The sequence below is a fragment of the Onychomys torridus genome, chromosome 22, assembly GCF_903995425.1.
Source record: "Onychomys torridus chromosome 22, mOncTor1.1, whole genome shotgun sequence".
Taxonomy (NCBI): domain Eukaryota; kingdom Metazoa; phylum Chordata; class Mammalia; order Rodentia; family Cricetidae; genus Onychomys; species Onychomys torridus.
Window position 1 is genome coordinate 718,561 of NC_050464.1, and position 288,358 is coordinate 1,006,918.

Below are 288,358 nucleotides of genomic sequence, written 5' to 3' on the forward strand. Positions count from 1 at the left end.
TCAAAAAGGAAGGTTTTAACTTTAACATAGTAAAATTACATATAATAGAACAGTTATCAAGCAAGAATTACAGTTACAATATCTAGTCTATTTGTATTTTGTAAAATTAAAGAAAATATTCTACCATTTGCCCTATACATGTGAGTCTAAAGTTTCATATCTAATTTATCTTTTATCATAACCAAGGAAAACCATAATTATAACTATCTAGTCTTCAACTACATCAAAGACTCCCCCCCACGCAGGTGTGCACACACGCAGGTACACAGAGGCACCCACCCAGCACTTTTGCATTACAGTGAGATGGCTGCTGGAGAAAATGGGTCCAAGTTTTTGATTCTGACATGTTGGCCATCATGAAATTCCCAGACATGGCCTAGAAGTGGGTGGGTTTTCATTTGATTTTATGCAAGTTTACTGCCTGCTCCACATTTGTCCACAGTGATACTAGGAACAGGAAATCAGGCCTTTGCATGCATATTTCATGAGTAGATAATGGTGTACCTTATAATTAGTCTCTAAATCAGACCATTTCACACAATTACAGTATTTTCTTTGCCTATTAAGTCAATCAAAAAGATAGCAAGAGAGCCCTTTGTTATTGAAAGGGCTCGTTCATGGCCTCTGTTGCCTGGTAAGGAAGATAAATGCAAATAAGAATACAACTATGTTTGTATTCATAGACCGCTCTTTGTTAAAGTGCGTCCCAGATTCAAGATGACAAAGGTGTTTCTAAATATATAAGGATAACAAAACACCATAGAAGAGTTTGATGATGATGTGGATAGAAGCTGAAGAATCAATAATGTACTCATGACCTTTAAATGCCAAAATCATCTTTCACCTAAATAAGAAAATTGGACTTTAATGAAAGTCACAAAATAATTACTAACAAAGGGGCAACATATGAGTCCAGTATATTTTTCTCATTGGCTCAAGAAACACACCGAAAGCAATGTTCTAGGTACAAAGGAACAAACAATAAACAGAAAAATAAAACCGCATACATTCACGCATGCATATACAATCATTATGGAGTGCCGTCAAGACGGCTGATGATGGTGTAAGGAACGTGCAGTAGAGAAGGCGTGGTCTTCATCTGCCTTCACGGAGGATGAGGTGCCAAGAGATAAAAGAACAGGATAAACTTCGGGTACATGAGACTAACCCAGAACGCCAAAGTCCTGTCCCAGAGCAAGTTCTGAAGACACGGATTAGCGGAACGCAGGCAGGGCCCTCAGAGAGCGGAGGGTGAGCCTGCCGGCAGAGCGAGGTCCGGAGGAAGCCGGAGAGGAAGGCGGCCAAGCACAAGCCAACTTTGCATCGTTGACTCTTCCCAGAAGTCTTCTGATGCGAACTGAAATCTCTAGCTCACTGATTAAACAAAACAAACAGACAAACACAGGGTGGGTGCTGAAGGCTTCAACCCTCACTAGTCACATACCCTGTAGGTAAGAACTTACCCTGTCACTAAAATGAATCTGTTACCCCAAATCTCTAAAGATCTGCAGGGGCATGGACAATGCTGCAGACATTTCAGTAGCTAGTCTTGTACAGCCAGCAGAGGTGTAAGTAAGTGTTATATCCACAGGCCAGTCACTGTAACATTTTTTGCATTTTTGTGGTTTTTGTTGGCAATACCACTGTTTAAAATGGCCCCAAGCACCTCGGTGGAAGAGAAGAGAGTATTGTTAAGAGGTTTGGGAGGACCAGATCCAAACAATGTCTTTCAGACATGACAGGACCACTGTGCTCCTAAACCCACAGCTGTGGTTACCTGCACAGGGCCTGGACAGTATCAAGGCACCCAACATGCTAGCCTGGACTGGAGAGGGATTAATGAGCCCCACTCCTAACTGACTGGCTATTGATAGCTGGCTTCTTGGGGAGGGAGAATCAGTTTTCTTTAAGGGTATGGACCCTGCTAGTCAGGCATGCTCCTATGAATGGTCCCATACCCAAACAAAGGAAGATAGGTATTTGGGAAGGCAGTGTAGGCAGGTGGGGTGGTTCTGGAAGAAGTTAATAGGGAGGGGGGGATGAGGATGATCAAAATACATTGTACAAAGTTCTCAAAGAATTAATCAAAAATATTTTTAAATGTTCCCCACCCACAGTGCCTCGTGCTTCTAAGTGCAAGCAAGTTAGGGTGTGCCTAGTGGTGGTAAAGTGTGTGTTCTAGAAGCTTCATTCAGGAATGAGTCGCTGTGCCATTGGCCTGAAATTCAACCTTAATGAATCAATAACATCAATTAAATAAAGAGTTTTATATAGAAAGACAAGTAAATGGTGGCTCACAGGAATGGAATCTAGCCGTGGTGGAGGTTATACCTGGAGGCTCACAGCAACTTTAAAAAACATGAGTGCCAAGGTGTTGATAACAGAGTATTCTTGCCAGATTCAGAGCCATACCGGCTGAGGATGCAATTCACTGGTAGAGTGCTTGCTTAACATGCATAAGGGCCTCAAGGAAGGATCAGAAATCTTTTTTGAGTCTTTGCTCCAGGTCTTGGCTCTCTGCAGGCCACCTGAAAGGAAATGTGTTACTGTCCATTTATAAATACACCAGACGGTGATTCTCTACAGTGCACTATTTTCAACTATCTGACTAAAATAGAAAACTCACTTGTATTTAAAAATCAAAAGAATACGAGCCTGCTGCACTCGTTGGAACTGGTTGCTTCTTCTGTCTTTCAATTCTACCAGAAGTCCACAACCCTCATAGGCAGTTTCTAGTGTGCTCAGATATGGTCCCTGCTTCACAGAGCAGCCTTGCTCAGTATTCACAGTTCAGGTTCATTGTTTACAAAAAAAAAAAAAAAAAAAAGCCATTGCAGTTCAGACTGTGCTAGTGGATTGCTGCCAGCATGGTATTGGGTCACCTAGGTGGGCTCTGGTCCTATGCAGGCAGGAAAGTGACTTTTCCCTGGTACCAGAAGACCAAGAGGGACAAATCCTACCAGTCCACAGCAGAAATGGCTGAGACCAAATTCAGGAGGAGTATAGTCCTTAAGTTATCCTTCCCTCCTGGGAGCTGGAGACGTGGCTCAACAGTTAAGAACACTGGCTAGGGCTGGAGAGATGGCTCAGAGCTTATGTGCAATGGCTGCTCTTCCAGAGGTCCTGAGTTCGATTCCTAGCAACCACATGGTGGCTCATAACCATCCAAAATGAGATCTAGTGTCCTCTTCTGGCCTGCAGGCATAAGTGCAGGCAGAACGCTGTATACATAATAAATAAATAAATAAACCTATATATTAAAAAGGAGCACTGGCTAGTCTTGAAAAAAACCTGGGATTGGGTCCTTTCACCTTCATGGCTGCTCACAACCATCTGTAACTCCAGTTCCTCAGTCTCTGACGCCCTCTTCTGGCCTTCCCAGGAACTGCATGCACATGGTACACATAAACATGCAGGCTATCACCCATACACATAAATACATCTTTATAAATTAAAAAATAAAGTATCCCTTTCTCCAGGGTTAATCTAAATTATGCTGAATAATTTTCTTTTCTTTTTTCAGCATGTGACACACCTTTGCCATGCAAACTCAGTGGTACAGAAGCAAAACTGTGTGCCTGAGTCTGAGTGGTAGACACGAAGAAGCCACTTCAGGAAGAGGAGAGACATGCATGCACAGCGTGCACTATAATCTCATACTTTCATAAATTTAAGGTTCTTACTTAACCAGGTGGTGGTGGTGGCACACGCCTTTAATCCCAGCAGTCAGGAGGTAGAGGCAGGCGGGTCTCTGTGAGTTTGAGACCAGCCTGGTCTACAGAGCGAGTTCCAGGACAGCCAGGGCTACAGAGAAACACTGTCTCAAAAAACCAAAATTACAATCATAACAATAAGTTTAGGGTTATTACTTTAGGTTCAGCTTCTGCCGTGTCTCTTCTCAGAAAACACATTCCAAAGTGCTGGCTGGGAACCCATGCTCCTGTGAGCCATTATAAGCTCATTTCTCTGCATTAAGATCCCCATGGAGGAGAGGGGAGGTGGGGGGAGGGGCTGGGGGGAGTGGAGGGAGGGGAAACTTCAGTCGAGATGTAATATATGGGGGAAGAATAAATTTTAAAAAGATTTAAAGAGAAAACTCAGGCACGGTACTGCATGCCTATAATCCACATTCTTGGGAGGCCTGAAGCAGGAGAATCACACATCTGACGTGTGGAACACACATTGAGATTTCACCTGAAAAACCAACAGGAATTGGAAAACTCATTATTGTAAAGATCCCAGTACTCTTATCTTAATGAATACATAGGTTGATGTAAGACTTTTAATCACCAAGTACAATAAAATGCCATAAATGTATGCATATATTTTTTTAAACCTGCTGGGAATGTACCTAGAAATATAAAAAGATAATCATGTCATGACCAGTAGAAAATGTACATTCTGGATACCAACGTAGTATTAAATACATCATGGCCTCCTGGAACAAACACATACCAACGAATTTTATTTAGTAAGTTTAATTTTTTCAGTACACTGAAAGATGACTTAAGATGAAAGTGTGTATGTACTCCTCAAAAGACTTGTGAGCATTCACTCACAAAAGGGAACTAACCGCTGTGCTCCCCTGCTGGCAGGCTTGCCCCACTTTTTGAGGACCTCGATACCAGCAATATCTGTAATCATTTATTTGTTACTGGCTACTGACCATGAGTTAGCTCATGAAAGAGTTAAAACCCTGAGTAAGATGTTGGTTACACCAAGTGGGGCTTTTCTAGGATCAAATTAGCCACTTCACATATAAGGACCCGGGACGGAGAAAAGTGTATACTTTCAGCATCTCAAGCCATCACTATAAAAAGACCCAAATGCAGAATATTCCTGATTCATCTAGCTTTATTGGTTTGCCAACAATTCATCTCATGGATACTGTTTCAAATTTGTACATTATAGTCTAAGATGTTAACAATTATCCTTTTGTTGGTTTGTTTTTGCCACAGAGTCTCACTATGCGGGGGTTCTTGATAAGGTTATTTGGAGGCGGGACCCACCCTGAATGTGGGCGGGACCTTCTGAGAAGCAAGCTCTGTTACCTGCTTGCTTTCCTGTGTGTGCCCTGCTGGTACTGCATCTACTCTGCGGTCTGGTCTCTGCTACTTGCAGTGATAACGCTGTGGCATGGTTTCTTCCCTGACGTGGAACTCTGCTCCTTCAGCCTTCCAGCATGGACCCAACACCACTGGCTCCCCATGAAGCCTCCAGGCCTTCAGCACTGGATTGGGACTGCTGATTCAGTCTTGTGGACTGAGGAACTACTGGCATTTCTAGTGTGAAGACAGCCATTATTGGACTACCCGGACTATACAATGGAAGGCAAACTAATAAACCCCCTTCCCCCCTTCCAATATATCCATTCTCTGTTCTGTTCCTAATACATGGAGCAAAGCACAGAACCCTAAAAAAAAAAAAAAAAAAAAAAAAAAAAATCACAGAAAACCTAAGCCTAACTAAAGCTAAAGCTACAACTTTAAAGAAATATGTGTTTTCTTCATGCCAGACTCTTTAAAACAGATTGAGAAGCTTCAAAAACAGTGTCAATATTAAAGCTATACCCACATCAATTATCCCTATTAAGACCCGAGCTGATCTTACCACACATGTACTATTTATGATCGGAGTGTTCATTCTCCAGCTCCGCAGAGATCAGACAGCAGTCACTGTGTGTTTGTGTAATGTTGACAACAGACCTAATCATGCTCTGATAAATAGCCCAACAGAGCTCGGGGACTAACGACATTGCTTTTCTAGAAGCCAAGGGTGTCTATTTGACTTTACAGTTTAATGCTTGCAGTTGTAACTGCTAAAGAGTCAATGTATTGACTGGTGGTCACTTATTCATCTGATCTAAGGAAAGCTCTCTCTGAGAGCCATGGTGCCAGCTAGAGACAGGCACGTGTCCATATATGACAGAATAGCCCACCTCAGGGTCTCAGAAACACCCTCATCGCTTCCCATGCAGCCTGCAGCTCAGCACAGGTTGCTACTGGACCCCTCCCCAGCAGCCTTAGCAACACCGAGGTCTGCATTGTTGAATTTGATCGAATCTGCATAATTTGAATCTGTTCATACATGCTCAGTATCTCTTGAGTTCCAGCATCAGCTGACATCCTCTTTATATGTAAATATATTTAGGAGCAAATGAAATGCCACTTCTCAATTTTCAACTAAGCATATTCAGTTTTTAATTAAATTTCTCAGAATGGTTTGTCAACCTTGGCATTTACACAAAGAACATAGATAATTATATGAAGATTCTTAAAGAGATTTGTTCAGCGTGTGTGTCAACTTAAGAAGCACAATACCAGAGAAAGGATCAAATGGAAGCACTAATATCTTATTCACACCGCAGCCCTGGGAACAAGACACGCCGGGAAACAGGCATGTTCCTTGGACCAGGTAGGTAAGAGCCGAGGAAAGTGTAACATCCCACTGCAAAGATGGAGGGCTCTGAGCAGTACCGGGGGCCGAGCAGACCAGAGTGGAAGGGAACGGGAGAGAGCAGTCACTGGGACCCCACACATGAAGCCACAGCATGTATCCGTCTTTCTCTTTGATAGAAATGGCACCTTGGTTGTGGCTATAGACCAGACAGAAAAATCCTGTCATGAGTACCAGATTCAGTTTCCTCACAGATTAAAGGTGCACATGATAGATAAAATGTTGTTATTGTTAGACAGGTTTTGATATACATATATGATGTAAAGTGAGCCACAAATCACAAAGTAACTAACATAGCCAGTACCTCACCTAGTTCCTGTGTGTGTGTGTGTGTGTGTGTGTGTGTGTGTGTGTGTGTAACAGTTCTTGGCCATGTCACAATCCAACAATACGTACATGTTCCATGCTGTACGTTAGAACTTCAGGGTACATTCATCAACCATAACTGACTTTTGCCCCGTAACCCCCCAGGACTCATAGCCTGGTGAGGATCTCTGCATCCACTTCCATCAGTTACTGGATGACAGTTCCAAGACCTGTTAGGGTGTTTAGTCATCTGATCACCAGACTAGGTCAGATCAGGCTTTCTCTCGACCATTGCCAGCAGTCTACAGAGGATGTATCATTGTGGATTTCTGGGGACCTCCCGAGCACTCTGCCTATTCCTGTTCTCATGTGGTCCTCATTTATCATGGTCTGTTTTTTTTTAATTTTTATTATTTTTTTGTTTTACTTCCATATTTGTTTTTGAGGACTCTCTCTACTGTTTTTCCATCATGGCTATAGCACCTTACAATGCCATCGCTCTACAACCTCATCAACTCATCTTCGACTCTCTAGTAACAGCCATCCAACAGTACGAGGTGGCCATGACCATGTATTTTGATTTGCATTTCCCTTGAGACTAGTCCAAGCCTCTTTTTCTGGTTTGTTGCTCATTTTTTTCTTTAAAGAAAAAAACATGTTTTAAAAACATGTTTTATGTGTATGTTTTGCCTGCCTATAAGTATGTGCACCACATGTGTGCAGTGCTTTCAGAGGCCAGAAGCGGGCATCATATCCCCTGGTACTGGAGTTACAGGTAATTGTGAACCACAATATGGGTGCTGGGAAGAGGAGCCAGTGCTCTTAACTATGGAGCCATCTCTCCAGCCCCCTGTTGCCCATTCATCTATCATCTTTTAAGAACTGTCTCTTCAAGTCCTTTGCCCATTTTTAGTTGGATTGTTTCTTTGCTGAGGTTTTTTTTTTTTTTTTGGTTATATTTTTCTAATATTAACTTGAAAATACTTTCTCGTGTTCTGTGGGTTCTTCTGCTGTCTCCATGGCCACGTCAGTCTTTGGTTTTTTTGTTCGTTTGTTTGTTCTTATATTTATTTGTTTGTTTATTTTTTCAGTCTTTGTTTTTACTTCCCATACTGTGGGAAAACAAGTCATGACCAAGACCCCTGAAAAACTTTTCCCATCTTGTCAGAAGCACCAGTTTCAAGTCTTACGTCAGAGAGCATTTAATACACTTCGAGTGTGTGAGTGTGTGTGTGTGTGTGTGTGTGTGTATGTGTGTGGGTGTGTAGAGGAGAGGGGAGACAAGAGAGAGGAGAGAAAGGAGAGAGAGAGAGGGGAGAGAGAGAGAGAGAGAGAGAGACAGAGACAGAGAGAGAGACAGAGAGACAGAGAGAGAGGGAGAGGGAGAGGGAGAGAAAGAGAGGGAGAGAGAGAGAGAGAGAGAGAGGGAGAGGGAGAGAGAGAGGAGATTGGGGAAGACCTGGGTCTCATTTCATTCTTCATGAGGATATCTGGCTTTCCGAACACCATTTTCAAAGGAAGGTATCCTTTTCCTGTTCTGTTCTTACACCTTCATGAAGACCATGACATGTTTCTGCTTTGGCACCACATTATTTCGATGAATAATCCTCTTGAAGATGTGTGACTTGGATGAAAACTCACCCCTCCTCTCTTCCTTCTGCCAGGAAGCACTGTTCACACCCAGGTTAAGTTTGCGAGATGTCAGCTGTGTTCTTGTCCGAGCTCTGACTAAGGAGCCATGAACGCACATACCACGTCCCCTTTCCCCACAGTTTGGTGACACGTAAGTGTTTAAAGGGCACTGCCATGGAAGGCCCACAGAAGCCACCTACACACTGTCGCTTCCACCGGGCCTCCACCGGGGAGCCATGGCTGCCTTCCCTTAGGTGATGCTTGGTTACAAGCGTCCCCAATCTGAGTGCCTTTAGACTGTGACTTGTAGTACAGTAGCTAACACTTTTCTCTTTTTTTGTCTGTAGGCCCCTCTCTCCTCAGGACAAAGACTTGGGCCAAGCCCTCATCACATGAGAAAAACCATAAGCTATTTTCAGGATGTCTCTTTTCTTCTAGAAGCCAAGGAGTGGGGATGGTGGGCCAGGGGTGGGGCAACTGACTCCTCCTAATGCACTGGGCACTAGCTCCTGCAGGCTGCCCCTCCGCCCAATGCCAGCACAGCAAATGCACAGATATGCACAGATACAGATGTGTCCAAACATAGGGTACCCCTCCTTGTTCATCCTTTCTCTTCCGTGTCTTATTTTAATGCATCCAGTATGCAAACAGAAGTACATGGAACTTACAAAACATATATTCTGAAACAATGCAGGATTCATTTTGCATGCTGGACTTAATCAAAGTAACCCAGACTGATTTTTCTTACTCAATGTTCTGGTATTCAGGTTCATTCACACTCACTGTGAACAAGGCTCCTTTGGACATTCTCTTACATATCATGATACTTTATTGCAAGAGTAGAGTCCATGCCTTGAAGTGGGTTACTCTATCATTTGACAGGTAACTTTACAGGATGTACTCTGTTGTCAAGCTGGCTCATCTCATACACATTCTTTCAAGGTTCATCCACATTGCAGCGAACCAGCCCCTCGTTCCTTTTGATTGTAATTGTGGTGGGTTGAATGCTAATGACCCCATAGGCTCACGTTTGTGGTGCAGATTCCTGCCAGGCATCTTTCCTGTGTTTGTGATACTGTTGTTGCTTTGTGACAGGGTCTCTGTATGTAACCCTGGTTGACCGGGAACTAGACAAACTAAGCCAGACAAGGCTAGCATCAAACTTGTGGCAATCCTTCTGCCTCTGACTCCTAAGAGCAGGGATTCCAAGCATGTGTCACAAGGCCCAGCCCTTTTCAAAACAGTTTTTTTTTTGATCCTTTGTACACCTTTACATGGATGTCACCATCTGGAATCTTCCACACAGTCTTTGGTTATAACGGTATCATGACTTCCACAATGGCTTGAGGCGCATCCTTTATGTCCCTCTAGTCTACAGAATCTCAAAGGTTTGTCAGGACTCACCTGTGAGATAACCTGGAGCCAGTTCCTTATTTTTAGGAACGCCATACCTTACTGATTCCAGTGCGATTATCCAAGCTTAATTTTTTTCCTCCTTTCAGTTTTGGTGACTTATTTTTAAAAGAAAAATTGTCATTTCACTGAAGTTTTTAAACTAAGTGATGTAAAGTTATGACTTTCTTGTTTCTGCTTCTCTGCATGTGTCTCCTTTGTCAAGGCAATCTGTACCTTCCGTGTGGTTTTTCTCAATTTGATCACACTCTCCATACATGTATCTAATATCTATTGGTTCTTTGGAAAGAACTCACTATTTTCCTGTCTGTCTAGTGTGCCTTTGTTTCCAATTCCTGCTTCTTCTCTTTCTAAATGATTACCCTAATTTTTGTTTTCCAACATCTTAGTTGCTTAACTATTAATTTTCAGCCTTGTTTCCTTTATATGTAATGTGTTTAATGTTGTAACATCTTCCCCAAGGATGGCTTTCGTCCCAACCATAACAAATGTTATGTCAGATACTTGTAATTTCTCAGTTTATTATTGACATCTCCCCTTGTGATAGTCTCTCCATCTTTGTGGGGACATGTGACTACCTCTGTGGCAGGGCTGTCAGAATACAGCTATTTTCCATGAATTCCTTCTAACTTTGTTGAGAACTGTTTTATGAGCCAATAGTACATCAATTTTTTTGTGCTTGAGAAATATGTGCATTATCAGGCTAGCAAATTGGCTCAGCAGACAAAGGTACTTGCCTCTAAGCTTGATGATCTGAGTTTGATCCCTAGAATCTACATGAGTCTTGGAAGCTGTCCTCTGATCCACAAATACATGGTGACATGTAAGCTTTCTCTCTCTCCCTCTCTCTAACTAAATGCTAAGGAAAATGTGCATTATCTACGTTCGGTACCCATCATATTTACTATTAAATGTTAGTATTCTTAATCTTTACTATAGTATTTAGTTAGATAATAGAAAGGAACCCAACTCACATTTCCATTTTAAATGCTTAGCCTCTCCTCCCTTCTCTCACACCTTCCCCCTCTCCGAGTTGCTTCTTAGCTACCCTTTCCCTCCTACTCTAACATCTTCTCCATGAGTAAGACCCACCGAGTTTCCCTGGGGTTGCTTGCAGGACAGCAGGTGGGAAGTTAGTTACTGGAGCATGGGCAACCTTTTAGTGGCTACACCACTCATAAAAATGACATTTTCAGCTAGTTTGTGGTGGCACATGCCTTTAATCCCAGTACTTAGGAGGCAGAGGCAGGCAGATCTCTGTGAGTCGAGGCCAGCCTGGTCTACAGAGTGAGTTCCAGGACAGCCAGAGCTATACAGAGAAACCTTGTCTCAAAAAAAAAAAATAAAGAAGACATTTTCTCCCTAGCACTCTGTTTAGTTATCTGTTGATTTGACACAGCTGTAGTTATAGAACATTGATTAGGAAAAATGCCCCCATCAGATCGCCTATTTGCTAATCTGTGAGGTGTTTTCTTGATTACTAGTTGATAAAGATGGGGCCCAACCCATTGTGGGTAGTGCCATCCCTGGTCCTGTTTGTTAAAAATAAAATAAAATAATTTAAAAAAAAAAAAAAAAAAAAAAAGCATGCTGAGCAAGCTGTGGGGAGCAAGCCAGTGAGCAGTACTCCTCCATGGCTTCTGCTTCCGTTCCTGTCTTGGCTTCCCTTAATGCTGGACTGTGATAGGGACGTGTAAGCCAACATCCTCTTCAAGTTGCTTTTGGTCAGTGTTTCTTCACAGCAGTAGAAACCTAACTGGGACCTCCAGCAACCATTAACTTCCAGTCATCTCTCGGGGCTCTCATGGGCTCCTTGTCCACTATGAGTAAATGCAGACAGGTAACCAGAGCTTTAGTGAGTTCACGGTACAATGGCTCTGTCGTGTCCAGAGGACATCCCATTACTGCGCATCCACCCCATTCTCTGGCTCTCACTCTTCACTGTCTTCTATGATGTTCCTGGGGCCTTGGAGGGGAAGATAGGGACGTCCATCCAGGGCATTCCAGAGTCACTTTCTGGCGCTCTGGCGTTTGCAGTAAGAAGCTTTTGTGGTGGAGGATGAGTGCAGCACTAACCTCATACATTTTGATGCCAGGCTTCCTGATTCTCTTCGTTACTCACCCCTTTTCATGTTGAAGCTACTTTATTCATTCATGGACAGAATGAGCTATAGCCCCAGGGAAATGAACCCTTATTCTAAGTGATAATGCTGTATTTATAAATATATTGTATATTTAAGTATTTATAAATATAAATACTATAAATGCTGATACTTTGTCTCCAGAACACCTGCTTTCCATTTGTAACTCTATTTTCTTCTTGTCATTTGTTGTATTTCCTTCCTTTGCTTTTCAATCTTTCCTTGAACACAGTACCCCTGGACTGTGTTTTATTTATACAAGAGCTTTGTGTAGCTTTATTTTAAAAGGTAAAACATGAAAATATGGTACTAGTTCAAAGTCTGCAACCTTCTATCCTCCAAATACAAGAGCTTTGAAAGTTGCATATAGCAACCAAGAGACAAAGACAGAATTGCCAATGGAGCCAAAGCATCTCATCTAATGAGATCTTCTCTGACTGAATGTCTCTGGGACTAGTAAATGCATTTACAAAAAAATAAAGAAAGAAAACTAAAAGCATGAAATCCCATGATTCCAAATCAACCTGTTCTGATCAAAATAAACTCAGTTTCCTGGCAAACAACATACCCTGTTTTCTGTCTCCCAGAACACAAATGTTGATTCATTACAGCAGATTCCACAGAGTAGAGAATAATTGCAGCATTAAAATACAAAGCTCTGCTTGTGGCGGGAGGTGCCAAGACTGTTTCTGGGCACACTGACAAAATAAACAAGGTCAGAAGAATTAAAACATACTGAGTACTAAGTCTCAAGTAAGAAAAACACCAAGAAAAAGGGAAAAGAGACAGCCAGGGATATTTAAAGGAACAATAAGAAGCCTTTTATAGTTGAAGCCTATTTTTTTTGTGTGTTTATTTTCTTTTTGTTTTTTGAGACTGGGTCTTACAATGTAGCCCTGGCTGGCCTGGAACTCACTATGTAATCCAGGCTGGCCTCGAGCTCACCCAGATCTGCCTGCCTCTGCCTCTGCCTCCCGAGTGATGGGACTAAATGAGTACTTCACTATGGCCAGCCTGATTTTGTTTTGTTTGTTTTTTTGTTTGTTTGTTGAGACAGTGTTTCTCTTTGTAGCCTTATCTGTCCTGGAACTCACTCTGTAGACCAGGCTGGCCTCCCAGATGTTGAGATCAAAGGTGTGCACTTCTCACTTTGTTTTTAAAAGAGAATTTCCCTTGGCATAAAATACTTCACTCTGGGTATCAATAAGAGAATTACCAATACACTGTGGACACCCTTGGCAATGTAAACCCAGGGCCTTCCTTTTCACAAAGTAAACTTCAGCATGACAACTGTAACAAACAGTGAGAGTCTAAGATACAAACACATTTCAGTAATTTTGAAACCAAATTGTATCCAACCCAAACACAACTTACATCACAAACATTCCAGCTGAAAACATGGGTGGGACACCCTTAACCCTCACCCAGGTTCCCAGGCTTTTCAGCCAGCATATCCTCAGGCCCACCGAATTCCCACCTCAGGCTCTGGCCCCTCCTTCTTACTGTATCGATGAGCAGGTCATGTTGCATCTACTTTTTCTTTTCCTGTGTATTGTGCTTTTGACCTTTTTGTGTTTCTTGTCCTTCTTTTCTGTCTTCTCCTGTCTACCTTCATCTGAAGTGCTGGTGGTCAATTGCGAGGCAGGTGGGAGGGTGGGCCTTCGTTACCTACCAGGGTTTAGTGAGCCGACCACTGGGGGATATATAGGCCTAAAGACTCTCCCTCTAGGAAGAGGGGTTCCCTGCTTTGAAGTGATGCTCCTCTTCCAGTAGGCAGAGGACTAGAAAAAGCCTAAGATATCTGAGGCCACGGTAAAAGCAAATGTAATTGGTTTGACCATGGTTGGAAGAAAGACCAAGAACACACTTTTCCCATGCTTCCATGGTATGAAGGCAGTACCTCTTGGTGACTGCAGAGATGGGTTTGGGGGTGGAGAATGCGGGGGCACTATGTTTTGATGGTAGAGATGACAATGTCTTTTGCCTTGTGGCAAAAGTGGAGGAAAGCTGTTTGTCCTCCTGGAAGCCTCTTTAATAAAGAGGACAATGAGCTTCTCTGACAGAAACATAATGCGTTGCTGGAGACCCACACTGGGGCCTTGGGGAGGAAGCATTAGTCTTGGTAGAGTTCTTGGAGAAGTCTCCAAGAGGGTGTGATGAGAACTGGAGAGGAGGTGGCCTCTTTCTTGGCCTTGGCCACCTTCTAATTGAGTGTGACCTCAACCAGGATCTCTGGTACCATCTAAGTCCAGGACAGGAAAGAGAACTGAGCACGGAAGAAAAAGAAATCTGAGAGGCAGGTCTGGCAGCGCGGTGAGGAGTGGGAAAGGATGGAAGGCCTCACTATCTTTGAAAGTCTACAACATATCTGACTACAACATATCTGAGGGCAATAGTTTTTCTGGTACCCCTTAGTTTTTCCAATCAGGTCTATAGGGTTTGTTTTTTTAATCCAAGTTTTAAAACTCTAACAAAAATTACTATTGGCTCCATAATGTTCTGGAGGCAGCTATGGCAGCAATGGAGGAAGTTTGTTTTGGGGTCTTGCTCATGGTATTTGCTACAGAGGTTAGAGATAAATTAGAGCAATTAGGGCAGAAAGGACCTTATGAGCAGAAGACAGGCGTCACAGTGGAAAGGAAAATGTGAATTGTACACTTTCATTAGCATGTATACTGATGTCAGTATAATAAAGAAAACATTTATGTCTTGGCTACAGTTACAAAGACCTTTGAACCAAGGCTGCCTTGGTTCATCTCCCAACGCTGCTACCACCTCGTGAGTTAATGCTGAAAACCACCTGGCTTCTTTGTTCTCAGGTGAGCACTTACAAAGTGAAATTCCTCTGTTCACACTGCATATGTGCAAGCTGCCTGGCAGGACTCTCCTATTCAAATAGAGAGTGACAGACAGTAAAATGTAAAATTTACACCATCTACTCAGAGGAGGCAAATCTAAGGAGGAAAAAGCCAAAACTGGAAAGAGTACCAAGAATGTGGTTTTAAGGAAGGAAGTCAGGAAAAGGGCTGCTGGGTCAGATGAGTGCATGACATATCCTGGTATTTTAGAGGGATGCTGAACACGTTTGTGAGGAGGCAGAGCGTGCGGAGGAGAACAGGAGAGGATGAAATCAGAGGCGTCACAGAGGCCAGATGGCAGGTCTCTATAGCCCACTGTAGGTACCCTGGCTTTTGTTCTAGTGGTGATGTGCTAGGAGATTTTAAGCAGAGCAGCTCTGGCTCCTATGTGGAGAGGCTGGAGAAGACCGGGCCAAGGCCCCTGAGTCTTAACACAGCTGACTCCATGAAGGAAGTACCATTCAGGCTGTAAAACTCAGCATGTACACAGCACCACCTGCCAGAACTAAAACAGACTAAAAAGCCCCATAGTTCTGGGAAAGTCTCTAAATGTACTACTACCCTTGCTTTTTGGCTTCTGTAGATCTGCTTCTGGCTAACTGCTCATTAACTAAAGTATGTCAACCCACGACGTGGCTTTTGTGCTTAAAAGCTCACCTTTCTCACGCTCAGGGCTACACTAGGATCCCGAATACCCAGTGTCGCTGCCAGCTGGCTAATAAAGACTTGAACCCATTGTCTTAGCAGTCTTCTCCAGTGAATATCCCACAACAAAGACAAGCAGAAGGTAAGGCGCTTCTGCAGCGATCTGTGTTGAGCTCAACTGTGCCTACTCAAGTGCACGGGCTCCTCTGTCCAATCTCTCCAGGTTCTGGAGGGAACATTATAGTTGAAAGAAACCAGGAATCCACATATGTTGGCTTAAGCTCCTCATTTTAAGATCTGGGTATGGGCTCATTCCACCTGAGGTCACGTGACTTCCTTTCATAATGGTTTAGCATCCCTCAGCTAATGTTAACTCCATCCTGCCTGGGTCCAGTGCCTCCTCTTACAGCTCATACCCAACAAGGCATCAGAGAATGCATCAGGCACCTGCTGCCTCTACATTTAATGACTATCCCAATCCAATCGCCTATGTTACATCATCATCTCCCCAGTCCACTGAGGCCACTCCAGTCGTTCGTTACCCGTATTAACGCAGCAGCCCCCCGAATCTTTCGGCCTCGGTTCTTCTTCCAGTCTGTCCTGATCACAATCGTCAGAGGCTCCTCTGCATATGACTACTTTGCTTCCTCTTTCATTCAAGAATAAGGCCTTCCTTGTCCTTCGGATGGCCAAGGGCCTACCTACATCAGTGCTGTGGCCAGGGCTCAGGGAGTGCACAGCTCTCCCTCCTTCACGGTGCTCCAGTCACAGTGACCATCTTGAAAAACAGCAATACTTTCCTTTTAGCGCGTCAGTGCCCAGTATGTTCTTACATGTATGTAATCTGTTGGCACTGGAACGTTTGCCTTTTCTTTTCTTTTTTTTTTTCTTTTGAGACAGTCTCATCATGTGGCCCTGGCTGCTCTGGAACTCCTATGTAGAACAGGCTAGCCTTGAAATCAGAGACCCAACCTGCCTCTGCCTCCCAAGTACTGGCATTGAAGTATATGTGCCACCATGCCTGGCTGAACCTGAGAAGTTATGTAACTTGGTCAAGGTTATGTACGTGCCTGAGAAGCAGAAAAACTGAGAGTATAAGAGGAGCCATGGAGCCAGCTGAGTCTGCCAGCTCTTGAGAGTTGGCAATTTTATTATAGCACGTTTTAAGTATTCATCTAGGACGCCCCCGCCCTCACCCCCAACCCCCCCCCCCACTTGAACTGGGAACATCAGAAAAATTTGCCAAGCAATTTGATTTTAGCCAGGCATTGTGGTGCACTTGGAGGCCAAAGCGGGGGGAATCTCTGACTTTGAGGTCAATCTGGTCTACATAGTGAGTTCCCTGACAGCCAGGGCTACCATGGAAAACCCTGCCTCAGAAGAGGGGGTATTTCTTGCATATGTGTCTAAGTAGATACCACATGTGTGTGGGTGCCCATGGAGGCCAGAGAGGGTGTTGTTTCACGGACACAGGACTTAACATTATTTTGCTCCTTTCCATGCTCTGAGCTCTATTTGTAGCTCATTCTTTTTCTCACAATCATTTCTGTGAAGTCTTTTCCAGAACCCAAGTCCTGTAATTCCCTGAGGACGAGCATCTCAACTAAACCCAGCCCTGACGCTGTCTTTCCTCATTCTCTTCATTTGGCTTTCCTTATTCTGCTCCTTCTGGGGGGAGGAGGTAAAGAGGGTAAGGAAGGACCCAGATGTCAGGTTGGGGTGACTACTCACAGCCCCTCCAATGGTTCATTTCTACCTCTTACTCGTCTTCCGGGAATGACAGTTCTACCCAGGCCTGCCATTTGCAATACCCAGCTGCAGTGTGGGAGAGACTGGCTACTGGTAGCGTGAAGCAGCTGGCAGTTTCAATTTGGGCTTCACAGTGCTCTCACTCAAGGTGGCGGGGAACATCTGTACTCAGCTTCTGCATCACTCCGCGCGTGGAGACCCGCCTCAATGCCTCCCTTAGCCAATTCCGTGGAGAGCTGCAAGTGAGGCACGCAGCTGCGGTTCCCCTTGCTGAGTTCTTGCTCCCAGATCAACTCTCCCTTCATTTGAAGGATGGAGAAAAGATTAAGTGACTCACCAAAGTCCCCCTCAATCTTGTATCATTGTCACAGGGGATGTGAACCGAGTCCTTACATGGACTTTTCATAGTGGTGACATTTTCAGATTTCCTTCCCAAGCTTGTGCCACCTATTGCTTTGGGGGTTCACTTGGCTCAGGTCCAAGCAACTTGGCAAAGAGTCTTCCTCATTTGTGACATGATCTTAGGGCTGCTTCTTTGGTTAATAGAATATACAATTTTCGGCTTCTTTTAGCTCTTTTGTTTGCAAGGGCCGCAGTGACGTGGAAAGTAAAGCCAAGTTTACTTTGAAAGCCGTAAACAATTAGCAGGTCCTCTCCCAGAAGAACTAAAGTATGGCCACAGTGATGGCAGATGGAAGCGACTAGGGCAGGAAGAGAGAAGAGGTTGCTGGAAACCCAACGAATGGGTGGAGAGTCCCCCAGTGAGTTAGGAGGTCACTCCTGGAAAAGACACTGTGAAGCTGAGTTGGCTTTCGGCTCTGGGAAGGGCGGGCTTTCAAAACTCACTTTCAGTTGCAGCTGTAGTATGAACCACTCGAGCCCCTAAAAGGATATTTTGTTGGGGGTGGTTTCTGTTTGTGGGTCGGGTATTTTGTAGGGGACAGGTTTGCACTATGCTGCTCTAGCTGGCCTGGCACTATCTATGTAAACCAAGCTGGTCTCAAAGTCACAGAGATCAGTCTGGGCCCCCCGGGTGCTGAGATTAAAGGCATGCACATCACACCTGGCCTGAAAGGATAAGCTTAATGAGTTATATAGGAGTTTGAATGAGATGTCCCCAAACAGTCTCAGGCATTTGAATATTTGGTCCCCAGTTGACGGTGCTGTTTGGGGAGGTTTAGGAGGTGTGGCCTTGTTGGAGGAAGTAGGTCACTAGGGGTAGGATTTGGAAACAAAGGCTTACACCATCTCCAGTTTATGCTCTCCACTCTGTGCCTGTCCACTGCTTGCTGCCACACTTCCCCTTCATGACGGTCTCTTATTCCTCTGGAACCATAAGCCAAACACACAGATGCAGGTCATAAGCAGGCAGTGAAGATGAAGCTTGGGTAACAGCACAGACAGACTATATAACAAATAGGAAATAAAACAAAATAACAGGCCAGACTAACTACAGTCTGGGTCATGTGAAATTGTTCGGGGTGGATAACAGAACACAGAAACATAGCTTAGGTATCACTAACTTTCGCCATGAATACTCTCAGTTATATGTTGAGATGTCAACCCAACTGAGTTTGGAATAGCCTAAGAGACATACCTCTAGGCATGTTTGTGAGGGCATTTCCGGGGAGGCTTAAAGAGGGGGCTCAACCCTGACTGTGAGCTGGAGTCACCCACTGAATGAAACAGAGACCCCACAACCACTTATAAAATAATCACTCAGAAGCTTATATTAAACTGCTCAGCCATTAGCTCAGGGCTACAACTGTCTAGCTCTTACACTTAAACTCAGCCCATTTCTGGTAATCTATATGTCGCCATGTGTCCCATGGCTTTACATGCTGCTCCCAGGACGGCAGGCTGGCGTCTCCTCTCAGCCTTCCACTTCCCAGACTTCTCCTCTGTCTTTGTCCCGCCTATATTTCCTGCCTGGCTACTGGCCAATCAGTGTTTTATTTATCAATCAATCATCCACAGCAGCAACCTGAGCACCAACACTGATCTCTCCACTTCCTACTGTGGATCAATGTGCCCAGCTGCCTTACAGTCCTGCTGCCACAGCCAGGGGTTCGCTCCTTGCCGACTGCACAGTGACCCCTCCCATCTTTATGCTGTATCTGTCAAGTACTGTGTCATAGTGACTAGAAGAGTAGTGGCCCACGATTCGATCTTTTTTTTTCTCTGTTAAGTGCTCTAAGGACTATTACCCTCTTGTCTGGAAGTAGACAGCATCATTAGATCAAGGATCCCATCACTGAGTTTATGACACATGCTTTGACAGCACAATAAGATAAAACACAAATTCAAAATATAGGTATTTTCTGTGAAAATTTAAAACAAATTGCACTAGAGATTTTGCAAATCTGCATAAAATGGAGATGCAAACAGGCATGGTAATGACACACATGAATGTTTTTGATTTTAAAATGACGTAAGAATGGGGAGTGGCTATAAGCATTAGATGTACTTTTTAACATTGTTCATATTATTAAAAATAAGTCCTTAAAAACAGACAAGCAAAGGAATTGTAGCTTTCCATAGATGTTCTATTTGCTAAAGGTGAGTTCACCCTCTCCAACGGACAGGGACAAACTTGGTCATTCCACAGTCACTGTGACATCTGCACACAGGAAATGTTCATTAAGCAAAAGAAACAGTTTGTTAAATGCTCCTGAGAGGGTTTTATTGCTCACCTACAGGGAGTGGGGAGAACAAGGAGGGCAGACTGCATAATCCAAAACAAAGAGCAAAATGCTAACATCCTTTAAATTGGAGCACGAGACCATGTTTATTATACTATTATGTGAACTATCCTAACTGAAAAAAAATTGTATTAACAAAGAGCAATCTTAGGGACGTTTGGAAACAGCCTAGCAGTGGTGGCGCACGCCTTTAATCCCAGCACTTGGGAGGCAGAGGCAGGTGGGTCTCTGTGAGTTCAAGGCCAGCCTGGTCTACAAAGTGAGTTCCAGGACAGCCAAGGATACACAGAGAAACCCTGTCTCAAAAAAAAAAAAAAAATGTTCAGAAACAATCCTATACTATATTGTTTCACAGATAGACCTCCCAATTAAATTCATTCTAGACTACCCAATCCTGGAATACACCAATACTGGAATAAGAACATAGGAAATTATAATGTTTCTGACCTTGACATGCACGTAAGAACAGTGACATCTTCACAAACTGAATCTAACAGCCAATAGAGCTGGTTAATCTGACATGGGTTATATGTTCAGTCTACTAATGGAATTCATTATATTAAGTCATAGTTTCTGACGGCAGCTTGATACTCTGTCCATTTCTACTACTATTTTCAAACCAATACTAGTAGGTTCATCCTTGGGCCAGTAAGCTCAGCCATCGCTCTTGGCCAAAAGTACAGCATCAGCAACACCATGGATTAGTGTGACTCTCAAACCTCCTCAGAGAAGCTTCTCTATGTAGTGAACAGCAGTTGATGGAGAAAGTGCAGAGTGTGACTGTCTATGGAGTGCTCCATCACAGTGGGACATCTGTACACCCCCACAACCATCCCCTGGGGGCAAGCATGAAGACTTCCAGTCTTAAGTAATTTATATATGGAAGGCCATTTCTAAAGCTATCACCTTAATCTTCAAAATGGAAGTTAGCAAGCAGTTTGTCTGAGAAAGAACTAAGTTTAGCTAAGAATCATCAAGGTATTTTTAAAATCAAAACTGAAATAATTCTTCTAGTAAGTATAAAAAGACATAAAACTCAAATCCAAGTGGATCAAAGACCTCAACATAAAGTCAGCTACACTGAACCTGATAGAGGAGAAAGTGGGAAGTAACCTAGAAAGCACTGGCACAGGAGACCACTTCCTAAATATAACACCAGTAGCGCAGACACTGAGAGCAACACTTAATAAATGGGACCTCCTGAAATTGAGATGCTTCTATAATGCGAAGGACACTGTCAATAAGACAAAACAACAGCCTATAGAATGGGAAAAGATCTTCACCAATCCCACATCTGACAGAAGGCTCCTCTCCAAAATATATAAAGAACTCAAGAAACTAGACAACAAAATACCAAACAATCCAATTAAAAAATGGGCTACAGAGCTAAACAGAGAATTCTCAACAGAAGAATCTCAAATGGCTGAAAAACATTTAAGGAATTGCTCAACATCCTTAGTCATCAGGGAAATGCAAATCAAAACGACTCTGAAATATCACTTTACACCTGTCAGAGTGGCTAAGATCAAAAACACAGAAGACAGCTTATGTTGGAGAGGATGTGGAGCAATGGGAACACTCCTCAACTGTTGGTGGGAATGCAAACTTGTACAACCACTGTAGAAATCAGTATGGCGGTTTCTCAGAAAATTGGTAATCAATTTTCCTCAAGACCCAGCTATACCACTCTTGGGCATATACCCAAGGGAGGCTCAATCATATCACAAGAACACATGCTCAACAATGTTCATAGCAGCATTATTCATAATAGTAAGACCCTGGAAACAACCTAAATGCCCCTCAACTAAAGAATGGATAAAGGAAATGTAGTACATATACACAATGGAGTATTATTTAGCTGTAAAAAAAACAATGACATCATGAAATTTGCAGGCAAATGGATTGAACTAGAAAATATCATCCTGAGTAACCCAGACTCAGAAAGACAAACATGGTATTTACTTACTCATAAGTGGATACTAGATGTAAAGCAAAGGATAACCAGACTGAAACCCACAGCTCCAGAGAAGCTAGCCAACAAGGAGGACCATAAGAGGGATATATGGATCACCTTGGAAAGGGGAAACAAAGGAGATCTCCATGAATAAACTGAGATGAAGGAGGGCAACAGAGGGAAGGGAACGGGGATGAGAACATGAGGGAACAGGGTGGTCGAGCTGGGGGAGGGATGGAGTGGGAGAACAAAGAAAGAGATATCTTGCTAGAGGGAGACATTATGGGGTAAGGGAGAAACCTGGTTCTAGGGAAATTCCCAGGAATCCACAAGGATGACCCCAGATTAGACTATTAGCAATAGTAGTGAGGGTGCCTGAACTGGCCTACCCTGGTAAACAGATTGGTGAATATCCTGTCATATAGAGCCTTCATCCAGTAACTGATGGGAGCAGATGCAAAGATCTACAACTAAGAACCAGGCTGAGCCCTGGGACTCCAACTGAAGGGATGGAGGAAGGATTCTATGAAAAAGAGGCATCAAGATGATGATGGGGAAACCTAGAGACAACTGAACCAAACTCATAGGAACTCACAAACTTTAGACTAACAGCTGTGAGTGGACTAGACCCTCTGCACACAGGAGACAGTTGTATAGCTTGGTCTGTTTGAGGGACCCCTGGCAGTGTGACCAGGATCTAGCCCTGGTGCATGAGCTGGCTTTCTGGATCCCATTATCTATGGTTGGACACCTTGCTCAGCCTTGGGGCAAAGGGGAGGGGCGGGTGCTGCCTCAACTGAATGTACCAGCCTTTGCTGTCCCTATGGGAGAACTTACCCTCTTGGAGGGAGGGGTGAGGGGTGGGAGTAGGGCTTTAGGCAGGCGTGGGGAAAGCAGGAGGAGGGATGAAAGGAGAATCTGTGGTTGGTATATAAAAGGAATTTAAAAAATTTTTAACTAAAAAAGAACACTACAATAAAATATGTAAAAAACAAACCACCGGGATGGAGAGGTAGCTCAGTGGTTAAGAGCACTGGCTGTTCTTCCAGAGGTCCCAAATTCAATCCCCAGCAACCACATGGTGGCTCACAACCATCTATAATGAGATCTGGTGCCCTCTTCTGGCATGTAGACAGAACGCTGTATGTGTAATAAATAAATAAATCTTTTAAAAGGGGTGTGGAGGTTGGGGATTTAGCTCAGTGGCAGAGTGTTTGCCTAGCAAGCGCAAGGCTCTGGGTTCGGTTCTCAGCTCTGAAAAAAACAAAAAACAAAAAACCAACACATAGATGTAGGAAGGTAGTGTTGACATAAGCATGAAGAGACCAATGATGTCAGTTCAGAAACAGATCGAGGTGGTGGGAGACGCAGTTCCTGATCTGTGTCATTTCTAACTACAGTGACATGCAACATGCAAAAACAGTCCCAATATTAAGTAACTTAATATAGAATCAAAGTGTTAGAAGAAAATAGGAAGGTATTTTCAACATCTTATAATGAACATAAAACACAGAAGCCAAATGAAACATGAACACCATTGAGTTACTAGTGACAAGACAGAGCTGGGCCTGGTAGTGCTGATTACACTAAGGAACTTGGAGGATGCAGTAAGATTTCAAACTCAAGGTCTGTTTGGAACACAGTGAGTCCAGGGCTAATCCAGACAACACAATTTTTTTTTTCAAGATAAAGTAAAAGGGGGGCATTGGGTTGGGGGATGTAGTTCAGTAGTAGTACACTTACTTAATTCAGCATGCGGACTGTGTTTGATCTCCAACATCTCAAAAAAACCAAACAGTTTAAAAGTAAACATTTCTATAATGTGTGATAAAAAAAAAAAATTCTATCCTGGAAGAAAATTTAGTATGTAAATAATCCCAGGAAGATGATGCACTCACACAGCATATGTACAAACCCAAAATACACTATCTTTTAAAATAGGAAATGAAATATCACAAGTTGTGGTGGTCTGAATTAGACTGCTCCAATAGACTCATATGTTTGAATGCTTGGTCCCCATTGGTAGAACTGTTTGGGAAGGATTAGGAGGTGTGGCCTTGATGGAGGAGGTGAGTCACTGGGAACAGGCTTTGAGGGTCAAAAGCCCACACCATTCCCAGCTCTCTACCTACTGCTTGTAGATCAGATGTAAGATCTCAGCTACTGTTCCAATGCCATGCCTGCCTGTCTATGGCCATGCTTACTGACATGATGATCATGGACTCAACCTCTGAAACTGTAGCTTCCAATTAACTCATTCTTCTATAAGTTGCCTTAGTCATGGTGTCTCTTCACAGAAGATAAGGTTATGACTAAAGGTAAGAAATAAGGTATGATTAAAATTCAAAACCCATTCTCAAAAAAACAATGATTTAAAAAAAAACCAACACAGGCTGGAGAGATGGCTCAGAGGTTAAGAGCACTGGCTGTTCTTCCAGAGGCCCTGCACCCACATGGTTCAATTCCCAGCACCCACATGGTTGCTCACAACCATCTGTAATGAGATCTGGCTCCCTCTTCTGGCCTGCAGGCATACACATAAACAGGAAACTGTATACATAATAAATAAATAAATAAACCTTTTTTAAAAAAAAAACAATAAAAACAAACAAAATACCAGGCATTGGTGGTGCATGCCTTTAATTCCAGCACTTGGAAGGCAAAGCTCTGTGAGTTTGAGGCCAGCCTGGTCTAGAGAGTGAGATCCAGGACAGGCTCCAAAACTACAGAGAAACCCTGTCTCGAAATAAGAAAAAACAAAAAGGAAGAAAGTCTTGGGGAAAGCACACAAACAGGAAATATAGCAACCACAGAAAATAAAGTTTTGAAAACGTGCAAACATGGGACAACGCTGCTTCACTTGTAGCGACATGAGAATGAACAATGAATATCTTTATCACAGAATTAGCAAAAAACCAAAGTCAGTATCGGGCTTTTTCAAAAGCAATTTGACCAAATATATAATTACTTCAAGAGGTCTCTCCACGACCCTGCACAGGACCAGCACAAGAGCCACAGGCGTTATTCCATGCAGGAACACAGCTGCCATAGTGAACGCCACAACCGAACAGTGACAATAACCTGCCCGTGCCGTGCCCTGTAGTTTCTACAAGGGACAAGTCACACGAGCGTGTGCTGACAAACTACTTCTAAAGAGTATGAAGGCAACAGCTGTAGATAAACAGGTTTTGCTGAGCATACTGGTGCACACCTTTAATCTCAGTTCTGGGAGGCAGAGGCAGGTGGATCTCTCTGAGTTCTAGGCCAGCCTGGGCTACAGAGTGAGTTCCAAGACAACCAGGACTGTTACACAGAGAAACCCTGTCTTGAAGAATCAAAAACAAAACAAACAACAACAACTAAAGAAATACAGGTACTGAGTATGGCTTAGGTCTAAAAAAAAAACAGAGAGAGAGAGGTGAATAAAAACAAGCACCCAATCTTCATCTCAGGAGTTACTTCCTTCCTTTCTTTTGGGTTGCTTCAGTTGTTCTGAAGTGTGACTGCCTTCTACTCAATGTGCACAGCTTTGCCATTTGAATAACGGCACTCAAGAACTCGCTTCTAGCAATTTCTATTTGCAAACTTCTGAAGACAACTTTGAGGTGGGCAGCAAGCTGCTCCTTAACTGCCATCTAACTGCACTGCTCAACTTTGTCCCTTAACATCCCAAACCTCTCTCAAGACTGCACTGGCACCTCCGCCTCACACTCCCGCTGTTCCAGAAGCTGCTGCTGCTCCTTTGCCAGCTTTAGTCTCCAAGCCCCACATAGTGCTCTTCTCCTACACCACTTCTCCAAGTAAATTTGCTTCAGTCACACTGGTCTCCATTCCCAAACGAACAAAGCCACTAATGTTCAGATGCCATGTTATGGCTTAGATGTCAAATGTCCTCAACATGCCCATTTGTTCCAACACATGGTCTATGGCTGCTGGCACTGTTTTGGACTCTGTGTGTGGGGGCGGGGGGGGGGGTGGGGGATGACCTAGGGGACATGAATCAGAATGAGGATAGGAGGGAGGTTTGAAATTTATAGCCAGGCTCTGCTTCCTGTTCTGCCCAGATGCAGAGTCCTAGCTGAATGCTCTACTATCAGAGAGCCACGTTCCTTGCCATGATGGACTTGGAGTCTCTCAAACTGTGAGCCAGGAGACAAATAATCAAAAAATACTTCCTCCCTTACATTGCTTTCATCAGACTTCCTGTCAGAGAAATGAGACAAGTTACCAATACAGATCACTGGTATCAAGAAGTAAGGCCATTGCCTCACAAACCTGACCATGTAGTTCATAGGCTCTTGGAAATGGTCTGCAGAGGAAATGTTGAAGAGGTTGGAGCTACATGCTAGAGAAATCCTAGAATGCTCTAAAAAGATAAACAGATGCACAAATAGGCCACTCTGGTGGGGCCTCAAAAGATCAGCATGCCAGACACTCAGCACAGGCCCCAGCCCATCAACTTCAGAGATGGAACAGTCTATAGCAGTGGTTCTCAACCTGTGAGGTGCGGCCCCTTTGGGGGTCAAATGACCCTTTCTTTCACTGGGGTCACGTAAGACAGCTGGAAAACACAGATATTTACATTACAATTCATAATAGTAGCAAAATTACAGTAATGTGTAGCAATGAAAATAATTTTATGGTTGGGGGATCACCACATCGTGACGAACTGTATTAAAGGATCAAAGCATTAGGAAGGTTGAGAGCCACTGCTCTAGAGGAACTGAGTTAGAGGGTATTCATGTTCATTACAGCAAAGAATCTGACTGCATTCTGCTCATGTCCTGGAATTGTGACCGTGGCTAAATTAAAAAGCCATAGACTGAGCCACTTGGCCGAAGAAATCTTAAGACAGAGTAATAGAAAGCCTACTATGTGGTTACTACTCATTCATGCTTAAGTTAGTAAGATCGCAAAGACACGAAAACAGCGTAATTTGCTAGGGAAAGCCACTGTTCAAGTTGTGGACAGGCAGACATAACAATCGAGCTGTAACTGCAAAGAAACCGATGCCATTAAAGAAACATTGCACTGGTTAAGGCCTCACCTATCAAAGGCTCCAGCCTTCCCTATTGGAAAACTGCCTGTGGTTAGCCAGCCAGTTGCTAGCTGACTCCCACAGAAAGGGACTAGGCCACATCAGAAGCCAGCAGAACTTGGTGCTATTATCTACATGGTGCTGGTGTTATAGGTTAAGGAGTGAAGAGGTCATGGAAGCTTGTGCCAGTCTCAGAAAGGCACCAAGAGATCCAGAGAAGCCAGTCCTGCAGGGGAGACCCAACAGCATGAGCACTCACTGAGGAAGACAACAGTTTCCAAGAGGAGATAGCTCAGGAGAGGTCAGGGTGCTGCAGGTGAGAGCCGGGAGCCAGCAAAGCCTGCAGCACATGTGGGAACAACCGTAGGGCTTGGGGGCTGACCTGCTATGTCTCAGTCTTGCTATGTCCCACTTCTCCTGAGATGCCGTCTTACTCTGCTCCCTCACGTGCTGCATGCATGCTGAGTTGGATTTTTACTGCTTAAGGACTCAGTTCTGAGAGACTGGCCTGATTCTCAGGAGAGACTCTGAACTTTTGTTCAGTATTGAACTGTGAAACTCCGGGGACTTTTGAAGCTGGACTGAACACATACTGCACTGAGAGGGCCATAACCTACGCAGGCAAAAGTTGGAAGTTATGGTCTGGATATAAACTGTGGGCCATAGACTCATGTTTAAACATCTGGCCCCAGTTGATTGCTTGGTTTGGGGAACTGGTGGCCTTTGGGAAGTGAGGCCTAGCTAAAGGAACTGGCTCTCTGGGGCTAGAGGGCCTTGAAAAACCAATTGCCCAGCCTGCTTCCTGTCTCACCAAGGTATCTCCAGAGATCTCAGTGAAGTCTCCAGACTCCCTTCACCATGACAGTGTCTGCTGTTCTGAGCTCCTCACCCCAGTGCAGGTATATGTTCTTACACCCCAAACACTCTCTTCCTCCCCAAGCTTCTTCTGTTAGGCACAGAGTAACGGGAAAGTAACCAACATAGTGAGCATGGATACATAGGGACTATTGCACAAAATAGCGGCCAACAGCTCAACTGTTAGGAACTTCCCGCCCGTGGTGAAGGTGGCAAACCAACAGTGTGTGAGCCTACAGGAAGTCAAACAGCTACTGTAACCTACAGGGAAACCACTAAAGAACACCACCAAATATAACATTAAAGAACTACTATAAGAGATCAAGTAAAACAGTAGCATGTTATAGAGCTAAAAGATCTAAGATGATGAAGGACAGATGGAGGAGAAAAAAGCAACAAGAGAAACCCAAGTTAATAGTTTATAACTAATGCAAAGGATTCCTCCTCTTTAGAGGATCAATTAGAGGACAGGCCCCCACACCAGCAAATCCCATCGCTAAACACATTCAACCTGAGGATGCAAATACAAGAAACAAACAGCAGCCACAGCAGAGTGCCTCAGAACCAGGTCCCCACAGCTAGAACACTAGTAGGCCCAAGATACCCTATAGTTACAGATCCCAGTCGGCACACAGCAGCTCCAGACCTCACTTCTGAATAACTCAACTATTTAAGTCTACGTAAGTGGCTTCTTCCCAAACTGCTTCTTCCAGGGCTGTTCAAAGCATTTTCTACAACTTTTCTTTCTTTTTTTTCTTTTTTTTTTTGGTTAAGATTTATTTATAGCCAGGCGGTGGTGGCACACGCCTTTAATCCCAGCACTCGGGAGGCAGAGCCAGGCGGATCTCTGTGAGTTCGATGCCAGCTGGGCTACCAAGTGAGTTCCAAGAAAGGCACAAAGCTACACAGAGAAACCCTGTCTCAGGGGGGAAAAAAAAAGATTTATTTATTAATTATATATGCAATGTTCTGTCTGCATGTATGCCTGCAGGCCAGAAAAGGGTGCCAGATCTCATTACGGATGGTTGTGAGCCACCATGTGGGTGCTGGGAACTGAACTCAGGACCTCTGGAAGAACAGCCAATGCTCTTAACCGCTGAGCCATCTTTCCAGCCCCCCAAAGAATCTTTTTTTTTTTTTTTTTTTTTGAGAGAGAGTTTCTTTGTGTAGCTTTGGAGTCTGTCCTGAACTCACTCTGTAGCCCAGCTGGCATCAAACTCAGAGATCCGCCTGTCTCTGCCTCCCGAGTGCTGGGATTAAAAGTGTGCACCACCACCGCCCGGCACAACTTTTCTTTTTTCAACACACTCCCAAAACAACATAAATACCACAAAGGCAGGAGACTAGTCTGTCTTGATCAAACTTCAACTTCATCCCGAATAAAAATTGAGTGACTGGCATGCAATAGGTTCATAATGTTTACTGAATAAATAAGCTGTCTAGCAACTTATTTTCATAGCACTTAGTTTCAAAATTTATATTATTTCTTAGTTCTGTAATTCTTTAACTTAGGTTTTAGTAAAATTTCTGGCAGCCAAGACATTGCATGAAAAGTTTAAACATAAAGTTTAGAAAAATGTCACTGGGGAACAAATACTCCAAAATTAAAAATCACAAAACATGACTTTCTCTGGTAAATATATATTGAGTCACATAAAAATATAATTACATGAGCTTTTATGTTTATTTAACTTCACAGAAAACCCAAACTCTGTCTGAAAATTGGTTATCTAAGAACCATTCATTTGTTATGGTAACATAATACTATGTGGTAGAGAGATGCCTACGTTAAACACATCATTAAACCCCCAATAGTCTTCTAGTAGGCAAAAGGAACTCTTGTAAGAAGACACAGAGTCATTTAATGTCAAGAACATTCTACAGCACGTTTCTAACTCACACAGTGGAGAGCACTGAATCCACTTAGTGTTGTACACAGCAAGCAAAGCTCACCTGGGAGTCAACAGATCCCAGAGGCCGTGGGTTACAATGAGCTAAACAGGTCCTCAATGTCAGATATTCTCAAAGGGAGTCAACAGATCCCAGAGGCCGTGGGTTACAATGAGCTAAACAGGTCCTCAATGTCAGATATTCTCAAAGGGAGTCACTGCAGTGTGCTAACAACTGTCAACAATTAATGTCATACACACACCTAGCTTTACTGTAAAGTACGTGCCTCTCCAAATATTAGTGCATGAGTGTTAACATTTAAACATAATAGTCCCTAAGATGAAGACTCAAGACAAAAACTTTGATCATTATTGCACCTATTTCTCTACACAAAAATGAGAACTTTATATCATAATCCTCCCAAAAAGTGAACAGACAAGTTAAAAAATTACAGACTTATTGGTAAAGAATACAAACAAAATCTACAATGACCATGTTTTGTCATGAACCAATGCACAGCATTAAGTGCAATGAAATTTGGTGAACGATGATCATGCAAATAAAAATCCTCTATAATAATTTTTGTATGTTTTATAAAATGGCTTTAAAGATATATTTCCATAAATATTTCCAATGCAGTTTAGTTGATGACAAAAATACAAAGCTATCCTTTATTATCTATGGCATAGATTTAAAAACATGCTTTTGTACTGTTGTTGAAATTGAAACAACATTGTTTAGAGAGCCGAGCTAATGAAACATTAAAACCCAAAGTATCACAATCCAATGTTAGCTGCCCGATAGACAGCAGCCTCCCATCAGCCTCCCAACGCCATTCGTCAGCACTGTTCCAAGTGAAGAAACGGTCAACACTGAAAGATTAAGACACAATTCAAACGTCTTTTTAAAAATAAAGTGTTTCATAAACATAAGGAAATATTTAAAAGAAAAATAATCACATCATTTGCGATACATACAGGAAAATAGCAAAGTGTTGTTTTCTAAAATAGTCACTTCTTTATTGCATCCCCAATCTACTATAGCCAATTCTGGAGACATACCTTAAACATAAAGGTATACTATATGAAAATGCTCTGTATCTGATATAATAAACTTGGTAACTTAGAATGTAATTTTCTCTTCTGTTTTTAACAATTGTGCAAAAACAACTCAGCACCCATAAATGTAAAGTTAATTCAGGTGAGTATAAGATGGTAACCAATACATTTCGGTTCAAAACACAGTTCATATAACTGTATAACCCATTTTTAGCCTTTGTAGATGAAATGACAACAGCACAGATCTCTAAGATGATCAGGCAAACTGCCTTTTCTCCTGTTCTGGATGCAGTGGACTCGGTGTCAGCAGAGTGTGACACCTATAGTGTCAGCCCACACCAGTATGTCACTGCCACCCCCACCCCCACAAAACAAGTTTTTTTGGCTCCAAAATAAAGTACAATTATAAACTCTTGATGAAAAACTATGTTAGGGGTCATCTATCATATACTATGGCTAAGTAGGAATTTACAGAAAAAGCACATCTCATGATCAGCAATTTTTTTCATGAACATGCAACTCACTATAAAATACAAAACACTTGGCTTTCAAGAACAGATTTATAAAGATACACTGCATCAATAAAATTTTTTGTTTCTGATTAACTTTACATGGTTATGGAGAACGAGAACTTTTCTAATGTGTATACATCAGATTTTATATTATAGTGTAATAATTTGCATTTTCTGAACATAATGTTCAAGAAGTAGTATCTATACACAATAACATTCTAGACTATTAAAAGCCCATCAAATTACAGAATTTTATTGATACAGTAGATTAATATAAACTGAAAACAGATGATAGAATGGAATAAAGAATTTAGTACATTATTTTATAACACACTCTTTAAAATTAAAATATTTTAAATCTCTTTCTTAAAATTTTCATTGCCATGAAAGGCCAGAAAATTCTGGGACCAATACTGAGGTGTAAAGTCATCAAAGAACTTGAGACAGGTGCTGCTCTAGTGTGAAGGCAGTCTCTAGCACCTCTCCAGATGAAGGGTGCCCTGGGTAAACAAGCTGAGATACAACGAGGGAAGAGACTATCTAACTCCAACAAAGAGTGACATCAGGAAAATGACACCACTTGTTGAAAAGCAAATTTTCACAGTAAAGTTGCAGAGAATACAAATACACACACTGACTGACCAGTGCTAGAGATCCGAACTAACAGATGCTCTTCAGATGAACAGATCCCGTGAGCAGTGGGCCTGTCAGTTTAAAGCCGCAGACAGAAGCTATACAAGCACTTCAGAATGGGGCAGGGCTATTTACACGCTTCTTCTTTAGTATGTCTACACAGCCATCACACATGAACCCTTCACAAGATGCCGCAGTCAATGCTGTCACTATGTGAATGGCCAACACGTGACACAAATTCATGACCATCAAAGGTCCAGCTGTCCACACTTTGGCAGTCCTGTTTTGTGCATCCAAGGCTTTATTTAGCCTATACTTGACAAAAAACATTGTTTGTTTCCCATGAAAGTTAATGACATGTGTTCATCGTCTCTCTCGTTTGGAACTTCTCCGCCGTATCTGCAGAGAAAAGTCAACTAATGTGAGCATATTCACATTTGCCATAGTAACAACCATTGCTTTTGACACAATCTTTATTCCTGCAAGTTTCTGAATTGCTTTTCATTTCTTCCCCTAAACCCGTCTCCTTCTTTCTTCCTTTCTATCTTCAGGTACTTAGGCTTGTATGACATCTGCACGTGGACAAACCCACAACAATTACTCTCAGATCCACCATCGTTCTCCTTACTTTCTGCGGCAAAGTAAATATTTGACTCTTGGACAGAAGTTGGTGAGTTTGGCTCCCAACCGCTGCAGACATATCTACACAATCCTCAAGTTCAAACATACTACCATTTACTGGCACGGTCTAGAGGAAGCCTAAAACTCTGATTCAAAAACAAGGTCAGGAGCTAGGCAGTGATGGCGCATGCCTTTAATCTCAGCACTAGAGATGCAGAGGCAGGCGGATCTCTGTGATTTCGAGGCCAGCCTGGTCTACAGAGCGAGATCCAGGACAGCCAGGACTACACAGAGAAACCCCGTCTTGAAAAAAAACCAACTAACCAAAGAAAGGAAGAAAGAAAAAGAAAAAAGAAAAACAACATAGAAAAACCCCCAACAAGGTCAGTCTAAAACAGCGTAAGTAAAGGAGCAGGGGTTTAATTTGAATCAACCTACTATACAGTTAGTTGCTCCCCATTACTATGGATGATTCAGTCTTACTTTCAAATCCTTCTCCTCAGTCTTAAAGAGAAGCAAAGCAAACCAGCTCTGAGACACTTTAGAGCGATTCATATAAACACACCTTGGGCAGATGAGATGCTGAACACACTCAAGAGACTCAATCCACAGAGGGCAGCTCTGGGAACTGACCAAACTCAAGTTTCCCAAATGAAGAAAACTGACTGAACTGAACTAAATTTTTGTGTTAATGTGTCAAGAAAACAGTTCCTCTATGTATTAATTTCCTCTTTCTCCAGTGAGAACTATGTGGTAACTAGCAACACCATTTGTTATCTGACAGAACAAAGTCCCTGGAAAGCACCAGCTCCTACTTGTGGAGAAGCAGCACCCAGTGCCAAAGCCAGCTGACACTTCAATCCCAAGGCTGATTTTACTCCAAGATTTAGTTTTATTCTGTGTGGTTTTCTTCTGGTTTCTATCATTAGACTCAAAACAGACACGTCAAAAACACCTGTGAAATACAAATAAATAGTTCGTGGTTCCCAGTGCCTGGCAACATGATGCTGCTACACTCTTGGGACCACTCAGCATTCAGCTGACAGGTTCACTGGACATTCCAACACCTTTCGTTCTCATGGAAGTTCAAACTCCCCTCAAATCTGTTTATTCCATTAGTCAAGCTGGTAAGTAACATGACAAACTAACAAGCAAAAGCATAAATATCTAGAGTTAGAGCCAAGAGCAAGTGTTAAATGGAGCTGACTGAATACTTCCTGGCTCTCTTTTTGCATTTGTAAACACCCCCCGCCCCCAGCACACGACCCTGCAATGAGCACATACATTTCCTGCAGAGATGTCCTCCTCTTCCGCTCCTTCCTGTGCAGTGTCATCACTGACAGGAGAGCTGGTCTGAAGGACATCCATTTCTTCACTCGAGTCATTTTCTTTAGTAGCTGTCTGTTTGGAGCGTCCTACACGACTAAGGAAAACACAAATAAAATGAGAATGCCAACCTTAAGTTGTGGATTAACTCACTGGAAGACATGGCTTAAATGACCCATGAATTCTTGTCATTTTTATCCTCAATTATGTCATAAGAGATAAATTTCCATCTTGACCCTCAAGCATTGCTCTGAGAATCTTACAAAGATTATATATAGAAAAGGAAGGAAGGTATGGCCAGGACTGTTACCACAAAGGACTTCACCACAGCCTGAACCTGATGTCTACTCCATCTCTCCTACTCATCACAGGACATCGGTCTCACTAAGCCGCTCAGGGCAGCATCCTCTGAGTAGAGAAATGGGCCCTTTTCCTCTTACCTCCTTAGACTGTACAGCGAGGAATCTGAACCCATTCACTCCTCCCCACCATTTATTCCTACCTCTGGGTTCTTTTTCTTACAAAGTGACCCTTGAAAAACACAGAACAGGTAATATTACTCCAACAAACCCCTGCACTGAACCAACAACTCTATAAATTCCTTCAGATTGTCCCGGCCTACCTGTCTATTCCTGACAGTTACAATCCAGTAAATCGCTTGCCTTTTCCAGTTTCTTGGATTTACCAATTTTTTCACACCTCAGAAACTTCCACTATAGTATTCTCCAAATGGTCTTTTCCCTACTTTCTCCTCTTTTGTTTCATATGTATATACTATGTGTTAACATATGTGTGCCTCAGTGCACTTGTGGAAGTCAAAGGATACTTGAGGGAGTTGGTTCTCACCTACCATGTGAGAATTGGGGATTGAACTCAGACAGGCAGCCTTGGTAGCAAGTGTATTTACCATGGAGCCATCCCATTCCACCCCATCCTACCCTATCCCATCCCACCTCACCCCACTCCATCCCATCTCCCACCCCATCCCATCCCATCATCTTATCACCCCATCCCATCCCATCCCATCCCATCTCATCATCCCATCCCATCCCATCCCATCCCACCTCACTTCATCCCATCCCATCCCACCTCACCTCACTTCATCTCACCCCATCTCACTTCATCCCATCCCATCCTGTCCCATCTCACCTCACTCCATCCCCTTCCATCCCATCCCACCCCACCTCACCTCACCTTACCTCACCTCACCCCATCCCACCCCATCCCATCTCACCTCATCTCTCTCTCCTAGTATTTTCATGTAATCAATTCACTGTCACATTCCAAAAAGAAAACTTTCCCAACTCCCAAATCCTTCTACCATATTCTCTTCTAGTGCCCTCATATTTTCAGGACACATACCAGAGTTATAGTTCCACATTCCTATGTGACTACTTAGTGTCTGCCTGCCCACTGGAGAGCACGTTTCAAGAGAATAAAAACTCTTGTCTGTTCTGTGCTACCATACAGAATTACATGAATGATGATTATAATGTTTTTCAATTATAATACAGTTAGAACACAAAATGCAAACAAATTATAACATCATTACTCCAGCTCTGAAAAAGAATTGTCCAGAAGTGTAAGGTGAAACAAAAAGTCTCCTTCTGTACTGATTTTGTAAGATATAGTTAGGTTTTGAATGTTCACAAAACACAGAGTTATGAAACTTGAAGGGACATCACATCCATTTGAGCCCTTAACTTTATGATGTCTGCATTTAAAAAAAAAAGTAAGTTATAAGGGTGAGAAATTGAAAAGTGTTATCTGACAAGTTTTGCTCTTTGGACCAAACACATTTAGGAAGCTATCACAATAATATACTTACCTTTACTTCTAAGGTTACAGAAAACTTATACGAAGAAAGCATGAAGCACTGATTGATACTTAGGCAACTTTTCCTGTTCCTGTGGAACACACAGGAACAGGAAAAACTCTATGATACCCAAGCATTTAGCTAAGCCGTGCTGGAAACGCTGAAAAGTCAAGCAAAAGATCAGGTCTTGGTAGACTTATTACCAAGACTGTAATTATGTTTGATTTTGAAGGTATCCAACAGTGAACTCTAATTTCAGTGCCAATTTTTCAATAAAGTCTTAATTATGAAGAAAAAAAAAAGTCCAAGTACTGGGTACAGTTGCATACTGTGCATGCTCAGGAACAGAGATGACATTTCCAGCTAATAGGACATGATATTCTGGTTCTACTTTCCTAACAGAAGACAGCCCTGCCTTGTTTGCAGCTATATTATGGTGATGATTTTGGGTAGATTCACTGCTCTCTCTTGTGACTACATTTACATGGGCACACAGACGCAAGTGCCAACGACCTTAAAGCTTAGGAGCAACCTGCAGTCATTTCTATGGACAGAACTGAAGGAAAGTGCCACCTACTACTTTATCTGAGTTCAGAGGATGAAAACCAAGGTGTGGTACCTTTCCTTCTCCTCCAAATGGAAAGGCTGATGAGAGAGATGATTAAGAAGAATCATAGCCTGCAGCAATGAGGAAACCTGGCTGAGGCATAGTGATTGTTGAAAAGTATGTTTTTATACCTTAAGTCCGTATAACTAACTATGCAGCATTTGATATAAAGATTTCTCTAGACCTATAAAAATGTACAACTATTAACTGGGCTATTAATCCCCTAGGTAAGTTTATAAAAATGTCTTACCTAGTATAATGGGACAAAATATTTGGAATTTAAATACAGCAATAATTATGTTTATAAATTTATGATTTTTGCAAAATATTTTGAAATTGGTTTGAAGTTTAATATTATTTACAACTTACACATTTTTTTTGGGTTGTGATGGTGATGGCGTTTTTGATGGTCTTCCTCGTCCTTTCTGTGGTGTGGACTGTGTGGATTCAACTGCACTAGTTTCAGGAGATTCTGCTCTGCTTTGGGGAAGACCCAAATGTGGACAGCATCAAATTATGATTTCCACTGTGGTAAGTATATAGTCACTGCATCGACGGTCACTAGCAGTTCAGGGTCACACATACTCACCTCTGTTGTGCTCTCTTCGACGTTCGGTGCTGTTTGCTTTTTGACTTCTGCTCTGGGTTTCCAATTTGTCTTTCTTCTTCTTCCTCGTCGTCTACCACAGAAGGGACAGTTTTCTTCTTGTTTCCTTTTTTGGATGTTTTCACTGATGGCTCTTCCTTTGACGACCCTCCACCAGGAGGTTTGGGCGGCCTGCCTCGTTTGCCCTTTTTGGGCGGGCTGTTCTGCTCATCCTCGTTTTCAAGGAGCTCCTCTTTGTGCCTCTTCTCCTCAGGCCACTGCGGCTCGTCTGACTCGGAAGGCACGTGGCCTCTCTTCCGACCTCGCTGACTGCCTTTAGGTTTCTGTTCCTGTACCAGCTTAGTCAGCTCATCTATCCCTAACTTTTCTTCTGGGTCTGGGACAGAAGCTTTTTTCCGACTTCTAGGCTTCTCCAACTCAGACTGGAGGGAGGAAGATCACAATTAAGTTTTGAAAATGAAAAGGTTAGGGCTCAGGGTATGGTTGAGTAGCATGAGCAGGGGCCTGGGCGAAAGCTCCAGCGTGCCAAGCAAACACGTTAGCACTCTGCACAACATGACGACTCCTAAAACCCTGCGGTCTACTTCTGCCTCAACTGTCTACCAAGCAGTACAGCTCTAAACGGACTGCGACCACAACTATGTACTGCTTTTCTTTTATTTAGTGTGCAGACTCAAGGCCTCGTCAGGTCACCTAGGCTGGCCTCAAACTTTCTTCTCATGTTAGAGTTCAGAGTGGCTGGGATGACAACCATGTGCAACTTCACCAGGCTATTTACTGGAACTTGATTCTTAAAAGTCCTTGGAGTAAGAGTAGAATTCCATTTAAAACAACACTTTGTATTCGCTCCTGGAGAACTTGATACAGTGTATTTTGATCACACTCACCCCTACTCCTCCAAGATCCCTCCAACTTCTTAATCTTAAAACCCCCAACTCTAATTTGTGATGCCCATATACTCCTAGGTATGGGGCTACCTGCTAGTGTGCAACTTACAAGTCTTTATTCTTAAATTTAGGATTCAGAGCTTCAAAGGGAGCTGTCGTCTCAAATCAATACTTTATCATATGTGTGTCTCTCAGTTAAGATGAGAACCTCACACTCAGTCACTGGGTACACAGGTGGCACTCAAGCATCTGTCCCCAGTGTACTCACCTAGCTGTGATTAGACCACACAGTGTGTGTGATATAAAGTAACCATGTGCTATGTGTGTCTATGATGTCGTAAAGAACTATTTTTATTTTCTAAATGGAGGTTACAGGATACACTAAAAACCCAGAAACATCTCTGAGCCAGAGACCTTCTTTCCAGATTTAACTAATTCAAAACAAAACAGTATAAAAAACAAAGAAACAAAAAAGACCAGGGTTTTCAAACTTAAAATAAAATCTTACTTTATCTTCAGAGAATTTATGTATTAAGAAAATGGAGACTGAGAAAATTCTTTAGAGACCTAAGAATGAGAGGGTATATGAATACTTATAGGTAAAACTTAACTTCCACAAAGTCTGTGCACATTTATACTCTTAAAATTTTCAACAGAAAGAGGGGCTGGAAAGATAGCTCTGTGGTTAAGAGCACTGGCTGCTTTTCCAGAGGATCAAGGTTCAATTCCCAGCACCCACATGGCAGCTCACAACCATCTGTGACTCCAGTTCCAGAAGAATCCAATGCCCTCTTCCAGCCTCTGTGAGCACCAGGCACACATGTAATGTAAAACACCCAAACACATAAAATAAATACTAGTAAGTAAAATTTTATTGTTTAAAAACAAAAAACAAACAAACAAACAAAAATCAACAAAAGCTGTAACTTGGAGGAAGTGACTGAGCTGGTTGTCTCAACTGCTCTTTAGCACTTCGTAAGTCAGGCGTGGCTGCACTCAGCAGTAATCCAGTATGCACAAGGGGAGGAGGCATCAGAAGCTCAAGGTCATCACTGCTACATACCGAGAGTTCAAAGCCAGAATGGGTGGTGTGAGACTCCATCGCAAAAAGAAAAGCCCCCCCAGGGGGTGTTTCTTGGTATTATTTCTTCTGTCTGGATTGTTTTCTGGGAAACCTAGTACTTTACCTATATTCATGTACTCTGTTAAAAATATTTAACCTTTATTTCCTTTATGGTATTGTCTAAGTTTGTGCCCCTCGTGTGTTGCAGACTTTATATCCCAACGTGAGATGAGGCTTTGAGGGGATAATTTGATGGAGGGGAGTCAGGAAGATGGAATCCTCTCTTCCTTCTAGGAACTAAATATCTAAGATTATAGACTCTCCACCCCAGGAAAGAGTGTCTAGGGGCTGTGGCAGCAGTACACTGTATCTCACTGGCCACAGCTAAACAGATCTGTGTCTTGTTGTGCTGGTGCCGGTTATACTGTCCCTTTGTAATTGTCCACTAATTTTTCCACACTGGGGGAAAAAAATTTTAAAAATCACTAAAATTTTACTACATATTCACTTGGGAGAAAACGATCACCATTCCAACCTTTTCTTTCTCGCAGAAGGACACACAACATTCTAAGTCTTCTAAGAGTCTCTTGGTTATGAGATTTCCCACACAAGTGCTCTCTGCTTCTTTTAGATTCTGCTTCAGACTGTTACTATGATGAACAGAATCAATCTGATGTGTAGCAAACTCACCAAAGAGAAGTGAGCTATATGCATGAACATATACATGCATGGACACCATATGTATGTTTTCGTTCTTTCTAGCTCTTCCTTTCCAGTGCTGGGGATCAAACCTGGTGCCTTGTATAGGATAGACAAGCACAAACTACAGCCCTAGCCCTGTTTGGTGTTGTTGTTGTTGTTGTTGTTGGTGGTGGTGGTGGTGGTGGTGGTGGTGGTGTTGTTGTTGTTGGTGGTGGTGGTGGTGGTGGGGGGGGGCCTCCCTGTGGCATTCAGCGTGGCCTGGAGCTTACTATAAAGCCAGGACTAGCCTCAAACTTAGAATACCCTCGTCTCTGCTACCAAAAGAAAGAAATCATGAGCTGATCAATCACTCTGTTTTTAAGCACGATTACAGGGATTTTCTTGATTAAGACGTAGAACTAAAAAACATATTTTTACTAACTTAAGTATTATCTTTAGAAACCCCGCAATAGGACTCCTTTCTTTTATTGATCATACATTTCTCTAAGTTATCAAATTTTAATTCTACTTGGGTAAAACAATTAAAAGTGTGTAAAGGTATTTTGCCTGCATGCATATCTGTGCACTACACACATCTGGTGCCGGTGGAGGTAAGAAGGAACTTTGGATGCCCTGGTACTGCAGTTAAAGACAGTGCTGGGAACCAAACCTGGGACATCGGGAAGAATACCCAAGCACTGTTAACTGCTGAGCCAGCCCGTTGGGTGTCTTGGCTAGATAAATTAAAGAAACTTGAAAATACTGGAAATATGCCAGTGGGAGACAAGAAGGGCAAATACAATTCCAAAGAAAGCAAAAGTAACTATATTGATAACTGCCATCTCTGCTTCTGAATTGGAGTCAGACATATTTGTTTTATGGTCACTACTGCTCAACAGCATGAATCACTGTAACAATGACACAGCATTGACAACTTATCTGGGCTCATTCATTTATTCAGTGAATGAATAATAACTCATTATTATTAGGCTGACAAGCCTAAACTATCCAGTTCACAGACAAGAAAACGGATTCAGAAAGCTCAGTCAGGCACTCAAGAAATGGTTGGAGCTCAGCTGGGGAGTCCGAAGGGCAGGTCCCACAAACCCTGTGGGCTGTACTAGAGCATGAATTCCGTCTCTCACTCAATCTCACCAAATCTGCCTGTCTTCAACTAACATTTACAAATGATAGCCACTTCTACTAATATTTAAAAACCTCACAAGGACTTTCTAAAAGGAGGAGGCAGGTAGACTTTGGGACCTGCATTCCACTCTCTTTTCCTAAGGCCATGACTAAAACACTGTGTTTAAAAAGAAAAAGAAAAACGAACAATTCTGAAGATGAAACTAACATGTTTGACTCTAAAGACAAAGAATTAAGATTATTTACCCAAAGATAAGAATCACATAAACTCAAACTAAGCTATAATATCAAATTTCAAACTAACATTACAAAAAGTATATCACATCCCAAATTTGACTACGATTGTAACATCCGGCTAAAGAGCAACACTACAGCTCTTCCTATTAACAGCATCACACCCTCAACCAAGCATCTCACCCTTACAAGGTCAGAGTCGTCTCTCTTGTCACTTTTTTTTCCTGGCAAAGGTGAAGATATTGTATACTCTTCATTTTCACTGTGATCCATTTCAGAGCTATCAAGCCTTTGAAGAGAGACATCTGCAATTATTTCTACAATCAAATAACCTTAAAAGCCTTTTTTGATTATTTCATTGTATAGTGTTATAACTTCATAAGCAAAGACTTCATTCATTTTAAAGATAACTTTTCCTATTGTATTTAGTTCCAAATCAGTAAGCAATGTAGCCCATTTAATGAATTAAGGAAATAAATAATAAATTCATTTTACTATATGATATTTTGAAAACTAGATCCCATCTTGGAGCAGCAAGACACTGAAACCTGCTGTTAGTATGTCCAGCTGGCCCACAGGCAGCTTTAAGCCTGCTCTGTCCTCTCCTTTCCCCATCTTCACTTCCTCTGTAGCAATAGCATGCAAACTCATCACGTTCCTTATTTGACTTCTTCCGCCTGTCACCACACATAAGCCAATTTTACTTAGTGTGTAAACCTGTGCAGGGCTCAGAGCAGGCACTTAATAGACTTGCTGGATGAAGTAAAGCAAATGCTTCATGCTCTTAGAAAGTTCTAGCTTTCTGCATCATCCTTATCTATGTATCCCAGCACTTGGGAGGCAGAGGCAGGCGTATCTCTGGGAGTTCAAGGCCAGCCTGGTCACCACAGCAAGTTTCAGGATAGCCAGGCCTACAAAGAGAGACCCTGTCTCAAAACAAACAAACCAATCTTTTTACATACTGCTGAACTCATAAATCTCAAGCTCTGGTCAACAAGAAGGTGCATTTTTACAAGAAAAAGAAAAAAGGAGAATCCTCGTTAAAACTACTTTTTAAACAAATAATGAAGTTTATATATATGCATAGTAAAAAGAAATTCAAACAGTATAAAATACACACCCTCCGCATTAAGTTATTATGAACATTATTAAGATGATCTATGTTTTCCCAAAAAGTTCCTACTGGGTGCAAACCAATGTGATCATGAAGCCATTCCAAAGTAAAGGCCCTGCAACCCTGCTCTACACAACTGATCTCACTCACTGACTCCCATCTGAGTGCAGACCTAATGGGGAATACATTTTTTTAAAAAGCCAACAAAACACTTTCTGTTTACTTTGCATGCGCACGTGCATTCACACACTACATGCAACCACGTGGAGGACAGAGGACACCCCAGGAAGCCAGTTCTCCCCTTCTACCAGGTCAGTCCCAGGGACCAGACTCAGGGTACCAATCAGTCTTGGTAGAAAGTGCTGTTATACTGAGCCAAGCCTTTGGCCCCTGAATTCTATGTGCATGCATGCTTTGCCTCATGTATGTCCATACATTACATGCACACAGCGCCTGCAGAGGGCAGAAAAGGGTGCTGGATCCCCGAACCTGGTGTTAGAGACGGTTGTGAGGCACTATGTGGGTTCTAGGAACTGAACTAGAGTCCTCTACAATAGCAGCCAGTGCTCTCAACCGCTCAGCCATCTCTCCAGGCCCTGATCATTATTTTTAATGATTCAGGTATTCCACTGTATGAATGGACCATAAGTGAACAACTAACCACATATGTGGTATGAACAATGAGGTCATATATTTATTGTGTGTACTAGCAGAGATCACCCCAGTAAGCTTACACATGAAAAGCTAAGTATCTCCTACTCGTCAGTAACTACCAACTCATCTCTATTCAGTGGCATCAAATATTGTAACTGCATTACTCTACATCTTACAGCCTTGTTGGAATCAAACACAAAACATGACATCTCTTGTGCACTTGCCTCCCTTTTATCCTTCCAGGAGAGCTTGGATTTGAACTGCTGCTTGCATTGCTCACAGTTTCCATTCTTGATGACTTGCTCTGAGACTGTTTGCCTGCTGATGAAAGCGGCTTATTAACTGCCCCTAGAACATTGGCTGTTTTAGGCTGAAACGAGAAACATGTAACTCTTCCTAGTTAATTAAAAGAAACTCACATATCAAGAACTCACAGCAACAACTTCAACATGTTTGTACACACATTACAAAAAATGTATCTATCCTTACGCAAAATAAAAATGATGAACTGAATTATTACTAATACAAATTTAAAACTTGTAACAGTGCACGCCTATAATCCTAGCACTTAGGAGGCTGAGGAAGGAGTACTGCAAATTCAAAGCTAGCCTGGGCTACCTAGTAAGGTCATTTCAGAACAAAACAAACAGCAAACCCCCAAAGACAACGGAGCAATTGAGTTTTAATTATTTGCAGGAAAAGGTTTCCACTGTAAGACAACAAATGAAATATAGACCGGACATGAAAATAGAGCCTTGCTATGGAAGGGTGTAAGACATTGTCTTTAAGATTGGTATCCAGATTGGTATAAGATGTCTATGGGATAAAGGTCTTCACAGTTTTGCTATTAGCTTTTATTTTTTTTAAAGTGCATCTTAGTTGGCACCTACATAGTAAGTACAATTAATTCTTTAATCAACAAATGGAAGATAGCTAATTAGATTTCCTACCTTGAGACACAAAAATTCTTTAAGAAATAAAATAGCACAATTAGGCCAATAATCACACTAAAATTAACTAGCACATAAATAATAAAACAATTCTCAAAACATACTTTTCCAGGAGTGAAAAATGATTTCATTTCTGGAGGCAGGTAATTTTTGGTGTTACTGAAATTCTGAAAGCAAGAGAAAAAGCAGTCAGTGAGGACCAAGACAGCTCTATGAGAGACAAGAGCCAACCAAGTTCATATTTATTTAAATTAATCAGTTCAAACGTGAAATTTCAGGCTGTGGTTCTGACAGACTAACCTCATAGCAATTCCAATATTAAACGTGCCAGACAACACACATTCCTGCACAGCACTCAAGAGATGAAGCCACACAGTCCCTGGCTATGCTGCTCATAACCAAATGAATGCTTAAAAAAGAGACAAGCCCTTTAACTTTATGGAAACTTACAAGGCCATTTTAAATCTCAATATGCTGCCAAGATCTTAATTGGTATACTGCTTCCAATACAAAGAGGACGATGGTGCTTTCCACCTGTCACTCAATCAGCACAGGCCTGTGTAAAACTGTATTGGGACATGGTTGTGAATACTCTTGCAGCGCTCCCAGATCCTTGGGCCTATGGAAATGCCTGTGCTCTCTGTTTCCTCATACCACCTAGTAAGACCTCATGCAGGGCTTGCAACTTCAACTCCACAGATCAGCATTTCAATTCCCATTTTCGATCAAAGGCTATTAATTCACAAATTCTTTGGCAAAGTTTTGCCTGTGCTTTTGGCATGGCTTCAGACTTTCAAACAAACTCTGGATCATCCCTTCATGGCCTCCACTCTGGTCCACACCTGGTCTAGAGTCACATTTCTGAGCCCGGTGCCCTTGCTATGGTGCTGGTAGTGGGCAGCTCCCTTGTCTTCCCACAGCCCAGTGACGAGCACAAACTTCATTTCAACTGCCACAAACAAATTCTAAAGTCACTACCTTGTCAGGTTGGGTGAAAAACCGGGCTGGTAACACGGGGTCTTTAGGAGACTCCAAACTGTATGTAGTGCTCTTCGACATGATGATGTTCATGGCAACATCACACACAGTGTATAATTTCTGAAACGGTATTTTCTTTAGTTAGTTATTAAGACTGGCATCTTAGACTCTGTTAATTGGGGTAATTCTAAAACATGTACTTAGATCAAACAGTAAACTAATGAAAGAAGCCTTCGGGATAAATATTGTGGCTTATATTACTGTGTATATTAGTACAACAAGATCAACATGATTCAGCATTAGAAATACTACTAAATTAACACTAGTATTGATATAATAATTCTATGTTAGCAATTATCACTAATAGAAAAACTAATACTGTTTAAAATGTTAAAGAAGTTGTACCCTATACCAAAATATTTAAATCAGCATGGCATCAAAATACTTATTGTGAATTACATACTTCATTCATTTTTGTATCATCTGGTCCTTGAGCATCTTTGGTCTGTTTAATATTTTCTACCATCTTTCTGATAAATGCATGGCTGTTGTTTTCATTTTTAGCCATCAATATCTCCAGAACAAACCAAAGACATCTAAGAACACAAAAATGAAAAATACAGAAGAAAACAATATTTTGTTAAATACAGATACAATGATTCCCAATATTAACATAGTGAACCTAGACTGTAATTCCAGAAGAGGAAAAAAATTTGAAAGAAGCAGCTACAAACTCAAAAAGAAATAGTAGAAAAAAGCCCAAGTTATACATAGCAGTATCATCTACTACAGCAGGTCAGCAATGCTGATGTAAGCTCAGAATCTCAGCAGAGTCTACATGAGGGTTAGAGCAAACACAGAAATGGAAGGATGGAACCCCTGAATTCTGTGCTATGACAGTGGAGAAAGGCTGGCCATACAACATGAGGTGACTTGGGCCCTAAGGGACGCTTCAACAGGACACCTAAGCCAGTATTCAGGAACAGGCGGGCAAACGAGAAAGGCAGGCGTGGCTGACACCCATCCACACTGCATCTGCTGACTAAGGAAAAAACAACTTAAATGCCCCTCTCCGTAAGAAAGCAACAGAATTACAGTTGATCTATAAAGGAGGGCAGTAACAGCAAAGGGAACTGTCCAGAGAAAATGCCATCAACCAGACTGTGCTCCACAGATGAAGACAGCGGGGCAATCAAGGAAGGGACCTAACTGTCCAGTGCATTTCTAAGGCAGTCCACCTCTTCAAAGCCAGTGCTCTCAGAGAAAGACAGGCAGCCAGGGCTCCTCGTCACTGATAATCACTCTAACAGAATTCCTTTTCAGAGACAGCATCTCAGAAAGAGGTATTATGCAATAAAAAGACATTGGATTTTCCCCTTTGTCATAGTAAGCTAATGGTAATTTTTTATTTTCCTACAATATCTTAAATAACTAACTATATTTCTATGAATCAAGAGACTAACCATTTTTACTAATATATTTCCATACTAAATTAACTGATTCACAATCACAATAGTCACCTTTTATTATAACAGAACTAAGACCCAGATGATCTCAAATTTACTCTAGGAATTATGCTGGTCTTAAAATGCCTCTCAGTTTCATATTCCCCTATTCTCTCTACACAGGCAGTAAGTGATCTTTACTCTAATCAGAGGATAACAATGAAGTTATAACTAAAAATACTCCACTGGTTGTGAAATGAGGCCTATTATGAAGAAACTAGTCTTTCTTTTTATAAAGACAGTTATTGCAAAGATAAATGTGCTCACTACCTAGTGAGGAGATTACCAGTTCTCCTCCCATGAAAATCTACAATTAGAAGGAAATGAAAGATGAGAATGGGAAGAGAGAAACCCGAGGGCATCATTGCTTCAGTAGAAAAGCAGTGCCACAGCCGCAGAGAAACACAACTCAAGTTTGGCAGTGCAAGGGGCATTTTTGGAAATCAGGTAAGAAATGCAATGTAAAGAGATGAAAAACAGACAACTGGAAAGGGACTCAGGAAACACATACCAACTCTAATTATGACCCCAGCAGCAGCAGGAAGGGTTAAAGCAAACACTCAGAAAGTAGGAAAATGGGATGAAAAGTCTTACTCTTTCACATCTTTAAGTTGTTCAATATCCTGTACTTTGACATAATCTGGGTCATGTGCCAAAAGGTGAATTGTATATGGAACAACATACTCTGGTAGAAGAGACAATAATTTTTCTGAAAAACAAAAAACAAAACAAAACAAAAAATAATAAAAGACAAAAAGCAAACAAAAACATCCAGGTTAGAAAGATCAAATCCCATGCATGCTCTTTTGTCTATTTCCTCCATCCCAGTGATTTACCACACTATGGCTGCAGAGCAACACACTCAGGCACCCTGTGCTGAGACCTGGTGAGCAGTTTAAAATGCCCAGTCACACGCCAGGCACTGAGCAACAAGGACCAAGAGTTCAGTTTTCAAATGCACATGGAAAGCGTGAGCCACACAAACTATTTAAGACTGAAATGTAACATTTTTTTCTTCCTTATGCTATATGCAATTGTGTGTTGGTATTCGCTGACAAGCTATCTGAGTGGACATAAGGACAGAAGTAATGGTCAGTTTTTAACAGAAGGACCATACAGAAGAACAGAGCTCCTAGGACAGTGTAAATAACAAACAACTTTTCAGTTTAAATCCAAGCATTTTATCTGTTGATTGGGAACAGCAAATTATACTGTAGAGGTCAGAAAGGCATGCAAACTGTATTTGGGAAACAATATACAAAAGGACTTGGATTCAGTCTCCTATTTCCATTTTAGCCCTATGTTCAACCAGGAGCATAATGCATGCCAGTAAGTATCAGACTGTCTTTGAAGAGTTTCTGTGCGGATGGCAAAGAACAAGCATGAGAGAAAAAAAAAAAAACAGCAAGGCTCAAATTTCAGTGATATTTAAGTTAAATTAAATACTTACAGAGTGCTCACTACTTTGTATCAATACAATATAAAAATATAAAGATAATAAGACCAGATAAGACACTCACACTAAAGCACAAAGAGATGGAAGCTATGGGGAAAGAACCTAAAATAACAACAGCTACTACTACTGATGACTTTTCTGGGCCATTTATTTTATGCTATATTCTTCATACACATCATTTTTCAATCCATGTAACAACCACAAGTGAGTATAATTATATCAAATTCAAAAACAAGCAAAATAGGCCATGAAGTACATACCCTGGCCAAACACAGCCCATAAACTGCAGAGGTGGGATGTGACTTCATAGCCTTCACTTTTTCCAAGATGAGGAAAAAGAGAAAGAGGACCATAGTGGCCAATTGACCACTAAAACTGTATCTCCAATGACTCAAAGGGACAAACTCTATCTACTTCCCAGCTCTGTCTTTCCAGAAGAGAAGTGATTTCCAGAGCTCAGAACAGAGTAGGGAGAGGCAGGCTGCACAAAACTTCAAGCAACCCTGCACACTGAGCCTAGGCACATAGGAGGGAACGGCAGTGGTAAGTAAACATGGCAGAATTGCAACTTGAGCTGAGTATAAAATATGAACAGCCATCGGGTGCGTCAGTATCATTCGTGAGCAGGAGAACCTGCATGTGTTTCAACTTACAAGGAAGGGATGGATGACTGGTCTGTGCTGGAACGGTTATGTACAGTACGGTGGGAGGGGAGGGGAGGGAGGGACTGAAGCGAGGCATTTACAACGTAGTGTGAATTAGAGTAGCTACCAAAATCCAGGTCAAGTACAGCTGCTAAGAGAGCAGGAGACACCTGGAAGAAGGGCTAACACACGCACAAAGACTGCCTCTCATCTGCCGTGGGTAACGGGAGGTGCTGATGCATGCTGTGTGGTAAGGCACAGAAGTGAAGGGCACACCAACTGCTCTGGGAGGCACAGAAGCACAGGGAAGGCAGGCACACAAGCACCCGACATGAATGTTAGCTACACAGAAAAAGACCCAAGATAGTGCTGACACAGCACACATAAACGCGCCAATCCGACTGTTTTCCTACGACCGCCAGTGTCAGACTTACTTTTCTGTTCATTTAACCACTTACATAGATAATGAAACTCAAATACTCACGCATTTATACACATATATTTAAATACAGTAAGTGAAAAGTAGCTACTGAACGATGCTGACTTTTGAAAGAAGTGTGCACCTGTATAATAAAGAACAGTTGCAAAGTGTTTTGCTCTGTGGAAGGTGCATTTTACGCCACCCGGGCACTCACCACTGACAGCTGCATGCTGTTTCAGGTACTCCCGCCTCACAGTGATGTTCTTCACGAGGCACTGTCTAGCATGGGCTCTTCTCTCCTTCACTGGGTCTTTGGCACAAAGTGCACAGATAGCCATATACTCAAGTGGAAGTCGTAATCGGGAAAGCCCTTTGTGAAGTTTCTGAGCAAACACCTGCCTGACTTGATAGCACTCATCCTGTGAAGATAAAATTATTCCAGGTATTATCTACAAAGCAGTAAGAAGTTACAACTTCAGATACGACCAAGTTGAGTCAGCGTTCATAACAGAGGGTGTGACTCCACCTCAAGGCTGCAGTATGCAACTGGACCCAACAGCTGCCAATTATATTGTTAGACAATAAATACACTCTTAGAACAGATGAATTCAGTACACGTTGTCCAACTTACCTGAGTATGATTAAAACAATACTAATACTAATAAAGTAAGAGGCTGAGCATATAGCAAAGCACAGCACTGGCATCTTAGGCAAGGGACATGGTGACCTTATGACTTGCTTCACCCAACCCATCTCTCTCTAGCAAACTCCTCCTTGTGCTTTAAAGCAACTCATCTACCTTCCTGACAGCAGCACATAACCTGTATCCTGTGCTGGCCTATGCTCTGAGCACTCTGCAGATCTTTAGCACAGATCGAGGCTGGTTAAGATATCTACCTTATTCATTTGTTGGTTCCTCAAAGACAGGAACAATGCTTTATGCACCCTTGTATCTAGGACTAGCACAGTAACCAGCACACAGTGGATCAGAATTCCCTCCTCCTCCTCGTCCTCCTCCTCTTCTTTTAATCCCCCCCACCTCCCCAGGGCTGAGGACCGAACCCAGGGCCTTAGCAAGCGCTCTACCACTGAGCTAAATCCCCAACCACAATTCTTTTAATTTTTTAAATGTGTTTATTTTAGGTGCATTGGCGTTTTTGCCTGCCTGCATGTCTGTGTGAGGGTGTCAGATCTTGGGAGTTACATATAGTTGTGAGCTACCATGTGGGTGCTGGGAATAGAAGCCTGGTTCTCTGGAAGAGCAGTCAGAGCTCTTGAACCACTGAGCCACCCCTCCAGTCCCCAGAATTTCTTCTACAATGCAAACAGCTCCAATGTGTTTCCATGCATGAAGGCACTTTCATAATTATACCCTCTCTCAACTTGTGTGTTCTCTTAGTACTACAACTGTAGGTACCCCATTTCTTCAAAGTCTAAGTCATTTATATGTCTTGCCCTTACCTGTACTATTTCTCTATAATACAGGCTTGACCCTCGAGGTTCCAGAATGTTAGACTAGAGCTCTACATTAGAGTTAGACTATGGGCTCTATCCATAGCACTTAGACATTTTCTGATTTTGTTCTTTCAAAGTTTTATTTTTAGTGCATATATATTTTGCATGCATGTATGTAATGTGCATCAAGTGGGTACCTGGTGCCTGTGGAGGCAAGAAGTGGGAGTCAGGTCCCCTGAAACTGGAGTTACAGACAGTTGTGAGCCTCCATGTGGTGCTGGGAACCAAATGTAGGTCTTCTGGAAGAGCAGCCAGTGCTCTTGATGGGTGAGCCATCTTGTCAGCCCCAACACTTGGTTTCTGGGTTTGTTGTTTTTGTTTCTGACACAAGGTCTCATTATCTACCACTTGAGTCTCCTTAATGCTGAGAGTGTAGGCAGGTACCATTAACCTGGTTAATGCAGCTGGGGAAGGGAGGGCGTGTCATATGCCAATCTTTAAGCTCTTATGGTATGTATTCCCTTTCATTTCATTTCATTTTCAGTACGCCTACTACTTTTAAAAACCTATTCAGGTGTCCACAGAAATTCAGTCTTTCTACTATCACACTCAATAGCTATCCTTCATCAGAATTAGTGAGGAACAAATATATACATCTATCATGAAAATATACAATTTACTATAAACTTCATAATCAAATTCAACTTATGTTAAACATATTCATCAGTGAAGAGACCATTCTTTAAAAATGACTCCACTCAGACACCCCACCCTCTTACTGAGACACACTCTTAATGACAGTACTGTCCCTCTCACCAACAGCTCAGCATTTAATAACCCAATGCAAACTTGTTACAAAGCCAGCTTATCAATCACTTCCAAACTACCAGCCTTCAGTTATTAATGACAGAAGACTGTTAGCTCAGACAAGGAGCGAAGAATTAACTACAGAGGAGACAAACTGAAGGCAGAGGGGGTTTCAAGAGGTGCTACTTACTAAGGGACTGAGGTCTCACAGCCCTAAGATAGGCACCTTACTAACATAAAAATGTACAATGAAGAAAAGCAGGACGGCTCTACCAACACCAAACTCTCACTCATACTTCCATTAACTCTGGTTATGAAAAATAACTGCTTAAGATCAAGAAAAAAATTACACTTTTTTTTTTTTTTTTTTTGCCTCACAATATAAAGTTGGAGACCAAGCTACTTCATTGCTACAAACTTGATTTTGTCATCACATACCTCGGTCTACTTTCAGAGGCCTTCTGAACACAAACTATTCTTAGAACTTCTTTAGCACCTCAGAAGTAGTTGTGCTACTCTGTGTACCTCATTGTATTATCAACACTTATTTTCTATCAACATCTCTATCTTCTATTCTAAAAGGCTCTTAGCTTTTGGACAACTGCAATCATGACTTATGCAGCTTTGCATTTCTAGTTATCTACAACAATATATATCTCAAAATACAAGGTACATTTTTTCATGAACTGAATTTCAAATTCTAAATACCTAAGCAATTATGAAATGCATTGTCATATTATTCAGTCTTTATCTATTCCTGCACATTTAATGTCTGTTTAAATATACAACAATACGACATTTTTTAAACTTTTACGTGTTTTGCCATGGGAAGTTTTGGGTCTCCTAAAACTGGAGTTACAGACACTTGTGAGCTACTACGTGGGTGCTGTGACTTGAACCCAGGTCCTTTGGAAGAGTGCCAGTGCTCTTAACCCCCACTGGGCCATCTCTCCAGCCCCTAGCAATACTTCTTTCACAGAGGCTCAACTCAAGGAAGCAAACAGAGCACACGCACAGAAAAGGTGAACGCACAGGCTGAGACTGTATGCGGCAGGGTGAGACTAAAATCTGGAGGGAATTCCAATAACAGAGACTGCATCCAGCTAGGAAAACTGGGCACGTCTTGTGGGAAAGATCACACCTGAGCCTTCCTGTAACTGGTAAATGCCAGTGTGTGCAGATGGAAGGATGAGATGAAAAAAGCAACAAAACACAAGATAAATAGAAGTGCACGCTTCCACTGAAATGAAGGTGATGAATGGCACTGTACTGTAAGGCAGTGGTTCTCAACCGTCCTGATGCTGTGACCCTTTAACACAGTTCCTCATGGTGTGGTGACCCCAGCCATATTTTAGTTGCTACTTCATAACTGCAATTTTGCAATCATTATGAATCATAATATAAACATCTATGTTTTCTGATGGTTGTGACCCACAGGTAGAGAACCACTACTGTAAAGGCAGCATAAAAGATGTTCAAGTATGTGTTTAGATCCAAACCACAGAGAGGCTCAAATATCAGGTTATAAAACACACACACACACACACCCATTTCAAGCAAGTATGAGCTCTTAAATGTGTCTGACCAGGAGAATAACATGATGAGGACTGTGGTTAGGGAAATGTGTCCAACAGTAGACAAGGTCTCCGAACAGTCTTGTGAGAGCCTGTTAGGAGTCTGCAAGAGTGTAGCAGGACAGTTTACTGCAGGCATGCCAGAAGGCAGGTCTGAGGGTCAAGGCTTCTGCAACAACTGGAAAAGTACGCAGAGAGGCAAGCTTAGGTCATGGCTTAGATTTACTGATACATGTGTTTATGTATTCTCACTTTTAAAAGATTTATTTTTAAAAAATTATTTTGAATACTTCTTTCTACCTTCCAACTGTGTACTCTATATCTTCAAAAATGAAAACCCAGGAACATAGCTTTATAAAATCTTGGTAAAAGTTGTTCCTCCTTATTCACAGATTCTGTATTTATTGAGGGATCTGCCTGATCATTTATTTATAATCCAAAATCAACACCTGCAGCAATGATAGAGTCATTAGTGAACAGATGTGCAGGGCATCTGACACAGAAGGAGCCTCTGTGCTCACCCCTAGAGAGGTCAGCCTCGTCTCCGTGGTCTACCTGGTGACACACTGTAAACAATGTTGTTCTTGTTGATGACCGACACTTAAACAGCTCCCAACAAGTGACAGAACACAATAGCCTAAGCACAGAGCACACTGCCTTCCAGAGAAAAATGCATGTGCTGCAGTAAAGCTTCACTGAGAGTGAGTGGTGGTGCTGTTTGTCTGTGCACATAACTGAGGTGTTCTTCAGCAGATACACAGAGAACAAGGCTGTACACTGACCAGAGTCTTAAAACAAGTTCCCTGTATCTCCTTGAGGAGCAATGGTTCAGCCAGTGCAAGGTTCATTTAGTGCTTGTGGGAAGTTTGCAGACTAGAACAATGATGTAGTTACACACACTGTGCTGGGTAGGAAACCAAATGCCAATTTTAGACTGTGCAACATGTTTTTCATGAAAACATTCAAGGCTCTGATGCTACTGTAGCAATTTCTTCCTAGCAGTCCAAGAGCACACAATGACATCCCCACTAGCCACTGCCCTTACATTGATGGCTAGTGCGCAGAGCTGGTACTGCTCCAATGTGATGATCTCGTGGTAGCAGGGCTCCTGTGCCAACTTCACAATAGCACTCCCAGCAGCAAGTCTCAGGCGTGACATATCTGGTTTACTAAAAAAGAAGCAAGAAAACAATGTAAGCAAGACTTCGATGTGCAGGGCTGGGGGAAACCATTCTTACCTCACCATCTGATGTTTAAAATAATCCTCTATGAAAAGAAAGCAGAAAGTCCTATGGTCTGAGCATTCACCATCCCCTCAGAATGTATACTCTGAAATCCTAGGCCAAAGCAGTGTTACAAAGGAGAGTTTCATGGAAGGGGATGAGGTCGAGAGGGCAGAACCCTCAGGACTTACAAAGAGAATGGGGTATGGAGCTTGTTTGTACTTTCTGCCACATGGGGTCACAGCAATCAGTCTACATACAGCACAGAACTCTCAGAGAACCCAACCAATGCCAATGTCTCTTAAATATGTTGGTGCCAACTACTCCTAAAGCCATTCAATTTTCTGGTCCTACATCCTAACCTAGGCAGGAAGAGAAGACATCTATTTCTATGTTAGTTTGCCTGTTAAAACTCTTAGTACTACTGATTTGTGTGTGTGATGTTTACTCCCAGGTCAGCATGAGTTTCTTTACTTGCTAATTTGTCTCCAACAACTACTGCACTAAACGTACAACAAGAATCATGAAAGCAGGCGGAGTAGCTCACATCCTACCATAGGCACACACAAGTGAAAGAGCTCACAATAAAAGCAGCTGATGAACGGTAATATAGCCTTCAGCCTGTCAATGTTCTTAACTTCTTAAGACTAGCCAGGAATAACATAAACAACTATGTACAAAACAATGTCATTAATAAATTGTATTAGTACCAAAGTTTTTTTTCTGCCAGGCTGAGCTAACCAATGCAAATTTATCTCAAGTGAGGCATGAATTTTAAATCAAAACATTTTTATATATAATAGACATGTCTAAATTATTAAAGGAAAGCAACAAATTAGAATAAAAATGGTAAGCACACGAACTGTCTATAGTACTAAGTTTTCTTTTTATTATTTCACTTCAGAAATATGTTCTGTTAAATTCTAGGCACAGTGGACACTATGAAACATACAAGGAGAACAGATTCGGGTGGAGGTGAGGGCTCAGTGTTAACAGTGTTTGCCTAGCATGCGAAGTCCTAGGTCTGAAGTCCAGCTCTCAAAGTAGAGAGTGAGACTGGGGAGTGGGCCTGGAAGAAGACAATGAACCTGGAAAGGTGGAAGGCAGCTGACACTCACCGTCTGGTTTTCTCATTAAAGAACTTAGATGTATTAAGGAGGGAATTATTCTATTTTTAGATAGCTACGAAGTGTGTCACTAAAAAGCATCTGAGACCAACTCTACATTTATCTAATGCTGATAAAAAAAAAATCCCTATTATCATCCATGTTCCTATATGCTATGTAATGCTGGGAATATTTCAAATACCATGACGTATTTAACTGTACTACAGTGGTACACTAAGTTGGTGTTTGGGGCACTGAGAAGCTGAAGTAACTTGGTAAAGTTCAGCTAACTAGAAAGTGCTAAGAGCCAAGGTTTGACTCTGCCTGGAGTATGTAGTTTCAGGATCTGAATCTGAGTTTCAAACACAGTACAGTCAGTTAGACCTTAAAACAGCAAAATCAATACTTGAGTCCTTCATAGAAAAATGGCATCATTTTTGCATGGATCTCCACATACCTTCATTCAGCTCTGGGTTACAAAGCAAACAGCGGCGACGCTGCATGGTGCAGGAACTGGTGGGGAAGTCCATGCACCCTCAACACAGAGAAAACAACTGCTTTCTGGGTATTTAGATTCACAGGTAGCTAATTCTCAGATGCGGACTTGTGACCAGGGAGCACTAAGTTACGTCTCATTGTACAAATAAAAACAGTGAGTGCATTTTAACGGACATGCGTCTAGCATATTTTAACATTTTTTTTGTTTTCTGCATTCTAGAAACAGATTCACTAACTTGTTTTTTACCGTGAGACACTAGCAAACTTGTCAAACATTAGTTCTAGATCTTCGCACTAGCAGTTATACATGGGCTGTGACAGAAAGCAAGAATCTATCACGTAAAACACTTGCAGTGTCTAGATGGCAGAACCCTATCAGACACGAGACTGTTACATTGCAATAACACCATGTAAAAGCATACTACAATAAAACACATGAATACCTACCAATTAATACTAATTATCTTTCCCCCTCTTTGAGACAGGGTTTCTCTGTGTAGTTTTGGAGCCTGTCCTGGATCTCGCTCTGTAGCCCAGGCTGGCCTTGAACTCACAGAGATCCACCTGCCTCTGCCTCCCAAGTGCTGGGATTAAAGGTGTGCGCCACCACCGCCCCGCCTAATTATCTTTTTAAAAAGAAATTCTAACATATAACAGTTACACCAGGAGTTGAAATATTATACAACCCAAATATCTGGAAACAATAACCACATACCTAATTTTCCCCTGTTCTGTCAAATCTCCATCACTATGCAATATGGTTGTTAGTAATCTGAGGGTAGAAGTTCCTGATTTACTGTGATTATTTTTCATTCCAAGTAGCCATCGAACCATCATTTTAATAGCCTGAATCTATTAGAAAAAATTGACCAATAAGCATTGTTATGTTTCAAGAATTTCCACATCAACTTTAAATACTAGAAAAAGGAGGGAGCATCTTAAAAAAAAAAAAAAAAGACAAAATGAATTATTTCTTTCTATATACAGGAAGATAACAGTGTTGTTTCAACCTCCAGGAAAGTGGCAAACAAAACAAAACAAAAAACAAAAAAACCCAAACCCATTTCCCTGAAGATGAGTTCTTTTGTTGCTATTCTTGAATGTTTCCCAAGCATGCACCTTATCCTTTAGGGCCAGAATTAGAATCATGCTAACTCCCCTAAGCAGAAAGAGTTCCCAACTACCTGCCTAAGAATGGACATCACTTTCACACACTTTGTGGTGATGAAGCATGTGAGTACTTCTGCACTTGTGACAGTCTTTGACATACCTTGCTGTATTGGTTTTCATTTGTCTCAACTTTCAAAAAAGCAAAGGCAACAATAACTGAGCTTGAACAGTGCCAGCACACAGCAGTCCCAAAGATCCCTTTCCTGGGCACCTGGTGAGTGCGCACTCGGCCTAAATGGCCTGTCTTCTCATCCAGTGTTGCCTCTATGATACAGGACTGCTGCTTAAGACTAATGCTGAGACCCAAACGCAGCCAGTATCATTCAGTGATGGAACTACAGATGTAAAGGAAGGGCTGCTCTCCAGGTGTGCAGACAAATTGGAATCTGAGGCTGCAACAATATGCTAACATAATTCAATATACAGAGCACAAGCAGATACATACGAAGAGAACAATGGCAGGACAGACAATGTGGGAGTGAGCCCAGAAGAGTGGTAAGAAATTCCAAGAAAAAAATGTCAACATTCAGTTAGTTTATCTGCCCCTAACTTTTAAACCTTCACAAATATACTGAATTGACACCTACCACAACTTTAACAAACCAATGCTGTATTTTAGTGACATGTAATTCCTTATTTATAAACCCAAATCAAGAGTTATTAAATGTTTTTTTAAATAAAAACTTTCATTAAATCCTGAGGAAAAGGTAATTTTAGAATCTGGATTAGCATCATCACTAAACAGAAGTACATCCAGGAGACAACACTAGTCACTCCACTAAAAGGCTAATTTCTAAGAAGCAGAAATATGGGAGCAGATTTCAAATCTTTCCCCTCATACTAGGTTACATGCTACTGCTCAGAAGGCACTGGGTTGCACTTCACTGTCCTACAATCTCCCAATACATGTAACACTGTACTACAATAAAGGCAAATTCTTGACTTTAATAGCCACCCACATCTATTACTTGATATGGTGAGTATACTAAGAAAAAACAAATCTATGTATGTTACTCACTTTGACCATTGTCTCAGGAGAGACTTCTTCATCTGGAACCCAAAGCTTAGTTGTTTTTTTTCCTGGAAGCTAGACAAAAGGTGGAAACATTAAAATGTAAGCATGAATTCTTATGTCCAATTAATATTTACTGAAAAGAGAAGAGCAGGTGAGTCACTCACCTGCCAGGTGAACTATCCCACTCCCTAGATTCTGTTCCCCAAAGATCACACAGCCTTGCCTTGCCCTCCCAGCTCATCACCCCTGTCTCTGATGGGCACTTCCCATAACCAACCCCAGCAGACTTCCACTCCTGAGACACAGCAACACCAGGCAGAACAGAGACCCCCGCTACAACAAAGGCCAAGCTAACCACCAGAAGACCTGCTCCCAACTTGGGACACAGACTCCCCACTAGATTAGAGGTCACAAAGACTAGAAGACCAAAGAGGAAACAGAAACTAAGGAACAAAACACCCATCCAACAAAGACAAACTAGAAATCAATACCACAACCTATAATCATCGAAAACCCAGATGCCTAACTGCCAACAATAGCCAGGACAATATGTCCCCAACAGAGCTCAGAGATCCTATGACAGCAAGACCTGAAAACTCCAGCACAGCCAAAGCATAAGAAATGACAGTATAACCAACTTAATTAAGATGACAGAGGTTCTTAAAGCAGGAATAAAAGACTCCCTTCAAGAAATTGAGGAAAAGACAACCAAAAAATTGGAGGAAATCAATAAACCCCTTAATGCCAAGAAAACCAAGAAAAACAAACAGGTGAAGGAACCTATTCAAGACCTGGAAATCAAAATGGAAATAATAAAGAAAACACAAACTGAGAGAATTCTGGAAATGGAAAATCTGGGTAAGAGAACAGGAACTACAGATGCAGGTATCACCAACAGAATACAAGAGATGGAAGAGAGAATCTCTGGTGCTGAAGATACAATAGAAGAAATATATTCATTGGTCAAAGAAAATGTTCAACCTAAAAAACTCCTAACACAAAACATCCAGAAAATCTGAGACACTATGAAAAGATCAAACCTAAGAATAATAGGAATAAAAGAAGGAGAAGAATCCCTACTGAAAAACCCAGAAAATAAGCTGGGCATTGGTGGCACAAGCCTTTAATCTCAGCATGTGAGAGGCAGAAGCAGGTGGATCTCTGTGAATTTGAGGCCAGCCTGGTCTACAAAGAGAGTTTCAGGACAGCTAGAGCTGTTACACAGAGAAACCTTGTCAAAAAAAAAAAAAAAAAAAAACCAGAAAATGTATTCAACAAAATCATAGAAGAAAATTTTATTAAGCTAGAAGGACATGCCTATAGAGGCACAAGAAGCTTACAGAACTCCAAATAGATTGGACAAGAAAAAAAAAAAGTCCCTGTGCCACATAATAATCAAAACATAAACACAGAATAAAGAAAGAACATTAGAAGCTACAAAGGAAAAAGGCCAAATAACATATACATGCAGATCTATCAGAATTACATCCAAGTTCTCATCCAAGACTCTAAAAGCAGAAGGGCTTCAACTTGCAGACTCTAAGAGACTACAGATGCCAGCCAAGACTACTATACCCAGCAAAACTTTCAGTCACCATAGATGGAAAAACAAAATATTCCACGATAAAGTCAAATTTAAACAACAGCTATCCGCAATTCCAGCCCTACACCAGATACTAGAGGGAATATACCAGCCCAAGGAAGTTAACTACACCTACAAAAAACATAGGCAATATATAATCTCACACTAGCAAAATTCAAAGAAGGAAAACGGAAACACACACACACACACACACACACACACACACACACACACACACACACACCACTACCAACAAACAACAGGAATTAACAATTACTGGTCATTAATGTCTCTCAATATCTAGGGACTCAATTCACCAATAAAAAGACACAGGCTAATAGAATGGACACGAAAACAGGATCCATTCTTCTGATGCATAAAAGAAACACACCTCAACACTAAAGATAGACATTATCTCAAAGTAAAGGGTCGGAAAAAGATTTTCCAATCAAATGGACCTAAGAAGCAAGTAGCTATTCTAATATCTAACAAAATGGACATCAAACCAAAGTTAATCAAAAGAGATAAAGAAGGACATTTCATACTCATTAAAGAAAAAAATCCACCAAGATAACATCTTAATTCTGAACATCTATGCCCCAAATGCAAGGGCACACACATTTGGAAAAGAAACATCACTAAAGCTTAAATCACACACCAGGCTTCATATATTAATAGTGGGAGACTTCAATACTCACTCCCACCAATGGACAGGTCTGCCAGACAGAAACTAAACAGAGGGGGAAAAATGGAACTAACAGACATTATAAATCAAATGGACCTAATATACATCTACAGAACAGTTCACCCCAACACAAAATATACCTTCTTCTCAGTACTTCATGGAACCTTCTCCAAAATTACCACATACTCAGTCGCAAAGTCTCAATAGATAGAGGAAAATTGAAACAATCCCCTGTACTTTATCAGACCACCATGGAGTAAAGCTGGAATTAAAAAACAACAGAAAGCCTACAAACTCACGAAAATTGAACTCTCTACTTAATGACCAATGGATCCAGAAAGAAATAAATTAAACACTTCCTAGAATTCAATGAAAATCAATGTACAACATACCCAAACTTATGGGACACAATAAAAGAAGTACTAAGAGGGATGGATGTTTACAGCACTAATTGCCTTCATAAGGAATTTGGAGAAATCTCACACTAGCAACTTGACAGCACACCTAAAAGTTCTAGAACAAAAACAAACAAACATATCCAAGAAGAAATGATCAAACTCAGGGCTAAAACCAATAAAATGAAACAAAGAGAACAAAACAAAGAATCAATTAACAAAGAGTTGGTTCTTTGAAAAAAATCAACAAAATAAGACAAATCCTTACTCAAATGAATTAAAAGACAGAAAATGTCTTTTAATGACGAATGAACAAAATCAAGAATGAGAAGGGGGACATAACAGACACTAAGGAAATCCAAAGAAGAAGGTCAACTTCAAAACCTGTACTCCACAAAATTGGACATTCTGAAAAAAAACGGACAATTTTCTCCATAGATACCATTTACCAAAGTAAAGTCAAGATCAGATAAACAATTTAAATAGACCTATAATCCCTAAGGAAATAGAAGCAGTAATTAAGTCTCCCAACCCCCGCCCCCCAAAAAATCACAGGGCCAGATGATTTCAGCACAGAATTCTACCAGAATTTCAAAGAGCTAATACCAATAGTCCTCAAACTGTTCTACACACTAGAAATAGAAGAGATATCACCAAATTCATTTGAGGCCATAGTCACCCTGATACCCAAATCACACAAAGACATAACAAAGAAAAAGAATTACAGACCAATTTCACTCATAAACATTGATGCAAAAAATATTCAATAAAATACTTGCAAACCGAATCCAAGAACATATTAAATAGATCATCCATCATGATCAAGTAGGCTTCATCCCCAGAGATGCCAGGGATGGTTCAACATACGAAAATCTGTCAATGTTATACACCATATAAACAAACTGAAAGAAAAAAAAATATGATCATCTCATGGATGCTGCAAAAGCCTTTGACAAAATCCAACACCCCTTTATGATAAAAGTCCTCAAGAGATCAGGGATAAAAGGGACATATCTAAACATAATAAAGGCAATATAAAGCAAACCAATAGCCAACATCAAACTAAACAGAAAACAGCTTTCAGTAGCTCTCCTATACATAAACAATAAAAGGGCTGAGAAAGAAATCAGTGAAAACAACACCCTTCACAATAGCCACAAATAATATAAAATATCTTGGTCTAACTCTTAATCAAGCAAATGAAAGACCTGTATGACAAGAACTTCATGTCTCTGAAGAAAGAAATTGGAGAAGATATCAGAAGACGGAAAGATCTCCCATACTCATGGATCGGTAGTATTAACATAATAAAAATGGCCATCTTATCAAAAGCAATCTACAGATTCAACACAATCCCCATCAAAATTCCAACACAATTATTTCACAGACCTCTAAAGAACAATACTCAATTTTATATGGAAAACAAAACAAAACAAAACAAAAAACCCAGGATAGCTAAAACAATCCTGTATAATAAACTTCTGGAGGCATCACCATCCCTGACTTCAAGCTCTACTGTAGAGCTATAGTTTAAAAAAACAAACAAACAAACAAACAAACAAACACCACCAACAACAACAAAAAAACCAGCTTGGCATTGGTGTAAAAACAGAATGTGGATCATCAATGGAATCAAGTTGAAGACCAAGAAGAAAATTCACACACCTATGAACACTTGATTTCTGACAAAGAAGCCAAAATTATACAATGGAAAAAAAGGAAGCATCTGCAACAAATGATGCTGGTATAGCTGGATGTCAGCATGTAGAAGAATGTAAATAGATCCATATCTATCACTCAAGTCCAAGTGGATCAAAGGCCTAAACATAAAACCAGATACACTGAACCTGACAGAAGAGAAAATGAGGAATACTCTTGAACACATTGGCACAGCAGACAACTTCCTGAACAGAATACCAATCTTTTAGAGGCACAAAGATCAACAATTACTAAATGGGACCTCATTACACATAAGTTTCTATAACACAAAGGACACCATCAAAAGGACAAAATGGCAGGCTACAAGACTGGGAAAAGATCTTCACCAACTGGGCTGATCTCCGAAAGAACTCAAGAAACTAGACATCAATAAACCAAATAACCCAATTAAAAAATAGATACAGAGCTAAACAGAATTCTCAACAGAAGAATCGTAAATGGCCGAGAAGCACCATCCTCAGCCATCAGGGAAACGCAAATCAAAGTGATCTAATCCATCTGACACCACCTGCCAGAATGGCCAGGATGAAAAATACAAGTGACAGCTCATGCTGTCAAGGATGTGGAGCAATGAGAACACTTCTCCATTGCTGGTGGGAGTGCAAACTTGTACAGACACTTTGGAAATCAATATGGTGGTTTGTCAGAAAATTGGGAATCAATCAACCTTAAGACCCAGCTATATCACTCCTGGGCATATACCCAAAGGATGCGCTACCATTCCACAAAAACATTTGTTCAACTATGTTCACAGCAGCTTTATTCATAATAGTCAGAAACTGCAAACAATCTAGATGTATTTCCCTCAACCGAAGAATGAATAAAGAAAAAATTTCGTCCATTTACACAATAGAGTATATTACTCAGCCGTTAAAAACAATGACATGAAATTTGCTGGCAAATGGATGGACCTAGAAAAGATCATCCTGAGTGAGGTAACCCAGACCCAGAAAGAAAATACGTGGTATGTCCTCACTTATAAGTTGATATTAGCTGTTTAGCAAAAGATAACCATGCTATAATCCTCAGACTCAAAGAAGCTAAGTAACAAAGAGGGCTCAAGCCGAGGAAGCATGAATCTCACTGTGAAGGGGAAATAGAACAGACATTGCTGTTGAATGGATGGGGGAGGGGTCTGGGTAGGGTATGTGTGGAACAGGAGGGATCAGGTAGGGGGAGGATCTAGGGAGAGAGTTCTGAGAGAGACAACTGGAATCTGGGGTCATCTCTGGGAAGAGCTAGAACTATAGAGCAATGGGAACTCTCAGGAATCTGAGGGTGACCCTAGCTAAGACTCCTAGCTATGGGGTTACAGAGCCTGAACTAATCATCACAAGACTTCCAGTGGAGGGATTAGGACACCAACCCAGCCACAAAACCTTGGACCTATAATTTGTCCTGCCTACAAGATGTGCTGGGGTAAATGGGGCGCAGAAACTGAGGGAGTGGCCAACCAATGACTGGTCCAGCTTGAGACCCATATTATGAGAGGAAGCTCATCCCTGAAACTGCTTGGAGGGCCAGGGCTCAGAGGTGAGATAGCCCAGAGATCCAGGATAGAACCATACCCAACTGGCAAAAAAAAAAAAAAAAAAAAAAAAAAGAGTCAATAAAATAATTCCTAATGATGTTTTGATATACTCATAGATTAGTACCTAGCCCAATGGTCATCAGAGAGGCTTTACCCAGCAACTTATGGAAACAGATGCAGAGATCCCCACCTAGCCAAAGAGTAGGTGGAGCTTGGGAAGTCCTGTGGAAGAGGGGAGGAAAGATTGCAGGGGCCAGATGGGTCAAGGACACCACAAGAAAACCTGCAGAATCAACTAACCTGGGTTCACAGGGGCTCTCAGAGACTGAAGTGAAAACCAGGAAGCCTGCATGGGACTGACCTAAGCCCCCTGCATACATGTTACAGTTGTGTAGCATGGTCTTCGTGTGGGACTCCCAACAGTGGGAGTAGGGGCTGTCTCTGACCTTTGGGACCGTTTCCTCCTACCCACAACTTGATATACCATGGCTGGCTGATACCCATGGAAGCCTGTCCTCTTCTGAAGAGAAACAGAGGAGGAGGAGTGGATGGGGACAGGGTTGGGCTGGGAAGAGAGAAAGGAGGGGAAACTTCGGTAGGAATGTAAAAATAAAAAACCAAACATAAAAAAAGAAATTACTGAATAAAAAAAAGTTTTTACCTTCCTAACAATAATAGACAATATTTATGATTCATCCTAACCCCATTTACTAAACAGCCCTGAAAGCAAAATTCTCACCAGCACCTGGCTGGAGCATTTGAATATCCTTTGGAGGTGTGGGCTAATCTATTCTGTAGACCCTTTTAAAAGATTGATGAGTCCATTATTTAGCGAGAAAAGACAAGGATAAAACCCCAGCATTAAGAAGAGTGTGTGCATTTGTGTATATGCTGCACTTGAGTATCGAGAGGCAGGAAGTCAACCTTGAATGCTGTCCAACTTGTTATTCGATACAAGGTCTCTCTCCATGGGACCTGGACCTCACTGACTTAAGCAAGGCCTACTGGCTAGCAAGCTCCAGGGTCTACCTATGTCCGAGTACCTTGCTCTGGGATCACACCAGCTCTGTGACCATGAACACAAACTGACACACTTGGTTGCCATGTGAGTCTGTTTAGACTCTGCTCTCCAAGCTGTGCAGTAAGTATTCACTGTGCTCTCTCACCAGATCCAAGAAATGTAGTTTAAAACAGGAGAAAAGATATTTTTTAAAAAGTCTTAGCCAGGCTTTGTGGCATAAGTCTGTAATTCAGCTCCTCAAGAGACTGAGACAGGAGAATCACAAGTTCAAAGTAATTTAAGAATAGCCTGGGTTGGGGATTTAGCTCAGTGGTAGAGCGCTTGACTAGCAAGCACAAGGCCTTGGGTTCGATCCTCAACTCAAAAAAAAAAAAAAAAAAAAAAAAAAAACAGCCTGGACAACCCTGTGAAATAACACGCCAACAAAGAAAAGGGGGGGGGGGATTAGTGGGACAGTGCTTTCATGACATGGGTAAGTAGGCTCAGCTCCAACTGCAAAAGACAAAATCTTTTTTGTTTTGTTTTTCAAGACTGGGTTTCTCTGCATGTAGCCCTGGCTGTCCTGGATCTCACTCTGTAGACCACGCTGGCCTTGAACTCGGAGATCCACTTGCCTTTGTCTCCTGAGTGCTGAGATTAAAGGTGTGAGCCACTACAAACAGACACACACACACACACACACACACACACACACACACACACACACACACACAGAGGGCAGCAGAAAGCTGTCCTCTAACCTCTACAGGCACACCATGGCATATGTGCATATCCCCCTCCCCACGCTGTTACATAAATAAATGTAAACAATTTGTTTCTCAAAGAAAAGAAAGAAAAGAGGAATTAAGTATCAACTCAGGTAAGGCCCAGGCAATGTGACAGATAACCCCAATACCCAGAAAAGCGAACTTCCAGAACCAGAGAATCGGTGGTTGGTAAGCATCTCAACACATGGCACTGAGACCATGAGAAGGGAGTCCCATTAGGTTCACTCTGATGAAGTTTCTAGACCAAGCATGTCAAGTAGCCCAGGGCTCAAGACTGTTTCTTCGAAGAAGCAAGAATCAAATCACTGCCAGTTTCTCAGCTGCAGAATTGAATGGCAAAGGGAAGTGCTCTAAACCCTCTGTGCTGAGTGACCGAGTTCTACTGCTCAAAGGGCAACAGCAGAACTCAAGACTCAAGGTTTGCAAACCGGAATACAGTTTCAAATATTTAACTAAAGATAAAGTATACTACAATATTCAACTTACAAGATAACCCACTCGGTCAGTAATTACAAATCTGAGAACTTAAAACAGATTATAAAGTAGGTCAACAGAGGACAGCAAGATGTTAAGCTTTAACTATGATTACAGCAGCCACAACAAAAGCTACTGCTGTGGCAGAATGAAATCTACATGGTGGAAAGCAGGTGGATAGAACGACAGACACAGATTTCATTGTGGTACTGACATGAGCAGGACACTAACGTACATCATTTTTATCACTAGTATATAAAATCTACTAATTTATGTAGCTAAGGGATTGGGGATTTAGCTCAGTGGTAGAGTGCTTGCCTAGCAAGCACAAGGCCCTGGGTTTGATTCTCAGGTGGGGGGGGGGGGGGATGGAGATTGAGAAAGACAGAAAACCCCAGTCTGCTCTGTGGAGGGCAGTGGTGCAAAGGGGTGTCCACCTGAACCTGTGGGCAGACTGCCTGGAGAGATTGAAAGAATTCATGTAGCTATAATTAAAAAAATTAACTAAAAGATGATTTTTCAAAAAGGAGTTTAAAAGCTATAAGCAGAAGACCTGAAGGTATATGCCTTTTAAAACCTGCAAGATGAAACCGAAATAAAATATTCAAATTTAGGAACAACTTCACAAATAATTAAAAATAAAGCAGTTTTTGCAAGAAATGGATATAAAGTCACAACATAGGCTATAACTTTTTAAATATCATTAATGTCTAGTGTCTAGTAGAGTGTACAGTGTTCTACAGTGGTAGAGAAAACTACCATGTTTGCTAACAACAGACTCTCACGGATGAACAAAGGGATAACGAGGAGAAGGTAAGACTGCTCCATAAACTGTCAAGGGAAAGCAGATGAGCCTAAGGAGGACCCCAAAGGGTGGGGGCTCCTCTAGGGTGGAAACCCAAAACTAGTTCTAGACGGACTAAAACTCAATGTACCAAAAGGCAAGCTTCAGGCTCAGACCATGGAGACTATTTATGACATTGGAACAGAGTAAGTTTCTTACAGAGGATGAGAAAATCACAAGAAAAATCAACAAATTAAAGGACAACACAAAGAGAATGACAGTGTACATTTTAAATGAGACCTTCAGACTACTCTGCAGCATGTGCCCACTAAAAGGGCGGGCCAGCGAGCATGCAAAGGACATTATGAGAGAGGGCAGCATGAATGGTAAGGAGCCACAGGAACAATAGTAACAAAGGCAATGCAAATGAAGAGTGTGACTTTGTATAGAGGAGGTCAGCCATCTGATGAGGAGAGCCAGGCGCCAACAGCAGCAGTAACTGAGAACGGTACAGCAGTGAACCCAGAGGTAAGGACATCTGCACAGGGCACAGGGCAGAATTCTCGAAAGACTCCAGAACAAACAAGATTAAAGAAGGATGCTGGTCAGACATGTGTGAGATGAGGATGAGGTGACAAATATGAAATGACTTTTTTCTAGACTGAGGAACAAACTCCAAATTCAGAAAAGTGGGTATCCAAAACAGGAAGGAAATAGGATTACTGCATAATAAAGCCATGCATGAACAGTATTATTACATGTAAAGGGGATAAGTGTAACATCCTTTCATTTGCCCATTATCTTGTATGACATAAAACAGGACAAACTGTTAGGTTAACGGGGGCATGAAGGAATTTAATGCCTGACAAGACAGAACTAGATTATTTTTAACAATTTTCCTACTGGATGGAACAATTAGAAAGAGTAGACCAACTGGTTTTTTAAAGTCAGTATGCAAGCAATAAAGAATTACCAAAGCAGTAACCATCAGCAGGGCAGATGCTCAGATGAAGGAATACATCAAAAGAATTGAGTCTGGCACCAAGGTGACTTTTCTGACTACGGTGATTTCTTGTTCTACAAGTGGAAGAAGAGGCGGCTGAGAGGTCCACCCATCCTGTCATCATGTCACAGGTCGTCAGGGAAAAATTAGGAATCATGGACCCAGTAAGGAACAGAGGCCTCAGTGAGTATCTGAGAGATTTAGGGAGCTCCCAAACAAATACACCCTAGACACAAAGAAAAGACAGCAACCTACCAGTAACTGAAGCCAAGGGTAGGTGAAGTTCAATGGTACTAGCACACATGAGCTCCTGGATTATATTCCCAGCACCAGAAAAACAAAACTATCAATCAAAAAAGCCTAGAGCCCAGTTTCCAATTGGACCAAAATGACCTGACAAAAGTTTAACTATTTGACAGGATCGAGAGTAAATCTTCATCACCAAATATAAATTTTGAGAACCTCAAATTATCTCTACTTTTCATATTAAAAAGTCAACCAGGCTAGGATATGGCTCAGTGGCAAAGTGCTTGCCCCACAAGACCCTAGGTTCTCTCTGTAGTATACCCCTCCACCCCCACAAAAGAATTGTCAGGTATGGTGGGTGGTCTGCAACTTTAATTCCAGCACTCAAGAGGCACACACAAGCAGATCCCTGTGAATTCAAGCCCAAACTTGTCCACATAGCCAGTTACAAGCCAGCCAGGGCTGCATAGTAACATACCATCTGTCTCCTCCCCAAAAGTCTACCACTTAATCAAAACTTCATGTTTTTATATTATTTAATTTCATGTAAAACCAAAATAGCCACAACTGGGTGTTATTTTACAATTCCCAAGAAGGTCTACTTCAGATCAAACGCCTGTGTTCAAACAAGAAGTGCCAATGTTACTGCATTTCTGATGACAACCTTAAGTGAAAGCAACCAAGCAAAAGTGTCATTATGCATTCCACCTCTCTTCACCATAAATGACATGTAGAACACTATGAAGATAACAAATCTGAAAACGGCACTCACTCGGTCATTCATGAGAAGGTCCTTCACAATGAAAGTTGCTACCAAAGACTTCAGAGGAGCAGCAAACTGATCAGGTGCAAGAAGAGCAATATGACCAATAGTGACCAGTGGTGTTATAAGGTGTTCCAGGTTGCTTGGATCTAGACTCTTATGCAGAGGCTGAAAATGAAGGACAGGAAATATATTCAGTTCTCTACAGACACAACAAGTAAAACTGCCCCTGCATTTCATCTTTGAATTATGAGCACTACGGAAGTTTAGATCCTGTGTAAGAGCAACTCAAGCTTAAGTGTAGACTTCTATAATTAACCTATGTCTAGATGACATTAAGTTTAAACATTTTCAGTTCTGCCCAGCTCACTTTTTATAGGTAAGGGAGCAGTTCAGCATCAATCTCATTACATAGCATATAACTTATGACCATGTCTATGACTGCTAGGGCTAATCAAAACCCACTCTGCTCCCCCTTCCGAAGCATAAAGAAGATTCCACCTTGCAGCGTCTTCTGGAGTTGGAGGAGAACACGTAAGATCTGGTTAGGAAGTGGGAATGAAAAGGAGGCAGGCCACACTGGCCCACACTTGAGTGTCTCCACACGATCTCCTTACTTGACTTAGGTCCAGCAGGCAGGACTCCAGGGAAACACAAAGAACCACTAGTCAGAAAGAATATGTGCCCCTAAGCCCTTTGAACACCAAAACCCAATTTTCAGTAGCAGGAACAAAGTTTTCCTATGTATAGCTAACTGAATTTTGGGTATCTTGAAAAATCATACCATCAAATACTAAATTCCATAAAAAGACTATTTTTCATTTGATTTAAAACCAAACCATCAGTAAGTATCTTATTACAACAAAACAATGTCATACTCATTTTTAGAATAGCTGAAAAGTGTTGTTAAACTTTAAAAATAGAAAAACCAGAAGAGTGACTAAATTATGCCATCATTAAGCATTAAGGGGGAGGACACACAAAATGTATGATTGCTACATCCTTACGTATGTATGAATAAAGTACCTCTGGAAAGTCCATTACTAACAACACTCAGTGATCTGCAGAAAGTAAACACCTGGCTAAGAGGGTACATAGCAGAAGCACCAATGCTTCATTTGAATGAAAATACCAGGACTTGGGAACTGGCTCAGTGGGCAAAGTGCTTAATGCACCAGCATCAACAACTGAGTATGGCCCTTCAACACTTCATAAATAAAAGGCTCAGTGCACCTGTGATTCCAATGTTGTGGGGGCAGAGACAGCAGCAGCCCTGAGGTTATCTGGAGAGCTAGTCTAGCTGAATGAATGAGCTCCAGTTTCAGTAAGAGACCCTGTGTCAAAAGTCATGGTGCAAAGCAATTGAGGATGACATGCAGTGTTGACCTCTGGTCTCTACAAGCATGGCCTACACATACACACACATGTAAACACACAGGAACACATACAAAAAGCAAATGTAGGTTCTATGTTCTAACACTGAACATCAACTATTACAAACTTGACAAGCAATATAAACTATGATTTTCCAACACACATGGGCAATATGAAGTTTCAGCAAGACCAACAGAACATTTGATAACTTGACCTTTTGCTATTCATTTCTCTCCATACTTCCACTGTGTCCATACCTAAGAATCACTGCTGATCACATTAGAAACAACAACATGGTGGCATAGATACATTGTCAGTTATTTTATTACTACTAATTGATAATTTTCCATAATTCATTAATGAAATTATTTTTGAAAAAAGAAAAATTAATGGCCAGATCATGGAATACTGGCAACTGAAAAAGGCTAGTGACCACTAGGAGGTATTTTCACAGAAAGCCAGCAAACCTTCCACATTATGATAAGAGAAACACAGCAAAAATCTTTAGAAAGCCAAGTTATATCAGTACTATTCTCACAGTGACCATCACTAAAAAAAAAAAGACTAATCAATAAAAACAAAATTTTCTTGTAAGTCAACACTAATTAATGAAGTCATCTTTATAAGTAAAAGGAGACATCCCCAAATGCATACAAATTAAGGTAAGTTACTTGCCATATAAACCAAAGTGCTATTTGGAAGATGCAGAATGTAACCTATTTGGGAATTTGAACATGATACATGAAAATATGATAAAATAACCATAAAGGTTTGTACCCCAGGGATAAAATATCAAAATATTTATGGTATGAGGTTTAGTATGATCTCCAAAATGCTTTTTGACTGCCATTCAAAGCTCCAGACATAGAATTATAAAATCATTTTTTTTTACAGACTTTTCTGCTAGCTTCTGTTTTAATAATAACGTTACAGACTATTCTCATACTTGGCTGCAATAAAACACCTACTCAAGGTGAAAGTTAATTAACATGAAGAGAAAATAGGAAGAAACATTAAAAATATACTTTTATGTTAGCAGGGTTAGCTCAGTCATTCAATCTAAACTTGTTTACATTACCATCAGGACCAATTTACATTGAGAATTCAAGCTGTTAAACCTGTAAACTGACAGAGTAAGTTCATTACTTACTGTCATTGACTGTGACTATATACAATAATCACACAATGAAAACTCTCCAAAAATCAATACATCTAGCAGTGTCAAAAAGTATCAAGCAGTATTTGACTTTTGAACTTGAAGTAGCCTTAAACCTATGGAAAACCAGTTTTCCTATTTTAACTGCTGCTGCTGTTGATTACTGATTCAAATCCTGATAATACACAATAGGATATATCTCCAATTGAGAATATTCTGTAAAATCAGTATTTATTTTTTAATGAATTAAAAATTTTTTCCTTACCTCAAATATCTGTGCAAACTGGGTCTCTTTACTAGAAAATATAGCATGAATACAATGGATGGCATATTTGGCCTGACGAGGTGGTCCTTTTTTGGATTTGTGATGCAATACAGGAAGCAAGGCTCTAAAAAAAAAAAAAAAACCAAACAAACAAACAGGAAAGAAAAGCAATAAACTTAAAAAAGGATAATTTTTATTTATACCCCTCAACCAAGGTCAGGGAAGCTTCTGTGAGTAGAGGGAATAGTTAACATAGAAACTCATAATTTGTCAAACGAGTGCTCAGTCTCAAACAGGACATCTAGATCACCCTCTCTAAGGCTCAGTGGACACTGCAAAGGAAGGAGGGGGCAAAGGGAATTAAATACGGTCCTCTAGACATGGCATGTCTGTTGTGTCCATGGAGCCACAGCAGGGGTGGTTACCTGCCTAAGACTGAGCCGTCAACATCCTATCACTGGAAGAAAGAGACTCTCAGAAGGCCCCCCTCCCCAAGCAGCCTCAGGCAGTCAGGAAATGGTTGTCAGTGACGTACCATCTTCTTCAGTGGCTGTATTCACTGGTGAGTTGTCTTTGTCAAGTACACACACAGCCATGTTCATTTCGGGAAAGAGGGACCAGACACTCTACATGAGCTAAAAGTAGGCAGTGGATGAAGCACTGCACTCAGGAAACACATCCAAGCTTGGCTATCAGCCACCTCGATGCTGACCAATTCCTGTCTGGACAGACTGGAATAATCTACTCAGCCTCCACTATCCACAGGGAAGGACTAGAGTGACGTGGCTCTGGCAGAAACTCCAGAACTGTCTGTAGAACAAGGAGCCACTCCAACATGTTGTGAGGTTGCCTGTGTCCCTCCTCTTACAGACTTTGGTGTATTTACCCACACTTGTTCACACTTCCCCACTGTAGCTGAGGTCTGCTCCCTTTCCACCTGTACTTCACCCCACTGGGTGTTCATTTAGTACTATCTGCCTTTAGCATATTAGTCTTAAAAATAGAATTCTAGACTTTTTACTTTTAATTCCCTTATACTTATGTGTGGTATTTTTCACTATTGAGCAATCTTCTTTCCTTTTTTCTGTTTATTAATCTCTTGTTCCTTCCTCTTCACCATCACATTACTTCCCACTTTTTTTTCCATTTTTAACTGAAAAATTTTTTCATGAAATATACTTTGATCATGTCATTCCCACCCAATTTTATGTTCTTTTTTTCCTCTCTCTTTAAAAAACAAGCAACATACACACAAGCGAAAGAGTAGTAACAGAAATACCCACATGAAGCAGAAAGAGAACAAAAGTCTCCCCAAAGCACCAATGACTTCATTTTGTGTTGGCCGCCTTCTGGGCATGGGGCCTATATCAAGTGTGGTTAGTACACCCAGGAGACCACACTGGGGAAACTAACTTTCCCTTTGCCAGTGGCTATCAACTGCAGATGGATTCTTCATTAAGGTGGGAGCCCAGGTCCACTCCCCAGTTCTACACTGGGACTCCATCTGACTTGAACCTGCGCAGGCAGGGTGTCCCTGGTAGGTAGCCCTAGCTGTCCTGGAACATGCTAGGGTAGATCAGGCTAACCGCAACTCAGAGGTCTGCCTGCGTCTGCCTCCCACGGGCCACCATGACTGGCTGCTTCTTTCCTTTCAGTTGGCTCTGCTTCTGCTCTACTTGCTCCCTTTCCTTGCCTCCTTCCTTAACCCACTCAATGATTTCGCCCCATTACACACTTCACGTCAGCTGTACCATCTTCGACTATATGTCACTGAGGGTTGGTGTAGGTGCTGTAACAGCAGTTGGCTTTGTCCTCTCTGACAAAGTAGTGTTAGGGAGTGAACCTTAGGGAGGAGCAAGCTGCTCATTAAGTAGACCCCCAGGTTACAAGAGAGCCAGAATAACAGATATGTCTATCCTAACTCAGAAACAGGATACATAAAAAAGCCAAGAGTCCTCAAAAAGATCATAAGCCCTCCACTAAATCCAAGGATACTAAGATGAGAAAAATACTGGATGAAGAATTCAAAAGTTTACTTGCAGAAATTATCAGTGACTTCAAAGAGGATATAACCTGGTGAATGAAGTTATGCCATCAGGGGGGGGGCATGAAAAAGAAAGCCAGCAGCACGGGTGAGAAAGACAGTACTATGGAAGAGAAAGCCAAAAAGAAAACTGGAGTTCTGGGCAGGAGGAAGAAGTTTAGAAATGTAGGAAATGAAAAGCCCAGGAATCAAATAAAAACACAGAGCAGGAAACATCACCACTAGACTAAGCCACACAGATCAAAGAACACAAGAGACTGTGGAAAGGCCAGAAAACACTATATTCAGACATAAATTCAGACATTAAAAGGAAAACAGGGCAAATAAATGATCCTGACAATAACTTCCAAGAGATCAAGAAGCCAAACTCAAGGATCTATGCAAAAGTCAATAAAAAGTAAAGGCAGAGAGAATCTATTCAGTAAAATTGTAGACTATTTCCCAAACCTAACAAAATGGACTCTGCTTCTGCTCTTCTCAAGCACAAGAGGGATTTAAGACCTCAAACAGACATGACCAGAGAAGAACCTCTTCAGGACATATCACAGTTAAGACATAGCAAGGGTAAAATAAAGATGATACATATTGTTGGAGGAAAACACCAACCCACAAATACAAACACATAGGAATTCTTCAGAGCACCCCACAGAATCCCTGAAAGCCAGGTGAGTGGATTCACGTATTTTACTGCCAAACTGATTCCTAGACCCAGCAAAGGTATCTTTCAAACTGACCAGGAAATAAGGTTGTTCCAAAACAAGCATGAAGGAAAGCAACACCTCATCACCAACCCAGCTATAGTGTTGTTATTTCACAGAATGGAAACCTTTCCTCCTGGAGGGGAGAGGGAGGCTGGGGGCTCTGACTTAGAAAAACCCAGCAGGCTCAGTAAGGTCAGGAGATGCACACTCCTGAGAGCTCTCCACAGGGTTCAAAAGCAGGGAACACTATGGAGGAGACTCCCCAGCGGTCCTACACGAAGAAGGGACAGGAAGCTGCAAGCGTACCTTTATCAGTTGTACCCATGCTGGTTTTGGCAAGGCAACTGCCTCTGAATTGCTGGAGCTCCTATAAATAACCTCTCAGCCACACTCCTGTAGATAACCCTAACAAATTCAATGGTTCACCAAGTTAAACTTGGGTGGAATTTATTTTTTCTGTCTATCACTGATGTCCTACCTGAGGTAAACAGACAAACATTCACAAGTCTCAAGGAAAACTCACACAGTAATACTGAAGAAAAACAAAACAACAAAAAACAAAAAACAAAAACCAGGGGAACACCAATCAAGAGAGCAGAGGACATCGATTTCATGATTGGAAAAGATGACGAGAGAAGACCTGGGAAGCAATCTATCACACTCGACAATGTAAGCCCTCAGCACACTAGTACTACTGTAGGAAAGAAATAAAGAAATGAACATTAATTCAACCAAATAGAAAAATAATCAAAAAAGTTCAGGAATTAGCAAACCTCTCTCACTGACCAAATGCAAATGTTGTTAACGCTGCAATTCAAAGACATAGACTAGCTGATTGATAATAAAACAAGATTCAGCTATCTAATGTATCCAGGAAGCATACTCCAATGGCACACATTGCAGACTCAAGATGAACGGAAGCAAATCCGGCTGGCATCGCTGTTCAGAGAAGTAATAAAGCAAACCTGAAGGCAGACTTAGTCACAAGAGAATCTTTAAGTGGCAAAAGCATCCACTGGGAAAGGGCCAGCCTCTTCAACGGTACAGAAAAACCTGGGTCTCCTCAGCACTCGGAAAAATCTCACTCAGAACACAAGAGGATCAAAGCCCTTACTATAAGATGTTGAACGTTCTACAGGGAAGAAGCTTCGAGATCCAGGCATAGGCTAGGACTATCAACAGCTCAGGAAATGATCCCAAGCATCAAGAAATGGGACTGCACAAAATGTAAGGCCTAATGTCCAAGAAAGGAAACAATTAATAGTAATGGTATGCAGGATGGGGGAAATTTACCAGCTGTGTCCGACAGAAAACTGCTATCTAAAGTTTATAAAGTATCCCAAAACTTAAAAACACTAAACAAACAAAGATCCTCACCCCAAAATGAAACAGTGATGGCTAAATTAATGAATGGAATAGACATTTACCAAAATAGGATTGGAAAAAAAAAAAAAAAAAAACACCTTGGAAAAATGCTCAACCCCCTTAGCCATCAGAAAAACACTAAGTAAAATTACAGTGTGGTGATATGAAAGAAAATGGCCTCCAAAGAGAGTGGCACTATTAGGAGGGTGGACTTGTTGGAGGAAGTGTGTCACTGTGGAGGTGGGCTTTGAGGTCACACCCAGTGAGAAAGACCACTTCCTCTTGCCTGCAAATCAAGATGTAGGACTCTCAACTGCTTCTCCAGCACCATGTCTGTCTGCAGGCCACCATGTCACATCATGATGATAATGGACTAAACCTCTGAAAATGTAAGCCACCCCAGTGAAATGTTTTCCTTTCTAAGAGTTGCTGTGGTCATGGTGTCTCTTCACAGCAATAGAAACCCTGACTGTGACACACCGAGACTCCGTCTCATCAAGAAACAAGTGCTGTCAAGGGCATCTGAGACATGAACCTTAATATGGCTGGTGGTGATGGGAACTGAAGGGCTGCTACCGGACTCAGTAAGCAGTTTTCTCAAAAAGTCGAAAGTCAACTACCAACTGATCCTGTTGTATCCATCTCTCCTGGGTATATATACCAGAAGGAATCTTAAGTATGTCATAGAAGTATTTGCAAATTCATGTTACTGCTATACTACTCACAATAGCCAAGATGTCCAACAAAAGTTCAGTGGACATATTTTAAAAAAAAAAAAAAAAAAGTTTGTTAAGGAATGGCAAATACAAGCGAGGTAAAAGAAGATATGTACGTGTGTGTGTGTGTGTGTGTGTGTGTATGTGTGTGTGTGTGTAAGTAAGTAAGTAAGTAAGTAAGTAAGTAATGAGACCCATTATCTTGCATGCTAAGTAAAAAAAAAAGTCAGTAAGAAAAAGAAATAAGGCTAGGCGGTTGGTGGCACACGCCTTTAATCCCAGCACTCGGGAGGCAGAGTCAGGTGGATCTTTGTGAGTTCGAGGTCAGCCTGGCCTACAAAGCAAGATCCAGAACAGGCACCAAAACTACACAGAGAAACCCCCCACTCCCAACCCCCCAAAAAAAGAAAGAAGAAGAAAATAGAAACTATACCCAAAGGTATAGCTCCATGGATAATCGAATCAAGCTGAAATTCAAATCACAGATTTGCCACTTGCTAGCTATGACCTAGAACTATTTGCCTATCTGGATGTTAGACTCCTCACTCAGACTAATAACCACATTCTGTTATTAGATGAACGTACAAACACATGGTATATAGTTGCACACAGTCCACTCTGCTCTCTGATCTGATTTGTGTAGCAAGAGCATCATCCCATAGAGAAATATACATCATGAACTCATTTAAACAATAGTGTTACTTATTCTTACCAAAAAAGACTACTGTTATAAAATCCTGGTACGTTTTTTGCTCTTTAGATTTATGTGTTTGACTGTTTGTCTGCATGTTTGTATGTATAATATGTGCATGCCTAGTGCCCGTGGAGAGCGTGTCAGACTCCCTGGAACTGGAGTTACAGATGGTTGTGAGTAAACATGTAGGCGCTAGGAACCAAACTCGGGTCCTTTACAAGAACAGCCAATGCTCTTAACAGCCATCATCTCTCCAGCCTCCAATTTTGGTAGGTTTGGATTACCACTGAAATAAAACCTTCGTCCTCTTTACCAATGGCTTCCTCACTTCACTTCCGTTCACATGACCAGAAGAGCAAGTTACACCTCCCTCTAAAAGTTACTAATGCGGACTCAGGAAAAAGGCTACAGGCCAATTCTGAAGAAGCATCCAACCCTGAACACAGCTCCCTGCCGAGGCAGTTCTCAGCCAGAAGTGAAACCAATCCCCTGTAACATCAGGACCACACAGGGATCTTCCCTCCAGAAACTGGGGAGAAAGATGTGCAAGAAGCGAGCGGTGGCAGAAAGAATGAAGATGTATTCTGCTGGGAGATTACAGATTCTTGAACACGGCCAGCACTTACTAGAGACTCTGCAGCCGATCCCGGAACTACCATGAAATGGTTCCTAAGTCTTTAAGCAACACTGAAGCATCACAAAAGATACACCATGCTTATAGTCTATTTTTATAAATCTAAAATACCAACCAATGCTTTCTCATAAGAAAGAAGTCTACATTCTAGCACAAATAATTAACATACAACGATTTTCCTCAAAACTCAATTACTTCAGAACTCAAGAAACAGTATATCCAAAGCATTTATTAGAAAAAGCCAACTCACGATCTGATGTGTGGGAAATCCTCTTCAATTTTGCTCCCTGTGTTTTTGAAAATCTGTAGGGCAGCTTCTGCCACCTTTTCGTCATCCATCTTCAGACAAGCCAGAAGGGACTCAAATGTTTCGGCAGAATGAAATGAGATGGGATGTGTAAAAGAGAGGACCTACAAAGGGTTTATAAACATTATCTGTAAAATCTTTTCATGTTTGTAATATACACCTAAAGTATACATTAGAAATAACACTAATCAATAATCAATTTAAGATTAACTACGCTATGTTTCTCTGTGGACTGTCAATATATTTCTAGTCAAAATAATTTGGACATTGATTGATAATTATTTTTTCAGAACAAAGGCATGAGAAAAAGGAACACATAGAAAATAAAACAAAACAACTCTTTTTTTATAAATAACCATTAAAAGAGACTAGGTAAGAATTATTTTTTAAGTAAATTAGGAAATGTATGCCTACCAGATCATAAAACTCACTCTAAGTACCATAGCCAAATCAACATTAAAAAAGCAGTAGAGAAAAATCATCAAATTAAATGATAAAGCAACAAGATCAGCATTTTTAAGAACCTAGATACAGACTGTAACAGATTGGGAGAGTGCATGCCTAGCAGGCACGCAGCCCAGGGTTTGACCCCCACACTGCACAGAGCCGAAACTGGTGGTGTGTGCCTGTGATTCCATCATCGGGAGTAGACATACGTGGATAAGACAGTCAAGGCTATCCTCATCCACAATGTGAGAGAGACCCTGTCTCAAAACAAAAACTAACAAATAAAAAACTGCAACTGAACTGGGCCTACTGGTTCACATATTTGATTCCAGCATTAAGAAGGCAGGTAGATCTCTGAGTTTGAAGCTAGGAAGGTCTACATAGTGAAAGCTGTCTCAAAACAAAATAAAACAAAACAGAAACAGGCAACAGAAAAGTAATCATCCTGAGAAAGCCACATATATAGTATGAGAAAATCATATCAAACACTCCTTTATAAATTCTTTCAAAATAATAGGTTGTGTTTAAATTTAAAAACAAAAAAAAAACCAAAACAAAACAAAAAAACCCTCTGGACATCTGTGTGTGTGAAGTGTGCATATATCTAAGTATGCTCATCTGTCTGTGAGCATGTAGTGGTCAGAGGTCACTTTGGGTATCTTTTTCTATCACTCCCAACCTTTGTCTGTTCAAATGAGGTCTCCCACTGACTCTGGAGCTCACAGGGTCAGCTAGCGGAGGCTCTCACACTGAGTGGAAGGCACACACCCACCATCCGGGGATCCACACTCAGGTCCTCCTGCTCATAGAGCAAGCACTTCAACCACTGAACCATCTTCTCAGCCCCATTATAGGATTAGAGTGCAGAATAGTAGAATTCAAATACAGAATGTAGAAATGCTAAACAACAACAACAACAACAACACTATAGTGTCATACTTCAAAGGTTTATAAATAATCAAAATAAACAATGTTAGAGATATATACAAAGATGCAAATAAGAGAGCATCGGTCGGGACGCCCTCGTCTTCATCATCTGCTGTCCCATCGATTGACCTGTTCACCTGCTTGATGAGAGCACTGAGTACAACAGGAAACAGAAGGGTCAGTTCTTTCAATGTGATATGTCAGCAGTGTCTGAGAAGAGTTCCGAAATATTAAGAAAAGATCAAGAAAATAAAAGAAATTTCAGGGAAATACATGATAGATTTGATTACAGGGATAAAAATCACTCAGAAAATATAGCATTTTAAATAATCAACATAATTTGAGTAAACACAGTTTATGGTTTCATACAGTTAAATAGAAAACGTAGGTAACTGGGGGCGCACTTGTGATTCCTGATGCTGTAAGATAAGCAGCTATAGTTTGTACCAGTCAGAGATACACAGCAGTGAGCCCTGCCTTGAAAACACACACACAACAGAACAAAACGACACAACCCACACGTACTCACCTTCAGCAGCTCAAGGCCTGCCCTAATAGCTTGGTCGGTCGGGACGCCCTCATCTTCATCATCTGCTGTCCCATCGATTGACCTGTTCACCTGCTTGATGAGAGCACTGAGTACAACAGGAGACAGAAGGGTCAGTTCTTTCAATGTGATATGTCAGCAGTGTCTGAGAAGAGTTCCGAAATATTAAATAACTACACAGTGTATAGTATTTCATATGGTTGTCAACCAAACATTATTGTAATACAAATCACAGGAAAATGTCTTTTCAAAATCAATTCTTTTCATTCACCCATTCAAATGAAACCAAAACGTGACTTGATTTGCCCTTTTTGAATGCCATCTGTACCTTTATTAGTGTCTTTTCCAGAGAAGGCCTAGCATCAAATGTATGATTTTTTTTTTTTTGGTCTAAAATACATGTCAATCAAAGAGCAGTGTTAAGCACTCTAAAAATGCAACATGGATTTGTGTCAGACAAAAGAGTTAGAAACCACAGTCCTGCTGCTAAAACTGTAACAGATGCAACAAAATGAATTTTAGTAATCCACTGGTAATGATTTAAAGCAATCATTCACACCACTGGGCAGTTGCTCTTTTTACAAATTTCAAGTAAAGTAACAGTATGGACATAAAACATTCCAAAATAAAAATGTATACAATACTTCTCGAAATATTTAGTGGAGCTGTTTCTTCAAAAAATATTCTATGCTGAAACTTAGTATCAAACAAGGAATGAAGTCCGTCTGTCGAATTTTCTTACCTACAATTCTGATTACAGGATAGCTCGGGGTTTATGGGCCCTTGCCACCTATCCTGATGACCTGAGACTGATTCACAGGACCCACACAGTAGGAAAGACCCGATCCTACAAGTTGTCCTGACCTCCAAATGTGGGTCTTCACATATACACCACTCTGTGCACATACACATACATAACCATGTACACATTAAAAACATTTATTTCTATCGTGTTTCTATTTATATAGTTCTCCTAGTGTTTCCTATTTCCATAAAACAAGTTTTCTCTATTCTCATATTAATTGTTTCCAATTACCCAAATGAAAATCTTCAACCTAAATCTTATTCCCAACAGTACCAAGATTCCTCTGTACAGTAGGAACATTAAAAAGTTTAACTTTTATTTTCTTCTGTAACAATGGGTAGGAAGGCCACAAGTGAGTGAACACACACATTAACAGCATCAGCTAACAAGGATTGCAAGGGGAGTTATGAGAGAAAAATGAAGCTCCTTCTCTGGGGCCACTAGGAACGGAGCTCTGGACAGAAAGCAGCAGCAGAACAAGAGCTAATCACACACACACACACACACACACACGCACACGCACACGCACGCACGCACGCACACGCAAGCACGCATGCACGCACGCACGCACGCACGCACAGGCAGCCAGAAAGATGACCAATTGGAAAACTACGTCATCAAAAGCTCTTTAAGTACCCAGTGAGGAACAAATGGTATCTACAGCATCATACATAGTGAATGCTCTCCGTATGTTAGCCTAAGAGATTAACAAGAGAATTCAGCAAGGCGATACAAACAAAGCTCTCAGAACAACAGTGATTTTTCTCTATCAGCAAAAGTCAGCTAAAGAGCACAGAGGGGAAATGTATTCACACTGGGAAGCCAAAACACACAAGTAACTAGGAACAGGAGTCAAACAGAACCCTCATGTCCCTGGGGAAAGGAAAGTCTGAATCCATGTACACTCCTGCCCATCTGATCATCGGGTACTACCTACCATTCATCCATCATCTATAAAATGCAGAGCCTGGAAAGGCCTGGTCCAGAGCCTGACTGCCTGAGGGGACTAATGTAGCCTCTCTTTGGTGGCTCTGCAGCCACTTCTTGAGTCCAATTTAATACCCAAGCCATTGTCCTGTACCTGCAAAGGCAGTTCCCATTCCATAAAGTTACCACTGTTGAGAATTCACCCACATATAGTATAAGCAGAAACTGCTGCTTCTTACTGCCATGTGTGCGCTAACACACCTTCCAGATCACTGTTAAGTTCCTGATTGCCGAAACCAAGGGCCTAGTCTTGGTCACCAGTCTGTCAGCTCACACCATATACCGCTCTTGAGAAAAGCTTCACCGTTTCTAAGTTTTGGAATCCTGCAACAACTTGGTCCTCTTACATCTCTGATCTCCCCACTGTAAAAGGTCCACAGGTCTGTCTACAATAGTTTTCATGTCTACTTAACTTTAGCACACTAGTCAATTCTCATAACTTCATTTCTAAACTCAATGTCATTTGATGTTTTTAAAAAGGTAGTCAGGTGTGGTGGTTTATTCCAGTGATCCTAGCACTTGGAAGGTAGAAACAGGAAGATCAGGAGTTCCAGGTCACCCACAGCTACAAGGTGAATTCAAGACAACCTGAGCTACATGAGAACCTATCTAAATAAAGACAAGACAGACAGAAAAAAAAGGAAGGAAAGGAAGGAGGAAGGAGAGGAAGGGAGGAAAGAAGTTTTTGCTATGTCCAACTAATAATTACATATTGTCTTTCTCAACTACTTTTTAAAAAGCCCTTTTTATTCTCTTCAAGGTATCAGGATTCAGTTTTTGCACTTGTGACCTCGTATTCTGACTCCTCATCTCATAGGTATAGCCAGAAAGCAGTATCTTAGGGATGCTCTTTGGAACCTTCCTCCAGTACATTCTTTATTTCCCGTCCTACTAGCATCAATGCCCAGACTGCCACAAGCAAGCCTTAATAAAGCTCTCTCTTCTCCCCTCCTCCACTCACCCCTCCTCCACTCACCACCTCAATCTGTGGTTTCCAAAGACTAAGGGCCTAAATCAAGAGCCCCAACGTAGCCCATATCTGATCCCAGGCACAAAGCACTCACGCCTCTCCAGTCTACAACGAACAGACGGCAGTTACTTTCCAAACACCCATACCCTACCTAGGGAGTTTGGCTTATGATAACCTCAACTCCTATGCTACTTTCTCCCGCATCTGTTACCGCAAAGCCTTCCCTACACTCCCTTCTTAGGTGAAATAGTGCCTCCTCCCAGAGGTAGCATTTTGAGCTCTCTCAAGTAAAAATAAAGTAAAGCAGAGTGAGAAGCAAGAAAAGCGGCCCATCTAAACATGATGAACACAAGCTGTCTGAACAAACACAGCACAGATGACTCCACACACAAACACAGATAAGCTGGTGTGGTGATTGTGACTGACCTACTACATGCATGACTAGAAAACACAAAGAAAGCTTAATATTTTTAAGGACAAATACCTGATAGACTCGGTATCTATATGTACAGGTGCTATCCTCTCCAAAAGAAACTTGATCATTTCCAAGAAAGGATTTGTAGGCTGTTTAGGGTTGCCCAACTTCTTAGTTATTTCACGCTGAAATGCAGATTTGTAAATTATTACAAGAATTTAAACATAGTGTAACTTGAAAATGTTAAGAACTTCTAACAATCTGCAGTATTGGTGCTGGAAAACACAAATCTAGAGGAGCTAAGTAACAAAAATCAGATTAAGGGGTTGGGGAATTAGCTCAGTGTTAGAACACTAGCCTAGCAAGCGCAAGGCCCTGGGTTCGATCCTCAGCTTAAAAAAAAAAAAAAAAAAAAATCAGATTAAGAATTGAGCACATTCTAAGTAAGTAAGATGTCCATTATTATTAACAACCTAAGTGAATAAGATGCACAATATCTAATATAACAAAGAAAAACTGAACAGGTATTTTGAGTAAAAACAAGGTTAGATTCCTATCTCATGTCATACATCAAAAATAGTTCAAAAGAATAAAAATGTAAGAGTAAACCAGAGGTGGAGACAAACCAGCAAAACTAACAGAGAGAACTAGATACTAAATTCCTGGGTGTCGTTCTGAAGACTCTCATTCAGCCTGTCTGGGAAAGAGTCAAGAATCATCTTTTCTAAAATACATACATATCAGATATATAAGTAAACCACTAAAAATGTTTCTAAGGCGTCCTAGTGTCTTTCTCTGGTATGATAAAATACCCTGACAAAACAACCAAAGGAGAGAGGATTTATTTTGGCTAACAGGCCTCAAGCTTTGTCCTCACAGCACACTGAGCTGGAAGGAGCTAGTCACTCCACACCTGTCCTCAGTTCTTTCTCCATCTTCCAGGATGCCCTGCCTAGGGGCTGTGCCACCCACAAGTGGGTACATCTTCCTACCTAAAATAATCAAGATAATCCCTCACACACATGTCCAGAGATCATATTATGGGTCAAGCTGATAACTAACACTGTTGCAACTTGCACCTGAATAGAATTTCATAAATAGACACCAAAAGCAAAACCCAAGAGGTGTATATTTTATCCACAGCTAGGCAAAAATAGAAATCATGACATAAAAAGGGCATCACAAACAAAACAAAGAGGCAAAATATAGCTGACAGAAAATTATTTGCAACTTAACAATGACATATTACAGCCAGACAGTGGTGGCGCACACCTTTAATCCCAGCACTCGGGAGGCAGAGCCAGGTGGACCTGTGTGTTCGAAGCCAGCCTGGGCTACAGAGTGAGGTCCAGGACAGGCACCAAAACTACACAGAGAAACCCTGTCTCAAAAAAACAAAACAAACGCCGGGCAGTGGTGGTGCATATCTTTAACCCCAGCACTCGGGAGGCAGAGGCAGGCGGATCTCTGTGAGTTCGAGGCCAGCCTGGGCTACAGAGTGAGTTCCAGGAAAGATGCAAAGCTACACAGGGAAACCCTGTCTTGAAACAAAACAAACCAAACAAACAAAAACAATAAAAGACACATTACCAACTAACCAGCTCTAAGAACAGAAAAATATTTTATATAAATAGATAAAGATTACAAACATTCAACTCACAAAAGTGGTTTAAAAAAAAAAAAAAAACACTTGGAGAAAGGTGGTCAGAAACCAAGCAACTAAAAACACAATTCCTATCAAAATAACTTTGTTTTGTTTGTTTCTACTTGGGTTCTGTTCCTAACAATGAGTGAACAGCATATGATTGAGAAATACATGTTAAAGGCATTAAAAATATACCTTTAACCCCATGTAATTAGACTTCTAAGAATCTGTAGGAATAGAGATGTGAAAAATAGCTATGAAAGTGTTACCCAGCAGAGCCAGAGGCATGGGTATGAAACTACAGTCTCTGTTCCTTAGGACTCTAAAGCAGGAGTGTATGCTCCAGTCTAGTCCTGGCAGCAAGACCCACTCTAAAAGAAAGAAGAGAGAAAGGAGGGTGGGAAAGCCCCGAGGGTTAGTGTTCAGGAAGCTGCAGTGAACATACAAATGGCATGCTATGAGCTATGAAATTTAACACTCTAAAAAAATGGATGAGCCGGGCATGGTGGCACACACCTTTAATCCCAGCACTCACGAGGCAGAAGTAGGCGGATCTCTGTGGGTTTGAGGCCAGCCTGGTCTACATAGCAAGTTCCAGGACAGCCAGGGCCGTCACAGAAGGAAACCCTGTCTCAAAAACAACAACAACAACAACAAAAAAAAACCCAAAACAAAACAAAAAACAAACCAACCCTAATAAAAATGAAATGTATAAAAATCATATATAACATGATCTCATTCTGAAAGGATATTATATAAAAATTGTAATAGCGACTCTATACTATAATTGATCTGAATTGTCATTTAACATTTTCTAAATTAAAATAAACACAATTTCTTTTGTAACACTGAGGTGGATGTTCTGAGCAAGCTGTGTGTGTCTCTGTGCAGACACTCCCCACAGGTCCTTACCACACAGCCCTCAGCCTGCTTGCAGGAGCACGTGGGGCTGACAAGGGTTTCCAGCTGTTTCCGGATTTTCTCATCATCTTCCAACACTTGTGTGAATTTCTTCATGAAATCCTGCGCCTTACCAGGATCTGGCAAATTTCCTTTTAAAATGAAATAAAGTTTTATAATTTCTCAAACTGATCTTTTTAAAGAAGGTACTTTCTACTTTGTAATTCTAATTAATAATCCTTATCTACAAACTGCCCTTAGTTTAACAAATTGTGAAGCATCATTTATACTCAAAATCTGGGAGAGAAATCTGCTTTGGTGAAAATATGAAAAAGTATCCGAGTGAAGACACGTCTGCCGGCGAGAAGCTCTTTCTAAAGAGTCCCTTACAGTATTTGAAGACACTGAGTGTCAGCCGAAGTGGAACCATCTGTTCCTTAAGACGCTGCTTACACTGTCCCGCAGGAGTCCCTAGGAGGTCCAGTTCATTACGTTCTGTGTTCTCTGACTATGCATACAGGTATGCAGCATGGACTGCTGGCAGACACTGCAGTCTACTCCTGGTGTGTGTGACGGCTAGCTTAAGGCACTCTCTGCAGAAACCCCCACTCTTCTGATACATACTCTCATAGCTAAGGGAACGCTGACTTCCACTGGCTTTAGTCTTCTTGGCTGTTTTAACTGCTTAGAAAAAAACTAGACTAGGATAAATAATAAAAGAAATCATAAATATCTTAAATGTAATGACAGCAAATTTATTCTGTAATTAACATACAATTATGAAAACCTTTAAGTCTCGGCAAAAATAACTAATTACTAATTGTGGTAACAATACCACAATCACATTAAACACTAATCATATTAAACACTTTCTATATGGCCTTTTCATGTCTCTCTATATAAGAAAAAAACTAGCATAAATAAAGGCAGGCCTGGCTTGGTGGCACAAACTTTTAATCCCAGCACTTGGGAGGCAGAGGCAGGTGAATTTCTGAGTTCAAGGCCAGTCTGGTCTACAATGTGACTCGAGGCCAGTCAGGGCTCTATAGTGAAATCCTGTCTCAAAAATAAATATATAAACATGATGACTTACAAAAGACAAGTATCTGCATCATCATCTTAAAACAGTAAGATTTAGGTAGAGAAGCACTTGGGGACAAGCTTTTAAAAGTTCTAGTGTAGAACTTTACAAATTATGTTCCAAAGATTATTAGCACTTCACTGGAATTTAAAAGTACTGAGGATTTAATATTGTTGTTAAATAATTTTAGAAAATATCATTTAAGGGGCTGGAGAGATGGCTCAGAGGTTAAGAGCACCGACTGCTCTTCCAGAGGTCCTGAGTTCAATTCCCAGCACCCACATGGTGGCTCACAACCATCTGTAATGAGATCTGGTGCCCTCTTCTGTATACATAATAAATAAATAAATCTTAAAAAAGAAAATGTCATTTAAATCATGGACAGGCATCATATTAAAGGCCTGTTCTTTAGAAAAATGAAAAAAAGGGATGGTACTAGAGGAAGAGAAAACAGCAGCAAAAACCAAAACAAACAAACCGCAGCATTTTATCAATGCGTAGGAGTCCTTTCTTTCCCTCTCACTATTAACACCTGCAGGACACTAACATTCCTGGAAAAAGAACCTAGAAAAGCCTGTAGTGTTTGATAGACACTGAAAAAAGAAACAGAGAGACAGCAAAGAATGACAACCCACAGCCAACTGCAGAGGACAAGCCTGGATGCTGGGGAGCCCAAGAAAGGGCCAGCTGAGACTGCTCTACTCTCAACGGCACCCTAGTTCTGAATGCTCTCTTCAAAACGGAATTTAAGTAGCAACCAAGACACAGTCATTAAGTAACTGCTTTCTAGTGTCTTGGTGTTCATTTGAACGCAGCTGCAGTATTGCCAAGTGAAGTGTGGTACACTCACTCTAGCAGTGTTCCCAATTATTTTGTCAACAAGCTACACAGTGACCACTGGGGTGAGGGGAAAGCAACCAGTGCCAGAGACAGGCACAGAGGAGGCAACAGCAATGCACAGACTCAATGTTAACAATCATCTTGGGTTACGACAATTCTCAAAAATAAACGCATATATTATTTCTCATGTAAGACACTAAAGAAAAATTTAAATTCTGGATAGCACACAGAATAAAAAAAAATCAGGGAGAAAAAGGAAAACTGAATTGTCTGGTATGTATCAAGCAAAAACAGTTTAATAATTTTTTAGATTACCACAATCTAACACAATTTAAATTACATAAAACCTTCAATTGACTTTCAAACTTAAAGATTTAAAACAACTTACTTGTAATAACCATCACTTTAGAAAATATGGCCTTCACACTGGCATCTGTCTGTAAATCACATACAAAAAATGCACAATTAAAATTCCCTAAGAAGAATCCACAGGCACCTTCAACAACTCTCCGTCCCTACACGTTTCCACAGTTGTATCTTTCTTTAGCTCTTTTTAAAACCTAGATAAATGGGTGGAGTGAAAAGTACAGAAGTCAGACCAGGTAGGAAGAGTAGCTCTACAGTGAGAGTCTTAAAAGCAGGCACATTTGTTTGAGTCACTCAACACCCGATCTGAGCTCTGAACATACTGCTGGATCCTATTCCAACTGCAATGTTCCTAAAATCCAGACTAATGCTATCCATGTGAATACAAGAACATGTCATACAAACATGGTATGTACTCACTCATAAGTGGATTCTAGATATAAAGCAAAGAACAATCAGACTGCAACCCACAGAACCAGGGAGGATGGGAGGATGGATGGATGGATGGATGGATGGATGGATGGATGGATGGATGGATAGACAGACAGACAGATAGCAGGGGGGACCCTAGGATGACTGTGGCTTATAATAAGTTTTGGTTTTACTCAATTACTGAGCAAGCCTCAATGAAACATTTCACTATTAAGATAAGAATTTATACTGTATCAAGCTGATAACAGAAAAATGAATTAATTAATTTTTAAAAAAAGAACATGTCATACTTCAGTAACGCTTTTGTGCATTTACCCCCCAGGTAAATGAATAAAAAGTTGGGTAACAAAGAGAAGAACTACCCAAGGCTTCTGGCTGCACTGTAACACTGAAATCCATGCCTACTGACAGCAGAAGCCACTAAAGTATTATTGAAGAAAACAGATCCCAGCAGGTTCAATATACTCAATGACCATAAAAAAAAAAAGGTTAAATTACATTCAATTAAAAAAAAATTAAAACAAAAAAGGGTTGGGGGATTTAGCTCAGCGGTAGAGCACTTGCCTAGCAAGTGCAAGGCCCTGGGTTCGATCCTCAGCTCCAAAACCAAAACAAAACAAAAGGCAGGGCAGAGCATGCCTTTGATCCCAGCAACCTGGAGGCAGAGGCAAGTGGATCTCTGTGAGTTCAAGGCCAACCTGGTCTACAGAGTGAGTTCCAGGACAGCCAGGGATACACAGAGAAACCCTGTCTCTAAACAAATAAATCAATGAATGAATAAAATCCCACCCAATAAAACAAACAAAAACAAAAAGTTTATTTAAAAATCAGAAACAAAAAACCTTTCAAACGTAAACTTCAACTACACAAACAATTAGTTAGGAAAATTCCTTGGTTTTTAAAATCTTCACATCAAAAGTTTTTTAAAAAGTAACAGCCTGTTAGGCAGGCAGCTGAGGAGCAGCACTGTCCTCCGCAGGCGAGCATGTGATGGAGGGTCAAAGACAACGACTGTGAGCTAATGATAAGGAACAAACTGATTTGGTTCCCCTGAATGTCATTTAAAATGACCAGATACGCTTTCTAGATTAATAATTTCACAGGTAACATTTTCAAAAAGGGAAGGGACTTCGAATCGTTCTAAATGCCCCTAATTAAAATATGTATTTACTGGTGAATATCACAATTTCAGGGACTGAGAAGATACTCCAGTTAGCAAACTGCTTGCTGTGCAAGTACCAGAACCTGAATTTGATTCCTAGAACTCACAGAACATGCTAGTAGGCCCAGTGCTGGGTGGGAGATGGAGACAGGTACATCCAGGGCTCAATGGCCACCCAGCCCAAGCTACCTGGTAATTTCCAGATCAATCAGAGGCCCTCTCTCAAAACAAAACAAAACTCACAAAAAACAAAAACATAGACAGCACTGAGAAAAACACCTGAGACTGCTCTCACACCTACACACACACAGAAGACCACCACCACAGAGTAAAAATCACCACAATATTCATTCTAAGTAAACTTATACAAAGACATTCAGCTATAGTTATGGTAATGATTATACAAACTTTCTAAAAGATTTGCTTTAAAACTTAACTTACTTTTGGTTGTTTAATTAAATCAAGCAAATCCTTTACTTGATGTCTGAGTAAATTTTGACATTTCCACATTTCATTTAATGCTCTGAAAAACACAAAAACATACAAAACAGGATAAAAGTCCTTTCCAAATATTCCAACTATTTCATTTTAATAAAAGAGTGTGGGAGGTAAAAAAAAAACAAGACAGGAGAAATAAGGTCAAATTCACAGATAAAATAACCGGCAACCCAGAAGCAAAGACTCAAATGTAACAGCAGCGGCAAGGACGTTAGGCAGGGATTTGTGATGCCGCACTTGGCTTTGTATAAAGATAGATTAAGTGGGGCCTCTTTGTAAGTTAAAGGTCGGACTGACAAGACTATAAACCTGAGATAGGAAGAACCAACAAAACGTCTTGTAAAAGGTGCTGATAAGATGGACTCTAAGAGAAGCAGAAAAGTGAGGCCCATGAGAAAAAAGGTGGATGTGTCTGGTAAGTATTTATTCCAGCATGTGTCAACTCCAAATTGAAATGATCTACTGTTATGAATGTCTTCCTAATGACTACATTGTTAGAGCTTCCGCACCACATTATTTCTAAGGAAATGTTACTGAAAAGTATTTTTCATCAGTTTACTTTGTGTGCATGTACGTACACAAATATGTATGTATGCTCATGTGTGTGGAGGTCAGGAAACAAGCTCAAGGGTCATTCTTCGGGTGCCTTCCTTCTGTTTGAGACAAGGCCTCTTACTGGCTAGGGAGCTAGGCTAGCGCCTCTCATTTCTCCACTGTGGTGCACAAGGCTTTTTCCAAGTTCTGGGAACCTTAACTCAAGGTGCACAAGGCTTTTTCCAAGTTCTGGGAACCTTAACTCAAGGTGCACAAGGCTTTTTCCAAGTTCTGGGAACCTTAACTCAAGGTGCACAAGGCTTTTTCCAAGTTCTGGGAACCTTAACTCAAGGTGCACAAGGCTTTTTCCAAGTTCTGGGAACCTTAACTCAAGGTGCACAAGGCTTTTTCCAAGTTCTGGGAACCTTAACTCAAGGTGCACAAGGCTTTTTCCAAGTTCTGGGAACCTTAACTCAAGGTGCACAAGGCTTTTTCCAAGTTCTGGGAACCTTAACTCAAGGTGCACAAGGCTTTTTCCAAGTTCTGGGAACCTTAACTCAAGGTGCACAAGGCTTTTTCCAAGTTCTGGGAATCTTAACTCAAGGTGCACAAGGCTTTTTCCAAGTTCTGGGAACCTTAACTCAAGGTGCACAAGGCTTTTTCCAAGTTCTGGGAACCTTAACTCAAGGTGCACAAGGCTTTTTCCAAGTTCTGGGAACCTTAACTCAAGCCTCACAAGTGCAAAGCAATAACCAAGCTGAGGTGCTCCCCTGACGGAACCATGCCCTCAGCCCACACCTGTTTCCAGTGGCCTGCGCTTCCAATCCACACATATGCCGAGCACAGACAACAGACGGTGACACATGCAGAGCCACGTAAAACAAGCTTTCCAACTTGGACAGAAAAGACAACTGTCCAATATTTCCATTGTCCTCGTTATCAATGTTCTGAAAATACCTCTCAGTTGTGTTTCTTTTAAAAAGAATGCAACCTACTTGAAATTCAGAAAATTGCTAACAGTAAGAATACTAGAACATTTTCATTTTTGGATGCCTTAAATTTTCAGTGTGACACTTTACTATTTTTGAGTGTGAAAGTTCCACAAAGTTTCACTGCATTATTAATTAATATAAATTCATAAACTAAGTGAAAGCAAAATGATCACTTACTGGAGAACTATGAAAATATAAAACAAAGCATGAGTTGCATAAATTAAACAGAAACTTTCAAAGAAACAGTCTGAGGATTACTTCTGAACTCCAAGAAAAACTCCTAGAAAAATGATTTGCAACTTCCAAAAGACCACGTGTTGATACTTGTCTTGAGTTAAAACAAATGAAACTATGTAATCTAGTATATTTATCACTTAAATATGAAATCTTAAGAAATTCTGAAAGCATTATAAACTATGGCCACAGCTGAAATTTTAAAAAACAACCCCCAACTGAGTAAGAATTTATATTACTATGTATTTAAGGAAAATTTCTTAAGAATTTTAGTTGAAATAGCAAGACAATTTGCCCACATGCATTGTCTTGATGGGAAGTTCAATGAAAGTAAAGGGGTAACAGAAGGCAATGTGGGTGACAATTAACCCCAGCCCTCAGAAGAATGAGGCAGGCAGATCTCTGTGAGCTCCAGGCCAGCCAGAGCTACAAAGTAAGACCTTGCCTCAAAACACAAGAAAAAGAGTGAAAAAAAGTCACTGAAGATTATACATATGATAACCCTATTTGCATAATGTGCAAAAATAAGCGATTAAAGGGAATATACATACATAGACATACATACACATGAGCCCTACAAGCTGTTCTGAATAGGTAACAAAATGACTGCAGTCCTCTTTGAGGAAGTCAGAGGATAAAATGGGTAATACACTCTTCCCTCATATGCATGTGGTCTTTTTTATCACACACAAGAAAATGTAGAGATTTGGGGAGGATATAATATACAGATAAATATAAATTAAGTTCTAAAAATTAAGGTAATATACATGATCAGCTAATTTCACAAAGTCAGTGACAATAAACGTCACTTTTAAATAATACCTACCTACAATACTTCACCTTCAACAGTTAAATATCACTCATGAACTATTTTTGTAAAATTAAAATCTTTATGTGATGGTTCAAATAGTTTTTTCAGCTTTTTATTGGTATTATTTCACAGCACATCTCTTAAAAATGAGTGCTTCACTTTTAAATTCGATAAAATACAGTTAAATTTAAGGAAAAAGTAGCTTCTGTTTAGTGTTATGGCTGCTACTTACACACCCTTATTTACAGGTGTTTTCTTCTTTTCATTTCTATTTCTGGCATTAACCCCCCACCTATTGTCTTTCACTCTTTAAATTTAGAAGAAACATATTCTGGGGCTTTTTGTAGGGATGATTATCAGCTTTTTTATATGTACACCTGACAAATGTATCAATTAGTTGATATTCCTGTCCTAGTGTTCATATGATAAAAAGATATTAGAATAGGTTAATGTCGGGAGGCAGAGGCAGGTTGATCTCTGTGAGTTCGAGGCCAGCCTGGTCTACAAAGCGAGTTCCAGGAAAGTGCAAAGCTACACAGAGAAACCCTGTCTTGAAAAACAAAACAAAAAACAAACCAAAACAAAACAAAAACTTTAATGTTTATTTCCTGACTATTTTTTATGTGTTATCTGTCAATATTAATTTCCCTCCCACAGAGGCATGACATCAACCAATCACAACAGTGGGCAATGAAGGTCCTGAAGACCTTCCTGCTGTGCAGGAGAGGGTTCCAGGACACTTGCAAGAATGTCCATGACTGCAGTTTAAGTCCCAGCCCACAGGCTTCCTACTTCTTCCTTCTAAAGCCATATTCTCGCAAATCCTCAGTTATTTAGATTTACAGAAATACTTGAAACTGTTTTTGCTTCTTGAACACAATTCCTTCTTTCTAAACTTGCCTTTCTCATAAAATAAAAATAAATATAAATATACAGACAGACTCATTTTCCTAAGTTCTTTCATATAGAATCTCTGAGTGCTACTTCTGGATTCTTACTTAAAAGCATCTTTATTAATGTACTCTTAGGTGGTACATGGTCAAGGCCAGACTTAATGGGATTTCTAAATTGACATGTGTTCTAGGAGGACACATATCAATCATATCATCCACTCTAACAGGCTATCAACTGAACCAAAGGAAAAGGATGAGCAACTAAACGGAAGTAAACCAACAATTTGAGAACACATTCCAACCCGAGAAAAATTTCCAACATAATAAAAGGAAATAAAATGGTAAATATGACACTACTTGTCATTAGCACTGACTTCAAATCCTGGCTGTCTTACTACTTCCTGAGCGTCAGATCCAGCTCTGTATGGCTGCATCTATCTGTCTGAAACACACTTTGTCTGTCCACTGCTCCCTTTCAGTAGCAGTGTAAGAGCAGAGACAAGGCACACATTCCAGTGCTTCAAACCACAACTCTATATAAAGGAACAGGAGCATATGGAACTATGGCAATGAGACACAAGTCCATTAAAAATCTCAAGTATCCTTACACTTCCAATTTCAGAGCACTTACTCCTTTATAGCTCTAATTATATTTACTGGAATAAATATCATGAGCCTAAATTTCTAAACCTATAGGAAATCTCCAGGCCTTAATATGATTCAGTTAGATGACTAGTATCTCTACTATATATAGAATGCCAATTCCCTTCCCAGACATCCCAAGGTTCTTTCTGAATGAAACATGGAAATAAAAATGTATTTGTCGGGCGGTGGTGGCGCACACCTTTAATCCCAGCACTTGGCAGGCAGAGGCAGGCTATCTCTGTGAGTTTGAGGCCAGCCTGGTCTACAGAGCAAGTTCTAGGATGAGGCGCAAGGCTACATAGAGAAACCCTGTCTGGAAGAAAAAAAAAATGTATTTGTAAAACCTGCCCTAATGCTAACCTACAACACTATATTGAAGACAAACATAGAAATTTGTACTCTACTGCACTACAGAATAATTTAAATTAGTACCGTGTTAAGAGTAGGAAGATAGTATTTTCATAATGTGGACCTTTTTAACACCTGGGGGGGTGGGGGGAATAGGTATATCACCTTTCTTGAAATGCCATCAACATGAAAATCTAGAGAGAAAGAAAAATCAAATCCTTAATGATTTCATGCCAAGCAGCTCTGGCCAGCTTTAACTGTTTTTGTATCTGCTTAATCAAATGTTGGAGACAGAACTCTCTAAAAAGAAAAAAAAATAGCCCAGGAATTTATTGTGTCTTGAAAGTTTAACAATGCCTGATTATTATAAGGTTTACATTAAATACTTGAGGTTTATCCCCACGCCCATTCTGTACACTCCACGACAGAAGAAAGAGCACGCAACACTGGAGACATACTTCACGGCATTCAAGTCCAGTGTAGCGTACAAGTAATACAAGCATTTCATCCGTTCCGTCGTCTCCAAATTGTGAGGAACCATGTACTGGGCGAAGATCCGCTCAACAAGTAACCTGTAAAAGAGAAATCTTTAAGGGCACTAAGTTTCCATTTAGAATTATCATATAAACTGTAAAAATCACAAATTAAGTCCCTTCTGTCAAGAATGGAGAAGGGATTATTTCCCTCTAGGAGGGTCCAAAGGAAGAACTTGGCTCTGCAACAATCCTACAGCTTGGAAACTGTGTATCAAAGACTAAATGTCCACATCTGTACAAGAAAGTTCAGAAAACTACACAGGGCCCCTCTAAAGATCCAAATATCATTTTTTATAAGTTAAAGCTACAAAGAATGTTTGAAGATCCCTTTGATTTTCATCACCTTGAACCAAGGTCACTATGAAACAAGACATGGCTGACCTAAAGGCACAGAGAGAGAGAGGCCAGGAGCTGCTGCGGCCCTGCCCCAGCTCCTGCACATGACCAGGGCAACACACACTGCCACTGCGTCCAGACTCCCAGGGATGGGCACAGAGATGTCTTATCAAATCAGAATAGTAATCTGCACACTGGTGCCACACACTCAAGTGTAAAAACTGACTTAACAAAAGCACTCCCTAAAATACTTCATAAAATTTTAACATAGTCTATGGCAGTAGCTCTTAACCTGTGGGTCATGACCTTGGGGGGGAGGTGGAAACAACCCTTTCACAGAGGTCACCTAAGACCACCAGAAGACACATTGACATTACAATTCATAACAGTACAAAAGTTACAGTTATAAAGTTGCAACAAAAGAATTTTATGGTTGGGGGGGTCACCACAACATGAGGAACTGTATTGAAGGTAACAGCATTAGGAGGGTTGAGAACCGCTTCTCTATGGCTTCTTTTTCAAGTGGCTTGCTACAGACACACCCATTTGGACACACTAACAACTTGTCAACTCAGATTCTAAACAGAACTGAGGGATTTAAGGGCTAATTGGCTCTTACTGCTATAAGAACCATCTACTTTTAGGGCGATAACATCTTTTTTAGAAATTTATAAACTGCTTTTATTCTTGGGTGAGAAGATAGAGCCCACTGCCTCTGCCTCCCAAGTGCTGGGACTAAAGGCATACGCCACCACTGCCCAGCTTTTTTTTTTTAACTTAAAACTTGCAAATGATTTTCATTTGAACTATGCTTAAAAATTTAACAGCCGGGAGGTGGCGGCACATGACTTTAATCTCAGCACTTGGGAGGCAGAGGCAGGAGGATCTCCGAGTTTGAGGTCAGCCTGGGTCTACAGAGCAAGTTCCAGGACAGCTAGGAATACAGAGAAACCCTGTCTTGAATATCAAACAACATATCCTTTTAATGTGTTTATAACAGCAATATTCCTACTTTTAGATATTACCCTGTAAAAAGTTAAATGTATGAAAACAAGAGAGAAAGTTCTATTCATCCAATGTGTTACCTATGCATGACTGTGGCTTTGCCGGCAAGGAAACTATGCATCTCATTTGCCCTGTACTAAGACCGGAGGGTATTTAAAGCTATAAAGAAAACACAAAGAATGTATATAACATCCACAACTTACCAGATCACTGAAAAGCATGTCCACACGTGGGCCCCGACTTACCGATCATCGATGCTGTTCTGGTAATATATGTGGAGCAGCTTGTCCTTGACCCAGGATATCTGTTTCGCAGCATCTTTGCCAGCTGCCGACTGTAAAGCATATTTCTTATAAATCTGGGCAAGTCCCATCATGGCTTCTTTTCGTACTCTCCACTTAAACAAAAACAGATAAAATTTTTCTTTATAAGGTAAAAATGTTTCCATTACTGGTGGGCATAGTGGCTCACACCTTTAATCCCAGCATTTGAAGTCAAGGCTGGCCTGGTCTACATAGTGCGTTTTAGAACAGCCAGAGCTACAGTGAAATCCTGTCTCGAAACAAACGAAAAAAGCAAAAGCTTCTATTCCATAAATGCATTAGAATAGCTTGCTGGTTAATCTTCATCATCAACCCCACTAGATTTAGACTTGCAAAGAAACAAACTAGGCATATTTATGAAGAGGATTTCCAGACAAATTTAACTGAGAAAGAATAACTCTTATTTAATGTGAGCAGAAGCATCCCATAGAGTAGGGTCCCTTACTGAAGAAAAAGGAAGCCAACTCAGCATCAGTATTCAACTCCCCATTTTACATCCTAATTTATCCAGACCTCAAATACTTTCAATTTATAATTTTATTAAGAAAGAAAAAGCATTTTCAAATGTAATACTATTAAACTTCAAGTTTTAAAAAGAAAACTACGCTGGGTATGTTGTTATACATCTTTAATTCCAGCACTCATGAGGCAGACCAGCAGAGCTCTGGGAGTTCAAGCCCAGCTTGAGTTCCAGAACATCCAGGACTACATAGAAAGACTGCCTCAAATATAAAATTTAACAACAAGCAAACACAAGCCAAAACCACTGTGATTTACCTACTCTCCTACTTACCCGTTTGTCCAATGTTCGCTCTCTCACAAAATGAAGTAAGTGGTCATTTACAAGAAGAATATCCTTCTTAGCAGCTGTTACTATAGACACAATAACATCATGTCTAATAGCTTCCTCAGGGTCATGGGATCTCACCTTAAGATACTCTGAAAGGTAAGAGTTTCTGATTAAAATGGAAACTTTAATAATTATCATATTGTATAACATGAATTGCTAAACAGTCTTATTAATAAAAAACAAAACAAAACCGGAGCCAGATACTGGGGTGAAAGTTGAAAGGTCAGAGAAACAGAACAAGCCAGCCACGTTCTTACCTCTACAAGATCCTCAGCCTCCAGAGCGAGACTTCCTGTTTACTCATGCCTTATGTACCTTTCTGTGCCCTGACATCTTCCTTCCTTCCTAGAGCTGGATTAAAGGCCTGTGCGCCATGCCTGACTGTTCCCAGTGTGGCCTTGAACTCAGAGATCTGGATGGATGTCAGCCTCCTGAATGCTAGGATTAAAGGCGTGTGCTACCACTGCCTGGCCTCTATCTATGTTTAATATAGTGGCTGGCTTTGTCCTCTGATCCCCAGGCAAGCTTTATTGGGGTACAAAATATATCACCACAATATTGCTATAGAAGATTAGAAAGGCAAATCAACAGAGCAAAAGCAAATTGTGGTAATAGTTTATTTGAGCTCTAACAAATAAAGCTTGCCTGAAAGTCAGAAGGTGGAGCTAGCCACTAGTTAACCATAGAGGTCTGTACAGACAGACAGACAGGAAGTGATAGAGCTGGGCTGAGAGAGGAAGTAATAAGGCAGGGTGGAGAGAGGAGCTCGCTCTCTTTCAGCGGAGGATTTCGTAGGGGTAAGAACTAGTGGCTTGCTGATCTGCCTCTCTGATCTTTCATCTTTTACCCCAATATCTGTCTGGGTTTTTTATTAATAAGCCTGTTTAGCAATTCATGTTACTGCAAACCCTATGCAGAATGTTCAATATTTCAAGAACATGAAGAACAAGGGAAGGAAGGAGGGAAGAAGCAGGGTTGGCTTCCTCACAAACTAAATGTCACGTACAACTAAAAAGTGAAGGTCTGTTCCATTTCCAGGGCAGGAAAGTTGACAAGGCTGTCTCTAACTCATTAAGCTAATCATATACATTAACAGGTGTATCACTGTTAAGGATGTCATTATCATTTTCCATATCAATGAATTAAAATATTCAACTCAGCTGCTGTTACTGGGAAATAATGAAGTATTATCGTTTCTATGTTATAATTGGTGAAACTATGAATATGGTTACTAAAGGAATAAAGCTAAGATTCTGGCTGACAGGATTTTGTTTCCATGTGATCCAACTGAAGTACAAACATTTAAACTAAGAATCTGGGAAACATCTCATCACAGTAAGAAAATCTTAGCAGTTACAGACCAATGCTTACACCTAGCACTTTTTCAAGTGGCTTTCCATTTAGTGTATACACACTATTAATCATGAGTACATGGCTGTGAATTACCAAGATTTCTGAGGAAAGGAACTAATGTATAGAAACAAACAAAAGCAAATAAATAGTGAACAAGAAGTTGTTAATTATTTTAAAAGAAAAACCCTCCTCACCAAAACAAACATTAACAGATTCAGAAAATACTGAATCCATAATACAAGAAAGGGATGTTACAAGTCCCCTTCCCAAAAGAATATCCACAGAGAGAGGAGTGGGGGTGGGAGAGCAGGAAGTGAGAGAGAAATAGACACACACCCCTCTCTGTCTCACACACACACACACACACACACACACACACACACACACACACACACACACGGCAGAGGGCCAAAGAGTAAAGAAGATAGATAGCCCCAGAAGTACCACAGAACAGCAGCTATAAAGAGGTGATCCAGAAGTAAGCAGGAAGACAGAAGGTCCAAGTAAGGTGTCTCCATAAAAAAAGGATGACACTGGCTTAAAAATAAAACAAACAAAAAACAGGCTGTTAAAATTTGACTGTCAGCTGGGCGGTGGTGATGCACACCTTTAATCCCAGCACTTGGGAGGCAGAAGTAGGTGGATCTCTGTGAGTTTAAGGCCAGCCTGGGCTATAGAGTAAGTTCCAGGAAAGGCACAAAGCTACACAGAGAGAAACCCTGTCTCAAAAAACAAACAAAAAATCTGAATGACAATAAATAATTTAATATACTTGGAAGCATTACTGTGAGAAGCTACTGTTTAAAATATTACAGATGGATATAATTTATGGTGTTCTTTAGAAGGAGAAACTCGGCAGGGATAGAAGGCTTTAAAGAGCACTGATAAGCAAAAGCAGCCTGAAATGGACAACTTGAGACTTACATAAATAACTGTTAAATGCAAAAGAATAGAGTGAGAAAACAGTAAGAAAAATTATGAGACACAAGGGAAGGAAATAGGCCAACACAAACAAACAAACAAAAACAAACTTAAAGACAGAACTCCAACAAAGTCACAAGATTTCAATGAGATGCTTTCCACAGGACAATACTAAGTCAGCTGCACAAAGATACAAATAAGCAGATGGCTAAAAAATCACAAAACCACACAGAGCAAACAAAAGAGCAGCCTGGGAGAACTGCTGCAGGGGGTTCCGCAGGACTTACACTCTCACAAACACTTTAGTAAACGCAACATTTGTACAAAAGACATACATGGCTATTATATTAACCTTCATTTTATGAACTATCTCATAATTTAAAAAATTAAATAAGTATATGATATTCTTATTACTTTAAAATTCAGATGTGAAATACTTAATGCTTATACAGATTTTAAATTATCTCCATTAACTATGGTTAACTTAGTTTATAGTTAAATGACTTTCACTAAGTTCTTAAAATATCAGAGCATTAACATTTTCAAAATTTTCAAAATCAAGACCCATTCAAACCCAAATATATGAGAATGTGCACGGCTGTTCTTAAACAAAAGAACTACTTCAATTCATGAAGTTACTTCCCAAAAACTGCTTCTAGTGTGCACAAGGAAGTATATGGTAAAAATCAACTTACTTCAGAAAGTAAGTTCCATGATGATGAATGGAAAGAGAAGACAGCTATCAGAAACACCTAAAAGAAAGGTTTCCTTATAAAGCTTTTTTCCCCAATGAAAAGCATCCAGAAATGTGTGCTATTACCTGTTAAATCCTTTGCTAAATCAGGATGGTTCATAAGACAATGGCTAGCAAATTTCACACATTCCAGGCGTATTGGTACATGGATGTCATTAAACCTGTAAAAGATTAAAAAGAGTTCTCTAAAACAACCAAAGGAGACAAGTTTAATCTATACTCAATTTGTATTTATTTCTCTTATTAGTGAATAGATGTTTACATGAAAATCCAAAGTGGGGCCTGGGAAGATAATGGGATTGGTAAAGGATTTGTGTTTAATTCCCAACATCTGCATAAAAAGATGGGTGTGGTGGCACACCCTTTTGACCTCACAACTGAGCAAGTAAAAGTGCCTGTCCAGCAGCCCAGACCAGTCTCCAAGCTCAGGCACTGCTGAGGTACCCTAGCTCAGGTACTGCTGAGATACCCTAGCTCAGGCACTGCTGAGGTACCCTAGCTCAGGTACTGCTGAAGTACTAGCACAGGTACTGCTGAGGTATCCTAGCTCAGGTACTGCTGAGGTACCCTAGCTCAGGTACTGGTGAGGTACTAGCATAGGTACTGCTGAGGTACCCTAGCTCAGGCACCGCTGCAGTACTCTCATTGTGAGTAATGCAGCGGTGCCTGAGCTGCAGGATGACACCCAAGGTAAACATCTGGCCTCCATGTGCACTAGCACATATCCACAGGTCTCCTCGAATGCATGCAGATACATAAACATACTAGAGAAAATTCAGAGTCTAACAAGACCATTTTAACAGTTTTGAGCCATACATAAATGAGAAAATCTCAGTTAGGTCCTCTTAGGACTGTAAAATTCTAGGGAGTCTGTGTTTTCCACTGGAATAATAATAACAAATGTCTTCCCATCAGTACTTTATTTCAAATGTGTCTGTTCAATAAGTGTCAAAGCATGTCGGCATATGTTGTGTGTTTTATACATATATGCATATGTTCATATTTCAGAGAAACACTTCAATTTCATATCATGTCTGAGATTTCCTTAAAATGTATTTTCCTAATTATAGGACATAAATTAACATGTGGTAGACCTTACACTGTGTTAGTTTTATCCTATGATTCTAAACTGTAGCCAAAAATTGTTCTTATCCAATTAGCCATCAGAATTATCTCATTTCTAACTAATAATAAGGCCATCTTTATACTCTATCTACAATTTCTCTATAAAATCTAAGCACTCATAGAGTGCTTTCCTATGATTTAGATATTCCTCATATTTTTATTTTGATGTCAACTAGCAGGAACCTTTCACTCCTAACCTTAGAAACTGGTAGTCAAAGTTTGACACATGACTGTATTGGGTATTGGGATTCGAATTTCTTAGCAAAACTAACAGACAGCACTGTATTCCTCCATTAGCATGCACATGATTGTCCTTCTAATGAGCAATGTTCAACATCTATACACAGCAGTTCTTCAAAGATTTCAACTGTGCTTAAGTGTCAATAACACTGAAGCTAAGGGTTTCCAGTCAGTAAGTCTGTCTTACTTCTGTAAAATCAAAAAAAGGCTCAAGTATTTTTATCACTCAACACCAAAAGAAACAACATCTAGGGCCAGCAGACAGCTCAACAGCAGTGTGACTGCCAAGCACGCACAAGACTCGGGTTCAATCCTCAGCACCCCAGCACCCACAAAGGAGTGTGTTTTTAAAAGAAAACACATTTGCAAAGCCAGCAGCACCACATTACCTACCAGGAAGTACAACACTCTCTTATGGCCCTGGTAAGGTGTGTTTTGAATCCAGGTGTCCAACATTACAACACTCTCCATTTCTTAAACAAACATGTAACTGACGATCGTTATAAATAACTAAATCTGTTAAAGTACTTTTAGCTCCTCTAGTTTGATGGGGACTTGGTTTTGTTGTTTTTTGTTTTGTTTGAGACAGGATCTCACTGTATAGTCCCAGCTGACCTAGAACTCATTACGTAGAACAGGCTGGTGTCAAACTCATAGAGATCTGCCAGTCTCCCTAGTGCAGGGATTAAAGGTGTGCATCACCACACTGGCTTTAGAGGGCTTTTTTTGTTTCTTCCTTTTTGTGGTGGTAAGAATCAAACCCTGGGCCTTACATATGCTAGGTTAGTGTTCTACCATGGACCTCCATTCCCAAACCAAATGTAGTGGTATTTATTCTGTGAGAAGTTTGATGTCATTAAATTAAAAGCAGCAGCTACAGTGGACTAGAAAGAGAACACGTGCTGACATTAGGAGTTCCAGCAGACTGTGCTAACCGGATTGCCTGCCTAATCTATCTCCTAATTCGAAAGTAGACCAAGTGCCTACACAACCGCTTCAGTGTCAACACATGCACAGCAACAGTCCATCTCTGACTGCTTCCTGGCATCAATGCCATCCTAGTTCGTGAAGGTGCACTGAGATATTTGCAGAACAAATTTCCTAATGGAAACATCTTAAGATGGCTCCCTTTCAACTACACATAACTAACTGTACACTGACTATATATATATATATATATATGTTTTTTTTTTTTTTTTTTTAAATTATAAAGTGGAGGTGGTGACACATGCCTTTAATCCCGGCACTCAGGAGGCAGAGGGAGCTCTGTGAGTTCAAGGCTAGTCTGGTCTACAAAGCAAATTCCAGGACAGCCAGGGCTACATAGAGAAACCTTCTTAAGAAAGAAAGAAAGAAAGAAAGGGAAGGGGAAAAGGGAAAGGGGAAGGAAAGAAGGGAAGGACGGAGGGAGGGAGGAAGGAAGGAAGGAAGCTGGACCAAGGAAAGAAAGGAAGAGGGGAGGCTGGGTGCACCAGGCTGGTCCAAAAACTCTCAAGAGGTCTGCCTGCCTCTGCTTGGAGTGCTAGAAAGATCAACATCCCCACATTCAGCTATGTCATCTGTTGTCAATTTTATTAATATCCTTACCTATCCAATACAGCAAAACAATCTAATTACATATAACTTTGGGGAAGGGACTACATCACTGCAAGCTGCACCTTCAGTTGCTTCTATTATTATTTTATGGTTGTAACAAAAACTATGAGTTAGCTTTTAAAATGTACCATCTTTCAAAAAAAAAAAATCACCAAAAACAAAATAAAATGAAAAGATAAAAGAAAATTTTAAACATACCAGTTATCATCAACACTGAAAACTACAAAATGAAAAATCCTTTCATTATTTATTTTTAAATCAGTGTTTTCATGCAGTCCAGGCTGGTGCAAAGGCTGGCCTTCAGTTTCTGATCCTTCTGCCTCACTACAACTGGTTTATGGGGTGCTAGGAATCACTATGTAGGGCCTGGGACACACTAGGGTAAGCACTGTACCAACTGAGTTATATTCCCAACCCAAAAACCCTTTATTATGATTTTTAAGAACAGCTTAAATGTGTGCAGAAAACACACATTTTAAAAAACAATAGAAATAGATATAAACATGTATTTCTTACAAAAAAAAAAAAAAAAAAAGAAAACTGTGTACCTGCCCAAGTAGCACTGCCAGAGTGGTTTATTTTGAGAAGCCAGTTCTGAATCCTTTGCCCCAAACATTTTTGCTAGTAGTTTAACAACCTGGAGGCGTTCTTCATTATCATTGCTCTAAAACAAAGCACAATTTGTTTAAACTTCAAAGTAAACACTGAAAACGTGACCTAGTCCTAGGATTCCCAGGACTCTCTAATTACAAAAAACCTTCTATGAATCCAGATGGTAAAGTGTGCAACAATACTCAGAAAATGTTTCACAAAATGGAATGTTACAATAAATGCTCTAACCATCTCAAGTTAAATAAAGCAGTACTGTGATGTGAAAACGTGTCTCAAGATTCCTACTAAATACTAAAAAAGCCTCTGCTATAATTCAGGTTATTTTCTAGTCAGGAGTCAATTTAAAGACCTACTAAGGACTCTTGAAAAGAGATAGTTGTTAAGAGCAGCCACATTACAAACATCAGCTTCTTAAAGGAAGTTCAACAGTGTGATGAAGCGTTGAGCATGCCACAAGCACACGTCTGCTTTATCCACTATATGACAGGCACCCTCAAGGTGAAAACACTGTTTTATTGTTGAGTTTGTTACCAGAAGACCAACTCCAATGCTAGACTTCCAAAGGGAGTGCAACAACCAGGCCTATCAAACAGGACCAAATTCAAGGTGCCACAGATGGCACTGTATAAGGATTTCTTACATTTTACAACAGTGCCTCGGGCTAGCCTTCAAGAGCCCCCAACATATAGCCCACGTATTCTCGGTCCGTGTTTATCTGCTCCACAAATGGAAGTATAAGTTGAGCCTTGCGTGACTTACACTCTGCCCTCCAAATGTACCCAGCTCCTGACTTCTCTTCTGATTCTTACAACATCTAGTCTCTGTTTAACAGAGCTCACTGTCTCCTCTCCCTCCCATACTACAAGGTAAGCTGGCTGAAAGTAGGGATAAGAGTTTACTTATTTTTATATTCTTCACAGTGTATAGGAAAATGCAATTAGGATTTTCTGGAGAAAACCTCTAGAGAGGTTGTCTGGCCTCATCAAACTTACTAATCACATTTAAAAGACAACAGGAAGGCCATTTAATCAAAGGGCTCACTTACGAAATATACCAAAACTATACTCTAGACTGAAACAAGAACAGGTTACTGGTTATTTAGTGACCATATAATACCAATATAAACTGCTTGTTTTATTTTGGTTTTGAAAGTAATAGATCAAAATTTTTAGAAATAAGAAAATGCTACATAAAAATCTACTTTTCTGGGTTATGTACCAGGATCCATCAAAAGCTAGAAATTATAACTAGCTGTATTTAATCTTGTAATGAGTTGGGAGAGAAACAATACTCCCCAGTTCTTCAAATAAAATTCAATTTATAGCAGTATTTAATGTCAGGATAATAGAGACATGCTAAAAATTTCAGATTTTTTTAACTACAGAAAGAAAACTTAAAAGCACAGGTAGCTATGTAACACAAGAAAGAAAAAAAGGCCATACAGATACTGAGTTCTAAGCTACTTTTAATGTCCAATCAAGAGGTCAAGGAGAGTGCTATAAACTGTGCTTTGAAAATACAAGCTTTAGCTTGCCTGAAAAGTTAACCTAACCCCAGATCCATTCTAGGAAATATGTGGATGATGATGTCATACTGCTGTTCATTTTTTAGGTGGGAGTTATTAAACTGGCAGACATCATGCCACACACTATAGAGATCCAGAGACAGACAAACCTACGAATGAACACTAACAACATTCTTTCTCCTGTTGTATTTAGTAAGCCGATAAGAAGGAAAAGGCAACAGCAATGCTCTTTGTTGAACTCGTTGGCAATTGTATTTTACAATAGTTACCTTTAATTTAAACTCAAGCTGGGGTAGGACAGAGAGCAGCAAGTGGCTGTCAATGTTGTAGAGTTCCAAAATCAAATCAAAGACATGCTCAGACAAGTCACTGATAGACGTTTTCCCAAGCATCAGAACCTGGTTAAAAAACTGTTAAGAAAATCTTCATTAAAAGAAATGCCACAGATAAACTGTCTGCAGTTTTGATTATAATAAATGAAGTCAAACAAGCACACAGAAACATTTTCTACGTGAGACACTACTCCCACCTAAAACACAGAATTCATTTTGCAGACAATGATGCAGACAATCTGTATGGACTCACTGATGATCAACATCAGCAAACACCTTTACCACCCAAATATTTTATTCCTCCACTAAAGTACTCAACTATATCCTGACTGTGATATTTTGGGGTCAACTCAAATGGTAAAACATTATTTTTGGTTTTATCTTCAAAGAAGTTTTCAGAGAAGACTGTGAATCCAGAGTAGTAGTAGGGATATTAGTGTCCATATGGCCAAGCCATGCAAAGGCAGAGAGAGATGAGCTCCTCCTTCCTTTCTAAAAACAGGGTAACCTCCCTCTCCTGCCTATGAACATCAAGAATTCCAGGATCTTCAGGCTCTGGTTACAAAGATTTGCACTAGCAACATCCATCTGTGTTCTCTGGCCTCTGGATTGGGACAGAGAGTTACACACCATCAGCTTCCCTGCTCGCCAGTTTCTATCATGAGACTTCATCAACCGCCAAAATAATATGAGCCAATTATAGTAAAGTCCTTAATGACAAGAGAGCATATCTTGTTTACATTAGCATAAGGAAAATTGCAGCATTTAAAAATCGAGCTTTCTTATACTTTCAGAGCAGCGCCTACTCTATTTTTCAACTGCACAGATTTATATTTTTATTATAAAATGTCTTTCTTTCTAGTCCTTTTCATCTTCCTTTGCATCTGATAAATGATGTATACATTTATACAGTTTGCAACACTAATTAAAATCCAACCAAGAATATACACAAGAGGCTTTTAACTTCCAAGTGAAACCATTCATCACGCTAAACTCAAATGAGCAAATATACCAGGCATAAGGACCAAATTCCTTTATATTTAAAATCTTCCAAAAATGAATCCAGGTGTGGTGGTGCATGCCTTTAGTCGCAGCACTTTGGAGGCAGCAACAGAGGGAGGCAGATCTGTTTGAGTTCAAGGCCAGCCAGGTCTACATAGCAAGTTCCAGGCCAACCAGAGACTCTGTCTCGAAAACTTAAAATATCCCCAGTTCAAAAAAAAAACTTAAAATAAATAAAAACTTCTCAAAATGTGTAAAATTGACCAAGAATATATATCACACATTCTTAGCAGCTTCATATGTCTTCTCAGAGAAAGAGTCAAGGATCTGTATCACACAAGGTGCTCTGATTGCTTGCCTCTGCCAATTAACATATAACTTGGCTTCTTTTGTACTTCCATACCGAAGGTCCAACAACTAAGACCTCATACCTCCTTGGCTTACTTCAAGCTCTTGGCAGTTATAAATGAAGACTATGAACAGTGCAGACTGCCCAACCCAAGAAAGAAGGCCATGGGGAAAGAAAGATCGAATACACTGTATGACATTCCCTGTGGGGGTTAGAATAAGAATAGCCCCATAGACTCACACACATGAACCATTAGTCAACAGGGACTGAAACCCTTTAAAAGATTAGGAGGTATGGCCTTGCTGGAAGAAATTTGTCATTGGGGTTGAGGTTAGAGGTTAAAAAAACCCAAGCCAGACCCTGTCTCCCTCTGCCTGGTGCCTGGGGATCAGGATGTAGCTCTCAGCTACTTCAACAGCACCATGCCTGCTACCATGATTCCCAAAATGGTAATAACGGACTATCTCTGAAACTGTAAACCGACACCAATTAATGCTATTTTTATAGGAGTTGTCGTGGTCATGGTGTCTCGTCACAGAATGTAGTGAGTGCAATGACTAAGACATTACCAAAAAATAAAACACCATTTTTTTAAAGGACAAATTTCTGTTATTTATTTATTTACTGGTTTTCTAAAACAACTTGATTTTTGTTTCCTACTCATCAATTTTGTGGAAAAGAAACAGATATCAAGATATTAAATTCTTCTGATTAAATTTTATTGTCCTTAAAATTTGTACTTATAAATTTTCTCCTGTTCATAAAAATAATAATAATAATAATAATAATAATAATAATAATAATAATGAGGGGGGAGAGGGGGGGAGGAGGAGGAGGAGGCTGGAGAGATGGCTCAGTGGTTAAGAGCATTGGGGATCTGATGCACTCTCAGGCCTTTGGGGGCACTCACTACATGCATGTGATGCACAGATATACATATGAGCAAAACACTTAGATAAACAAAATAATAAAATTAAATTTTAAACCATTAAATTAAAATCCCTCAATCTACCTTTTCCTTAATAAAGAACAATAATCCTCTGCCAATCTGGCCACCACAGTGGTCAAACTATCACTACCTTCCCTACTAGCCTGGAAAAAAACTTGCAAAGGGGGGAGGGGGGCAGAGAATGTGTCTCTCACACTCCATCCAAAACATTAAAAAATGCAGCATAGACTCCCCATGAGGCCTTACCTTCTAGTAGGAGAGAATGGAGGTGGGCTTAGGAGAGGAAGGCTGGCGGGGGAGGAAGAGGGAAGAGGGGAATCTGTGACTGGTATGTAAAATGAATAAAAATAAAATACGCCGGGCAGTAGTGGCACACGCCTTTAATCCCACCACTCAGGAGGCAGAGCCAGGAGGATCTCCGTGAATTCAATGCCAGCCTGGTCTACAGAGCGAGATCCAGGACAGGTATCAAAACTACACAGAGAAACACTATTTCGAATAACCAAAAATAGCCAGGCGGTGGTGGTGCTCGCCTTTAATCCCAGCACTCAGGAGGCAGAGGCAGGCCGATCTCTGTGAGTTCGAGGCCAGCCTGGGCTACAGAGTGAATTCCAGGAAATGCGCAAAGCTACACAGAGAAACCCTGTCTCAAAAAAACAAAAACAAAAACAAAAAAACAAAAACAAAAAAAAAAAAAGAAAAACCAAAAATAGAATTAAAATAAAAACAATTAAAATCAAAAAATAAATAAATAAATAAGGGGCTGGAGAGATGGCTCAGTGGTTATGAGCACCGGCTGCTCTTTCAGAGGTCCTCAGTTCAATTCCCAGCACCCACATGGTGGCTCCCAACCATCTGTAATGTGACATACAAGCAGAACACTGTATACAAAATAAATAAATCTTAAAAAAAATAATAAAATAAAAATACAAAAAAATGCAACATACAGATGAGACATATATCTAGAGAAAATATAAATACATACTATGGATAGAAGAAAGGAAAATGAAGAAACAGAGATTTCTTCAGTGTTCATCTATGTAGGAACAGCACATGAAAAGCAAACCTCAGCTTTGTTAGTGTGCACAAGAGCATACATCCCACAGTGGAAGGAGGTACATGGGCCATCCCCTCTGCTGCTCCTGTCAGTGCTGCATGGGGAAGGTGAGTAGAGTCACTTCACCCAATCCTACCACTGCACCCACCTCCTACTATTATATATATTATATATAATATGTATATATGCTAATATAACGCTGTTCGGGTCACTGCCAAGTGACTCCACACGTGAGAACACAAACTCAAGAGGAAAGTAAGACTTGGAGGGGCAAAAGCAATTCCCATGACGTCATTACTGACCCTCAAATAAAGCAAGGAATGAAAACAAAGGAAACCATGATCATGGAGGGCTGAAGATGGCTCAGTGGGCAAAGCGTATGCTGAGCAAGCCTGAGGAGCTAGGCCTGACTATCCAGCACCCATGGGTACACTGGCATGCACCTATAACCCAGTGATAGGGAAGTGGAAATGGAAGAGTCCTGGTGGCTAACTGGCCAGCCAGTCTAACGCCACTGCCATTCTCCAGGTCCTTTGAGAAAGCCTGCCTGGAAAATAAATAAGTCGTCTTTAAAAGCTGGAAAGCTATAAAAGATGACCACCAACATCAATTTCTGCCACTACATGTGCACACACCATGCACACTACCATCCACACAGGTGGGCACCTACATATGTATACAACACAATGTACATCTGTGCACATGTACAGATATGCACACACTTTAATGGAATGACCATTAAAGATAAAAAGAGAAAAGAATAGACAAGGTACCAGAAATCAGTGTGTAACCGAAACTATGCTAGGGGCAATGCACTAGTCCTTTGCCCGCTCCCAAATTCTAGTACAACAAAGCTACAGACAGGGGGAGAGGGGATCATTTAGTTTTATAGGCAAGAACAGCAGGAATTTAATATGAGTGTCAGGAGTGTTCCTTCATTCATTTATCTGGGATTGCTGAAAACATTCCCTTGGGCCTTTTTTCCTTCCTTATATAACATTGCCTTTTCAAGCACACCCCCAAGTCCAAAGACCAGTATAATCATCTTAAATCGTGAAGTTCCAGTAAACATTGTTTTACTCACTTTTCTTTAATTGCTCAGTCAAATATTTACTTTCCTAAATCTTAGAAAAAGGCATCAAAATAAGGTAAGTATTCTTCTGAAACACATCTGACTTGAGGCAGGGCTCACCCTGTGTGCTAGACTGGGTGTGGAAATCTTCATTCAGAACCACTTCAAGCAAGAAAAGGCCAGAGATGATTAGAAAGCCTGAGTCTGGGTCTACATACCAGGAGTGCCATAGGGTCAATAATGACAAACTCAATTCAACCAATGAATGTCAAGCAATACCCAAGTGTCAAGACTGCAGCAACCAATTCTGGAACCTGTTGACAATCCTGGAGCTCTTAAGATAAGTCACAGCATTAATCTTTTAGATTTTAAAGGTTTACTTCCAAATAAATTTTGTTTCTAAGCCAAAATTTTTGTTTGAAATCAAAAACAAAAGCAGGATTTACCGAGGACATCATTTCATAGCAACTTTTATAACCTGACCTTACTTTTTTACATGCTACAAAACAATGCTCTTCTAATAATCTCAGGATAATGAAGCACATACTAACAAAAGACCGCTGAGGGGGGTGAGAGCAGAAGGCAAGTGGGAAGGACTGTTAAACAAGGCCAGGCTATCAGGAACAAGAGGCGGCACCATGCACCTAGTGTTACAGATGGCGCCCCTGCAGCGACACAGCTCAGAGATATGGAGAGAAGATCAAACTTCATATAAATGACTAAGATAAATACAAGAAGGTCAACCTAAGTGACCAAAGCTGGGGTGATATTCAAAAGGGTTCATTTCACTGCCACTCTCCCTCTTCCTCAGAAAAGGCACATTTGCATACACCTCCCTCAGGGCTAACAATGTGTAAGTAACTTCCACCAAACTGCTATTGGCAGTCATACTTGTCTAAATGCCTACCTCCTGATATTGGTTCCTATTATCTTCCTACACCATTAATTTAATCTCCAAAAAGATGTAAGCAGCTTCCCTGAATAGCAGAAAGTGCCATATGTTTTCTCTGATTACCTTTAACTCTATTGCTACCATTAGAAACTATATTTGCTAACGCCTCCCTCACAAAAGCTGTTATCTCTAGGAACTCGAAAGAAGCAAACAGAGGCACAAACAAGAGAGCTAGCATTCCCAGAACCAGTAAGCGGAAGGAACCGAGAAAGGAGAGAAAGGAGTGAAAGAGTCACTGAGAAAACAGTGATAGCAACCTAAGAAGTGTGGGCTACTTGCTGAGACTTGCTTCCGACAGGCTTCACCATTTCGCTTAGTCCTACTAAACCAAGTGCGAGACTTACATTGGTAATATATGGTTCAATAGCTTGAGCAGTCCTCTTCAGCAAAGCTTTTGCCAAGTCATATGCTTGCTTGTTTAAGTTCTGGAAAACACAAACAGTATCTGAATTTTATAAACACATACGTATATATGTGTATATATATATTTATTTACAGAGCTAACTAGCTATGTTTGTCTGCAATGGTGGGATCTCATATGTTCTGGGCTTACTGAACTCTCCCACTGAATTATAACCCCAGTCCTGTACCTCAACTATGAAAAGCAAAATATTATTTGTATTTTAAAAGCTTCTTGAATAAACGGAATGAGAGAGCTATCCATAAAAAAAGAAAGTAAAACTCACTTTTCTTAGAAGAAAAAAGTCTGGCCTACTGGATCACAAATTCTCTTTTCCAAGAAAAAAAAATGATATTCTTTTCAGATTTTGTCCATAACAGATTAACCATATAGAAATGGTCAATGAATGTTTACTAGATAAAGGAAGTATTTAGTGACCCTAAATATCATCCCCAATTCAAGTATGTTCAGGTGGATACAAATATAGACCACAACATCAAAAGACAACTGGCTACATCTTGGAGCCAGGGCTCAGAAGTAACAACAGTTTCTAATCTTTCCGAAAACCCAAGTCCCAACACCCACATCAGTCAGCTCAAAACTCTCTTAACTCCAGCACCAGGGAAATGCCCTCTTCTGGGACATGGACAGACAGACAGAGACAGAGACACAGAGAGACACACAGACACACAGACACACACAGACACACACAGACACACACAGACACACACACACACACACACACACACTTTTTAATGCAGCTTGATATGTATGAACTTAATTTTAGAGATAGATCTCTAGCTGTAATGTTTCTATATAGTTTGGAATAATGATTTTATTTTTCATATGGGTAGTCAGCTACCTTAACACAATTATAGTCCTATATCTCCCAATGACTTATAGCACATTCTAAGCTTCTAAAATAACTGTGCATTGCATTACTTCCAGATACCCTTTTGTCCATTACTGCCTAATTACAGAAGAAAGACATGGGGGAAAGTCTTAACAGCAAGTCCCCATTTTCTCTAGTCTTCTTCAAAATTACCTAGCCATTGGCCCCTTTGTGTGAACTTTAGATTCTATCTGTTAAATCAGATGCTCTATTTATTATGGATTCATATGCAGAAAACTGAAGTCACAACACTGTCTTACACTCTACACACAGCAAATCTCTCAACATATTCTGCCTTCTACTGTGTTTTGTCACCAACTACAATAGTTTGACACAAAAGTAGTGCATTAACTCTAAGGTCATGGGTTAAGCTGCTAAGTATATCGTATCTCTATTAAAGTTACAAATGAAAACTTGTTATACTAACGGACTTGTATCTTTTTTTCTGATTTTTCTGTATACTATGTTGTACTTCTCCGGACAATACCACTTACAAATAATTTTAGGGCATTTTATCTTTCTAATCTTTTTACTTTTGCCTAATTTTATATATTAAGACCCCCTAGTAGAATCCTGATTAGAAACAACATATCTGTTGTTATCAAAATAGAAACAGCATTTTTCACATTTCTCATTCCATAGAAAGTATTTCAGTATATTAAAGCTGCTTTTTATTTCAAACTGATTAAAAACTTTTATGGTAAGTTACAATGATTTTTGTTCCTAGTCATAACTATTGGAAGTATTTTCTTTGGCATGTTACTAATAATTATTCTATCATTACCATTTTGTAATGTTAGTCTGTCTTTGTGTATCTAAAATAAAGCCATTTGATCTTTATCGATATTACTTTCCACCACTCCGGAAGCTGTTGCCTATCCCTGCATCTGTTCTAGTGGGTTAGCTCTGGCTAGTTTCCCCAGAAGACAATGCTTGTGTCACTGACTTGTTCTCCCCTTACACACTGTGCTAACTGGGCTGTGCGGTATCTCTCCCTCTCCTGTGCTCTGGAACTCTGGTGACTATATAGTGGACTATTTGCTCCACGAGTAGTCAATGGACGTCTCTCCGCGGTCAGCTTAGGTTCTTTTACTGCTTAAACACACTGCTGCTGCTGGGGCTGCTGCTGACAACTTAAGTTCTGAGTAGAGTTTTAAGAGTCAACTAATTTTTATTGCTTAGGGTACTGGGCAGATAATATTTTTCTGAGGATTAGTTTATTCTAATTTCAAATGTATTCACAGAGATTACTATTCATGTAACTGTCCTTTAATGGTCTTCATATTTCTTGTTCATTTTAACTGTATATTGGTATCATCACCCTTTCTTTGATTCAATTTGCTCTTTGTCTATTTACTACATTTTTCAAAACATGAATGTGCATTTTCAAGCAATGTCACTGTTCCCTATTTCATTTCTGCTCAACTGCTTTTATTTTACTTGTATGTTTTATTCTGAAAGTTTTATGACTTCTTACACCAGACAGTTGTCATCATAATTTATCAAATTAATGATGTTTGACATTGAGCTTGTAGTATTGTTTTCCAAACACTCAGTATTTCTACAAACCCTTGGTCTGACTTATAATCACTAGGAAGCACCTTAAAACGACCCAATAAATAGTGAATGTTTCATTCTCTTTCATAGTTCATTCATTTTTGCTTTACCTACTTTACTGGATAAACCCTGTCTTTATCCAATAAAGACTACATGTAGGCTCAAGATAAAGATCAGGGGCCTGGAGAAATGGCTCAGTGGTTAAAAGCACTGACTGCTCTTTCAAAGGACCCAAGTTCAGCTCCCAGCACCCACATGGCAGCTCACAACTGTCTGTAACTCCAGTCCCAGTGGACCCGACAACTGTGACAAAACATCAATGGACGTAAACTTCAAGTAAATAATATTTTTTTAAAGATAAAAATCAACAGGTAGAGTGTGTCTGTCCAACAGGAGAGAATGCTTGGGTTAGACCTCCAGCACTAAATAATTGGGTATGGTGGCACACACCTGCAATCCCAGGAGAACTCAAGACGTTGAGACAGGAGGATCAAAACTCAAGGTTATAGTCAGTTACAAAATGAGTCTGAAGTCAGTCTGGAATACATGAGACGAGACCCTGATTCAAAAGCCCACTCTGTATACTATTTTGTGTGGGTGTATGCACACACATGTTCTGGACTGGAGGGAGTATACACACTTATGTATGCACATGCATGTTCTGGACAGGAGAGAGTATGTACACATGTGTATGCACATGCATGACAGAGCCAGAGGACAGCCTGGGTGTCACTCCTTTGACACCAGCATCTTGTTTCTTCCCTCCTCTTCCTCTTCTTCCTTCAGTAGGCTCGGGTAGCTAATTCATCTGGCACCAACTCCTCAGCACTCAGATTACAACTCACAACACTACATAGGGCTTTACTTGGGTTTGGGGGATCAAACTTAGGTCCACAATCAGATTACCAACTGAGCTATGTCCCTGCCACTAATGTTAATATAAAATAACCTTTTCTTTTTTTCTTTGTAGTTGTCTGTCAAGTCTTTCTCAGAATTGTACAAATCAGCCCTTTCCATGGCTATATTTTAGCTGTTTGTCTTATTATCATCAATCAACTGGGTTAATCTTCAGCTCAATGTGACAACCTATGTTATGTGGTAAACTCAGTAGTTACATCACTGCCAATCTTCATTCTCTTAATTCTTAAAACTTAAGAATACTTCAGTCAACATTCAACTAGCCCAATGATTATATTTCACTCCTAATAAGTTTTTCTCCTAATTTTATTTTTATATGTCCACCTACTGTGGACTTTTTTTTTTTTTTTAATTTCTTGAGATAGGGTTTCTCTGTGTAGCTTTGAGCCTTTCCTGGAACTCACTCTGTAGACCAGGCTGGCCTCGAACTCACAGAGATCCACCTGTCTCTGCCTCCTGAGTGCTGGGATTAAAGGCATGTGTCACCAGCACCAGGCTTACTGTGGTTTTTCACTCTTATTTTTACTCTATTTGTTTAGAGAGTGTATGGTGTGTGAACACACACAGGCCACAGCAAGCACATGATGGCCAAAGGACAACTTTCAGCAATGATTCTGTCCTATGGACCCCAGGGATCACATTCCAGGTCCCCAAGCTTTTATCACTAACCATTTCAATGACCTTAACTCTTATTTAGATGCCTTTAATTAACTGAAAATATACGCTATCTTTAGTCTGCTTAAGATTTGTTTTCAACTTTGTTTGCGTTACTTCAACTCTGAGTGTGTTATTCAGTACCAGAGTATTCACTAAGCTATAAAGAACTACAATTATATAAAATGACTTAAAACAGAAATTATCCCCAAAATTGTTCCATCTAAGTTAAGCAGGCTAAGCCAAGGATTGAACTGTAAGGAGCTAACAAGAAGAACTCAGCTGCTCTCACAGATAAGAGGTCAGAGCCCAGCATTCTTGTTCTGTAAATGTCTCTGTGCAGTGGGCCAAGGAAAACGAAGGACTCAAGAAGTAACCATTTGTGTGCACTGTTATTTAAGTGGCTCTATGAATGACATGCTAGGTAAACTAAGCTACCCCTGAACTGCGCCCTCCATAAATAGTGCCTATTTATTTTCCCTGACAAACGGACTTTTTCATGACAATAGCCTGGAGAGACAGAGGTCTAGGACTTCCCTGGCAGTCATCTGCTGAGTGCAAACAACAAGCTGGATACTTAATCTGTGTCTGGAAAAGCCCTTTCTCCCAGGTATTGGCATGGATGTGGGTTCCCAAGGGCTAACTAAGAACCTGGGGAGCCTGCTTCATCACTCTTGAAAGCCTTCCTAAGATGCCCTATGGTAGAGTTCTTGACACTGGTCCTCCTACCTTATTAGAGAGCGAAGAGCTTGAGACAATAGACCAAGCTCCCTGGTGGGTTGCCTCAAACAAACAGGTTGGCCCTACCCTTTAGGCAAAGGAGGTGCTAGGAGCCTCAGGAAGGGGTGCAATGTGCCTGGGGGTGTGCAATATGCTTCACCGGGATCTATTCTCTATTCCCTTCTCATGGCTGTTATTTATCAGTGACAGGATATAGGTATATAGCTGAACTGGCAGAATTAGCAAGAAGCAAACCAGACACCTGCATAGCAACAGAATAGAGGGAGGTGATCAGAGCGCACATCAAAACTCTGATTTTTCATTTAATAAATACAGCATCTGAACTTTTGAGGTCTAATGTTAATTTACTGTTGAGCCTGCTTACTCTTAATAGATTTCCAATGTCTTAAATTTTTAGATTAAGAGCTCATTTCTGTTGGTGGTGGTGGCACACGCCTTTAATCCCAGCACTTGGGAGGCAGAGCCAGGTGGATCTCTGTGAGTTTGAAGCCAACCTGGTCTACAAAGCAAGTTCCAGGACAGGCACCAAAACTACACAGAGAAACCCTGTCTCGAAAAACAAAATACAAAAACGAACAAACAAACAAAACCCAAAATGGAGTTAATTTCCATTTGTACCAATGTTATGTAACTGTAGACTAAGACAATGTAATGCTACAGAGTCCTTAAATTTAAATAGAGAAAAAAATTAAATAAATGTTTATTTATGTTGGTAATTCCTAGGTTCCTCTCTTGAAATCCAGCCCTTTCTCAATCATACAACTGCATTCCAACTACTTACCAGAGTCAGAAACTTTCCAAAGTCAAAGCACATATACACACACAGGTGAAATGCGCACACACACATCTTGGTTGACATCACTCAGGTAAAAACCAGTGGGCTCTAACCTCTCTCTCTTGTCCAGTCTTTCAACTAAGATCCCAACTGGTTCCATGTGCCAACACATGATCATATAACAGTATTTAAGCAGCTAGGAACTCACTGCTGTATAAAGTGGCGGTTTGGGCATGAGAAAAGTAAGGTGTGGCTGAGGGGAAGGTTTTTATTGTAGGTATGAAGGAAAGCACAGCCAGAGGCATCTGGAAGAGTCCAGAGCAGAGAGACAAAGTAGTAGACTGAACATAGTGGGCAGCCTGGACCAGGCCATGAGAAGAGGGAAGAAGAGATATAGAGAGTGTAAAAAGAGCACATGGCCAAAATGGTAGGATTATGTGGGAATGGGAAGCCCATGAGCTGAACAAGTTTAGGGTAGGGGCAGGGTGAGAAGAGTCAGAAGGTCAGCATGTGCTTTGGTATGCTAGTAGGCACCACAGACTGCCATGGGTCCCAAACTTCTTTTGAACCTGACACTGTTTAAAATGCACCCTACACAAAACTCATTGACCACAAATATTTTTATCATATGAGTTAAATCCATTATTCATTCACATAATTCGAGACTAAGAAATGCAATGAGTTTGTTATACCTTAAACAGTAAGTGTTTTAATATTAATTAAGAGTCTACAAAACGAAGATTAAAGCAGAATAAATTCTATTACAACATAAGCGTAAATTCTGAATATTAACTTAATAGGGTTTAGACACATTTCACATACCTTATGGGCAGGTACCAGATTTACTAAAACTGTATCTAAGAGCTCCTGAGATACTGTATCACCTTCACAAATGATAGAGCTCATGAGGTCCACCATATGCATATGAACTTTCTGATTGTGGCCATTGCTGAAATCCAAAACAGTTATTTTATTTCAAATGTATCTGAGATAGATGTGATACTAGTAAACATGATAATTTACAAAAATGGTGAGATAAAACTATATTACTGTCAAGCTTCTTTCTCTCTGCTCTTATGGTAATAAAAATGTATTTTTAAACTATACTACTAAGCCAGTGGTGGTGGCACACGCCTATAATTTAATTTGAGCTGAGGCAGGCAGATTTCTGAGTTCAGCCTGGTCTACAGGGTGAGATCCAGGACAGCTGGGTCTACCTGGAGAAACCCTGTCTCAAAAAAACAAAACAAAAACACTAAGGGGAAATAACTAAATTATTTGCCCATAATTTAAGCATCTCACAACCAAAGTAGTTAAAAGAAATGCAATCTCAGTTTCATCTTAAATTTGGACAAAGTATTTTAAAATTGCTATTAAGTTTTATAATACACAAAAATTTCAAACAACCACATATATAAGCTGGAAGTGGTGGTATGCAGCTTTTTTTTTTTTTTTTTTTTTTTTGAGCTGAGGATTGAACCCAGGGCCTTGCACCTACTAGGCAAGCACTCTACCACTGAGCTAAATCCCCAACCTGGTGGTATACAGCTTTAATTCTAGCATTTGGGAGGCAGAAGCAAGCTGATCTCTGTGAGTTCGAGGCCATCCTGGTCTACATACAGTTAGTTCCAAAACAGCCAGGGCTACACAGACTATCTCAACAACAATAAAAGTCAATATAGTATGTAAACAAGTAATAATACCAAAAAATTAGTCTAATTTGCTCTTCTAACCAGTAAATACATAACAATAAGTTATATCCATATAGAGCTATATAGAGAATAAGTGTAAGTTAATTTATAATCTTAAGCCACTATCACAACAGTTTATGTGGATTCATTGTAAACTGAAAATCTTTACAATTAAGAAGTGTTATTTATTTGAAAATGAACTTACTTTATAACTGAGAATAATGTTCTGTAGAGTTGAGTGAAGATCTCATTGCTGTCTTCTAACTCAAAGCATATGTTGTAAGACTTAACCCATGCAATGTTCTAAAGAAAGAAGTAAAAGGGAAAAGGCAAGTATTTCAGTTGCTAACGCATACAAGAACAAAAATTAAATTAAGTATCATCTCAAGTTATAAGATATTGCTTACCTCAAGTAAGTAAAAATACCTATTGAATTGGGGGCTCTTTGTGTCTTCTAGTCCCTTTAATTGCCTTGTTATAAACATAAATATATCCTTTAAAAAAACAAAGTTTTGCTTAGATTATGAATACTTAACGGACATACACGTTACACTAATAGGACTAGCCATAGTTACTCACCAACTTTGTAAACATATCAGGATAAATTGTGAAGAACAAAAAGAAAGTCAGAATTTTTACAGTACATTACATAAAGATCCTGATATATGAAAACCATGATACACCTATTATCCTTCACAGGAAATTATTATATATATCACATAATGTCAATATAGAGACAGAAAATGTTTATCAAATAGCAAATTAAACAAGCGGGCTCAAGCAGTGAGTCAAATAAAACCCAGGCTACTATTAGAATAAAGGTATCGCACTAACTGAGGGCTGAGGACGCCCTTCAAGAAGCACTACACATGAAACAACACAATTACATAGCAAGAAAACAATTGAGGAAACATAAAACCCCCAAATTCCCAAGTAACAATACAATACATCACATATAGAAGCTTAGACATTTGAGAAAGAGAAATTGAAGTCAGTTTATCTAGCTTCTTAATCATCATTACATTGGAGTCAACTGCTTCCCCAAATCATTTCTCAATCTCTCTTTAGACTTTTTTTTTTTTTTTTTAAATATTTCCCTCGTACCTACCTGGGTCTTTAAAGATAGACAAAAAAAAAAAAAAAAAAAGTCACTTTCAGTTAAATTTTCCTGAGTTTCAGTTTTTGAAAACTGTGAAAAAACTTAAAAAACTAATAGTAAAAACTAATTCCTCAAAGGAATTTTGTTATCAATCAATGAAAGACATTCCTCTATAAGTAAAATAATATACATTTTAAACAGCAAAAATATTATATGCAAATGACTTGAGTCATGTTTCAAGAAAAGCACTATAAAAGTACATCTTTGAAAAATGGCTGCTTTAATAGTAGTAATGTATAAAACAATCTCCAATAATGGGCTTTTCAGACAGTCTTCCTCTATTGTCTGAAAGAGAGTACTTGGCATACCAGACCTATCAGAAGTTGGAAACAACTGTCAATTCACTCATAACTCCTAACAAGCCAAATGTCCAATCGGGGTTTGTTCCTGACAGTTTAACAACCTGAGATTGAAAGGTAAAAATGGAGAATGACATTTTTCTGTTATGTAATATTAACCAATGTGGCACTAATAGACAAAATATGGCCTTGGAGCTAATCATAATAAAAAACTATCCCAAAAATATTTAGAAAGCATCCTTAAAAACACAGTGATTCTTCTGTTCCATCCCCACAACAGAAACAGGGAGCATGTAAAATGAGACCAAAAGACTGATTCTAGAGACAGAGCAGCAGAGAGACTTTTTAATGTTTCAGATAGTCCACACAGACCTTAGTCTCATCTACTGGACATTCTTCTGACTGTTCTGATACGGAGAACAGACCCGTCTGTTCCTGTTCTTTCAGGTTACCTTTTCACCACCCCTAAGCCTTCAGCTAGGTCACTGTTTATACAAACTGAGAAGTCCACAAAAGAGGTCAATAAGTTGCACAGTAGTGCTCTTTATATTTCTTGTTGAATATACCAAACAAATATATCTGCTGTGGATATCGCTCTGTGTAAATAAAGTTCTGATTGGCCAGTGGCCAGGAAGGAAGTATAGGCGGGACAAGAGAGAAAGAGAATTCTGGGAAGTAGAAGACTGGAGAGAGACACCACCAGCCGCCGCCATGAGAAGCAACATGTAAAGACACTGGTTAGCCACGAGCCATGTGGCAAAGTATAGATAAGCAGAAATGGGTTAATTTAAGATAGAAGAAGCAGATAACAAGAAGCCTGCCACAGCCATACAGTTTGTAAACAATGTAAGTTTCTGTGTGCTTTCTTGGTTGGGTCTGAGCGACTGTGGGACTGGCGGGTAAGAGAGATTTGTCCTGACTGGGCCAGGCAGGAAAACTCCAACTACATATATCATTCTTTAATCCATTGAAGTACCATGCAATCCAGGTGAAAAGTAACTACACAACTAGACTCTGACACTTGACCCAAATTTACTGACTAATAATACTGTCCTCCACTTCCCTCATGTTGATATTCCCTGTAATACTACCATCCCAAACCAGACTGGGGATGCTGCCCACTTGGCAGAGGTGGTCAAGGGTCAAGAAGAAATTACAGAAGCCCGAGGTCCATGTCTGATTTGGGTGTTAACTGCTTTCCCTTAACCCTGCACACTCAGTTCATGAAAAATAACTAACAATACCATTTCTTAAGTGAAGCAAACTCTCTGCTACTTTTTCCTAAAGTAGTTTTCTGACCAATAGTTCCAAAATCATTCACATGACTTGTCAAATAGTCACTTGGTGTCTTTTGAACAGCTTTCTTCAGGTTTCTAGTAAGTGCTATCTTTGAAACAATGAACATGGTCTTTGTTATAACTGTCAAAAGGAAAAGGAGCATCCCAAAATCATTATGAAAAACATACCATCATGGTGTTATAACATGAACTACAGCATTCACTGTATAAGCCAAAATTCCCAGAAAAAAAGCCTTGGTGATGCTGGACATTCTACAAGGTGACTGAACAAAAGTCCCGTGGCTATGGCAAGGCTGCAGGCTGCAGGTCTACAGACAAAACATCCGGGGCTTTCTTCAGCCCTCCTCATAACCATTCATGTGCAGACTTCTGCGTCTGACCTAACAACCTCGTGCTTCTGGAATATATGAACGGACTATATGCTTTCACCAAGCCAAAGGCTCTATGACATAGGCCTGTAACAGAGGTGTCTCCTCACTGCTGTAATCCATCTACCTGGTGTTTCCACCAATGTATTTAAAAGAGGCCCTGATTAATGACTTCTACTGTCCTGTTTCTATAGGCAGCTCATCGAACTGTTACCACCTGGAGCATGTGGTATTTTGGATAACCTAAATCCATGTTCTTGGACCAAAGTCATTCATATTTGGCTCCAGAATAAAATATGAATTCATTCCTTCTGAGGTTGAGAGCTTGTGTGTGTGTGTGTGTGTGTGTGTGTATTTACTCTGGAAGTGAGAAATTATATTTCAAAAGTTAAGTGTCACAGGAAACAGAAGTTTAATAATAGTAAAGATTGATCCAGCCAATATAGCAGAATTCAAAGAAATTACTTAACTATTTCATTCAATTTGATGAAAAGGAAAGTGTCAATGTGGCAATGCTTCCCATCAATACTTGCCTTTAGTTTATCAGGAGATGTGTAAGGAGCCTCAGGAGCATAAATCCTGAAAATATCAGCAAGGCAGCAAGCTACCAGTAAACGAACATCTTTATCAGGGTGTTTGAGGAAAAAGTCAGAAGCAAGATGTAAAGCTAGGTTCAGGTAAAGTTCCTTTTCCTCTTCAGAGTCCTGATCCATGTCCATGAAAGTTTTTACAACCATCTATGCACAAACAAAGATCATCAAATAGTCAGATGGTTCAGATAACAGTCATGTCAGATAAAAGAGACAATACTTACGAAAGTTCACTCAAAATACACTTTCATCAGAACAGTATAGAGTGTGATCCTTCTACAAGTGTGAACAATCTTTAAAATATAACTAAAGTATTTTTAACCAAGCACGGTAGCACATGCCTGTCATCCCAAGTCTCAGAAGGGTAAGGCAGGAGGATCATGATTTCAAGTTTAGTTTGGGCTACAAAGCAAAACTCAAAAAGAAAATATATGTAAGTGAACACACACACACACACACACACACACACACACACACACACACACACACTCAATTTTAGCAGTGGGTTTCAACCCTCCCAACGCTTCAACCCTTTAATACAGGTTCCTCACGTTGTGGTGATCCCAACCATAGAATTATTTAATTGCTACTTCATAACTGTAATTTTGCTACTGTTATGAATTGTTAGGTAAATATTTGTGTTCCAAGGGTTTTAGGCGACCCCTGTGAAAGGGTCATTTGACCCATGAAGGGGTCACAACCCACAGGTTGAGAACCCCTGGTTTAAAGCAAGTATTTGTCATTTGGCCACATATCTTTAAATTTCAAATTCACCCTATGCTGTGGCCATTATTCAGGGTCTACATCTGTGGAGACTTGTCTCACTTGTACAAGTATAGTAAGAGTTCTATAGCGCTTAAAAAAAAAATCACACCCCCACCAGGCGGTGGTGGCGCACGCCTGTAATCCCAGCACTCGGGAGGCAGAGGCAGGTGGATCTCTGTGAGTTCAAGGACAGCCTGGTCTACAAAACGAACAGCCTCCAAAGCTACAGAGAAACCCTGTCTCAAAAAAGCAAAAACAAACAAACAAACAACAACAACAAAAAAAAATCACATCCCTTTCTCTTTTTCTCTAATAGTCCTAATCCTAAAGGAAACCTTAGTATGAACATTTCAGTTTCCATGTGTTATGGTTAATCTTCACTATCAACTTAACTGGATTTAGACCACATGGGAACATACCTGTAGTAGTGTCTATGAGACTATTTCCAGAAGTATTTACCTACAGACATAATACCCACTACTGAGTTGGGATGGCTTGGGCTCCTGACTAAATGAAAAAGAAAAACAGTATAGAGCTATATTCATCTCCCTGCTTCCTAACTGTGGATGCAATATGATCAACTGCCTCACACTCCTGTTTCCAGGCCTTCCCTTGCTATAATGGACTGTACCCTCAAACTGAGCCCCAAATAAACTCTTTTCCTAAAATTGCTTTTGCCTTGTTTGCCATAGCAACAATATATCATTTTTGCCACTAAACCACTCAAGATGTGACTTTTATATTTCAGCCTCTCCAAAAGACTAGGAAAGCAGAGTCGAGAAAGAACGTCTGGAGCTTAAGGCTGGTTCAACAATCCAAGCATGTGCTTCTCCTCCCAAGCTCCCAAATTCAGTTGCCAGCACCCACATGAGGTAGCTCACAATCACTTGGAACTCTGGAGCCTGAGGATCCAGCGCCCTCTTCTGGCCTCCGTGGGCACTGTATTCTCATGTGTGCTCATAACCAGCTTAGAGACACATAATTTAAAAATTAAAACAACAACAACAACACTTGTTTTAAAGAATTTCAAAGATGTATTCGTAAGCAAAAATGCACCCTTTAGTTACCATAAAGTGATTCAGGACAGCATAGGGAAAAAAATATTTCTGGGCCACAGTAAAAGAAAATGCAATATGGACATCATTCGTTCAAGGAGATAACCCACGTATGTGTTACACAGGAACAAGTTGCAAGAAACAGATCTGTCTTCATAATTATTTTTATAAAAGAGGTACTGAAACCAAATTAAATGAGAATGTATAGAGCTTAAATTCTATAACATTTTCTCTAACATTAGTATTAGTAGAAATGATTATCTAAAGCTGTCCTATCCTTTCTTCAAAAGTGAATCAAGGAAACTGGAACCTGAAAGAACACATCCACTCTCACTCTGGCAAAGGTAGCCACACAGCATCCACTAGGTGGTGCTACACATACTAAACGCTGTCAGGGCCACTGAGCATCACAGCCTGTGCTTTCCACTTGCTGGAGGCCTGGAGTTCCGCAGTAAAAAATGCTTTATTTACACTGAACACATGGAGCAGCCGTGGGGACAATGCTGTTAGCAACCCTCTGCTTCACCATGCCCAGTGCCAAATCCAACATAGCCAACATGGACAAACTGTACTATTCTCAGGGCATAAGCTCCCAACACCTTTGTGCCTACAAAGAGACACAGGAAGGGAAAGAGTTAGGTGCACAGAACTAATCATTTTTCCTAACAATCTCTTCATATAAGAATGGGAAATGGAGTGTATTTTAATAAAATAGTACAGGAAAACACAGCAATTATATAAGAACGACAACCTAAATATTAACAAATAATAATTCATAAAGCTTATATAGGTATTTATAAACAGCAAAAAGTATCATCATCCAAAATTAAATCTATTTTCTATTTCTCGGAGGAGGAGGAGGAGGGGGAGGGGGAGGAGGAGGAGGAGGGGGAGGATGCTGAAAGTCACAGCAGGTATGAATACAGAAAATGATGGAAATGTGTATTAGCCTGATGATGCTGAAAGCAGCCGACAGTAAAAGCACTACACAACATTGAACGTGAAGACAATGAAACAATCCAATTTGCTCTGAGCCCAGATAATAGAAATTTTTCACTATGTGTACTCAAATAGTGTTGTAAATCCCATTAACAACTATCACTAATCCCAGCATTCAAGAGGCTTAGGCAGGATTTTAAATTCAAGGCCAGCTTGGGCTACATATGGAGTTCCAGGCCAGCCTGAGCTACACAGCAAGAATGGCCTGAAGAGGGGAGTGGGGGCCTAAATTATAACTCAGATGAGACCTCTAAATTTTAGATATATCTGAGAAAATAGTGTACATACAAGTTACTAAGTGTTAATCGGCTTGTTTATGTATGCTGTCTTCATAGCACTTTTTCCACAAGCATGATAGATAAGTAAATATCATTTCTAGGATAAACCTGAGAAAATAAATGTACTGGTTTCACAAAAATTCAACAGGTCAAGAAAAGATAAATATATAGAAGAGTAAACACTTCATAGATAAAAAGACTTGAGCTTGGCTCTACCAAATGAAACAGACACAAGTTCCTATTAGACTGAGCTTGTCAGGAGGTGAATTATCTGCAATAAGGTACCTTTTCTTTCAAGTACTATACTTCTGACAGCTGCATTCTAATAGCTGAAGGAAAAGTAAACAGTATCCAGACCTCATGTGAAGTTTAAGGCAGTATTAGCATCACTTACATGTGAATACACCACACAGCAACCTAACATATCACTGGTTTGTAAGATTTTCTGGACCTTCAGGAATAAAGAAAAGTTTTCCAACACTGACAATCAGACTACAGATCAGTAAACATTACAGAATGTACATGGTGAAATACTACATATGACCCACTAGTAAACATTACAGAATGTACATGGTGAAATACTACATATGACCCACTAGTAAGTATAATTTTTTATTTTACATCAGTTGAAAGAACTGAGTATTATACAAAACAAATGTCTAGATGATGCACACAGAAGGAAAAAAGTGCTCAAGTTAAACGTGATCTTGAACAACTGGTCAACCAAGTTCACATGCACCTTATCTGTTAATGTTACTTTAAACATGTTACCAGTCACAGGGACCGTTAATGCCCTAAAGAAAAAGGTGAAGCATTATTCAAACATAACCTAAGAGGCCCTGGTCAAGGAGAATGCCTCACACAAGGGTAGGCATCCATCGTGGTTTGTTACTGTGTGCCAGAAGCAGAGAAAACCGAACAGTCACGCTCTGAATACTCTAAAACTAACATACCAGGAGGTAACCTACAGCTGAGGACTCCTAGAAATACCTAAAATTTCTTTTCCCATACTTGAAGAGTTGGGGAGTGTGGGGGGGTGGGGTAAGGTGACGACAGTGAGCATCAAGTGGGAAGAGAGAGGAGAGAACTTGATAATGGACAGGATAAAAATATCATGGGACATGTGCCAATCACTCTCCCAGTAGCAGTAGGGCCCACTGTTCCTTACCTGCCCTACTCCTACAAACTCACTCTCTGCCATTTGCTGCTGCCTTTAATTTTTTTTACCCAAGCAAAACAAGTTACATGGCCCTGCATGACGACTCCCTAGGAAAGCCCCACACTGCCCAGCTATCAGAGCCACACACTGGTCACTCACCTTTAAGCGCCTCACCATCTCCTCTTTAGAGATTTTATCGGAGATCTCCTTGACACCAGGAGGGTAGGTAATCTTCCCATCGTTGGTCCTTGTCTTTGAATGAGCCATGATGAAAACGTCTGTACCCCTAAAGCAAGAAAATTATTAGGTACAAGTAAAAACAGACATGTACTATAATAAATGTAAAAGATAAGTTGTTCCTCCACAATTTGTAATTGCCTCCTAATTTAGTCATCTAATAAAAACTACTTTACTGAACATTCCCCAAAATTAATGAGGAAAACAAATTTACTTATTATATTTCCATTTGTAGCAAGCTGTATAATGTGTACTAACTCTCCCCAACAAAACACTCACAATAGAAAAAATAACCAAAATAAATGTTTAAAGTGGGGGACAGGAATGAGGGTGACTATGATCAAACTAACTTGTATGAAATTCTCCAAGAATACAAATATATTATTTAATAAAAAAATAAAGTATCATAAGTAATACTAAAAAAATCTAGGAAAAGCAAAATCCCAGAGAACTGAACACTACAGCTTTCTATCTCTCTGGTCTCTGAAGTTCTCAGCCATCACCTACAAAACCAGGATTCAGCTCCAGTGTTCACATGCGACAAAAGGGACACAGTATCTACACCTGTCAAAAGAATCTCCTGAAATTAATATGGACTTCTACCCTAGCCCCTCACCCCGCCCGAGGAAGAGATGCACTTACAACAGCAAGAAGGGAGACCAGAAACCAATCTGCCCCACCCCCAAACCAAAGAAAGCAATAAAGTGAAGCAGTTAACGTTCACAGGGTGGGAGCTACTAGCTTTGGTCATGACCCTGTACACGGCCCTGAGACCCTCAGAACAGCAGCCCGTCCACAGCAGCCAAGTGGTAGGAATCCCAAGAACCCAACATAAGCAAATTCAAGTTCTGTCTTCGAAAAAGCATCTTCATCCTAGGCACAGAAGAAACTCAAGCACAGTGTTTCTAAGAGAGCATGAAGTCAAAAATAGGCAAGCACCTGAGGAGACAGGGTATCCTTCTTATAACAAAAAATAACAGGTATCAAACAAACCAGAATCCTTCAGCTATTATTACATTTATGGAAATCATAAAATAACTAGACTTACAAACTTAAATAAAAGAATTTTGAAAATCTGTAAGGAGTAATATAAAAACAAAAGCTTGAGCATGCAAACAGAGCAACAAATAAACAAAAGTTCAACAGACAAGTTCATTTGCAGATAGTAAAACTATTAGAATGAAGAAAAAAGAAATTATCCAGGGCATAACACAGAAACATGAAAGTAAAATACACAGAGGAAGGGTGAGTCTATCTTACAACTCACAGAAGAGTGAAGAGTCCACATAACTGCATAAGTATCATAAGACAGCAATTGAAATTCAAGAAACCAAAGACAATAAATTCAAAATAATAAGGATAATAAACCAAGAAAATAAATCTGTCAGGCCATATTCATATACGCTTGTGCACACATACATACATACAAACGTGTGTATGTAACAAAAACAAAAGAGAAGGCTATGAGGTGGGGCATGGAAAAGGTACTAGTAGGTAGCTGGAGGAAGCAGGAGGGAGCACAGAGAGAGAGGGAATTCTATTTCAGTTAAAAAACACTTTTAAAGAGAGTAAAATCTCAAAGCCAACACACTCACTGCCTTGAAAAGAAGAGCATTTGAAAACAGGTGATTTCTCAGTAGCAACAACATAAGCCAAGAGACAATAAACCTCATCTTCAATATGCAAACCTAAAGTTTAAATCTAAGGAATGTGATTGACAAGAAATAGGTGAAAGGACACATTAGCCAAACGAAGTTTGATAGGTGTCTGCATGGGCAAATATGTAAAGCACTCAGACACTGGTTAGCACATGTTAAATACTTTGTCCATATATACTATAACACATGTGATCGACTGAAGAGTAATATAAAGGAGGCAGATCTCTTGTGAGCTTTAGGCCAGCCAGTGCTACATAGTAAAACTCGTTTGTGTGAGGTTTTAAAATGTAGATAGAGGATTTTGTAAGTAAAATATCAGAAAAATATTCCCTAGAAAACCAAGCAAAAGAAAGCACAATCTAAATATCACACACACACACACAATTTCCATTTGTAGCAAGCTGTATAATTTGTAGTAACTCTCCCCAACAAAACACCCACAATAGAAAAAATAACCAAAATAGGGACAGCCTATTAATAGCACTGGCTGCTCTTCTAGGACTCAAGTTCAACTCCTAGCACCCACATAACAGTTCACAATTGTCTTAAATTCTAGTTCCAGGGGATTTGATGTCCTCTTCTGATCTCTGCACTGATTGCTCTTCTAGAGGACATGAGTTTGATTCCCAGCACCCACATGGAGACTCACAACCATCTCTAACTCCAGTTCCAAGGGATCCAATGCCCATTTCTGGCCTCTGCAGGCCCTGCACATATGTGATGCAGGCAAAACATCTACATACATAAAAAGCTTAATGTGAGGTTGAGGAAATAGCTTGGGCAGTAAAGTGTTTGTCACCTAAGCCTGAGGACCTGAGTCTGATCTCTAGCATCCACATAAAAAGACTGGTGTGGTGGTGCATACTTGTAATCAATCCCAGAACAAGGGAGGCAGGGATAGGAATGGAAAGATTCCTGAGATTCGCTGCCCAAAAAGGAGGGGAAATGGCCTCCTGAAAAACAATTCCTAGGCTGACCTCTACATGTACCTGTACACACACAACCACAAACACGCCTGCACAAAAAGCATACATGCATACAAGAAGGGGAGAGGGAAGACAGATGAAGGGACAGAGTGAGTGGAGGGAGGGAGAACAGACCACATGAACTCCAGCACAGTGGCAGGCAGACACCGGTAATACCAGCACTCAGGTGACAGAAGGAAGGGTGTCACAAAGCCAGGGTCAGCCTTGTCTGTCTAGCAAACTCCAGGCTAGCCAGAAGTAAGACTGTCTCAAAAGATGGGGTTGAATGAGCTGAGATTCCAAGACTGAACTCTGAGGAAATAAATATACTGATGGGGGAGAAATCAAGAAAGAACATCAAGAAGCCTGACAGATATCAATGCCTGGGGACGAGGGTATCTGAAGACAGGGGGTGACACATAGCAGCAATTACTTCACTGAAATACAAAATGACCTCAGCAAATACTGCCTTGAACTTGGATGCTATTTTTTTTTTAAATGTTCCTGGAAGATAAAACCAAATTACAAGGCAAATAAAAAGGTGGAAAGGAAGCAGAAAGGAAACAAGGCAGAAAAGAGAATGTAGGAAACGGGATCTACACCTGCTGGGGGGAAAAAACTGAGACAGACATGCTCATCCCAAACTGTCAGACCCAAGGGGATCTGCTAGGGCTCATCCCAACAGAATTTCGACTATTCACCTGATAAACATAAAACAAGAGTGAAGAGTACCTGCTTTAAAAAGAATTTATATGAAAATGTACCTTACTAGAATCTATTTTCTATACAATACATACTAGGAAACAATGTTCTAATTCACTAACTTCCTTCTCATTTCCAAACACAAATTTTAACTGTGGATGACGGTACACGCCTGTGGTCCCAGGACTTCGGAAGCAGAGAAAGGAAGACTAGAGCTCAAGGCCAGTCTGGGCTACATAGTGAGACTATTTCCAAAAGATAAACAATAAATTAGTAAAAACCAAATTTTAAAAAATACAAGCTTTATGGGCTGGAGAGTGTAGTTGGTTGTTTTATTACTCTTTTTTTTTTTTTTTTTTTTTAGCTGAGGATCGAACCCAGGGCCTTGTACTTGCAAGGTGAGCGCTCTACCACTGAGCTAAATCCCCAACCGTTTTATTGCTCTTTACTCTTTTGTGGGGTCCGCCACACAGCTCCCAATTAAATATAAATGAAGACTTATTTGAAAGTCCAGCCTCAGCTTGGCTTATTTCTAGCCAGCTTTTCTTAAATTATCCCGTCCATCTTTTGCCTCTGGGCTTTTTACCTTTCTCTATTTCTGTGGCTTTGTTGTGTAGCTGGTTGGCTGGCCCTGAAGTTCTCCTTCTTTTTTAGTTCCTTCTTCCTCTCCTCCCAGATTTCCCTTCCTATTTATTCTCTCTGTCTGCCAGCCCCACCTGTCCTTTCTCCTGCCTACCTATTGGCTGTTCAGTTCTTTATTAGACCATCAGGTGTCTTAGGCAGGCAAATCAACATGGCTTCACAGAGTTAAACAAATGCAACACAAAAGAATGAAACCCATCTTTGGGTGTTGGAATTGAATTCAGGACCTCTGGAAGAGCAGCCAACTCTTTTAACCTCTGAGCCATCTCTCCAGCCTGTAAAGATATATTTTTATCTATGTGTGTGACTGTGTGCAGGTGCCCATGGAGGCCAGCTGAAGGTATCCAATCCCATGGAACTGGAGTTACAGGCAGTTGTAACAAGCCAATATAGATGCTAGGAAACTATGACCATTTTGGAAGGGCTGCAAGTGCTCTTAAGTCTTAACTGCTGAGCCATCTCTCCAGCTCTGCTCTTCCTTTTAAAAGTTAGGTTGTCTCTTTAGTCTTTAAATTGCAATAGTTCTTTGTACATTCTAGGGACAGGCAAGTTCCTTATTGGGCACAGGAGTTGTATAAAATTTCCTAACATAGGGTATGTCGTGTGTGTGTGTGTGTGTGTGTGTGTGTCTGTGTGTGGTTTTTCGAGACAGAGTTTCTCTGTGTAGTCTTGGCTGTCTTGGAACTCACTCTGTTGACCAGACTGGCCTTGAACTCACAGATATTCACCTGCCTCTTTCTCCTTGGATGCTGGGACTAAAGGCATGTGCCACCACCGCCCAGCTATTTATTGATAATTATAAAGAAATTTATTTTAAAATAATTTTTGGTATTCATATAATTTTACCATTTATCAAAGAAAATAATACATCTGCATAATTGCAAAATAGACCTTTTCTTAAAACATAAAAATTGAATCTTGGCTGGGCGGTGATGGCACATGCCTTCAATCCCAGCACTTGGGAGGCAAAGCCAGGCAGATCTCTGTGAGTTTGAGGCCAGCCTGGGCTACAGAGTTCCAGGAAAGGTACAAAGCTACACAGAGAAACCCTGTCTGGAAAAACAAAACAAAAAACAAAAACGAAAACAAACAAACAAAAAAATTGAATCTTGGCAGAGTATTTGATACTGCAAAATTAAAAAAATTTCAACATTTTTCAGCAGTCAATATTTTAATTTTATAGTCATCAATGCTGAGAATAGCCTTCACATAAATATGTAGTACAAAATGGCAGATGCATGCTTAGGGCTGTTTTAGAAAGTGTTTGAAATTCTGTGTTAATTACAAGCCAAAATATAATGATTTTTTGGGGGGGAGCCAGTTTGTGTTGTAGTGCATGCCCGTGTGCCTCTGTGCCTGTGTTTGTGTGTGTATGTGGGTCAGTCAGAGGCTAGTGTTGGATGTCCTCCTTGGTAATTCCATCTTATTTTTGAGATACATATTTCGTGAAGCCTGGAGCTCATTGATATGATTAGACTGGCTGGCTAGTCAATGAGTTTCAGGGGTCCGCTGTGTCTCCTCTTCCAGCTGTGGTTACAGACAGCATTGACACATTCAGCTTTGACATGAGCACTGGGGATTCAGACCAGGTCCTCATGCTTGTTCCCCTGACTAAGCCAGTTTTCCAGCTCCGTAGTTAACTATTTCCTAATGAAACTCAAGTTAGCAACTCAGAATGGCTGTTTTTATAATCTGTTTTCATAATCAGATGATTTCATATTTACATGCAGAGGAATGACAGCAGGAAATAGTAACTAATCCACTACAGTTCTGTGAGAACAGAAGACTGTGTGCAGGAACCAACACAGTCTCCTGCACACCTCTCAGAGCTGGGCCACGGTGCTGCGTGCTGGTGGTGGTGTGGTGTGTGATCTTACACATAGTGCTGTGTGTTTAGAACCAAGGCTGCATTGGAGTTGTGTGGTACAGAATTGGTGAGGTCTTATTTGTGTTGTATATTTATCACATTGTACATCTATCTGATTTTGGTCATTATGTGGTAAGAAACATTTGAGTAGTGCCAAAGTTTCTACAACTCTCATATTAATTTAAACGACCCCAAATGGGGCTTGTGATCCATAGCTTAAGAAGCTGGGCTCTAAAAATTAATCAAATGTGTTGATTATAACCTCTAGTTTTTCTAGTGTATAATCTATCAGTGGTGAGAAAGATATTTTAAAACTTGTACTATGAGACAAAGAAAAACAAAAACACCCCCAAAATTTGTATGATGTTTGCATCTGACATAAATTAGGTTGATTAATTTTCATGTTTAACAGTTTACATAAATTTGAACCACTTTGCTTGTGGCTTGAATCCTAATCATTTCTGGATGGAATCTTAAGCGAGGCTGCCTGGCTGGCCAGAGAATCCTAGGGGTCCTCCTCTCTCCCCTTGCCCAGCACTAGAATTACGGGTGTGGGGGTGTGGGTGTTATATAGGTTCTGGAGCACAAATTCACATAGACTTTCAAGGTGAGCACTTTACTGACTGAGTCATTCTTTCCAGCTCTTCTTTGTGTTTTAAAAGCTGCTTGGTCTGTTAAGAATATAGACATTAGCCAGGAGGTGATGGCACACACCTTTAATCTAAGCACTTGGGAGCAGAGCCAAGCGGATTTCTGAGTTTGAGGCCAGCCTGGGCTACAGAACAAATTCCTGGACAACCAGGACTACCCTGTCTCAAAACAAACAAAACAAAAAATTATATACACATAAACATGATATATGCATACCCACATTAGGTAGCTCACAACTGACTGTAACTCCATCTCTCTGGGTTGGATAGCCTCTTCTGGCCTCCATGGGCATTGTACTTAAATGCACATATAGAGATACATATTTGAAAATAAAATACATGTTTCTTTTAAATAACTGAGTTTTACAAAGATTATAGTATTTAGATTATTTCCTTATATCTATTGTTTATACCAGACACAAAATGTAAATAATGTAAATGCAACAACATACATGTAATTTTTAAATCTAAGTGCTTTCTGAACCTTTCAAATCATCCACTAAAAGTAGGAGAATCCTAGATTGTCATGTTTTTACTATAAATTCAGTTGAGTTTTTTTTTTTTTAAAGATTTATTTATTTATTATGTATACAGAGGAGGGCGCCAGATCTCATTACAGATGGTTGTGAGCCACCATGTGGTTGCTGGGAATTGAACTCAGGACCTCTGGAAGAGCAGTCGGTGCTCTTAACCGCTGAGCCATCTCTCCAGCCCGAGATTTTTTAATACTTAGGTGAATATCCTCGTGAGTTCAAGGCAGTCTGGTCAAACAGAGTGGAGTCCAAGACAGCCAAGACTAACACAGAGAAACTCCTGTCTCGAAAAACCACACACACACACACACACACGACACACACACACACACGACATACCTAATGTTAGGAAATTTTATAACAACTCCTTGCCCAATAAGGAACTTCCCTGTCCCTAGAAATGTACAAAAGAACTCTTGCATTTACAAGACTAAAGAGACAACCTTAACTTTTAAAAAGGAAGAGCACGAGCTGGAGAGATGGCTCAGCAGTTAAGATTAAGAGCCACTTGCAGCCCTTCCAAAAATTGGTCATAGTTTCCCTAGCATCTATATTGGCTTGTTACAAACTGCCTTAACTCCAGTTCCTGGGATTGGAATACCTTCAAGCTGGCCCTCCATGGGCACCTCGCACACAGTTCACAACCACATAGATAAATATATCTTTACGGGCTGGAGAGATGGCTCAGAGGTTAAAAGAGTTGGCTGCTCTTCCAGAGGTCCTGAATTCAATTCCCAACAACCATATGGTGGATCAAAACCATCTATAATGAGATCTGGCTCCCTCTTCTGGCCTGCAGGCATGCATGCATGCATGCATGCATACATACATACATACATACATACATAACCAATCTTAGAAAATAAATAAATCTTTATGAGATGTGCAAAAGTCCTGGTACTAAGGAGGCAGAGGCAGGAAAATCTAAACCACTGAATGTACACTTCAGTGTATTATATGGCAAGTGAGTCATAAACTAAATAAAGCTGTTTTTAAAAATCCATGCAGAGTCAGGGAAGTATAAAACCCTAGGCTTGATTCTTAGCACTGCCAAAAAATAATACACAGATGGGGGAGGGGAAGGCTAGTTAGGAAGCTACTAAAGTAATTTTGTGGTTAGGGGTCACCACAACATGAAGAACTGTATTAAGGGGTCACAGCATTAGGAAGGTTGAGAACCACTGCTTTAGTATCTCAGGCACCCTGTCTCCTCAAATATAAGGAAATAATGAAAGTATTACAGGATTATTTAAGAATTTAGTCATAAATTGTAGTTAGAGTTTTCTTGCCTGGCCCAGTCAGGACAAATCTCTCTTACCCGCCAGTCCCACAGTAGCTCAGACCCAACCAAGAAAGCACACAGAAACTTACATTGTTTAGAAACTGTATGGCCGTGGCAGACTTTTTGTTATCTACTTTTTTTATCTTAAATTAACCCATTTTTGTTAGTCTATACTTTGTCACATGGCTTGTGGCTTACCAGTTTCTTTACATGTTTCTTTTTATGGCGGCGGCTGGCGGTGTCTCTCTCCAGCCTTTTACTTCCCAGAATTCTCTTCTCTCTTGTCCCGCCTATCCTTCCTGCCTGGCCACTGGCCAATCAGAACTTTATTTACACAGAGCGATATCCACAGCAATAAATAAAAAGTACAAATTAATTAAGCTGCTAAAGTAATTTAATAATGAAAATATTTTATTAAAAAAAGATAAAGACTTGGACTAAACCAAGAGCAGCAAGCCTAAAGAGGAAGAGATGGTTTCTGGCATAGAAAGAGAAGAAAACTAAGTGTAAGTCAGGAGTGCAAACTCCAGGTGCTGACTCAGGAGCAAACACCACTGGGACCCAAGGGTGCTCCTCGGAGAGTGCAGGAAGGGAAGGGAAAAGAGAAAATACTATGCGATCATTCTCAAGCCCAAATGCCCTGATGTCGCAATGTCACATTAGTAAAATAAAACATTATTACATTAGGGAATTTAATCATTATTTTTTTTTTTTTTTACTATTTTTTAAAACTACAACTTAATAAAGATTTAATTAAAAAGCTACTACTTAAAAAAAGTTTTAAACTACTACTCATTAAAAACTTAGATGGCACTAAAAGGGTAACAATTTTGGGTTCACTTAAACTTTTCAATAAGGAAGATTTTAAAAGATTTAGATAAGCCAGGTGATGGTGCACGCCTTTAATCCCAGCACTGGGAAGATAGAGGCAGGAGGATCTCTGGATTCAGTGCCAATCTTGTATACAGAGCTAATTCCATGACAGCCAGGACTATACACAGAGAAACCCTGTCTTGAAAAACCAAACAAAAAAAAAGTTTAGATAAAGGCAATATAGTGTGACTAAAGGAGAAATAACATACTGAGCACTTAGTCCCAGCTCACAATTCTAAACATTTAATATACACTAGTCCACTAATCACCCTCTTTCCTAGACAGTGATTTGCTGTTTGTCCTAAGCTAAGAAGCTACTAAAGACAGGACAAGACTTGGCTCACTAGCTCTTTTTCATTATATTCATAATTATTCATTATAGTTCCAGAGCCCATGTATTTAACAACTGTACAAGAACTTTGGGCCAGGCATTGTGGCACATGACTGTAAATCTCAGGACTCAGGAGGATCTCTGTGAGTTCAAGGCCAGCCTGGTCTACATAGTGAGTTCCAGGACAGCCAAGACTACACAGAGAGACCTTGTCTTGTGGGGAGGGGGAGAAGAACACTGTATTTAAAGGTGTCGTTAGGGGTAGGGGTGTGTGTGTGTGTGTGTGTGTGTGTGTGTGTGTGTGCGCGCGCGCGCGCTCTCGCAACTTATTTCAAATGTAGAGTTTACATTAACTAGAAGAAAAAAATGTTAAGCTAACAATTTAGTATAGTGATTCTCTACCTGTATGTTACAACCCCTTTGGAGGTCAAATAACCCTTTCACAGAGGTTGCATATCACTTATTTACATCACGATTCTTTAGTCATTAAGAAACATCAAAATAATTTTATGGTTAGGGGTCACAGCATTAAGAAGGTTGAGAACCACTGCTTTATTAACTTAGGCACCGTCTCCTCAAATATAAAGAAATAATGAAAGTATTTACAGGATTACTGTAAGAATTTAGTCATCAATAAAAAATACATGAGTAATTCTTTTTTGTTGTTGTTGTTTTGGTTTTTTGGTTTTTTATTTTTCGAGACAGGTTTCTCTGTGTAGTTTTGGTGCCTGTCCTGGAGTTCACTATGTAGACCAGGCTGGCCTTGAACTCACAGGAGATCCACCTGGCTCTTCCTCCTGAGTGCCAGAATTAAAGGCATGCGCCACCACTGCTCAGCACATGAGTGCTTCTTATTACACTTATAATAAATGATGCTTCCCATGTTGATATAGAATATTTGTTTAACTATGTAAAGATGTGTTGCATTTGCTTATGTTGTGAAATATTTAACTATGTAAAAATGTGTTGCATTTGTTTATGTTGAGGAATATTTGTTTAACTATGTAAAGACGTGTTGAATTTGTTTAATTATATAAAGCTGTGTTACTGTTTTACCTTGCCTGCTTAAGGCACATGATTGATCTAATAAAAAGCTGGATGGCCAATAGCAAGGAAGGAAGTATAGGCAGGGCTTCCAGGCAGGCAGAGTAAACAGAAGGAGGAATTTAGGCACAGGATAGAAAGAAAAGGAGACGACAGGAAGACACTAGAGGCCAGCCAGCCAAACACGGAGGAAGCAGGAAAGTAGGACATTCATAATGAATAATTATGAATAAAATGAAAAAGAGCTAGTGAGCCAGGCGGTGGTAGTGCACGCCTGTAATCCCAGCACTCGGGAGGCAGAGGCAGGTGGATCCCTGTGAGTTCGAGGCCAGCCTGGGCTACAGAGCTAGTCCAGGACAGGCTCCAAAGCTACAGAGAAACCCTGTCTCAAAAAACCAAAACAAACAAACAAACAAACAAATAAATAAATAAATAAGAGCTAGTGAGACAAGCCTAAGCTAAGGTCAAGCATTCATAACTAATAAGTCTCCATATTTGGGAGCTGGTTGACAGCCCAAAGAAAATGCCAACTACAAATGGCACCCAAGCTGGGGCCCAAATTGAGTTTCTACATAGAGCCTAAGAAAGCTGAAAAAGAAAAGAAAAGAAAAAAACAAACAAAACAAAACAATAACCAGACACAGCTCCTTTAAGAGGTACTACTGTGCCAGGGAGTGGGAGGACCAGGGGAGGGGGGGCACGATGACACGACACATGCTTTTAATACCAGCACTCCAGAGGCAGAGCTAGGTGGATCTCTGCAAGTCTGAGGCCAGCCTGGGCTACAGAGTAAGATCCAGGCACCAAAACTACACAGAGAAACCCTGTCTCAAAAACAAACAAACAAAAATGCTCAGCTGAGATCCATTCAGAAGAAGTTTCAGAAACCTACAACTTGTGGTCTGATGAAACAAGATCAGCTGAGGAGTTGATGAGGGAGCAAAATGCAACCTGAGAACGCCAGTCCCTGAACCAGATCACCAGAATCATAAGCCCACCCTACACCAACTGGCAACAGTTAACGCCCCATCTCCAGTCTTGCAAACCAAGTCTCTAGCCCCTAGGCCCCAGCCATCAGAGCCCCAGGAACCAGATAGCTACCTTTCCCTGCTCACACACACACACACACACACACACACACACACACACACAAAAAAAAAAAAAAAAAAAAAAAACCAGCCCCTGTGAACCTAACAACCACTGGAGCCATAAGCCTACCCTACACCAATTGGGAACAACTGCTCCCTGAGACAGAACCCACTAACACTGATTGGACTAAGCTGCACTGGAGAAACAGAGCACAATAGCACCGATTCAACCAAGAACTCTTAGTGGACGAAGACTATCAATTAGAACAAGAGAGGCACCTTCAGACACAGACACTGCCTGCACTGACACCAGTGCAAAAATACAGGCAACAACGTAAAGACCTATATGACACCATCAGAACCTAGGGACTCTACACCTGCAAGACCTCAACATACCAAGGCAGAAGAAGCAGAAGAAATCAATCCTAAAAATGACTTTAACATGACAGAGCCAGGCAGTGGTGGCACACGCCTTTAATCCCAGAACTCGGGAGGCAGAGGCAGGCAGATCTCTGTGAGTTCGAGACCAGCCTGGGCTACAGAGTGAGTTCCAGGAAAGGCACAAAGCTACACAGAGAAATCCTGTCTCAAAATTAAAAAAGAAAAAAAAAAAAAAATTAGAAAAAAAGGTGATAGAGGTCCTTAAGGAAGAAATGAAAAACTCCCTTAAAGAGGAAATAAAAAATTCCCTTAAGAAATGGAAGAAAAAACAAAAAAAAATTAGAAGAAATCAAAGAAAGCCAAGAAAAAGTAATTAAACAGATGAAGGAAACAGTTCAAGATTTGAACATTGAAATTGAGACAATAAAGAAGACACAAACTGAGGGAATGCCTGAAATAGAAATTCAAACTAAACGATCAGGAACTACAGATGCAAGCATAACCAACCCAATGCAAGAGATAGAACAGAGAATCTCTGATGTTGAAGACACAATAGAGAAAATAGATTCATCAAAGAAAACACTAAAGCCAAAAATGTCATAACACAAAATGTTCAAGAAATTTGGGACACCATGAAAAGACCAAACCTAAGAATAAGAATAGAAGAAGGAGAATACCAATGCAAAGGCACAGAAAATATATTCAACAAAATCATAGAAGAAAACTTTCCTAACCTAAAGAAAGAAATACCTATGAAGATACAAGAAGCTTACAGAACACCAAATGGGCAAGATCCCAAAAAAAGAAGTCCCCTCACCACATAATAATCAAAACACTAAACATACAGAACAAAGAAAAAATATTAAGAGCCACAAAGGAAAAAGACCAAGTAACATATAAAGGTAAACCCATCAGAAGAACACCAGACTTCTCAATAGAGACTATGAAAGCTAGAAGGTCCTGGACAAATGTTATGCCAACACTAAGAGACCACAGATGCCAACCCAGACTATTATACCCAGCAAAACTCTCAATCACCATAGATGGAGTAAACAAAATATTCCATGATAAAACCAGATTTAAACAATACCTATCCACAAATCCAGCCCTACAGAAAGCACTAGAAGGAAAAAAACCCAACCTAAGGAAGTTAAACACACCCATGAAAACTCAGGCAATAGATAATCCCACACCAAGAAACAGCAAAGAAGGAAACACAACACTACCACAAAAATAACAGGAATTAACAATCACTGGTCATTAATATCCATCAATATCAATGGTCTCAACTCACCTATAAAAAGACACAAGCTAACAGAATGGATAAGAAAACAGGATCCATTCTTATGCTGCATATAAGAAACACACCTAAACTTCAAAGACAGACACTATCTCAGAGTAAAAGGCTGGGAAAAGACTTAAGAAGCAAGGTGGTGTAGCTATCCTAATATCTAATAAAATAGACTTCAAACTGAAATCAATCGAAAGAGATTGGGAAGGACATTACATATTTATCACTGGAAAATCCACCAAGATTGAAGTCTCGATTCTGAACATTTATCCCCCAAATACAAAGGCACCCACGTTTATAAAAGAGACATTGCTAAAGCTTAAATTGCACATCAATCCCCACACACTTATAGTGGGAGATTTCAACACACCACTCTCACCAAAGGACAGGTCTACCAGACTGAAACTTAACAAAGAAATAAAGGTCCTAACAGATGTTACAACTCAAATGGACTTAGTAGATATCTACAGAAATTCCACCTAACACAAAAGAATGCACCTTCTTCTCAGCACCCCACGGAACTGTCTCAAAAAATTGACCACATGCTCAGGTCACAAAGCAAATCTCAACAGATACAAAAACACTGAAATAGCCTCCTGTATGTTATCAGACCACCATGCCTTAAAGTTAGATTTCAACAACAACAAAAACTATAGGAAGCCTACAATCTCATGAAAACTGAACAATGCCCACTTGAAGCACCAATGGGTCAAGGAAGAAGTAAAGAAAGAAATTAAACATTTCCTAGAAGTCAATGAAAACAAATATGTACAACATACCCAAACTTATGGGACACTATGAAAGCAGTGCTAAGAGGAAAATTCATAGCACTAAATGCACACATAAAGAAGATGGAGAAATCTCATACCAATGACTTAACTTCACACCTGAAAGCTCTAGAACAAAAGAAACAAACTCACCCAGGAGGAATAGACGCCAGGAAATAATCAAATCGAGGGCTGAAAGAAATAGAATAGAAACCAAGAGAAGAAAGAAAGAAAGAAAGAAAGAAAGAAAGAAAGAAAGAAATTCAATGAAACAGAAGATTTGGTTCTTTGAAAAAAAAAATCAACAAGACAGACAAACCCCTAGCCAAATTAACCAAAAGGCAAAGAGAGAGCACCCAAATTAACAAAATCAGAAACGAAAAGGGAGACTTAACGACAAGAAAATCCAGAGAATCATCAGGTCATATTTCAAAAACCTTTACTCCGTGTGGTATTGTGTTCGCCTTTAATCCCAGCACTTGGAGGCAGAGCCAGGTGGATCTCTGTGAGTTCAAGGCCACATAGGAAACAGCCAGGCACGGTGACACACGCCTTTAATCCCAGGTAGTGATGGCAGAAATAGAAAGATATATAAGGCGTAAAATCCAGAGCTAGTTAAGCATTTGGCTGGTTAAGCTTTCAGGCTTTGGAGCAGCACAGTTCAGCTAAGATTCATTTGGATGAGGACTCAGAAGCTTGCAGTCTGAGGAAACAAGACCAGCTGAGGAACGGGCAAGGTGAGGAAGCTGTGGCTTGTTCTGCTTCTCTGGTCTTCCAGCATTCACCCCAATAACTGGCCTCGGGTTTGATTTTATTAATAAGAACTTCTAACAATTTATGCTACAACTCCACAAAATTGGAAAATATGAAAGAAATGGACAATTTTCTGGTAGATACCACATATCAAAGTTAAACCAAGACCAGATAACTATTTAAATAGACCAATAACCCCCAAAGAAATAGGAAGTTATTGAAAGCTCCCAACCAAAAAAAGCCCAGGACCAGTTGGTTTCAGTGCAGAATTCTACCAGATTTTCAAAGAGCTAATTCCAATACTCTTCAAATGGTTCCACACAATAGAAACAAAATAAACATTACCAAACTCTTTTTATGAGGCTGCAGTTACCCTGATACCCAAACCACACAAAGATGCAACAAAGAAAGTGAATTACAGACCAATCTCCCTCATGAACATTGATGCAAAAATACTCAACAAAATATTGGCAAACTGAATCCAAGTAAACATCAAAAAAAATTTCCACCATGACCAAGTAGGTTTCATCCCAGGGATGCAGGGATGGTTCAACATATGAAAATCTGTCAATGTAATACACCATATAAACAAACAGAAAGAAAAAAACCACATGATCATCTCATTAGATGCTGAAAAAGACTGACAAAATCCAACACTCTTTCATGATAAAGGTCTTAGAGAGATCAGGAATACAAGGAACATACCTAAACATAATAAAGGCAATTTATAGCAAGCCAACAGCCACCACCAAATTAAACGGAGAGAAACTCAAAGTGATTCCACTAAAATCAGGAACAAGACAACACTGTCCACTCTCCCCATATTTAATCAATATTGTACTTGAAGTTCAGGCTAGAGCAATAACAACAAAAGGAGATCAAGGGATACAAATTGGAAAGGAAGAAGTCAAACTTTCACTATTTGCAGATGATATGATAGTATACATAAGTGGCCCCAAAAATTCGACCAGGGAACTCCTACAGCGGATAAACTCCTTCAGTAAAGTGGCAGGATACAAGATCAACTCAAAAAAATCAGTAGCCCTCCTATACTACAAATGATAAAAGGGCTGAGAAAGAAGTCAGAGAAACATTACCCTTTACAACAGCCACAAACAATATAAAATACCTTGGGATAACACTAACTAAACAAGTGAAGGACCTGTATGATAAGAACTTTAAGTCTCTAAAGAAAAAAATTGAAGATATCAGAAAATGGAAGGATCTCCCATGCTCATGGATAGGCAGGATTAACATAGTGAAAATGACAATCTTACCTAAAGCAATCTACAGATTCAATGCAATCCCCATCAAAATCCCAACACAATGCTTCACAGACCTAGAAAGAATTATACTCAACTTCATTTGGAAAAACAAAAAAGCCCAGGATAGCTAAAAGCATCCTATATAATAAAGCAACCTCTGGAGGCATCACCATCCCTGACCTCAAGCTCAACTATAGAGCTATAGTAATAAAAACAGCCTGGTACTGTCATAAAAACCAACATACAGACCAATGGAATTGAATTGAAGACCCTGACATTAATCCACACACATATGAATACCTGATTTTTGACAAAGAAGCCAAAACTATACAATGGAAAAAAGAAAGCATCTTCAACAAATGGTGCTGGCATAACTGGATGTCAACATGCAGAAGATTACAAATAGATCCATATCTGTCACCATGCACAAAACTCAAGTCCAAGTGGATCAAAGACCTCAACATAAATCCAGTTACACTGAACTTGACAGAAGAGAAAGTATGAAGTACTCTTGAACGCAGTGGCACAGGAGACCACTTCCTAAATATTAACACCAGTAGCACAGACACTGAGAGCAACAATTAATAAATGGGACCTCTTGAAACTGAGAAGCTTTTGTAGGGCAAAGGACACGATCAATAAGACAAAAAGACAGCCTACAGAATGGGAAAAGGTCTTCACCAACCCCACATCTGACAGAGGACTGCTTTCCAAAATAGATAAAGAACCCAAGAAACTAGACATCAAAATACTGAACAATCCAATTTTTAAAAATGGGCTAACATTGTGCTGTAAGCCTGTATTTAAGACCTCCCTCCTTCAATAAACGGCATTCGGCATTAAGGAAGAGAAGGAGGAGGAGGAGGAGGAGGAGGAGGAGGAGGAGGAGGAGGAGGAGAAGAAGAAGAAGAGGGGGTCAAGATCATGATGGGGAAACCACAGGGACAGCTGACCAGTACTAGTTGGAGCTCACTGACTCTGGACTGACAGCTCGGGAACCTGCATGGGACTGAACTAGGCCCGCTGAATGTGGGTGACAGTTGTGTGGCTTCATCTGTTTGTGGGGTCCCTGGCAGCAGGACCAGGACTTATCCCAGGTGCATGAACTGGCTTTTTGGAGCCCATTCCCTGTGGTGGGATGCCTTGCTCAGCCTTGATACAATGGGGAGGGGCTAGGCTCTCCTTCAACTTGGTATGCCGACTTTGTTGACTACCATGGGAGGCCTTACCCACTCTGAGGAGTGGATGGGGGTAGAATGGGAGGGAGGTGAGGAGGCGGGAGAAGGGGAGGGAGGGGGAACTGGGGTTGGTATGTAAAATAGAAAAAATTTTAATAAATAATTTTTTTAATGGGCTAAAGAGCTAAACAGAATTCTCAAAAGAAGAATCTTAACTTTAAAATGGAATTCAGAAAATGTACTGAATTGAGGGAGAGATTATGCTTTTATTTCCACAAGAAATGCAAGGCTGTGGATTCCTTCAAAATTAATAGAGACCAGATTTGACTGGGGGAGACCCCCTGAAAATCTTGGCTACAGACATAAAGAAATAAACCTAGAAAAACTGCAAGACATGTAACATATATGCGGATCTCTTGACATGAGAACAGCTGAGAATAGATGAGACATAAATCTTGTTGGTTACAGAGTCCTCATAACTTATTATTACATGCCATCCTTTTATATGGCATGGATAGAGGTTTGGTTACACCGTCCAAACAAACTTATAAAGTCCACAGATATCTTTTACCTGCTCAAACAAACAAACAAAAAATCATCTTTGGCTGGCTTGTATACAACACACAGTCCATATTTTGTTAATGCAGATACGTATATTACCTTTGAAAGTTCAGAGCAAGGGGACCAGACACCAATGAAAACGGGTGGCCCAGGTGATCTAGCCTCTCAGAGTGCCTCTGCTGCAGTCTCCTCAGAGTTCTACATTCAGAACAACTACAGTGCTGCTGGCTGACATGGCCCAGCCTCACAGACTGCTCTGGCCAGGACTTCAGACAAGCCTTGCACTTCCCCACTGCACGGGGACTGGACAACAAATGCTATCGCTAGTCTTCTCAGGGTCCCCCGGGGTGCTGTCGCCCCCAGACAGCAGGAAGCAGTCTAGAGGACACAACGCCCGCATTCCCAAGAGGGGGAAGGGTGGTTTTTGGTCAGTTGGTCAGTTATAAATGTTTGTCTTCCAGCTGTGTAGCTTGGTCTGTTTGTAGAGCCCCTAGCAGTGAGATCAGGACCTGTCCCTGGCACATGAGCTAGCTTTATGAAATCTATTCCCTATGATGGGATGCCAGGCTCAGCCTTGATGCATTGGGGAGGAGCTTCGTCCTGCCCCAACTTGATATGCCACATGTTGTTGACTCCTATGGATATCCTGATCCATTCTCAGGAGTAGATGGAGGGTAGAAAGGAGGTGGAAGGAACAGAAGGAGGGGAAGGGGAGACCGGTTGGTATGCAAAATAAATTTTTAAAAAATTTTAAGAAAAAAGTTTGCCGGGCGATGATGGCACACGCCTTTAATCCCAGCACTCGGGAGGCAGAGCCAGGCGGATCTCTGTGAGTTCGAGGAAAGCGAGTTCCAGGAAAGGAGCAAAGCTACACAGAGAAACCCTGTCTCAAAAAAACAAAACAAACAAAAAAAAGTTTGTCTTCGTTTGGAGGATAGAGGAATACAGGATAAAAAGACAACCATTCATCTCAAATATTTTACACTGGTGTGGATTTTTGTATACTGACAGAAATTTAAGGTTATTTTTATTATACTGTATATATGTTTCTATTCTTGTTTAAGGTATTGTACCTATGCAGCTAATTTTAATATGTAATATAAAGTTCTAGTCCTTTAAAGTTATTATTTCTTTTTTGTTTGTCTTTTGTTTTTCGAGACAGGGTTTCTCTGTAGCTTTGGAGCCTGTCCTGGACTCACTTTGTAGACCAGGCTGGCCTCAAACTCACTGAGATCTGGGACTAAAGGTGTGCACCACCACTGTTTAGGATAATTAAAAATGCAGGTTAATAGTCATCTATAACAATCAAACTTGTAGTCATGTTAGGTTTGTTTTCAAGGCTAAACAGATATATTTTAGATAAATAGATGATCCTCAAATGCTTCAGAGACCTAGAGAATATGGCATTTAAGATGGCTAATACTTCATAAGAGGATGATGGGCATAGAATAACCTCCATGTGGTCTTGACTTTCATTGTGGCAAAGCTAGCCATCTGGGCAAGAAACTGCCCTTCCTCAAAGCAAAAGTGAGTGCTGCAGTAGTGTTTTCCTTTCTGAAAAAAGATCCTAAGCATTTCACATTAATTTAAAATTAACTTGTAAAAACTCTAATGTGATCGTCTGCCTTAAGCAAACAAACCTCCCCCCCAAAATCAAAATGTCTACCAGATTTCCCTAGAATAAGAGCTTAATTGCTAACAGCTATACCTGTGCACTAATTTAGTCTGTGCTTTTCAGGGCTAACAATGTGAGTAAACACTGCTGCATTCGGTACAGTTAATTTGAGAATGGCTATTAGTTTGCATTGGTTAGTTCACTCATGATCTGCTTGTTTATTTCAGGCATGCACCGCTCCTGTAGGCTTTCATTCTTATTCCATCGGCCAGCTTTGCTTCCTAAGTCACTGAGAGCTATAGATGACATCACCTATCAAAGTCTGTATGTAGTCTATGATCACACATGTCTCAAGGGTCAGCACTTTCAAATACAACCGACCCTTGCATTCACAACCCCGTCTTCCTCTAGGGCAGTACTACAGAAAACCATTTCTAGCTTCATCATTTCTTCTCCTTTATCAGCTTCTATTGTTTTTCCAGAGCTGAGGATCGAACCCAGGGCCTTGAGCTTGCTAGGCAAGCGCTCTACCACTGGGCTAAATCCCCAGCCCCGTATCAGCTTACTCCTACCTGCATTAGATGTTACTATTTCTTCCACCTTTATTTCCTTCCTGTTCTCACAAGTTAAGCCTCCCGTTAATCTAGATCCTAATCACAGCTGGGGCCATGGCTCTGTGGGAACTCTTGCCTAGCATGCCCGGTATGGGGTGGAGGAGAGCATTCAGGAGGGTGTTCTCTTGGCTCCTAAGGAAGGGATGCTGCAATAAATAGTGTCACTAAACTGTAAACTGAGACTGCCACCACCATCTTGTCTTGAATCAACCAACTAACTAGAGTGACTGGCTTGCCACTGCACAAGACAGCTGACAAAACTGTCTGGCCTGCAAAAGCTCCTCCAGGATGCACTGACATTTCCGTGTCCTGTCATTAAAGTCAGTGAGACAGTCCAGGAGAACTGCTAATTGCCCAGACCCTTCAAGAATACGTTTGAGCCGGGCGGTGGTGGCGCACACCTTTAATCCCAGCACTTGGGAGGCAGAGCTAGGCGGATCTCTGTGAGTTCGAGGCCAGACTGGGCTACCAAGTGAGTTCCAGGAAAGGCGCAAAGCTACACAGAGAAACGCTGTCTCAAAAAACAAACAAACAAACAAACAAACAAACAAAAAAAGAATACGTTTGAGTCACCTCACCACACGAGAAACCACAAACAGCTGGAATACCTGCCAAAGACAGAGGGATTGGGGGATGACAGTGGAAGGAGGTAATTATAGATGGCAATAACCACATAACCAGCTGCAAAAATAACTGAGCATTTCTGCTTTAGTTTAATACAAAAGTATGCATATATATTAACCAAATTACAGTTTTATCTCCCTTTCTATATATCCACCTACTAACAGCTAACCTCATGGTACGATATTTAAGTTACAAAACAATGAGTATTGTGACTTACGTAAAGAGAAACTATTTTAAAACTGGAGAACATGACTTTACGCTTGTGTGCTATCTGAACAAACATCTCTATAATGCACAGCAAAGGTGTGATTAAAAATGACAATATCAATGCCTTTAGATTGTATCTACATTTCTCCAAATTCTTTTCTCTGCATGGCCATGGGTTAAGGATGGCCTCTAAGACATTCCTGAGACAGAAAGTGAAGAAGTAACCATGCTTCTGTTCAGAAGGTAACAAAAAGGTCAGAAACTGTCACCACCTAGGTCTCTGGTTTGCCTGGCTCACCTTCAGAGGCTGGGGATAGTAACTGGGCCCACAGGTCTTTTAGCTTCTGTCAGATCTCCTTTGGTTCCCTCAAACAGTACTGAGACATCTGTATCCACCTTCAAAGCAAAATGTGTTCTACCTATTATGGGTTCAAATCTCAAAGGTACAGGTTTGGGCTATTAGCTCAGTCCATTTCCATGACTTCCAAGTCCTCCAAGTCCACCATGCAGATTCCAGTTAGCTCTCCTCAGTTTCATGTCTACATTCCCTTCCAAAATGCCAGTCCTACACACTTCAAGCACCAGCAGACTAAGCAGAGAGAATTAATTCTTATATCTAATAAAGGTAAATAAATAAATCCCTCACATAATCACAACAATTTCCTTCTCTGACCAAACTCAAACTGACAAAGAAGAGAATATAGCTGTGAGTTAGGCTACTTTATATAGCATATACACTGTCTATCTCCAGCTGCTATGCCTCATGCCTACATAACCTTGGTCATGTGCTCATTCCCTTTTATCAGCAAAACTATCTGAGGACTTAAGTTTAAAGACAACAGACAAACCAACATTTACGGTTCAAAGGTATTTATTTCTTAGAAGAACAAGTTCCAATTTTTAAATGTACCTTCTTCACCAATGGGATAGCCCAACAGGCATGGAATACACACACACACACACACACACACACACACACACACACACACACACACAAATCTATCTGTCTGTCTGTCTTTTTTGAATATAGTTATAACTATGCCTAATGGCTGACCTGTGTTGATTTGTGGCACTGTATTTTAATAAGGGTGTACAGAAATCCTAGGACGTTAGGCTTTGGTTACTTGGCTTAATAAATCCAGAAACCACTTGGTAGAAGAAAAAGAACTCCCACAAGTTGTCCTCTGACTCTCACATTGATGCCAGTGTGCGTGTGCATGTGCACACTGAAACAAATAAATGTGGTAGACTAAATGTAATTGGTCCCCATAAGCTCCTAGGAAGTGGCACTATTAGGAGTTATCTTTGTTGGAGTAGGTGTGGCCTTACTGGAAGTGTGTCACTGTAGGAGCAGACTTTGAGGTTTTCTTTGCTCAAGCTTCAGTGTTACGCTCAGTTGACTTCCTGTTGCTTCCCCAATCAAGATGTAGGACTCTCAGCTCCTTCCCCAGCACCATTTCTGCCTGCCTGCTGCCATGTCCCACCATAGTGACAACAGATTAAACCTCTGAAACTATAGGCCACCCCATTTCGCTTTTTTTTCCCTGAGCTAAGGACCGAACCCAGGGCCTCAAGCATTCTACCACTGAGCTAAACCCCCAACCCCCCCCATTTCTTTTATAAGAGTTGCCATGGTCAGCCGGGCAGTGCTTTAATCCCAGCACTCGGGAGGCAGAACCAGGCGGATCTCTGTGAGTTCGAAGACTCACAGAGGTCTACAGAGTGAGATCCAGCACAGGCACCAAAACTACACAGAGAAACCCTGTCTAAAAAAAAAAATTTAAAAAAACACACAAGTCTTTAAATCTCTCTTAAATTCTTTAAAGGATAACTATTTAAAGAAAGTAACATGTAAATGGCACGAAGGCTGACCACAATCCCACTGTGAGGGTCTTTGACAGGCAGTAATCCAGCTGAGGGAAGAGTTAACAGTGAGCAGGGACTTCCTGAAGCACCACTACAAAGTTACAGGGCAGAGCTTAGAAAGCCACCGAGGAAGGTGTGGACAGCACTCAGGAGGCAGAAGCAGGTGAAGACCACTTTGAGTTCATGGCCACCCACGCCACCTGAGACACTGTCTTGAAGAAAATAGGAAAGGAGACCGAGGGGAGGAGTCCACCAATGGGCTAGGCATGCAGCTCAGTGGCGAGTGCTTTGCCTAGCATGTGCAAAGGCCCAGGGTTAGCTCCCCAATGACTCCATTCTCTCATGAAGATGCAGCCAAACTAAGTTAGCTAGGTCTGTAGTCAATGGAAAACTGGAGGAGTCTCCTGTCCTCTCTAAGCATATATGAAACAGCAGCAGTATAACCTGCTAGGAAACAAGCAAAGGAAAATCTCAAACATTTCTAATTAGTAGCAACTGGCTTTCCTTGGAATGACCACCGATACACAAGTCATGATGTCTTTTATAATCTGTTACCAGGAATAGCACTTTCTTGCTACACAAACCAATGCTGGTGCTGTGTACAAGGTGGCTACAAAAGAGTGCAAATTACCAGGAGGCAGGGATTACTAGGACCATGAAAGAGGCTGGCTACCAAATTCAGTGATGTTAGGAAGGAAGGCAGTTATACCTATATCTACTGATCAACACAATCACAATCAGTGTCCCCAAAGACTGACTTTGTTAGAAACTGACAAAACTGACTTTAGAATATATACTGAAACACAAGAAAACTAGAGTGGTGATAAAATGTTACGAAGATTCATGTTATATGATTTATATTATTTGTGTGGTTTGTGGAGTGTGTGTGTGTGTGTGTGTGTGTGTCACAGAGCAGGAGAGGGAAGAAGAAAGAACAAGCTCACAAGCATGCAAGTGCCGGAGCTGGAGTTACAAGACAGTAGTGAGCCGCCTGATAGGAGTGCTGGGAACCACACTCTAGCCATCTAAAATAGCAATAAGCACCCCTAACTGTTGGGCCTTTCCCCACCTTCACCCAAATAAAGCTCACTACAGAGCTAGCCACCTATCAATTTGGAACTAGAGACAGGAGTACCTCCAGGTTTGAGGATAGCCTGGTCCACATAGCAAGTTCCAGGCCATCCAGGGCTACATAAAGCAACCCTCTCTCAAAACAAACCTCTCTATATAATGCCACAGTAATCCAGATAATCTGATTCCTTCATGGGACAAAATAAAATAAAATTCAAATAGAGAGACCACAAAGAAACATATACAAGGTTCAAATATTGAAGGGAAGGGTACAAAGGCGACCAACTCGGTTCAGGGAAGCTAACAATGGTGCTGGAATGAAGAAGCTTTGCTGCTTTTCTTTTAATGAATCTTAACCCCCTAGTTCCTTCCTCCCTCCCTCCCTACCCCCCCCCCCCCAGTTTGAAATGGACCAAATCTCTGTATGGAAAGACTGCATTCTGGATCTTGAGTGGTGTCCGAAGGCCTATGGATCCCCAAGTGTTAGTGGAACCTTTCAAAGGTGCCGCCCATCAGGAGGTCTTCAAGTCACTGGGTAGTCCCTCAAAAGGGGCCCAGCCATGGGACTCCAGATCCTTCCCACCCCCCTCACTCTCCAGCCACACCCCACCCACCACCGCCATCCACCAGCAATGGCTACCAGATCACAGAGTGGAACCTCCAAGTACACAGACAGCAGCTGAAGAAAGGACATAAATATAACATCAAGTTCACGAATTCATTAATAATTCTTTTTACTTGTATTGAGGTATAATCAAATGCAACCCAATTCTTTACTGCTGATTATCTTACTTACTTGGTATAGTAAAGGAAACACAACTAAAAATCTTCTACACAAAAAAAGTAGTGTGACACATGCCTTTAATCCCAGCACTCAGGAGGCAGAGGCAGGTGGATCTCTGCAAATTCAAGGCCAGCCTGGGCTACAGAGCGAGATTCAGGACAGCCACGACTACACATAGAAACCCTGTCTTGAAAAAAACAAAACAAAACAAAAGACAAACAAACAAACAAAAAAAAAATAGAAAGTTTCATGGTTTGGGGGTAGGTAAAGGCCTATTAGAACTTAAAAACATATAACACATTTTAAAATTGACTGATTATAGCTCATGAACTAAAACCTTCAACTTATCAAAATCTATGTTGGGGTTGGGGATTGCCTAGCAAGCACAAGGCCCTGGGTGCTGGGAGGGTTGCTGGATGGTGGCTCAGGCCTTTAATCCTAGCACTCAGGAGGCAGAGGCGGGAGGATCTCTGTGAGTTCAAGGCCAGCCTGGACTACAGAGTGAGTTTGAGGAAAGACTCAAAGCTACACAGAGAAACCCTGTCTCGGGAGGAAAAAAAAAAAAAAAATCTATGTTAATAAGATTATGGCCAGGCATTGGTGGCACACGCCTTATTCCCAGCAATCAGCCCTCAGAAGGCAGAGCCAGATGGATCTCTCTGAGTTCGAGGCCAGCCTGGTCTACAGAGCAAGATCCAGGATAGGCACCAAAACTACACAAGAAACCCTGTCTTGAAAAAAAAAAAAAAAGGAACAAGATAATGTACAAAATGGGAGAGAACACTCAAGTCAATGATCTGGCAAAGAATTTACATCCAAAATGTACTAAGGAAGAACTGAAGTTCTAATTCAGTTGGCAAAATGCTTGCCTCTCATTCATCTGGCCATGGGTTTGAATCCCATCACCAAAATAATCCTACAAATCAACAATAAAAATAATTAGGAGCCAACAAGATAGGTTGGTGCCCAGAATCCACATGGTAGAGAGCTGACTCCTACAAATAAAGTAGTCCTCTGACCTCCACATGCACTGTGCCATACTCATACACACAATAAATATATTAATTTAAAACAGTTAACACGCCTGGCAGTGGTGGCGCACGCCTTTAATCCCAGCTCTCAGGAGGCAGAGGCAGGCAGATCTCTGTGAGTTCAAGGCCAGCCTGTGCTACAGAGTGAGTTCCAGGAACAAAATAAATAAATAGATAGATAGATAGATAGATAAAAACAGTTAACACAGCAATTTTGGTTTGGTTTGGTTTTTTGTTATTTTGTCTTTTTTTTCCCCCCAGAGCTGAGGACCAAACCCAGGGCCTTGCACTCTACCACTGAGCTAAATCCCCAACCCCTTGTTTGGTTTTTTTGAGACAGGGTCTCTCTGTGTAACATCCCTGGCTGTTCTGGAACTCGCTATGTACACCAGGCTGGCCTTGAACTCATAGAGATGCACCTGCCTTGGCCTACCAAGTGCTGGGATTAAAGGTGTGGACTACCACCCACCATCCAATACAACAATTTTTTGTTTATTTTTTGTTTTTTTGTTTTGTTTTGTTTCTCTGTGTAACAGTCCTAGCTGTCCTGGAACTCACTTTGTAGACCAGGCTGGCTTCGAACTCAGAGATCCACCTGCTTCCCGAGTGCTGGGATTAAAAGTGGCAAAACAATTTTTTAACAAGTAAAAAAATACCTGAAGAAAAATTCTACCACAGGTTGGGAGTGGTGGTGCACACCTTTAATTCCAGCACTTGGAAGGCAGAGGCAGGTGGATCTCCGTTAGTTCAATGCCAGCCTACTCTACATAGTGAGTTTTCGGAAAGCCAGAGCTACATAGCAAGAACCTATCTCAAAAAGAAAGGAAGGAAGGAAGAAAAGGAGAGAGGGAGGGAGGGAGGGAAATTCTACCAAAACAAACACAGTAACTGTCAGTAACTATGACTACATAACTATCATTATCAATGTCAGTCAGTCTCAAAGCTACCCAAGCTGTAGGATGGAAGTGTGCAACCACAGGAGACAGAAGCAGAAGCACTGCTGTAGATTAGAGGCCAGTCCGTCTAAATATCAATCGAGCCTCAAGCCACCCAGGGCTCCATGGAAAAATTGTCAGTAATAATAATAATAATAATAATAATAATAATAATAATAAATATAACGAAATAACTCTAGGGCAAAGAAGCACAAACATCCTAATAACATGAAGTGTGGAAGTTCCCGCTGACACAAGCAATGCATGAGAAGACAGCTCTGTCCATACCTAAGGAAGAGTTAAATCACAAAACCTGACCATCTGACGTCAATGCTAAGGAATATGCTCAACTTTAGATATGTGCACAAGCGGAAATGAGCAACGTGAAGTCAGCAGAAAGACACCTGGGAAGATACGGCCGGCACAGGGTCTACCAGTGAGGGAGCTAGAGCAGCTCGGTGTTGGCAGGGCTGAAGGACGCTAGAAGGAACCAGAAGGAATAAACGTGGCGCCATGCTCACGTAAGAATTCTGCATTGGAGGAATGAGCTATTCAAATACGTGTTCAGAAGCACCTGTGAACCACGTCACACGGAGTGAAACTGAGCAGGGAAGCCCCCAAGACGACAAACGCAGGGCAGTGAGCAAGCAACCTTTTCTTTTCAGCAGACACAAAGGTACAGGGGGAGGCCTGAAATGTCCAAAAGAGCCATGCACATAAAGAAAGAGAAAAATGAGAAACATGCTGCTCAGAAAAAATAAAAATGGCTCAAGCACAAGAAACAATGCTCAGGTTCATGCTCCAGGAAAATGTAAATTAAAATAGAGGAGATACTGTTTTTCATCTGTCAGATTGACAAAGTTCCTAAAAGGTTGATTATATACTACAGAGAAACAAGTATTTTCACAAATACAACAGTGCTACAAAGTTTATGAAGTACAACATGACACTATGTAAATTTTATCTGTTGCACTCTGGCTCAGCAATTCCATGGCTAGGAACCTGTACTACCAACAAACCTTCATTTGTACAAAGTAATAGCAATTTTATAACAGTAAAAACTGAAAGTAATCGATAAGCTAGACAAAGTAGGGCATAAAAACGAACACTGTAGTTGTCCAGAGGGGGAGAAGTACTTTATATACAAGTAAGGGGAGATCTCCAGGGTACATTTTTCAAAATAAAAGGCAGAAGTTAATGGTTCCCAGTATTAGGTAAAAACAAGAAAAGACTGAGGTGGGGCATATGCAACTGTTATTACTAAAAGATCATTAACAGAGGGCCAGAGAGATGGCTCAGTGGTTAAAAGCACTTGCTGCTCTTCAGAGGACCTGAGTTCGGTTTCCAGCACCAACATTAGGTGGCTTTACAAACCCCTGAATCTAACACCTCTGGCCTCCACAGGTACCTGCTTCTCGTATGCACATACTACATAGAGATACACACACACACACAAACACATCCCTACCTACATGTAGTTAAAAATAGTAATTCTTAGAAAGAAAGAAAGGAAGGAAGGAAGGAAGGAAGGAAGGAAGGAAGGAAGGAAGGAAGAAAGGAAGAACGAACGAACTCATGAACATGTACAAATTATACAGGCACCTGGAAATGACACACATGGAAAGAGTATGGGCTGCTTTTTACATATGGGAGTGCTTTCCTAAAACCTCCACAAAGTTTGGTAACTTATCTGCTGGGAGAGATGGAAGAAATGGAGGGATCAGGATGAGAGTCACTCTGGTATCCCACCTGAGTGTGGAAGCAGTCACCCAGGACAATAGATGTTGGGGGCCTGTTACTGAGGAAGGAAACTGAGTTTGGACATGTTACACTAGAGACAGCACATCTAAGAGTCCACTAGAAAAAGGACACTTGGAAGAAGCCACAGGATGCAATTAATGAAGGAGGGAGACAAAGGAAAATATGTGCAAGAACCCAAGTAATTTAGGAATTACTTCTCCTATAAAAAGCCAATATGCCTGGGGTGCAACCAAACCTCAAGAGCATAAACTACAAGGCAAGTTTTCAGTCCCAAGAATGCAGGTGGCTCCTCTTCTTAAAGACAGCAAGCACTCACTTACAGCTTAGTGAGAACACTTACTTGCCCAGGTTCAGTAAACTAGAAACATCTAAGGGTGAGGGAAGCAGCCAGAGGCAATCTTTTAAAGCAACATAAGGGGAAATTAAGACTGTCTTCAAGTGGCCATCACAGGGACCAAAAGGCCCAGCTCTACAGGACCTGACTGATGGCTGACCAAATGTCTCTCTTTGACAAGTCTTTCTCTACACAGAATAACATGTTCACCTTTGGTCAGATTCTTTCCTGGCACTGAATATGTATGTCTTCTATATTCTACCTTGTTTTATGATCTTTTTTCTTTTTCCTCTTTTTTTTTTTTTTTTTTTTTTTTGGTTTTTCAAGACAGGATTTCTCCTTGTAGTTTTGGTGTCTGTCCTGGATCTCACAATGAAGACCATGCTGGCCTCGAACTTACAGAGAGCCACCTGGCTCTGCCTCACGAGTGCTGGAATCAAAGGTGTGCACCACCACTGCCCAGCATTTTATGATTTTCTTAACAGCCCCTTTTGCATGAATATATGTGGGGGGAGGCTATATTTTTATTACAAGAATATTTTCCATCTTTCTATCTCTAGCCAGAACTGAGAGCAATTTTCTCAAACAATAAAACATGCAAACATCCATTCATCTTCCATAAAGTGATATAGTTAGACCTTTTATCACCAATAGGCTCCCTGCAAACAGTTTGGTCATTTCTGTTTGATTGAAACAAGGTATCATATGTAGCTCATAGTGGATTCAAACTCTCAATTTTCTTGCCTCAGCACACCACACTGCCAAGTGCCGGGATATACATACAGACATGCACTGCAGTATCTGCCACCCCACAAAAAGTTACAAGAACGTTTTACTTTGTCCTTACATAATTGTCCCCCCTCTAAACATTGTCCTAACTTATCCCAAAAACTAATGGCATAAGGAGTAATGGAAAGTTAGGCCTCCTAGCTTTGGAGTTTCTTTGTAACAAGATGTTCCAAAACCAGGACCTCAAACTCACAGAGATCCACCTGCTTCTGCCTCCTGAGTGCTGGGACTAAAGGTGTGCGCCACCACATTGGGCTGGATGTTCACTCTTAAATGCTAGAACTTTGAAAGACTATGAAGACCTGACCTAATTATGAAACATCATCAAGCTGAGAAAGAAAAGTCAAAAGGAAGGTGCTGAAGATAAAGAAGAGCCCCCAAGATCAGTGTGAGGCTGGGAAGCACTACTGCCTAGTGTTTCTGACTTCAATTGTGGGGTGCCTAATTCAGCCAGGAGTGAACCCAGACGACTAGGCCAACCCTGCACAGCAGGAGTGTCTCAAGCGTGGCACAACTGACATTTTTAGGCTAGGTAACTTTTTGTGGTAGAAAGATGTTCTGTATAAGTATGGAATGTTCAGCAGACACCATGTCGGCCTCTACCCACTGGTAGCAAACCTATCTTGTCCCCGACTTGTAGTAACTAAATTCAGACACTGTAAATGTCTTCAGAGTAGGAAGAACTGAGGGCCAAAAATCACCCCTTTGAAAACCAATGGCCTAGATTAGGGATAAACATAACCAAGGTACCAGCATTTGATAGTGTTATGTATACATATGAAAAGTAGAGACAAGAGTATTTTAAATAAATCATCTCCTAGGCTAAAACAAACAAACTTCCCCCCCCCAACACACACACACACACACACACACACACACACACACATATACTTTTTTAAGTGAAATTGGGGCTGCCAGATTGCTTGGTAGGTCAGTGTTTGCCATGAAAGCCTAAGGGCCTCAGTTCAATCCTTGGAATGCACATTTCAAAAAAAGCTGAATGTGATGGCTTGGGTCTCTAACCCCAGCACTCCTGTGGGGAGCCGGGAGGTGGAGACAAGCTGGCTGAAAGCTCAAGGGTGCAGTGCAGCGGCAGAAACACAGAAAGATCCTGCCTTAGCAGCTGCTGGTGGTCCACACCTTCAGTCCCAACACTTAGGAGGCAGAAACTGGCACATCCCGGAGTTGGAGGCCAGCCTGGTCTACAGAGCTACTTCCAGGACAGCCAGGGTTGTTACACAGAGAAACCCTTGTCTTGAAAAACAAAACAAAACAGAAAAGGATCCTGCCTTAAACACAAGGTGGAAAGTGAAAACCCACTCCTGAAAACTTGTATGTCCCTGACCTACACCACTCACACTGTGGCACACATGCACCTGCACACACCTGCACCCGCAGGGGAGTTGGGAGGGGATGGGAATGCACTATACAGGAATTGAAGAGAAGCCAAAGCTTTTACAGACATACCAACGTCCCCAGTTCTCTACACACTTCAGCATACGAGGCAGAGTATTTACAGTGAGGTCCTACCTAGTAAGGACTAGAAACTAGAACTAACGGACGCTGACAACTGCTACCATTACTGCTTTGAAGGAAATTTGGTTTCTCTTGTAAGAAAGCTAAGCCCTCAAATTTGGAAAAGCAAGGTCCAGATTGTCACCCATGCCAGGGCAGAGTAATTAATCAAATGGCAATCTGAGTAAAAATGTAACAACACTTGAAGGTGGGGAGTGAGTGATGGGACAGCACAGAGCAGCAGACTCTACACAAAATGCATCTCTTCTGGCTCCCACATCCCCTACCCTTCCTCTTGGCTGCCTCTCCTCTGGGCTTACAACACCTCAGCTTGACTCTTAGCCGTTCAAAGCCTAGCACAGTGGCCTTTTCCTTCAGAACATCAATCACCCTCAAGGTGCCACTATCTCCAAATCTTATTCCTCTTCAAAAGTCCAACCGGCGGGGCGGTGGTGGCGCACACCTGTAGTCCCAGCACTCGGGAGGCAGAGGCAGGCGGATCTCTGTGAGTTCGAGCCCAGCCTGGGCTACCAAGTGAGTTCCAGGAAAGACACAAATCTACACAGGGAAATTCTATCTCGGAAAAAAAAAAAAAGTCCAAAAGTCTCACCTTTCTTTCTCAGATACCTTAGTTCCCAGGTAAAGAGGAAGAGTCAGTAAGTAAATTAAACTACTGCAACAGGACTGCAGTGACTTCCCAGTAATGAGCAGAGATAATGTTTACACTCTCTTAGAAATGCCAACTCAAAATAAGACCGGTATGGTGTCTCAGTCAGGGTTTCTACTGCTGCAATGAAACACCAAGACCAAAAAGCAGCCTGGGGAGGAAAGGGTTTATTTGGCTTACACTTCCACATTGCTGTTCATCATCTTGTCAGGACAAGAACTCAAGTAGAGCAGGAACCTGGAGGCAGGAGCTGATGGAGAAGCCAAGGAAGGGTGCTGCTCACTGGCTTGCTCCTCATGGCTTGCCTAGTCTGCTTTCTTATAGAACCCAGGACCACCTGCCCAGGGATGCACCCCACCATGGGCTGGGCCCTCCGCCATCGACCACTAATTAAGAAGATGCCTTACAACGTATGTATCTTCTGGAGGCGTTTTCACAGTTAAGGTTCCCTCCTTTCAGACACCTCTAGTTTGTGTGTCGAGGTGACATGAGAGCAGCCAGCACATGTGGCACTTCAAACTGGCAACAACAAAAAAGTTGAATAAACTCCAATGATGTCTAGTCCTTGCTGACTAGAATTACTCAGGTACGATATGCACTTTAATAAAATACTCTATCTTCAATTCTGGTGATAGCTATATAACAGTATGGAAAGAGCTCTTTAGCAGAAAGGGGGAAGTTTCTTTGTTTCTTTTTTGTTTTTCAAAACAAGGTTTCTCTTTGTAGCTCTGGCTGTCCTGGAATTCATGCTGCAGACCAGGATAGCTTCAATCACAAGAGATGCGCCTGCTTCTGCCTCCTGAGTGCTGGGATTCAAGGCGTGCGCCACTACCGCCCGTCAAGAGTTTCTCTAGAAATATTTTAAAGTGAATATTCTGGCATTTGTTAGCCGTGGGTTACTTTTACAAAAGAACTATACTTTTTATTTTCAGTTTTCTGTACCACTAGAAGGACTTGGTTCTTCTTTACTCATATAACTTTTTAGCTTAAAATATACAATTCTTTTTTCATTGCATGTACTTTATTTATTGTGTGTGTACACACACGTACACGTGGAGATCAGAGGACAACTTGCCAGCGTTGGTTCTTCCTACATGGGTCCCAGAGATGGTTGTCAAGCTTGGCTGCGAGTGCCTTTCTTTACCTACTGAACCACCTCACCAGCACCAACCTCCACCCCAACCAGTCTCAAGTCTGAAGGCTAACTAAAACTGCCTGAATCTCAGCAAGACACATACTTCGGAATATGGACGTTACCTAAAATCACCTCTGTGATCACGCAACAGGAGGGAAGAAAACAAACACTTTACTGCCTCCAACTCTCTTTCCCTTTCAGGGCTGGGAGTGTAACATCTCGCGTCATTATTTACAGTCCCTAGTCTTGGCCTATTTCCCTCTGCTACAGGAACAGCAACCTCACCTCACCCATGCAGCAGGGCTGCTGCTCTGCTTAGCTCTCATCACTTCAGTACAGGTCTCCAACCATCATTCCATACTGCTACAGGTCAGGTATCACTCTGTTTGTTCTACCATCCCTAGAATGGGATGTACACCAAGTTGGTATTTATACATTTTCAATGAGTCAGTTCACAGCATTCTCTTCAAAAAGAGGTGCAGCGGGGCAGAAGAGTCCTTTTAGACCTAAAAGCTATCTCAAAATAGCATCCTGCTCTGCTCAGTTTGTCCTCCACACTCTTTCAGTTTTATAAAACTCAACCAAGACAAGCTGCTTACTACTCATGTGTAATCATTAAAGTGCAATAACTATTACAGATATTTTTAAATATCTCAGATTGATGGCTTTGAAGCATTAACTTTTTATGCACTACGCTCTATCATTTAATTTTCCCATGGCACATAACAATCTGTGCCAGTAAAAACAGTGACTCTCAATGCTGCAAGCTTATTAATTTTGAACTAATTAGTGAGAAAGGATTATAAAGTATATTCCAAGTACTGAAGAAATTGTGAAAATCAGGTAGCTCATGAACGAGTAAGGAGAAGAAAGGGCTCACTCTCCAAGGTGTCAGAACCGCAAAGCACTTGGCAGCTTTTAAGTGAACTTAGAAAACAGCAGCAGAGCAGGCTGGCTCCCACCTGTAATTGGAGCACTCAGGAGGCTGAGATGGGAGGGCTGATTCCTGAATTTGAGGACAGCCTGGGCTACAGAGTGAGACTTGCTTTATTTTTAAACTACATTACTTCTGGAATCTTTAACAATGCCAAGCAGGAATACACAAAACATAAAACGTGTGTTGTAAATGGCAGTGAGAAATGACTTGGGTTGCATAACTGAGTTTTTTTTTTAATACGAGTATATACTGTGTGTGTGTGTGTGCATGTGTGTGTATGTATGTATGTATGTATAAACAATATACTTGTATATATACAGTCACAAAACAAGCTCAATACTAACTTTTCCAAATCACTTTGGCTTTACAAGTTTAAAAACTGTTATTTGGGGATGGGGATTTAGCTCAGTGGTAGAGCGCTTGTCTAGCAAGCACAAGGCCCTGAGTTTGATCCTCAGCTTCCAAGAAAAAAAAAAAAAAAAACCAACTGTTATTCACATAGAAAGACAGACAGACAGACAAGTGTCAAACAGTGTCAAACAATAAAAAAGCAAGCAACTTCAGGGCACAGAGGCTGCAAGACAGTCATCTTCTGAGAGTAGCTAGGTGGACTGAATCCTGGATAGTAGCTCTTAACGCGGGACTCTGAGACAGCCAGCTGACTTTGAAGCTTTACTTCCATGGCTGAATGGGTAAAAGTGAGAGCAGAATGGAGACTAAGGTGTTCTATACCAATGACTGCAGTTCCAGCTAAGTCCCAAACGATGCCACACAGACCACCAGGGAACTTCTTGGCTTCCAAAGCTCTAAGACCGTTCACTCCCCCACTTGGTATGACTGTGACCCTGCTAATTTCAGGTACATTATAATCTGAACCTAATTTCTCATCTATTAAAAAGGCTGGCAACCACCCCCAAGTTTCTACCACCTACAAAGGAAACATAAATTTCTGCTTTTACAGTGTTATATAGTATGTGTCACCTACGAATCTGTAACCCATCAGAGTGAGCTCTCCTCTTAATCTAAGCAAATGGGATCCAAGAGGTAGTAGCATGGTGGAAGCCAAAGGGCAGTCTCGAAATGTGCCAAGGGAAATGCGGAAAAACAGCCCCCACATCATCCCCTTCTCCTCAAGGTTTAGGCAGCCCACCACCTCTCTGTTCACCTGAGCAAGACCCGTCTAAAACAGGGTGTTACTTTACTTAGACTTAGCAAGTGACTGACAAAGCCTAATTCTCAGGCTGTTCCGTCAAACAAAGCTCGGAACTTCAGAATAAACTCAAAGGAAAACTGTGATCATCAAACAGCCTGGTCCTCAGACTGATCTGTCAAACAAAGCTACAGAACTCAAGGTAAACTTTAAAACGAACACACCATCCTATGACAACAATCACCATCACCACAAAATCTCCTGTAATGGAGAAGAAAAGAAGGGACCGACCACAGCCAGGGGTACAGGCAACTGCAAGCGTTAACAAAAGCTGCACTAAAAGCAAAGTTAGTCAGAACCTTCATTAAAACTACAACCAGAAGACAAAGTTCTCTCCAGAAGAGAGCAGGCAAAAAGACCAGCATTACCTTCTCATCAGGGAGGCTTCAAACAGGACCTAGCTGAGAGGAGAACGTCAGTGCCGTGACGGAAAAGTTACTACTTTAGGAGTTACTTGAACACATCTTCCTATATGTACATTTGTAAATTTACAGCATATGCAAATGTGAGTTCAAAGAAATAACGTTTTGATTCAAGATGTGTTTTATGAGCAGCTGGGTGTGGTAGTGCAATCCCAGCCTATCAGGTCAGGAGCACTGCCAGTTCCAGGCTAGTCTGGGCTACCATGGGAGATATAACCCCCACCCCCCAAAAAAGTGTTTTATATTTAAGTTTTGAGAATCAATTTATCTTATTAATCTTACGTGCCATGTAACTTTTACCTCCAAATTCAATGCTGGAAACCCAGTTCGGTTTTATGCTGTCACCATGAGGTGGAAGATTAACTGTTCCACAGCGACCTGCCATACCACACGAGTATTCATTTTACTGTCCCGAAACACATCTGACATGACCACTGCCCAGCTAAGTGATGGAACCCGAGGGTGTGCTAATTCACCTGACTCCTAGGAGAGCTAACACAGAACACTCTTATCTACATGTGTTGAGAACAACGCTTATACTGCCATCCAAGGTTCCAGTCATGATTCAGCTACAGTCCACCTCCTACATCTAAATACACATGGCTTGTTAAGGGTCGTTAGTGAGGTAGACAGGACTCCCCAACTCTCTCAGGGCCCCAGACCAACCTTCAAAATGAAACACTACATTCAAAGGTTCCACAAGTATTCAACAGAGAAGACCGCACCTGGGAGCCAGTACTGCCACCCACCAGTTCCTAACACAAGTATCAGAGGAGCGTTCTTTAAGATCCAAAAAAAAAAAGGGGGGGGGGGCACGACTGTTAACTCTTGGTCGGGTTCCTAAGGATGGAGCGGGCGGATCACTCCTCTTTCAAACCCCTCCGGAGCTCACACCGGAATAGCATGCAGCTCCGAAGAGCAGGTGCTGAATTTCGGGGTTCAGACTCAGCCCTGCAAACACCTGTCGGCTGCAGACACGGTCCATGCCTGCTACTACGTGCAAACAGCAGCAGTCTTTCACGTACGGAGGGCAAAAACCGAAACAAAACAAAAAGCAGACCCACACCGCCGCCGGGGCTTCTCCCGGACCGCAAACTTTTCGAGTGTCAGTGGAATAACGGTGCAGGGGAGCGAGCCCGCACCGCTCGCCCTCCGCACCGCCGTGGGGCTGCACCCGCGCTCGCCCCAGGACTGACTCGCCCGCCCGCCCGCCCGCCCGGCTCGCCGCGGCTCCCCGACTCCCGAGCTGCGCGGCCAGCGAGCGCGCCTCCCCTCGCGCCCGGCCCTCGGGCAGCCGGAAGGGGGGGAAAAAGCCAAGCCGCGCGGGGGGCTTCGCGCCGGGGGAGGGGGAGGGGCGCGCCCGCGGCCCCCGCAAAGGTCACTCCCCGGAGGCCGGCGCCAGCAGCCGCCCGAGGCCTCCCCGCCCCCGGCCCCGGGGCCCCGGAGCCCCGGAGCCCCGGCCCCGGCCCCACCGCGGCCCCGCGAGGACACCGGGACACGCGAGGCTCGGCGGGCGGCGGCTCCACGCGCGCACACCCCGCTGCAAAATGGAGCGGGGAGCGCCGAGGCGAGGGAGAGGCGCTCCCCTTTCCGTTACCCGAGTCGCTCCTACCTCCGGCTGCCCGGCTCCTACACTCCTCGCGCTCCGCCGCTCTCCGGGATCCGCCGCCCTCGCCGCCGCCGCCGCCACCACCGCCGCCGCCGCCGCCGCCGCCGCGGCATCCAATCGCCTCCTCCCCCCCCCCTCCCCTTCCGCAGCCAGTCCAGGCCGTTCCTCCTCCTCTCCGCTTCAAAATGGCGCCAAGAGCTGCTCCGCGGCTGCTCCAATCGAACCGCGGCGGGCGGCGGACGGCGCCCGGGGGAGGGGGGGGCAGGCAGAGCGCCGCGTGGGCCCTCAGCGCCCCCTGCCGGCCGGCCGGCCCGGCCGCGCGGCGGGTCGCCCAGGCGCGCGCGCATGCGCCCCTGAGCCCGCGCGCCGGGCTCCGCCCCCACCCCGCCCCCGCCCCCCCCCCACACTCCCGCCAGGCGGCGCGCACGCGCAGGCTCCGCCCTGCCCGCGCGGCCGCCGCCGTCTCCCTGGCAGCGGAGGGATGGGCAGCTGTCAGTGCGTTCTCAGCCTTGACGCAGCCTCCCGGGCTTTGGCGGGAAATCTGTAGATTGCTGTAGGCCGCTAGTTTCTGCCTTTTTTCTTTTTTTCTTTTTTTTTTTTGGTTTTTCAAGACAGAGTTTCTCCGTGTAACAGCCCCCAAGCCCTGACTGTCCTGGAACTCACTCTGTAGCCCAGGCTGGCCTCGAACCCCCACAGATCCACCTGCCTCTGCCTCCCGAGTGCTGGGATTGAAGGTGTGTACCACCACCACCACCCGACTTTTCTTTCCTTTTTTTGACAGGGTCTCACTGTGCAGCCCTGTGTTCACCAGGGTGGCCTTGAACTCACTGTGTAGACTAGGCTGGCCTCAAGTTCAGAGATCTGCCTGCCTCTGCCTCCCTAGTAGTACTGGCGTGTGCCCTATGTCCCGCTTCTATTTTTTCCCCTGGGGAAAAAAAGTGTAAAGTATTTTATTTGAGAATAGGGTCTCATTATGCAGCCCTGACTGGCCTGGAATTCACGGTGTAACCCAAGCTGGCCTCAAGCTTCCTGGCACTGCCGCCCAAGTGTTTAAAGGCATGTGCCACCACTCCTGGCTTTTTTGTTGTTTGGTTAGACAGGGTCTCACTATGTAGCCCTGGCTGCTCTGGAACTCACAGAGCCCCACCTGCCTCTGTCTCCCAAATGCTGGAATTAAGGTGTGTGCCACCTTGTGTGATATTTTAAACTCTGGGATGCAGCATGAATCTCATGCTGTATAAATGAAATGAGCATTAATGTCTACTTGGCTCCTTACTAGGTGGCTGACCTAGGGATCTAGTGTTCAACCTGTAACAAAGCATCTCATTGCTCACAGAACTCCCCTTATTGGGGGGGCAATGTGATGGGAAGGCCACAAGGATGCCATTCAGAAAATGAGTTTTGTCCTCCGCCCCTTGCCAGTCTGGCCTCCCTCTTGCAGCTGTGGCCTGGGTGGGTGTTTCTCTTCACCCCAGGGCCCTGCCAGAGCTGACCACAGAGTGCTTTCTTTTTGCTTTGCTAGAGCCCATCCCTGCAGTGAGTGCGAGCTCCCTGCTGTTGAGTGTCTGGTAGGAACTAGGACTGTGTTGGAGGGTTTGTTTGACAATGAAGAAACAAAAGGTGAATTATTAGTAGCATATGCTAGGATATTTATCATTCGAAACAAAGGATAGGCAACACAGTGTTATAGCCAATATATTGTGCTAGGAAAGAAGAGCCATAAATCCTGGCAGGACAAGCACCTTCAGATACCCACACCTATTCATTTCCTCTGCAGCAGGTTCCCCAGGGCAACTCTGCTTGTCCTCACCATCCACTCTTTTGATAGGCAGAACTACACATCCACTAAGCCTGAGGAAGTTTCTTATACAACTTCAAAGTTTTCCCTCGAGGACAGGAGACCCATGTAAGTCTTAAAAAACTCTGGCTCGTCTCAAAAAACAAAACAAAAATAAACAAACAAACAAAAAAACCTCTGGCTCTTTGACTTGGCAGTGGTGCCAGATCTCATTACAGATGGTTGTGAGCCACCATGTGGTTGCTGGGAATTGCACTCAGGACCCCTGGAAGAGCAGTCAGTGCTCTTAACTGCTGAGCCATCATCTCTCCAGCCCCTAATCAGTTTTCAACACTGTGCCAAAATACTTGATGAAGAGAGATGGTTTATTTTGGTTCATGACTTCCCAGGTTTCCGCCTACAGTTGGGTGGCTTATTCTTTCTGAGCCTGGGTGAAACAGAGCATCAAGGTAAAGTAGGTCACCTCCTAGCAGCCAGAAAGCAGCTAGAGAAACATCTCTGAATACAGTTTACACTTCAGAGCCTGGCCCCTGTGACTACTTCCTCTGACGATAGTTCCGATCCTAATTTCCACCAGTTCCCAATAATGCCGCCAAATGAGTCCAGGGTTAGAGTTCAGGACACAGTGTGGTCAGGGCAGAGTGTCAGATCCCCTGGAACTGGAGTCACAGGAAGCTGGAAGCCACCATGTGGGTGCTGGGAACCAAGCCCAGGTCCATTACAAGAGCAGTAAGTGCTCTTAACCTCTGAGCCATCTCTCCATCCCCACAAAACAAAAATATTCTTCACATTTGAGGATTTAAAAATAGCCAATTTAGCCGGACAGTAGTGGTGACACATCTTTAATCCCAGAACTTGAGAAGCAAAGGCAGGTGGATCTCTGTGAGTTCGAGGCCAGCCTGGTCCACAGAGTGAGTTCCAGGGCAGGGCAGCCAGAGCTACATAAAGAAATTCTGTCTCAAAAAAACAAAAAAAAAAAAAAAAAAAAAAAAGCCAACTTGAAATCAGGATAAAATAATTGATGGGATATAGGAAGAATTCCAAAACTCAGTTGTATTTTCTAGTCCTGGAAGAAGGAATGGTGTAAAAAGGAAGTCTTATACAAACGTGGTTACAACTTTCTTTGATCGTGAAAAGCACAGGTCCAGCCCCATTCATGCATTCATGCTTGCTGCCATAGCTTTGTGCATACAACAACACCAACTGACTTACTCAGCTGCAGCTCAGAAGCCCGGCAGGTATCTCCCTGAGCTCATTCTGCAGTGTCCACAGGGCCATGCTCCCTTCTGGAGGTGGGTGGACAGAAAGATGCTAGATAGATGCCTTTCCTGGCCTATGGATGCTGGCTTTCTTGGTTCATTTCTGTTCTCCTCTGTCTTAAAAGTCAATACCACAGCATCTCTATCTCTCTCTCTCTCTTCTTCTTCTTCTTCTTTTTTTTTATTTTGTTATGTTTTGTTTTGCAAGACAGGGTTTCTCTGTGTAGCTTTGGTGCCTGTTCTAGATCTCACTCTGTAGCCCAAGCTGACCTCGAACTCACAGAGATCTACCTGGCTCTGCCTCCCAAGTGCTGGGATTAAAGGCGTGTGCCGCCACCCCACTTTTCAATTCTGATGACTCAGGCTCAGGTGAATAATCCAGAATAATCTCCCTAATCTAAAATAATCTGATAAGAAAACTTTATTCAATCTTTAGCCGTGATGGCCCTTAACGTATTAAAAGATTCTACATGAGTATCTTTGGGAGACAGTATTCTGCCAATCACATCATGCCTGTTTTGGTTATCTAGCTATTTTTGGTGGGGTCCAAAATTAAGGTTAGAGAGATTAGGAAGTTGGAAGATACCAGGTCTACCCTAAATAGACCTCCATTGTGCTATTGCATTTTGAATGCAGCCTATACATACTATAATTGATTTCTCAACAGCAGCAGAACATTCTACACATCACAAAGCAGGCTGGGCTTTGGGAAGTGAGGAGACTGACCTAACTCAAGACATGTCCCAAAGGCCAGTCAAATGATCCCTGACAGTCTGCGGCAGGACTTAAATTCCCAGGAGACCATGAAAAGATGCCACGCTTATTATGTGCAGTCTGAGAAAGTGGGTGTAAACTGCAGGGAGTTGGATAATGCCAGAAACCACCTGGAGACTTCTGCAGACTCTGTGTACCTTTTCATCCCATGATGCAAAAATTATAGCTACAGTTAAAAGTAAGCAAGAATACAGTATATGCTAAAGAAAAACAAAAGCCAGGCCTAGAGAGATAGCTCAGTAGATAACAGCATTTGTTGCTCTTGGCTGGGTTGCACTCCCTGCACCCACATGGTAGCTCACAATCATCGGTAATTCTAGTTCCAAGGGATCTAACACCTCTTCTAAGTTCCTTGAGCACCGCATGCATGTGGTGCACATACACACATGCCAGCAAAACACAATTTCTTTAATTGCACTGGAAAGATAGCTCAGTGGTTAAAAGCACTGGGTGCTCTTACAAAGAAAGGACCTGAGTTCATTTCCCAGCACCCACATGGTGGCTCACAGCTGCCTCTAACTCCAGTTCCAGGGGATCTGATGCCCTCTTCTAGGTCACTGCAGATACAAAAAAGAAAAATAAATAGAACTTTAAAGAAAAAAAAAAAGCAAACCAAGAAAAAACGAATAGGTTCCCCGTCTCTATAGACATTTATACTTTACAGATTTTCTCCAATGTTTAGAATATCTCAAACGATTTTCTTTTTCTTTTTTTTTTACTGAGGATCGAACCCAGGGCCTTGCACTTGCTAGACGAGCGCTCTACTACTGAGCTAAATCCCCAACCCCAAATGATTTTCTTAATTCTACATTTTCATTTGCTGCTTTGATTCTATAATCATAACCTCAGGGGGTCCCCTCTCATGAAACATACACACACACACACACACACACACACACACACACACACCCCAAAGACAAGGAAGTGAGAGGTAGAATTGTCTGGGGGAAAGAAGTCCAGTGACAGGGAATGGATGAAAGAGGTTAATGTATGAAACTGTGAAATAAATTTTACTTTATTTTATTTTAAGGATCTATCTATTTTTGTGTGAGTAAGTGTTCACCTGCATGTATGTTCATGTGCCACATGCAAACCTGGTGCCTGTAGAAGCCAGAAAAGCCTGGAACTGGAGTTACAGATGGTGGTGGTACCTCATGGGTACGGGGAAACAATCCCAGGTCCTCTGCAAAAGCAGCCAGTGCTCTTAACCACTGAGGCATCTCTCCAGCCCAGAAATAAAAACATGAAACCAATTACCTTACCTAAAGGAAATAATAGAGTGTTAATTCTGATCCAAACATGAGGACTCATGGCCCAGGATTGCCTCAATCAGGTTGCCGCAACCAGGTTGCCTCAACACCACGTTTGGGTTTTGGGTTTTGTTTCTAGGTTTGGGGGTTTTGTTGTTGTTTTGTTTGGTTTGTTTTTTGTTTTTGTTTTGAGACAGGGTCTCACTATGTAGCCTTGGCTGGCTTGAAACTCACTATGTAGACCAGGTTGGTAACTTATACAGATCTGCCTGCCTCTGCCTCCCAAGTGTTGAAATTGAAGGCATGTGTACCACACTAGCCAATAACCACATTTCAGCATAGAAATGGAATGACTTACAGACTGCAGTCCAATTAATCCAACAACGGCTGGCTGTGAATGAAAAGTCCAAGACCCCAGTAGTTGCTCAGCCCCACAAGGCTGGATGTCTCAGCGAGTCTTCTGTATATGCTGGAATCCCAGAGAAGTAGGCTCTGGTGCCAGTGAAGGAATGGATGGGCTAGCAAGTCCAGGGCAAGCAGGCAAAGAGCAAACCTTTCTTTCTTCTGTCTTCAGTTTCCAGCAGAAGGTACAGCCCAGATTAAAGGTGTGTCTGCCCTCCTCAAGATTTGGACTAAAGGCACGTGTCTTCCCTCCTCAAGATCCAAATTAGAGGCCTGTGTCTTCCTGCCTCAAGATCCAGATCAAAGGTCCAGACTAGACGTGGATTCACTCACTTCAAACTAAGCAGAAAATCTCTCATGGCTGTGCCCTCCATTTTAGGATTGTAGTTCATGCCAGATAATAGTCAAGAAGTTGATAACCAAGAAGAGCCATCATGTCAGCAGTGGTGGCGCACGCCTTTAATCCCAACACTCAGAAGGCAGAGGCAGGAGCATCTCTGTGAGTTCGAGGCCAGCCTGGGCTACAGAGTGAGTTCTAGTACAGCCAGGGCTACACAGAGAAACCCTATTTCAAAAAAAAAAAAACCACAAAAGAGAGAGAGAGATGTGGGGGACTAGCCCCCACCTTTTACAGGGTTCCTATGAGGAGGAGAGACTAATAAGGAATGATAGATAGAATGATAGGCCTAGCTGACAAGAGGAAAGACAGAAACACAGGATAGCTTCAGGAGGACTTGGATCAATATCCATCAGCCCAGAATGTTATTCAAAAGGGCTTTCCATAACAATGCCAAGAGGGGAGGCAAAAGACCTCCCCCTGCTAGATACAGCCAAGTATAGACCCTACCAAATACCTGGTACCCAGGCCCGTGGTCCAACCATCCTCTTATGCAGTCCTGCTGGGTAAAGCAAGCTCAGATCTCACTAGGAAGAAACCTCTGTGGGCTCCAACAGAGAGAGAGAAAGAAAGGAAGAAAGGACAGCCATCACAGATGTGATTTCTGACAATTACACCAGAAGCTTTGTTTACAGGGGTGTTTTTATTCAGAGGATGCTCTCAGCTCCCGGTGCTCTATAGTAAGCATAAACTGAAGGGGGGAGCACATACACTTTTATGAATATCAAATATGTTACAAGATGTCAGTGGGTAGAGGCCTTGCCTGCCATACTTGAGGTCCTGGGTTCAAGTCTCAGCACTGAAGAAATCAAGTCAGTGGCTGTTAAAGGAGTATGAACAGTCTGGCATGTTTCCAGCTGCTGTGGGATGATGGGATGTAAGGGGGTGTTAGGGGTACAGAGGTATTAATGCCCCAAAGAAACAATAGGTTTGGTGTTGCCTTCTGGAAAACTCCAACAGATTCTTCACAACTGAAGCGTAGAAACGGGGATTAAACACAAGCAGGGCAAGGACACTAGTTGCAGCTTTGCGTTGCTTCATGAAGTCCGTGAGTTTTCTCTCTTTTAGATTATGGCCTTTCTCTGCCACCCCCACCTCCTCACTCTGACCTGTCTATAGCATCCTCTCTCTCAACAAGTGTCAATTGTCACTGTCCCCTCACTCAGGTTCCCTTCTGGGGCTCTTTATGACACTTGCCTCTTGAGACCTCACTCTGCTCGGGGGACTCTTTGGATCCTCTCATCTCTGGGCCAAGATGGGGTCTAGATGTGTATCCCTCCCTTCATATTCAAAACTTAATCACCAGTTGATAATACTAAGGGTGATGAACTTTATTGTAGAGCCCACCTGAATGAGTTTAGGCAGCTCAGAAAAGAAGTGTGGGGCCTGATTGATGACCTGAGTTCAAGTGCCAGAAGCCGTGATAGGAATCTAGATGAGGTGGCAACATCTGGAATCCTGGAGGTCCTACAGCAAGATGGGCCATTCAGACAGGAGAATGAGCCAGAAGCTTACAGGCCAGCCTAGAACACATCGTGGAACAGTGAAACAGGAGAAATCCTGCCTCAGAGCAAGGTGGAAGGAAAGAACCAACTCCTGGGGTTGGGGATGTAGCTCAGTGGTAGAGCGCTTGCCTAGTAAGCGCAAGGCCCTGGGCTCGATCCTCAGCTCTGGGAAAAAAAAGAGAGAACCAACTCCTGAAAAGTTGTCCTCTGACCTTTACACAAGTGCCATGGAATATATGCATGCATGCTCGAGCACTCATACACACACACACACACACACACACACACACACACTGAACATAAGAGAGGGTGCTGGGGTTGGGGATTTAGCTCAGTGGTAGAGCGCTTACCTAGTAAGCGCAAGGCCCTGGGTTCGATCCTCAGCCCTGGGGGAAAAAAAAACTTATGCCAGGCAGTGGTGGTGCACGCCTGTAATCCCAGCACTCGGAAGGCAGAGGCAGATCTCTGTGAGTTCGAGGCCAGCCTAGTCTACAAAGTGAGTTCCAGACAGCCTCCAAAGCTACAGAGAAACCCTGTCTTGAAAAAAAAAAAACAAAACAAAACAAAAAAAGAGAGGAAGAGGGTGTTGTTGTTTTCTCAGTCTGTCACGTGAAGGGCCACACCCAGAATATGCAGCCGATGTTCCAGAAGATGCCCTCACTAAACAACAAATAACTCACCTTGGACTTTCTATCCCCCCCCTCCCGCCAGAAGTATAGAAATAAAAAGGCATTTTACCAGCCCGAATGGACTAACACAAGAAGTACGTGCAAGCTTCACCTTTGAAATTTTAGTTGGGATGGCAGGATGGCTCAGTGAATAAAGACGCTTGCTGCTAAGCCTGGACGACCTGAGTTCAATCCCCAGGACCCACATATGTGACTGAATACTGACCTGGAGGTATGGCAGTAAAAAACTGCCAGCCCATCATGTACAAGGTGCTGGGTTCAACCCCTAGCATTGCAGGAAAGAGAGAGACAGAGACAGACAGAGACAGAGAGAGAGATACAGAGACAGAGAGACAGAGAATTTCTGCTGTTTAATCTTTCATCCCATCTCTAAATCCAAACAAATAACACACTATCAAAATGTAAAGCATTACAATGATATATCACGGTGAATGTCGAAAAAAAAAAAAATAGACCATATTTCTTAGGGTGGGTATGGTGACGCAGGCCAGTAATACCAGCAAGAGAATCAGGAATTCCCTGAGTCTCCTCGTTTACAGGGAGTTTGAAGTTAGCCTGGGGTCTAAGAGATCCTGCCTCTTCTTGCTTCCCTGGTCTCCAGACATGCACATTGTGCACATATGTACATGCAGGTAAAACAGTCACACGTGTAAAATAAAATAAGTGCTTATTAAAGAAAAAAAAAAAAAGGCGCACAACCGGATGTTAAACACAAGGAAACAAAGGTTGCAGTGAAAATTTCAGGAAGACTCAGCAAGGGGAAAGATAGAGTGTGAGCCCTCTGGATAACAATGGTGATAGGCATTCTGATGTAAATATCCTACTTTGTGCTTTTTAACTATTATACTTATAAGTTAAAACATTATTGTGCTGTAGTCAAGAATTATTCAAATACGAAGAGACTGCCGATTTCCTTGTAGAGACAGTGGGAAAAAGGGGGGGGAAGAAAGGCCGATAATTGAAGCTAGTCATTGTTTGGTTGATATTTATTTTTAATTCAACACATATTTATATAACAGTTTTTTTCTTACCTGGCAGTAGGATCCTTTATAATTTCCCCCCTAAGCGTCACCTCTCTGTTACAGGGTTCTGCGATGCAGGCTCTCTATCCTTCCACAGAAGTTCAGGAGCTTAAAATTATACTTGGTAGCCTTTCTTAGAAACCACAGCAACCCAACTCTGCTATACCAAGTGTTTTTTCCTTGGAAATGTTAGGTCGATTCTTCTGTCTTCTAAAAAGAACCAGAAAACCGTTCACTCTCTGCGAGGGGCTTACGCATCCACCTGGAGGCGCCAAACACTGTATTCCTTCGGAGGAGAACGCCAGAGACGGTCGCTTTTTTGGTTAAAGTTAGTGTTTCTTTAAATAACTTCCCCAACTCTACTAGGGCGGGGAACAAGCCTGCACCTACGTTTGTTGCCAAATCAGCGCATACGTCACGCAAGGGACTCTGGAAGACCGAGTCTTGGTGCCATGAGGTAAACTAGCATGGCAGGGAACGCTGGACTTCAATTCCCACAATGCCCGGCGCAAGCCCGCGGCTCTGCATGGGAAATGCGAGCGGTGGTGGCCATCTTGCGTACGGAGCTGCTCCAGCCCTGCATCTCTCCCGCTCGGCTTTGTAGCTGCCTCTCGGACGGTCTTTCGCTCTCTCGGAGGTTCGTGTCTTTGCGGGAGTTGTGTTTTGTTTTAGGCGGGGTGGGAGTACATGCAGAGCTGTGGTGAGCAGACGCCCCGGTGTAGTTGGGGGAGGTGCTTCCGGTTTCGTAGGAGGCGAACGGCTCAAGTTTTCACTCGCGGCTTGGCACGACTCCTTCGTTTAACTGTGAGCGTGGAAGCCCGAAGAGAACCTTTCGGCCTCGGAGGCGCCCCGCAGATTCTAGACGGGACCTTGTCGTTTCCCTTGAGGACGGAGAGGCTGGGGGCCTCCGGCCGGGCCGCTTGCCTGGCGGTCAGGAGGCCTTGAGGCCCAGCTAGGAGGCCGGCAGTGTTCGTGCACCCTTCGCTCTCCCGTCCTCGGGGATCTCTGATGTTTGAATGGGGAGACGGGACGTGTGGCTGACGTGGGGGCTGTTTGCGCGAGAATGGAACTTCCTTCGGCTCTGCTAATGGCCTGTTGGCTTCCCTAGTTTGTGGGGTTTGGGTTTTGAGTCCCAAAGAGCGGGCCGAATGAAGTACTGACCAAAACGGGATTTTTGGCTTCCTAAGGGTTCAAAGAAACTTAAAGAGTCGCGAAGTTGTGTTTTGTTTTGTTCTCTACTCTGTAAGTCAGGATGCTCTGGAATCTGTGTAGTCAGCCCATACTGGCCTGAAATCGCCTATTGATAGGATTACGGGTTCGAGCCACTGCCTGTCAAAAGAAGTGTAGCTTAAATAATTTATTGACGGGTCTTGTGTAGTACAGACTGACCTTGAACTTAACTATGTAGTCCAGGCTTGAACTCCTGATCTTCCTTCTCCCCCATCTGCCAAATGCTAGCATTACAGTCATAAACCAACCTGCCTGCAAAGTTTATTTTTAAGTTAGGGAAACTGCTAGAAAAGATGAATGCTTTGATTTTGACCATTTTTCTGATTATTTTTCCTAAGCATAATTTGTATCCTCAAACTCAAATTCTGTTTTTTTTCTTTCAAATTATTGCACCCAATTTGGAACTGCTTTATACTACTTGGAGGGAAAAGGTCCACAAAGACTGATTTAGTTCATCTCGTATTGATGCTAAAGACAGGTTGATGGAAGTATGGAAACTGAAGCCTGTATTCCAAAAGACACAGTGATTTTAAACAGGAAGGGATTCATGATACAGTGAACCTTAGCCAGTTTAGATACATAACAAATGCCAGTTATGTATCTGTACACACACATGTAGATACACGGACTCAGGTTTCCAAACGTAGGTCCTTAAACTCTGGAATGGATTGTTTAAAGACAGGACTGGGCCAGGAGGTGGTAGTGGTGCACGCCTTTAATCCCAGCAATCCCGGCAGGCAGAGGCAGGCCGATCTCTGATTTCGAGGCCAGCCTGGTCTCCAAAGCGAGTTCCAGGAAAGGTGTAGTGCTACACAGAAAAACCCTGTCTTGAAAAAAAACAAAAACAAACAAAAGACAGGACTGGTAGCATGGACCTGTAATCTCAACTACTTAGGAGGATGGACAGGTAGGGCCTCACTTAACTCTACACAGAGAATTCAAGGCCACACTTGTCAACTTAGTGAGACACTGTCTCAGCATGAAAAAGGTAGGACATAGTTCTGGAGTAGAGTGTTCATTTAGTATGTATGAGGTCATAAGTTCATCTTCTGTACCTCCAAAAAAAGGTGCACATATTTTTTGGGGGGCAGGGGGTTCGAGACAGGGTTTCTCTGTGTAGTTTTGGTGCCTGTCCTGTATCTTACTCTGTAGACCCGGCTGGCCTCGAATTCACAAAGATCCGCCTGGCTCTGCCTCCCGAGTGCTGGGATTAAAGGCATGCACCACCATCACCCGGCTTTTTTTATTTTTTTGGAGCTGAGGATCGAACCCAGGGCCTTGCACTTGCTAGGCAAGCGCTCTACCACTGAGCTAAAATCCCCAACCCTGCACATGTATTTTAAAATGATACTAACTTCAGCAAGACTCCTGTAAGTTATTGTGACTTAAAATAAGTGGTTATAAAATTACACTTTGACTTTGGTTATTAAATGCTTATGTCACAAAAATCTTTTCTCACACTCCTTCCTTATGAAAAAGCTTTTGTTTAAATTTTTAAAAATATGACTTAATAATTGTGTGTTTTACTCCTCAGATGCCCTATAGTGAAATTGAAGCTAAGTTTTTGGGACCTGGAAAAGAACTAACAAGGGAACCATGCTCTAAAAAATTGAAGTCAGCTGCAGATGATTGTTTCTCCCATCAAGGTGGTCCTGAAAGTCACAGACTCCAAGAGAAAACCAGAAATAATAAGGCCACCATTAACTTCAGAAGACGTATTTGTCCTGAGGAAGACAAAACCAGAACTACAGATGTGTTGTGCAAGGAGATGCCTGGTAATAAAGTAGGTGTTGAATCCATTGGTTCCAAAGTCTTACAGGATGGAAAGCCTTCATCACTGTCCAAGGATGACGAAATCTATAGCACAAGTAAAGCATTCATAGGCCCCATTTACAAACCCCCTGAAAAGAAGAAATGCCGAGAAAGGAAGCATGGGACGGACAGCTTCAATGGTGTAGATGACAAAAGAAGACGAGAAGAAAAACAGAGATCTATCTCCAAAAAATTGGAGATTGACACGGAATTATCCCAGTTTTACAAAGAAATTGAAGAGCTGGAAAATGAAAATGATGCTTCACAAGGCAGTTGTAAGGTACCAGAGCCTTCCCCGGAACAAATTATTCCGTATGACCAGGCCTGTGGTACCTTAAAATCCAAGGAAGAAAGTAAAGACCTCAGTAATGCTCTTCAGCCACATTGTGGTTACCAGCAGTACTTGGAGAATGAACCAGGCAGATATCTCTGTGATGAACAAGTGATGCCTCCATTTTGTGATACTTCATTTTCTTCCTTCGGGCCTGAATGGCAGTCAGTACATCCTTTTGTCATACCCCATGGTCCTCCTCTTCCCAGTTTTAATTATCATTTTAATATTCCAAGATTCAGTGCCCCACTAAATCCACCACCAAATATTTTCCCTGGACCAGATGACTGTCAGATGCAAAATGGCTGTTATGTCGATAGTTGTCAGGATAGCTGGAACTGTTTAACTTTTGATGAGAACGATGAGTATGCTAATTATGGTGTGACTAGCAGTAATGTTCAGCCCTTTAGAAATGGCTACAGTGTGCAAGATGAAAGTGTGAGTAATGGTTTCTGTGAAATCAGAGAATGCTGGAGAGATCCTCTTATGGAAGAGCATAATGGAACAGACAGGTTTGTGAGCCAGTGGTTTCCAGAGGAGAAGTTAAATAAATTGCAGAAATTACTTATTCTTTTGCGAGGCCTCCCTGGTTCTGGAAAAACAACATTGTCTCGGTAAGTAAAGGATACCAAGAGAATACTTGATGATTCATTGCTTAAATGGGTGATCAGTGCTTTCATGTTTCTAGTAGAAAATTTACCACTGTGTTTGGGAGTGACATCTGATTGGAAATACTTTAAAAGATGTATTCTAGTGGAAAGGGAGAATTGCTGTATATATATTTAGCATCTTATAAGAGCTTTAAATATAAACTATAAGTAAAACAGCAACGAGCAATGCTACTTAAGAATTGGGTAGCTGGTGTAAGTTCAGGAAAAGCTGGACTCGGCACTAGGAAATCTGGGCTTTGGTACTTTTTCACTCTGCTGGGCAAGTTTTGCTGCCTGTTAATGGAATAAGGGATATTTATTTTCTTAGAATTTGAAAAACAAATTAGGGGTCTTGAATGTATTAAGCATTATGCCATGTTCGTACCTAATTGGGGTAGCGTTTTTTTTGTTTGTTTGTTTTGGTTTTTTTTAAGATTTATTTCTTTTTATTTTGCATGCATTGGTGTTTTGTTTGGTGAGGGTATCAGACCATTTGGAGCTGGCTGGATTACAGACAGCTTTGAGCTGCCATGTGGGTGCTGGGAATTGAACCCAGGTCCTTCGGAAGAGCAGCCAGTGCTCTTAACCGCTGAGCCATCTCTCCAGCCTGGGATAGTGATCTTTTAAAAAAATATTTTATGTGTATGGGTGTTTTGTTTATGTGTGTATCTGTGCACCACTTCCAGGAGGCCAGAAAAGTTCCCCTGGAACTAGAATTACAGACAGTTGTGAGCCAGCACATGAGTGCTGGGAATTGAACCTAGGTCCTCCAAAAGAGCAGCCAGTACAGTGCTGTACCCACTGAGCTGTCTCTCCAGCCCTGTGGGACTGAATTGCTGTTTAGTTTTAAATTTTTAGTGTGTTGAATTGAGCATTCTGATTAGTGGCGTTAGAACTGGTAGTGTTTTTATTGTTACAAAATATTTCAGATTTTTAATTTTCTTTACAACTTGAAGACAGCATTGTCACAATTTGCTCAGGTGTGGAAAATAACTCAAACTATAAATTTCTCGTAGTTTATATAGGAAAGGTTAAAAAAATAGTATCTTTGTGTGAAAACTAGTATCTGAAGAATTTACAGATACTTATATTTATTTGTAATATGACCTAAATAAATAAAATTTCAGACAAAAACAGAAATTCAGTTTATAGTATAGATTTTCAAGCAAGTTAAGCTGTTTTAATTGACTGATGTTTTTGTGAAGGTTTTGTAAGAATATGAAGTTGAGCCTCAGAAGAGGGAAGTTGTCTTACAATGTTCTGGGTTTAGGCTATAGCAGAGAAAAGTTGAGACTTGGTAATTGGTTGAAGTAGGTCCGCTAGTCAGAGCTGAATATTGAAAAGTAAAAGAAAATTAGGACAACGGGTTGGAGAATGTTGGAATGGAACTCAATAGAATTTCAAGAAGGTCTGAGAGATTAGGTGGAGGTGATTATGTCTGTGGGTATTTGCTTGAAGAGAAGAAGGTAGAACATTTAAGACTGGAAGGATACAGCAAGATCTCAGGTTCAAGGCCAATCTGGGCTAGGGACCAAGTAGTCGGCTAGCCTGGGCAGCAGAGAGAACCAGTGCCTAAGCGGATGCTCAGCAGCGAGTGCCATTTGTTTCCGTTTTCGGTTTAGAGAGTACTTTGACAGCAGAGTTCGGGGAGCTGAGTTGTTTGCATTTTATAGGCACAAAGACTGGAGGAAACAGTTGAGGTTAACAGAAACTACTATTAAAAACCAAACCCCTTCCTCCCCCCCAGAACTGAAAATAAGAGATCAAATGGTAATGTGCTTTCCCCTATGTTTTCATTTTTGAAGTCTTTACATTTTTATTTATTTGTCTGTCTACTATATTTTCGTGTGTATGCCTTGGTGTCCCTGCCTTCATTTTTAGTACCTACTACTACATACGTACTTTATGTGTGATTCCTCACTTCAAGGAGCTTGGTTAAAGAGATAGGAAAACACACACAAACACCTCTTTAGATTGATGGATATTGTTTAATGAAGACAGCCTGCCCTTTTTGTTGTGATTTTTGTTTTGTTTGTTTGGTTGGTTGGTTGGTTTGATTTTGGTTTTTTTGGGACAGGGTCTCTATGTAGCCCTGGCTGTCCTGGAACTCAACTATAGGCTAAGCTGGTATTGAACTCACTGCCTTCCAAGTGCTAGGACCAAAGAGGTCCACCACCAGCCAGGCTTGACTTCTTTACTTTTCAGTCTCTAACCCCTGAGTTATTTGGCTTCGAATATAAAACCATATACAGTTTCATAGAGGTGTTAGCTTTCACAACAAGGTTTGAAGAAAGGAAAGAATACAGAATTGTTAGATCAGAACTCTGCTGATTTGGAGAAGTAAATCAGCTTCCCTTTGCTGATGAGCCCCATTCTTCTTAGTTCAGTCCTTACTTCACCACCTCCACCATACATACCTGTCTGCATTTGTCAGTTTTCTCCTGTTGGTGTGCAGTGGCTTCTTTAAAGGCTGCCTTAGATGCCTCCTGTTTGTTTTGAGATACTGGCTTACTATAGTAGCCTGAGCTAGTCTGGGACTTACTGTGTGTCCAGCATGCCCGGAACCCACTGAGAAGCTCTGGCTGTTCTGGAACTCACGCTCTCTGGCGCTTCAGCTTCCCAAGTGTTGGTACTGTGGGCACATGCCATCACTTTCTGAGGCTTTATTTGTCTTTGCGTCCTTAGTGACTTCTGAATTTATACAGCTTTTACCTTTACTACTGTGTTCAGTATAAGCTGTACAAGACAGCATTATCTTTTTGTTCATTAACGGTTGACCTAAGCCATTTGAGTTATAAGAAGGCAAGAATTAGTTGTTTACCCTATACCAACCATTTGTTAATTTTTTTATTTTTTTTTTTTTTTGGTTTTTCGAGACAGGGTTTCTCTGTGTAGTTTTGGTGACTGTACTGGATCTCTCTCTCTGTAGACCAGGCTGGCCTCGAACTCACGGAGATCCGCTTGGCTCTGCCTCCCGAGTCCTGGGGTTAAAGGCGTGTACCACCACCACCCCACCATTTGTTCATTTTTATTATTTATTATTATTTTATTTTTGGGGTGTGTCTGTGCTGGGGATAGAACCTGAGCCTTGTGCATCCTATGCAAGCATTCTCCCACTGAACTTCATCCCTTAACCCCTAGTTGTTTGTTATTTTTGTTTGTTTTGGGTTTTTCTTTTTTTTTTCTTTCTTTTTTTTTTTTTTTTTTTTTGAGATAGAGACTGGGCTGGAGGGATAGCTCAGCCGTTAAAGGCTAGGTTCACAACCAAAAATATAAGAGATAGAGACTTTCTAGAAATTGAAGGCTTGCCTGAAATCTGCCATGTAGCAGAGGCTGGCCTCAAACTTAGGATCATCTGGGTGCCAGATTACACACATGAATCACTACACTGGGCTTGCTGCTAGTTTTGTTTTTTTTTGTTTGTTTGTTTTTTTAAGATTTATTTATGTATACAGTGTTCTGCCTGCATATACAACTGCAGGCCAGAAGAGGGATTATCAAAGATAAAGGGAGTTTAAGACATTTGTAACAGTTTGTAGTCCACATTTGGAGACTCATCCTTGCTTAGTTAGCAGGGGATATGATTTCTCTGATTAGACAACTGCTGCCTGGGCTATAGCTTAAATCGTCCCAATGGTCTCATAATTGCGCTAAAATGTTTTAAGGTCAGTTATAACAACTATGTTGGATGTAATACATATTTTATGTTTCAAATTTATTCAGAATTGTAAGCAGAGAACCAGGCTTGGCAAAAGCAGCTGTCATTTGTTCAGTATCTATATACAGAGCGACTGCCCTGAGAGGAGGTATTAATAATTATACAAATGAGGATATAGAATGGTTTAGTAAGCTTGTAACATGCCATCTCTAGAACTAGAACTTTAGATTTCTAGAGGTAACTTCAGAACTTGCCTATTTTTTCCAAAACCATATAGTTTCCAACATGATGCATGCCCTAGACATTTGCTGATGACTTCATTCATTTATTCAAGGTCTCAGTAGGTAGTACAGGGTGTACTAAAACTTGTGAATTTCTTGCTTGCACCACCATAGCTACCTTTTGCTGAGGATTCTAAGGCAAGGGACTATGCAGTTGTCCCTTGGTTCTTGGGTGAGTTGGTTGTGGGCTCCTGTACAGGTATCAAACTCCTTTGATACTTAAGTCCCTTGAATAAATTTATTCCCACGTGTGTATTTAAATGATCTCTGGATTCCTTAAAATACCAATACAATGTAAACGCTGCATATTTAGTTGCTGTATTGTGAACTGCTATTTTAGAGCAGTTGGGAAAATGTTCTGTAATGGTAATAGGATATATTTGACAGATTTATAAGAAAAATACTTAATACTCTGCCTTCTGTCATTCAAAAAATAACTACTAGATGGATAAAGGACTAAAGTAAAAAAAACCTACAAGGTGGATGGAGAGATGGCTCAGTAGTTAACAGCACTGGCTGCTGCTCTTCCAGAGGTCCTGAGTTCCATTTCCAGCAACCACATGGTGTTTCACAGCCATCTATAGTGGGATCTGATGCCCTCTTCTGGCTTAAAGATGTACATGCAGTTAGAGCCTTCATACACCTAAAATAAATAAATCTTTTAAAAATACCTAGAAAAAAAGTATGGACTGAAGAAATATAGTAATTTGGACTAACAAGATGATGGTGTCTGCCATCAAACCTGATGACCAGAATTTGATCCCTGGAACCCACATGCCATGTGCCCACCCCACCCCACCTCCCACACAAAATAACTGTTGCTAAAGAGGAAAGAGATGCTAAAAATACCTAATAATTTACCATCTAGGAAATTAAAACAAAACAAAAACCTTGCAAAAATAACATTTGTTGTTAACTTTTTAAAAAAATTTATTTATTATGTATACAGGAGAGGGTGTGAGATCTCATTACAGGTGGTTGTGAGCCACTATGTAGGTGCTGGGGTTGAACTCAGGACCTCTGGAAGAGCAGTCAGTGCTCTGAACCTCTGAGGCATCTCTCCAGCCCTCCCCCCCCCCCCCCCGCCCTTTTTTTTTTTTTTTTTTGGTTTTTGATTTTGTTTTTTCCAGACATGTCTCTTTGTGTAGCCCTGGCTGCCCTGGAACTCACTCTAGGTCTGCCTGGCTCTGCCTCCCAAGTGCTGGGATTAAAGGTGGTCATCACCACTGCCTGGCTGGTGCTAACACTTTTATTTAAGCCATTTATTGTGGTAAGTGCTATACATGTTACTTTCTGAGGAAAGGGGGACCTGGGGATAAATATTTGAGATGAAGTGATTATCCCAGTATAATCACAAAGCTTCTTTTTCAGATTTACTTATTTATTATGTATACAGTGTTCTGCCTGCATGTGTCCTTGAAGGCCAGAAGGGGGCACCAGATCTCATTACAGATGGTTGTGAGCCACTGTGTGGTTGCTGGGAATTGAACTCAGGACCTCTGGAAGAGCAGTCAGTCAGTGCTCTTAACCGCTCAGCCATCCTTTCAGCCCCCACAAAGCTTCTTAATAAGAAGGTAACAGGAAGGAAAGTCACAGATATAAACCCCAGAAGCAGGGGTCAGAGAGGAGAGAAGACTCCACATTGCCCACTTTGTACTAATGGTCAAAGGCCCCACAAACCAAGACAGTGAGTGTGCCTAACCTAGAAACTAGAAAAGACAAGACAGCACTCTCTAGAGCACAGAGAGATACAGACTGACCTTCAAAAATGCAAGATAATAAGTTCTGGTTGTTTTACATCATTTGTTACAGTAAATATAGGAATTAAAAGCACTGTTTGAAAGTGATGGAAGAGGCTTTTTGTTTTTGTTTGTTTGTTTTTTGTTTTCTGTTTTCCTACCTTTCTTTGGAAGAGAGTGATTAGTTGAACTCAGTAGGAGATACTTATTTCTGGTCTTAAGTTCTTTATGTCTTAGCTGGGAAAATAAAGTAGATGCTCCAAAGTGCTTGAGTACAGTGCTTCTGCACTAGGGTCTCAGCCTGTGCCAGGTTCACTTAGATTGTTTTGCTTCTTTGGAATACTAGCCCTGTCTGGCATAGAACTCTAGAACTTACTTACTGTGTAGGTCTCATGGCTGCCCTGGAACTCGGAGGTCCACCTTAGAAGCTAGTAACCAAATCTATTCAGAAGCCTCTCGGAGATGAGACTGTACAGGATCATTGTAGGCCACTGGTTTGGGAGGCAGAGGCATCCATGGCCTGGCACTGAGGATTTGATGCCATGACCCTTGTTTTCTGCTGCATAGTCAGCTTCCCTGGTGGAACTGCTGTGTTTATTTTCTTTCCTGGACTTTTTTAATACCAGATTGTCAGGGTTTTGAGAATTGAATGAGATCATAGAGATGTGTGAGTCATGGTAAGTTCTCTTTTGAGAAACTGTAACTCAAATGGCCACTGATAGTGTTTAATTAGTTGTTTGATTTACTAAGTTCCAAGATACTAACATTTTGAGACTCCATCTAGAAGACTTGATGAGATAATTAGAGTATAAGAATTTTGAAAATACTGTACTTGCTTTTGGTTCAGATGCTTGATTAAGTATCCCATTCCCCTAGGTTGATAAGCACTTTTTTAATTTCCTGAAGTGAAGCTTCATACTTGAGATAGTTGTGGAGTTTGAAAAGGATGTGTGCACACTTCCTGCTGTCTGGGAAGAAAATGTCTTGTCAGCCTCAACTGTTAATCATTATTATTTATGTATTTAAGGAGGTCTTCAGGGCTGGGCGGTGGCAGCAGCGCACGCCTTTAATCCCAGCATTTGGGAGGCAGAGGCAGGTGGATCTCTGTTATTTCAAGGCCAGCCTGGTCTACAGAGCGAGATCCAGGACAGCCAGGACTGTTGCACAAAGAAACCCTGTCTCAAAAAAACAACTGCAACAACAACAAAAATTGTATGTGTTAATGTTTTGCCTGTGTCTGCATGCCTGGTGCCCTTGGAGATCAGAAAGGGGCATTGGATTCCCTCCATAGTAGTCAGCTGGGTGCTGGGAATTGAACCTGAGCCTTCTGAAAGAACAGTCAGTGATCTTAACCACTGAGCCATCTGTGTTGCCCCAACATTTAGCTTTTAAATTTTTTTTTTCAGGTCACAAAAAAAGGATCAAAAATCTTTTGTAGTTTTTGAAATCAGGCTTTCTAGGCTAACATTCAAACTGATCAATTTCATTGTGGCATTTCATGAATTGTTATTCACTCCCCGCCCCGCCCCCACCCCAACTGGCTTCCTTCCTTCCTCAGTTAATTCTCCTGCTCTCTTTCACTTGTGCTATGTTACCTTTATTTCTCTCTCTCCCTTAAGATCTCTGTCCTCTCATGATCCTTTTCTAATTTTTTGACCTAGAAACAGCACATAGATAAATACAGATAATTGAAGCATTTTTTTATATTTCAAGTTACCTATTTAAGCAAATGTAGATGTCAGCTAGAGTTCAGAAAAAACTATAAAAATTGAAATCTGGCGGGGCGGTGGTGGTGCACGCGTTTAATCCCAGCACCTGGGTGGCAGAGGCAGGTGGATCTCTCTGAGTTCGAGAGCTACAGATGAGTTCCAGGAAAGGCTCCAGAGCTACACAGAGAAACCCTGTCTCAACAAACCCCCCCAAAAAAAACAAAAAACAACAAAAAAAAAAAAACTTTGAAATCCAACTCTATTTCCTCCAAAGAAATACATAGACAACACAAACCTTAACTTCCATTTAATTTATTTAATGTAATTTACTATAATTCTGCTATAACTTGCTGTATAATACACTATAATTCAAATTTAAAGTTTGCCACTTTGATACATACTATTGTTTTTATTATAAGGTCTTAAAAGTGTGGGGCGGAGCAAAGGCATTTGTCGTGTTAATAGTTGAAGTCCTCCCTACTACCTTTTGGTAGGAGGTACTCTTGACTTGTCTTAGGACTGGATTGTTTTACTCTTGTTTACTTCTGCCAACTATCCCTTCCAACTCCCTCACATAGTCACGTGGTCCCTGGTTGTTGATTAAGGGGAAGAGAGACTGCAGGATGTTGTGTAGGTCCAAATCCGTGTCCGTCTCCCAGTCTCACTGCTGATGGGAACGCTCTTGATAGTCGGAACTTTCATTATGGCAGAAGGCTTGTCTTTTTTTCTTTGTCTTTTTTGTTTTGTTTTTTTTTGTTTTTGTTTTTTTTGTTTTTGTTTTTCGAGACAGGGTTTCTCTGTAGCTTTGGAGACTGTCCTGGACTAGCTCTGTAGACCAGGCTGGCCTCGAACTCACAGAGTTCCACCTGGCTCTGCCTCCCAATATGTAAAGTAAATTACTTGTTTGTTTGTTTATGAAAATACTGTGGTTGAATAGCTAAGAACTTTAGAACTGGTAGTCCAAGGTTCTGAATTTCAACTTCCATTTGTCTTTCTGTCCACATAGCCCCGTTTACTGTATATCATTGTATGATGGTATGTTTTTTTTCAAAGCAGAGCTTACTTGTTACTGCTCTGACCTGAGAAATTTTTATTTAGTATTCAGTGATTAATTTCATGTAACAATCTCTGAAGTTTATTATACTTTGGCAGAGCACAGGTTGTTTGCAATCTTATGTCTTAGGCTATTTCTTACTCTCACATGTGGGTCTTCTATGTTTGTGCTAATGGAAATGAGTTTGTGAAAGCTGTTTTGGATCAAATGTGTTTCTCCCAGATGGATCGCTTACTTACTATTACTTGGTTTTTAGATTACTTGTACCAGAGAGAGACAGTTGCAGGTATTCAGTACCGATTCACACAAAGTGAAAACGTGCATAATTGCTAGCTGATGTCATTTGGGAAGCAGCGCATGGCATTTTAAAGTCACTGTGCAAATACTGGTTTGAAGTTCTCACATCTGTAGTGGATAGAGTGAGGTTGGAAGTCATGTTAGAATCTGGACAGTCTGAAGGGATTGCTGCTCTACTGTTGACCGGCAGTGGCTTTAAGAAGACAATGCCAGGTGTCCATTGCTAGCTTGTCATAGACCTTATGATTTCTTTTGTTAACAGAATTCTGCTTGGTCAGAGTCGCGATGGCATCGTGTTCAGCACTGATGACTATTTTCATCATCAAGATGGGTACAGGTACAATGTTAATCAACTTGGTGATGCCCATGACTGGAACCAGAGCAGAGGTTTGTTTTGGGCCAAGGCTCCTGGGATGGAGTATTTGACCTTGAGTCGTACCTGGGTTTTAATTTAACGTAGACTTTTACTGCTGAGGGACTTTGACAGACTGTTAATAACCCAGAGTCCCAATTTCTTACTTAAGACATGATAGTAATTATATTTGCCCTCTCAGATAAAGTTTGTAAGAATCAGTGAACTTAGATAAAATGGGATGACCTGTAGAAAATATAAGCTGATAAGACACGGGTGGGGGCCATTTCAATACGCTTTCTATTTTTGCACTTTATGACTAATTCATAGAACTCTTGTACCTTTATTTTATATTCCGAAAGCGTTTCCATCCTGCTTAATGCTGATGTCCTTAAATCTTAAACAATGCCTGTGTTAGTTTTCCTCATTGATATTATGAGAACCCTATCAAATACTTCAATTTTAGAAGACGTGGGTCAGTCAGTGTCTTTCCATCGGAAATAGTGGTCTCAATTCTGATAGTCCATTTGAATCATATAGGGATCCCCTCACCTTTACAAAAGGGCTTGTCCTTGGGGCTCAGTCCTAGAGGTTCTGCTTCAGTTTGGTTTAGAATGAGGTCTAAGAAATGGACCCTTAAAAAATATTTTCATTAAAAATTTTTATGTGTATGGGTGTTTTACTTGGATGTAGATCCCTGGAACTGGAATTACAAACAGTTGTGAGCCACCACATGGATGCAGGGAATTGACCTGCATCCCTGAAGAGCAATCAGTGCTCCTAACAGCTAAGCTATCTCTAGCTCCAGGTTTTTGTGTTTGCTTTTGTTTTTAATCCTCTAAGTGATTATAATTTGGGATCGATCTAGAACTATCTAAAAAATACATGTACTATAAGTTACTTTTTGGTTTTTTTCGAGACATGGTTTCTCTGTAGCTTTGGAGCCTGTCCTAGACTAGCTCTGTAGACCAGGCTGGCCTCGAACTCACAGAGATCCACCTGCCTCTCCTTCTCGAGTGCTGGGATTACAGGCGTGCGCCACCACCGCCCAGCTATAAGTTACTTTTAAAAACCTACTTTTGGGCTGACAAGATGGCTCAGTGAGTAAGACATTAACTAGGCTCTAAGATCTGCCTGCCCTAAACATATCTGTATTTAGTACTTCTTGTTGCTGAGACCCAGTACCCAGCAAGAAGTAACTTAAAGAAGGGCTTGTTTGGGCTCACAGTTTAAGAAGGGATACTTGGCAGGGAAGGCATGACAGGAATATGAGTCATATCTACTGTCAGGAAGTAGAGGACCCCTTTCCTCCAGCCATGCCCCCACCTCTCACATGTTCCTCAGCCTTCCAAAACAGTGTTATTGTCAGGGGATGGAGTGTTTGGACATGTGAGCCCATGGGAGCCATTTCCCCTTTCATACCATAAACAGGTGCGTCCAGTCCTTTGACATGTAACCCAACCCTGTTCTCTGCAAAGTTCACTCTTGAGAACTGTTGAGCCTAGTTACAAAAAAAAAAACTGCGAAAAGTAAATCTCATGATGTTTTTAAGTGAGTTTACAATTTTGTAGTGAGCCACAAATCATGACAAATCTCTGCCACATGTGGCCTATGAAATGCAGGTTGGACGTGCCTCATTACATTATATTGAATTTTGTAGTTTGAATACTGTATATCGAGAAAATTTCCATCTTTCAGAAGTTACTTTTCTTGTCTGAGGTATACATACACTGCTGTCATTAACAAATGGTTCCCTGTGACAGTGACTCTTCCCTCGGGGTAAGGAATGACATAGGGACAGAGAGTTTAGAATTAAAGTTTCATTCCCCTCGGTCACACATTTGAGAATCATGATTCTAAGAAGTCCACAAAAATCAGCTAAACTGTGGTATTGAGCTACTTGACATAGGAAATTTTACTTGTGGGTAATGCCTTTCTTTTATACTAACGTTCAAAAGCATCACTTAAAAAGTTTTTTCCAGCCGGGCGGTGGTGGCGCATACCTTTAATCCCAGCACTCGGGAGGCAGAGCCAGGTGGGTCTCTGAGTTCAAGGCCAGCCTGGGCTACAGAGTGAGTTCCAGGAAAAGGCGCAAAGCTACACAGAGAAACCCTGTCTCGAAAAACCAAAAAAAAAAAAAGTTTTTTCCTTCCTTTTTTTTTCTTTCCTTTGAGATTATCACCATTCCACTCATGACTGCCAGAAGTTACTCAAGGAATCCCACTCTACATAGGCCTAATTCTCCTTACATGACAAAAAATTGCCCCCCCCTTTCAATTCTTTTCCAAATTAATGAACTCATAGACCCAAATATCCTCATCACATCAGCAACCCTCTCAGTCCTTACTGTAGCACGAAATGGACTCAACTAGACACAAACATAAAAGAGCTACAGCATATTCATCTGTTGCCCATATAGGATCAATAATTTCTACTCTCCTACAACTTCTCCCTCACACTTCTCAAGCTGTCTGTCCTCCCCACAGTTTCAGTCTGCATTATGCTCCACACCTGTTCATTTATGTCAGTCAGCTCCATACCACTTACATGAAACAAAACACCAGTCCTACCACCTGTCAGTCCTACTACCTGTCAGTCCTACTACCTGTCAGTCCTACTACCTGTCAGTCCTACTACCTGTCAGTCCTACTACCTGTCAATCGTACTACCTGTCAATCATACTACCCCATCGTCTCCCTAGTCCTCCTTTCTGGAGGAGGCCTTCTTCCACTGACAGGATTTCCACAGAGTGAATTATTATCGCTGAACTACTGAGAAATAACAACTTCCCCTTAGTCACACTAATGGCAGTTGCAGCCCTCATCAACTTATTTTCTACACACACCTCACTAACCACCAATAATGACTCCAAAATATTTATTCACCCAACAAATCTAAAAAACAACCTTGCTCTTTCCCCATTAGTAATTATATTTGGCATACCACTCTCTGTATCCCTGGCTGTCCTCTTGTAGACCAGGATGACCTTGAACTCATAAAGATTCACCTACCTCTGCCTCCCGAGTGCTGGGATTAAAGTCATGCGCCACCACACCCAACTTTCCTTTTCCTTTTAATTTATTTATTTTGTGTGTGTGTGGAGGGGGGGAGCGCAAGCGAGCTAGAACAGGTGCACATGTGCTCAGTGAACAACTTTTTTCAAGAGTGATCTCTCCTTCGTCTTGTTTTGATTGTTTTGAGGCAGGCTCTCTCTTGTTTCTGTTGCTGCACTCTACTCCAGGCTAGCTGGACTGGAAGGTTTAGACCCGTTTTCCTGATTCTGCCTCCATCTTGCTGTAAGAGTTGTGGGATTGTAGATGTGTACCATTGCCCCTGCTTTTTAATGTAGCTTCCAGGGAATGGGCTCAGGTGTCAGGCTTGCATGGCAAGCACTTATCTGTCTGAGCCATCTCTCACATCAATTTTATATTACAGAAAAACTGTTCTGACCTATAAAAGATCTTACTTATTGCCTCAGTGTTTTGTTACACTTGTCATATAAAAATTTCTTTCTGTGTAAGTAAATCTTTGCTTCTTGTACTTTGCTCTTTATCACCTTTATTTCCTGTTAATGAAATTTGGGTCTAGACTGAAAACTTCATTAGCCGTAAGTGGACAAAACACTCCAGGATGTGTTTTTGTGGTTTGTTGGAGTTGGTTTGTTTGTTTTGTTAAAACCAGCATCCAGTCCAGAACATATCTTCTATTTTATCTCTGGTATGTCTTGTATTTCATGTTACTTACTGAAGAGCTACTACAGTTTTCATTTTAAATGCAAAGATGTATTATATTTCTTAATATCAAATATTTAAATTTTACTTATGTTTTTATTTCAGCAAAACAAGCTATCGATCAAGGGAGATCTCCAGTTATAATAGACAACACTAATACACAAGCCTGGGAAATGAAACCATATGTGGAAATGGTAAATAATTGACATGCAAATTTTTGTCTTATTTTTATTTTTATTTATTTTTATTTTTTCTTTTTCTGGTTTTTCAAGACAGGGTTTCTCTGTGTAGTTTTGGTGCTTGTCCTGGATCTCACTCTCTAGACCAGGCTGGCCTCGAACTCACAGAGATCCGTCTGGCTCTGCCTCCTGAGTGCACTACTGCCGCTCAGCTTGTCTTATTATTCTTAACAGATTTTTATATTCTGAAATTTTGGTCTGTTTGTCTTTATTAAGACATTTTTACCTTGTTTTGTAAATAGTTTTGTTGGGGTTTTTTTAGCTTAAAAATTGGGAATGGTGTTTATAATGTTTGAATGTGCTCTTCTTAGTTATTCCTGGACTTGAAGATAATAATTGGAATTGGTCCAGTTATAAAGTCTTAATGTTTTCTAAGCCACATTTTGCCAAGAAGCATTTTTCTTGGTTGAGCGGCCTTCCTGTTGTCAGACGAAAGGCCTCTCTGTGTGCCTTCCTTTCCTTAAGCATGTTCTCTGGCTTTGTCTTCTCCCTCCCTGTGTAGGCCATAGGAAAAGGATACAGAGTAGAGTTTCATGAACCGGAAACTTGGTGGAAGTTTGATCCTGAAGAATTAGAAAAGTAAGAGCTCATTTTTATTGAATCCCTGTCTTGTTTCTTCGATTTGTCTTTGTGTGTTTGGTTTCTTTCTGGCTTTGATTGACGTCTTTGTTAGGAGCAGGGACTGTTTATTTTTTTTTAAGAGGAACAAGTGTTTGAAGAGCTTTACCTTGTCAACATTGTATTAACTATCTTTTACCAAACATGCTTGGTGCTTTGTCTTAATGTGAATTCTTTTATTAAGTTGTTGACTGGTGATGTGACATTAGAGCACCCCCTCACCCTCCAGCACCCTGTCCCTGTCATAGGTCCCAGCATCAGCTCTCTACCTGGTATTTCACCTTGCTCTGACTTCCCCTTTGTCCGTAATTCTGTCCCAAGAGCCTTGGGATCCAGTGTTTGGGAATTCCTTTTTTTTTTTCTTTTTCTAGGGTGGTAATGTGGTGCATTTAGCTTGTTTTCTGTGCCTTCAGAGTTTGGGCACTATGTCATTTCAGACATCTTACCATTTCTGCTGCAAACTGCAACCATTCATCTTAGACAGGAAAGAGTCTGCCTGCTCTAGTTCCTGTGAAGGGTCTCTCCTGTCTTTCCTGACCAGGAAGACTGAGGGTTTGTGGGGTTGTTCTGGGTTGTTTAGAGGTTTGGCGTTGTTTGTTTGTTTGACTCACATTGGGAAAATAAGTCCAGAGTTTCCTATGTGCTAGGCAAGGACTCTTGAGAGCTCTCCAGATTTCAGACTGAGAGTCTTGTGGGAAACTGGACCAGGACTGGGAGTCTGGCTCCTTGTTGGAGTTTGCCGTGTCCTACCTGTCATGTCACTGCTTGTCTTGTCCCACCTTACTTTCCCTGTTTGGATTCACTCCCTTAGTAACAGTTTTATTGAGGTGTAATTCATATAGCTTACAGTTTACCCATTTCAAATAGGCGACTCAGTATTTTTTAGTATGGTTATAGAATTGTATAAATGTCACTCCCCTTTTATCTTCCATCAAAGTTTGCCCCTTTCTGCTGCCAACTGTTACTGTTTATTTTCTGGTGCTGTGGAAGGAGCCCTAATGTGCACACAGTCAACACATTATTCTGCCTTTAGCTGTATCCCCAGCCTTCAGGCTATGATTCTGTGTATGGGTATGCCTAAATCATTTCCTTCCCCAACTTTCATCCCTTGACCACTCTCTATGTGATTTGTGTGCTGTCTGCTGATAATGGGATCTGACGGCACTGTTTGCTACCAAACCGTGTGTTACACTCGGGGTGGAAGAATGGACCTTTACAGCTAAAGGTGGTTGAATGGTGGCTAGAAATGTCTGAGTGATTAAACTGTCCTGTAGTTACGGCTTCATTTATGTTTGAGATACTGCTGTGACTTAATTTGGTTTTTTGTTTGCTTGCTTGACTTTTTAAGTTTTGTTTTGTTTTGTTTTTTTGTTTTTTGTTTTTGTTTTGTTTGTTTTGTTTTGTTTTGTGTGTGTGTGCTGGGGATTGACCCCAGGGTTTCAAGCATGCCATAATAATGAGCTAACACTGGTAAATTCCCCTAGCCCATTTGTTACTTTTTTTTTTCCTCTTTTTAGTTTTTCGAGACAGGGTTTCTCTGTGTAGCTTTGCGCTTTTCCTGGATCTCACTCTGTACTCCAGGCTGGCCTCGAACTCACAAAGATCCACCTGCCTCTGCCACCCAAGTGCTGGGATTAAAGGAGTGTGCCATTACTGCCCCAGCTTCTTACCAATTTTCAACCTTGAATCTGTTTTATTTTTTTCTTCTGTCTCTGTTGTTGTTGTTCTTAAACTTTGAGTGTAAAACATCAAATTAGAAAAATAGATGTTTTTTTTGTGGCTTATTTCTAGGAAAAATGAGTTAGTAAAGCAAGAACAATACTATGAATGTAAAGTCTGTTCCTATGTGTTGTCTTGGAGTCTTGGAGAGTCAGGGTCATATTGTAGGAAACTTTGAGAGTAAATAAACTGACCGAAGGCCTCAGTGTCAAGAATTGTTTTTAAATCACTTTTCTTGTCCAAAACTCACATAAAGAAAATTACAGGAAGAGCGAGGCTTGGTGGCACATGCCTGTAATCCCAGCACTAGGGAGACCAAAGCTGAACAAGGACTTTGCATGGCACACATACTTAGCTATCCCTCAGCTGCTCATCACAGGCCAGTTTTTGCTGCTGCTGCTGTTGTTTCTGTTGTTGTTGTTTGACCTGATAATCTCTTACTGCCTGTGTTTTTTTGGAAGTTTTGCCATGTAGCTTTTTGTCTTGATATCATGGCTTAATGTTGCCTTCTTTTCAACTTACATATGCATATATAAATAAAGTCATCTATTATATATTCTTTATATCTAATTTTTGAATTAACATCCTACTATATTTCTAATAATAAGGTACTAGTAGTATGAAATTTTAAAATGTAATAGGAAAAGCTAGGCATGGTGGTGCATACCTTGAATCCCAGCACTTGGGATATGGAGACAGGCAGAACTCTGTGAATTCCCAATGCCAGCCTGATCTGCAGAGTGAGTTCCAGGACAACCAGAGAGCTCCTGTCTCCAAAAACCAAAATAATAAATACAAGAGGAAGTGTCATAAAGTAACTGATAAATTTGCATTTTTGGTGAGTCTTAGGAAATCCATTCATTTCTTCATAAGTCTCAAAACACTAGCTCATAATTTGTTTCTATTAATTTAAAAATGTTTTCCCTTTTAAAATGTTTAAAGAAATTCCATGTAATATATTTTGATCATATTCTTTCCTGTCCCTCAATTCCTCCCAGATTCCACCCTCCAACCTCATGTTCTTTCTCTTTAAGAAAACAACTTCTGCCGGGCAGTGGTGGCGCACGCCTGTAATCCCAGCACTCAGGAGGCAGAGGCAGGCGGATCTCTGTGAGTTTGAGGCCAGCCTGGGCTACAGAGCGAGTTTTAGGGAAGGCACAAAGCTACACAGAGAAACCCTGTCTCAAAAAAAAAAAAAAAAAGAGAGAGAGAGAGAGAGGAAAGAAAAAAAGAAAGAAAGAAAACAACTTCTATTTTGCTGTATACCTAATGTTTTCAGTGAGCTGTAATTATTTAACTTTGTCTTCTGAAAATAGCGAGTATGAATCTTCTTGTATAAAGCAAGAATGAACAGAGTGTCTTTTCATGTTTGTAAAATACCATTTAGACTTTATACTGTTACTGTATAACTGAATCTCTAAACCTATAGCTTTCTAAAAAGAAAGAAAGAAAAGAAAAGATGTAAAATCCTTTTCTTTTTTTGGTAGGAGGAATAAACATGGTGTGTCTCGGAAGAAGATTGCTCAGATGTTGGATCGTTACGAATTTCAAATGTCCATCTCTATTGTGATGAATTCAGTGGAACCACCACAGAAAAGCATACAAAGACCCCTCCCTCTCCCGGGGGAGCCGAGGTGGGGAGGCTCTGTAGGCTCACACAGTCCAGCTGCTGTCACAGATAGCTCTTAGGTGGGCTGGGTTAGCTGACAGTGCTGACTAACTACTTTAAGAGCAAAGTAGTGAGCCTGTCTTGAATTTGAATAGCTTCAAATAAAAAGAAAACCACTTTGTGCTGCCTCACAAGGGCGTTCCTTACAGTTGTTTAGATCCTAAAGTACAAATAAAAGTCGCATAAAATTGTATTTTAAATGTTTTTATAATCTTTTGTGATAATGCTTTTGGTTATTGTGAATAGTAGAATGAAGAGGGAACTAGGATTTTTTTTTCTAAAACTAAATTTTAAACTAATCTATTTTAAATACTGTTGAACTGCTTTTTTAATAGTTCATACTTCAAATTTTCATAAAAACAAACATTTTCCCTTCATTACCCTAAATATAGAGAAACACCAGCTTTTTATACAATACTTTATAGTTGATTCATTTGATTTGGCATGCTAGTGAATTACGTCTCAGCACATTCAGAAGTGTGACAAAATTAGCTTTAAGCCATAATTAGCATCTCACTTGGTTTAAACAATTTCCCAGCAAATTTTAGTCAGTAGGTATATTAATCATCTGTGGGTCATATATTTACATTCAGACCCCTTCCTTTCCGGGGGGCAAAGGTGGGAGGCTCTTTGCTCTCTAGGCTCACATAATCAAGGGAGATACACATATGTATATCCGTATCCCTCTTAGGCCATCTCCCTACTCCTTCCTGCTTGGAGTTCTGGGAAGGTGAGAGGCAACAAGGTACAGAGTTTAAAACGCCTGTCAGACAGACAGTGCTGATAATGGCTCAGCTGTTTTGCTGTTGTTAAATTTGATGCAGTGTAATTCTGATATAAAAATACTTTGGATAATTGCTTAGCACTGGTAAAGAACATTTGTCTTGTGCATTTTTATTTCTCCTGGTTCTAATTCTTACTGTGGAACCAGCTGTAGTAGCCTCCTCTATTAGATGATATTCTTTTTCTTGGATTTTTAAAACTAGGTGTGTTACTTCATTTCAGAGTCTTGTAATTCATTTCCATTGTCAAACACCGCTTTTCCTAGTCTGTTCCATTGAGCAGTACAGGTAACTCCACCACTTCTTACTAGAACACCTAGTTTCCAGTGTTGCATAGAAAGTGTTCCTTTACTCTCTGGTTTACTTTTCTAAGAAAAATTCCAGCTAGTTACAATGTAATTTCAAAATTAATTTATCACGATCCTGTGTATGCTTTGCATGTTAATATGTCACGACCCTTAAATTTTTTACTAAATAGCCTATTTTAAATCATGAAATCTTTGTGTGTTATTTTAAACCCTTCAAGTTGTGAGACTGAAAACTAGATAAAGGATTGTCAGCCACTCTCTTAATTTAATCATGTCGCCGTAACTAAGGTTGTGACTGCTGCTGTGTGCTTGCACTTCTTGTGAATAGATCCTGACTTCTGTCTTCTTACCTTGTTTAACACGTGTGTGTTTGTATATATGTGTTCATCCTAACTAAACATGTAGTAGGAATATGCTAACGTGTTCTGTGTGTGGGTGTGTCTACATATGTATATATACATTATACATAGCTTTTTAACATAAGATTGCTTTTTAATTTGGATTTGTGTTTTCTAGTATATTATTTAAATTAGCACAGTTTGAAAACCATACTGAAAGGTTAAACTTAGGGATAGGTGAAGTAACTTTTAGATACGCTGTGTCTTTAAGAAACTTTACTTAGTGTAAAGAAATCCTATCTCGAAAAACCAAAAAGTTGAAAAGAATAAAAAAAGAAACTTTATTTAAGACTGGAGAGATGACTCAGCGGTTAAGATCAAGGGCTCTTCCAGAGGACCCCATTTGATTCCCAGCACGCATAAAAGGTGGCTCATGACCACCTTTCCCTCCAATTCTAGGGACACCAAAACCACTAGCCTCTGCTTGTGCCTGTCCTCATGCACGGAGACTCCACGTGCACCCGTGATCTAAGCAGTTTCAGTTAAGCTGCAATGGCGGAGCACGCCTTTGATCCCTGCACTCGGGAGGCAGAGGCAGGCGGGTCTCTGTGAGTTCAAGGCCAGCCTGGCTGGTCTACAGAGTGAGATCCAGGACAGCCAGGACTACACAGAGAAACCCCAAAAAATAAAAAAATAAAAATAAAAAAGGAGAAGCTTCATTTGGAGTCACAGTGCCGTGAATCTCTGCTCATGGATAATAATCTCTTAGTTATCCAACTATGTTTTTTGACAGAAGAAGATTGCCTTTCAGAGATACAGACTATGAATAAGTACATTTCTAGGTTTCTTTTACAGACTCAACTTTATCTTCTTGTATTTCTGAATAATAACAATCATTCAAAGATCATTAATCATTGCTGTGTAATTTTTAAAATTATAAACGCTTGGAGGAAGGGAAATCTACATTCTCAAAGACTTTTTTTTTGTTTTTGTTGTTTTGGGTTTGTTTTTTGTTGTTGTTTTGTTTTTTGAGACAGGATTCCTTTTTGTAGCCCTGGCTATCCTGAATCTCGATTTCTAGACCAGGCTAGCCTGGGACTCACAGAGATCTGTCTGCCTCTGCCTCCCAGCTGCTAGGATTAAAGGCATGTACTACCACCGCCCAGCCTCTCAAACACTTTTTAAAGGTAGAAAGTTACTGAATTGTTCCAAGTATTGGGTCTCATTTTTAAAAAAAGAATAACAATAATGAGTGACTATGACATGGATGCTAAAAGCTAATAAAAATGTAAAATTTACCTGTTGATTTTTTTTTTTTTTTTTTAGCATTTTTCCCCTTTTATTTGGATGTAATTTCCACACCCCTAGTGCCACACCTCACTGCAGTGTGGTTTCCATCGGAAAGAACTCAGTAGTCGTTAGCTGCTGTATTTTAGATGTGTCACAGCTTCTGTTCTAATTCTGTAAGAACAAATTAGAGTTGTTTGGGGTTTTGTTTTGTTTTGTTTTTAGCCTTTGAGTAAAAATGACTACCTAACTGATAAACACATTTATGTGTTACAAACTGTTAGTTAAAGCACTCAAGTTGAACTTGGGCGCTGCTTTTCAGGTGGGACATTTTATTTCCATTATTCTCCCCTTTAAAGAAAACATTGTTTCATTATATTTATGTTTAAAAGTAAAATTATAAAATAAAGTCATTGGGTTTGTTGTTGAAGTGATGATTGAGGTACTTGAAGTTTGCTTATCTCTGATATAGATTACTGAACTTTCTAGTTTTACATGTTGATGAATTTTTAAAGGTTATTTCATAATTTCAATGAAATTTAATTGTGTCTAAATTTTCTTTGAAGTGTTCATATTTTATTCAAATTTTCTATTTCAAACTTGTCAGAAACTAATTTTCTCAGTACAGATAAATGACGTGAGTAGTGTGTTGTTACCATTGGAAATGTTGGAGATACACCATTAGCTGTTGCTGTCAGTAGTAGTGCCTTAGAGCTGTGTGTTTGCCTAAGTCCATTGGTGTACAAGTGTGTACTGGCATGAATCCTCTAACAGAGCAGGGCTTGTTAACCTACACTACATGTGCAGTCATTCATTACACTAGAGTTGTGGAGAAGAATTAGCTTCATTTTGGTACTATGATTATTCAGAAGAGATAATTCAGTGGGTGTATAAAGGGCAGATTGCTAGTAATTTTAGAGTTAAGTTTTATGGCTTATACAATTTATGAATATTTTCTACTAAAATTATTAGCTATATTTTTATAAGTTTACTGTGAAAAAGAAACTAAATTAGGTGATTGACAAATATTCTTCTGGAGATGGCTGTCTTTACAGGATAATATGGACATGCTAGGAATGCCTTTAATCCCAGCCCCAACAGGGAGAGGCTGGCAGATAGCTTTGAGTTCAAGGCTAGCCTGGTATACATAGCAAGTTCCAGTGAGACTATGTGTAAAAAAAAAAACCAAATATTAGCATAACAATTTTTATTTTGTGTTTAAAATAAGGTACCATTAAAACATTAATCCCAACACTTGGGAGGCTGAGGCAGGTGGATCTCTGTGAGTTCGAAGCCAGCCTGGTCTACAGAGTGAGTTCCAAGACAGGTTTCAAAGCTACACAAAGAAACTCTGTCTTGAAAAAAACAAAACAAAACAAAACAAAAATAATAGCTTCTTTATATATATATGCCAGATTTTTTTCTTTAGTAATTATCTGTGTCTATTTTGTTTTTTTGTTTTGTAAAGCAATAGTTAGATTGATTTCAATATCATTTATTCAGATTGTCATGTTTTTGTTTTTATGTGTGTGATTGTTTTGCCTTCATGTATGTGCACCAATGCATGCAGTATCTGAGAATGGCAGAAGAGGGCATCCTCTGGAATGGAACTGGAGTTACAGACAGTTGTGAGCTGCTGGCCTTGTGGGAGCAGCCAGTGCTCTTAACCACCCAACCATTTCTCTGACTTCCAAATTGTTTAACCTAAAATGTTTTCATGGTTTTGTACTTTGTAAATTTCAGAGGAAACATTGATAGGTATATAAGTATTGATTGAGTGCCTCTAAACTATAAAAACTTGTGGAATGATTATAACTGGCAGTGTCTAGATATAGTGAATGGAATATGTGTGTAAATATTTAGAACAATTTCTTTGTGGAAATTTTTTAATACATAGTCACTGTCAGGTTATGCACAGGAAAAAGAGGACATTGTGTCACAAATAACTCTTAGTGTTTGTTTGGGGTTTTTTGTTTGTTTGTTTTGCATTTTTTAATCATGCCAGTATGTGTATGCATACACACTTAACGTGTCCCTGTGCCATTGCACTTTGTGGAGGTCAGAGAACAGTGGACAGCCTGGAAGAATCGCTTCTCTCTTCCATCATGTGTGAATGTCTAGGATCAAACTCAGGTAGTTGGCCTTGTTGGCAACTGTTTTTACCCACTTGCAAGCCCATAAAATAATTTTTTGGGAAAAGATCTCCAAATTTAATTTCCCACAAGATAATTCTTGGGGAAAAGATCATCCACAATAAAGAGAATGATTCTTATCCTTTCTTTAAAAAAACCAGATATTGTTTGCTGTAGGCCATGCTGGCTTCAAACTCATTGCATAGCTGAGGATGACCTCAATCCCAGGTCCTTCCTGCTGCCACCTCCCCAGTGCTGAGGTTACGGGCAAGTAACCACCATTCTTTTCTTCCTTGGGTTGGATTTTTTTTTTTTTTTTTTTGGTTTTTGGTTTTTGGTTTTTCGAGACAGGGTCTCTCTGTAGCTTTGGAGGCTGTCCTGGAACTCGCTCTGTAGACCAGGCTGTCCTCGACCTCACAGAGATCCACCTGCCTCTGCCTCCCGAGTGCTGGTATTACAAGCGTGCACCACCACCGCCTGTGGCGGGTTGGAAAATTTTAGTTGATGTTTTTTAGACATTTAATGGAAGGTTTAGTCATGTATATGACTGGTTTTCTTTAAAGGTTTCTTACTAGTAATCCTGTCACATTTCAGGTATAGTATTGCAATGATTGTATACAGAATACACCTCTCAGCTCATGGTTTGTTAACTCCAATAATCTGCATTAAAAATAAACTATTTATGTAGTTTGGACACAGCTGTAGTGTAGGCACTAATCTTAGAACTAGACAGAACCACATTACCCAGCATTACACCTGTTTGGTGGTAACTGAAGACTGTGTTGAGGGTATCGGTCTAGCTCTCTTCTTTGGGCTTTTAGAGTCAGGGTTTGTCTGTGTTGCCTTGAGTGTCCTGGAACTTGCTCTGTAAACCAGGCTGGCCTTGAACCCAGAGCTCTGCCTGCCTCTGCTTCCCAAGTGCTAGGATTAGCCATGGTCTAGCTCTTAGTAATTCTTTTTCTTGTTTTTAAGTTCAAACACATTTTGTGAACTAATGGGAAGATTGAAAAGTGTTAGAGAACTCCTGAGTTGTCCTCTCAATTATATTTATGCTTAGAACTGTTTACATTTAGTAGAGCTTGTTAAAAGGCTGGGGTTTGGGGGTGGGTATTGTAGTCTTATTTGATTTTCATATGAGAAACCTAAAATTAAAGTTTTACTCTTACGGTTAATGAGTTCATCCACAGCTAGTAATTCTGATTATACCATCTTCAGTTGCCATTCTGAACTCTGCTTTTGTTGTTTGCTTTTGTATATCAAAATGAAAGAACATTTGTTTAGGAAAGGCTTGTAGGTTCTTTTGGGGGGCGGTGGGGTTGGTTTTTTGAGACAGGGTTTCTCCATGTAGTTTTGGTGCCTGTCTGGATCTCGCTCTGTATACTAGGCTGGCCTCGAACTCACCTGTCTCTGCCTCCCGATCAAAGGCGTGCGCTACCGCCACCGGCTCTTCTTTTTCTTAGTGGTCTTAGAGGTCGTGTTTCTTTTCTTTCCTGTGGTCTTTCTGTGTGTGCTTTCCTTTCCTCTGCTTTCTGCTCAGCAGTCCTCCTATAACCACATGACATTCTTAGGATGATGGGTAAGTGCCTGGCAAAACCATGTAACTGCTTTTTCCTTCCTGTGTTCCACTGAACTCAGTGCCTGCATGAACTTCGCCACCCTATGGGTTGGTACAATTTTGATATGAAATGGTTATTTGAAAGGCTCGTTTAAAAAAAAAAAAACACTGTTGTGATACTCATTGGTTGAGATTCTCATAAACATGGTGTAATAATTTGATTTTAAGGGGAAGTTTTTCAGTAACTGAATTACAACGCCAGGAGATTTCACTGATAGATTGTAGTTAAAGGCTACTGTTGCACAGTTCAGGTTACAGAGAGGTAAGCTTCCTCCATAGCTGCAAGCTTTAGCTAACTAAAATTGTATCAACGACTGCTGTCGGTTTAATGTCTGTCGGTGTTGAGCCGTAGTCCTAGTGGGCTTCTATTAAAAAGAAACAAGATTCTGAAGTCAAATGGTTTATTCTATATAGTTCTCTATAAGGGTTGGAAAATCCAGATCTAGGGAGGACTGTAGCCCGTATTATCTTTAACCACACAGTCCTCTTTTCGATTTAGATTTTTCTTTCAAGGCAGAGAAATTCCGGTGAAGAATTCAGTGCATCTTTACGGTACTTTTCACAGGACTAGAAGCTATGTTGAGGTTTCAACCAAGTTGAGTGATGAAATCTGTAAGTAGTTATTTAGAATTCAGTTTTTGAAAAGTCAAGATTGAAAATAGAGAAATTTATATCATTTAATGTTTAAATGTTTTATACAAGTTATATATTGATATAAAAATGTTCATATTTACTGTTGTGCTTTAGTACTTAACATTTATTTTAAGAATTTCTCATTTTAATTCACGTTTAAAATGTATAGTATTCAATAAATGGATTATTGATTTACATAAATTGGGGTTTTTATTCATGCTTAATTTTTAGACAGTATCTCCTAAAATAGGTCAACACTTTTATACGTGGTCTTATTTATTTTTCTGTTATGCCTGCTTACTGTCTTAGCTGTATCAGCTGTGGGTGTTGTGGAAATTGCATCCATGCTTTTTTTTTTTTTTTTTTTTAACATTTTATTTATTTTGTGTGGATTGGTGTTTTGCCTGCATGTACATCAGTGTGAGGGTACCAGAGTCCAAGGAACCGAAGTTACAGGCAGTTGTGAGCCGCCATGTGGGTGCTGGGAATCGAACCTGGGTCCTGTGGAAGAGAAGTCAGTGCTCTTAACCACTGAGCCATTTCTCCAGCCCCCAGTGCTCCTTTTTAATGCTTTAAGTTTTCCAAAATTAAAGAATAGAGGAGAAAGTTTGTTTGCTTTATAAATCACACAGAATTATAAGAAAAATGTTTATACAATGAAGAATTCTTTTGAGTATTTGACTTACTTTGTTTTTTTTTAACAGTGTTTCTTTTTTTTTAGATTTAATTATTTATTATGTATACAGTGTTCTGTCTGCACATATCCCCGCAGACCAGAAGAGGGTGCCAGATCTCATTACAGATGGTTGTGAGCCACCTTGTGGTTGCTGGGAATTGAACTCAGGACCTTTGGAAGAGCAGTCTTAACCTCTGAGCCATCTCTCCAGCCCCGACTTACTTTGTTTTAACTAGAAAAATTAATGAACTGGGTCTCGCTTGTTTTTTCTTAATTGCTGAAGAGCAGCTTGTGTTTGTTTTGTATCATCTGTTGACAACAGTTGAGATTTTGCTTTGAGTAGGAAAGGCGAATGAAAGAAGACATGACATTGGTTTATGACTGGACTGTGGTTACTGTTATTAGGAAACTGGAAAGCAGTGTGTGTTGTGTTCTTGGGAAATAGTGAACTATAACACTGGCTACAGATCAAATACAACATAGAAATGGGCTAACATTTTTTTAAATCATTCAGAGTCATGAGAAATGATAGCCTTAAAATTCTAAGGAGCCGGGTGGTGGTGGCACATGCCTTTAATCCCAGCACTCGGGAGGCAGAGACAGCTAGATCTCTGTGAGTTCAAGGCCAGTTTGGTCTACAAAGTGAGTTCTAGGACAGGCTCCAAAGCTACACAGAGAGACCCTGTCTCAAAAAACCAAAAGGAAAAAAAAAAGGTTAAAGCTCTAAGGAACAATATCTAAGGGTAGTTGTTGAAAAATGGTATATCCCCCACTCACCCACCTACCTTTCCATTTGCTGTTCAGAAACCAGTAGATACTGGAATGAAATAAGGAAGCTTATCATAATGTCAAGAATTTCCATGCCTCAGATGCTTGGATCTTGTTCCCTTTGTATCTGTAGCATCTATATAGCTTTGTTTTAATATGAATGAGATCTCGACCCCAGCTGCCCTAAAACAATCAGATAGGAAGGAAGCATTGATCAAAATAGAGTGTCTTTCCAGGGAGTTTGTTGTGTAATCAGTCACATTTGATACTGCATGGTGTGTCTGGTGTCATACAGCGCCTCTTCTGATTGATGTTACTAGGAGTCTCCAGAGGTGTTCATGAGCTAGATGAAGGCTTAGAATACAAGTGAGGAGAGTGATGTTGTTGCTTTTGTTTATGTCTCTTAGGTCATTTCTGGGTTTTAGTACTTCCTAGACAAATCTGAAAAACACCCATGTGTTTGTTATTTTCATTTTAAGTGATCCACCTAAAAGGTCATGAGCACTTTCAGAAGTTCTTCAAAGGACTGTGGACTGATCCTCAGTATAAATTTTAAAAAATTCCCTCTACCTCACCTCCCCCAGAACCCCAGACATGAAGTTTGAACATAAATTTGTGTGACATTGAAGGGTGGGTGTTTTCCAGTGCATGTGTCTACATAATTATTTTTAAAACACATAATTAGTTTATTATTTAACTGATTCAAGCTAGTGAATTCCAGTTTAACTTTTTTGAGGGGGTCATTATTGTTTTAGACAATTTTCAAAATGTCTGTGAGATGTGATTTAGTGGCAAATGAGTAATTTATTACTAAGAGTCATTCGTGAGTCCCCATTGACCCTGTGTGTACTCCTTTCAGTAGAGGGCAGCTCTTTGGGTACTAAGGCTTTAGTACTGCGGGTTGTCCCAGCCTCGTCAGCAGTCACAGGCAGTCCTAGGTCCTACTCCTCTGTCCAGCTTCAGCCTCACTTGTTCCTGAGATTTTCCCTTCAACATTTAAACACAAGTCTCTGTTCAGTCCTTTTGTTTTTCTTTATATAATTGACTTAGACGTCTCCAGAGTGTTCATTTGTATTGATAAATCTTGTTTGGCTAGTTTATAGCATTTGAGTTTTGAACCTTTTCATTAAGATGCTTAGCCTTAGTGGGGCCGGCTCAACAGGTGAAGCACTTTCTGCGCAAGCTTGAGGATCTTGGTTCAATTTCCAGGACCTGTCCAAAAGCAGAAAGAAACCAACTCTGCTGTGGTGTTCTCTGGCCTCCACATGTGTGCTGTTCCACAGCCTACCGCACCTCCATTATAATAAATACAGTTGGAGCTTGAGAGAGGGGCTCGGCCCTTAGAAGTGCGTGGTACTCATCCAGAAGATAAGAATGCGGCTCCCAGCACCCACATCAGGTGGCTCACAACAGCCACCTCTTACTCCAGCTCCAGGGGACTGGACGACTTCTTCTGGCCTTCACCAGTACACACACACACAGTCACACACGCACATGAAAACTAGAAACTGTTTTGCGTGGATTCCATGCTTCTTTGACATTGTGGTTTCTGTTCATGTCTCTGGCTGTGTTTCTTACTCTCTTGCTGCTGTCTACTGTTCTTCCTCTTGTATTTTCAGAGTCCTTACAGTTCAGTTCTGTTCTTGCTCTTAGCTTCTCCGGTGGTCTCAGTAGTCCTCCTTTGGAGGTAGTAGCCGCCACTCCCTCCCCTTTACTTTGCCGCCCTATAATTTTATCTACACAGCAACTAGTTTAGTCCAAGTATGTGTGGAAGGGCAGGGGGCTTGGAGCTGTGACTTGGGAGTAATATATATGTATCTACATATTAATTAAAACTCTTGTTCAGTTCTACATAATCTGGCTCTTGTCATTTTTTAGCATCATCTTATAGCAGTCTTCATTACAACGTCACTGTCTGTCTCTACTGTTCTTTTCTGACGTGTTCAGCTGGTCTCTGCTTGGGATGCTCATCTCTGCTCGTCCTATGGCTGAAGCTTCCTTAGCATTGAAATGTCATCCACTGGGAGACCTTCCAGGACTCATTCCAGAATAAAGTGACCCACCCCCTTTCTCTTTACACTGTCCTTCCGTCATAATGCTACTAAATGTTATTTAGTTTTGAAATAGTTTCTCACTGTGTAGCCCTGGCTGGCCTAGAACTTGCTATGTGGAACAGGTTGTCCTAGAACTCACAGGGTGCTGGGGTTTAAGAACTTGTTTAGTTCATAGCTGTATCCACAGAAATCTAAAACAGTACTTATAGTGTGGGATGAACAAGATTGGCCCCAAATATATTTTCTTATACCTGTCTTTTGACCTCTGGTTTGTACTGAATTATCCCACTTTTCCTTTTTTAATCCTGAAAGGCTCCTGTAAACCTGTGGTCTCTCTAAATCTGGCTCTCCATGATTCCCTGGAGTAATGTGTAGATTTTCCTTCCCACTGATTTTGAAAACGAAAACCTTGAAGTCTTCTTTGATGTTTCATTTTCGTTTCCAGCCCATCAAAAGGGATTTGTGAATTTTGCCACCTAAAATCTCTCTTGACTCTGTTTTTAAACAGCCAGCATTCCACAGGTTTTTATCAAGGGAATACAATGAAGAAACATTACCAGCAGCCCCTGTGTCTCTTCCCTGCCAAAAGTCTTCATAATATAATAAAAAACATAATTGTGTTTAAAACCTCAGTTGTTTCTCCGTTGTTCTTAGGACAGTCTGTTAACTAGAATGTGGTAATTAAGATGCTGGATTATGTCATCCTGCTTTCTCATCCAGTGTAAACCTTATGTCTTAATTCTTTTCTTTACTGTCCCTTGAATGTACTGGCCTGTCTCCTCTTTCTGAAAGTTTCTGTACACACATTCCCCTTCCATACTTGTGTGGACAGTCCAGGGTTGGTGAGTCCCAAAATATATCAAGTGTATAGTCTTATATACACTTCTTTCTTCACCTGCCTGTGAGCAATACCGCCAAACTATTAGTTCTTTTTAACTATGAGACAAAAAGTTGTATCTGTCTTGCCCTCCCGTTGCATGATCAGCTAGCATGTTGGCTGGGTAAAGTTATTCCGTATTCAGATAATAGGTGAAAATAAGTTGGTTCTAACTTATTCCAATTTGTTTGGGGCTAAAATGTGATTTCCTAAGTGCGTACATTGAAATTCTAGCCTCTAGTGCTCAGAATGTGCCTGCATTTGTAGATAGCATCATAAGTAACTAAGACCACGTCCTTCAAAGAGAACAGGCAATTGATTCACAGACTCACTCAAAGGGCTGAGCATATGAAAATACCAGAGGAAGGTGGTCAGATCATTTACAAGCAAGAGCAGTATATTCTCTTAACTACTGGGCCATCTCTTCAGCCCCCAAATTATATTCTTAGGTTTTGTATAAAATAAGTGAACTCTATGGGCAGTGGTGATACACGCCTTTAATCTCAGTGCATGAGAGACAGAGGCAGGTGGTTATCAATGAGTTTGAGGCCAGCCTGGTCTGCAGAGAGAATTCCAGGATAGCCAAGGATACACAGAGAAACCCTATCTTAAAAAACCAAAAAAGAAAAGAAATAGACTCATAAGTGATGACTTTGGCTATTTAGCTGGACCTTTTGAGCCAGGCTTATCTGTAAGAGGGTATGAGAATAATGGGGGATAGAGAATAGAGAGAACACAGTGTGAGAAGTGGATCAGAGAGAGATCAGTGAGACTAGCAGGGTTATAGGAGGAATAAGTAGCTGGGGGGAGATGAGAAGGGCTAGGATGCTACTAGCATCAACTTTGAAATGTGAAACAGGCACTGTGATACTGAGGGATCCTGGAAGCCAGGATGTGCTTTAATTTGTCGTAGGTAAGGGAAATGACTCTTTAGTAGACAGGAACAAGTTTCACAAGTTCCTAAGGAATGCTGGCTTTAATCTACAGAAAACCTCCTGTAGTCCAGGTTGAGCCCATTTCTGGACATTTGGACTGCTTTTTGGAGTTTGGGGAATTGGAGTTTCCTTTGGACCTGACATGTGTACCCTGTGGGATCAGGGAATGAAATTCAGATTGTCCAGTTGGTAGCAGGCACCTTTAATTTATCTCTTGAGTCAGCTACCAGCTCCTTAAATGAAAATTCTAAGGAAAATATTAATGGTGTGGCCTTATGTCTTTTAGTTACTTTCAGTAAAATGTGATAGAGGTAAGTTGAGGAAGGACTTGTTAAGGCCAAAAGAACTGAAACATGAAGATTTTGAAAAATAATCAGACCATATTTGAGAAATTACAAAGAAAGTTCTGGAAACAACAGCAGGTTGTGGCTAGATACTTGTCTGCTAAGGAGATTAGCTGATACTTGGTTTGTGACTCTGGACAGCCTTTTTAGCAGAAACTAGTGAAAGAATAGAGAAGGACTTACATTAGAAGGATTGCTGCCAGCTGAAGCTTAAGGGTCAGTTATGAGACAAAATAAAGCATGTCTTTGAGAGTTCAGTGACTCCAACAGATGGGTCTAGAGCTAGCTGTGAGTATGGGGAGTTATTCTTCAATAACAGAAGGGAAGAAGGATCAAGAACACGTCATCCAGGCCACCATTATTACCACAGGATCCTTGTTATAAGTTAGGCCACTCCCTGTGTGGAAGAGGGTGTGCTACTGCCCTGGGCACAGTTGCCTCTCATTAGACCAGATAATATAGTGTGGAACCAAGAAAGATTTTCCTTCCTTTTTAAACAGACTTGCTAAGGAGCCTAGGCTAGCCTCGAACTAGCTTAGCCAGCATTAGTCTCCCAAGTCCTAGGTTTATAGGTGTTATCCATTAAACCTTGCTCAAAGAGGGTTGAAAAATCTAAGGGCTAAGGGTGTAACTCAGTTGATAATGCTTACCTAGCGTGCCCAAGGCCCTAGGTTCAGTCCCCAGTTGTACTGGGCTGTGGTGGTGGATGGAGTCCCAGCATTCTAGAGGTGGGGATAGGAGGATCAGAAGAAGCTGGAGGCCATTCTTAGCTATATAAGCCTAGGTTACAAAGGCCTTGTCTCAAAACCATCACCAGCAATAAACCATCTAATGGCATTGGTTTCACCAGATTGCAGGACTTACTGTGGCCTGCCATCATCATCTGATTCTTGCTTTTGGAATGGGAATGTCTTTCCCATGTTTATCTCACCATTGGAATTTTGGAAGGAGATAACTTTTCACAGCCGCATAGCAGGAGAATTCTGCCTTGGGATGAATCATGCATGAATCCAGCCATACTTGATTTTAATGGCATTTAGATGAGATTTTGGGTGTAAAAGTTGATAAAATGGGTCAAAATTTGGGGGCTATTTGGGATAGAGTCCTATGCATGTTGCATGGAAGAAAGACAAATTTTAGTGTGCCATAGGGCAGAGTGTTGTATGCTAGATGGTGTCCAACCTTGACCTCATTCATATGTGGAGGGCCCAATCCCTGTGTGCTTAGACTTAGATTGCGTGTGGAAGGCCTTTGAAGAGAATAAATCAGAGGCTCTTGCTGGCCGAACACAGCATTTAGGCTAGGCCAGCCAGCCAGTGAGCCTAGGAACTGTCACAGCACGTACTAGGTTTGGGCTTGGTTTTGTTGTTTCTCTCTCTCTCTCTCTCTCTCTGGAACTCAAGTATCTTTGTGCTTATAAAGCATCTGAGTCATCTTTCCGGCCCTAAATTCAGTTTTTAAAATGTCACTTCAGTGTCTCTAGACTTGCGTGAACTCTGGAACTCATTGTACAAATGAGTGATGGGATAGAGGAAGGGTGGGCTCTCTAACACATGCATGTTGTAAGAGCCTGACAGCTCTCAGACACGGAGTAGTCTGCTTTGCAGGATTAAGTTTTTTAGTATAGTATCCTTTGGGTCTGGCTCAGTGCTGACATGCAGCCCCTGGATCAACACATTAGTGAATAACTAAGTCAGCAATGACACACAGGTGTTGAGTTGAGGGAAGAAATAAAAGAACCTGCCCTTAGAATCATTGAACCGAAAGGAGTCCAGATTTGAATTCTCTGCTGCTTGCTTCCTGTGTCTTCATCTCCCTCACAAAGGGCGTCACTCTGTGGTTACTAAATAACACAGAAAGCATTGTATGGAGCAAATGGGATGCTTTACGGAATTTTTGTTTGTTTTATTTTTTAGTTTTTAGTTTTTCGAGACAGGGTTTCTCTGTGTAGCTTTGCACCTTTCCTGTAACTCGCTCTGTAGACCTCAAACTCACAGAGATCAGCCTGCCTCTGCCTCCCAAATGCTGGGATTAAAGGCATGCGCCACCGCCACCTGGCTCACAATTTGGTACTCTTAACAATATTTTAAGCCTTATGGTTCCCTCTGTTAAGGTGATAGGTAAACCATGATCTTGGATGATGCTATACCATCGGTTTGTGGTACTTTGACCTATGCCCAGATAAGATGTTGAGCATGCTGATGAATGTGTACATTCTGAGCCCACCAAACTTCTGTTCCTTTTGCCAGCTTTTACTCCAGCTTCCCTCCATCCTCGGGATTAGGCTAATTCAAACCAACAGTGATCTTCTTAAGTGTTGTAGTGAAAGGAAAGTCTCTCACTTTCTAGTAAATGTTAAAACTAATGGCCCCAAGGTGGCAGAGTGAGTGAAGGCACTTGCTGCTACTCTGTAGACCTGTGTTTGAGCCCCTAGGGCCCTCACAGTGAAACCAAGTTGTGCTCTGACCTCTATACTTGCACAATGGCATGACCCCCCCCCCCCCACACACACACACATACATGCACATGTGCTCAAGTAGACACAAATAATTGTTATATTTTTTAAGTGAGAGATAAGACCGGTATGCTTAAAGCTGAGATAGACCAAAAGCTAGTCTTCCTGTGCTGAGCAGTCAGCTAGGATTTGAATGCAAAATAAAAGATGCTTTTTGAATTTTAAGGTATTTTATGTGTATGACTGTTTTGCATGCATGTATGTCAGTGTACCTGTGGAGACCAGAAGAGAACATCAGATCCCCTGGCACTGGAGTTAGACTTGTTAAGCTACCATGGTTGGGAGTTGAACCCAGCTCCTTTCTGGAAGAGCAACCAGTACTCTTAACCTCTGAACCATCTTTCCAGCCCTTCAGAATAAAAGTTCTTGAAGGAAATTGCAAAGTGGAACTCCGGTGTACTCATGAATTTTAAGAACTAGACTTTCTGATGATAAAATTTGTTGTAGGTAGATCAAACTAGGCAGAACATTCCTTTGAGTGGTGACCTTAGCAAGCTTCAGTTCTGCAAAAGCTAAGGGAAGAAAGGCAGCTACAGATGGAAAGTCTGAAGCCAGCAGATTCCGTTCATATGGGCCAAGACACGATCTCTAACAGAAGTGCAGACACAGAAGCAAATAATTGGCACAGAAGCTGTAGCACATCACCCAGAAAAGCTCGCTAAGGAGTTGTGAGGAAGAGGCCATGTAGAACTTGGATGCTATGAAAACCTAGGGAATTGATGATGGTGGCCACACTAAATAGCTTCCACTGTAAATGAAGATGTTTTCTATTGGAGGAGGATACCACATAGAACTCTACAGCCACTGAGAAGCCCCGGCTTCAGAACTGCCACAACAAGCTAAATGTGTTATTGGGGTCGATGGTGACTGGTGACTTTTACGTTGAACCTAGTGCTTGCTTACTAAGTTCAGAAGTCCTAGGGCCATTAGTCATCTGGAGCTACCCTGTCTGCTGAATAAATGGGTCAATGAAGCCTTGACGACAGCACATCTGATTTTATAGTCCAGGATCAAGACCTGCTGAGGAAAAGCATTCCTTGGCTATAAACCTGGTCAGTCGTCCATGAGAAGATCCATGTTCTCGTGCCTGCTCAGAATCCATTCTAGAGCACAGGAGTGAGGAGTAATTCAGCTTTCGAGTCTGACTCAAAGGAACATACGGAAGGCTCTAGCTTCATTAGTGAGCCCTTTGGGGTGTCTGTCAAGCCACAAAGATGGAGGACTCATTGTTTGTGAGTCACAGAACAGACTTCAGAGGTGGATTTCTGTCTTCACAAATGACTTGAGTAGTTCGACGTCAGGGGCAGACTAACTGCAGAAGTGATGGGATAGAGGCTGACCACAATCTCACTGTAGCATTTAACAGTTGGGGCCTGCAGGTTCATCCTGTAGATTCCCTGAGAGCTGTCCCTCAAGAAATATGAGTATTGGTAAAACGACAGCAGACCATTTAGAATATTGTATCAATATAGATGGAAAGGAGGCCCTCAAGAGGGTAGACTTCAATTTTGGACTACATCATGTGAGCAGAATGCTATCAAACAGCATTGCGTATTAAATGGCAGAGTCAATCAGTGCAGCCACTTGATCATTTTAAGACATTGACAGAGATCCCACAACCACCAGCAGCCAATACCCTGATCAGTCAGCAGCTGATCAGTATCAGGCAGTACTGTCAACAGCAAAAACATAAGTTGTTCTATTTAAGTCATGAAGTACTCTCAATTTATATACATCAAACAGCAACAACATTATGTCCTTGAAGATTAGCCCTCATAGCAGAACCCAGGCAAAAAAATGAACTGGTATAGTGTAAACAGGATAGACTACCATGCAGTATAAATGTCTTCTGTATAGGCAAAAACAAAACAATGTGTCTTGGCGTCTTGGAAAGGTATGGAATCAAACCTCAGGAGCTCTGAGACGGATGTCACTGGAAGTGTTCCCCAGACACTCGCAGGGCTGTGTCTGCATGCATAAGAGGGCGCCAGATCTCCCTACAGATGGTTGTGAGCCACCATGTGGGTCTGGGAATTGAACTCAGGACCTCTAAAAAAGCAGCCAGTGCTCTTACCCACTGAGCCATCTCTCCACCCCCATGATCACTTTTTAGTGCTTGAAATGCACTGATTATGGGCAAAGGAGAGAACAAACTAGGTAGAAATGCTGTGAAAAGTCCAGAAGAGTAACATTTGATTTTTTTTGTTTATCATAATTATCAAAGTTGGGAATTAACATATAGAATAATTCAATTTCTGATACATGTACATTCTTTGAAAATTTTTTTTATTTTATGTATATGAGTGTTAAAGACAAAATGAGTGTTTTGCCTGCCTATATGTAAATGTATAACATACACATTCTACCTGTGTAGGTCAGAAGAGTGTTGCGATTAAACATGTGCGCCACCACCACCCAGCTTATGTGTTCCCTTTTTATGAATACTGGCAAGATTTTTTTCACCTATGTTGTATGGATTTTTAGTAGGGTCCAATACAATTGCTATCAAAGTTCATTTGCCTAATTGTTTATAATTTAGTATGATAGAAGAAAAATTACCTAGGCTGTCACTTATGTTACAAAGTATTTTGTTGCAGCTTTTGTGGATTGTGGGTTTGATTTACCAATGAGTAATAGATAATGGTTAATAAGCCTATTTCTGACAAAGTGGTAGGATTTGTTTCGTGAGAATAGTCTATTGAGCAAACCATACAAGTTCTTAAAAATTTTTTTAAAGCAAGGTTTTGTTTTGGTTTGGTTTTTTGAGACAGGGTTTCTCTGTGTAATTTTGGTGCCTGTCCTGGATCTGGCTCTGCCTCCCAAGTGCTGAGATTAAAGGCATGTGCCACCACCACCCAGCTAAGCAAGGTTTTGTTTTAAAGTCAAATTTTGTATGGCATTCTCTTAAAAAAAGCCGAGTGGTGGTGGCACACGCCTTTAATCCCAGCACTCAGGAGACAGAGCCAGGTGGATCTCTGTGAGTTCGAGGCCAGCCTGGTCTACCAAGTGAGTTACAGGAAAGGTGCAAAGCTACACAGAGAAACCCTGTCTTGAAAAACCAAAAAAAAAAAAAAAAAAAAAAAAAAAAAAAGCCATGCGGTGGTGGCACAGGCCTTTAATCCCAGAACTCAGAAGGTAGAGGCAGGTGGATCTCTGTGAGTTTGAGGCCAGCCTGGTCTACAGAGTGAATGAGTTCCAGGACAGGCAGGGCTACACAGAGCCTACCTCGGGGTCAGGGGGTGGAGGGGACTTAAAAAGTAAAGCTTACCTAAAATAGTAAGCCCTCTTTTCCTGTCTCTTGTTTTCATGGAGGACCCCCCACACACACACACAGTACATAATGTTCTGTGTGATGTTCATGTACCTATGTGAAATTGCTAGTTAATTGCAGCCTGGGCTCCTGGGAGTGAGTCATTCAAGAAAGGAACATGAGATTGAGCAGACGCAGGCTCTGTTTCTATAAACAGCTCCGGAAGTGACACAGTGTCAGAGATTCAGCAGACAGGTGAGCAAGCATGTGCAGGAGGGGTAGGGAGATCTTCGTAAGGGACCAGAATGTAATCGCTATCAGCCCAGTTACTTTTTAAAATGAACTCTGCTCTCTGAGTGTCTTTCATTTGTGTGTTTGTTTTGTTTTTCGAGACAGGGTTTCTCTGTGTTGTGTAGCTTTGTGCCTTTCCTGGAACTCACTCTGTAGACCAGGCTGGCCTCGAACTCACAGAGATCTGCCTGCCTCTTCCTCCCAAGTGCTGGGATTAAAGACATGTGCCACCACCGCCCTGCTCTGAGTGTCTTATGATGTGCCAGTGTTCTTGTTTTTTTCTTAGATTCTCATACTCAGAAGTAGAAAAACATATTTAGAAATGGTTTATAGAAACATGGCTTTATTTGTTCAGGTATGGTGTATACATTTGCAGTCCCTGTATTTGAGAGAGACTTAATAGAGTTGTAAGTTTGTGACCAGCTTGAGGTACACAGGGAGACCTTGTCTCAAAAACAAAAAACAAAACAAGCAAACAAAAACAACAACTCTTAGTAGTAGGCAGAATACATACGGCATTCAGTAGAGAAAGGATAGCTTTTCCGTTTTTATTAGTCATTAAGCTCTTACAAGCAAAATGTAGATCAGTTCTTGTAGTATGGAATTAATACAGAACTCTTCTGAGAGAAAGAGAGAGACGGAGGGGCGGGGGTAGTATGTGCATGCAGATGTGAATTAACTCCAGACCTCATGCCTGCTAATGACACACTCTACCACTGAGCTACATCCCCAGCACGTGAAGAAATGTACGTGTGTGGATTCATCCATTTTGGAAGCTAGGTAGACTTGCTGAAGACACAGGGCTCAGAGTGGATCCCCAGGCCTGAAGCTCTGGTGGGCATCTGTCTGGGGCAGCCAGAGTAAAAAGATTAACACCAAGCGTTGTGCTGGGAACCGTAAGCTGAGAAAATACAGGAAGAGGGCATGAGAGACAGTCTGAGGTCAGGAACCAAGCTGGATTTGAACAAGGTTGGATCGAGCAAAGAATGAGTCTTCCGTGAGTGCTCTGGGACTCTTACAGGCTTCCTTTATTTGGCTGTACACTGTGCTTTTATGGTGAGGATTTAGTTACTGTATTTTTTTAATGAATATTATTTTTAATTATGTGCATTATGTCAGTGAGGATATGTGCACATGTGTGCAGGTGCCTGCAGAGTTTGGAGATGTTGGAATCCCCCGGTGCCTGTGACCTGACAGATGGGGGTGCTGGGAACTGAACTTGGATCCTCCAATCGAGGGAAAGGCTCTTACCTATTGAGCTCTCTCTAGGCCCTTTCTTTTTCTTTCTTTCTTTCCTTCCTTCCTTCCTTCCTTCCTTCCTTCCTTCCTTCCTTCCTCACTGTCTCATGTAGTCCAGGCTGACCACATACTCACTGTGTAGCTGAGAATAGCCTTGATCACTGGATCCCCCTGCCTCCATCTCCTGAATACTGGCCCTACAGGTATGCTCCAAGACACCCAGCTTCGGAGAGGTGGTTTTTAGGTGGGACTCGAACCATCCTTTTCTGTCTTGATTGTCCTTGAAAGACATGGAGCTTGATAGGAAGTCAGCACAGGACAATTCCCTCAATTTATTCTGACTCTAGTTGTAAAAGCTTAGCAGAAGTATAGATTGAATCCATATACAGGGAAGAACATAGTAAGTCGAGACTGAGTTGAGACTGGGAAATGGCTCAGGGCCCAGGAAGAGGTAGCCTAGTAACTATGGGAACATGGCAAGCGTGGAAAAGAAAAATGCCTTTGTGGTTTGTTTCTGTTTTGAGTCTCACTGTGTAACTCAGACTCCCTGGAACTTACTATATAGCCCACAGTAGCTTTGAACTTGTGGTGATCCTTCTGCCTCGGCCTCCTGAGTGCTGGGATTCCAGGCATCGGCTACCATACACAGCTCAGAATGCTTTTTCCTAAGAATGAATGCTGTAGAAGAGTAGTGGGTGGAAGCTGAAATTTGTGAGCCGAAACAAAACAAAACAAGAAACCTTCTTCCTGGTTGGAAGAATGTGAACCATATTGAAGAGACAGTGAAAGTTTGTTTTGTGCACAAGTATATATATAGCAGCAGAATTATGTTGCCACTGTTTAATGGAGGGGCAATTAACAGATAGAGGGAAAGTGACATGTCAGGTTCAGGGGAAGGAGTTCCACCGGAATGGATGCCTAAGCTTCATCTCAAAGTGGGATTTAGGATTTAGCAAGTGGACAAGGATACAGAAAAGGTACAGGTGGTGGCAACTTAATATCAGAACCTTGGTGGCAGGAGCTCAGAATTATTCATGCTACAGTAGTTCTAGAGTTCTGGGTAGTAGAGTGGTAGCAGTGGGCAAAATAAACGGTGTTTGCCTTCCCCAGGCTCTGTGGAGAAGCAGCCCTGCTCTAGAGCAGTAAGTCACATGGTCTGCCAGGAAGGGTGGGAAAAGCAGTGTGAATCTGAGCACAAAGACAAAGCTTGACGAAATGACCAGCCGGGCAGCGGTCATGCACGCCCTTAATCCCAGCACTTGGGAGGCAGAGCCAGGCGGATCTCTGAGTTTGAGGCCAGCCTGGGCTACAGAGCAAGATCCAGGATAGGCTCCAAAACTACACAGAGAAACCCTGTCTCAAAAAACAAAAACAAACAGACAAACAAACAAAAAAGGAAATGACCACTTGAAGTGATTGACACATCTGAGCAGAAACTTGAGAGCAAATTGCAGAGAGCAGTGAAGGAGCATCGGGTAGAATCCTGCAAGTGAGGAGGGTCCTGATAAGATGAGACTGGTGTGGTCAGGAGTCAGGCTAGGGCAGAGTGGCCGAAAAGAAGCCAGTCAAAGAACAAGAAATGAGATAATAGGGGCCTTTACCTTTCTTGAGAAGGATGCCATTGGGGAGTTCTGAGCAAAGAGAGGAGATCACTGACATCAGCGAAGCAAGAATGCAGCCAGGACTTCAGAGCTTTTGCAGAAACTCATGTCATGGAACTGTGACTTAGTCCAGAGTTGGAGGTAGGGAGATGGCCCAGCCGGTAAGGACAGACACTTGCTGCACACACATAAGGCACTTAGTTCAGATCCCCAGAACCCGTGTAAAAGCCAGGTGTGGTCATGTGCACCAGTAATCCTGAACTGTTGTAGCTTGCTGCCTGCTAGCCTAGCTCCAGGTTCAGTGAGAGACTTACCTGTATGGAGAGAGAGAGTGAGCAGGACACCAGTGTCCACTGGATTCTGTACTTGTGCACAGCCACACTCGTGTACACAAACAACTTTTAAAGACGATTACAATGAAATTAAGACGTAGAAGTGCAGCTGGGCAACAGTGACGCACACTTTTTTTTTGTAAAATAAAGCGTTTATTTGGGAGCTTGGCTACAGTTTGAGAGGATGAGTCCATGACTGTCATCCTCTGGGAACATGGCAGAGGCAGTCAGGCTTGACACTGGAGCAGAAGCAGAGAGCTCACATCTTATCCTCAAGTAGGAGACAGCTACCTGGGAATTGTGGGTAGGGTGGCTTTTAAAACCTTAAAGTTCACCCCCAGTGACACACTTCCTCCAACAAGATAGGCCAATCCTCCTAATCCTTCCCAAACCAGCTCCACCAACTGTGGACCAAGCATTCAAATATATGAGCCTATGGGGCCCATTCTCATTCAAAACAAACAAACAAAAAATTTAATTGACATGCCTGAAAACTTGAACTGACATGTTTATTCTTATAGCTAATGTACAGATAGATGTCCTTGTATTTGATAGAAATGGTTCTAAAAAGTGCTGTGTGGATATTTTGTGACTAGAATTAGGTTTCCTGTTGATTTAATTTTAGCTATATTTTTCAGAAAGAATTGTTTTCAAAACTTGATAAAAATCACATGATTATAATGTCAGTGAGCGGGAGTGACATCAGTGACCGGGAGTGATGGTGGCACCTTCTCCTCATACTCTTGTTCACCAGCGGTGTGCCTGAGACGCCTGTCCTCACCAGCCTTTACCATAGCAAGGCCGACATGCTCATGGCCACTGTCACTCCTTCTACTGGTTTATTTTTGTTTACCCTTTAACTTTCTTCAGTTTTCAGTGGCCTTTTAAGATTTTAAAGTACGATACTGGTGTTTCCCATTTGTTCCCTTGATCTCTGCGGCTGTTCATGGAACAGGTACAGATGATGGAAAGTATGCAGGACTTAAAGACAACTGCTTGTAGGAAAGACCCAGACTAAGAGTAAAGATAAATCATAAGTCACCCAAATACTATCAGGAATGTCATTGTTTGAGACATATTTGAAAACATCTATTCAGTGACCACCTCTAAATTTTAAGTTGTAAATTGTATTTTTAAAATTCTTTAGTACTGACAAGTTTTTTGTTGGTGGGTTGTTTGTTTGTTTGTTTGTTTTGTTTTGTTTTGTTTTGCTTTGTTTTTCAAGACCGGGTTTCTCTGTGTAACAGCACAGACCAGGCTGTCCTGCAACTCTCTTTTATACCAGACTAGCCTGGAACTCAGAGAGAAAAGCCTGCCTCTGCCTCCTGATTGCTAGGATCAACGGCATGCGCCACCACACCTGGTTCTGACAAGTGTTTTTTGATCATGGTGGCGCACACTTTTAATCCCAGCACTCAGAGGCAGATGCTGTCAGATCCCCAAGTTCAAGGCCAGCCTGGCCTACAGAGTGAGTTCCAGGACAGCCAGGGCTCCACAGTGAAACCCTGTCTCAAAATCCAAAAAGAAAAAGGAGGAAGTGTGAAAAGAGGGGGCATGTTATTGAATGAGACAAATAATAGGTATGAGCAATAGCCGATTGGGGGTCACTGTGGTAGACGTGTTCGGCGGCAGGAGGACACATTTGGGAAGAAAAGCATCATTTGGGCATATCAAGCTTGAGGTACATTCTAGACATCCAGACGCAGGTGCATAGTTCAGAGAAGGCTGAGCTAGAAATACAAATGGGTATGTAAGGAAAAGACAGGAGCATACTAATGGGTATATCAATAGGAGGCAGCAGTGAGCCTCAGCTCCTCCCACCTAGTTTAAATACACCAGAACTGACAGAAGAGGCTTCACTTCCCGAAGCTTGGGAACTCCCCTTACAGGCTCTATTTGCCGTGATTTGAAAAACTGCCATTCCTGTCGCTTGAAAGTCCTACTCTAAAGAAGTGGTTAGAGAGCAGGTCAAGAGCCAGACTATGGGAACCATCTAGGAAGTCCTTGAGACCTTCAGCAGAAGTGAGGCATGGTCTTCTGTTTAAATGGGTATATCTAAGTCTAGTTGAGAGTGGCTTTTTAAAATTTCCCAGGAACTAGAGATGTAACTCAGTCAATAGATGGCTTGTTCTCATGTGCAAAGCCCCAACTACAAATCCAGCACTACACAAAACTGGGGGTGGTACATGCATGTAATCCCTGCACTTGAAATACAACGGCATGATGATCAGAAGTCAGTCATCAAGTTTGAGGCCAGCCTGAGTTACCTAAGAACTTATCTTTAAAAAGTCCACCCATGATAGTCTACTATAGTTAAAGTACACTAAAAGTTATTAGGAGAAAAAGGATTAAAATACAAGCGAATGCACAAAACTGTAAAATACTTTATCCAGTACACATAAAATCACTGTCAAATTCTATAACGATTTTTTTTTAAGCAATGCAACCACACTTCTGTATCTTATAAACAAATAGCAAAACTCTTCACATGTTAACATCTGTATGGTAGCAATTTAAGTTGCCCTGTTAGCACCTCTGGATAACTTACCAGTCGGGAGGCTAAACGCATCATACTGCAGAACAGCTTGAGATACTGAGGCAGTCTATCAGCACTGGTTTGGCAGTTGTGTAAGATTCAAGGTGGGGCTACTCTAATCAGTATATGTATCTGGGCATTTTAGTAGTATGGTTTTCTGTTTATCTGCCTGTACACCGCTTGGGGGGGCATTTTAGTGTACTTCTAATCTTGGTCAGGTATGGCTAACTCCAGCAACTGCAATGTTTATTCAAATTAATTATTTGTCTTAATTTTGGTGCTTGTAAAGATCTCAAGGTACTGGGGTGAGACATCTCTCGTGTAGAGTGGTTTCTGTCACCTAGTGTTCAGATACTGTGACAGAGAATCAGCTCTGAGTTTTCCACTGTCCAGCATGTACATTAAGAGAAACTACACATGGCAAAGTGTGGCCCCTACCTTTCAGCTAACACATGGGTTACACAGTGAGTTCAAGGCCAGCTTGGTGGTGCTCTCTCTGTAACAGGGTTTATCTAGATTGTGCAAGCCCCTGAACTGATTCCTCAGTACTGGAAAAAGGAGACAGGAAAACTGAAAGCTTCATAGCATGGGAATTGGTGCGGCAGTTAGTGGAATCATTAGTCCTTTCCCGTTAGTGCCCCACCCCGGCCTGAGAGAGCCACCGTTCCCTGGTGGCTGGTCCTGTTTTCTTCTGATAGAAAGCACCAGCATGAAAGATGGGCTGCTCCTGAGTTTCTGTTCCCCTTTCTATTTTAGAAGACATGAGCTTTACTTAGGAAATGGGTTCGCCCATCTGCCAAGGGTGTCAGGGTCCCAAGCATGCTGCTCCTTTTCCATGTTTGTCTCCGAGAAGCAGGAGTCCTCTTCACTTGGTTTGTCCTCCCCACCCTCCCTAGCCTAGCACGGGGCTGCCTCACCGTGTCGTGGAATACCCCAAGAGGACTTTCTCGCCACAGCAGTCTATAGAAATGTCAGAAGGGAAGTCACAAGAGGTAGCTTGGCATATGCCTCTATGGAAAGATAATACCAAGATTGTCTAACAGTACAGGGAGCCTGTCTGCCAGCCAGCACATCTCTTCTCTTCCTGTCTGCTTTGTTCACAACTCCAGGGAGGCTACAGGTGCTACAGGTAACTACACAAAGACACTGGGAGTCAGTGGTCAGCAGTGACAGCCTAAGGTTTGCCTCGGCATTACCAGACCTGCTCCTTTTGAGATGCCTGGCTTTTTTATCTGGGGGGCTTAGGGAAAAAGACATACTCTCTTGATAGCGCCCTTCTTTATGCTTCTGTGTTCTTACTTCTCTCCAGAAATAACCCTTCTGTCTCTTGAGGCTGTCCTTCTAATTCTCCCTTTCTTGATGCTCTCCTTCTGACCCATTTTAACTCTCTCCACCCCCATCTCTGTTCTTCCCTTACAGCTTATCTACCCCAGCAAAATCCTTCAGGCAATATAAAACTTACAGTGTGGTTACATTCTGTTTTGCAAGTGCAACAGTAAAAAACAGCATGTTTTCCATCTCCCTTACATGACTAAACGTTTTAAGTATTGCAGGTGAAAAACAAGTTATCCCAAGAACCCACACACATTCAAACCCAGGCAACTTGTTACAGACTAACCGTGTGGGCAAGCAAGGTGTTCATCTCAGTCAGGACTTTACTAGCAGGCTGCATTTCAAAGTTACAAAGAAAGGGCCAAATATTTTATTATTTATCTTGAAAGGTAATTTTATAAGGAGTCTCAAAGGAATCACAAACCTAAACTTTCATATATGAAAATCAGCTCTACTTTAAATCTTTAGGGTACATACCCACTCATCAATAGTTTGGTTTGTTTGTTTGTTTGTTTGTTTTTTAATGAGGAGGTTGATAACAGAAATGGGTATGAGGAATTAATCATCACCTTTGGTCATCAACCAATGCTAGCAAGAAAAGTTCGTCAGCTAGTACTAATTGGGCTATTTTATTCTTGTTCCCTGACCTTAAAGAGTTCCACATTCAACTATGTGCCTTTCTAAAACTTTAGATTATCTTCTTAGGTTTTTCACCTCAAAGCTATTTGATGAAAACATCATAGTCTAACTTTAAGTTATTTTCAAAGCTTTGTTTCAGCCATGTTACACCCCAAAACCTGTGAACACTTCTCCCAACATTAAGGTTAAAAGAATTTAAGCTAGCTGGGCTACTGGGACTCAACTGTTTTTCTTAATCATTAACCTAAGCCACAGTCTTTATGACTCTTCAATAGAAACTCATGTGTTCTAGCTGTATGACACTTCCTTGTAATTATTTTTATTCATCAAAATTCTGTATAAACTAATATTATTATCAGATAGTACAGCTTAGGAAGAAATCATCTTCATAATAATCCCCAAGCAAAATGCCCAGTAGAGGGCTGGAGAGATGGCTCAGGGGTTAAGATCTCTGGCTGTTCTTCCAGAGATCCTGAGTTCAATTCCCAGCAACCACATGGTGGCTCACAACCATCTCTAATGAGATCTGGTGCCCTCTTCTGGCCTGCAGGCACACATGCAGACAGAACACTGTATACATAATAAATAAATAAATGTTTAAAAATATTATTAAAAAAAAGAAAGAAAGAAAAATGCCCAGTAGAACGGGATGTTTCCATGAGTTAAACACACTATATTACAGGCAGTAGGGATCTCCCACACCCATTCACACCATGCCAGATACCAGAGAAAGAGCAGCAGAAGCCAAAGACATTGCGGGGTCTGGGGTCTCGGGGCCTTGCCTATCCGAGATTGACCCATCAGAGAGTTTCCTCCTGGTAGGTTGACACTTTGAACCTCAATTGCCACCAGCACCTTTGAGATGTCCTGCTTTGGGATGTATATTTGAGTTAGAGGGCAGCTCTGTTCCTGCCAGGACCCCTTAGTCTCCGCAGGGAACAGAGGCCTGGCTCAAGAAGCATGCTTAGGAGGGGTGGTGTAAGGGAGGGTCGTTAGCATGAATGTTAACCAGTCAGTGTGCAGCTTGGTTACTATGCTAGAAAAAGAATCCAAGGGCTCTTTGGAGTCCCTGTCTTTACCCTGTTAGTTGAAGGGTCTGTAGAAATTCTGAAGCACTGGGCTACATAATTAGAAAGGAGGAGGGCTCCATCTGCCTAATGATAAGTATTTCAGTTTTGGGTCATTTGTGTGTGTGTGTGTGTGTGTGTGTGTGTGTGTTTTGGGTTTTTTGTGGGATTTGTTTGGTTTTTGGTTTCTTAAGACAAGGTTTCTCTGTATAGCCCTGGCTGTCCTGGAACTCACTCTCTACAACAGGCTGGCCTTGAACTCAGAGATCTGCCTGCCTCTGCCCATCGAGTGCTAGGATTAAAGGAGTGTGCCATCACCGCCCGGCTTTTCCTTCCTTCCTTCCTTCCTTCCTTCCTTCCTTCCTTCCTTTCTTCCTTCCTTCCTTTCTTCCTTCCTTCCTCCCTCCTTCCCTCCCTCCCTCCCTTCCTTCCTTTCTTTCTTTTAGTAATTTATTTTATTTTATGTGCATTGATGTTTTGCCTACATGTATGTCTGTATGAGGGTGTCAAATTCCTTGGAACTGGAGTTACAGACAGTTGTGAGCTACCATGTTGGTGCTGGGAATGGAATCTGTGTCCTCTGGACAAGCAGCCAGTGCTCTTAACCACTGAGCCATCTCTCCAGCCCCGGTATTTCAGTATTCTTACAGGTCAGGACCACATGGTAGTTCTTTGATATCTAGGATGCTTATATTCTTGAATATCCACTGCTGTTCCTGGCTTCTTTATATATATAAAAATTATATATATATATATATATATATATATATATATATATATTCCCTCCTAATTCTGGAGCAAGTGGAGTCTCAGAGAACTTAGATGAAGTAACTGATATGAGTGAATAGTGCCCCTCTCACTGACCGAGGTAAGAATTACACCTTTAACCTTTCATGGGTCCAGAAATAGAGGATGGCTTCATACTTGTAATGTTAATGATTAATAGATGTATTTCTGTGTCTCCCAGTTTTAACTGGAACAAAAGTGTCGAGGACAAATAGACTTGGTTGATGTTGTGGTCAGATATATTAGTGGTAGGGCTGAGGTCCTGAAGGTCACAGCTGGGCAGAGTGATGACATGGGAAAGCTGGAAGGATTGCCTAAGTCAGTGTCTGTAGAGAACAAGAGAATTCAGTTTATTCATTTCTAGGGTTAGGAGCTAGGAGACCTTGAAAAGGAAATGAAGGGACAGTCACAGAGGAAGGCACAAATGATCGTGGCAAATAGTGCAGAGAATCTGATAGCTTTTTGAGCCACTTGAGGCTTTATATCCACTTAAAGGTATTATGTCCACTTAAAGGTACAGGCCTCAAGCAAATGTTGAATCACAGGGACAGTATTGGGGGTAAAATTGTATGAAAACTTAAAACAAATATGTTCAAAATGGGAGGTGGGTCCGTAGGAAACAGACAAGATGATGTCATTGATATTATTCTGAGGTAAGAACTAAAGGCAAGAGAAGATTGTGGAGACGTCAAAGTAAAACTTGAGCAAGGGGAGAGAGGACACTAGATGGGAAGTGGCTAACTGCAATGAGCCGAGTTCAAAGCTTGCTGAGGGGCAAAGTAGCAATGACAGTACCACGACCCTTTCGTCACTGTCCAAACAGCGCCGAGGCCACTGTTCCCATGAGGCCACAGGTGCGTGGCTTTTACTAGTTGCTGCTCGGGTCATGAGTTTTGCATTGTGCTGTGCTGACTAGGGTGTTGTGGGAATAAAGAGAAGACAGATGGACAGACGGACAGACAGACAGAAAGCTGAGATCAAGTTGTGCAAACTCCTGGCTGGAAAAACCACAGCACCCTGAAAGCTCAATGTGTTGACTGTAGAGAGTCAGAGTCACTGCATCCAGCTGGGCAAGCAGCGGAACTTACTAGGAATAGTTAAACAATGAGACAGTTTGTCTAATTCAGCAGGGGGAGTCTCTGTAGGGGTGCAGTCTTTAGGCAGTAAACATCCAGGAGAAGAAAGCTAGTCTACACTTTTCTTTCTCCCTCCCCTCCCCTCCCCTCCCCTCCCCTCCCCTCCCCTCCCTCCCTCCCTCCCTCCCTTCCTTCTTTCCTCCCTTCCTTCCTTTCTTTCTCTCTTTCTTTGTTTTTGTTTTGTGTAGCCTTGACTGCACTAGAACTCACTCTGTAGACCAGGCTGGCCTCGAACTCACACAGATCCACCTGCCTCTACCTCCCAAGTGCTGATATTAAAGGTGTGCTCCACCACTGCTCAGCCCATGATGCTATTTTTTTTTTATAGATATCGATACTAAACATTATTGCTTCCCATTGGTAGTATGCGGCAGGCTGCAGAACTGGGCTGTTAGTGCTAAATGTGTAGTGCATCTCCTTCAGGGCTCATAGACAGGAAAGGGAAGTCCTCGGAGTTGAACCCACGAACTCCTAGAGCCAGTGAGAGGATGAAGACTTAGAGCCTCCAGGACGCCTGCCTTTCCGTCTCCTTTCCCATGCCTGAATCTTGCCACTGGATATCATGTGAAGTATGCTTGGTAGGGTTTAATGATTCACCAGTGTCAACCAGCCTGGGAAGAGAAATTCATAGGGGCTCTAAGGCAGTTATGTGAGGTTGATTTTCTTTACATGTTAAAAACATGGAACATGATTGAAAATAGACTCACTTTTAGCCACTTGGTTTTGTACCTACATTCTATATATGAAACCTTGACATGAACCTTCTTTGTAAAAAACCACAGGAAATGACACTGTCTGATTTCCATGGCCAGTGACTCCAGCCTTTGAACTTACAGGATACGAGAAGCTGCTGGCCAGATCCAAGAAGTCAGCTGGCCCAGCACGAGCATCAGTTTCAAGATCACTGCCCTGGTATGTGTGTGCTAGGGTCTTCCTATGAAACAAACAGCCAAATCTGCTAACAGGAAAAGAAAATACAAACCAGATGTATGGCCGGGTGGTGATGGTGCACACCTCTAATTCCAGAACTCAGGAAGCAGAAGCAGACAGGTTTCTGAGTTCAAGGCTAGCCTGGTCTACAGGGTGAGTTCCAGGACAGCCAGAGCTACACAGAGAAACCCTGTCTCAAAAATAGCCAACCAAACAACAACAAAGAACCCAGATGTATTCTAAAGAGTGGCTTAAAGCTGTGTTGATCCGTCTGTGCCGTGAGAGAGGAGAAAATAAAAAACAGCAATGTACTAAGCAGCTTCCGCAAATGGAGATGCTCCATCTGAGCATTGCTGGGGGCTGGAAGAAGTCAGTCAGGGGTGATTGACATGTGAACAAGATGACTGAACACCCCAGGAGCACGCTATGGAAGAGCCATTGGCCTGCTGTATCTTTAAACACCAACCTCTGTGTAAGTTCTCTACCAACAGTCTAAATAATATAGGGAGCAGGGCAAATGTTCTTACTTTTCTGGGTCTGGGTTACCTCACTCAGGATGATTTCCTTCTAGTTTCTTCTTTTTACCTGTAAATTTCATTTCATATTTTTAATGACTGAGTAATACTCCATTGTGTAAAAATGTCCTGCATTTTCTTTATCCATTCTTCTGTTGAGGGACATCTAGGTTGTTTCTGGTTTTGGCTTTTATGAATAGAGCAGCAATGAACATGGTTGAGCATGTGTCTCTTATAGGATGAAGCATCCTTTGGGTATATGCCCAAGAGTGGTATGTCTGGATCTTAAGGTAGAGCGATTCCCACCTAGCTGAGGACCCAACACACTGATATCTATTGTGGCTGTACAAGTTTGCACTTCCTCCAGCAGTGGAGGATTGTCCACTTATTTCACAACCTCACCACCATGAGCTGTTATTTCTTTTAGGGGTCTTAGCCATTCTGACAGGTATGAGATCCCAAAATAGTTTTGATTTGTATTTCTCTGATGACTAAGGATGTTGAACATTTCTTTAAGTATTCCTCGGCCATTTGAGTTTCCTCTTTTGAGAATTCTGTTTAGATCTGTACCCCATTTCTAATTGGGTTGTTTTCTTGATATCTTTTTTTTTTTTTTTTGGTTTTTTTATATGTGTATTATATGTTAGCCATCTGTCAGATGTGTAGTTGGTAAAATTCTTTTCCTATTCAGTAGCCTGACACTTTATCTGAACGTTGATGTCCTTTGCTTTGCAAAAGGTTTTCAGTTTCATGAAGTCCCATTTATTACTGTTGAACTTGGTACCTGTGCTAATGGTGTTCTGTTCAGAAAGTCTTTTCTTGTGCCAGTGAATTTAAGGTTATCCCTGCGCTGTGCTGGCTAGTCTTATGTCAACTTGACACAACTAGAGTTACCAGGAAGGAGGGAGCCTCACTTGAGAGAAGGCCTCTGTAAGATCCGCCTTAAGGCATTTTCTCAATTAGTCATTGATGGGGAGGACCCAGCCCATGGTGGGTGGGGCCATCCCTGGTCTGCTGGTCCTGGCTCCTATAAGAAAGCAGACTGAGCAAGCTATAGGAACAAGCCAGTAAGCAGCACCCCTCCATGACCCCTGCATCAGCTCCTGCCTCCAGGTTCCTGCCCTGTTTGAGTTCCTGTCCTGACTGCCTTCGATGATGAACAATGATATGGAAGTGTAAGCTGAATGAACCCTTCCCTCCCCAACTTGCTTTTTGGTCATGATGTTTCATTGCAGCAATAGAAACCCTGACTAGACACCCACTTCCTCTCGTATATCAGGTTTTATGCTGGGGTCCGTCTTTGATCCATTTGGAGTTGAGTTTTTGCAGGGTGGTAAGTGTGGATCTATTGGATTCTACATGACCAGCACCATTTGTTGAAGATGCTCTCTTTTTTCCCAGTGTGTATTTCTGGCTTCTTTATCAAAAATCAGGTGTCCATAGGTGTGTGGATTTACATCTGGGTCTTTTTTTTTTATTTTAATGAACTCTGAGGAATGACTGATATCCCTGGGAAGCTTCTCATTTTCTAAAGAAGATGCTACATGCTCTGCACACCAAGTCCCTGTGGAATACCTTTCAAATCCCTTCTGTTGGAGGCAGGTTAGTATAGTGGCCTCCCTGTCCTGTGTCCTTCTTGTCATAGTGTGTGGTAGAAATCAAAGTTGGGACAGCTCCTTAGAGAAGAGTAAAAGATTCAATCAGAAAGTTTGAAAATAGGCCGGGCAGCAGTAGCACACGCCTGTAATACCAGCACTGGGAGGCAGAGGCAGGCGGATCTCCGTGAGTTTGAGGCCAGCCTGGGCTACAGAGTGAGTTCCAGGACAGGCACAAAACTACACAGAGAAACCCTATTTCGAAAAAAAAAAAAAAAAAAGTTTGAAAAGAGTTGATTGTTGGAGTCCAGCTCCAGTGGGGTTCAGGTCCCAAAGAGGAGGTGTGGAGTCAGTGAGGGAAGGAGACAATACAACCTGAGGGTGAACCAAGATGGCTGTCCGTTTATTGAAAATAGCCTACGCCTTATATACTCGGTAATTACATTTTAGTTTAACCATAAGGAATTTTGAAATCATCCTTAATGATTCCAGGATGAAAGTGGCCATCAGCCTCATTACAGTATTTTTCATGAAGCAGGAAACAATAAGTTGAGCAAGAATCTAAGGGTCTATTGTCCTCTAAGTTTCAGTACCCCACCAGGTGCCCTCTTACATTTCCTCCTGCGTGGTCTCAGCCCTTGTCAGGAGGTGTCCTGAGAAACAAGCCCATCAAAGGACATGACATAGTGTTTGTAACAGGTAGCACAACATGGACAACAGCATGCACTGAGCTGTTTCCTGATTGCATTCCTTTGTGCCTTAATCTTAGGACTTGTTGCCCTCATAGGCTCTCAAAGGGAAGGTCCTGACATCCTATTCTGTCTCCATTATACCACACAATTGTGTCCTTCAGTCTACGCTCCTGTATATGGCAGAAGGGTGAGCAAGGCAGTCTAACTTCTTAACAAAATCTGCTCCCCATGGGGCAGACCTGATTGACATTAATCCAGTAAACCGCCAATCCTGGCCACTCTTGTATACCTCTTAAGTGAACTCTTGCCCTAAATGGCCTCAGGCTTTGGATCTGGGTCCATTGTTTCTCTTGATTGTGTGTTTTCATCACAGGGACCAGCTGGGGCCAGTTAGTAAACCTTTAACTTCTCTGTTCTTGGTGTAATCAGGGGGACACAATAGGGGTTCTTGTGTGGGGAGTAAGAAGATTTATCATGCTATAGGGTTCCACGGTAGTGGAGATTTTTTTCCAAATAATTGTTAGTTTATGGAGACTGCCATTGCATTCTACATTTTCACCTTCACCAAAGCCCACACACAGTTTCCGAAGGAAAAGGCCTAAGGGAACTCTGAAAAGTGAAAGTGAAAAAGGGCTGCAGGCTTGTGATCCGCAATGTCGTAATGCTGGAACTTTGTCAAGCAGCAGCGGCCGCCATGTCATCAGTACAATTGATGATAAACACTGAATGCAGATAAACTAAAAAGAAAAAGAAAAAACCCAAAACCTACATGGAGCTACTGGAAACAGCCAGAAAGTGTCTCTCATGGTCTGAAAGCAAATTCTTTATGGTACATAATGGTGGTACATTTTAAGTGACAGTCTCACCTACATCAAAAAGACCTAGAATTATCAGCAAGTTGCCAGTGAATAAGATTGCTGTCTGTCGGATGGCTAAGTTATATGTTAGCTTTTTCAGAATGTTAAAATAAGGACTGCAAAGGCCATGGCCACTGGTAAGTTGTCCTTACCGAAGTGAATATCCTCCATGCTCATGCAGGAAACTGTGATAAAACAGTGGGTCACAAGGAGAAAGAAGGGCTGGAGAGATGGCTGAGTGGTTCAGAGGACCCGGAGGACCCAGGTTCAATTCCCAGCACCCACATGGTGGCTCACAACCATCTATAGTGGGATCTGATGCCACTATATAAAATAAATAAATAAATCATAAAAAGGAAAAAATGAGGGAAAAGGCAGGGAGGGAGGAGGGAAGAAGGTGTTTTGGGAAGAAAAGATTTGGCAGGAAGGGAGAGAAGAGTAGGTGTGGATATGGTCAGAGGACTTGAGTAAGTTTCGAACTGTAAGTCAATAAATAAGAATTTTAAGATACATTTTCTTTTCACCATTGCTTGCTTTTGCACCAATGGTGGGCCTTAGAAATTAGAAATACTTTTTGGTGGTGAGCCTAGCCTTTAACGGCTGAGCCATCGAGTTGGGGATTTAGCTCAGTGGTAGAGCATTTGCCTAGCAAGCACAAGGCCCTGGGTTCAGTCCTCAGCTCAAAAAAAAAGAAAAGAAATTAGAAATAACAACTTTTTTGTTTTTGTTTTTGTTGTTTGTTGGTTTTTGGTTTTGGTTTTGGTTTTTTGAGACAGGTTTTCTCTGCATAATTTTGGTACCTGTCCTGGATCTCACTCTGTAGACCAGGCTGGCCTCGAACTCCCAGAAATCCACCTGGCTCTGCCTCCGGAGTGCTGGGATTAAAGGCATGCACCACGACCGCCCAGCTGGAAGTAACAAAAATTTAAGCATAAGCAGTGTTATAGTTTTTAGGCCATCTACTTTTGGACATTTTTTATAGCTTGAGAACAGGATACTTCTGAATCGTATGTTCAGAATGGTCTAGAAGTACAATTGCTGGGTTTATCATTAATTTATTTTGAGGTAGAGTTTCATGTGTCTCAGACTGGCCATGAACTTGCTGTGTAACTGAGGATGACACCCCCCACCCTGCACTGCCGAACCCTAGTCCTTCAGCTTCTCCTCCACAGTCCTAGGGTTACATGGTTGTCTGCAGATTGACTCTGGTCCTCAAGCATGCTGGTAGGCATTTGTCACTGAGCTATAGCCCCAGCTAGTTGCTAAATTTATTAAGACCACAGCTACGACAAGTCAAATACCACCTGTGCCGCTAGGCCCTGTCCCGTGCTTCCACTGTCCACCCAAAGCTCTTTGCAGCTCTGCCCGCTGTTTGCTTCCTGCTGGAGCAGTCTGTCAGCCAGAAGTTGGAGCTTAGGAACTGACTGGTCAGTCCTTTGTGCGTCGACACTCACTGTCATAGCTTTGGCCTTCTACGTTCCCAGAAACAGCCAGGAGCTTCTCCAGCCCTCATCCCTACCCTTCCTTAGAAGCTTTGCAGCCTGCTGTCTGTCCCTCTGTTACCCCAGTTGCCCAGTGTGTGTTTTGTAGTGTATTCAGCAAATGTCTCTTGCCCTCTTCTCAAGAGAGAGTTTCAAGCTAGTCCTAATGGAAGCAAGCCAGCTATGTGTGGTGGTGCACTCCTTTAATCCGGGATGGGGGAGGCAGAGGCCGGCAGATCTCTGTGAGTTCCAACTCAGCCTGGTCTACATAGCAAGTTCTAGGCCAGCCAAGACAATGTAGTGAGACTCTATCTCAAAACAACAGTGAAAGGAGGCAATGGATGGACCCCGAGAGGTTGAAACAACCATAATTATTGAGAATAAGGTCTTTCCGCTGCCTCTTGTGCTCACGCTGAGATGTACTCTGTGTTTGGGGGACCAACGCCAACACAGGCAGCATTAGATGGGGCTCCAGTGAGCTAGGAACAACACGAAGCCCTCTTACTGAGATGTTCTGGGTTTTCCTTGATTGACTACCAGTTCTTGTAACGCTCTGACTTGTTGTCAGAGTCCGGAAGCAGCTGACTCTGACAGGCCTTACCAATTGCTGCTGTGGGGAATGGTATTTTAGGGTTTGTCACTCCTCCATATGGTTCCTGGAACGTTGCTTTTCTAGCTTATAACATTTGCCAACTATCTTACGAATGCTATTAGACTTTTTTCTATTATATTTGTGTTTTAATTTTACACATCAGCCATGGGTTCCCCTGTCACCCCCCCTCCCGCCCCCTCCTCCACCTCTTCCCCCTCCTCTCCCCTCCATTCCCATCTCCTCCAGGGCCAAGACTCCCCTGGGGATTCATTTAAACCTGGTGGATTCAGGACAGGCATGTCCAGTCCCCTCCTTCCAGGCTGAGCATGTGTCCCTGTGTAAGCCCAAGGTTCCAAACAGGCAGCTCATGCACTAAGGACAGGTCCAGGTCACACTGCCTGGGTGCCTCCCAAGCAGTTCAAGCTATTCAGTTGTCTCGCTTATCCAGAGGGCCTGATCCAGCTGGGGGCTCTACAGCCTTTGGTTCATAATTCATGTGCTTCCATTTGTTTGGCTATTTGTCCCTGTGCCTCTCCAATCTTTGTCTCAACAATTCACGCTCTTACAGTCCCTCCTCTTTCTTGACAATTGGACTCCTGGAGCTCTGCCTGGGGCCTGGCTGAGGATCTCTGCATCCACTTCCATCAGTTATTGGATGAAAGTTCCAGCACGACCTTTAGGGTGTTTGGCCATCTGATCACCAGACTAGGTCAGATCGTGCTTTCTCTCAACCATTGCCAGCAGTCTACAGAGGATATATCATTGTGGATTCCTGGGGACCTCTCCAGCACTCTGCCTATTCCTGTTCTCATGTGGTCATCATTTATCATGGTCTGTTATTCCTTGTTCTCCCTTTCTGTTCTTGATCCAGCTGGGATCTCCTGCTCCCCTAAGCTTTCTTTCCCTCAAACCTTGCCCTTCATTACTCCCACTGTTGTCCATGTTGTTCATGTAGATCTCATCCATTTCTCTGTCAATGGGTGATCCTTGTGTCTTTCCTAGGGTCCCGTTTTCTAGGTAGCCTCCCTGGAGTTGTGTGACAGTCTAGTCATCTTTGTTTTACATACCATGTTTGTCCTTCTGAGTCTGGGTTACCTCACTCAGGATGATTTTTTTCTAGATCCATCCATTTGCCTGCAAACCTCATGATGTCATTGTTTTTCTCTGCTGAGTAGTACTCCATTGTGTATATGTACCATATTTTCTTTATCCATTCTTCAGTTGAAGGGCATCTAGGTTGTTTCCAGGTTCTGGCTATTACAAACAATGCTGATATGGACATAACTGAGCAAATGCCCTTGTGGTATGATTGAGCATTCCTTGGGTATATGCCCAAGAGTGCTATAGCTGGGTCTTGGGGGAGATGGATTCCCAATTTTCTAAGGAAGCGCCATATTGATTTCCAAAGTTTGCATTCCCACCAGCAGTGGAGGAGAGTTCCCCTTGCTCCACATCCTCTCCAGCATAAGCTGTCTTCTGTGTTTTTGATCTTAGCCATTCTGACAGGTGTAAGGTGGTATCTCAGAGTCATTTTGATTTGCATTTCCCAGATAATTAGGGATATTGAGCAATTCCTTAAATGTCTTTCAGCCATTTGAACTTCCTCTGTTGAGAATTCTCTGTTTAGTTCTATAGCCCATTTCTTAATTGGACTGTTGGGCATTTTGATGTCTAATTTCTTGAGTTCTTTATATATTCTGGATATCAGCCCTCTGTCAGATGTGGGGTTGGTGAAGACCTTTTCCCATTCTGTAGTCTGTCACTTTGTCTTGTTGACCGTGTCCTTTGCTCTACAAAAGCTTCTCAGTTTCAACAGATCCCATTGATTGATTGTTTCTCTCAGTGTCTGTGCTACTGGTGTTATATTTAGAAAGTGATCTCCTATGCCAGTGCGTTCAAGACTACTTCCTACTTTCTCTTCTACCAGGTTCAGTGTAAATGGATTCATGTTGAGGTCTTTGATCCACTTGGACTTAAGTTTTGTGCACGGTGAAAGATATGGATCTATTTGCAGCCTTCTACACATTGACATCCAGTTATGCCAGCATCATTTGTTGAAGATGCTTTCTTTTTTCCATTGTACATTTTTGGCTTCTTTGTCAAAAATTATATGTTCATAGGTGTGCAGATTAATGTCAGGGTCTTCAATTCGATTCCATTGGTCCACATGTCGGTTTTTATGCCAGTACCAAGCTGTTTTTATTACGGTAGCTCTATAGTAGAGCTTGAGGTCAGGAATTGTGATGCTTCCAGAGGTTCTTTTATTGTACAGGATTCTTTTGGCTACCTGGATTTTTTGTTTTTCCATATGAAGTTGAGTATTATTCTTTCCAGATCTGTGAAGAATTGTGTAGGTAATTTGATGGGGATTGCGTTGAATCTGTAGATTGCTTTTGGTAAGATCGCCATTTTTACTGTGTTAATCCTGCCTATCCATGAGCATGGATCTTCTTCAATTCCTTTTTTCAGGGACTTAAAGTTCTTATCATATAGGTCCTTCACATGCTTAGTTAGAGTAACCCCAGGGTATTTTATATCATTTGTGGCTATTGTAAAGGGTGATGTATCTCTGATTTCCTTCTGAGCCTGTTTGTCTATTGTATATAGGAGGGCTACTAATTTTTTTGAGTTGATCTTGTATCCTGCTATGTTGCTGAAGGTTTTTATAAGCTGTATCAGTTCCTTGGTTGAATTTTGGGGTCACTCATGTATACTATCATGTCATCTGCAAATAGGGAAAGCTTGACTTCTTCCTTTCCAATTTGTATCCCCTTAATGTCCTTACGTTGTCTTATAGCTCTGGCTAGAACTTCAAGTACTATATTGAATAAGTATGGGGAGAGGAGACAGCCTTGCCTTGTTCCTGATTTTAGTGGTATTGCTTTGAGTTTCTCTCCATTTAATTTGATGTTGGCTGTTGGCTTGCTGTAGATTGCCTTTATTATGTTTAGGTACGTTCCCTGTATTCCTGATCGCTCCACGACTTTTTTCACAAAGGGGTGTTGGATTTTGTCAAATGCCTTTTCTGTGTCTAGTGAGATGATCATGTGGTTTTTTTTTCTTTGAGTTTGTTTATATGGTGTATTACATTGACGGACTTTCATATGTTGAACCACCCTTGCATCCCTGGGATGAAGTCTACTTGATCATGGTGGATAATTGTTTTGATGTGTTCTTGGAGTCTGTTTGCCAGTATTTTATTGAGTATTTTTGCATCAATGTTCATGAGAGAGATCGGTCTGTAGTTTTCTCTTTCTTTGTTGCATCTTTGTTTGGTTTAGGAATCAGGGTAATTGTAGCCTCATAGAAGGAGTTTGGTAATATTCCTTCTGCTTCTATTGTGTGGAACAATTTAAAGAGTATTGGTATTAAGTCTTCTTTGAAGATCTGGTAGAATTCTGCACTGAAACCATCTGGTCCTGGGCTTTTTTTGATTGGGAGATTTTTAATGACTGATTCTATTTCCTTAGGGGTTATTGGACTATTTAGATGGTTTACCTGGTCTTAATTTAACTTAGGTATGTGGTACCTATCCAGAAAATTATCCATTTCTTTTAGATTTTCCAGTTTTTTTGGAGTAGAGGTTTTTGAAGAATGACTTGATGATTCTCTGGATTTCCTCATTGTCTGTTGTTATGTCCCCCTTTTCATTTCTGATTTTATTAATTTGGATGCTCTCTCTGTCTTTTCATTAGTTTGGATAAGGGCTTGTCTATTTTGTTGATCTTCTCAAAGAACCAACTCTTTGTTTCATTAATCCTTTGTATCGTTCTCTTTATTTCTATTTTATTGATTTCAGCTCTCAATTTGATAATTTTCTGGCATCTGTTCCTCCTGGGAGACTTTGCTTCTTCCTGTTCAAGTGCTGTCAAGTCACTAATGTGAGATTTCTCCAGCTTCTTTATGTGGGCATTTAGTGCTATGAATTTCCCTCTTAGCACTGCTTTCATAGTGTCCCATAAGTTCGGGTATGTGGTGTATTCATTTTCATTATCTCTAGGAAGTCTTTAACTTCTTTCTTTATTTCTTCCTTAACCCATTGGTGATTTAGTTGAGCATTATTCAGTTTCCATAAGATTGTAGGATTTCTGTAGTCTTTTTTTGTTGTTGTTGTTGTTGAAATCTAACTTTAAACCATGGTGGTCTGATAGAACCCAGGAGGTTATTCCAATTGTTTTGTATCTGTTGAGATTTGCTTTGTGGCAAAGTATGTGGTCGATTTTAGAGAAGGTTCCATGGGGTGCTGAGAAGAAGGTATATTCTTTTTTGTTCGGGTGGAATGTTCTGTAGATGTTGATTAAGTCCATTTGAGCCATAACATCAGTTAAGACCATTATTTCTCTGTTAAGTTTCAATTTGGCCGATGTGTCCAGAGGTGAAAGTGGGGTGTTGAAGTCTCCCACTATTAATGTGTGGGGTTTTATATGTGATTTAAGCTTTAGTAATGTTTCTTTTACATATGTGGGTGTCCTTGTGTTTGGGGCATAAATGTTCAGAATTGAGACTTCATCTTGGTGGATCTTTCCTGTGATGAGTATGTAATGTCCTTCATCATCTCTTGTGATTGATTTTAGTTTGAAATCTATTTTGCTGGATATTAGGATGGCTACACTAGCTTGCTTCTTAAGACCATTTGATTGGAAAGTCTTTTCCCAGCCTTTTATTCTTAGGAGGTGTCTATCTTTGAATTTGAGGTGTGTTTCTTGTATGCAGCAGAAAGGTGGGTCCTGTTTTCATATCCATTCTGTTAGTCTGTGTCTTTTTATAGGTGAATTAAGTCCATTGATATTAAGGGATATTCATGACCAGTGATTGTTCATCCCTGTTATTATTTTTATTTTTTGGTGGTAGTGTGTGTGTACTTCTCTTCTTTGGGGTTTACTGCTGTGGTGTTATCTATTGCCTGTGTTTTCATGGGTGTATCTGACTTCCTTAGGTTGGAATTTTCCTTCTAGTGCTTTCTGTAGGGCTGGGTTTGTGGATAAGTATTGTTTAAATCTGGTTTTGTCTTGGAAGGTCTTGTTCATTCCATCTATGATGATTGAAAGTTTTGCTGGGTATATTAGTCTAGGCTGGCATCCATGGTCTCTTAGTGTCTGCATTATATCTGATCAGGTTCTTCTGGCTTTCAAAGTCTCCATTGAGAAATAGGGTGTTATTCTGATGGGTTTGCCTTTATAAGTCACTTGGCCTCTTTCCTTTGCTCTCATTAATATTCTTTCTTTATTCTGTGCATTTAGTTGTTTAATTATTATGTGGTGAGGGGACTTTTTTGGAGGTTCTAGTCTGTTTGGTGTTCTATAGGCTTCTTGTATCTTCATAGGCATTTCCTTCTTTAAGTTGGGAAAGTTTTCTTCTATGATCTTGTTAAATGTATTTTCTGTGCCTTTGAGTTAGTATTCTTCTCCGTCCTCTATCCCTATTATTCGTAGGTTTGGTCTTTTCATGGTGTCCCAAATTTCTTGGACATTTTGGGCCATGACTTTGTTGGTTTTAGTGTTTTCTTTGACTGATGAATCTATTTCTTCTAACGTATCTTCAACACCAGATATCCACTCTTCCATCTCTTGCATTCTGTTGGTTATACTTGCATCTGAAGTTCCTGTTCGTTTACTCAGATTTTCTATTTCCAGCATTCCTTCTGCTAGTGTCTTCTTCATTTTTTCTGTTTCCCTCTTTAGGTCTTGGACTGTTTCCCTCGTCTGTTTCGTTGCTTTTTCATTATTTTCTTTCAGGGACTTACTGTTTTCTTCTGCTTTAATTGTCCTTTCCTCTAGTTTTTTTATAGCGTTCTTCCCATTTTTTGTTTGTCTTTTCCTCCACTTTATTTTTGATTTCTTCTATATAAGGCTCTAACCTCTTCATGATGTTATTTATAAGGTTGTTTTCTTCTGCTTCTTCCATTCTGTTATGTTCAGGTCTAGCTGTTGGAGAAGGGCTAGGTTCTGATGATGCTGTATTGCTCTTTATTTTGTTGTATGTACTTCTGCCTTGATGTCTGCCCATCTCCTCGTGGATTCATTCTTGGTCTTACCAGTGTACTTGGTCCAGACAGAGCTGACAGATTTAGGGAGCCTCTCTCTGGTCCAGATGGAAGCTCTGTGCCGGATGGGAGCTCTGGTCCAGATGAGAGTGCTGGCCGGATAGGAGCTGGGGGGCTGGACTCTGAGTCTGAGGAAGTCCCTGGGGTCTCCTCATCTTGTCCCCATGGGAGCTCTTCTTGTCCAGATGGAGTTCCAGGACAGGATGGAAGGTCTGGTCCAGATGGGAGTTCCGGGGCGGATGGGAGCTGAGGGCTCTCTGGTCCAGATGGGAGTTCCAGGGTAGATGGAATGCTGGATGCTGGTCTCTTAAGTCTCCGGAAGTGGCTGGGGTCTTCGGCAGATGGGTGTGGGGGCAAGACGTTGAGGTTGTAGTGTCCACCAGAGGGTCTCTCTGGTCCAGATGGGAGTTCCAGGGCGAATGGGAGCTGAGGGCTGGACTCTGAGTCTCAGGAAGTGGCTGGGGTCTCGGGCAAATGGGTGTGGGGGCAGGGTGTGGAGACTGCAGGGTCTGCCTGCAGTCTTGGAAAAGAGGAGCCTTTCCGCAGGGCCTGACGAATGGCCAGAAACTGGGGCCAAGTTGGGCAGTTCCTTCCAGGATGGCTGGTGCCCAGGGGTGGGACCCAGGGGCGGTTGTCTCTCTGACTACAACCCCAGGCACTCACCTCTGGTCCAGATGGGAGTTCCGGGGTGGATCGCTATTAGACTTTTAAGCTTGTATACTCAGATAGTTATGCCATCCCCCAGAATGACATTTTTTCTTCCTTTCCGTTTAGTTCACTGAAAAACTTAACATAAGAATTCAGGAATGGTGATATTATTTAGCGTTTGATTAACCTGGATCAGGCTTTGGGTTAGGTCCCAACCACTGTAGGGAAAGCAACATAGTCATAAATTCTTATGAAATGGTGTCCAAATGACTGTAACATTTTATGTGAATGCTAGGCAAGTGCTCTGTAACAGGACACAACTCCGGCTCTCTTTTCAGTAATCTTTTTTTTTTCACCTTAAGGCAAAACAGCCTCATTTTATCGACCAGAATCTCTGTTGACTTTTTTTCCCCCATGAAAAGCCTTGTCCATTACAAGCACAGAAGTGTTAGGAGAAAAATTCCGACTCTCCGTCTTTTTCCTGCGTTTTCTCAACCTTTATGTGTGATTCTGTTGTTTTCCCTTTTCACGTTTAAGCCATGCCCGCTGCAATGCATTGCCAAGAATTTCTAGTTATTTTGATTTTTAAAAATGGAAGATGAAAGCCAGGCGGCGGTGGCGCACACCTTTAATCCCAGCACTCGGGAGGCAGAGGCAGGTGGATCTCTGTGAGTTTGAGGCCAGCCTGGTCTACAGAGTGAGTTCCAGGACAGGTGCAAAGCTACACAGAGAAACCCTGTCTTGAAAAACAAAACAAAACAAACAAACAAACAAAAAAAAAAGGAAAATGAACCCACAGACATTTCCAAGGCACTATGAGAGTGTGAAAACAGGGTTTTATGACTTTTGTAACAATTTTTTTTTTTTTGGAGCTGAGGCCGGAACCCAGGGCCTTGTACTTGCTAGGCAAGCGCTTTACCACTGAGCTAAATCCCCAATCCCTGAAACAAATTTTATAGTGATCCTGTCCACAACTAATTTAACAACTGCTTTAACACCTCATCTTTAGTGAGATAAACCATATCATTATCCTAACAGTTATGACTGATGTAGACAGATTTGGGGATAAACTCATTGACTCCTTGTAAACACACAGTTCTAAACACTAGGAGCTAAAAGTTATAACAGAACGCAGCCATTTAGCTGGGAACATTCGATGTGCCATTGATATCTGTCAGTGTCATATAGAAGAGGAGGAAAGATTCAGTTGTATGTCCTATCAGTTAAATGGATGGCATTTAAAAGCACATTTAATAAAACTATATAGCCATTCCACAAGAAGGAAACATTACCCCCATTTTATAAAGGAGATACATTTATGTGTGATCCTGTTTGCTAGCAGATTTCTGAGCTAGTGCCCAGGCTGACCTGGGTTACCCCACAAATGACTGGAAGAGTGTTTCTTTTTCTTTTACTTTTTTAATGCTAATATAGAGACACAATGTAATCTCTGAGTCCAATATACAGAGAAAGGAAAAAAGCTAGAATCTATGCACTACTTACTACATAGGGGCCTAGCACCCCCAGCATCTAGCAGAGCCAAGGGGGTCAGAGGGTTCTTCTTCTTTCCCACAGAGCATGATGGTGGTGTTAAATACACAGTTTGAGACAAGAAAGGATAAAAATGAATTTACATGGGTTGGGGATTTAGCTCAGTGGTAGAGTGCTTGCCTAGCAAGCGCAAGGCCCTGGATTTGATCCTCAGCTCTGGAAAAAAAAAAAAAAGAATTTAAGACAGAATAGTGGAAATTCTTTTTCTGTCGTATTTTATTCAAGGTATTTCCCCCCAAATAGGCTGAGAACCATGTTGTTGAGAAGAGACCTCAAACACAGAGACCTCAATCACAGAGAGACCTCAAACACAGAGAGACCTCAAACATAGAGAGACCTCAAACACAGAGACCTCAAACACAGAGAGACCTCAAACACAGAGACCTCAAACACAGAGAGACCTCAAACATAGAGAGACCTCAAACACAGAGAGACCTCAAACACAGAGACCTCAAACACAGAGACCTCAAACACAGAGAGACCTCAAACACAGAGAGACCTCAAACACAGAGACCTCAAACACAGAGACCTCAAACACAGAGATCTCAAACATAGAGAGACCTCAAACACAGGGAGACCTCAAACACAGAGAGATCTCAAACACAGAGAGACCTCAAACACAGAGACCTCAATCACAGAGATCTCAAACACAGAGAGACCTCAAACATAGAGAGACCTCAAACACAGAGAGACCTCAAACACAGAGACCTCAAACACAGAGACCTCAAACACAGAGAGACCTCAAACACAGAGAGACCTCAAACACAGAGACCTCAAACACAGAGACCTCAAACACAGAGATCTCAAACATAGAGAGACCTCAAACACAGGGAGACCTCAAACACAGAGAGATCTCAAACACAGAGAGACCTCAAACACAGAGACCTCAATCACAGAGATCTCAAACACAGAGAGACCTCAAACACAGAGAGATCTCAAACACAGAGAGACCTCAAACACAGAGACCTCAATCACAGAGATCTCAAACACAGAGAGACCTCAAACACAGAGATCTCAAACACAGAGAGACCTCAAACACAGAGATCTCAAACACAGAGAGACCTCAAACACAGAGACCTCAATCACAGAGATCTCAAACACAGAGAGACCTCAATCACAGAGATCTCAAACACAGAGAGACCTCAAACACAGAGATCTCAAACACAGAGAGACCTCAAACACAGAGATCTCAAACATAGAGAGACCTCGAACACAGAGACCTCAATCACAGAGACCTCAAACACAGAGATCTCAAACACAGAGACCTCAATCACAGAGACCTCAAACACAGAGACCTCAAACACAGAGAGACCTCAAACACAGAGACCTCAATCACAGAGATCTCAAACACAGAGATACCTCAAACACAGAGACCTCAAACACAGAGATCTCAAACACAGAGAGACCTCAAACACAGAGACCTCAAACACAGAGATCTCAAACACAGAGACCTCAAACACAGAGATCTCAAACACAGAGAGACCTCAAACACAGAGACCTCAAACACAGAGATCTCAAACACAGAGAGACCTCAAACACAGAGACCTCAAACACAGAGATCTCAAACACAGAGATCTCAAACATAGAGATCTCAAACCCAGAGAGCTCAAACATAGAGATCTCAAACACAGAGATCTCAAACACAGAGACCTCAAACACAGAGAGCTCAAACATAGAGATCTCAAACACAGAGATCTCAAACACAGAGATCTCAAACACAGAGAGACCTCAAACACAGAGAGATCTCAAACACAGAGAGATCTCAAACACAGAGAGCTCAAACACAGAGAGATCTCAAACACAGTGAGCTCAAACACAGAGAGCTCAAACTGAGCGTGAGAGGGATTGGGGAAGAGAGGAAAATGCCTGCAGCTTGCTCCCAGGGACTGGAGAACACTAAAAGAGAAAAAATAAAAAAATAAAAAAATAAAAAAATAAAAAAATTAAAAAAAAAAAAAGAGGGTTTTATCCATGCTTGTCATCCCCTCCCTTGTCCTCCTCTCCTTCCTCCCCTTCGTCATCATCATCATCATCTACCTCTCCTTTCTTCATCGTCCTTATCAGGACCCAAATAGTACTGCAGGGTGGTTGGCCAACTCGTGTCTCTGCTGACCTAACTCATCTGCACCTGCCCCAGAATGGTCAGTGAAGTGGTGAAGCAGCTCTCCGGCTCTTCATGCCGCATCTTCCTGGGGCCTTATTTTGCATTTGACTTCAGTGTTTTGTCAAATCCTTTCCAGATTTCCATTTGATTTCAGTGGACTTTGAAGATGGGTCACCTTCTCATTCAGATGAAATGCTTTGGAGATAACTTTGTTTTCAAAGTAAGGATTTTCATGGAAATAAAAATCTATTTTGTAACCTGATTTAATGTCTTCCAATTCTGTCATTTCAACTCTGGTCAAGTAATGCAGAGCCTCCCCAAGCAGCGCAGACGCTGTGGATGGTTGACAATGTTGTTATCCAAAAATTTGGGATTTTGGCGGTCAATTCTGACCTCTTCTGAAAAAAATGGTTGACGGAATTTGTTACATTTTTGTTCTACTTTCAACATGTCCTCACTGGCTCATTATTAAAATATTTCGTGTTGTACTTTGCCAATATGTTCAATTGCTTCTTCTGTTCTCCTCCTTTCCCAGGTCGGGAGAGGCCGACTTGTCCTCCAGCTTCTGGCAGAAGCTGATTTGGGTTTCTTGGGCCATGGCAGGAAGGGAGAGGCCAGGAGCCAGAGCCCAGAGGGCTGATGCTCACAGCAGGAGGAAACTCACAGGAACTGGAAGGTTTTCTAATCCGCACTCTCTTTGATCTCTGGTGGGAAAGGGCATACACACCGGAGATACTGGCGTGTAGGGTTCTGCAGGAGGAGATGGCGTGTCTGCCTTCTCCCCTGGTTACTTCTTCTCACGGAATCATTACTTAGCATGCCTTTGCTTTTGTTCTCCCTTCCCCTGCTTTTCTCCATCGTCAGTTTGGGCTTCACCATCTGGATGCTCTTACCTTTGTGTCCTGGTCAAGTTCCCTTGATCAGGTTAGCTTGCCTCTGAGAAACACCCCTCCTAATTCTTGAGAAGTATGCTGTGCTCCTGCCCTCGGGCTTGGGTTCTGAGCCACCATCTAGTCTTACTCATCACAGATATGTTTCCCTTGCTTATTTCTTGTTTCTTCCTTCCTTTCAAGGCTTCAGTCTTTGCCTTTAGCTCTCCCGACTTCCTGCTTATGACTCACTTTTACTTAGCGATGCTTTTCTTTCCTGACAGGGCCATTCATCCTTAAGTGAATCAGCACAAATGAGATCAGGTTTAACAAGCCTTGACACAGCTCTGATGAGCCTCTCGCACTGTATAGATCTATGTTCCTGATGCAAATGCATCTACTGATGAGCTACATCGGGACGAAGGCATTCCAACGGAAGTTCTCCCCAGCGACACCACAGCTCTTCTCTCTCAGAGTGTTTGCAGAAGGCCTGGCTCACTAGAAACAGGACAGTAACTCCGAAGAGCACCAGTGGATCGGGGTGTGGAAGCTCATACCTCTAAACCCAGCACCTGGGACGCTGAGGCAAGGATTATTGCTGAGAATTTGAGGCTAGCCTGGGCTACTGAGCATGCACTGTCACTGTCTCACAAGTGGCATCAGTGAAGAATTGGTACACATCTCTGTCACACTTTGATTTTCACATACTTTGCACCATAGTCTGTGTTCATCCAAATCCCAGTCCTTACAGACCCCTTTGATAACGTCGTAGTAAAATGCTTCAGTAAGTTGCACAGTGTGCCAGATTTAGAGTTGGGTTTTGTTTGCTTGTTGTTTCAGAGCAGCCACCTTCTTTCCTGACCCCTGTGGGTGTTTCTCCACAGGCATGGTGGGTTATCATCATCGATCATACCCTCAGTTTATTCAGAATAAAACCTACGCAGGACCCTGTGAATGTAGACTTGTGTTCTACCACCAACTACATCCACTGTTACCATTTACCATTTATTTTCTTTACAAATGATTGTCCTTGTTAGGGTCACTAGTGCTTGATAAAATACCATGGTCAAAGCAACTTGGGCAGGAAAGGGGTTATTTGGTTCACTTCCATATCCTGTTCATCATCCAAGGAAGGCAGGACAGGAACGTGGAGGCAGGAGCTGATGCAGCGGCTTACTGGCTTGCTCCCCATGGTTTGTTCAGCTTGTTTTCTTATGGAACTCAGGACCACCAGCCCAGGGATGGCACCATGACAATGGACTGAGCTTCTCTACCATCAACCACTAATTGAGAAAATACCCTGAATGCTTGCCTAAAGCCAGACCTTATGGAGGCTGTGGTAGTTTGAATGTCATTGGCTCCCATAAGCTCATGGGGAGTGGCACTATGAGGAGGTGTGGCTTTGTTGGAGGAAGTGTGTCACTGTGGGGGCGGGCTTTGAGGGCTCTTACTCAGGCTTCCCTCAGTATGACACAGAGACCACTTCCTGTTGCCTGCAACCCAAAGGTGTACGATGCTCAGCTACTTTTCCAGCACCGTGTCTGCCTGCACACCACCACGCAAACCTCTGAACTGTAAGTCTCCTCAATTAAATGTTTCCCTTTATAAGAGTTGCTGTGACCCAAACAGTAAGTAGTCATTGCTCTATTAGCTTGGTTTTTAAGTCTTGTTTTTTTATTGTTATTGTTTTACTTTATTTATTTATTTCTTCTTCTTTTTTTTTTCTTTTTCTTTTTTCTTCTATTATCAGCTCGATAAAAGTACAAATTCTTACCTTAATAATGAAATGTTTTACTGAAGCTTGCCCAGTGGTTGGGTAAAACCAAAACTTATTATAAGCCACAGTCATCCTAAGGTCCCCCCTGTTCAAGATTTTAGATTTATTTTGGTTGTCATCTAAATATAAACTTAAAAGTACTTCTCATCAGGTCAAAGATCTCTGTACAATCTATACCGAGCTCTCTGGACAGAAGGAAAATGTCCACACTTTTAACCTAAATCTGTAGTTTTTGTTAGGGGGGAAAAAAAGAGTTGTTGTAGCTGGGAACCTCAATTAAGAAAACACCTCTGTCTTAGTTCGGGTTTCTATTGCTGAGAAGAAATACCATGACCAGCCAGGCTGCGGTGGCGCATGCCTTTAATCTCAGGACTTGGAAGGAAGAGGCAGGTAGATCTCAGTGAATTTGAGGCCAGCATAGTCTACAAAGCAAGTTTCAGGACAGCAAGAACTGTTACACAGAGAAACCATGTCTTGGCGGGGGGAAAACGTTACCACGGTCATGATATTTCTTTCTTTCTTTATTTATTTATTTTTATTTGTTTGGTTTTGGTTTTTCAAGACAGGGTTTCTCTGTGTACTTTTGGTACCTGTCCTGGATCTCTCTCTGTAGACCAGGCTGGCCTCGAACTCACAGAGATCCGCCTGCCTCTGCCTCCCAAGTGCTGGGATTAAACGCATGCGCCACCGCAGCCTGGCTGGTCATGGTATTTCTTCTCAGCAATAGAAACCCCAACTAAGACAGAGGTGTTTTCTTAATTGAGGTTCCCTCCTCTCAGATAACTCTAGTTTGTGTCAAGTTGACGGAAAACTAGCCAGCACAATGATAATAGCTGTGCAATGGCGCACGCCTTTAATCCCAGCACTCAGGAGTCAAAGGCAGGCAGATCTCTATGAGTTCAAGGGTATCCTGGACTACAGAGTGCGTTCTAGGCCATCCAGGGCCAAACAATGAGACTCAGAAAACCAAAATCAGCAGCAACTGGTCCTGATGGCACATAATCGTAATCCCAACATTTGAGAGACTGAGGCAGGAAAATCAAGAATTCAGAGCAAGACAAGGCTACATAGTTCTAGGACTGCTCAGGTATGGATTAGTAACTAGTTTGTACTTTGAACTTAACTAGAATGTTCATTGGATGACTATAGTTCACCAAACTGGCCATACATGAGGTCTGTTACCAACACTTGAGGATGCATGAGCAAGGGCAGCAACGATTAGGTGTAATGAATACAGGGTGTTCATGTGTCCGTCTCTGAAAAGTTAGCAGCATGGAATACTGGTTAGTGACCAGAGGAGGTTTACAAAGCATATTGGTGGAGGTGGTGAGATCCTTAATGGGTAAGGTGCTTGCTGCATAATCATAAAGACCTGAGTTTGGATCCCGTGTACCTGGATAAGGAAGCAGAAAGCCAGACAACGTTGTGCCCATAACCCCAGCATTGGGGAGACAGAGTCGGGTGAATCCTGGGGGCTTGCTGGACAGTCAGTCTAGCCAAATCAGGGAGCTTCGGGTCCAGTGAGAGACCTTGTCTCAAAATTTGGGTGGTAAGTGATAGAGGACACCAAACATTGACCTCTGGCTTCTGCCCACTCACAGGCAAGTGCACCTGCACATATACATGTATGCACATACATACCACACGTGTGTGTGTGTGTGTGTGTGTGTGTGTGTGTGTGTGAGTGAGAGAGAGAGAGAGAGAGAGAGAGAGAGAGAGAGAGAGAGAGAGAGAGATGAGGGGTGGAGGGGACTAGTTAACTAGCTATTGGTCAGTGTCCTATCTAGAAACAGTTGACAACTATTGCCTTTTTCTCATCATCTTTTTGTCCTTCTGTGGTTCTCTGCTTTCTTCCTTAGTTTTCTATTGCGCTGTCCTTGGTATTTCCCTTCTCTCTCTCTCTCTCTCTCTCTCTCTCTCTCTAGTTCTTTATTTATTCATTTTGTTTTTTAGAGACAGTGTTTCTCTGTGTGGCCCTGGATATCCTGGAACTCACTCTGTAGACCAGGCTGGCCTCGAACTCATAGAGATCTCCCTCTGCCTGCTGAGTGCTGAGATTAAAAGGATGCGCTACCCCTGCCTGGCTTTAATTAATTATTTCATGTATGTGTGTTGCGTGCATCCAATATATGTATTACATGTATGCCTGCTGCCTTCAGAGGCCAGAAGAGGGCATTTGATCCCCTGAAATGAGTTACAGCCGGTTGTGAGCCACCGTGTGTGTGCTGGGAAACAAACCTGGATCCTCTGAGAGCAGTGCTCTTAACCAGTGAGCCATCATCTTTTTCTGTTATTCTCCTTCTAGTGGGTTTTCCGTGCTCTCATTGTACCCTGTCTCTGACCCTAACCATTCACTGTGGAAGTGGGGACCTAGCCTTTATGGGAAAACTTAGAAAGTTCACTAAACCATCAAAAAGGACCAAACACTGTCCTTGGCATCATCTTTCAGGAGTGTCACCCTTTGGACATGAGACATGGTGTCATCTATAAAGTTTATCATTGGGAACTGTGCAGTTCAGTTACAGAAACTAAAATCACACACTCAAAAATCTCACAATTGTTTGAGGAAGTTTACAGTTTTTTTATTATATTATTTTATTTTTTCTATTATCAGCTTAATATACTATAAATTCTTATCCTAATAGTGAAATGTTTCACTGAAGCTTGCCCAGTGATTGAGTAAAACCAAAACTTATTATAAGCCACAGTCATCCTAGGCCCCCCCTCCTATATATATATAGCCTCCCTGGTTCTGTAGGTTGCAGTCTCGTTGTTCTTTGCTTTATATCTAGTATCCACTTTTTTTTTGCATACTCTTTTATTTATTTATTTTTTGTTTATTTATTTATTTATCTATCTATTTTTATTTATTTATTTTTGGGGGGGGTTGAGACCAGGTTTCTCTGTGTAGCTTTGCACCTTTCCTGGATCTCGCTCTGTAGACCAGGCTGGCCTTGAACTCACAAAGATCCGCCTGCCTCTGCCTCCCGAGTGCTGGGATTAAAGGCGTGCTCCACCACTGCCTGGCTTAGTATCCATTTATGAGTGAGTACATACCATGTTTGTCCTTCTGGGTTTGGGTTACCTCACTCAGGATGATATTTTCTAGTTCCATCCATTTGCCTGCAAATTTCATGCTGTCATTGTTTTTCTCTGCTGAGTAGTACTCCATTGTGTATATGTACCACATTTTCTTAATCCATTCTTCAGAAGTTTACAGTTTTGTGTTGGGCTCCATTCATAACTATTCTGGGATGCCTGCAGCTCATGGGCCACAGGTTGGACATGTCCAGTATCAAGTATTGTCTTCACTTACGGCAGAGCTATGTGTAAATAGATTTTTCTTTGGGCCACCAGCTCACAAAAAAATGACATGAAGACTTATTATTAATTGTGAAAGCTCAGCATATAGCTTAGGCTTATCCCACTAGCTCTTATAACCTAATTAACTCATTTCTATTAATCTATGTTTTGCCTGGTGACTTTTTACCTCTCTTCCATCTTACACCTGTTACCTTTCCCTGTCCTCTGGCATCTCTCCTGCGTCTACATCCACCTCTTCTTTCTATCTGCCCAGAGGTCCTACCTAACCTCTTCACTTCTAGTGTGAGTGATAAGCATTCTGTCTCTCTCGGGAGTGATATCTTGTCACTGTGCATCATAGAATGGTTAGCATACTGGCTTCAATGCCATATGTCATAACACATTGCCAGTCACTGTGACCACCAAGAATGCCTTCACTCATTTCCAGCATCTCACATAGCACAGCCTCTGGATTAGGGTCGCCGCTTGCCAGATAAGTCCAAATACATCACCAAATCCTGGACCCAGAGTGTTCATTAGTAAGTACTACATATAATGGGATGGGACAACTTAATTGTCAACCCCATTGTCTAAATAACCCAGTCATTAAAACCACTACAAAATCTGCCACACTGAGGCCAATCCAGCCATTTTTTTTTTTTTCGAGACAAGGTTTCTTTGTGTAGCTTTGCACCTTTCCTGGAACTCACTCTGTAGCCCAGGCTGGCCTCAAACTCACAGAGATCTGCTGGGCTCTGCCTCCCTAGTGCTGGGATTAAAGGCATGCGCCATCACCACCCAACTCTAGCCATTTCTTATCTTTCAAATCTAAAGTATTAGCAAATCTGTTTCATTCTAAGAAAACTGTTGTTGAGGTTGTAAACAGGATTGTAATAAATGCATCAATTCCTTTAAGATGTAAAGTATCACAAAATATGATATTTTTCTGTCTACATGGAATATTTTCTTCAATATAAATACTAGATTTTCATAAAGTTGTTGGCTTACAAGATGAGTGTGTACATGTGGGTTTTAGCTTCCTCGGTGTGTACTAATATTTAGAGGAGTGGATTTTTAGATCTCATTAAAAGTGATTGTAAGGCAGCTGAGGCTGACATCTGTATATAGATCCTGAGGATGAAGATTTGAAGACAAGGCCAGGCCAAACTTCTGAAATTCATTGTCAGGACTGTGGTGGTTCAGGAGGGAACACAGACGGTACATACAGGATCCTGAACAGAGTCCTCACCACCGGTAGGATCCTGAAGTCATAAAGCGATGATGCTACCATAAGAAGCCTTGCCTCCCCCACCAGCAGGAGAGCTATGAAACATGCCAAAGGATCTACAACATGGAAAGGACTGGGAAAATTAACTTTAGATACAAAAGAACTGGGCAGATCCATGGCTGGGTTGCTAAGGCCTGTGGATAGAAGGCCCACATTAATTCTATGTCCAACTCTTCTTTATCCAACCACGATTTCTGTTACCTTTCTCTACAATAAACTCCATTACATGTGAACAAGGAAAAAAAGTGAATGTAAATACAGTACAAAGTACACAGGCACTTTTGTACTAATGAGTTTTGCACAGTGATATTTTAGATTTTGCTAATATTACATAAACTTAAGTCATGCATTTTCTTGTTCTTTATATTTCAGAGGGAGAGTTTTGAAGAAAAGTGGGTACAGGTTTGACAAACCCAAACAGAAGAGAAACAGAAAAGGAAAGAAAAGGAACAACTCACTTGCAGCCTTAGGACACCTTGCACCAGGAGGTCAGGGCCCGTCTCAAAGTGAGGGGGAAGGTTCTGAAGAGACCAAGAGAGAAGCAGGGCATCCCTTTGCTGGAGGCCTACAGAATGAAGCAGCAGATTGTGTAAATGGCTCTGAAGGGCAAAGCTGGAAAGACAGAGAGAACTCAAACAGTTTCCAGAATGGTGTGTCTGCAGTTGAGTTGGACCACACACCTAAGAACTGCTTCCCCAAGGAGGAGGAGGAGGAGGAGGAGGAGGAGGAGGAGGAGGAGGAGGAGGGGGAGGGCCTGTTTCTAACTTTACCATCGGTACCAAGTGAAGGTTCTGCCTGTTGCCACACAAGCACTCAGCATTGTCCTTGTGTAGTGAAGGGTGGCTGCTTGGACATGAGGGCGGAAAGCCACGGGAGGAATCGACGTAACTCGGCCGTAGACACGCAGGACATAGTTGCTAAAGCTCCACGTTCCTTTATGCAGAAGACAGAAATGACAGGTCAGAGTTGCCCTGATGAGTTTGCTACACATCGTCAGAGTGGAATGTTACAAGAGGAACATGGAGTTAGAAGCGATTGCTGGGCTTTTTTTACAGTTAGTTTGTTTGATGAAGAATTCGAGATAAAGTCTGAGAGTCAGCCATATTTTGGTGGTTGGCCCCAGGGACCCCATAAGTTTGTGTGTGAACAGAGACCCAAGAAAGACAGATCTCAGAGACTGACCCATCCTGCTAGTGAGGAACAGTGCATTAAGTTGATTTCTACTCCTGAAGGAGCAGCAGGTTCGGGAAGTGGCCCAGAAACACCAATGAAGAAGCAACCGAGAGATTTGTCCCCTGAAGCTGAAATGGTGGATTTCCCCAGAAACCCAGAAACAGATACCTCCAGCACCTGTGTCCCCCATCTCAACTCCCCAGAGCACCTCTTAGAACCAACAAAGGGTATACAAGGAGTGCAGAGGAGGATTTGTGGTTTGTCACCAAAGTTACTGGGACAGACTCCTATCAACCCAGAAACAAAGGAGAAATGTGACCTCTTAACAGAAAATCATGGGCTGAACACTTTTTTATCAGGGGAAGATATTTCCAAAAGAATCAATAAAGATGAGACAAAGCCAAAAATGATGGTCTTTAAAGACTGTCACCCGCCACGGTTTTACCTTGACTCTCCTCCAAGTATTGTCCGGCAGTCTCGTTCTTACTGTCTGTCAGTTAACAGAGTAGGCTGTGCTGTGTATTTTTACAAAGACCCTGTCCCTTCTCTCTTGCTACATTATCTGTCCAGCTTTTGCGTGCTATCTTTTAACGACAGAAGAGCACTTTGGACATTCGTGTCTCAGAGAATGGCTGACGCTAACCTGGCTAGGACACTAACCGACGGACGGTTTATTCCCTCAGACGATCTAAGTGGCCAGCCGGCTGCTCACTGCTTTTTGCGAATTTCCTCCGATACTCAGTTTTTAAACGAGAGGTTGGATGAAGAGCTGAAGACATGGGGAGCCTGGGAGCCGGTGCACTGCTTGGCAGCTGAGGACACCCAGGACTTAACAAGCAGGACCCGGTGGAGCCGTGGGCCGTTATCACAGAGCTGCCTGCCTTCTACCCAGCCAAACGTTGTGGATCTCGGGGAGTCCCAATAGGTAAATTGGTTTATTTATGAAAAATAAAAGTCCAAGCCCAGCATGGTGATGCACACCTTTAATCCCAGCACCTGGGAGGCAGAAGCAGGCAGATCTCTGAGTTTGAGGCCAGCCTGGTCTACAAAGAGAGTTCCAAGAAAGTCAGGGCTATTATACGGAGAAACCCTGTCCCAAAAAGACAAAAACAACCAAAAGTTTAGTTTAATATATGCAAATACTCTACGCCTTGGGGCCTCTCCTGTGTTAGTGACCTCATGTAGTGCTGATCTTACGAATCACCTGCAGCAGTGGAAGTGAAGACCCAGGGTGAACAGTACGTGACTTAGCAAGCTGCCACCCCTGATGGCGAGTCCTTGTCAATGTCTGAGCTCCCTGCTGGAGACATGGCACAGCAGTTAAAAGCGATTGCTGCTCTTGCTGTGGACCCAGGTTGGGTTCCCAGCACCCATATGATGACTCACAACCATCTACTACTCCAGGACGCCCTCTTCTGGCCTCCATGGATACCAGGCATAGATGTAATATACATACCCATGTTTTTCTTGTTGTTTAATGAGTTTATATGTATGAGTGTTTTGTCTGCATGTATGTCTGTGCACCATGTGTATGCCTGGTGCCCACCAAGTGGGTGCTGAGAACCAAACTCAGGTGTTCTGCAAGAGCAGTATGTGTTCATAACTGCTGAGCCATCTTTCCTGCCCCTAGATAACATTTCTGTAAAAATAAAATTGGGGGAGGGGGCTGGAGAGATGGCTCAGAGGTTAAGAGCACTGGCTGTTCTAACAGAGGTCCTGAGTTCAACTCCCAGCAACCACATGGTGGCTCATAACCATCTGTAATGAGATCTGGTGACCTCTTCTGGCATACAAGCATACATTCAGATAGAACACTGAATATGTAATAAATAAATAAATCATTAAAAATAAAATTGGGGGGATTGTTTTCATGAAAATTAGAAAAGAAAACAAAGCAGGATGGTGGTGGCACACACCTTTAATCCCAGCAGTCTGGAGGCAGAGGCAGGTGAGTCTCTGTGAGTTTGAGGCCACCTGGTCTAGAGTGAGTTCCAGGACAGCCAGAGATACTCAGAGAAACCCTGTCTAGAAAAACCAAAAAAAAAGAAAAAACAATGATAAAAAGAATCTATGTCTGTACATGCACATTTTATTTCAGTTAGTCCTAAGAGAAACTTGCATTTGATTCTCTAGGGATATTGAAGCCGTGCACTTTAAGTAGCCATAGAGAGTCATTCATTGCAGATGTGTTGTGTACAGCCCTAGGGTTAGACTCATATTTGCTTGACTTGAAAGCATCTTGTCCATCGCTGGTGTCCTCCTTTGGTCTACGGTCTACGGTAGGAAACATCACTGTCCCTGAGGGCTGCTCGCCTTCTGCAGGTAGCTGATGGAGGACCAGCTTGGACTGTTACGCAGCAGACACTACAAATAGTGCACGGCTGTTTCTTTTGTTTGCTTGATTATTGGTTTTTGTTTTTCGAGACAGGGTTTCTCTGTGTAGCCCTGGCTATCCTGGATCTTGCTCTGTAGCCCAGGCTGGCCTCAAACTCACAGAGATCCTCCTGCCTCTGCCTCCTGAGTGCTGGGATTAAAGGTGTGCACCACTACCGCCTCGCCTTTTTTAAAAAATTATTATTATTATTAATTAATAGTGATGTAAGTGAAGCTGGAGGCACTCTAGGGCACATTTTGGAATTAGTAGTAAAATTTAAGTTTAAAGATAAAATGTAGAGCTGTTGCTTAAGGGTAGCAGGTATTTCTTACAAGCACAATGTGTCTACAACCAAATGTACATTTTTATATGCTGCTTTTTTGTTTTGGAGATGAGGTCTTGCCATGTAGACCTGTGTCACCTCAAATTTGTAACAATATTCCTGCCCATCTCTCATGTGCTGGGATTATGTTCTTGTACCACCATGCTCTACTCTCTGGTATAAACTTATTTGTCCCCTTAGTCCTTGGGGAGGCCATGTTGTCATTCATGCACACACAGAGAGCAGGGCTTAACATGTTTGGACTGACAGTGTGCTTGTAATGTTTCTTTTGACATTTGAGGACTGCCTGCACAGGAGAATTAATCATTTTATGTGTCTCAATTATCATTTCTAGAAAAGGCGGCAGAAGAATCTTGGTAAAAATGAAAATCCTGTGAGCTGTAAATACTTCTCATTGCAGAGACCTCAGTATGGTCAGAAGGAAATGAGTGTTGACATCGCCTGGTTGTAATAGCGCAGATGCGCTGCACTTGAAGAGTTGTTACCATAGCAACCCTGTCCGTGCTATTGCGTGTTCAATGGTTCTCCTCAATCGCACATCTTTCTGTGAACTACAAAAAAGCTTGGATTGTTGCTCCCAAGATTTGTTCCCCATTTCATTAGTTAGAATGCATTTCAGAGCATCCTGTTGACAGTGTGTGAGATCCCACACACACGCCACTGGTATGTGACCAGAGCTAGGAGTTAGGGCTGTAGGTTATGCGGAAATATTGTCTAGTAACAGATGCACTAAGAAAAGAGAGAGCACGGATAGACACTGTGTCATATGCTATCCTTGACATCGAGAGTGGCTTTGAAACAAGCATATGACACTTTCCCCGGAATCTGACGTGATGAAGTAAACACATCTGCTGGGATTGTCAGTGTGTGCATGTCTGTGCTTGATAAGAATGGATGCGCATGTGTTTGGCTTCTCCCTTCGTCTTAAAGCATTTCGAAGGGTAATCTGTTTGATCTCAGTGAGAATGCGTGTACTCAGTAGAAATGGTTTCCTTTTTTGCCCGCTTCAGCTGGAAGACAGCAGTGGGTGCTCAGGAGGAGTTGAGAGGTCTGGAGAGACCTAGAATTCAACAGGAGTGCTGACAGACTGTGAGGGCCAGGGAAAGGGAGCAGACTTCCGTGTTGTTCCCCAGTGGACTGTGTTGCCTCACATCAGACATAGTTCCCTGTATCGAGAGGAAAGCAGTAAGACCCTCCCAGCCCTCCTGTGCTTTGTATGACAGATTACAGTCCAGGGATGTGCTCCTTCAGCTGTGTGAGGTGGTCCTAATGTGACTCAGGAGGTACCTGTGCGGGTAACATGCAGCGAGCTGGGCTGAGAGTCTCCACGCTGGATGTGAATATTCTGTGTCCAGGACATGCTCTGTATGCACTTTCTGTTTTAAAGTCACTGCCCCTGCTCCAGCACTCTTCATGGCTCTGGCCTTCCCACCAACAGCCTGGTTCTGATTCTCTTTCTCTTTCTTTTCTTTTCTTTTTTTTTTTTTTTAAGATTTATTTATTATGTATACCTGGTTCTGCCTGCATGTGTCCCTGCAGGCCAGAAGAGGGCGCCAGATCTCATTACAGATGGTTGTGAGCCACCATGTGGTTGCTGGGAATTGAACTCAGGACCTCTGGAAGAGCAGCCAGTGCTCTTAACCACTGAGCCATCTCTCCAGCCCTTATTCTAATTCTTAATCTCATCTCACCTGAGCACTTCCTGAGGCCTGTAGCGACACGTGGAACTACAGTTACTTTGAGAAAGAGCCTTCTCTTTTGATTTGTCATATTGTGCTGACAAAGGTTTTAAAGGCAAATAGAAATGTAGGGAGAGGCAGTTAGGAGGAGACCCCGCTGGGCTGTAGAGTCTCTGCCTACTTCAGGATAGTCTGCGCTGGTTGTGTTGATAGCCAGTCATTTGCAGAGGCTGAGGTAGGCCGAGGATGTGTTCCTGAGTTCCTGTCCTCCAGCTGTGTGACAGCCTCAATTTTTTTATGTGTAAAAGTAAGTTGACAATATCACTTTCTAGTGGAGATTTAAAATGGAGATTAAATGAAATAATGTGTGTAAAGTACTTAGAATAGAGCCTGAAAAGCACTGGGCTCTTGCCACGGGCTCATCTGCCCTCTCTCAACACCTCCCTGGGCAAAGCCTTCTGGCAAAATAGAACTGGGAGAGGAAAATATTGAGCTAGGAAACTTGCATAAATTCTTGTAATGCTCACTAACAACTTTTGTACTGCGAAGTGCTGTACCTCAGGAGTGAGAACAGGAGGTAGATGGAATGGGCAGAAGCAGGCAGAGGGGGCTGAAGGGGCAGTGTGGTCCCAGATGCCAGAAGAGTGACCAGGGTCGCAGAGAGGACCTGGGGACAGACTCCTTCCTGCAGCCTCGTGTCTGGACGTGTCTGGGTGTGTGCTTGTTTGCAGGGGAGATCTCTGCTTCCTGCCTGCTGCTGGCAATCCTCCTCAATGAGGAAAGCCAGGATGCCCAGTGCTGACCCTCAGAGGGCTCTGCAGCGAGTGCCTACCAGACACCAGCACTGGAGTGGGTCACCACTCCAGGTGTTCCTCTTGATAAGTTGTGTCAATAACAAAGGGGGGACAAGCAGTAGCAGTTGGAACGCTTCACGGCCTGGTGCCAAGAGTTTTGTCACAGCCTCATTTGGCAGAGGAAAACAAGGCACAGAAAAGTCTCGAGTTACCCCAAGATCAGGATGGTAGCCTGTATGCAAGCACTGGGCTGTGGCCACCACCCTAGAATTCTGAAATCCCAAAAGGCTCTAAAATCCAAATGTCATTTTGTTTATCCAGTCTTTAAAAATGGTGAAATATACAATAAACTGATTACCTTAGCCATTCTTTTAAAAAATATTTATTTATTTTATGTGTGTGCGCGCATGAGTGTATGTAAGTGCATAAAGGAGCTTGTGGGAGCCTGAAGAGTCCCTTGAACTGGAGTTACAGAGAGTTGTGAGCCACAGTGTAAATATTGGAACGGAACCCAGGCCCTCCGCAAGAGCAGAAGATGCTCAAAACCTCTGAGCCTTCTCCACAGCCCCCCCCCCCTCCATTCGTAAATGTGTTTTAGTTTATTCATTACACACCCACTGTCACGACCACCACCTCCAGGACTGCTTTCAGTTTGTGAGGCCCCCTGTCCTCATCCAACCCTAGCTGTCTATCCTGGTCTTCACCCCGGCATCCACTTTCGATTTTTTAATTAAGTGTGACCTAAACAGACAGGACATAGATTTTATTTCTTACTTACTCACTTGGCATGTTGTCTTTAAGTATTTGTACATCTCACTGCAGAAATAGTGTGTTTTCATTACCATGCCCCTCCTCCACTCAGAATACAAAGTAATATTTGTTCTTGTACTCTATTATTTCAACAAACATTTTATGAGTTCTCAGACTATCTGACCTCCAGGCATTTGCTAAGAGATCATAGGCCCTTTAATATAACTAGAGGTTATTCTTAGTATTCTATTCTGATTTGATATAGTTGTACTTAAAATAGAAAAAAAATAATTTTTGAAGAAATGTGAATGATTGTCCACTTCCTCACAGTTCAACATGCAGACATTTGGTTAACCCCACTGCCTTTAGAAAAGGCCCTTCCTGCCGGGTGGTGGTGGCACACGCCTATAATCCCAGCGCTCGGGAGGCAGAGCCAGGTGGATCTCTGTGAGTTCGAGGCCAGCCTGGGCTACCAAGTGAGTCCCAGGAAAGGAGCAAAGCTACACAAAGAAACCCTGTCTCAAAAAAACAAACAAACAAAAAAAGAAAGAAAAAGAAAAAAGAAAAGGCCCGTCCTGCTGGCGGCAGCTCACATCTTTAATCCCAGCACTTGGGAGGCAGAGGCAGGCATATCTCTGTGAGTTCGAGGCCAGCCTGGTCTATAGAGTGAGATCCAGGACAGGCACCAAAACCACACAGAGAAACCCTGTCTCGAAAAAACCAAACAACAACAACAACAACAACAAAAGCCCTTCCTTTGCAGCCCCCCTGTCTGACCTTCTCCAAGGAATAACCCTTTAGATGCAGGGCATGTGTGCATATGTGTGCATGTGCGTGTGTGTGTGTGTTTCTATTCCTGGGGGATCTGGGGAGAACGGCCAGACTCAGGCCTTTTGCCCACAGCCACACCTCCAGCCCTCAGCCCTGTTCTTAACTGGACTCTGAACTCACCTCCAATCTAAGCTCCACCCACAGCCCCACGCCTGCCAGTGCCTGGACCTATGGGTTCTGCTGGAGGAATTGTGCTTTTGGCCCTCTCTAACTTAGGGCACTTTTGATCAAACCAGCAGCATTTGACCTTGTGCTGTCTAGTTTCTGGAATCCTGTTGTTATGACCCCTCCCCAGCTTCTGTTTAAAGTGATAACAAAACACCCAGGGCCTCCAGAGGAACCCTGAAGCGCCTCCTTTGCGATTCAATGAGGCTTCAAGGAAGGGCGGGAGTGGAAGCTGGCCTTCAACCTGCCATCTCTAGTGGGCATCGATCACTCTTCTGAGTAGCTCGGGGCCTCCTCTGCGGTCGACCTGTGCAGCTTTAGAGACGAGCCCGAGTTGGTGGTGTCTTTTGGTACTCTGAAGTCCCACAAGGCCAAGAGGACCAAAAGTCGTTCACAGAGCCCTATGTGGCCAGGGCTCAGGACTCTGGCATCACAGACCTCCTGTCTGCCCTTGTTCCCTTCCCGGAGTCTTGTTTGGAGACAGGGTTTCATTCAGTTCCCCAGGCAGTCATTGAACTTTCAGTGCTCCTATCTCAGCCTCCCAACTAGCTACGACTAAATGTGCGGAATTCAATTTAAACCAGCCCTGTGGCCCCCTAACCTCCTCTGCCTCCTACAGCTTCCCAAAGTCATCTACAAGAGGAATGAGGGAGAGCCAGGAGGGAGGCAGACTTAGGAGGAGGGGTAGACAGCCAGCCCGGGAGGAGACGGGCATCTGGAAAATTCTTTGGTGACTTAAACAGCAAAACATTTGTGGCTTTCTAGTGAACGCGTTAGAAGCTACTCCACTGTAGCTGTGCCTAAGGATAATATTGGAAATCTTGAACAGTGGGCATGGTGTGAGGCGCCACCAGTTGGAACTGTCTTCATAGTTCAGTAATGCTTCCAGCTCTCTGGCCGAAGCCTGATGCTGGGGTCCACACTGCTGCTGGGGTCCACACTGCTGCAGCTCTCCCCGCATTTATCACCTTCCCATTTCCAGAAAGCTTCAGGAAAAGGCGCTAGGGCCACTCCCTCCGTGGGCATCTTCCTAAGACAGCAGTCACACCAGCTGTCCTTGTGCCTGTGGCAGACTTCAGGTGCTACTGAACTGGGAGATGCAGTCCTTACTCTGTGGGGGTGTCTGACAGCAAGAGAGTGAGATACGGCGCTAGGGATGTGTGCACGCTGAGCACGCCATGGTGCTGTGGGTCCCTGGAACCTGGTAAGCTCACAAGAGTGAGTGGGGTGGGACATGTTGGAAGGGGGCGTGGCCAGGCATCAAACTTGTGCAGAGGACTTGTCTGCCCAGCTTCTCTTCTTCACTGTACTTCTTGTTTTTCTCTGCATCTTGTTTGTTTTTGTTTTGTTTTTTTGGGACAGGATGTCTCTGCCCTAGCTGTACTAGAACTTGTAGCCCAGGCTGGCCTCCAACTCAAAGAGATCCACCTGCCTCTGCCTCCTGAGTGCTGGTGTTAAAGGTGTGCGCCACCACACCTGGCTTGTATTTTTAACACTCCCCCCCCCTCTCTGTGTGTGTGTGTGTGTGTGTGTGTGTGTGTGTGTGTGTGTGTGTGTACTGTTGCTAAAATTCCTTCCCTAGGGGCAGATAAGCAACAGCTATTCCTCCTAATATCCTAACAACAACTGAGGCTCGACCCCACCCAAGTTCATTCTGGAGACCCAGTGAGTTTATTGGACTTTCTCACAGAGAACAGATGAGTGGGTACCTGCTGGGTGTGAGTGCACCTTCCCTAAAAGGCCACACAGGAAGTCTTCACCCAGCAGCAATTTAGGGCTTTCCCATAGCCACACAGATGGAGTCCCCTCTCTTCTGGGCCTGTGTCCTCCAGCCCCTCCCCAAGGGCAGAGTTGTTAGGGCAGAGTTGCATACAACAGCTGTTGGGGGGATAAATACACAAGGGAAGGTCTCATGACTCTCCCCACCCCTCTATTGGGGGATATAAACAGTCAACAATACCAGCAGGAATTTTTGCAAGCTGGAACAGCTGAATACCTCAAGATAGGGGCTGTTTGGCACAGAGGATAGTCCTGCACAACAGACCCCCTGGAACTAGTGTTAAAGGTGCTTGTGAGCCACCCGATGTGGGTGCTAGGAACCAAAATCCAGTCCTCTGGAAGAGCAGCAAATGCACTTAACCCTTGAGCCGTCTCTCCATCCGTGTGTGTGTGTGTGTGTGTGTGTGTGTGTGTGTGTGTGTGTGCGCAGGTGCATGCCTGCAGGACATCAGGTATCTTGTGTTCTTTGTCTTATCCCTTTAAGACAGGCTCTCTGAAGTAGCTGTAGCTGGGCTGCTTGGTGAATGAGCTCCAGTGAGCCACCATCTCCATGCCTCTCAACACCAGGGGTACAGCATGTGCAGCCATGCCCCTCTTTACATGGGGTTGGGGATTTGAACTCATGTCCTCATGCTTGCTCATTAAGCACTCTTGAGCCATCTCCTCAGCCCTCAATGTGGGTTTTAATGCCAGTTTGTACTATCCCCACGCTCCATGGACAGAGAAGAATTGGAATGAGAAAAGTAGTACTTGAGGCTGAGCAAAACCATCTTTGTAAATGTGTGCTGAGGGTGTGCTCAGTGTGCAGGAGGCCCCAGGCTCACTTCCCCACATGTCAACTCCGTCAGGGACGTATAGACACTAAAGGTGTGGTCACTCTATGACGAATGTATCTTCTCTGTTCCTCACTGTTCCCTCTCCGCTCACAGATGCCCGCCCTTGCAGTAGTACTCAGAAGGACCCAGGAAGCATGCTTCATGCTGGGAGGGGAATTCCCGGGAGAACAGCCTGCTCACTCCCCACCCCAACCCAGGGGAAGCCCGAAGCTAGTAACGCTGGTCGTGAAATCTCTGGTCTTTAATTTGGATTCTAAGTGTCAGAAGGACACTATTTCTTTCCCCACGCTTCTTTTTCATAATGTGCATGCTTTAAATGCCAAACATAAGATGTTTTTATTTTACAACAATTGTAGCCAAAGTCACCAGTATCTTGGATTTTCTAGGATGCAAGTTTTAAACACTCCGCTTCGTTCCGAAAACCAGAATCACCCTATTGGTTCTATAGGGAAATACTGGAGAGTCACAACCAGTGCCCACCAATGGGTGCCGCCAACTCCTGCAACTGGAACTTGATTTTGTGCAAATGGTCCCAGGACAATCTCTCCTGCTGTGTGGCAGCAGAGAGGTATCTATGCAGCCTCCTAAGTCCACCGGGACCTAAGGAGCGAGAAGAGACTTCAAGTTGCCTAAAGCTTTCTAAGGATAGTTTTGACAGGCTGATAAGGGTACTAAGAAACCGAACAGCACCCTGGAGGAGTGTGCCCCAGTCCTTGGGACGCCAGCCAGATACTGGTACACACGCAGTGGGGGAGACAAGGGCCTTTTCTGTTACAGCTCAGATGTGCCTGTCGCGTTCTTTTAATCGCCAACGGGAACTATTTACTTTCAAGGTCTAGGCCTGTCTGAAGTGAAACGAGGCAGAGCTGTAGCAGGGGGCTGGGCTTCCACAGTGGCTGCAGGGAAACCTCCCACTGTGTCCCCGGGCCGGGCCCCTTCCCTCGGGAAGGCCAGCGGAAGACAGTGGGAGGCAGGAGGGAGCGCTGGGGGCTGCGTCACCCGTCACCCACGCTTCCCTGGCTGTCAGTCTCCCTGCACCCCGGCCTCGCAGGTAGAGACGCCCCCTTCCCGCGGTTCGCGCGGCTGGGAAGGAGGGGCTGGGCTCCGAGCGCCCGCCCCTCCATCTATCACATGGCCGGAGAGTCACAAAAACAACAGCTTTGGCCAAGACCGTGACTTCAGGAAGGGAACCCAGGGCCCTCGCCGCCACCCCCCTCCCCATGGAGGACAGTTTTCTGGAATCGTTTGGGAGGCTGAGCCTCCACCAGCGGCAGCAGCAGCAGCCGCCTGCTCGGCCGCCGCCCGCGCGGGGGCCACCTCCGCGTCGCCACAGCTTTAGGAAACACCTCTACCTCCTGCGCGGCCTCCCGGGCTCGGGGAAAACCACGCTGGCCAGGTAATGACAGCGGCCTGGCGCCCACGCGCGCCCCTGCCCCGAGCGGCTCCGCGCGCCGCCCCTGCCCTTGCCCCGCGCGCCCGGGAGCTTTGGCGCTCGCCGGCCCGGGAGGATGGACCTCGCTCGGCGCGGCGCCTTGCGCAAAGCCCCCAGACGCCACCGGCCCTTCCCCGCTGCGCTCGGCCTGGTGCCCGCCGGGCCGCGGTCGCCTTCGCCCCCCAGCCCCGGGTCGGGGAGGCCCGCGGGGACTGCTCTTCGGGAAAACCTGGTGGCGACTGCAGAGAAACCCGCTCCCCGCCCGCTGGCGCGCAGGCAGCCGCCACGGGTGCGTCAACAGGCGCTGTCACCGGAGCTAGTTCGGGGGGGGCCCGGGACCGGGCAGGTGTGTGTGGGGTTGGAGGGGAGCGCGGCGCTGGCCGGGGCCGGGGTCCGCTTTGAGATCTGGTGGATCGGCGCAGCCTGCGTCTGCTTCGGCGGCTGCGAAGGCGCACAGGTGCTCGGGGGTGCGGGGTGGGGGGGGGGCGCTGGCGGCGCCACCACCGACCGTCACTGACAGCCTCTCCGCGGGCGCCCAAATTCGTTCACTTGCGAATTGCGTAAGCGGCCCTCCCCGTACCGGGTCAGCGAGAACTGCGGGGGCTTGCTGCCTGCTGCACCTTGTAGGCCCACCGCTCCGGCCTGAACGCCCTCCACTCCCTGCCCTGCACTTGGTGTTCCAGCAACGTTGGACGGTTTCTCTCCTTGCTGTGCTTAATGATGCTGGCCCTCCTGCCTGGCTTGCCACCCTTGGCCCGACTGCTGTCACTAGCCTTTTAAAACCGGTTCTGTTGCCTCCTCTCGCAGCTGCCTCACCCTGCCGTTGAAGCCGCTCTTCTCAGCGCTTTGGCTCCTGTTTACATCTCTGTGACTGCGCTTAGTTTTGCACAGGATTGTTTTTCCTTCCGTGAGATGCTTTGAAGATAGGGGCCATGTCTTAACCCTCCATCGACATTGTCTGGCACACATTAGTCGATAGAAGCAGTCACTTGCCACCCGTGAGCTTTCCATCTCATCAGATAAGGCTAGCCGTAGGACCCTGGAACCGCTGAAGAATCGAGGTGGCCTGCGGTCACATGCTGATTTCCATGGCATCAGGTAGTGATCATAGCGGGAGGGCCTGAGTCTTGGATGGGGACACTGAGGCGGCCGATAAGGTGCTGACGTTTATCGTTGGGGTTCTAGTTGGTTTGTGGAGTAGAAGCATTCAGCCAACTGCTGGATCCCTTTGCAAATTAAAGGGATAGGTGACTGGTGAAGGCCACACTGGTACCCCTTCCTAAGACACACTTACTGTAGGTCCTGTCCAGAGGCTCCTGGCGGTGGCAGGGTGGTGTGGTGTGGAGAGCCTCCTTGGAAAACCCAGCACAGCTGGGTTTTTTGTGATACAGCAATTCACGGTGGGTACATGTGTTACCAAAAGCTTCCAGGATGCCGAACCTTGTGCAATTTCGCTTTCACTTTGCCAGCCTGTAACCATCACACACTCAAAGTCAGAGAAGGAAGTTACTCCTTTGGCTCGGTTGCCGTGTTGGGAAAGGAAGTAGTGTGCTGGGGTGGCCTCTAAGGTTCCTCTCTGTCTCTAATTTTCTATACTTTTAAGATTTTAATTCCTCATGACATTTGACTAAGCCGAAGACACTGGACAAGAGTATGTTTCATTAAACACCCACAGGGACAGATGTGGTGAGCATCTCATTAAACACCGGTAGAGACAGATGTGGTGAGCGCTGGCCGGAAAGAGGGAAGCCTGCTGTCCATCTTCCTCCTCACTAACTCGCTGTTGTCTTAACGGTCCTTAGACCTCTCTGCGGCTGCTAAGAGGGGATTACATTAGAGGGTTTCATGGGGATCTCTTAGCTTCCTGTCGCCAGACCTAAAAGTGATGGCCTTGGGGTTGACATGCCTTCATACCCAAGCTCTACCACTCACTCACTGGGTCTCACACCTCCAGCACCCCTCCTCTTCAGTCGGGACACCGACTCTTCCTGCCTTAGAGGGGGGTGTGAAGATGGAATCAGTGAGGATGCCCTCTGAAACTTTAAGGTGGTGGCTATATAAATTTTAGGAGGTGTAGGTAGGAACATGAGAGGCTGGTGAGATGAACCCTTGAGTTACCCAGGCAAAGCCTGGCTGTGCCATGGAGGAGCCATACTGTGGACTGGGAGGCCTGGGGGCTGGGTACGGTCAGCCTTGGGCCTCAGCAGTCTTTGCATGCTTCCAGATGGATTGATATAAAGTCCAGTGGGGTGGGATGTAGCCCAGAACCAGTAAGAACGGGTCAGGAAGGCACAGCCTGGCCTCTCCCAACCATGTTTCACAGGGTAGGAATGGGAGAGAGGAGAATGGAAGACTTTTAAAATACACTTGTGTAGAAAATAGAAAACTGTAAGGTTATTATGTATTTGCTAGATTCCGAGAGTCTTTTTCTCTATATGTTTCCCACATTTTCTATAATGAACATGTATTTCTTAAATCAGACTAATAAAACTTGTCAACATTGGAGGAAGTTAGTGTCTACAAATATGGGCTTATCTTTTCCTGCTTAACTTTTATATCTCATCTGACTAAATAACTAATAAAAATCTCTTTTAAAAATAGGATCTGTTTTGTCTTTCAAGTCAACATTATATTCTAGAATATTCACCCATGTCTTTTCATATGTCCAAGTGGTTGGGATATAGAAAGTATCTTTCTGAATTTGTTGAATTTCCTTTTTTTTTTTTTTTTAAGTTGGATTGTTTTCTTTTGGTTTTTTTGAGACAGGGTTTCTCTGTGTAATTACTCTGGCTGTCCTGGAATTCACTTTGTAAACCAGGCCCGCCTCGAACTCACAGAGATCCGCCTGCCTTTGCCTCCTGAGTGCTGGGATTAAAGACCTGCCGCCACCACTGCCTGGCTTAAGTTGGATTTTATCTGGTTTAAAAACTTACCCACATCCTAGTACTCCAGCCAGTGCATTCTAAATCTATGTTAGTTCCTGAATTCAGTTAAGTCTCATCTGGGGATAGGTGGTCATTCCTGACTGTGGTTTCAGTTCTGGGAACTCATCCTGAGGAAATGCTTGGACAAGCATGCAGACACAGAATGTTCATCAGAGATTTCTGTGGAGCAGGAAAAAAAATGCAAGACAACTTAAATATCATGTATGAAATATTAAATAGTAAATATAAGAATAGATTGGTTTATGAGTCACTGATTGAAACAGAGATGTTTATTTGACCTATAAATGTATTTTTTCCTGTCTTAAAGACACACACAGGTCTGAGCATAAAGCTCAGTGGCTATAGAGTGTCTGCCCAGCACAAAGCCCTGCATTCAATCCCCAGCATTGCAGAAACCAGCTGTGATGATGCCCATCTGTGATTCCAGCTCTTGGGAAGTAGAGGCAGGTCATCTTTGGCTACATAGTGAGTTTAAGACCAGCCCGGGAGGTTGGGGATTTAGCTTAGTGGTAGAGCGCTTGCCTAGCAAGTGCAAGGCCCTGGGTTCGATCCTCAGCTCAAAAAAAAAAAAAAAAGACCAGCCTGGGATATGTGAGACCCTGTCTTTAAAATGAAAAATAAGATAAGAAGGAAGGTACACACAGTCCACATACCCCATGTTGTACTCAAGGAAAAGAGATCTGTATAGATTCTTAGAAGAAAAAACAACTGTCAGGAGATAAGTACCCACCCACAGGTGTTGACTTTTAGTAGTGGGATCATGGACGTTCCCCTCACTTGTCTTCTCGTTTTCAGCAACAATTTTATGTTGCTTGGTAACTTAAAAAAAAAAAAAAACATCTTGAAGATATATGTATGTGTATGATTGTTTTGCCTTCATGTCTGTATGTTTACCACACGTGTGCCCGATGCTCACAGAAGTCAGAAGGCACAACGTCTCCTGGCACTTGAGTTACAGAGGGTTAAGGGCCATTATGAGGGTGCTGGGAATCAAACCTGGGCCCTCTGAAGAGCGCCAAGGCCCCTTGACCTCTGAGCCATTTCTCCAGCCTGCTTGGTAACTTTTAAAAGGAAAAATCAAGGCCCAGTGGAGTAAAAGTTTTGTTTCATGACCTGGCTGACTGACAATGTCATTCCGTCAATGAGAGTCTTTCATGGGTTAATTTCCCATTGGACGTACGCTAGGAAACTCACTCATGAGGAGATGAACTTTTAACAACGATGACTTTTTTTTTTTTTTTAAGACTTATTTATTATGTATACAGCATGTGTCCCTGCGGGCCAGAAGAGGGCACTAGATCTCATTACAGATGGTTGTGAGCCACCATGTGGTTGCTGGGAATTGAACTCAGGACCTCTGGAAGAACAGTCGGTGCTCTTAACCTCTGAGCCATCTCTCCAGCCCTGACATTTTTTTTTTCTTGATTCTTTAACTCCTGAGATTCTTCTCTAGTAACACGAGCTAACACTTGCAAACACATTCATTGTGAGGATGGCAGACAGCTCAGTAAACAGACTAATGTGGGCTGTCTATGGCCAGTAGTAGTCAACCAGTAATCCATGGTAACCGCGTTCCCTTGCTTACTGAGACGTACACTCACTAAGGCTACAGAAGGTGCCTATTCCAGATAACCAGTGGAAACAAGTAACGGTTAGAAATCAGTTCTGTCCTGCAGGCAAGTAGGGTGCAGTGGGACAGCACCTTGGTGCTGATAGCCTTCAAGGCTAAGGGAGCCTGTGCAGAAGGTGAAAGTCAGTTAAGGACAGAGTCTTCTCCACATGGAGGTGGTTCTTGTCTTGGCCTGGAAGAGGAGGCAGAGTGGGGATGGAGAAGAGCCCATTGATCTTCTGGCTTAACTAAAGGGGAGCTTTCCTAGCGGCGAATTCACTGGTTAGGTAGGCCCAGGGCTAGATCTGGAGATGACTGAACGTTGGATGTGGGGCCCAAGAGAAGGCTCAGCAGGTGAAGTGCTGGCTGTGTAGGCCCTGGGTTCAATCCCTAGAGCCCACAGAAAGGTGGGGGCAAGAGCTGACTCTACAGGGTCATCTTTTGGCCGCCACAGTCTCTGTGTTCAGCATGCCACACGTACATCTCACACACACATAATAAAAATAGTTTTGAAAAGTTGAGTGGGGAGGTAGAGCTCCAGTCCTAAGACCCTTTTGCTCTTGGCCTTGTGGTCCAGGACTGGCAGCATGACCCAGCCACATCTGATTCTGCACATGTCTCTTCCCGAGCCTCAGCCACAGATCTGTGGATAAGCCTTGGGCATTTCTTGTTGTGTGTGCTCGTGTGTGTGTGTGTGTGTGTGTGTGTGTGTGTGTGTGTGTGTGTAGAGAGGAGGGTTTAAACGTCTCTGTTGTGGTTATTTTCACCTCTTTAAAGGGTTCAGATCAGCACACATGAAGTGATTGTCACTGTATTTATTTTTTTTAATTTCCCCAAACAGAAGCTGTGCCCCCTCGGCAGTAATGCCTTCCTTCTCCTCTATCCCTGCAACCTTTGGGTTACTTGGTATTGCCATGTTTTTGCTTGTCTAAGTATGTCATGTACGTAGGTCATGAGTGTCTGTCCTTTGTCTCACTTAGCATATGTTTCAAGGTTCATGCTTGCACCAAATATGAGAACACCATAATTTTTATGTCTGAATAAAATATTCCATTGTGTGGTTACACAGCTAATGTGCCTTTTTGAAATGCAATAGGACTCTCTTTATTTGTTTGTTTGTTGGAGCGGCCTTGTTTGAAAAATTAAACGTCTCCATTCTGTCAGTTCCCTGGAATGGTTTTGTATCTGTTTTTGTTTTGCATCTTTCCCTTTACCAGTCAAAGCCGGATCTGGCCCCCTCACTGCGGGACATGCTGGTCCCTTTGCAAGCTTCTTCGTTGGGCACCATCACAAATGACTCCTAAGCGCATTCAGTTAGGCTCAAAGGATGCTGCCTAATGGCGGTTCCTTCCTCCTCATTCACATCTCCAGATACGTTTGATAAGGAGTAGGAGTTTACAGAACCATGCCGGTTTATAATCACTCTCTGAAAGGCATGTGAGGGAAGGAGGCCTCCACTGTACAGGAACCTCCTCACCGTGTTTCCTGACACTGCTGGGACCATGGGGGAAGACCCAGCTAATGTGGCATGTAGTGCTTCAGGTGTGCTTGGAGAATTGTGTATGATGTGTAATGATTTGGAAGGAAGTAGAAGTGGAGGAAGAAATGAGAGAGAAAGAATATTTTTACAGGAAAAGCGAAGGAGGTGCCTAAGAAGCTCCTGTAGTGTTCATTCTAACTCAAGCCCAAGACTCGAGGCTCTGCTGAGGAAATATCTTGATCAAGGTCGCAGGGCTGAGGCCACTGCCGCCGCTGTTTTTCAATACCTTAAATCTAAGGCCCCACCCAGGACAGGCAAGCCTTACTACCACAGACCTACCTACATCCCCAGGCCTGAACCAGAGCCCAGGAAGTGGGAGGGGCCTGATAAAAGAGTCTGATGAAACAACAGTTGCGGTAGAAAACCCTTCAGGCCCTGTCAGGGGTCTCATTTCACCTGGATTGCAAGTCTCGGGGTAAGGAAGCTGCGTTTTACTATTACCAGTATTAATAAGAGATGTTCATCCCAATTAAAAACATTACCAAGGAATTTCTTACTTTTGCTAATGCATTCATGGCACTGGGAGATGATTTTTAGATCTTAAGTGTTTGAGTTTATCCTGAGCATGGTGTACCAGAGAGGGCTGTCAACTCCTAAGTTGCTAAATCAGCTCCTATGATAGGATGTTTATGATTCAACTTACTTCCTTGGTGCTCCAGTAAAATCAGTGTAAAAGGGTGCCTTTCCAGGGCCATTTGGACTCTAACAAATACAATAAAACATTTTTTTGAAGATGTATTTATTTATTATGTACACAGTGTTCTGCAGGAGTGTATGCCTGCAGGCCAGAAGAGGGCACCAGATCTCATTACAGTGGTTGTGAGCCACCATGTGGTTGCTGGGAATTGAACTCAGGGCCTCTGGAAGAACAGCCGGTGTTCTTAACCTCTGAGCCATCCTTCTAGCCCCAAAGGCACTATGTTTTGGTCCCTTCAAGTCATTTAAAATCTACCTAACCCTGTGGGACTGGGGAAGCTGTGTGAGGGACAAATGAGCTTGATTTCTAACTGTTCCTTCATAAGGCTTTGTGATGCATCTTGCACATGGCTTGGGGAGAAAGCTTTCTCCTTTATCAAGGTAAGAATCCGGGAAGAGGAAGGGAGACTTGGAGAAGGGCTCAGCACACAGTGAAGAGTGCTCCTAAGATTTATTCATTTTTATTTTATGTGTGTTTGCCTGCATGTAAGTATGTGCACCACATGCATACAGTGCCCACAGAGGCCAGAAGAGGGCGCTGGATCCCCTGGAACTGGAGTTACAGATGGTTGTGAGCCACCCATGTGGGTGCTGGGAACTGAACCCTGGTCAGAGGATAGTGTAGATAGTGTTCTTCACTGCTGAGCTGTCTTTCTAGCCCCAACCTTGTGGTTTTTATTTCATACATGGAAATGTTATGTGATGGAGAGCTCGTGGGTGTGGGAACTGTTCAGAACAAATGCACCTCCACCACTTCCCAAAGTTACCGGGCACCCTGTGGAAGTGTGATTATAGAGTTGGGATACAAGACAGAGGGGAGGAGGGTTTTTCTGCTACCTAAGGAGACCCTGCAGAGTTTTTAGCTTGTACTGGATTCTCTTTTCATAAATAGATGCCCCCCTACACACACACACTTTTTTTTTACTAGAATGTGAGTAGTTTCATGATGTAAGTTCTTTTTTTTTCTTTCTTTCTTTTTTTTTTTTTTTTGAGACAGTGTTTCTCTGTGTAGCCCTGACTGTCCTGGAACTCACTGTGTAGACCAGGCTGGCCTGGAACTCAGAGATCCACCTGACTCTGCCTCCAGAGTGCTGGGATTAAAAACGAGTGCCACCGCCAGGCCTGATGTAAATTCTTTGAGTCAGGAACCATATCTAAGTTAGGTGTGTTACATACCTGTAATGCCAACACTCGTTGAGGCTGAGGCAGGAGGATTGCTGTAAACTCAAGGCCAGCCTGGATTGCATAGTGAGACTCTGTCTCAACAAAGAAACTCTATCTTCTGTCCTACCTCTGAAAGAAGTCCTGCATCTTGTAGGCGTTCACTAAAGAGTTGACCAGTGGATCTGTTAACAAAAGGCAATGCTCGAAATGCCCCCAGAGACTCAGCTCAGATGCTAACGTGGCTTTTGACAAAAGAAGGAAGCAAAGAGGAAGTTGCTCACGTGAGAGAATGAGTGTGCAATGTAGAGAATCCACAGCGTGAAGAACAGGCTACGCCACTCGCCCTAGATGCCATCCGATGCGTGAAAACATTGGATATGCCAGCCCCTTTATTTGGTATTTATATTAAAAGATAGACTTAAAAATTAAGATCACAGGTGTGGCTACTGTTGCCTGTAAACAGCAACAATCGAGAGCCTAGAGTGGCCCTCTGCCTGGACAGCTGCCTTCTAGCTGTCCCTGACCTATGACATCCCGGGAAAAATACAGGCCCAAACCACAGTCTTGACTTTAGTTCCTGATTCCTTTCCCCAGTCCCGAGAATGAGCAGACATGATTGAAGAACCGAGAACAGACGCGGGGGAGCAGGTCCCATCGTGAGATGACAGGCTGTCCACACGAGAGCTAGCTAGAGGAGCTTGTCTAGAGTTAAGTGGGTCCACACTGCCAGATGATGACGGTGAGGGCCTCGTGGAGGACCGTTACCAGAGTTCCCTCAGCCTTTGTGGCCTGGTGACACAGTCGAGGTTTCTCAGGGAGTGGAAGGTTGCTTCTCTAATAACATAGTGATAAACAGATGGGGCAAGAGGTACGGTGGAGACAGACGCCTGAGGTCAGGGCTCAGGCCTGATGTGGGGCGGGCAACAGCAGGCCTCAGGTGCTGCCCGTGTGCTGGACAGTGCCCCTCCCTGCTCCAGGCTGCTGGCTGCGGGGTAGAATACACCTCCCTCCCAGGCCTCTCTGGAGGCTGACCTTGAGAACGGTATCAAACCGTTGGGACCTTGAAAAGAGTTTGCTCAGTTATGGCTAAAGATCACTGCATTCAAGAGCCATCCCTCAGCGCTGGAGGGATGGCTGAGCAGTTAGAGCAGTGGCAAGCAGTGGCTGCTCTTCCAGAGGACCTGGGTTCAATTCCCAGCACCCACATGGCAGCTCACACCTTTCAGGGTTGCTGACACCCTCACACAGACATACATGCAGGCAAAGCACCAGTGCACATTTTAAAAAAAACATAAATTGTAGCTGGGCAGTGATGGCACAAGCCTTTAATCCCAGCACTCGGGAGACAGAGGCAGGAAGATCTCTGTGAGTTTGAGGCCAGCCTGGTCTACAGAGCGACACACAGAGAAACCAAAAAATAAAATACATAAATAGATATATAAATAAATAAAAAGTACCTTTGTGGGGGGTGAAGAAGAGCATACGTGTGTACGTGTTTTAAAAGGGTTCTTGGGGTTGGGGATTTAGCTCAGTGGTAGAGTGCTTGCCTAGCAAGCCAAGGCCCTGGGTTCGGTCCTCAGCTCTGGAGAAAAAAAAAAGTGGGGGGTTCTCAGGTAAACTTGGAGCTTTAAAGCTCCCTGGAGAGATTAGCAGAGTCACAATGCAGACAACCGCGCAGTAACTCAGGAACAGAAGTTAGAGCGAATGGGGGGAGGGGCAGCGGGACAGAGACTGCACAATGCCTGTGTCAGGTGACACCTTTGAAGACTCAGCAGTGACAGCACGTGGACGCCTGTGGTTAGTTAGAGCTGCAGTTTCAAGGGCTCTTGCCTCTTCCTGTGCGCAGCACAGATGTGAAGGCCGGAGCTGCAGGGGTGCTGAGAGGTGGCTGCCCAGGGTGGAGTGGGCAGAGGAGAAGTGTGACCAAGGTTCAGTGATGGACTTTAACACAGTCTTTTTCGGGCCTGAAGATGGCTCAGCAGTTAGAGCAGAGAGAAGAGCTGGGTTCATTCCCAGCACCCACATGGTGGCGCATACCCATCTGTAACTCCAGTTTTAGGGGATCTGAAGCACTCTTCTGGCCTCCTGAAGTACCAGGCAAAAGCATGGTGCCTACAGGCACTCACATATACACATCAATTGTTGTTGTTTGTTGTTTTGTTTTGTTTTGTATTTTCCAGAGCTGGGGACCAAACCCAGGGCCTTGCCTAATAGTAACTGCAGGCTAACACATGCTAGACCATGGCTGCCTGTCGCCCATGTGGGACACAATGAGCTTCATTCTCTTGGAGTCAGAAGAGCTCAGAATGGGCAATGCCACTCGGCCTGCTTCTCTCTAGACCTGAGGTCAAACCTGGCAGCACCACTTGGAAACTCGGAACCCTGGCCAGTTATTTAATCTTTCAAGGAGGAGTTTCGTTATCTGTAACTGGAGGAACTATTATTATTTACTTCGGAAAGTGGTACAGTAGTTAAGAGTTAAGGAGAGGCTATCTACCCCCAGTTCCTGTCTCCTGCTGACCGATCTGGAAGAGTTACTAGAACCAAGAGGGAGCAAGAAGGAGATGTGGTTTTAGCTGACATTGTTCAGACACACTTCTGCATAAAAATAAACTAAAAGTATGAATTCTATAAAGGAAACATTCTCAACCACTGAACATAATAAAGTGTTAGAAAAGGAGGCAAGATGATGTGATGTAGAAATGAAACAATCCCGAGGCCAGCCCTAAGTCCATGCAGTCATCTGGGATGGGGCCGAAAGTATGTCAGGATGGTGGGAAGGACGAACTTAGGCAACAGTGGGGGACAACCGGGTCCCAGGTAGAAAACTAGTCAAGTTAGAGCCTCAACCACAACTCTATATAAGCAAAACTTCAGATGGGCTGAGGAGGAAAATGTAATTACAGACACGTTGACATGATCTTGGGGTGAGAAAGACTGTTCTAATATAGCATCAAAAGCATGGGTTTGAAAATAAAAGATGCTGTATGTGGCTAGAGTACAGTTATAAAGATTTAAACTCCATAATCTAGAGATTACTGTAAACAAAGTTAAAAAGCAATTGAACTATAGGGAATTGAAATTCGGTAAGATAACCCTCCTGATAAGGAGCTACACACCAGAAGATGATGGTCAGGAGGAGAACAGGTACATTGGCAAGTCATGGGACAATTGTTAGGTGAATTGTGGAGCATCCCTGTGAGTAAGTGTAAACTACTATGCATTGAAATGTTGTAGAAGCCCAGTGGTGGTGCACACCTTTAATCCCAGCACTCAGGAGACAGAAGCAGGCAGATATCTCAGAGTTCGAGGCCAGCCTGGTCTACAGAATGAGTTCCAGGACAACCACGGCTACACAGAGAAACCTTGTCTCAAAAAAAAAAAAAAAAAAAAAAAAAATCCACCCCCCCAAAAAAAAGTCATAGAAGAATATTTCATGGGGTGAGACACACTTTGCTATGCAAAGAAAGACTGTTGGTGGAAACTTGGTATGGTTTGTAACTCATTCCTGTTTTTATACAAAAAGAGGAAATAAAAAAATGAGTCTGGGTATCCAGGCACCTGCCTTGGGAGGCACTTGGGAGGCAGGGGCTGATCTCTCCAAGTTTCAGGGCAGTCAGGGCTACCGAGAGAGACTCTGTCTCAGCAAACAAATAAATGAGTTTATAAACAAGCAAATAAACTTTGGGCTCAGTAATGACACATTGCCACCAAGCCGTAAGGACCTAGTTTGGTCCCGGAACCTGCATGGTGGAGGGAGAGAAGCGGCTCCGGAAAGTTGTCCTCAGACCTCCCCGGGGCACATACACACGTAACTAATAAATGAAAAGACAATTGAGAAGAATAATGTTATACATACTGGAAGGAAAACCAAGTGTTAGGAATTATTTTTAGATGGATAAATACAGGAACCTATCCTATTGATTTATTTATTTGGTCTTTAATGTTTCAATGTGTATCTTTGCTAATTAGGAAAAAAGGATAGTTTCCATAAACAGAGACAGAGGAGGCAGCTTGGCCGGTACCACCAGCTAAACCTGTGACAGTTGGACCATCAGAAAGAACAAGAAGGCTGGGTGCAGTGGTGCCTGCCTGTAATCCCAGCATTTGGGAGGCAGAGGCAGGAGGATTTGCCACAAGTATGAGGCCAGCCTGGTCTGCATAGCGAACTTCAGGCCTGTCAGAGTTCTACAGCAAACCCGTCTGTAGCACGGGCCGGGCTCAGTGGTCCCTCTGCTATCCCAGTGTTTGCAGGCCCAAGGCAGAAGGATTACGGATCCAGAAGTAGCGTGAGCTACACAGACGGAATAAACAAACAAACAAACAAACAAATAAGGTGAAGAGTAGAAAAAGAAGATCAAGAAGGCTCTTTATAAAACAATTCTAGCTGGGTGGTGGTGGCAGTGGCGGCAGCGGTGCACGCCTTTAATCCCAGCACTCGGGAGGCAGAGGCAGGCGGATCTCTGTGAGTTCAAGGTCAGCCTGGGCTACAGTGTGAGATCCAGGACAGGCTCCAAAACTACACAGAGAAACCCTGTCTAGGAAAACCAAACCAAACCAAACCAAACCAACAACAACAACAAAATTCTACCTAGAAAATATGAAAAGAATTTCAAATGATTCCATGATCCCGATGTAAGACTTGCGGGATCTCCAAGGTGTGGATTGCCCTGGGAAGGCCGCCAGAAACGGGAACAGTCACGTGGTCTGCGTTTCCGCTCACACATCAGTGTCGCTAAGTAAGCCAGTGAGCTGATTTGGCAGTGGGGACTGGCCTTTTAGCCTGGTGTCTGCATGAGCACAAAAGGCAGGGTGTCACTGGAGTCAGGAAGTACACCTCTCCTCCATACCACCCTTCCAATCCGGAGCAAACCACCGGAGGAGACTCGTTTGGACTCTTCCAAACGGAAATCTATAGAGACAAGAGGTCATTATAGATGAAAGACACCAACGAGACGTAATTATGATAATTATCATAACTATGTGGCACTTGAATGAAAAATATTTCAGGAACTATAAGAGAAATTTTTAAAATATTAAAATATAAAATGAATGAAAATATTTTTTATTTTTTAATTAATTAATTAATTTTTTTATTATCAGCTTGATACAGTATAAATTCTTATCTTAATAGTGGAATGTTTCATTGAGGCTTGCTCAGTAATTGAGTAAAAAACCAAAACTTATAAGCCACAGTCATCCTCCCTGCTATATAGCCTCCCTGGTTCTGTGGGTTGCAGTCTGATTGTTCTTTGCTTTATATCTAGAATCCACTTATGAGTGAGTACGTACCATGTTTGTCCTTCTGGGTTTGGGTTACCTCACTCAGGATGATTTTTTCTAGTTCTATCCTTTTGCCTGCAAATTTCATGCTGTCATTGTTTTTCTCTGCTGAGTAGTACTCCATTGTGTATATGTACCACATTTTCTTAATACATTCTTCAGTTGACAGGCATCTAGATTGTTTCCAGGTTCTGGTTATAACAAATTATATAACAAATTAACAAAATCAGAAATGAAAAGGAAGACTTAACAACAGACACTGAGGAAATCCAGAGAATCATCAGGTCATACTTTAAAAACCTGTACTCCACAAAATTGGAAAATCTGGAAGAAATGGACAATTTTCTGGATTGATACCACATACCAAAGTTAAATCAAGACCAGATAAACTATTTAAATAGACCGATAATCCCTAAAGAAATAGAAATAGTCATTGAAAGTCTCCCAACCAAAAAAAGCCCAGGACCAGTTGGTTTCAGTGCAGAATTCTACCAGATTTTCAAAGAACAACTAAATCCAATACCCTTCAAATTGTTCCACACAATAGAAACAGAATGAACATTACCAAACTCTTTTTATGAGGCTACAGTTACCCTGATACCCAAACCACACAAAGATGCAAAAAAGAAAGAGAATTACAGACCAATCTCCCTCATGAACATTGATGCAAAAATACTCAACAAAATATTGGCAAACTGAATCCAAGAACACATCAAAAAATTATCCACCATGACCAAGTAGGTTTCATCCCAGGGATGCAAGGATGGTTCAACATATGAAAATCTGTCAATGTAATACAACATATAAACAAACAAAGAAAAAAACCACATGATCATCTCATTGGATGCTGAAAAAGACTTTGACAAAATCCAACACCGCTTCATGATAAAGGTCTTAGATAGATCAGGAATACAAAGAACATTCCTAAACATAATAAAGGCAATTTACAGAAAATAATTTTAAATTATGAAACTATGAGAGGAAATTTTGAAATCTTTGTAACATAATTTCAAGTAATCTATTGGGGCTGGGGGCTGATACAAAGTTTCTCTGTGTAACAACCCTGGCTGTCCTGGAACTGGCTCTGTAGACCAGGCTGGCCTCTGCCACCCGAGTGCTGGGATTAAAGACGTGTGCCACCGCCGCCCAGCAACTTTATAGTTCTTGATGGTTAAATAATGCTGGGAGAGTAAGTTTTGAAATACAGATTAGTGCCCGAGTCTCTCATTTTAGCGAGTGGGGGAGGGGCAGTGAGGAGGGGAAGCTATGTGGAAGCAATTGTCTTTCCATTTTCTCCCTTTTCTACTCTTCATTTTCTCAATTTCCCTAATGCATGCGGCTCCTGGGCAGCATAGAGAAAGCTAGAGCTGAGCCCCCTCCCCTGCTTCTCCTGAAGCAGGGGGAATGGTACTTAAGGCTCACACTTCAGTTTTACAGTCTAAGTGTTATCACCTTGTTGCTTCTGCTCAGCTAGCATTTTTGATGTCTTGAATTTTCAACAGGTTGCTGTAGCTGTTGGTACTAATTTAGCATTTGGGTAAAAGTAAAAAGAAAAAACAAAGTCAAAGGGACAGACCACAGGGGAGCCCACCGGGTGCCACGCAGGGGACATGCCCTGGCTCTCTGTCCTCTCGGCTAGTTTGTGGGCAGTTCTCCTCCGAGAGTAAGGACCGTGATTTTATGTTTTCCAGGAGTGATAAGAGGCAAAGTGTGGGGGCTAGAGAGATGCCTCAGAGGTTAAGAGCACTGCTTGCTCTTCCAAAGGTCCTGAGTTCAATTCCCAGCAACCACATGGTGGCTCACAACCATCTATAATGAGATCTGGCGCCCCCTTCTGGCCTGCGGGGATATGTGCAGACAGAACACTATATACATAATAAATAATTAAATCTTTAAAAAAAAAAGAGGCAAAGTGTGAAAACCTTGTTTTAAAGTCTGTTTAGAGAAAGCATTAGAAGCTGAAACTTCTGTCTGTAGTAAACCTCGAAGAGCAAAGCAGGAGTCCTCAAGGGTTCCACAAGGAGAGAACAACTCACCTCCGCAAGGCTCTAGAGCCTGTGCCCAGCATTTCTGACGATTGACCACACTGAAGCTGCGGTTTCTTTGCTCCTATTTCTTTACCCTGGGTGTGCCTCCTCTCACCCCCTCTCATGTGAGGTAAAAGTTTCCTCAACCCACCAGGTCCAAGTCAAATGCTCTCTCTTTTGCCAACTGTTGATGTTTCTGATCCAAATTCTCTTTGTGTTTTGCTGGTACAGCTCTGCCTCCATGTACCACACAAACTGTGTAGGAGGCCTGGCCCCTAAATCAGCTAATCATTCATTGTGGAAAGTATTATAACTCCTTTACTTATTTCTGGGCCTTAACACTCCATGTAACACTGGGTGTCTGATAACTGGTAACCAGGGTTTAATAGGTTGGCTAATTGATATTTGTCCTTTGATATTGAAATTTATTATCTCGGGGCTGGAGAGATGGCTCAGGGCCCTTGCTGCTCTTGCAGAGCACCCACATAGTGGTCTGTAACCGTAATTCCAGCTCCAGGAGATCTGATGCCCTCCTCTGGCCTCCATGGGCACATGCAGGTGGTGCACACGGACATAAATAAAAATAAACAACAACAACAACAACAAAATGAAATATATTCCTCCATTTCCTCACAAGTCTACCAAGGATAGTTGGTTACTGTTAAAAATCAAGCTAGCCACCACAGCCTGTAACAAAGTGTGTTTACTTTGTCATTAGTTCCAACTCTGCTCTCGCACCTTCCGGAAGAATTCGGGCAGAGGAGCTTCCGTGCTGATTCTGGAGTGTGTATTTACCGACATTTTAAAGTGGAGGCTCTTGCTCTTTTCCTTCCTTACATGCACCGCCACACCCCCAAAGCCCCATATTCCCACATGCTCAGGGACTGGTAGTTAGGCTGGGTGGGGTGAGTGATCACCAACAGAGGGACAGTGCGTGGCTGCGGTGGAAATGAGAGGCTGGAACCCAGCTCTGCAGCTCTGCGTTCTCGCTGGATTAAGATAATCTTAATCTCAGCACTCGGGTGGGGGCAGAGGCAGGCGGATCTCTGAGTTCCAGGCCAGCCTGGTCTACAGAGCTAGTTCCAGGACAGCCAGGGCTCCACAGAGAAACCCTGTCTTGAAAAACAAAACAAAACAAAACAAAAAAGGAGGCGGGGGGGGGGGGGGGGGGGAATTAAGTTACCTCTATCGCTACCAAGACCCAAACTGAAAAGGCACCGTGCCTCTGCCTGCTTTTGCTTGTGTTTCCCATCCTGCCACCCTCCACACAGCTGCTGGAGGAGTGGTTTCCCATCACCAACAGAACCCGTTGGGCTGCCGGCGAGCACTTCCAGATGATCAGCTTTTGCATTTGTATTTTGTTTTTATTTTAAAGGAGGCACAGTGGTTCAGCCCTGACCCGGCCACTGTTTGATTTAATAGAACCTGTCCCCAAATGTAATGGAACCCCAAGTGGAAACCTCTCCTTTGAAATTCTTTCCCGCAGAACTTACTCCCCGCCCCGCTTCTGTGTCACGCAAAGGCGCTCTCTGTGACGTTGTCGTTTCCTGTGACATTTTCATATTTAGACCCGAGTGGTAGAGCTCAGAGGGCGCAGGGACACGATTGGGTTCACCTCTCTCCTTCTCTTGTGCTTTCTCCATTGGTTTAGGTATTGTTAGAACTCAGAGGGTAGCTCACACACATCTCCTTTATCCACATTTCATACCTCAGCGAGAACTAGTTGCTCAGATGGGTCCTTACAGAGCTCCGAGGAATGGGACCCAGGACAGGTAAGAGTTTAGGGGCTGAGGGAAGGGCTGCAGTGTGGGGGCATGATGCCCGTGGGGCGGTCTGGGAGGGCACTGGTGTGCCCTGGAGAGGAGTGGCCCTGGTAACTGATGTCACCATGCCTTCAACTTTGCTCGGAGTGTCAGAACGTCCTGGATGCTGCAGGAGGCAGTGGGTGTGACCAGTGACCTCTTACTTTCAAGGGTTGGCAACGTGCACAGTGGCCTCTCAGGCTCCTGCCTCCCGTTGAGGAGTGATGACTTTCAGATGATTGCTTCTCCTCTTAAGGGGAGTGGAAAATTCCAAACGTGGAGGTCTCAGAACTATAATCTGCTCGCTGGTAAAGATGGAAAGGAACGATTCTCCCACGACCAAGTATAACGGGGAAAATCCCTTTTCCGTTTTCCCACTTTGCAGACAGCTGCAGCGTGACTTTCCCAGGGCCCTGATTTTCAGCACCGATGATTTTTTCTTCAGGGAAGATGGTGCCTATGAGTTCAACCCGGACTTCTTGGAGGAAGCTCATGAGTGGAACCAGAAGAGAGGTGACAAATTCCCTTCCAAACTTCCAGGAACCCCTTGTTGTGCATGTAGATTGAAGCAGCTGCTTTTTTTTTTTTTTTTTTTTTTCCCTTTTGGTTTTTTGAGACAGGTTTTCTCTGTGTAGTTTTGGTGCCTGTCCTGGAGCTTGCTCTGTAGACCAGACTGGCCTCGAACTCACGGAGATCCACCTGGCTCTGCCTGCCGAGTGTTGGGATTAAAGGCGTGCAACCCCACTGCCCAGTGTCTTGAAGCAGCTTCAAAATGCATACATTTCATGGAAGGGGCTTTAAGCAAAGCTCTGCCATTTCCCACCCAAGCAGGATGGCGGGGCTTGACTCGTAGTAGATTCCAGGGAAAGGAAACCCCTGATGTTTCTGCACTAGGGGGCGTTTAACTGCGGGGAAGGCCTCCTTCGAGGAGGTGACCCAGTGTGGATGATGCTCGCTCTGGTGACTGCTGCATGGTGCTCACTCTTGTGTTGCATTGTGTTACAGCGAGGAAAGCAATGCAGAATGGCATATCCCCCATTATTATTGACAACACCAACCTGCACGCCTGGGAAATGAAGCCCTATGCAGTTATGGTAGGAATAAGCATCATCTGGATTCTCAGTTTGGGTGTTCTGTGACAAAGTTGAAACCTGTCTTCTTTCCTTTTTCTGCTCTTCCATGATTTCACATTCACTAAGGGTAGTTCTCACAGGGAGCAAGCAGGTAAAGTTATTTTAGGGTTTCTCTGCTGTTGAGTTGCTGAGGAGCTACTGTACCTCAGAGGGCCGACCATAAATGGTCTAAGTTCTTGGTGGATCTCTCTCTCTCTCTCTCTCTCTCTCTCTCTCTCTCTCTCTCTCCTCTCCTCTCCTCTCCTCTCCTCTCCTCTCCTCTCCTCTCCTCTCCTTCTGTCCTCTGTTTTTTTGAGGCAGGGTCTCTCTCCATAGCCCTGGCTATCCTAGATCTCACTCTGTAGACTGGGCTGGCCTCAGACTCGTTGGGATCTGCCTGCCCCTGCTTCCCTCCTTGCTAGAGTCTCCATTTGGGCTATTTTCTGTTTGGGGCGCACCCACTGATACTTGCAGGGAGTTACAGACTAGAGAACGGACAGTAGGGTCCCAGTGAGCCAGGTCTACCTGTGGTAGGCTGGGGATTTCAGCACTCTGTTGCTGAAAGTTCCAGGACAACAGAATTTCTCAGTCTACGAACAGATTTAGGATTGCCAGCATGACCCTTTAAGGTAATAGAATACAAATAGCAACACACACCGGCTCCATTCTGATCTTTTCAGACAGTGTTTGTATCTTACGCTAACACGTTTTCACTCCACAAATGGAGCAGAGCAGGAGGCAGACAGCTTCTTGAGTTACAGGTGGCCCCAGCCTGCTGTCAAGTCTCCTCCACGGGGCTCATGGCAGCATAGCGTTAGGATTCTTCCCCATTTGGGCAAAACGGCAGAACAGACAGCTGTGCTTCTGTCTACTGATGCTTTCCTGTCAGTTCTCCTCAGGCCCAGGGTGGAGAACTTAGGTGAGTCTACACCATGTATTTCAGTTCACATTCAGGGTCACATGAGATGAGCAGGGCCATGATGCCTGCAGACAGCCCAAAGCAGCTAAAGAGCTGTGACTTCCAGAAGTCATTCCACATCTTGGTTTTGGACCTTAGCCACCCCTGTTAGTGAGACCTAGTACTAGTTGTTCTTTTTTTTGAGCTGAGGATGAACCCAGGGCCTTGCACTTGCTAGGCAAGCGCTCTACCACTGAGCTAAATCCCCAACCCCCTAGTTGTTCTTAAGACATGGTGGTTGAATCCTTTCCTGAATGGAACTGACTATCCAAAAGATGAAGAGGGAACTTACATTTTTAAGTGTATTCATCAGTTGATAAATAATCATCTTACACATTCATGGAGTACAGTGGGCTGCTTTGGTGGATGTATTCATGACTGACTCGCAGAACTTAAGTTATCTGTCACCACAAACACCATTTGTGTGTGATGAGAACCCTCAGAATTCTCTGCTGGCTGTTTGGATTTGCATACTGTTGACTGTAAGCCCCTCTGGCCAACTAGTGCATGCTGCTCCCTTATGAGGGAGTCCCTCAGCTTAGCTCATTTAGTTCCATTTTATAACACGTTGAGCGTTGGTGGTGACAGAGGACTGTCTGAATGAGGCAGTCAGCTTATGAGTGCAAAGAACACATAGAGGTTTACACAAGAGCCTTACCAACTTTCTAAACTCACAGAAATGGGGCCCAGGGCATTGGGCCAAGCACTGCAGAGCAGAGAGAGCTGCGTTCGCAGGAAACACTATGTAAAATATGTAGAGATCAGTTTGATTTCATAAGCTATGTGGCACTCTCAGGTACAGACCAAGGTGGGAGGAAGGAAACCCATGCTAATCACACAAGTCACTTTAGGAATTCTCCTGGTCTACTGTTCACACCTGTGTTTGGGGCATTTCATCATGAGGTCAGTGGTCTGGCCTACAGATGTTCAGATTCATACTGGCTAGAACTGACAAGCTTTAACAATGAGACATAACACACCGTGAGAGGCTTGCTATGGGGACAAAATACAGTAGATAGATTCAGGGCCTGGATGACTCATAAAATGGGGGAGGCGTTTGGACGAGACTGTGGTGAATGTTGAATGGAGCGTGAACATTCCCAAGCATACATGCCATGTCTTCAATGTTTTATGTACTTTTGAAAAATCAGGCACTTGAGAATAACTATGAAGTTATATTCCGAGAACCCGACACTCGCTGGAAATTCAACGTTCAAGAGTTAGCAAGGTATCGCTTTGTTTTCCTCGTTCCTCATCCTGTCTCCTGGCGCTTTCAGGTATTTCAGACCGAACAAAAGCATCTTTTCAGGCTGGAAACGGACTGTAGTTTTCAGGCCAGAAATGGTAATTCTTAGAAACTGCTACGTTTGGAACTATTGATATGAAGACTTGAGTTTTGAGTCTGATGGCTTGTATAATGCTGAACGCTAATCCCTGGCTTGAATCTGGTCCCTTAGAAGGACCCACTGAACTTTGTGCATTAGTGAACACTTACAGCACTTCCTCTGCATGGGATGCACAGATCAGCGGTGCTTCTGCAGCAGACTAAAGCAAGGGCTCTGAATGTTAAGCAGAGCGTGGCTCGTTCATGCTACAAATGCTGCTTTGGGTGACACAGCAACATGTGTCCAAATAACACTAACCTGGTTTATAATGCATGGCTTCTGATAGCCACGCTCTGTGTCACCTGATGCCAGGGACCCGCTAGAAGCAGAGTCTCTCCAAAGTGAGTCTGTGGCTACCCCCTTGATTGCCTGGTTGTTAAATATGACATGGGTTATGAACTCCATTCTGTCATTGAAATCTTGGCAATTGAATTTCTAACCATGTCCCCGGCTGGTATTTGCGCCCTCTGGAACTTAAGATTGGTTTAGTAAGCAATCGTTTACTGCTATCAAAGACCAGCTGATCCAAATTGTTAAGAGATGCATGTCATCAACAGGCACATCACTAAATACATGAGCAGTTATATCTTCCAGTGTTTGTTCACTGTCAACATCACCAGAAACAATGCCTTTCTAAAGCTAGCCCCAGGCTTGCTTTGGGGTGTACAGGGGGGTGCGGCCTGAGAGCCAGTAGAGCTGGAGAGGCAGGTACCTTAACAATAGGATGCATGCTTTTCCCAGGTGTCCTGAGGCAGAGCAGCAGCCATGCAGTGCAGGATTTGCAATGTAAGTTGCTTGTTTTGATGGCTTGCCTTAACTAAGAATTTGTGGGGTTTTTCTTCCATGCAGAAGAAACATCCATGGAGTCCCAAGAGAAAAAATACACCGAATGAAAGAACGGTATGAACACAATGTTAGCTTTCACAGTGTCCTTCATGCAGAAAAGCCAAGCAGAGCCAACAGAAACCAAGACAGGACCAGCACCCCTTCCAGCGGCCCTGGGTCCTGGAGCACCTGCACAGAGCTCCCCAGCCGAAGGGCTCACGGCGGCTTCTCCAATGAGAGCTTCAGAAGGGGTGGCTGTCACCATGGATATTAGCATCTGTGCACAGCCACTGTAGAGTTTTCCTAAAGAAGTTTCTACTTCGATTTTTGGTATTTATTCTTTGTCCAGTTTTAGCCAGAGCTCTAATTCCAGTGTAAATAGCCAAGCCCAGAAGTTTCTGGACAGAGGTCATCTATTCATTATCTCCAACAAGCAATGTATGGCCTGATGCTGGGGATTCTCTGGAGGGCTCAAGGGTCTTTCTCTAGAGGAGGAGTTGATTTGAAACTGAAATCCAAGATCATCAATTAGCTGCAGAGTCATAAACAAGGTGTTACGAGTACATTTCTATGGGCTACAGTACACTGTCTTTGCCAGATCCATCTTCTCCATAGAGCTGGAGTGAGGAAGGGAGACGGAGGCAGGAAGTAGCTTAGTGCCATCGCTTCTCTGGGAGTCTGTGTCCAGAGGCCAGAGCCATCACTAACGGCACTGATTCTCTTTTAGACTTAATACACAGAAGGGAATGTTGTCCTTCAAGGTAACATTAGGGGACTTCTTCCCTTATTTTAACGACGTGTCACTGTTAAACATGTCTGTGAATTCTTAGGAACAAAAGCAACTAAGAAGAACCTGTACCGTTACATTCAGACCCTGCACTCAGCAGCGGCCCCAGGACAGACCCTTCCCTCTGGCTCGAAGTCTGATGTTAGTGTAAATAAACCTGCTTTCGCAAATCACCAGTTTTAAAGAATCATCAACTGATTTCTAAAATGATGCCTATAATGTGTGATTATAGTTAGCAACCCGGATGTTTAGGAGCGCAAAGCAATGAGGCAGCCAAGGAAATGTGAAAGTCATGCTCACTGAGATGAGCAGGCTATTTCATATGGTGTTGAGACAGCGAATATGGAATGCCCCTCAGATCAGTTATGAATTTATGAGTCCAAATTAAATCCCAGCAGGCTGGAATCAGATTCACTTGGTACGAGACCATGATAAAACCATGTGGGATGTATGCTCTATTTATTTTTTGGCCAATAGCTTCTTTTTAATGTTTTGTGAAATATTATTTTAAGTGTCTTATATAATGGTGCTTTTATGGTTATTAAAATTGTATATGGTATTGCATTTATATTGGGTTTGCCACTGAATTTATTTTTGGCTTAACAACAAAACATTTACCAAAACCCAAGGACTTCAACCATAAGATAACCTTTGCATATATCATAAACTTATTCATGAATCATCGTTAATAACTAGGGTTATTCAGAAGGGGTGGCTGTCACCATGGATATTAGTGTCTGTGCACAGCCACTGCAGAATTTTCCTAAAGAAGTTTCTACTTCAATTTTTGGTATTTATTCTTTGTCCAGTTTTAGCCAGAGCTCTAATTCCAGTGTAAATAGCCAAGCCCAGAAGTTTCTAGGCGGAATGAAGTCTGTACATTAAAAGGCTGGCTTGTCTTCCATTATCAACTCTGTTGAAAACCACTCAACATCTTCATGACAATAAGCAACACACTTCCTTAATATTTTCAAAACTGGGGATGGGGATTTAGCTCAGTGGTAGAGCACTTGCCTAGCAAGCACAAGGCCCTGGGTTCGATCCTCAGCTCAAAAAAAAAAAAAAAAAAAAAAAAATCAAAACTGGTGTCTTAGGTATAACAGGAAGCCCAGCTGATGAACACGATAGTACATTGGGATGAATCTGCCATTCTAATTTAGCACAGCACACAGCAGTCCTGTACCAATTCACTTGGTTTTCCCACCTGCCAGGCCCAGGTAACTGTGGGTGTCATAGCCTGTCCGTTGTCTGCAGAATGACTTTGGTGTGGATGGCTTCATGCAGTAGGTTGGCAGAGGTTGGCAAATGGGATCTCCTGCTTTTGGTTCCACAGGCACACCCAAAGGGCCAGAGTCACGTTCCCTGGAGTGGCTGGCTAGCTCTCAGAGCAGGCACGGTAGCTGCCTGAGCCGAGGCTGATGACTAGCTTTCTCAGGACTCTCAGCCTCCGCCCAGCTCCGTCTCCGCTCCCTCCGACACGGGGACACCAAAAGACTTGGTGGGGAAGCATAGAACAACTAACCACCAAGCTCATCTCAAAACACCGCTGGCCGGACACCACCAAGCTTGCCCTTCAGAAGCAATCCGTTCTTTTCCTTTCATTTGGCTTCTGACTCCTGGGCCCTTTGCTGTCTGTCACTGCCCTGCATTATTTGTAAAGCTAGTGGAGTGCCCTGTCACCCAAAGGATCTCCGTAAGACAAGTAACACCGAGGGCTTTGCCGTTCGTCCCTGGTCACGCAGTGGACACTGCTGGCTTTGCCTGTCACTCTAGGAAGGAAACATGCACACATACTGAAGCTTCATGCTTTCCTCATGCAGTGTGGATTTTTGTGGTCTACATAAAAGGTGTCTGTATAGGTGGCCTGAGAGAGGATAAAGAGGCTAATAGCATTTTTGATAGGATTCGCAAGAAAAAAGGTTAACTTTCAGCCAGGCGGTGGTGGCGGAGCACACCTTTAGTCCCAGCACTCAGGAGGCAGAGGCAGGCAGATCTCTGAGTTCGAGGCCAGCCTGGTCTACAGTGAGTTCCAGGACAGCCAGGGCTGCACAAGAGAACCCTGTCTCAAATGAACAAACAAAAAGGTTAAATTTTATAAATAACATAATCCTGTTCACAGAGGCTCATTTACTCTGCTCTAGGTTGGGTCTACAGAACCATGATTAGGGACAGGAAGACGAAATGATTTTATGAACAAAACTTCAATCACTAATAGAGCAGACAGAACACTTGAAGGCAGAAACTCGGGGAGAGCATCTGTGGATGGTGCTGTGGTCGGGAAGGCACTACCCAGCAGGCCGCCTTGATCTTGCTGGGTAGTGAAGGGTGACCCGAAACTCCCAATACTGTCTCTCTACCTCTGTGCTGGGATGACAGGTGTGTATCCTTAGGCCTGACTGGATTTCTAGCTGGAATTATTTAATTTGAGAGATTATAGTAAGGAGTGACTTTGAAGGTTCCTATAGCCGACAAGGATGAAAAACCTGCCAGAGGTCAATACTACTGTCACGTCTGTTTGTCCTGCCAGAATGGAACTCTAGCCACATGTGAAAGGACATTATTTCATAGGAGTTACCTACAAAAAAGCCTTAAAAACAGAGAGCAAACTACAACATTAACTAGTAAAGTGATGGTACTTAGAGACCTTAGTGAGACAAGTGAAAAGCAAAGGTATATTTATTTCGCATGTAAAATAATGCTTGTAGTGCTCCAATCTAATCATAAAGACTTAAAGCCTTTTGAATTAGTTAACACCTGGCCAGCTTTCGACAACTCAGTAGTTACACAGATACAGAAGCAGGCAGAACACCTGTAAACAGACCCTTGTGGAATGTGCCGTTATTTGTGTCTTGTCACACAAACGTGTAGTTTGGAACTGTTCACATTTGCAGACTGGGAGGCTAAGACTTAACAGCTAGTTTCCCATCAAGGTCATCGCAGCCTCTGCAATCCTCAGACAGACTCCTTCCTGGACCTGGGTCCTACACGCTGGCCTGGCCTCTGTGCTGGCTGGGGGTTCTCTGGTCCTTGGGGCACAGGGGTCCTTGCAGAGTCACCAGGAAATACCTGTTGACTTCCTTCTGGTGAGCCAGGTACAAGGGCTTGGGTATTGAGCAAGGCAAGCTCTTCATCAGCTACCGAATCGTGTTCCAGAAGAGAAGCGCCACTGGCCTTCTGAAATGGCGCCCTCCTCTGAGGGAAACGGGCCTCTCTTTCCTCCCTAGGTGTTGCACATTCAGTACCACGACTCCGTGGCGGCTGAAAAGCCTTCTGTGCAGCTGGAGAGACAAAGGTACAGATGGGACTGACCGGGGGAGGTAAGGGCAGCCGACTCAGGAAATCCAAGGCTCTCCTCTTCTTGCAGGTTTTTGGGTCCTCACTCTCTCTGTCCCCATCACAAGACTTTGACGCCATCTGAGCCAGGGGTGCAGACTTCTCTTTTGGTGTGCAGTGTGATAAAGGACTTGGGTAACTTTGCTCACTATTAGGTGAAAACCTCTACAAAACATAAAGGAGCCTGTCATAATATGTACGTGTATGTAAACAAAATAAAACTTAACCTTTCATTAAAAAACAGAGGACACGTTCTTTCTTATCCAATTGCTGAAGGATAGATGGTATCAAAAACATTCACACTGTTATTCCTATCCCACAGGAAATAATTTCGCACAAGAGCATCTAAAAATGACTAGAAAAGGAAAATGAACTCCTAACACAAGATTAAAAAAAACAAACAAACAAAAAAACAAAACATGACATCGTTTATGCTTTAACTTTCCCAAAGCCTTACAGAGCTGAAAACGACAGAATCGTTTTAAGAACACACCCTGCCTCATTACTACTTCTTGCTCTTTTTCTGAACACTGACTTATTTTGCGTGTGTACATGTTGTGCATGTGTGTAAGCACGCGAGCATTCCCATGCTCCAGCACACCTGTGGAGGTCAGGGGTCCACTGTGGGAGTCGGTTCTCCACTCCACCAGGTGGGTCACAGAGAGCAATCCCCAGGCTGAGCCACAAGCACCTTTACCTGCCGAGGCCCAGCGGCCTGCCTGGGGTTCTGGCTCCTTTCTCTCTCACTTTGCTCTAGTCCCCATCATGACAACCGTTAGCTTCCTCCCTGGCCAGTCTGACTAACCCCGGCTCTCGTGTGTGCAGTGAGGACTGCTTACTGCGGGAGGGTGCTGGGCCGTGCCACCTGTCCAGTCAGCCCTGGCCATCAGATGCCTCCCACGACTTAATGAGCCAGCTGAGCTGAAACACTACCACAGCCAGCAAATGGTATGTATGGGCAGCTCTTGTAGCAATGGGAACAGGCAAAAGGCTTTACAACATGAACGTGGACTGCCAACAACGTAGTTTGCTCCCAAAGTTTTACATTCATACTTCAACAAATAAGTTAGTTTCCACATACAGCAGCTACAGTGAGCTAGCCACAGGTTAAATGCAGTTTAGTTACACCTCGTGCTCGCCAGAACACCTGTTACTTCCCAACGTGACTTCTCAGACTGACAGCTTACCACGAACTGGCCTCCTGTAGCAAGGAGCTCTGGGGCAGGGCAGGTGGAGGCTTTAGTCGGGGTGGGCCACTGGGGACTGTCTCCATGAAGCAGATGTGAAAGCTTCTTTTCTGCCTCCTTGTAAAATGTGTCGATATTCTAAGAGAATAAGTGGAAAAGCCGTGTCCTGAGTTGCTAATTCACACACTGATGTTCTTTCAGAAATAAAACATCCAGAACAAAAGAATGAGTCCCATTTTTTGTTTGTTGTTTAGCTAGGGTCTGGTGCTCACTCTGTAGAGGAGGCTGGCACTCAAGTTCTGGAATCGCAGGTGTGGGGACACACTTAAAATTCCATAGCAACTGCCAAGCACTCACATCAGTGTAAACCAACTCCCCTGAGGGGTGAGTGGAGGAGGGTGGGAGCGAGCTCCTGTGCTCATGTGTGGACACCCTGGGCTGAAGGCACTCTCCAGGCACCTGTGTTCCTGCTTCCTACTCTCTAATCTCACCTCGATAGCCTGCTTCATTCTGTTGACTCTCTCCTGAAAGTAGACCTCCTTTGGACTGGTGGAGAATATGGAAAAGCCCCCCGCAAATAAAGCCGGCATTCCTGATCTGGACTCAGGGTACCACTGGAGGTTGCTCGCAGCGATCAGCACACGGGGCTGGATGTCTTCATTAAGGTCTACCCCAAACTTTACCACTACTAGATTAAGACATTCATCTGACAGGTAGACCACAGGAGCAAGACCTAGAATGAAGAGAAAGCCAACGTTATCTTTACGGTTGCTAGGACAATGATCTACTTGTTTGTCCTAGGAGATAAGAGTCCTGTAAGCCTTGCTTACAGTGTTAACATTTCAGTGGCAAACATTCCGAAGTCATGGGGCAGCAGATACACAGATACACTGCTGGGGAGGGTGCAGATCTGATCCATCCTTCTGGGGAAAAAGGTGGCACTGTCTAGCAAAGCTATGGACATCTTACCTGTCCAGCTGGCACTCTTATCTACAGTCCACTCTGAGACAGACGCCCAGTAACAGTAAAATAATGGGAGCAAGGGCCATGCTGACGCTGCACCCAGGTCCCTCAGGCAGTTCTGTCTGCACTTATAAAATGTTGGAAACAAGCCTTATCAGCTCTCACACTGGGGTAGCTGTGCTGCACCCACACTATGCTTTTCCAGGCAGCTGTGAAAAGAATGAAGAAAATCCCAAGACAGTGCTAAGTGGGAAAAGCACACCAGAAAGACTCCAGTGTCACCTGCAGAACAGGAAGAAGACAGAAAACACAGACTTTCTTTCTTTTTTCTTTTTCTTTTTCTTTTTTTTTTTTTTTGCCAAGAAATGAGGAAGGCTGACAAGAAACCAAACAGGTACGGCCTGGAGGAGCAAAGGAGGACCAGACTCAGGGTAGTTGCCCCAGGAGGGAAACATGCTTCTCCGAGTGACTCTTAGCTTTATGATCGCTTCCCACTTGGAACCAGAGTCAATGCAGGACTGCGGCAGGGAACACAATGAACTGGCAGCAACATGTGTTGCCAGAAAGCAAAGATGTGCTCAGAAAGTGGAGGAGACTTGTGGAGAGCTATGGTTGGCTGGGACCTGGGCAGGCACAGGGATGCACCTAGACCAGTCTTTCCTCCACTGGACCTGGGCAGGCACAGGGATGCAGCTAGACCAGTCTTTCCTCCACTGGACCTGGGCAGGCACAGGGATGCACCTAGACCAGCCTCTCCTCCCCTGGACCTGGGCAGGCACAGGGATGCAGCTAGACCAGCCTGTCCTCCCCTGGACCTGGGCAGGCACAGGGATGCACCCCGACCAGTCTCCCCTACTTTCTTGGGTATTTATTTCCTGCCTTTTTGAATCTATGCAG

The 288,358-nt window shown here is 42.3% G+C and overlaps 5 protein-coding genes and 2 pseudogenes across 15 annotated transcripts in view; 4 read left to right on the forward strand and 3 right to left on the reverse strand.

Annotated features, from left to right (window-relative positions):
* Positions 1–29,374: 29,374 nt before the first annotated feature.
* Pds5b (PDS5 cohesin associated factor B) lies at positions 29,375–173,117 on the reverse strand. 6 transcript variants are annotated; one of them, XM_036171683.1, is made up of 35 exons: positions 172,892–173,117; positions 126,752–126,878; positions 122,280–122,483; positions 119,030–119,116; positions 118,828–118,925; positions 117,754–117,880; positions 111,339–111,419; positions 105,551–105,691; positions 103,693–103,808; positions 100,250–100,344; positions 97,099–97,244; positions 96,228–96,379; positions 94,564–94,677; positions 89,592–89,673; positions 87,579–87,627; positions 85,282–85,421; positions 82,794–82,909; positions 79,530–79,635; positions 77,570–77,730; positions 71,166–71,289; positions 68,380–68,538; positions 57,404–57,472; positions 55,931–56,067; positions 53,434–53,557; positions 48,767–48,971; positions 46,626–46,740; positions 44,990–45,122; positions 44,527–44,646; positions 43,653–43,715; positions 42,823–42,968; positions 41,014–41,119; positions 36,802–37,241; positions 36,582–36,692; positions 33,748–33,886; positions 29,375–32,241 (listed from the first exon to the last, which is right to left on the reverse strand). In XM_036171683.1, exons 2-35 carry the CDS (start codon positions 126,857–126,859, stop codon positions 32,206–32,208), a joined length of 4,350 nt encoding a protein of 1,449 aa, XP_036027576.1. In that variant the 5' UTR covers positions 126,860–126,878; positions 172,892–173,117; the 3' UTR covers positions 29,375–32,205. The 6 variants fall into 6 exon arrangements, with proteins under 6 accessions (XP_036027576.1, XP_036027579.1, XP_036027578.1 ...); XM_036171686.1 differs by lacking the exon at positions 172,892–173,117 and adding an exon at positions 163,790–163,856 and having other exon boundaries at positions 36,582–36,689; positions 41,020–41,119; XM_036171685.1 differs by lacking the exon at positions 172,892–173,117 and adding an exon at positions 163,790–163,856 and having other exon boundaries at positions 41,020–41,119.
* A 305-nt stretch (positions 173,118–173,422) lies between these two features.
* On the forward strand, positions 173,423–195,250 carry LOC118572281 (NEDD4-binding protein 2-like 2). The gene is made up of 6 exons (XM_036171780.1): positions 173,423–173,519; positions 175,647–176,869; positions 185,906–186,030; positions 189,832–189,920; positions 190,468–190,544; positions 193,790–195,250. The coding sequence occupies exons 2-6, from the start codon at positions 175,647–175,649 to the stop codon at positions 193,989–193,991; spliced, it is 1,716 nt and encodes a 571-aa protein (XP_036027673.1). The 5' UTR covers positions 173,423–173,519; the 3' UTR covers positions 193,992–195,250.
* Positions 195,251–240,364: 45,114 nt separating this feature from the next.
* On the reverse strand, positions 240,365–241,310 carry LOC118572574 (annotated as a pseudogene).
* A 5,073-nt stretch (positions 241,311–246,383) lies between these two features.
* LOC118572575 lies at positions 246,384–248,055 on the forward strand (annotated as a pseudogene).
* Positions 248,056–248,467: 412 nt separating this feature from the next.
* LOC118572282 lies at positions 248,468–253,048 on the forward strand. The gene is made up of 2 exons (XM_036171781.1): positions 248,468–249,787; positions 251,914–253,048. Exon 1 carries the CDS (start codon positions 248,543–248,545, stop codon positions 249,785–249,787), a length of 1,245 nt encoding a protein of 414 aa, XP_036027674.1. The 5' UTR covers positions 248,468–248,542; the 3' UTR covers positions 251,914–253,048.
* Positions 253,049–259,320: 6,272 nt separating this feature from the next.
* N4bp2l1 (NEDD4 binding protein 2 like 1) lies at positions 259,321–285,265 on the forward strand. Of its 6 annotated transcripts, XM_036171916.1 has the most exons (6): positions 259,321–259,809; positions 277,297–277,424; positions 277,917–278,005; positions 280,133–280,325; positions 281,216–281,266; positions 285,203–285,265. In XM_036171916.1, exons 1-5 carry the CDS (start codon positions 259,634–259,636, stop codon positions 281,257–281,259), a joined length of 630 nt encoding a protein of 209 aa, XP_036027809.1. In that variant the 5' UTR covers positions 259,321–259,633; the 3' UTR covers positions 281,260–281,266; positions 285,203–285,265. The 6 variants fall into 6 exon arrangements, with proteins under 6 accessions (XP_036027809.1, XP_036027808.1, XP_036027811.1 ...); XM_036171915.1 differs by lacking the exon at positions 285,203–285,265 and having other exon boundaries at positions 259,323–259,809; positions 281,216–281,317; XM_036171918.1 differs by lacking the exon at positions 285,203–285,265 and having other exon boundaries at positions 259,324–259,809; positions 280,259–280,325; positions 281,216–281,317.
* Brca2 (BRCA2 DNA repair associated) overlaps positions 284,637–288,358 on the reverse strand; it is a 42,318-nt gene continuing 38,596 nt past the window's right edge. The window contains exons 25-27 of the mRNA XM_036171913.1: positions 286,990–287,231; positions 286,499–286,636; positions 284,637–285,476 (exon numbers count right to left, since the gene is read on the reverse strand). Coding sequence (XP_036027806.1) covers positions 284,931–285,476; positions 286,499–286,636; positions 286,990–287,231 — 926 coding nt within the window. The 3' untranslated portion in view covers positions 284,637–284,930. The remainder of the gene's footprint in view (positions 285,477–286,498; positions 286,637–286,989; positions 287,232–288,358) is intronic.

Excerpts from the sequence above, each read along its gene's own strand:
- Pds5b (XM_036171683.1), bottom strand. The coding sequence starts at position 126,859 with ATGGCTCATTCAAAGACAAGGACCAACGATGGGAAGATTACCTACCCT. Across the intron at positions 122,484-126,751 it reads AGATGGTGAGGCGCTTAAAG|ATGGTTGTAAAAACTTTCAT; the intron begins GTGAGTGACCAG and ends GTTTGTGCATAG. Across the intron at positions 111,420-117,753 it reads ATCTGGTACCTGCCCATAAG|AACTTAAACAAGCAAGCATA; the intron begins GTATGTGAAATG and ends TGTGTTTTCCAG.
- LOC118572281 (XM_036171780.1), top strand. The coding sequence starts at position 175,647 with ATGCCCTATAGTGAAATTGAAGCTAAGTTTTTGGGACCTGGAAAAGAA. Across the intron at positions 186,031-189,831 it reads TGACTGGAACCAGAGCAGAG|CAAAACAAGCTATCGATCAA; the intron begins GTTTGTTTTGGG and ends TTTTTATTTCAG. Across the intron at positions 190,545-193,789 it reads GATCCTGAAGAATTAGAAAA|GAGGAATAAACATGGTGTGT; the intron begins GTAAGAGCTCAT and ends TTTTTTTGGTAG.
- LOC118572282 (XM_036171781.1), top strand. The coding sequence starts at position 248,543 with ATGAGGGCGGAAAGCCACGGGAGGAATCGACGTAACTCGGCCGTAGAC.
- N4bp2l1 (XM_036171914.1), top strand. The coding sequence starts at position 259,634 with ATGGAGGACAGTTTTCTGGAATCGTTTGGGAGGCTGAGCCTCCACCAG. Across the intron at positions 277,425-277,916 it reads TGAGTGGAACCAGAAGAGAG|CGAGGAAAGCAATGCAGAAT; the intron begins GTGACAAATTCC and ends ATTGTGTTACAG. Across the intron at positions 278,006-280,132 it reads TGAAGCCCTATGCAGTTATG|GCACTTGAGAATAACTATGA; the intron begins GTAGGAATAAGC and ends TTGAAAAATCAG.